This window comes from Pogona vitticeps, chromosome 4 (assembly GCF_051106095.1).
Source record: "Pogona vitticeps strain Pit_001003342236 chromosome 4, PviZW2.1, whole genome shotgun sequence".
NCBI lineage: Eukaryota > Metazoa > Chordata > Lepidosauria > Squamata > Agamidae > Pogona > Pogona vitticeps.
Genome location: NC_135786.1, coordinates 165041329 through 165329686, shown reverse-complemented (window position 1 = coordinate 165329686; position 288358 = coordinate 165041329). Strand labels below are relative to the sequence as shown.

General features: G+C 40.9%; 5 protein-coding genes and 1 long non-coding RNA gene across 11 annotated transcripts; 4 read left to right on the top strand and 2 right to left on the bottom strand.

Annotated features, from left to right (window-relative positions):
• Positions 1-80547: 80547 nt before the first annotated feature.
• RNF144B (ring finger protein 144B) lies at positions 80548-197432 on the bottom strand. The gene is given in 11 exon segments (XM_078393498.1): positions 80548-84323; positions 84325-84444; positions 84549-84638; positions 88774-88918; positions 92112-92316; positions 95154-95214; positions 106534-106638; positions 125781-125968; positions 184889-185058; positions 190495-190556; positions 196394-197432. Coding segments are annotated over 9 exon segments (960 nt in total). The 5' UTR covers positions 184914-185058; positions 190495-190556; positions 196394-197432; the 3' UTR covers positions 80548-84302.
• Positions 195975-220825, top strand: DEK (DEK proto-oncogene). Its single transcript, XM_020798580.3, has 11 exons — positions 195975-196218; positions 197453-197584; positions 202092-202193; positions 203079-203188; positions 204917-205011; positions 205966-206086; positions 209324-209506; positions 211890-212025; positions 214964-215112; positions 218811-218879; positions 219223-220825. Exons 2-11 carry the CDS (start codon positions 197464-197466, stop codon positions 219232-219234), a joined length of 1098 nt encoding a protein of 365 aa, XP_020654239.2. The 5' UTR covers positions 195975-196218; positions 197453-197463; the 3' UTR covers positions 219235-220825.
• A 4431-nt stretch (positions 220826-225256) lies between these two features.
• On the bottom strand, positions 225257-261543 carry KDM1B (lysine demethylase 1B). 3 transcript variants are annotated; one of them, XM_072998669.2, is made up of 22 exons: positions 261407-261542; positions 259802-259846; positions 257941-258031; positions 254814-254938; positions 253814-253903; positions 252030-252141; positions 249216-249332; positions 248634-248672; positions 246636-246840; positions 244337-244515; positions 241876-242052; positions 241390-241464; positions 240616-240753; positions 239776-239947; positions 238805-238932; positions 236803-236934; positions 235063-235137; positions 233234-233350; positions 231530-231655; positions 230925-231047; positions 230076-230239; positions 225257-228681 (listed from the first exon to the last, which is right to left on the bottom strand). In XM_072998669.2, exons 3-22 carry the CDS (start codon positions 258025-258027, stop codon positions 228636-228638), a joined length of 2427 nt encoding a protein of 808 aa, XP_072854770.2. In that variant the 5' UTR covers positions 258028-258031; positions 259802-259846; positions 261407-261542; the 3' UTR covers positions 225257-228635. The 3 variants fall into 3 exon arrangements, with proteins under 3 accessions (XP_072854770.2, XP_072854768.2, XP_072854769.2); XM_072998667.2 differs by having other exon boundaries at positions 230087-230239; XM_072998668.2 differs by lacking the exon at positions 259802-259846 and having other exon boundaries at positions 230087-230239; positions 261407-261543.
• Positions 251385-255617, top strand: LOC140706872 (uncharacterized). Its single transcript, XR_013545221.1, has 2 exons — positions 251385-251450; positions 255577-255617. It is a non-coding gene; the product is annotated as an uncharacterized LOC140706872 (long non-coding RNA).
• A 188-nt stretch (positions 261544-261731) lies between the features above and the next one.
• On the top strand, positions 261732-279062 carry TPMT (thiopurine S-methyltransferase). Of its 4 annotated transcripts, XM_072998671.2 has the most exons (10): positions 261732-261871; positions 265514-265665; positions 266322-266414; positions 269278-269410; positions 270265-270317; positions 273047-273121; positions 275463-275548; positions 276937-276981; positions 278347-278394; positions 278814-279062. In XM_072998671.2, exons 2-10 carry the CDS (start codon positions 265526-265528, stop codon positions 278924-278926), a joined length of 786 nt encoding a protein of 261 aa, XP_072854772.2. In that variant the 5' UTR covers positions 261732-261871; positions 265514-265525; the 3' UTR covers positions 278927-279062. The 4 variants fall into 4 exon arrangements, with proteins under 4 accessions (XP_072854772.2, XP_078249625.1, XP_072854773.2 ...); XM_078393499.1 differs by lacking the exon at positions 266322-266414; XM_072998672.2 differs by lacking the exon at positions 278347-278394.
• A 1433-nt stretch (positions 279063-280495) lies between these two features.
• On the top strand, positions 280496-285730 carry NHLRC1 (NHL repeat containing E3 ubiquitin protein ligase 1). The gene has a single exon (XM_020798579.3). It carries the CDS (start codon positions 283588-283590, stop codon positions 284794-284796), a length of 1209 nt encoding a protein of 402 aa, XP_020654238.3. The 5' UTR covers positions 280496-283587; the 3' UTR covers positions 284797-285730.
• The last annotated feature ends 2628 nt before the right edge of the window (positions 285731-288358 follow it).

Below are 288358 nucleotides of genomic sequence, written 5' to 3'. Positions count from 1 at the left end.
GCCCTAAAAATCAAAACAATTATTTTGTTGTTGTTTAGTCATTAAGTCATGTTCAACCCTTTGTGACCCCATGGACCAGAGTGTGCCAGGCCCTCCTGGCTTCCACAAGCAATCATTAGAAGACTATTAAAATGGAGCAGTAAATATAAGCTCAACAGATCAGATTCCGAGTTCTCAGTCTCATTCAACTGCCTGAATGTTGTTGGCCTACAACTGGAAGGCCCGGTCCTAAGAATAAACACACCACACACATTGACTGGAAGAAAAGGGCCACAACTTTATTGACAGCAGCAGGTATTTTTCTGGCCTAGCATTGGAACTGGATCCAGTCCATCAGGAGACTCAAATGCCACCAGATGTAAGCCATCATCTTCCCACATCCCTCTAGGAGACAACTCAGAATGGCAGACCTTTGGAGACCACATACTACTCCGTGGCTACCCACCATCCAGGGGAAAGGGCACATTCCTGCCCCCTGAGCTAGGGGGCAGAAGTGATAGCCCTGCCCTTGACTCCCTTAAAGGGATTCCCAACCAACCAGGACATGCAGGTCCTCACCTGCTGTCCTCCAACTGCCTGGATCTATCTCAATGTTCCAAACCACCCCTAGCTGACAAATGGGAACTGAGGCCTCACCAGCATTCCCCCCTCTTTTTATTCTGCACTGGTGGACCAAAGTAAAATCTCTGCCCCTCAGGGTTGTCAGCCAGAAGATCTCTGCACCCACAATCATAATAGCCCATTGGATTGTGCCAGCACAGTCTGGCTGGATTTCATGGTCCCAGGGCTCCACAAAGCACTTCCACATGGCGCCACCATACAGAGATGCCAGAGCCAAACTGAGGGAAGGCCAGGACTGCTCCGGTCACAAAGTCGAACCCATCTGAGTCTGGGTCCTGTCTTTATCCGAAGTGTAGTAGAAGTGGCTTTCTGACACACCTTTACTGTATTCTGCTGCATTTGTTTTCAAGGCAGGAAAATAATGCATGTTGAAATCTCCTTTATAGTGCTAAAGCTATAATTCTATAACCAGGTACCTGGCAGTAATCCCCACTGAACTGAATGGGACTTACTTCTGGGCAGAATGTGGTTCAAGAATGGAGACTCCGCCCCCAAATTAGTGGTTAGCCCTCCCATCCCCTCCCTGACTCACACACACACACACACACAGAGAGAGAGAGAGAGAGAGAGAGAGAGAGAGATGGATCAAATTGCACTGTGAGGATATATGCTTGTCTTCACCCTTCACCCTTACTTGTTCTGGAAAGTTCAAGGATAATTGCAGAAGATGCAAATAATGCACCTCATACAAATGACACCAGGAGCTGGTTAGTGAGCTGCCCTTTTGTTGATATCTGGGAAGAAAACCTGTCATTTTCATAGTGCTTTCCTGCTTGGAGGGTGTTCTTAATTAAAATGTAAAATGTCAAACATTGGTAAGAAGGAGGAGGACCCAGCAGGGAGTGCGGATGAATCAGATTTATTAGTTACTTAGCAGCAGGCTGGTAGCCCTTCCCTCAGAGAAATTTTAGAAGGCTGCTAATAATGTGAGAGTCAAAGAATTCTGATCCCCACATACTGTGGTCCACAGTTCATTGAATGGAAAATTACCAAAGGTTTCTTGAGTATAGAAGTATTCAAAAACTTTAAGATTTGAAAAATAGTCACTTAATTCGTTGCAGCAACAACAAAAACAAAACAAAAACAAAAGTCTTGGGGCACCTTTAATACTAACACATTTATTTTAGTGTGAGCTTTTGTGAGTTACCTGTACAAGTCATTTTGTGTCTATCTTGATGTTTCCTGTTTGCCATCGCTTGGTTTTTCTTTGATTCATTAGTCAATCATTTTATTTGTTTATGTGCAAGAAGTTTATTTCTTAGTATATTTCATGTTTATTTTATTTTGGATGTAAACCGCCCAGAGTAGTGCCTAGCACAAATTGGGCAGTATATAAGCAGGCAGGCAGGCAGGCAGGCAGGCAGGAAGGAAGGAAGGAAGGAAGGAAGGAAGGAAGGAAGGAAGGAAGGAAGGAAGGAAGGAAGGAAGGAAGGACAAATGAACAAACGAATGAGGCCAGGGTCTAGGCACTGCGCTATCTACCCTCCACACTGTGCCTATTAGTCCATTGCCTATTAGTCCTAGCCCCACTTAGCACCAGTTATGAATGCCTTGAAAAGCAAGAGGAAATTCATATACAGTCCAATGGTCTCCCTTAGAGACCATCCCCAGCTCCATAGTGATAACAGTGCGTGCAAGAGAGGTCCTTAGGCTTCACGGGAAGGAGAGGCTGGCCAGCTTTTTCTCCATTGCCACTTCTGTGTCTCCCTTAAAAGGTATTTTTGTCATTCCTTTTCTTGAGTTTTCATCATGTCAAATGTAATTACTTCATTAATTCTCAGATTTTACAGTGTCATTTGTGAGACTGACACTCTGTGTTGTGATTCCAACCTGTGGCAGAGCTCAATCAGCACAAACAACCCCAATTTTGTTAGTGTTTTGGAATCTGATGTGCAGCTCTAAAAAAAAGTTTATCCTAAAAGATGCTTTACTACTTTTGTTTCTGTTTTAATTTGGATTTTGTTTGCTGAAAGGAAATGGCAGCCATTATCCTCTCAAGACCTATAGGACCTCAGCTGAAACTTACTAGAGATCTATATTTCAGCAGTGGGCGGATCCAGAACAAAAATGGGTGGCACCTCAGATGTGCCTCTTGTCATTCTTCAGTATGTGATGCAGGAAAGGATACTAGCAGCCAGGCACTGCCTAGTCTTTGAAAGGGTCTCCTTTCTTGGCTTTGTTGTTGGGAGATAGAGCAGAACAAAGTAGATAATATCAATGGTCAAGAAGGATGCTGGCCAGTGGTACAGCCTAGAAAGGAGCATGGCCTCTGGAAAAGGGCATGGCCTGTTGTCCACAGCTGAGGGAAGTGAATTTCTACATTCCTCTATTTTGAGTTGCTTGTGTGTTGCTGTGTGTACAGAGCAGAAGTGAATTAATTGCGATGAGATTCTTCCCTTTTTTTTTCTGCTACAGCATTGGAAATGGGATGCCTTTGATCTTATGCAACATAAGATGCATGGGCTTCTTGGACTCAATCTAAAGGAGCACACAGCTCACAAAGCTGCTCTACTACAACTCAATAGAAATCAACAAGAAAGAAAGGCAGCAACTATAGAAGCAAAGGAGCATGCCAAATGTGATGAAAACACACACCTATCCTGTTAATCTTGTGGATCGTGCACCGTCTTCACTTCTCTGTTCATCGTGACTGCTATAAATGGCATATCGAAAGGATGGTGTGAAAGACTTTTGCATGAGATTCTGTAAACCTATGACTAGATGGAGTGGACAAGAGATCAAGGGTGCTCAAAGTTCATGGGTTTGGGAGCCATTGCTCCCTGAATTTGCAGGCATCTGTATAATGCCATTACTGCAAATTTTGTTTTCTGAATTTGGCAGTACACCCGTTAATAAAGCATCACTTTCACCTTTCAAGTCCAATTTTATCCTTAAACAAGGCATAATACTCCCCACAAGTTGTGTTTACAAATAGATTAATGTTTTCTGGCTGCTATTGAAAAACACTTCAGCTTTTGATGACCTAGGTAGAAACGGTTTAATGCAGAACAAATAGATCTGTTTTGGGATTTTAATGTCCCCTGTTAAAGGACAGGCTATCACTCCAAACCCATGGGTGGTTACCACCAAGAAGTGCCCTAGAAAGTGTTTGCAGACTATGGCTGCAGCACAGCTCTCTCTCCCAGCCCTTGACCCATATTCCCACTTCCAATCTCATGAGGTCTTGTGTCCCTTAGTTTTCAGACTTAGGACTGAGTCACATTAATGCTGACAAAGTCCATTTCTGGTGGTGCTGACATTAAAATAAATGCTTGTGGTTTTTTTAAGGCCTTATTCATATCAAGGAGTTGGGGTGGCCCTGCCAACTCAGCAGCATAGTGCTACATTTCATAGTTCAAGGCTCAATAAAATCATGCCATGCACACAGATTTTCCCAAGCTATATTTGTTGTTCAGACTTGAAGCTATTTTCTGCCATTTCTCCTGCTTGAAATCTTGGCGTTCCTCTCCATGCCCATCTATAAAACACACTGGACAGCATCACAGTCTGAAAACACCCTTAAGGTCCTTCAGGACAAAGGGCTCCATTTAGAGAGAAATGGTAGTCTGTAAATATAAGCCACAATCAAAGCTCTCAGTCCTGAAATTGCATAGCTATTATGCTGATTACTAATTGAATCAGGCACCACAAGCACTTAAGTGAAGAACCCCAAAGAGATAAAGAGATATTCTCACAGCCTTTGGGGAATGTGTCATATATCATAATAGATGCAACAAATGAGCTCCCAACCTATAAGTGACCCTGCTTTTCTGCTGCTAACAATTTATCTAAAAAGTTAAGTAGTACTAGGGAACCTTATGACAATAACCAGATACATAATAATAGTGAAGAATATTGTTTGGAAAGAGGAGGATGTTCTGTACCAGTATCCCCCTTCCTTCCTAGAATTTCCACTCATAGGCTATCATCAGTGAACATTAAGTTTATCCAACAATGTGAGCAATTTTAAAAAAATATTTTTCTCTCTTCAACTCGGTTTAAGGGGAAGGGGAAACGGCTGTGAATTTTCTTGCCCAAAAGCCCAAACACAGAAGAATCTTGCAAATGCCTTAAGAGTAGACATGGACACAAACCATCTCTACTTAAGAGCACAGACAATTGCTTTGTCATCATAAAGTCCTTCATGTGATTTTAGTGAGACAAAAAAAAGAAAGAAAAAGCTATGTACTGCTTGCAACAAAAAACTGTTAAAGACCTTTATTAGATTGATACCATATTAAAAACAGCTTCTGAGTCCAGCAGGGCCCTTTGTGAACATGAAGAAACCTATCTCCTTGAGAGATAGAAAAACAAGCTTTTTCTATCTGACTCCTGCAGGGGAGATTGTCTAGAATACAATGAGAGTTCTACATGGAAGAGATACACAGGCATAATAGTACATACATGATTAAGCTGAAGATCCAAGATTCAGACGGGAAGAATTTGTTAGTGATCTCCGATAGATCATGTTTACCTACAATATTAGATCTAGACATCTTGCCTAGTAATGCATGTGCTTTCTATTTGAACAAATTGTGTGTGCCCAATGCAGGTCCCCACTCACCTCTGCACTACTTCACAATTAGAAACTACCAAAGATGAAATAATTGTTGCAATTATATTCCAAGTACTAGGATATCTTACTAAGAATTGTATCTCTCTGTGTAAAATCCAAACTGATATTACTTTTTAAAACAACCAGAACTGCCAGGTGTTTTCGTTTTCAACACAATACCATATTCTGTCCCCGAACAAGCTGCAGATTAAGTAAGTTCATAATAGCACAATAATGATGAAATTACCGGTACCGGGGTAATAGCTCCAAATCCTGATAGTATGTTTTGTTTTGGGGTTTTTTTTTCTGGATGCTACTGAATTAATTATTTGAGTCCCAACTGGTTTCCCAAAAGAAAAGGAAATTTTCATTGACATAATAATTTGGAGGAAGGGTTGGCATTTTGTTATGGCTTCTTGCACGCAGATGTGAAACCAAATGCTAAACATCAAGGCTCTGATTCACTGAAAGCTGCTGTGGAGCAGGAATCCTCCTCACCTCTTTATACAAAGTATGAGGAGCAGATGGCTTCATAGGCGCCAGGAGGCCTGAAATGGAGTAATTGCTCAGTCCTCAGCTAGAAAACACACCACATTCTCAGTTAAATAAGGGGCTCATTTATTTTGATGGATTTTGCATAGATGGCATACATCTCTGAGGCTGGGTCGTTTTCACTTCCTCAGCTTTCAGAAGCCAGAAACATGCATTAGATATCTCCCATGACTGGAGCAGGGAAATTCTCAACCAATGTGAGCATCTGAATGTCATAGTGTAAGCTTCTGTCAGGGATTAGGCTTGCTTTAGTTGGTGGTGCATCTTCAAGATATGGCTTTCCTTTTAAGTCTGATTTTTACAGTCTGATTGACTGCCTCAAAGCACGGTTACATTAGTAAAATACATTGAATTCTGGATTGGGGGATCTACGTATATTATGATCAAGGCTTCATAATATAATAAAAAGTCTTCTTCTGTCTGAAAGGCTAGACTAATAAATTGATTATATCATAAACTTTAAAGGACCACATGCCACCCACCCACCCACACATGTATGGTAGGGAGAAAGAAGATGTTAGGAATGATCAGAGAGGAGTGAAATGCAAGAAATACAGACAATTATAATCATTGCAAACTTCAGACATATGTAAAATAATTGCAAAAAAACATAGATACAACCATGGGACCCAGGCTTGTCAACACAGGGCTTACCACAATTTCTAATTCATCACATTAATAATTTACAACATTTGCAAACTAGAGTTTTCACTTCATTATTACATGCCAGCATGATGTATTTCCTATGTTCAGAACATCCTGTGTAGAAAAACTAATTCAATGTAGGAGTTTGAGAGGAGCTTGGTAGATGGATAACTAAATACGAAGGTAGGATTGTCCATCCAACAAACTCTGATTAATTTTGCTCTCCATTTCAAAAGTACGTATTTAATGAAAAGAAACGCTTTCACTGTCTGGGATCAACAGTGTGCTTTTAAGAGGAAATGACTAATAATGTAGAAATATAAATGCACTATATTGTTGCCAGTCAGAAAACCGAAAATAGGCAAGTGAGCAGTTGGCATTTGGAGGCTGTTTTACTGTTCTGTGTTCTATAATAAAAATAAGCAATCTGAGGTGACCAGATCCCCATTTCTCCTGTGGATGTCACTCCATTACATTCTTCTCTTTTGAGGAAGCTGACGACTGGATTTGCCAGGTATGAAGGTGGCAATTATAATTCAAACTTAACGACACAACTGTCACTCCAAAATGTGTCTGCATTATCCATCTTCTCACTTACTTCTCACATTAACGTCAGTGTTAATATTGGTTATATCTATATGCTGCCTTTTCTTGAGAGGGCTTTATTCAGGCAATCTTCTGCCTCTGGTGCCAAAATAATTTGACTGGCCTTGGATATTTTGTATCTTGATGTGCTGAAGAGGGCCATTTCCTGTCCTGTCTTCAGGCAGCAAAATATCATGAACTGCCTCTACACATAACTGCTAAAACAAAAAATAAGCCACCTGCTATTTCAGTTCTTGTTTTCCTCCAACTGTAACTCCGCTATCTCTGCATCTTCTGCAAGGTACAATCTTCTCTGTCCAGCTGATACAGATAGGCTACTCTGCTGGGTCCCTGATTATTATTTCCGCCACCTTATATCTTCCCCAGCAATAAAGCAGGCGATAATTGTAGTTTCAATGCAGGAACAGCACACCGAGGGTATTGATTTGTTCTAAGAAAACAGGAAAGTAGGAAGTGGGAATTGTTAGACTTCTGCTTCCTTTCAACACCACTTTCCATTCTATCACTTTGCATCCCCCCTCCATGGCATGAACTCAATTACGCACAGTTGCCGTAGCCTAAGTCTGTTGTATTCTCCAGCTGTCTTCCTTGGAACAAACCCTTTCTCAAGTTATCTCCTCCTGACATTTTTTTTCCTGCAAGTTCAGAAAGGAAAGGTTTGCTACCAGTGATTTTGGAAGGCTAATTTTTAAAAGACCATTAAGAGGAAAGAGCAATAAATAGCTACTGAACCTACCCATCCTGCAGAAGAAGCCATGGCTTTCATCCAAATTCGAATATTGATCATCCAAGCTTATTCTGAAACACCTTGATTTTAATTTGATGAATTTTCTTGACTCAGTGCAAAGAGAAACTAATTTTGCATATAGACATCATCAAGGCAGTTCTCGTTCAGAAAAAAAAAGCAACCCAGGAAACCAACAGGAGAAAAAGTACCAGCAATTAATAAACTGATGTTTACTGCACTAATTAAGCATTTCCTAAAGGGCCTGATTATGTGTTTATACACCAGTTAGATACAGCTCAGTATGAGAAAATACCCACATTTCTTACATCAAAAAAAGTCACCGCTTTCATATTCCCTGTGCCATACTCACTGTAGCAGAATGTGAGACACGAACATAAAAGAAAGTAGAATTATTCATTACCTTGCCTCCTACTGGTCTGTATGTTCAAGGTTGTTTGCAGCTTTTTTTGTTTTTGTTTTTTGTGATTTTTTAACAAACACCAAGTCATAAATTAGCTTGTAGCAAAATAGAACAAATTGAATTTCTTCCTAGCAGGTTCATCTTGCTTTAGTTTGAAGCCAATCTTCTGGCCAAGGTTTCACTAATGTCGCCTTCACTCATTAAGGTGAGAGCAGATATTTTGGATTCTACAAATGTATGGGTAAACAACACGGTGTCTTTCATCTCCAAAGCTTCAAAAAGAAAAAGGGAAAGGGAAAAAAACCAATTTGGACTATGTTCCTACACCTTATGTTTTAGACAGACCATTGGGGAAGTTACAATTTCTTTTACATTTCTAGCATGGTAGCCATGTTAGTCTGAAAAAGTCTGGAGTAATCCTTTAAAGATGAAGAAGTTCTGTGTGGCATAAATATTCCTGAAGTACAGCTACTTCATCAAATTCTTGGATCAAGCAGATACTTGTATATATGTTTGCAACTATTGATTATTATCTTAACTGTGGTTTTTGATCTATAGTAATTGAGTGGGAACATGGAAATCCTGAGACAACAGTTTTATTAAGCAGCAATCCTATGCACACTTACCTGAGAGTAACCTTTATTTAATTAAATGATTTCTATGCAGATATATATGAGATTATGCTGTCTGGAACATATAATATAATAACATATAATATATAATAACATATAATATCCTACTCTGATTGATCGCAAGAATTTGTCAAAGACAGGGAAGCCCCTTCCTGTGTAGTCACGCAAAGCATGTGCCAAATAATTACGTATTAGTTTTTGGAAAGGAAAGCCTCATTTACATGACAATAATTTCATAGTATTTTATTTTATTAAGGGTTGTTTGCAAATTTTATCTGTTAGTTTATGAATAAATTCTCAGTGATTTGGAAAGAGACAAAAAATTAAATGCAGATATAACTTATATACATTAATACATACAGGCAATCATCAATATAGACATAAGTTTTTAAAATATCCGAAGAGTCCAAACATGGGGGGAAGCCTTCCAAAATAGAATACATTTTAAGAATTTTATAAAAGTCACTAGTGAAGTGGTCAAAAGTGCTTCTTTATAACAGGAAGATGTGACAGCCTAGAGAGGACCTGATACATATCTTAATATCCAACTATACACTACAGATAGTAAACCATATTGCTGTGTACGTATGTGCTATCAAATCACTTTCAACTTATGGCAATGCGGTGCTTTCAAAGAATGTTTGACCACCACTACTCCCCACAAGTGAGTTCCTGTAGCTGAGTGGAGATTTGAACGTAGTCTAATACTCTATCCATTGCACCACACTGACACTCAAACTATGTCCTTAAAAAGGTGAGTCATTAAATGCTAAAAGGAGCTGATTGTCACAGTGTAAGTTTTCTATACCTCCCCCAGTTTGCAAAAGAGCTTACTTTGTTCAATTGATTGATTTGGGGGATGTATAGTCATGTGAAAAGGGAAGTATATCCTCTTTGAATTCCATAGTTTTACGTATCAGGATATAATAAAAATCATCTCGTCCTTAGCAGGTCTGAAAATACAACCTCAGATGAACAACAACATATGACATATTAAACTGTGTCGTGATTTATTTTACAAAAATTAACCCAAAACAGAGAAGCTATGTGTGAAAAACTAAGTACACCATATGACTCAATACCCTGTAGAACTACCTTTGGCAGCAATAACTTGAAGTTATAGTTTTCTGTATGACTTTATCAGTCTCTCATATAGTTGTGGCAGAATTTTGGCCCACTCTTCTTTACAATGTTGTTTCTGCTCAATGAGGTTTTGGGCATTTGTTTATGCACAGCTCTCTTCAGGTCCCACCACAGCATTCCAATCAGGTTGAGGTCTGGACTTTAACTGCCCATTGCAACACCTTGATTATTTTCACACATTCTGTTATAGATTTGCTGGTGTGCTTGGGGTCATTGTCCTCTTGCATGACTCAATTCTGGCCAAGCTTTAGCTGTTGGACAGATGGCCTCACATTTTGTATACAAGGGAGTTCGTGGTTGATTCAATGACTGCAAGGTGCCCAGGTCCTGTGGCTGAAAAACAATCTCAAATTATTACCCCACCATGCTTTCCAGTTGATATGAGGTGTCGAGCTGATATGCTGTGTTTGGTTTTCACCAAATGTGGCACTGTGCATTATGGCCAGACATCTCCATTATGGTCTTGTCTGTCCAAATGTCATTGTTCCAGAAGTCTTGTGGTTTATCCAGGTGCAATGTGGCAAACCTAAACTGTTCTGCCATGTTATTTTGAGAGAGAAAAGCCTTTCTCCTGACCACCCTTTCAAACAAACCATACCTGCTCAGTCATTTTCTAATTGTACTATCATGAACTTTTAAGATCTAACATGCTAACTGAGGCCTGTAGAGAAATGTAACTCTTGGAGTTTTGGCAATTTCTCTGAGCACAGTTCGGTCTGACATTGGGGTGAATTTGCTTCATTCTTACTTCCACTCCTGGGAAGATTGGCAACTATCTTGAATGTTTTCCACTTGTGGACAATCTTCCTCACTGTAGAATAATGTACTTCAGATTATTTGTTACTGGCCTTATAAGCCTTCCCAGATTGATGGGCAGCAACAATTGCTTCTTTACGATCATTGCTGATGTGTGTTTCCTCCTTGGCATTGTGTTAACACACACCTGAATGCTCCAGACAAGCAAACTAAAACTTCAGCTTGTATAGAAGTGGTCACACTTGTTGATGATCAGTTACTCAAGGGCATTTGGTTAGCAGCACCTGGCTCCTACTTAGCTTCTTAATTCCTAGGGAAGCAGTAAGGGTGTACTTAGCTTTTCACACATGGCTTCTTAATTTTGGCTTCATTTTTGTAATCATGACACAGTGTAAAATGTCATGTATTGTCATGTTCATCTGAGGTTGTATTTACCTAATTTTCAGACCTGCTAAAGACCAGATGATTTTATTATGTTCTGATACATAAAACATAGAATTCAAGGAGTGTGTACTTTCTTTTTCACAGAACTGTACATATGAGTTTCATTTGCAGTCTGACTTGTTAGGCACAAAGGTGTACCAGAATAGCATACAGTATCTGGTACACTAATATGATTACAATGTCTAATGACATATAATTGGTAATGTATACTTTGCTGTTGGTGGTATTTGTAGTACTATTCTACATCTCACAAACTTCCTTTGCTGAGATTATTAAAAAGCCATGCTGCTCTCCATTCTTTCAGTTTAAAAACAAAGCAAAAGAGGACCCCCAATCTGCTCACATGTATCCTGTGCTCGGGTGAAGTACAAGGATGCCCTAAATCTGTTTGTAAGTCACAACCAGAGAGGCCCATTGAATCAATGGTAATTTGGTGAGTCACCTCCTCTGTAAGTTCCACTGATTCAATGGGCACTCTCTAGTTGTTGAGCTGAAATAACACAGAGCAGATGAAGAATGTTACCCTAGTGTCCTTTTTTAGGACTTCTCAGAGCTATCTGGATGGTCATTGTGGGAAATGAGATACTGGACTACAGAAATCCTTTGGTGTGATCCAGCAGAGTCTCTTTCTGTGGTCTTAGGTAAGTGCTACTGGCAAGTATCCCATTGAGCTTCTGCTGAATGGAAAGTCTCTCCAACATAGCAGTTCAAGATAGCATGAGATTACAGTTTGCACTAGCTCTAGCATACTGAAAGCCATGATCTCTACAAAGAAAACTTGTCCTCCACTTGCACAACTGCATTGCTTTCACAAGGAAGTCAATCTCATGTTACCACATGCCCACTCATTGTCACTTCTATGGGATTCTGGTCAATGAGGTGAGTGGAGTTTAACCTCCAGTGAGGTAATTCCATTAAGGACTTCAGTCTTTAAAAAGTAATGAAACATGTTGTTAGAAACATAATACAATTATTAAGCAGAATCAAGGTATGAATATTAAATAAAGCAATTGCATTTTAGTATTTTATCTTTGTTCTAAGTATATGTATTTGGTGTTTTGTATATTTGCATGCCTGAAAATATACATTTTAAAATTAGAATTGGGAAGCCTGTCTGGGGCAGACCAAACAGTTACCTATTGAAGTATTGTACATTATTTATTGAAAATTGCCAGCCCATACACTTCTTGGGAAGCAGCAAAAGAGCTGTTGCTATGTGATGTCAAGTTTGTTGTTGTTTTAGTCGTTAAGTAATGTCGGACTCTTCATGACCACATGGACCAGAGCACGCCAGGCCCTCCTGTCTTCCACTGCCTCCCGGAGTTGGGTCAAATTCATGTTGGTAGCTTCAGTGACACTGTCTATCCATCTTGTCCTCTGTCATCCCCTTCTCCTCTTGCCTTCACACTTTCCCAACATCAGGGTCTTTTACAAGGAGTCTTCTCTTCTCATGAGATGGCCAAAGTATTGGAGACTCAGCTTCTGCCTTCCAGTGATGTCAATTTACCTCCGACTTATACCCTATGAATGAGCAATCTCCAAAATATCGTCTCCTCAACAGTCCTGCTCAGCTCTTGTAAACTTAAGCCCGTGGCTTCATTTCAGGAATCAGTCCATCTCATATTTGATTGTTCTCTTTTCCTGCTGCCTTCCACCTCTCTTCTCACAATATGCCCAAAGTAGATTAAACATTTTTGCCTCCAGAGATAGCTCAGGCTTGATTTGATCTAGGACCAACTTGTTTCTGGCAGCCCAGGGTATCCCCAAAGCTCTCCTCCATCAGCAACTACTAGAGAACTACTAAAAAGAATTGATAGCTTCATCCTCCACAAAATCTCCTTTTAAAGCCATTCCAGTTTATAATGACATTTATTTATTTATTTATTTATTTATTTATTTATTTATTTATTTATTTATTTATTTATTTATTTATTCATTCATTCATTCATTCATTCATTCATTCATTCATTCATTCATTTATTTATTTATTTATTTATTAACTTACCTGAAGGTCTCTGGGTGGCTTACAACATTTAAAATAAAATAAAAAGGCAAAATAATTAAAATGCAATTAAAAATATATATTCTAAAAATTGTCATCGGACCCACAGCTGATATTATTTCAATTAAAAGCCTTCTGGAACAGGAATGTCATCAGCATCGGCGCCAGTCGAATCAGTTTCGAGGGTATTCCATAGTCTGGGGACAGCTGCTGAAAAGGCCCTTTGTCTACAAGCCCTCCCTCTTACCTCCTTAAGGCACAGCTCTTTCAAAAGGGCCCCCTGGTTAGATCTTAATTGCCGGGTAGGTTCATATGGCGGTCCTTCAGGTATCCAGGGCCCAAGCCGTTTAGGGGTTTATATGTCAAAACAAGCACTTTGAATTGGGCCCGGGTAGCAACTGGTACCCAATGTAACTTAAACAGAATCAGCTTGATGTGTTCCCTAGTGGCCCCACCACTCACCAGCCACGCAGCTCGATTCTGGACCAGCTGCAGTCACCAGACCATCTTCAAAGGCAGCCCCACGTAGAGCACATTGCAGTAATCAATACAAGATGTTACCAGTGCATGTGTAACTGTCATGAGACTACGCTCGTCCAGGTAGGGCCGTAGCTGGTATAATTTCCGCAGCTGAAGGAAGGTGCCCCTGGCCACCGAGTCCACCTGGGCTTCCAGAGTTAGACTGGGGTCCAGGAGCACCGCCAAGCTGCAGACCCTGTCCCTTAGGGGGAGTGTAACCCCATTCAGGGCAGGGAAATGGCCCTCCAACCTGTCAAGCGAAGCACCCACTAACAGCACTTCCATCTTGTCTGGATTGAGTTTCAATTTATTAACCCTCATCCCATCCATTATCAGGTCCAGACACGAGTTCAGCACAGAAACTGCCTCACCTAGATTGGCGGAAGATGAGAGGTAGAGCTGAGTATCATCAGCATATTGCTGAATCCTCAGCCCAAAACTCCTGATGACCTCTCCCAGCAGGTTCATGTAGATGTTGAACAGCATGAGGGACAGTATCGAGCCCTGAGGAACCCCATGACATAAATGCCATGGGGCAGAGCAAATGTCCCCCAGCACCACCCTCTGGACACAGTCAGCCAGGAAGGAGCAGAACCACCGTAAAGCGGTGCCCCCAACTTCCAACCCAGCCAGCCTATCCAGAAGAACACCATGGTCGATGGTGTCAAAAGCCGCTGAGAGGTCCAGGAGTACCAACAGGGTCATACTCCCCCGTCTCTCTCCCTGCAAAGGTTATCATACAGGGTGACCAAGGCAGTCTCGGCCTGAAACCCAGCCTGAAACCCAATTGAAATGGATCCAGAAAATCCATTTCATCCAGCAGCGCCTGGAGTTGCCCAGCCACAACCCGCTCCAACACTTTGCCCAAATAAGGGAGGTTTGCAATTAGCAATACATCTCGCAGAAGCAAATATCAAAATGTAGCTATGATAAAAACTTCCTAACTAATTGCTTCACAATATAATGACCTGTGTCGGCCGACCATATTTCAGAAAAATAATACGACTGCTATCAGGAGGAAGAATCTCTCTTTCACACACACATCATTCTTGGTTCAAATCAGTGACAATTACAATCTCCTACTGGTCATGATTTCTGTTTCCAGCAGAGAAGCAGAGATATGCCACTGGAAAAGACCCAAGAATGGCATGGGGAAAATTTCCCTTACCCCTGGAGCTAGACATCAGAGATATACTGTTCCATAACAAAGAGGTTCCATCTGCTACTACGGTCATATCCTTTTCACAACGAGTCCATTGCTTAGGAAATAAATGCATGCACACACTTAGATGGTGTGCACACGTCTTCTCATCACCCTTCAAGGCTGTATTCCTGTTGCAAGAGTTAGTACATTGCAGTATTTGCAATGCACTGTTCTGTGTCTTGAAAAATGCAGTAGTTCCTACCCAATAACTCTTTCATCATAACTTCCAAAGGTGTTAAAGCATATTTCACTATCTGTGGACTGTTTGCCCTGTTATAGGCATTACTGAATAATACTTTTCTATTATAAGCAATTCCGATCTTTCACAAAAGGTCAACATGGGAATTGTTTTGAAAAAAGAAAGCCATATAATTCAGTTGCTGAGCTATAGCAAGAAGCTGGGCCACTGTTTGCTCTATGAACACAACTGGGTTTGTTTCACTTCTGCACAGAGCAGTAATAATGGCAAATGAGGCTTGGAAACCAGAGTCACATTGGGCTTCTGTTCAAATAGCTCTTAGGGTTGCAATAATATGAGTCATGAAAAGTCTCCAAACAACAATGCACAATTTAGAATTTCATCTGGAAACAGTGACAGTAATGAGATCCCAACTGGGTGTCTTTCCAATGTTCTCTCATTTTGATGAGTCAGCAGAAGAAATATATTTTATTTTAAATCCTGCTCGTTATCTTCTAAATACTTATTCACTCTGGGCCTCCTACAACCTGCAGAAATGCTTTATTACTCACTAACTTTATGAAGGCTGAGTTATATGATCACATTATAAATCTGAAAAGACATGTCTCATAAAGCACAATTCAGAAATATCAGCAGCATAAATAGAAAAGCCTCAGAAAGAAATTCAGTTTACAGATCACCTGGACAATGCTTTGAGCTTAACTATCAAATAAGAAGTTTCATATAAATGGCAGAAACAAAAATTTGGCTGTTTTTCCTATACCCTGATGACATTCTTTTGTTGACCCCAACACAATTCCTGAGTCAATATGGTGTTTATCATTTACAGCTCATCCACACTGAGCACTTCTTCAATACTAGTACTGCGTCCTAGTGTCCACACTACACAGGACTGAAACCAGTGTCAACAGAATCAAAGTGGATTTTTTTACCCTATTGCCAGTTAGAGATATATTTTTGTTCTGCTTCACTCCAGTTCAGGATCTGCATGTATGTACTCCAGTACTATACTGCTCCGTTTGTTTGTTTGTATTTGCTGCCTTTCTCCTAAAGGATACAAGGTGGCTTCCAGTATAAACAGAAACAAAGATAAAAACTAAAAGAATAAACTATATAATATTTTAAAAGAATTAAATATAGATCATATTAAAACATGAATAAGAGCAATATTAAATGCACAGATAAAACAACAGAATACAACAACCCCTTTAAAAAAATCCTCTTAGTCAACCACCCATTTAAAGAAAAGTCTGCCTGAAGAGAAAAATATTCATCTGCTTGTAGGACAGCAAAAATGGGATCAGCCTGGCCTCCTGTGAGAGGGAGTTCCAGAGCCTGGGTGCAGCAACAGAGAATGGACACTTTGTGGGAGAAAGTCACCTAACAACATTTCCTTATGGGAGTTTTTCATCTGGACATTTTCCACTACTCTGCCCCTCCTGAATCAGTAAAACAATGAGGGAAAGGAAGAGAGAGTAAAGTAGGCAGAAGAGAGTGGCAATGATAGGCACAAAGGAAGGACCACCTGTGTTGAGACATTATGAAGCAATTCAGATGTTGGTGGAACTGGTTGTAAAAAGATGACTCAATACCTCTCAGCACTTTCATGGAATCATAACATAGAATTGTTGTAGGGTTCGAAGGGACCTTAGAGGTCTTCTAGCCCAATCCCATGCCCAAGGCAAGAGTCCTCATACCATCCTGGACTTCATACTATCCCAGACAGATGGCTGTCCAATATTTTCTTGAAAACCTCCAGCGATGGGGCACCCACAACATCGGGAGGCAAGATGTTCCACTGCTTAATGGTTCTCACCATCAGGAAATTCCTCCTTATTTCCAGGTTAGATCTCCCTCTGATGAGTTTCCACCCATTGGTCTTGTCCTACCCTCAGGTACAATGGAGAATAAATTGATGCCCTCTTCCCTGTGGCAACCCTTCAGATACTGGAAGACTGCTATCATGTCTCCCCTCAGTCTTCTCTTCATTAAGCTAAACATCCCTAGTTCTTTTTAGTCATTCTTCATAGGATTTAGCCTCCAGTCCCCTTAGCTTGGTTGCTCTTCTCTGCACCCCTTCCAGGGCCTTGGTGTCTTTTTTGTATTGTGGTGACCAGAACTGGACATAGCACTCCAAGTGTGCCTCACCAACACAGTATAGAATGGTACTATCACTTCCCATGATTTTGATGCTAGCCCCCTGCTGATGCAGCCTAAGACTGTGTTGGCTCTTTTGGCAACTGCTGACTCATCTATAGGCGGTGGTCCACCAGGACCCCTGAATCCTTCTCACAGGTACTACTGTCAAGCCAGGTACCACCTATCCTGTACCTGTGCATCTGGTTTCTCCCGCCTAAGGGTGGGACCTTACTTTTCCCTGAACTGCATCTTATTGGATAGGGCCCAATGTTCAAGTCTGTCTAGATCCTTTTGAATGTTGAATCTATCTTCCAAAGTATTAGCAATTCCCCCCAGCTTTGTGTCATCAAATTTGATGAGTGCTCCTTCAGTCCCCTCATCCAGGTCATTTATGAAGATGCTGAAGAGCACTAGGCCCAAAACAGAACCTTGAGAGACCCCACTGCACACTTCCCTCCATATAGATGTGGTTCCATTGAGGACCACATATTGAGTGCAGTGGTGATGGTGGTGGTGGTGGTGGTGGTTGTTTAGTCGTTAAGTCGTGTCCGACTCTTTGTGACCCTCCTGTCTTCCACTGCCTCCCAGTATTGGGTCAAAGTCATGTTGGTGGCTTCAGTGATACTGTCCAACTATCTCGTCCTCTGTCGTCCCCTTCTCCTCTTGCCTTCACATTTTCCCAACATCAGGGTCTTTTCCAGGGAGTCTTCTCTTCTCATCAGATGGCCAAAGTACTGGAGCCTCAGTTTCAGGATCTGTCCTTCCAGTGAGCACTCAGGGTTGATTTCCTTCAAAATGGATAGGTTTGTTGTCTTTGTATTTCAGGGGACTCTCAAGAGTCTCCTCCAGCACCACAATTCAAAAGCATCAATTATTCAGTGGTAAGCCTTCTTTATGGTCCAGCTCTCACTTCTGTACATCGCTACTGGAAAAACCATAGCTTTGACTATGCGGACCTTTGTTGGCAAGATGATGTCTCTGCTTTCTAAGATGCTATCTAGGTTTGTCATTGCTTTCCTCCCAAGAAGCAGGTGCCTTTTAATTTCATGCCTGCTGTCACCATCTGCAGTGATCATGGAGCCCAAGAAAGTAAACTCTGTCACTGCCTCCATATCTTCCCCTTCTATTTGCCAGGAGATGATGGGGCCAGTAGCCATGATCTTAGTTTTTTGTTGTTTGTTTGTTTGTTTGTTTTATGTTGAGCTTCAGACCATTTTTGCGCTATCCTCTTTCACCCTCATTAAGAGGTTCCTTAATTCATCCTCACTTTCTGCCATCAGAGTGGTATCATCTGCATATCTGAGGTTGTTGATATTTCTTCCGGCAATCTTAATTCCAGTTTGGGATTCATCCAGTCCTGCCTTTCACATGATGTATTCTGCATATAAGTTAAATAAGCAGGGAGACAATATACAGCCTTGTTGTACTCCTTTCCCAATTTTGAACCAATCAGTTGTTCCATATCCAGTTCTAACTGTTGCTTCCTGTCCTACATATAGATTTCTCAGGAGATAGATAAGGTGGTCAGGCACTCCCATTTCTTTAAGAACTTGCCATAGTTTAGGCTGCTTTAAAGCAATACAGTTAAGTTCAAAGTAGAGACTAGATACAACACTTTTAAAGAATAGGTTCTCCCTATGGCAGATGGCACACATCTTTCTCACCTCTGTACCTTGCATTCAGTGTGCTTCATTTTGTGATTGGTACTTGGAAGGTAAACTTGGGCAAGTCTGATTACAAGACACAGAGGCCTGGATCCTACTGAATACTTATGTGCAGCACAGAAGTTGCTGTAGCTAATTGCAGCTAACTGACAAAATGTCATGTGCAATTCCAGGTATACAATTGGGCATACAATCAGGCACATGACTAACATATGAACCTCCATGATTCCTCTTGGGAATATGTAAGTATCCAACAGTGTTTTGCCTTCTCTTGGAGGGGGAGGACTGGCTTCTGAAGAGAAAGACAGGTTAATATTGGAAATGCTGCCATAAAACGCACAACAGCACTAATTCAAAGCATGTAAGAATGCTGCATTCACTCCCAAACACATGCAACAGCTTTTTGACATGAGGTAACAACCTACTTTGCTCAGGAAAAGTATGAAAGTTTTGGTGCCTCATAATTATGGAAGAAAGCAAAGTCTTAGCAAACATACACTAAATGCTTCAAGTACACTTACGGATGTGGAATTGTAACAATCATCCCAGTTTAGGAATTTGATAATTAAAGACATTTTGCTAACAAGGTGAAATTCTTTCTTATATAGGGTGACCTGCAGTAACAATGTACAGTTTGAAAGAAGCAAAAGAATTCATTGCTGAGATATCTCAGTTTGGAGATTTCTTTTTGTTCATCAGAATAGAGCACATGGCTGGGAAATGGCAAAGTGCCAGGATGAAACTGCTCCTAATTTTCGGAGGAGGCCACTGGCTAATTATACAAACTGCAGGTGTGAAGAGAGAAGCTCAAAGTAATCAATAGCAGTAATTAATCTGCTAGACTGCAGCTAAAGAGCTAACAGCTGGACATCAGCAATGGACACATGCAACAAGATCAGCAATAATTACCTCTTTAAATATTGAATTTCCATAGCAACAATTAGGCATATAAATAAAGGCAAGAAATCAAGGTACTGAAGTAGGATGAAGAACTAGAAACACAACCTTCCCCAAATGAAACCTCTTCAAAATAAAGCAACATTATTCTGAGGATGACCGGTCCCCGATGAACCAAGACATTTTGTTTCACCAGCTTCTGATGCTCCAGTTACGTTTCTGAGTCACCTCTGGGCCTTAACTTACTTTCTTTTTGGCCATCCACGATTGCATAAAAAGAGCAGGCCATATCTTAGGAGAATAATATGAACAATCATTCCAGGACACAAAATGAGATTTTGCATAATATGATAAAGTGGCCTGGGGGGGCATAGAAATCTTATAACTGAAAATTAGGAATGTGTTTTCTTTATGGATTTCTGCATGCCTTAGATCACTTATTCTCAATAGATATTTCCTTAGTCCATCTTGCTTTTTTAAAAACAATCTATAACCCTAATGCACCACAACAGAACATTTGAGTTTCCAAGAGATGTATAATTGCAAAATCCACCAGGATTTGGCATTCAAGGACTTTGTCACTTACCAAAAGTCCTGAGTTTCAGTCACTGGCCATGCCCAGGTTCTTTGTTCTATATAAAGGAGAAGGAGACGGCAAAGAAAGAAAGAAAGAAAGAAAGAAAGAAAGAAAGAAAGAAAGAAAGAAAGAAAGAAAGAAAGAAAGAAAGAAAGAAAGAAAGAAAGAAAGAAAGAAAGAAAGAAAGAATTAACAAATCTACTGCTGTTTCTCGTTGGAGTAGATTGTTGTCCCAGAAAATGTAATGTATTAGAACAAAAAAAAGTCTAATGTCAGTTTTCAGCAAATCATGATCTCAAGAAGTAGAAGTAATACACTCTGGTTGTTGTCAGTAAAATTTGAGGGGAAATAGGGAGACACTGTAATTCCAAGTTCAGCACAGGCAACCTACCACCAAATGTGGGAAGGCACACATATACTCTGAACTGTTTGTGTGAGGTATCCACATTTCCTCACTTCACAAGCTCCCACCCTGTGGTAGCACTCCCAAGAATGTAATCAACATCTTGCTAGTGAGCAGCAACAAGACTGAACACAGTATTCCTTACACAGGCATAAATCTGGAATAGGATTCTCGTCAGTGTGTCTGCAGTAGTTTTCATGGAAGCAAAGCACACATGCACATGTACACACATGTGAGAGCACATATGAGCACACACACACACACACAAAACACAGAAGGACTAGACTAGCTGATTGTTTTAAAAAGACTCAAAAACCCATTGGATGCTTTTGATTCTTAAACATCCATATAACTAGTCAACAGCAATTGTTATTTTATATAATTCGCACAAATTAAGCATGTTACAGATTTTGTGCAAGACATGGAATCTGTGTAGGCGCTATTAAGTAGACTGTTCCACTAGCAGAGTGAAGAAGAAATTTTAGCATTTCCTTGTGAGGGCATTGAATCCTTACATGAGATCCCCATTCCCTCATTCATCCAGATGAGATATGTTATGATTAATGGCTCCTCACTGTTGGTATCCATATTTTGGGATGTGCACCAACAAATAAGAGGGGGGGGGAATGAAACCCTTGTCTACTCACTGCTGCCTTCAGTTGCAGCTTTCTTCCATTATGATATTTTACACTTGCACTAAATTTAGATTTGTGTACTAGGCTGGATGCTCTGAAAACAGAATATACGGCTAGCATGTTGCATTTTAAGAAAGGAATAAAGTGCACATTATTGCTGAGTCTTTTGCAGAAATTTAGTTTCTAACCCTAAAAGCTATGAAAACACAGAGTTAAAAAAAATTCTGAGCAGAATTTCATCTTCCTCTCCTGCTACCTGCACACACTTCAGTATCGCTTTAACCTCTCCACCCACCATGAGAACGCGCAAAGCATAATTTAAAAATAGACAGTTTATGTATCTCATTTTTACAGTCTGTAGGATCTAAATTTTCTGCTTTTCTTTTGCCTTTTTTCCTGTCCCTCAACACCCCACTCCTTCATGCCGAATATGATCCACTCGAAGAATTTATACATCTGTAAAGGTTTTGTCAAAAATGGTTATACTGGTCCTCTCCACATGCTCAGCAACAATATCAACACTATCCATGTGCTTTCATCTCAGGAATGGTTATTTATAATAAATCCACAATAATGGCCACCTCACCTCCTGAAAACCGATCTCCTACAAATGCATCTATGGGGAGCGCAGGAGGCAGCATGCTTCAGAACTCTGTGGAACCTTTCCAGTAAGTCTCCTTAACAGCTTTCAACCTTCACAGGCTTTTGTCCAGAAAGTAAAAAAAAGTATTTCACAAACCACTTGCACAAATTGATTTCTACAAGCAGCACCATAGAATTTTTGCAGCCCGCAGTATTTCTCCAAACAGTCTTCTGTATTGATTTCTAAGGCACATCTCAATTGCTGACCGCTTTGTACAGAAGGTTTTCTTTCTTTCTCATCCACTATTATCTGTATTGGCTTTCCACTCTCACACCTGTGTCTTACCAGCCTACATGTTCACATACATCTGGCCCAATTCCACATATGTCTACGGTATTTCACTGTATTAGAAAGCAGTGCAATGTTCAGAGAGGATATTGGAAGTATGGTGTATTAATAAAAATGAGTGGTCCTTTCAAGATCCTACAGCCTTCGCGAATACTTTGAAAGGTTACTATTTTTGAACTACACCTGCCAGAATCTCACAGGTAGCTTAGCCATCAGGGATTTTCCCAGTCTCTGCTGTTTTTCCCATTCTCTCTCTTGTTCAGGAAGTGCTCTTCTTGAATTTGGGGTATCATCTTGTCATTAAGACACCATTTAATCCCTAGAGGTATCAGTGCAACATGCAGAATGCAAAATATTTCAGCTTCCATTCTATTATAAGCAGATGTTAGAGACAACTTGCATATACAGCTTTAAGCATGATAGTGCTGCAGAGGTTGAGGCAGTCTTTCTTGGTTTGTGAAATCGGACTTCAGACTAATCTCTGGCTTTAGTCCTGATGACCAAGCAGCAAACTGAGCAAGGTCTAGCAGTGGAATTTAGCCCCATATAAGGCTGCAACTATACTGGCAAGCACTTGATTCACTACCTATTTTTATGCTTCAGTTCAGATTAGGGGATCACATGGGGAGTGAGGATTGTTTCAGTGCCGGTGTCCCTCAATCTGATGCAGTTTGATTTGTGCCACAGCCTCCTTTTCTTTGATCCTGCCCTCTGCCAATCCCTAGCAATCCTTTTATCATTCATTATAAAGTCAGTGGAGTGCTTAAAATGTTGCACAGCACCAAAGTTCTCCATAATACATAAATACATACATACATACACACACTCCACAGAAACTGAATAGTCTGCTGTAATTTGCTGGAGCTGTTTTTATTTCATATCAATATTTATCTCTTTTTTTTTGTCCATGCAGAGGTGATCTAGCACTAAACTAGTGTATCAGTGTAGTGATGAGGTGATCTAGTGCAGTTTGTTTAAAAGAATACTTTCAGGTGACTATGAAGAAAAGTCATGTGATAAGTGTTCCCAGTGTCCGAAAGATCACACCCAGCTTAGTTCCTCACCATAATACCATCCACAGTCACACCTCTTGCCCTTTTAGAGAATGAAACAAATGATCACATGGGGGAAAGTCCATTTGAATCATTACAGCTTGAAAAAAAATAGAAGCCCCCGGCAGCAGAGGGAAAAAGTCTACATTAAGAGCAAAAAGAGACTGAGCCAAACCGGCCCTTGTGTTGTGTGACCGATCGGGTTTTTTTTTCAAATGCAAATTAATCTACTTTATACATAAAATAAATCCCACAGTATTTGACCATGTAGTCACAGCCACAGTCTGTTACTGCAGACAGTTACTAAAGAGGAAAAGTTAAAGTTAACTGTAGAAATCCATTCGTCATCTGAAGAGAAAACTACAAGTCACATTAAATGCATGGTTTTCTCCATGCTTAATTTTTAAAATCATAAGTGCAGAACGTAAATGTGTCATTTTTACCACTGTCCAAATAAAGAATGCTCACCCACCCAAAGCTGTTACTTACACTAGGAATCCATTAATATTGCTGGTGACAGAAAGAGCAAACAACATTTCATAAAAAGAGGAACGGAGGGGAAATTTATACTCTACACAAAAATCCCTAAAATCTCTCTCTCTCTCTCTCTCTCTCTCTCTCTCTCTCTCTATCTATCTATCTATCTATCTATCTATCTATCTATCTATCTATCTATCTATCTATCTATCTATCTATCTATCTATCTATCTATTATCTATCTATCCATCCATCCATCCATCCATCCATCCCCATGACTCTCCACTGGCTTTCCCCTTGCTGTATATACAGGTATCCAGTTATTATTCATTATTATCCAACATGTCAGCTACATTCTTAGAGCCATAAATATAAGCAAAGGGAAATTATATAGAAACAATACACAACTATAATCTGTAGAATGATTAAGCTGATACTACTCAAGACTTTTCTGAGGTGACAACTCTCCGGAGACATTTTTCCTGCCACCTTCATTGCCCTAATAAAGGTATCCACTCAGTCCAGATTTTGTCGCTTATTTTGTCCCAATATAGCTATTTCTGATTTTATTTTTAAAAGTATGGAGCAGCCAGCTTCTTCGGAAAATGTATTGTGTGTGTTGACTTCATGATTACATTTTCATTAGATAATACTTTTATGTAGCATATACTGAAACATACTAATCATAGGGTTGTTGTTTTTTTTTACTGCCATCTTTATTTGCTTACTTTAAAATATTGTAAGTTTTCATACTTACATTTCAAGTATAGTTGCTATGTAGCCTGGATTCCATACTCTCAAGGCTGCTTAAGCAAGCTTTCTAAGTAGTATTGTGGGAATTATGCTTGGTGTTTTAATTTTGGCATGGAGACTGGAAAAAAGATCAAATTAGGAGGGCTGAAATGTCAAGATGGCAGAAAAACGTGAGCCTCAGTACTGAATTGTGATATTGAATCTTTGTGTATTGCAGTGTGTGTGAATATGGCCTTATACCTCCATGAAACCTACTTTTTCACACAGAAATTTACTATAATTTAAGACCTGTTTCACTACAGCTTTTGCCAATTTTAACAATCGAGCACCACTAGAACAGAAGAGATGAAGTCATTATAAAGCCAATCAAACTTTGCAAGGAAAGGATATCTCTGAAGGCAAATAAAGCTAATTTAGAGGAATGGTCTGTAGACTTCATTTGCCCTCATATGTCACATAGCCATAGTTGTTTCACTGTTTGATTATCTTGTTGTTTCTAAGAAAAAAGGTGATCTTTTAAAAAAGGCATTGGAGCATTTGCTGTTCATGGACCTAAACAAACCAAAGAATGGTCCAAGGAGGGAAATAAGGGGAAGAAGCATATAGATACCTTTCTAATGCATTACCAGAGGGTTTGTGAAGCTTTTCATGCCCTTTTGTTATACTCCTCCATTCTGGCCAAGTGCTAATTCTTATATGTCCATCATTCCTTACATTTCCTTTATTCATCGTCCAAATTTCCATAAACAGCATTACATTTTCTTCATGACTACACTGGACAAGCTCATGAATAAATTCCATAAGTTAATTAGAAAAAAATAGTCAAGCCAACAACTTTCTCTTCATCATGCAAACAGTCTGATTCTATGCATATTTACCAAGAATAAAGTTATATTTACTTCAATGGGGTGTATTCTCAACAAAGTCAGCAGGCATCTGATAGCAGCACACAATCCTTTTACACAGAACTTTTTACCTTTTGAACGTATACACTTTAAAGGTTTCCCTGCCCTCCAGTTGTTCTTGCCAAATAATCTTGAAAAAACCAAAAAATTCTGGAAATGAATCATTACTGAAGGAGATACAAGCCACTCAGACCCAAAACAGAAGTCAGAGATTGCTCCTGAGTAGAGACAAACGCATATTAAAGTTTCAGAGAGGTGGCTGAGACAATCTTCCCTTTTGTGAAATTAGGCTTCAAAGGAAACCCATGCTTAAAACCTGAAGACCAATTAACAAACAAAACAAGATAATCTGCATGATTCTGGAGGTAAGAAAACATCATACTGTGACGACGCAGATGCTCTTCTTAGTTAAGAATTTCCCTATCTAGTCACCAACTATTCTCAATAGCATTAGTACTTGACAACTGTGCATAGCACATTTCTAGAAAAGATGTTCCCTCAAGTGGTAAAAGCTATTTGTCTGTCACAGTACATGATTTTCTTCACCTATGCATCTTGTTTTTAGGATGCTTTGTTTTGTAATTTGTTGTTAGAAGGTAAACACTGCTTCAGTTTACAAATCTGATAGATAAGACACATATCTCTCAGGAAATCCCCTTGTGGGAACATTGATCAGATGAAATACATACAGTATTCCCACTTAACATCTGACCCTGTGCCTTCTTCATGGCAAACCATCAATCTATTTCCATGAATACTAATACTTGCAACCAGCTCTCTGATCCAGCAGTATCAGAGACTAGGATTCTTCCATGTTTTCTGCCAGTTTCATCAAATCACATGTATGCATGCATAAGTAAGAGTGGGGGTTTATGTGTACCATTTATTCTGAAGGGAGAATAAACTATGAATGGGGCTGTAGAATATAAACCCAAGGAAAAAAAATGAAATCTCTCTGTCTTCAAATTGGCTGCCTCAGAGATTAAGCAGTTGGAGCAGATCTTTGCTCATCCAAACACTGCCCCTATGTCAGGAAACAGAGGTGCCTACAACAGATCCGGGTTTGTAATCCTTCCACAAACTATATTTCTCAGTTGAGGAAAATATGAAAACTAAATTATGAAAGCATGTTTTGTAACACCTTCCAGTGTGCGTCATTATGCCATAACAGCGTCAGATGGCGATGCAGAAGAGCCCATTGTTCTGGCATAGAACATAGGTGTGTTTTGCTTTACGTATCTGTCCCTGCTTTCTCAGACAAAGAAAGAAAAGCTTCAACAATGTGAAAATGTCTATCTAAAGGAAAATGTTAGTCATGCCATGGTACTTAGAAATCAATATTATTGGCCTGGCTACTAGACAGGCTAAACCACAGGGGAATATCTTGATTAACAGAGAAGTCAGTAGCACATCTCCTGTCCTGTCAAAAATTAGGAGTGGTATTTCTCATGCTTTCATTTGAGAATGGCTCTTTGTTGGAGGAAATGTTCCACAAAACATTTTCATTCAGGGGAACCATGACTGTGTCTCTATGAGATTAAATTCACAAACACACACTTGTCACTTGAGCACTGCAACAGCAAAGGCAGGTTTGCGATTCTAAATGAATCGTCACAGATCTAATACTGCACATAGAGCCTTCATATGCTCTCAAACTCAAATGCTTTTCAATGGAATCTGTGAGTACACTCAGCCACCAGTCCCCAACTATGCAGAAATAAAATGTAAAGAAAGTGGCACAGATGCATAAGTGTAGCATTATGCCCTTGACTTCAGTGCACCATACTATTCTTTATTTCTGCATATACTTAAAACACATTAAAACAGAACTAAACATTAGTGTTATGACTTGTGGACACACATAAAAAGCCAGTGTTACTTTTAGGATTGTGATTTTTACCACTTTTACATTTCATATGTTACATCATTGTAGACTGGGTTCTATTCTATGACATCAGTTTCTAAACTACTAGCAGTGTTTCTGGATGTCAAATTTCTGCAAATTGTGTGATGATTTTTTTATCCATTAACTTGCTACACAGCATTGTCACAAAGCAAATTCAGAATGAGGGTAGGAAGAACTGCCCTCGCTCCAAATTAACTTTGTGCTATCACCACATTGATTACATCATGATATTACTAAATTCACAATGTGGATTAGCTGGGATCATAGTCCTAGAAACACAAACATTCGACTAATAGGGCATGACTTTGACATTATAGCACAGGGGAATTGCTAGTGCCAATAAACCATCATGGAAAAGGTAACACCAATTGTCTTTTAGACTTATTCAGACCATCACATATATTTTACAAAGAGAAGATTAGAAAAAAAAACTACCAGACAAACTAGTTATCAAATTCACCTCCAAATCATTTTAGTGAGTGTAACAGCTATTTTGAAGATTGGGATATCCATGTAATAAATGGCAGCCAGAAAAATAGTTACCCTGTGTGCCTGGAACTGCATTCCGAAGCATTATCTTTTAAGAAATAAATCAATAGTGAAAACATCTTCTGTATGCAGCAAGATTCCTGCCTTGATTCTGTTTAAGAAATGGATATGTCCTTGCAACTGCTTTTTGAAACTTGGAGGATAGCAATATAACAAACTTTTATAGCAAAGACAGAAGCACTGAGACTAATAGAAGCAAAGTTATTAAATCTTTTTCTATCTCTGCACTGAACTAGCCTTCACATATCCTTCAATTGGAAAACCAGTAAGTTTGTCCTTCTTATGTGCTATTATGAGCCAAGCATTTGCTGCAAAAAGAGAAAGGCAATTTCCCTGCCCCAAAGACATGATCTCTCACATTCACTTTGTTATAGGATTCCGGCCCCACCCCACCCTACCCCAAGAGTTTGCGTTTGAAGAGTCTGGGGGTTGTGATGCTCTGCTTATTGCAGCTCTAGTTGTACACAGATAATGATATGTATCAATGGGGCTGCAACACCATTTTCCGCAAAGCAAGCAGAATAGCCCACCCTAGTAAATGGTCTGCCTGAGGTGAACACCACCATGTAACAGTTTACTGCATCAAACCCAGCCTGGACAGGCATTGCTAAGTGTGGCCCTCCAGATGGCTGTTCTGGTGAGGTTGTTCCATAGCCTTTTCAGTGCAGCAGCATCTTGAAAGGCTAGGCAAACAGTTATTCTTACATTGATATAAACTACAGCTTCCAAGAGTGGTCATCTATTGCCTGAGGTAATTTACCTACCATTGTGGCTGCTCACAAAATTTTCTATGAGGAAACAGGGGTCTTACATTTTTATTCTATGACACGGGTTCTTACACCCTTTGCAGCATAAACTTCAATAAAATAAATCTGAATATCAAACAAGCTATTGCCCTACTGTTAAATACCACACTAACTTTCTTACCAACCTACCATGATCTCTGTATTTTGATGCAGAGATCTCCTATATCCGAGGAAGTGGATTTTATCTATGAAAGCTCACATTAAAATATAACAGTTATTTTTTTATGTTTTTTTTTTTGTTTTTTGTTAGTTCTTTTCTTCTCTTTTCTCATTTGTTTTTGCCTGTAACGCTCGCACAGACTAACATGTCTATCTCTTCTACAGCTTCCAATAGGTCACTGCTTTAACCTGTTGCAAGAAATATAGTGAAAAATCTTTAGGACACCTGAGCCACTAGGAAAGTCACTTTTGTGGGCTAAAGCCACCCTGCTCAGAGGCAGGGGGTTTTGTTGCCCGAGGGTTGGCAGCCATGTAGATGTGTTGGCAGCAAAAACAGCAGAAAGTCTTGTGGCACCTTAAAGGCTGAGAAATATTACTTAGCCTAAGCCCTCACAGTCTACAGCTCACTTTTAAAAGTACAGTATACCATAGTATGTGAGAGTGTAAGCCGCATGAAATGCGTTCGTTTTTAACACACTACTGAGCCCTTATTTTATTACAGACCACTTCACAGCTGAGATTATGCGGCATCTTTGTACCACATCTGATAATGGGAGCCCTTACCAGAGCCATACAATCCATGCACAACAATGTTCCAGGTGATTTTGAAATACCAGCTATGCATGCTGACATTGTACCTATCTCTCTTGTGGACTTTGCTTCTTTTTCAATGCGGCACCAATGCAGAGGCAAATTCTGCCATGTAAGCTCCCTGAATGACAATGACTTCTGCCCTTCTCATCTTATGAAGGCCTTTTTTTGTCCTGAGACGTCTGTCAGCTTCCCTGCAACTTGAAAGCCAAGGCAGAGCGCAAGGGGTCCAATATTCTCTGAAGCAGCATCCAGGTCCCTGCCATGCCTTCTGCTCTGCACTGCTTCTGTCGCAGTGATTATGAAGGCAGCAGTTGTACTGCAATTAGGATCCTCATGGGCTGGCCAATCTGCATCAGCCATTGATGCCAGCTGCTCCATCGCCAGAAACATCTTCTTGGCACATCTTCCTTGTACGCACTCGTCCTTTCCTGGAATCTATCTCCTTTTCCAGACCACTGCCTTTATGCAGTTTGGCCTCCAGCCAACGAAACCGCCTCGTTGTACTACCAACTTGATTCACTTAAGGAGTTCTTTTAATACACCACCTGTCCTTGTGGCCAGGGCCTGTGCTTAAAGCTGAAACTACTCTGGAAACAGAGATTCATTTCAGAGCATCTCTGTTGCTCGTTTCTCTCTCTCTCTCTCTCACACACACACACACACACTCACTCACACACACACACACACACACACACACACACACACACACTTCCTTTTTACTGAATAGTACAGATGTTTCAGGCCTTCCAAAGGAAATGCAAAGTCCCCAAGGCACCATCTAGGGCGCTCGTCTTGTACTAACCTTCATCTTTCCAGATGATGCATATTCTTCTTCCACAGATTCTCTATCTATTGTTTCATTTTCCAGACATTGTCTTATTCTTGCAATCACGCCTCTAAACAAACTTCTTCACCATTTTCTTCTTCAAATAATAATTTAAGAAGGAGGAACTTGCTCACATATTTTGTGATGCTTCTTATCATTGCCTTATGTAAACAATTTTATGTAAAATAATAAGGAAGTTATTCACGGCTTTATATTCTTCATCTATTATGTGCAAAGATAAATATTAAAGCCTGTTTGATAATGATGGAAGCGCAGACTAAACCCGCTGAGAGAATATAACTGTGTTACGTCTAATGAAGTGAATCCATGAAATGTATTGTATTGTAATCATTTTATTAACCTTTAAGGTGCTGTCGGTTTTCCAACAAAACACAACCACTCCTTTGAAAAATATATTAAGAGAGCCAGGAATTCTGAACATTAGAATCCAAATTCAAATTTCTACACAAGTGCATTTACAAGCAATATATTGTCACTGCATGAGAGTGCAGTGCAGAGATGTTATTGTGTAGCAGAGCAAAACAGCATTCTACATAGCAATTCTAAAATTGGGGCAAACCAAACAAAAGAATTATAACTTTGAAACTGGACTTTAGAGCAACACCAAATATGTCACAGGTGTAGCAGGGACACTCTGCTCTTGCTCTGTGCCAAATTTGGCTTCAAGTTATGTTGGAGTTTTTAAGTAAAACTGTTGTACCCCCTGCAGAAACAAGTGACCTTAAACATTTCTAGATTTAAAGCAGATTGCATGAACTGAAAATACCAATCTTGCTTATTTTGAATGAGAATGGTTGGCCCTATCCACTTTTTTATATTTGGAAGGAATCCAAGCTGCAGGGGCTGAAACACTGATCCTCAAAAATGGTATTTCAAAAAGTTAAAACAGTGTCTTTCTTATACACTGAGCATGTATGGAACAGGTTTACCAGCAACATGAGTCCAAAGTAGATACATTGGTGCAGTTTCATGGCTTGGGAGGGAGATGTTTGGAGATCAATAGAAGGTCACAGAAACAGCCAAAAGATGAGTCCAAAAAGACCAGCCTTGCTTTAAAGAAATCAATGGAGTGACACTCCTCCAGAAAAGGACATTTTGCCCGTATTTCCAGAGAATTAGCTTACAATTTTGTAAGCCGTATTCAAAGTATTCATGCTTGTCATGGGCACAGAGATGTTTGTCCCAGGCCTGAGTGTTTTCACTAAGCATTCTCTCAGTATTTCTGAGAATAGACTCCTGACACTCTGTAAATTTTCACAGAGAAAATCAGCTCTAGATCTGACAAAATCTCAATTTTTGATCCTGTCAGTCATAACCTAATTAGCTGACTCTCAGGAGGAGAACTTTTAACTCCTTTCTGGCCAAACAGACATTTGTGCTGTGAAAGGGATTTTGTATCTGGGTGTAAACATATTTTAAAAGAATAGAGAACACATACAGTGGTGCCTCAACTTACGAATGTCCCAACATACGACCATTTCAAGTTACGACCAGCTCCGGCTGCAAAATTTTGCTTTGATTTGCGGTCAGAGGTTCCAGTTATGAACACAAAAAGGTAAGGAAAAAAGCCACGAAATTCAAATTGCTAACTGTTGGTGGCGAAGAGGCTGCTTCTTTGTAGCTCTTTCACCCCAGCAGTTAGAGAGTGTGTGACTGGAGGAGGCTGCCTGGTAAGGTAAGATGCTGCTTTCCGCTTTTTAAAAACTGTTCTGGGTGGTTTGGGGCTGCGGGGTTCTATTTCTGTGCTTTGATGGGTCTTGGGTTTTTGTTTTTGTTTTTTGGTTTCCCCCCCCCCCTCAATTTCCGATGGGTCTTGGGGGATTTGGTTGCTTTTTGGAGTTTTTTCCCCCCATTTCTGATGTGTAACTGTTGTTTGTTTGTTTTTTGTTTGTTTTTTGTTTGGTTGTTTTTTGGGGGATTCCCCCCATTTCCAATGGATCTTGGGGGATTTGCTTGCTTTTTGGAATGTTCTTCCCATTTCCGATGGGTCTTGGGGGGTTGTTTTTTGGGTTTTTTTCCCCATTTCTGATGGGCCTTTGGGGGTTTGGTTGCTTTTGTGGTTTTTTTCCCCCATTTCCAATGGGTCCTGCATACTTCCCTTGCAGGGACTTCCAGGCGGGGAATTCAAATTTGCTAACTGTTGGTAGTCAAAGAGGCTGCTTCTTCGTAGTTCTTTTGCCCCAACAGTTAGAGGTTAGAGTGAGTGCATTGGAGGAGGCTTGGGACTGCCTGGCTTCTGCTTCTGAGTGAGAGTGTGTTTGTTTGCAGGGAGGCTTGGGACTGCTAGGTAAGGTAAGGTGCTGCTTTCTGCTTTTTAAAAACTGTTCTGGGTGGGTTTCGCAGGGTGGGTTTGGGCTGGGGGTTATGTTTCTGTGCTGTGTTGTTGTTTTGTTTTGTTTTTAAGCCTCAGCGCCTTCAAAGCTTGCTCTGTTTTTTGTTGTTTTGTTTTGTTTTTGCAGCCCCAGCATCTTCCAATGGGGCTTGCTCCGTTGCTAATACCTTTGTATTAGCAACCTTTGTTTTGTTTTTAAGCCCCAGCACCTTCGGGGCTTGCTCCATTATTTATTTGGGGGTTTGGTTTGGTTTTTCTTTTTTTTTCTTTTTTGCAGCCCCAGTACATTCCTATGGGGCTTGCAGTGTTTGATTCTTATTTTATGGGGGGGGGGGGGTTATTCTGGAACTGATTAACCACATCCCAATGGATTTCAATGGGAAATTGTGCTTCGACTCACGACCATTTCAAGTTATGTCTATCTTCTGGAATGGATTATGGTCGTAAGTCAAGGCACCACTGTATTCAGAAGCTCACTAAGTGTGAAATTACAATTTTTTTTCTTTGTGGTGGGAAAAGGACTTACTCAATGTTAGCAAAGCTTTGGTCCCTATATCCTGTCATAGTTCCAACCATTCCACTCATCTTGTGACTATAAATTGTTTTGTAATTAAGGAAAAACTCCAAAGATGTTGTGAGCCATCAAGTCATTTTTAATGTATGGTGACTATATATGTTACTGACTTCCAAAATGTCATACCATTAACAGCTCTATTCTTACTGCCCCCTCCTCGCAATATGGACTTTTCCAGTAAGTTCTGCTTAAATCTTGCAAAGTAACAGCTGCTGTTTCCTTTACTTAGACAATCTGTCTCATGAAAGGTCTTCCTTTCTTCCAACCCATCTCTCTCTCTAGTAATGTTGCCTTTTCTGGTCAGTTCTGTATTCTCATTATATGTGCATGATAGGATAGACTCAGTTTATTCATTTCTGCTCTACTGAGAGTCCAGCCATGACTTGATTATGCACCTACTTTTCTGCTTTCTGGCTGTCTATGGCATCTGTATGCCTCTCCTCCATTACAAATGAGCTAATGTTTGTCCCTGTCTTTCTTTCACATATTATGTCCTTTTAACCTTGGTTTCCAGTTACAATCTTTGTTAACACCCAATCCTCCACTTTTAAAAAATTTCAAAAGGTGAGGGGACATCTTTTGGAAAATATGTTCACAACATGTCCATAAAGCTTTTGATCTGGTATATTTCCTCCTCAGGTTGCCTAGTCCAAGGAAAGGGTTTGGAAATTGGAAGATAGTTTTCTAGTCTGCATTATGTGGAGCAGGCATTAGTTTACCTGAAAGGTTAAAGAATCTGAATGTTTCTCCATTCTACCTCCTGCATTCACTTCCACTTTTGCCTCACTATTTCATTATGTCCAAAACAGCCTTTCAAAATATTTTGGCACAGAGGGATTATGGCCACATCCCAGCTGTTCTTGCTTCTGCCCTCTCCTATCAATCATAGTATGGATTGCATGTTCATTTTCTGGGATCCTCTACCACGGGGTAATTCTACGTGTGAGAAGTTTCTGTTTGAATTTGTGTGTAGTTTACATATACTTAAAGTTCCATTTTAAAAGGCCAGAAAAGTCCAATTCTAAAAAAAAAAAAAAAACAGTTTATAAATGTGGGATATTGTGCTTCTGTATCTATGATTCAGAATGCCAGGAAATGGTCCAATGCTGCTGCACAAGAGCAGCCTGAACATTGACACTACCAATAGCAGCAGTCAAGATGTGCCATTCACACTTGTTGCTTCGCTTCATGAAATGAGGTAATGAGGATAAGAGGTATCCTATAGACTATAATGGCAGCTGCCATTGGTGGTGTCAACATTAATCTACATGTTTGATTCAAAAATAAAATTATTTCTGCTAGTGGCTTTAACTAAGGCTCAAACCCAACTATGCACTTATCTCATATTAACAAATGATGTTCCCTTGAGTGGTGAAGGATGTCTATCACAATAAGTATTTGTCTCCTCGGTGCCTTTCAACTTAGATTGTTTTGCTCCATGATTCATCATTAGAAGTTAAAGATGAGCTTAATTAGCAAGTCAGATTCATGAAGCACAAGGGTTCTGTGGTAACCCTATTAGGGGAGGACCAATATGCTAGAAGCAGGAAATACATAATCCCTTTAAATTTTAGTGTGATGCTGAGAGAGAAGCTGAATATCTACAGATTCCATTCCATCTTTTTCTGGACATGGTTACATTGATTTTACCAAATGGCCAAGTGAAGACTAGCACCTAATATGATTACAGCCATCCCATGCTTCTTAATATGCCATTTAATGAATGTTTCAACAGAAGTAAGTTTCATTTTGACCAGTGTGATTTACTCCTGAGCACACACACATAGGCTTGCATACGCTGGAGTGTTCATATTGTCACAACAGCTTTTATTCATTGTCTCCAAACTTGTATTAGCCCACTTCTCATCCCACTTACTGCTTGAATCTGATACCCTACTATTGCTACACATTGCTGATCACTCCACTCCACCTACTGCCTGCTGAACCCATTTGTTCTGTGGCTCCATGACTTCCACAATCTCTAACAAACTGTATGATCAAAGAATAAATTCAGAATATTGTTATGATTAAAGATATAATTATTCTAAAATAGTTTGAGGTTTCTATTTTTTTCAAGAGGCTTTGGGAAAGGACCTGAATCCTGATCAGTTATATCTCTAGCAATTTACAGTAAGAATTCAAAAAAAATTTAAGGGGACAAAATAGGAACACAGTGATGAGAAATGCTTATGTTACAGACATCCTTCACCGCCGAAGGAAGCATCATTTCTAAATACAAACTAAGTGTATGATATAGTTTGACCCTTAGTTAACTGTTTCATATAGCTAGGACAAGTAACAGATACTCTGGAAAATGGACACCATAGGATCAAATTTTATATGCTGGAGATTCTCCTTTTTGTTTATTTGTTGTGTTTTCTCCTGATTAATAGATGGAGCTGGTTGGATAGCTCAGTAAGAGAGAAACCTGGCAACAGAGCCTGGGACTTGGAGTTTGATTTCCCATTGTGCCTTCTAGGAGAAGAGCCAAACTATGTGGCCTTGGACAAGTTATATGGTCACAAAGCACCTCCAGATCAAAGGAATGATAAGCTGTCTCTGAGTATTTTATACCTAGAAAATGGTGAAAATTGCCTTGATTGCCTGTGATTAATTCATTAACTGACCATGGAAAATCAACCATCGTGCACACTCTTCTCTTTTACCTTTCAGAATACCATCAGACACAATGGCTGGGAGATCTCAGCCATACACCACCATGCTTAAAACAGATCATATCCTCAATCAAGGATCAGCTGTGCTTATCATGCTCTGCTGAGAACAGATAAAAGAAAGTGAGGCTGTCATTCCAGAATGGGATGTTCCAACAGCCTCCTGCAGCTTTCCCCAACAAGGCACCTTCCAGGTATGCTGGAATACCACAAGATCCTTGACCAGGATGGGCATGTTGGCTGAGAAGAACAGGATTTGCAGTTCAACACCTCAGTAGAGTGGCAGATTGGGAAAGTCTGATTTACTACACCTTTTTCAACCTTTAGGCTTCAAATTACATTTGCAGCAGGAAGATTTGAATCAAAGTCCATTCACCTAATGCGGTGCTCCCCTGACACTTTTTGCAGGCTGAAGGGGGACATAAGGTGTCAATTCCCCATTCCATACAGGCCATGGGCAGTAAGAATTCCAGCTTCCAAACATTACAGCCATCTATTTCCCAAACTAGAATTTCATATAACATACAGGCAAGCAGGGAATAAAAAGAGTAAGCTTGCTCAAGATGCCAATAGGTACATGATTCTATGTAGTTGCCCTCCCTCTAGTGACTGACATAAAAATTACAATGATATGCTAAAGCAGTTATCAATGGTGTTTTACATTTTAAACCAAGAATAAGATTGTCACCCTAATCTAGCTATGCAGCACAACAGACATATCCCTCCACGCATGTATCAACTGTTGGAGGGACCACTGGTCATAAATATATGGCTCTTCTAAGAAATTCCTGGCTTTTGCGTCTGATAACTTTCTCCTGCAAAAAATGGAGGAAGAAACTAGAGGAGTAGCTAGCCTAGACTTCTTTCTAACCAATAGAGATGACTTTGTGGAGGAAGTGGCAGTAAGGGGAACTCTGGAAGAAAGTGATCATGTTCTGCTTGAGTTCTTGATTTAAAAAAAAAAGCAGAGCATAACCATGTACACTGGATTTTAGGAAAGCAAATTTTAATGAACTCATAAGAACGATAAATAAGGTCCCATGACAGGAGATCCTAACAAGAAAAGGAGTACAGGATGGCAGGGAAAGGAAATTCTAACAACACAACTACAACCAATTACTACTACTACTACTACTACTACTACTACTACTACTACTACTACTACTACTACTACTACTACTACTACTACTACGGGTGGAAGCCAACCCCCCCCCCAAAAAAAACCAATGTAGGTTCGCAGAAAGCTCAGACAGCACTTGAAAATAAAAAAGGAGACATATAAGAGGTGGAAGGAAGAGCAGAGGCAATCAGGACCAAACAGAAGCCAAGACATAGTAAAAGGCACCAACTGAGCACAAGCAGAAAGAGAAACAGTCAGTTCAGTGACAAACACAGGAGAGAAGTCAGCATTTTCATTAGGTAGGTCAACTTGTGGAAAGTTTGCTTCAAAGGAAACGAGTTCTTGTGATAGCTAACAATTCTACTTAAGGCTATTCAAATATTGGCTACTGCTATAGCTGCAATTTTTAAAGTCATGTCTCTCAGAAGTAACTAAAATTGTTACTTTTAGTTCCTTTTTTAAAAAATCTGAATACTATAAAGCACTGGCCTGTGACAAAAAGTACAGTCTACAGTGGACCCTTGACTTACAGACGGCTTGACTTACAGACTTTTTGAGTTACAGACTTCTCTGGCCGCAAAATTTAGGTTTGACTTGCAGACTGAGATTTGACTTACAGACCAGAAAAAAAACCAAAATGGAACAAAAACGGTCTGTTACGGGATTAATCGGTTTTCAATGCACTGTAGGTCAATGGAGACTTGACTTACAGACTTTTTGACTTGAGAACCGCCTTCCAATACGGATTAAGTTCTCAAGTCAAGACCCCACTGTATTGCCATTCACCTTATTGGCATCTGAATACTCACAACTGGGCATGAAGCACCCATATCATCCCTCTTACAATTTAAGGAGGCTACACTTCCATGAGTAACATAGAGTAGACCATTCAGCAATGACAGAAATAATGCAAGCCCTTGACCAAATCAGTCACAAGACCCAAGCTACCTTGACTGAGTGAAAAATCAGAAAAACAGAACAAAATAAATACAGTATAGGGCTATCACTTTGCTAGAAAAGTTGCCTATGATGGAACTTGTTGTTTTATTTCTATAGTTTAAACAGAAATGTTGCACACCTCACTACCATGGGAAAGATTGTGACCAACTGATCTGTATGCCCAGCCTATAGTCCATGGGCTAACTATGGATAGACAACTTGAAAGTTCCTACTCTCCTTTCATAGAGTTCTTATGCTTTTGACTGGACAACCCTTTAAACAGAAAACTGACCTCTATAAAGTAGAACACACAGCAACCTAGAGAGGCTGTAGGACTAGAGTTGCCAATTACGTAAGTTCAAAGCAATAGCAGGGTAGGGACCCAAATATTAATTCCTTTCCAAAAAAGGCACTGTATTTACATTTGGGCCAGGACCGTACTCTAAAATGGAATTTTCACACTCCCATTTTGCCAGTTTCCTTGGGGGGGGGGGAACTACAGATCCCATCATTCCAACAAGGAATAACATCTTTTAAAGCTCAAGAGAGAGTTGAAAAGTTTGTCAAGAGTTCGCTCTCCCAGAAGTTACTCCTTCCCCTTTGCAAAGGTAACGGGAAGAGGTATAATGAGAGGAAACAGGTGAAAAGGTTTGAGATTAGGTGAATGTTTGCCTGTTGACTACATGAAAAATCTTTCCTTGCTTTCAAGAAAATGTTTGAAAGCAAGGAAACACTTGCAAAATCCAGATTGACGTGTGGGGTCTTTGCATCTAGGAAATTTGGACTGAAGTCAGAAAGAATCCTGTCTCACTCCACTTTCCAATAGGTAGATAGCAGACAGACATATGGGATACAGATTTATTGAAAAATCTGAAAATGAATATGCATCTTATCACAATGAAAAAGATCTTTCAAATGCCCCATGGTAATTTTCATATCCTAGACTGATTGTAGAAATTGTCTTATAGGAATGTAGGTCAGCCTGGAAATTGGCATAATAAATTATTTTGTGTGATGTTATGTTAGGTGATAATCAACAATAATTAACAACATTGTCCATTCTGATTAAATAAAAATGAAGTGAAAACCACACTTGGTCCCACTGGGAAAAGTCCTTAACCTAATTAATAATTAACAGCCATGCCCTTAATGACTAAATAAAAATGAAGTGAAGACCACACTTGGTCCCACTGGAAGAAACCCTTAGCCATGAACTAAGAAATGTGCTTGAGCCATCATTTAAAATGTGCAGTGCACACAGGAAACATAAAGCACAGCAAGCCTCTTGAAAGCAACATGAGATTTTCTGCCTCTGATAGACTAAAGTTAGTCCCATATAACCTTTCTCTACAGGTGACTGGGCAGGTGGGATAGTGAGCAAGGGCAAGAGGAAGGTTGCCTCCAATGTGCCAGCATGCTCCTTGGTAAGAAGAGGAGGATACTGGCACCAGAAGTGTTCGCCTCAGTGCTCAGCAGCAGCAAGTCAATTTTAGTGGGGTGCGCTTGTGACTCCAGAAATCTTGGACAGCAGCCAGGGGAGAATCTTGTCTTGCTCCATTTTTCAAGGGCAGCTTACCAGTCATTTCAAGGATGCTCATTAATAAAGTTTTCAGGAAAGTATGCCACACAAAACAACAAGGAAACCATCTCTCGCAGGACAACAATTTCTTCGTCACATATGATTTATATTACAGTTTTGCACTGTCCTAGGACAAGTATTCACACTCCTTGAATATTCTCTCCTTGGAAGACAACAAGAACAGTTAGATAAGCATTTCCACCATGTTGATGGAAGGAGTGCTTGGCCAGAGAATAAGGGCAGGGCATTCCCAGACAGAAGTAGAACATCTGGCAAACGCTAGGAGAGGAGAGATTGTTCTTCTCAGGTGCTCTCTGAAGCGGAAATAATATCCAAAAAATTAAGGGTAAGGTAGCAATGGAGTCCTGCTGGAGTCCTCTATACATTTACCTAAGAGGGTCACACTAAATGGGAAGGGAAACATGAATTCAATTAGTGCTTTCTTCCTCTGACAACACAATTTCTACCATGATTAGTGCCAAGGCAGTCAGACTTGCAAATAAAACCCATGTGTCCTTCACAAAACCACACTTACTGAAATACTAAGGTTAAAAAAAATTAAGCTGAATCTTCTATTTTTCAACACTCAAGGATGTACTGGTTCTAATAATATGTGGTGTTGTCTAGTTTGGCCCTGAATATACATTTGTAGGGTTGCATTGAACAAAGTCTTCACTCTAGAACTTAAAGAAAGGGTTTATCAATAGGATGGATGCCCGAGCTGCATTTTACTTTTTGCCAAATGCTCCTAAAGCAAGGCTACAAATACACCCAATCTATGTCAAATGTGGTGGCATCTTGCCTATATTTAACAGAGGTGGTAAAGGATACTAATACGTACCCTATTAAAGAAGAAAACACTCCAGTGCTGGAGAAGTGGGCCACATAGTCTTCAAAGACTTCATTAAATTCACATTTAGTTTTTAGCAAAAGGGCTACAAAAATTAGGGGGCAGTTTGGAAGGGAAGCAAGGCAAGGAGTACCTTGATGAGGATTCACAAACCAATATTTGTTGCTTTAATATGCACCAGATACACTATTAGACGAATAGTGAGCCAAAAAATTCAGCAAAATATATTGTTTCATTCAGTTTGTAACCATTTGAAGCCTAGATTTTTCTTCTTCCCTCATTTGTTAGCAACTCTCTCTGCCAAATTAAGCCACTTAATTCATTAGCGAACTGCTAAATTGGAAAGCACGCAGGAACTATAATGGGCACAAAACATTTATTTGTAATATCATACTCTAAGGATACGATAGGTCATTTCTGTATTCTACTAGTCAATATGTGTGCCTTTTATGGTTTATAGTGCATTAATCAAACATACACTAAGTTTCCAGCATATGAGCCTTTTTACATATGTTGAAGCTTCCCGGAATGAACATCATAGGCCAAGAGTGATCAAAACTCAGGGCATTTATTTCCAGAACTCCTAACACCGCCCCCCATCTAAAGGCCTCACATTATGTGCTGGCAAAAAAACGCAGGCAACAAGCTACAGAAATAGATGAGCCCGAAGGGGGAAGGGAAAGCCCTAAACACATTCTGCAAAGTGACTCATCATCTGCTCATGGACATTAACATTTCAGCTTCAGCCAGCTGGACAGCTGAACTGGCCATATGAATAGAATATGAATGTTTAGTTCTTCACTGAGGCCAGAGGAATAAAATGCCTCCATGCATATGTGTGGTTATTCAGAGCTTGGAAAAGTTACTTTTTTAAATAAAAAAAGCAACTCCCAGAATCTCCCAACCAATATGGCCACTGCTGGTTGGGGGATTCTAAGTGCTATCCAAGAAAAGCTACATTTTCCATGCTCTCATCCTGATTTCATTGCTTTTCAAGTCCAGTCACTATGACCCTAGCAAAAGTTATGAAGGATCACTTCATGCCCACATTTGTCAGCCTGGATGCTCAATGCAATTGCCCTGAGTTATGATGATTCATACAATGGAGCCAAACCTGTGAATGAATCACTGCAATTATATTTCAAGGTAATCCGAGAGGGTTCATCAGCAGGCCAGTCTGTTCATTTGTTTTATGTCTGAAATGTTATCCAGAGTACCAGTTCATACCAGAATGGAACCAGACTGCTTACATTGCATGAAAAAAAAATGTAATTGCCAAGATATCCTATAGAACTTCCATGAATTCATATCATATGTCGAGGAAGGCTTTCTCAACCTGTGTTGTTGATTTTTCAATAGACAAGACTGCAATCCACAGATACCATCCAGCTTTTGCCTTGTCTCCTGCCCTGCCTATCTGCCATACACATACTTCACAGGGCTGGCCCAAGATATTTTGGTCCCTGAGACAAAAGACAAAATGCCCCCATTACATGTAGAAAAGCCAAATGGACTGGCCACTGACTCTTTCTTCAGCATCGGGATTGGGGCAGTATCCTCCCTTGTACCTGAATGTGACAAGATAACTCAAACAGGTACACGGCAGGGTCCCAACACAGAGCCGTTTTTCCTCCAATATGTGGTTGCCTCCACCAAGCATCTGCCACCTGAGGCGACCAGCTGCCTCATTCTTCCAAAGCTGACTTAGCTGTTTTATCAGAGAATGACAGCTGTTGCCTATATTTATGACACATTTGTAGGGTGTCCGATGAGAAGCCCATAGGTCTTGGCCAGCACACAGCTCCCTGAGCTGGCTTGTAAAACAAGGCAAGCTCTACCAAAGGCCTCTCTAGTCCAATGTTTTGTTCCCATGGTGGGCAATAAGTTGCATATGGGCACCCTGCCAGCAGGACATGAGTGCCAGTATCCCCTCCATTTCATATTCCCTGCCAGATGATATATACAGGCATACCATTTCTGATGTGGAAAGTGATATGTATAGCCATTTCATATACAGCCAACCTCTTCCTCATATCCCTCATACGTTATGATACCACAAATTCATGATTAGGATGAGTAATGTTTTGGCCAGGAGGACAAGGGGTTACCCGGACATCAGCATTCCTGGTATCCCCAGTTTCCTCGGGAATAATTTGTTAAATAGATAAACATCTGGTTCTAGAAATGTGAGGGAAATAGCCTTTCTCATTATTAATCCTAATATATATAGGATTAATATATATATATATCAAATGTAAAGGAGAACATCGGGTGGATGTTATGTCCGGAGCTAGTAAAAGTGATGTGTAATGCTAGCTGGAGAATTCTGGGATTGTAATCCAAAAAGTAGCTGGTTGGATAGCTCAGTGGTTTAAATAACTGGGTGCAGAGCCGTAAATCTGCAGTTTGATTCCCCACTATTCCTCCTGGGAGAATAGCCAGCCTGTGAGGCCTTTGGCAAGCTGCACAGTCCATAGGTGCCCCCAGAAAAAGAAAATGGTAAAATATTTCTGAGAATTCTCCACCCTGAAAAGGGTTGCCACAAGACAGAATTGATCTGACAGCATGTTAATCCTAATAGTAACTATTCTAAGCTCAGGGTATACTTCACAAATCAGGGCCACTATAACAGGATATATCCAAGAATCCCACCTATTCCAAAGATATACCCTGTACTTTGTTTTTGAAACACAGAACTGTGATCAGAACCTCTGTCAGAAGAACAAATGCTTCATCACAGGGGAATATAGCTGCGAAAAAAATAAATTTCACAGACTAAAGAATAGAGTCCCAGATGGCCAGGTGGTATTTACGTATTTTCCTTTTCTTCTCTTTCTTTTTTCAATTAAGGAAGGCCACAGTGAAACGCTTGGAAACAAGAAGGGCAAATGAGTAAATGTGGAGCTTTCCTAATAAAGAAATGGATGAAGGCCTCTTTTTTTGTGCATTTTTTGAAATCATTTTAGGCATTTTAGCCATAAAAAGATTTCCCAAATGTTGAAAACGTATGAAGGGCACAGATAAACACTTCAGTTTTCATTTCAAAAAATATAAAGTGCAAATTCAAGAATAAAAAGGTTTTAAACTGTTGATTGGAATATTTGCATGCAGAGTATTGTTTTCTTCTCCTTGTTCCCTGAATAGCAAAACAGAAAAATTATATGTAATTAAAATGGAAAAAGTATCAATTAGCAGTGATTCTCAAGAGCTGGAAAGATGTTGGCTAATGAGAAAAAACAGAACCCATCCTTTAGCAATCTCTTCATAGCAAGATTATACTGGAGAAAACAGACCCTCTTTACTGAAGGAAGACTTCATGCATTATTTATAAATGTTTAGCACCATTTAAAGAAACAAGGGGCTTCTATGAACTGAGGCTCATCTCGTACCCCTCCTGCGGCCCATAATATATGTTAATCTGACCTTTTACATAATGGTCAAGGGTTTTTAGTGAGTTCATTATTTTTTTAAAAAAAGTGTTCTAAATATTTAAATATTGTTGTTGTTTAGTCAGGTCGGGTCTGACTCTTCGTAACCCATGGACCAGAGCACGCCAGGCCCTCCTGTCTTCCACTGCCTCCCGGAGTTGGGTCAAAGTATATTTAAATATACTAAATCACAAAAGGAATATGTCCCAAATAAAGCAAGGCCACAGAAAACAAAGACCAGGTTAAAAGAAAGAAAGAAAGAACAATCTAATAATATGCCTGTAAAGGGACAAAGAGCTACCTAACTATATTCCATCCACAGGTCCAATAAAGTGCCTGTATTAAAACAGCTGGCACCATACAGTACATGTCTTTGTTGCATCATTAGCATTGCTACTTAAGGTTGCTGAATTCCATTGTACCTTTTGTATTTGAGTTCTCTTCAGTCATTTGTAATATATTATAAAAGCTATGTTAATCATATCAGAGACTCAAGTTTCTCTGTCTTTAGGCACTTGTCCCTTTAACATTGTTAACAAACAAACTGCAATGGAACAAGTCACTTTTATGGACTACAACTTCCAGAATATTCCAGACAACACAGCCCCAGTTGAAGGCTCCACAAGTATTTTTTCCTTCCTTGTTAAGATTCTAGGTTATTATTTCATTCAACAAGAATAGTGTTTTAGCTGAATATATACATCGGAAGAGATAGAAATTATGTATATTTATTGGAAGAGGGGCAGACCTCTTGCTCCATGAGCATAACCCAGTAAAAACTTGAAGCTGCCCATGAACTTTTACCACTTGAGAACATAGTTTACCGCACTAACAAAGGCTTTAACATATATGTACAGGCTTGCCCCTTTTGAAAGAAAAACAAATGTGCAGTTGTTGTAAGAACTCAAGGACCTTTTATAAAAGTTCTGAGGGCTATTTTGCATTTATACTGGCAGAGCGCAATGGCTTAGCACCTAATTTGTGACAATGAACAAAGACAATTTGTCTCAAAATTGACAATTAGGGAAACAAACAAAAGTACTTCATCGTCTCAGGAAATCAGTTCAAGAATAGTGAGGAGAGATCCTTACTTAGTTATGAAACCCCCTGAAACTGGCTTCCATGCAGGTGGACCTCCAGGAAGCCATTTAGAGAACTTGTGCTTTGCTTTTTCTCTCCCTAATAAAATAAGAGCAGCAACAACAATAACTAACTTTTGGAGAAAGAGGAGAAAGGAAGTTAGCCGTAGAGTAGCGACCTCTGTGTAGATCAGTGAGTGCTTAGAGAAGTCGAAAACAGGCTGTTGCCTGTGTCCATTAACCATCTATTTATCTCCCTGCTGGTTCAAATTATTTATTACATGAACTGGTGTTGAATTGCCAACAACTGCTGCATTTCCCCAGTGCTGAAGCCGCAATATTTTCATAATGAACTTACAGCAATTGCTGACCCCACAATAAATCTTAAGGTGTGTTTCGTTATAGCCTGCTGTTGGGGCTGTAGTGGGTGCAGCAGAATTTTTCTTTATATTTAACCACAATACCCAGGCAAGATACAGTGGGGTCTTGACTTAAGAACGGCTCAAGTCAAGAACATTTTGACTTAAGAACCACTCTCATAGGAAAATATTGACTTGACTAACATACTTAGATTTGAGTTAAGAACTAAAAAACAACACGTGGGAGGCAGGGAAAGTGCAAAATTTGAACTTTCAGTTAACTGTTGGCCAGTGAAAAGGGTGCCTGTCTGCTTCCTCACTCCTCCCAGCGTTTAGAGTGTGGATTGGGAGACAGTCTTCGGACTGCCTGGTACTGTACTGCCTGGACTGGATTTTCCCTGCCTTCCCTGAACCTTTCTTGACCTAAGAAAAAAAGAAACAAAATATCCCCCTCTAGTGGTCGAAGGCAGAATAGCAGCTTCCCATTAGTTTCTATGGACGGAAAAGAGCAGATACGGATCAAATGGTTTTCAATGCATTCCTATGGGAAATGCAGATTTGACCTGAGAACTTTTTGACTTGAGAACCGCCTTCCAATACGGATTAAGTTCTCAAGTCAAGACCCCACTGTATCTGCAATACTGTGGGCAAAACCAAAATCACAGGCAAGCCACTCACATATAAACTAGGGACAGTTCAAGCACCAATGAAAAGCCCAGGTTCCCCTGAAAACCCCAATCACAGAGTCCTTGAGAAGGCTCTAATCAACCAGATAAATATCCTTCTCCCTGTCATTGGTGGTCCTTTTCTGTCCTGGCAAGTCAAGAGAAGAGTGTTAGACTGCTAATCATTTTTAGTAGAGTTGTTGTTGACACTGCAGACTAAAACAACTGGAAAAATCGGCAGTAGCTGAACATGCCCTGAGACAAGCTGGACATGGAATTCTATTTCAAAATACTGAAGTAATGGACAACACCAGCAATCATTATGTTAGACTGCACAGGGAAGCCATTGAAATGCACAAACACCAGCAGAGCTTCAACAAAAAAGAAGAAAGTCTAAAACTCAACAAAGCCTGGCTCCCAGCACTGAAAAATACAGCCTGCAAAAGGTCAATGAACTGTACCCAGCCACAAGGACCAGTGATCATTGCAAACAAAAGGCCAGCTAACAATACCCATCAATCACAGTGACAGATCATCTCTCCCCCTTATCATAATACACCCACAACAAAAACACGTGAATCACCATAATCACCCAATTTCCTGAAAAGGACAAAAGCTGATCTATAAATACTCAACTATTCAAACAAACTGCAACAGAGCACAGGCAGAGTTCTGATTCATGTCCTCTGAAGATGCCAGCCACAAAGACTGGCGAAACATTAGGAAGAAAAATGTTAAGAACACGGCCAAACAGCCCGGAAGACCCACAACAACCAGAGTTGTTCTTTTCTTTTAGGCAGCTGCAGATGTTATTTTGCACAACACTTTAGCCCAATCAATTGAGTGCCTGTGAGTGTGAATGTGATAGTGATCTCTTCAGTCTCTCATGGGATTTGAGAGAGGTAGGTCAGAACAGCATTAGGAGCAGGATCTATCCTATCTTCCTTTCTCCCCCTTTTGTGGTGAATATGAATCCTGTATGAGTGGTCACTATCCACTTGATTCTGAGTCATGGTTTTCCAGGGTTCTGGAATCTGGATCATGTGAGAGCCTCTATGCTTGGAGGAAGCTGTTGATGAAGGCTCTCCTCCTCAGACTCATTGCTTTTTGCATCAGTAGAGAGGCAAGGCAAGGACCAGGGCTAGTACACTTTCTTCATGGTGTTTTGATTTAAACCTAAAAGAGGAGGCCTGAATAGGGCTAAAAGGGTTGGGGATTTAAAGGAGAGGTCAGGACATGATAAACATGCTTCTTACTAGGGATGTGAATCTAAGAGTCTCTTAGACTTGGTAAGAAACCAAGAACAAAAATCCTTCTGTTCTCCTTGCAAAGAGACTTCTCTGTGCAAGGTCTCCCACCCCAGGAAAGCTTTCATAGTCAGATCTACAATTCCTATGCAAGATGGTATCTTTCCTGCTCAGTATTCTCTGGAAAGGGCACTGAGCTGCAGAGACTTTAGCAATTGCTTTCACAAACAGAAAAAAAATAAAAAATATATAAATGGACAAAAGGAGACCAAGGTCATTCTTTTGTAAGAACTCAGGAGACCTTGTGACTTTATGGGTGCAGGGAGGAGTCTCAGCAAGAAGTCTTGTTATAGTGAGACTATGGAAATCATGAAAATCAAGAAGTGATGATGATGATGATGATTGTTGTTGTTTTTGCTTTTAGTAGTAGTAGTAGTAGTAGTAGTAGTAGTAGTCGTCGTCGTCGTCGTCGTCGTCGTTGGCGTAATCTTCATAGCTCTACATCTTACGCATCTTCCTGAATGTCTGGTACCTTATTCAGGCATAATACCCAAATAGGCTACTAGTTAAACTAGATGCCAGAAGAGATGGGACGCAGGCATAGCAAAATCATAGAAATGTCTGTACACAAACAGAACAGAAGCAAGCTATTTATTATGTGGATAGATCCACAGAAATCTTCGCTAGAAATTGTAACACATCTCTAAACTTTTGACAGGTCCCTCTTTTCAAGGTCAGAAGAGGACAGCCACCTATTTTAAGCACTAAATACATCAGACCACTTTCTTCTTAATTCCATCCCCCCCCCCCGCCACTATTATCTGGACAGAGCCCATTTGTGGAGGTGGAAATGCAAGGACATGTATAAGGGAAGAAAGAAAGACTCTCTGCACCCAACCCTTCTACGTCTGAAGGTATTTCCCTTATCTTGAGTACCAGAAGGCTGTGAATTTGACTCATGCTTCCCCTCAAGTCAAAGGGAGGAAACTACAAGAAGCTGTTACTCCTAGTTTCAGATATGCAAATTATCACATGACTAGAAGCAGAATTCTGAGCATATCTATCCCAGGCCTCACATTCTGCTAACTGTTTGGCAGCAACCACTGGACATATCTGAGGAAATAACTGAAAATCTTTCTCTTTGCATCCATGTAAACATGGGTCCTTTTAAAGGAGAAAGATGGGGTAAAAATAGTTTCAATAAATAAATTTAAATAAATGTAATGAACTTAATGCAGCTCTTACAGCTTGAGAGGAATGTTAGGAGGGTAGAGAATAAAGTTGAATGGTTTACTACAAAGGAATGTGTCAACACTTAATTTCTCTATGCTTGCTTTTCCAAATAACAAAGCAGGCTCTCACTTAAAACTGTTGTTTAACAGCTAAGGTGTAGGCAATTCGGTGCCCTCCGGGTGTTTTAGATCAAAGTTATCATAATCTGTGACCACTGGCAATGCTGGTCTTGACTAATAGGGTTTGTGCTCCAAAACATCTGGAAGACAGCCAAATAGCAACTCCTATGGCACCACCAAGGATGGAGGAGCACCTCCTGCACTCAAGTTACTTATGCTTATAAAGGAAATATAGAGAAAATCTTCTTGAATTCTGTAGGACTTATTTCCAATTAAATTACAGGATTTCATCCTGAGCCACTCTGTTTATCTGTAACTGTTTCAATATATAACAGCAGAATGGAAATTGTAGAAAGAATAAACTAAATATAATAATTTTCACTATGGGGCTAGGATCACTAACTATGCAGCATGTTAGCACCTACTTCCCATAGAGTGCTGATGATAAAAGTGGAGTCACATTGTGTGCCACTGCCCATCTGGCTATGAGTCTGGTCCTTGTCACTCTGTGCCTACTGAGCTTTTCCCATGTTTGGTTTGGCTAGCCTTCTCTGTCACATGGAATCAGTTGCTATTTTCCACAGACTTTTAATGATTAGTTAAGCAGGGAGTCATCAACTTTTCTTTTCGAGTCTGTATAGTGCCTTCTAGCTTATCAACTGCCTTTGACAAGGATGCTTTTATGGTTTTGAGACATCCCAGTATTGCAGCATTTCCCCTTAGATGCACAATTTCTTCAAAGATTCCTTCTTCAAAGACTTGCAAATAAAGCCCATGTTTACTGTGCAGTAAGCAAAACAGTGGCTGAAAGCCTGTTGTTTGGTGTAGTACGTCACACTAGACAAGGCCCACTGAATCAGTGGAGTTTTAGTGAATCAAATCCTCTGTAGTCAGCTCTATTGGGTCTATTCTAGTTACAGTTAACTATGGTAAAGTAAGTCACTGTTGCAGTGTTTTGAATTGTGAATTAGAAGGAGATATCTGACTCAGCAATACTACAAGTCAGGAAAGATCTTGTGATAGACATAGATCACAAGCTGAATATGAGCCAACAGTGTGATATGGCTACAAAAAAGATAAGTGCTATTTTAGGCTGCATTAACAGAAGTATAGTCTCCTAATTCCAAGATACTGATTCCCCTCTACAGTGGTGCCTCACTTAACAATTACCTCATTAAACGATGAAACCACTTTACAATGAAGTTTTTACAATTGCTATTGCGATCGCAAAATGATGTTCCTATGGGGAAAATTTGCTTGATGATGATCAGTTCCCTGCTTCGGGAACAGATTTTTCGCTAGATGACGATTCTAAAACAGATGATCGGCAGCTCAATGGCTGCCTGCTGTGCAAAATGGCTCCCCGCTGTTTTAGCACGGATTATTTGCTTTACAGGCACTGGAAAATGGCCACCCTATGGAGGGTGTTCGCAAAACAAGCAGGTATTTCGCCCATTGGAACGCATTGAACGGTTTTCAATGGATTTCAATGGGGCTTTTTAATTCGTTTGACGACGATTTCGCTTAACAGCGATTTGAACGGAACGGATTATCGTCGTCAAGCAAGGCACCACTGTAATTGACACTGGTTAGGCCTCATCTTGCTTACTGTGTCCAATTCTGGACACTACACTTCAAGATGGATGCTGACAAAGTGGAACAAGTTGAGAGGAGGGCAACAAGGATAATTAGGGGGCTGGAAACCAAGCTCTATGAGGAAAGGCTGAAACGACTTGGCATGTTTCAACTTTTGGTTGTAGCAACAATGGCAAAGAAAACTGAGGGAAGATATGATCGCACTTTTCAAATACTTCAAAGGCTCTCATACAGAGGAGGGGCAGGATCTCTTCTCAATCATCCCAGAGAGAAGGACACACAACAGTGGGCTCAAGTAACAGGAAGCCCATTGAGTAGCTGATGAGAATGCTGAGTGATTAGAAGCACAGACAGCTGAATCGCTACCAGATTCTCCTCCCCCAATAGCCAGGGTAAGGGCCAGGCTTCGGCAAAGACCTATGATGCAAAGGTCAGAGGATCGCCTGAGTTTTGACAGAATGAAAGGCTTCCAGCAGTTCAATGACTGCTTTGTTATATAATCAGCTTCCAGTTGGCTGGGAAGCTCGTGGAAGCAACAATTCCTCTGGCTTGCATCCATGCTCATACTCATCTTGGACCTTGTCTTCTGGACCCTCAGCTTTGGACTCTGACTTCTACTATGGTTTCTGTTTTGGCTCTGGCATTTTGGTATCTGTTTTGCATCTAGTGGATTTCTGATATTGGACTGGTTTATTGGACATTTGCCTGTTAAAACCCCCAGAAATGTGACACTGTTAGAGCAGGGGTCTCAAACTCAATTTACCTAAGGGCTGCTGGAGGCAGGGTCTGGGTGACGGTGGGCCGCATCACATTTTCCACCAAGCAGAGCAAGAGCCTGAGGAAGCCGCCCAGGAGTTTCCTTAGCCCGACTGGGGCTCCGAGGAGGAGGAGGAGGGGGCGCGTGAGCCCTCGTTGCCAGCCATGACCCCCTCTGGCTCCTTCTTCACTACCACTATCACCAACAGCAGCAGGACGAAGAAGTGGAGAAGGAAGGGAGCGCTGCGACCACCTAGCGGAGGGGGAGGAGGACACAACATAAAAAATTATCAAAAACCCTCACAGAATCACCTTGCCAAAGGAGAAAAGCCCTCATCAGTTCCTATGAAATTAAACAGAATGGGGTGGGCCTCCCACAGGTGTGCGCGCGCCCACACACACACACACACAGAGAGAGAGAGAGAGAGAGAGAGGTCCAGCAACCTTCCTCTGAGGGCCCCCCTCAAAAAAAGGCGCACTCAGCAGCAGCAGCTACCCCCACCACGACAGAGGAGCAAACTTTGCAAGGTGAGCCCAGGCGGCCTCCAGAGCCAAGGTGGCTGAAGCAGGAGGAGGAGGAGGAGGAAGCACCGCCAGGTACTGAGGCGGCTGCTGGCCAGGCTGGTGCTGGGGGTGCTGAGAGAGAAAGAGAGCCGCTTTTCTGGAAGAGGCGGCGGCAGCTACTATTGGTGGCTTGGAGGCACTTTTCAAGGCTGGGCCGGGAGCGAGCTCTGCTCTCAGGCATCACTCGGCAGCGGCTTGGGCGCTTGGGGAAAAGGGCGAGCAGTGCACCTCGCTCGCTGGCTCTCCCCCAAGATAGCACCTCTTGCACCCTCCATCTGGAACTGCAGCCTGCCAGCTGGCAGACAGGCAAGCTGGCTGATAGGCTGCAGTTCCGGATGGAGGGTGCAAGAGGCGCTGTCTTGGGAGAGAGCCAGCGAGCGAGGCACGGCTTTTTTCAACTCTTGACAGCAGAGGATGTGTGGGCACTTCGGGGGGGGACAGGCAAGGCGGGGGCCACAAACTATCATCCAGCGGGCCGCAAATGGCCCCCAGGCCGCATGTTTGAGACCTCTGTGTTAGAGTAATATAGCAATGAAATCAATTATCTCAAGAGGTGTTAGAGTAATGTAGCAATGAAATCAATTATCTCAAGAGGTGGTGAGTGCTTCAGTACTGGAGGCATTCAAGAGAAACCTAGACAACCACCTGGCAAGTATCCTTTGCTTTGTATTTCTGCATTGAACAGGATTTTGGACTCGATGGCCTTATAAGCCCCTTACAACTTCATTTTTCTATGATTCTTTATTTCCAGTAAAATTCTATTTTGTTTTGTTTTGTTTGATACACAGTAGAAGTAGCGATACACAAAGGATAATAGTTTCAAGTACATCAGAGTGTACCCCTTTCTCACTAACTGTAACTTAAAGTTTCAATAACTTACTCTGAGACATTTGTAGGGAAAAAATTCTAAAACAAATTATTTACCTACAGTTCCTTGAAATTATAACTTTTGTGTACTACTTTCTTTACTGCACACATACTAACCAGCCAAACAGATCAAGAGCAAAAAAACAACTGCCACCAACCAACAAAAGAGAGGGTTAGAACACACTATAGAGATGTGGTACTCTCTTTGAATTTCAAAAGCTGGAAGGAATGATAGTACTGAATATATAGACAACCATCCCAGCCCATAGAAGTTCCTCCCAGTCACTCAAACTATAGCAGCATATGAGGCTGTAAATGAAACTCCCGACAATCGCAACTAAAGTAGGTCCATTTGAATCAATGGCATTTATGGAGGAGTTGATTCACCAAAGCCCCATTGATTGAATAGGTCTATTCTAATGCAACTTGCTACACCAAGCAACAAGCTTTCAGACTATAATGTATAAAATCCTTATATCATTGATTGGCATCAAAATAATAACTTCTTGTACTTCCAAAAATAATTGTACCCAAACTGTGACTAAAAGTCACAGGCATCACATACCAGATGCAATATGCTATGCATTATAGAGGAATTCATTTGCATCACTGTAGCAGACAGTCTGCTCTTGCTCTCTGCCAAATTTGGAGACATTTGAACAAAGGGTTTTCAAGTTACAATTTTTTAAAAAAAATTAAACTGTTTTACCATCCCCCATTCAAGCATAGGTGACCCTAAACAGCCCTAGATTTAAAATAGCTCATATAAATTGCAAAGATCAATCTTGCTTATCTTGAAAAAGAAGGGTTGAACCCAACCACCACTTATCATTATTTGGCAAGAATCCAGCCTGCAGGGGCTGAAATATTGATCCTCAGAAAAGGCCTTTCAAAAAGGAAAATCAATGACTTTGTTATCAACTGAGTGTGAGTAAAACAGGCTTACCAGCTGAGCTTTGCAAAGTAGATACATTGTTGCAGCTCCATAGGTGGAGAAGGCTGTAGGACAATGAAAGGAAATAGAGTTTTTTTTTTTAAAAAAAAAAACAGGTTTTATTTAACTAGTAAAAATAAACAGACTTGCTATAAAGAAGTTAATGGAGTGACAGTCCTCCAGAAAGGGAAACATTTTGCCATGTGTCTTCAGGGAATTAGTGCACAATTTTGTAATGCGTATGCAACATATTTCTACAGTACAGAAGTACTGAGCAATTGTTTTTCTCTTACTTGAGATCTTTCAGAAAACATTCTCTGAGCATTTATGAGACCAGACTCCTAATACAAGACACACCTTCACACTTGTTGAAAAACAGCCATGACAATTGCTTTGTTTTTGGGTGAGAAGTGGTTAACTGATTTAAAAAATTAGTCAGCTTCTGGGATTTTCCCTTGCTTGGTACCTTGCTTGGTGATATTGTGCAGCAATATTGGGCCATTTCCTGGCATTTTGAATCATGGATACAAAAGCACAATATCCCACATTCATAAACAGGAGGGTTTTTTAAAAGACTTGAATACCCAAAGTAGGCCATGCTTCAGGAAAGATTTTCAAATGGGCTAGCAGCTGAGAATTGAGACGTATGATCAAGATCACAATATATTATTTATTTTTACCCTTTACCTTCTTGCATCTGCTATTTACCTGCACCCTGATTCTGCCTTTATGAAAAACACTGCTGCTAATGAACAGGCTTTTAGACACTAAATAAAAGCAACATATGGAACAAGGCAAGCTTGTGGTATGATAAACTGACATCTCCTCACCTCTTAAGGGAGCTCTGCTCTTAATTATACGCTAAATATATAAGAACGTGAGAAGAAACTATCTTTCATTTGACCCATTTTGCCTTTTATTATTGTTATTGTTATTCAAAAGTACCAGCCACAGTCAATTAAAATGATAAAAACATTGACTGGTATTATATAACAGATACCGTATAAGTTTCAACCTAAAACCTAAGTATTTGCTCAATATTGGCACCGTATGTATGCTGCTATTATTGTTGTTGTTGTTGTTGTTGTTTCTCAGAATTGTTGGTGAAGGGGGGGCAGACCAACAGTTCAAACCTAGAAATTAGTTCATAATTATAAGAATAAGAAGAATAGATTTTACACAAGAATTACGAATGTGAGACTGTACATTGAGCCACTGTGCCCATATCAATTGTCTGATGACTTAAATAGCAAAATAATTGGTGCACACCTTTAAAATACTGAACATCAGAATAATTTTATATAGGAAGAAGAAAAATGCAAAAGCCTATTCATTAAAAATGTATTTCTTAGAATATCATCATCATTATTATTGCACCATTATTATGTTTGCTTAGTCACTTATCACAGATGAGAATATATTTTTCTTTTTCATGTGTTACAAAAATACAGAGAGCTTTAATCATAAGAAATTACTAATACTAATAATATTATCCAAATGATTTATATGGCCTCAAAACACTGTTTTTATTATTAAGAACTGAAAATATAAACAGGTGCCCTGGTGTGGAGAGAAAAAGCTTGTTCAGCTTATCTAAACATTCAGACTAAGGTTGCCATAGACACATATTTGAAATTTGGTGATAATTTCCGTGTTGTTTTCATGAAGTGTCAAAAACTGCTTCTGGGCTCTATTTAAGGCAAATGTATATTTCATTCTAAACAAGGGACAACAGAAATCACCAGGGCTTGAAATGTGACACTACACATCACAATTTAATGAGGTCCCTTGAGCTACCAGAAAAAGGAGCTTCTCTCTAATGCTAGGCATGGCTTCAACAGAGTGTGATTTCCAGATTTCCCCACAGCCTTGAACATCGTAAAAACATCATTGGTCTGTCCAGTGAGTTACAGCCCTTTCCTAGCAACCAGTGCACTTCATTAGTGGCACATACTTGGCATCACATCCTTATACTGTGGATTAATTAACATGAAAGCACTGGATTTTGATTCATTTTTACAACCAGATTACAGAATTCTCACTTCTTTTAAAAGTATCGATAAAAAAGAGGAAAGGCAGTGTGGAGATCATATTTTGCTTGTCACCTGTGTTAGCATGACTGGAGGAGGCCAACACCAGAGTGTTCTTGGCTAACACACTGCTATTCAAGGAACTAGCTTTACCTTTAAACAGGTGGCTTTTAATGGACTGGGCCTATATTTTCTTACTCAGCTGTGTTCTAACAACCTTTAAATTCAAGAGGTGTGATACCATTTGTAATTTGTTTAATAGGGTTTTACAATTATAACATTTGTATTTCATTTGTATCTATGTTTTTATCAAGTTTTGAGTCACCTGGGATGCCATTTTGTGGAGAAAGGAAAGGTGAAGGACAAACAAACAAACAAACAAACAAACATACAAGCAAGAAGCCAAAAGCATTGCATCTTAAAGACTAACTGCTATATTTTAATGTGAGCTTCTGTGGACAAGTCCACTTCCTCAGACAAATGTGTTTCCCCTTGTTGTGGGAAATTCTGGTTCGTAAAAGAATGGCTTCTGGAGTATCCCCTTTAAAAGTGTTAAGAAAATTCTCCAGCACTTTGGCGAAGTTAACCGAATACTGGCAGTGGAGGCAAGGTGTTCAGGAACATGTCTTTCCCCAAACTCCCATATCACACCTTCCAAGAAACTTCTCTTTCAGCTAGGAATTCGCCACAGAACTTGACTGATGGGGTTTCCAGGGTGTCCTGTTGCAAAGACCAGATTCCCCTGCCCCACCCCCTACCCTTAAGTGTGCCCTTAAAAAAAGAAAAAGTTCATCTGGCAGTCCCACAATAGAGACCAAATGAAAATCCTTTTTTAAAAGAAGAAGAAGAAGAAAGAGGGGAGGAGAGGAAAGAGGGTGGGAGGGGGCTCTCTTGCAAGACAAGCAAAGCAATTGTTTCCCCGCCTCTCATGTTCAGATGTGCCCTGCGGTAACCCTTGTGCTCTGAAATGCTGGTATTAGTTATTTCAAAGTTGGGTGCAGCGCTGTGCTTTCCCATGTCTGCCACTAATGACTTGCAGCTGTTGCTAATCTGTGCCTCTGATTTCCTTTGATTACTATGTGTATTGATGCCTGTGGTAAACAGGCATCTGCCAGGTGCCAGCACAATTGGGGGAGGGGGAGATATATAAAAAGTTCCCTGTTTCAAATTCAATGTGACATTGTGTGAGGAGGGGCAGGCAGAGAGGCAAGCAGCCATTCCTTTAACTATTTACGGGGAAAACCATTAGACAGGATCCCTGCTAGCTGCCTGGTTAGGGAAATTCCTCTGCCCTGGGTGAATACCATCTCCCTCACCCACCCAGCCACTTGCTCTCTTTCTCTTCCCACATTTCTTGTCAGAAAATGGTGACAAGAAAGATTGTACAAGCCAGGCTCGGGGGGGGGGGCATGTGTTCTGAAGCAGGCCAGTCCTTGGCAAGGCAGCGTCTTTGGGCAAACGCTGGAGCAAATTTCCACATATCCTTTCATTGAAAAACAAATACAAAGCTAGCTCATACATCGAGGGAAACATAATTTACTTAAGAACTTGACAGTATAACAGATATCCCATGATTTATCGTCACAAAGTGCTTGAAATGTTATTTCTTGAAAGTAATTAGTGTTTACAGTCTCAACTCATCAAGGGAGTTAGTTAGTTATTAATATAAGTGGTTGTTGTTATGTGCTGTCAAGTCCACCTCCAACATACAGTGACCCTATGAATGAGAGCTCTCCAAAATGCCTCAACAGCCCTTCTCAGCTCTTGCAAATGCTAGCCTGTGGTTTCCTTTAGGGAATCAATCCATCTTGTATTTGATCTTCTTCCTTTCCTGCTGCCTTCAGCCTTTCCCAGCTTTATTGTCTTTTCCAGGGAATCCTTTCTCATGATGTGCCCAAAGTATGACAGCCTCAGCTTCCCCCATTTTTGCCTCCAGAGATAGCTTGAGTTCCTCTAGTAAACACTTGTACATCTTTCTGACAGTCATGGGTGTCCGCAAAACTCTTCTCCAGCACCACATATGAAACCATTTTTTCCTGTCAGCTTTCTTTTCTATCCAACTTTCACACCTGTACAATGGTGATCAGAAGTACAAGAATGTGGATGTTATTGGTCTTTGTCTCCAGTAGTAGTAGTAGAATCTTTATACTTGATGTTTTCTAATTCCTTCATTTCTGCCCTTCTCTCCTGATTTCTTACTGCCGTCTCCATTTGAACTGATGGTTGAACCAAGATATACAAAATCTCTGACTATTTCGATTTCTTCATTGTCAATGTTAAAATTGTGTCATTCTTCTGTAGTCATTATTTTTCTCTTCTTAATGATTAGCTGCAGTTCTCCTTTGTTACTTTCTTCTTTCACTTTCATCATAAGTCATTTTAAGTGATTGCAGCTTTCTGCCAGTGTCATCGGCGTATCTTAAATTATTGACATTTCTTCCATCAATTTTCACTCCTCCTTCATCTGAATCTAGTGGGGCCTTCCATATTATATGTTCTGCACACAGATTGAACAGGTAAAGGGGTTAAAAAAAACACCCTTGTCTGACACTTTTGCCTATAGGAAACCATTCTGCCTCTCTTCATAGTATATCTTCATGGTAGCTTCTTGTCCAGAATGCAAGTTACACATCAGGATAATCAAGTGCTGAGGCACAACCATTTGTTTTAAAACAACCCATAGTTTTTCATGATGCACACAGTAAAAGACTTTATTGCAGTCTATAAAACAGACTGATGCTTTTCCAAAATTCTTTGCTGTGCTCCAGTATATTTGCAATCTGCTCTCATGTGCCTCTTCCTTTTTTGAATATTTCTCACTTCTTATAAAGTAAAAACCTTTGTCAAGCATCATTTTGCATGGGATATTTAAGCAATGATGCTATAGTTACTGCCCTTCTTGGCATCTCCACTCTTGAGGATCTGAACATATATTTAATGTTTCCAATCTGTGGGCCATTGATTTTTTCCCCCGTCTTTGTTGACATAGTTTTGCTAGAATTTTGACAGATTCAGTCTATGTGACTTGAAATAGTTCTATTGATATTCCACATATTCCTGGTGATTTATTTCTTCCTAGTGTTTTCAGAGCAGGTTTCACTTTCTTCAATTGCCCATTCTTCATCATATGATTCCTGTTCAATGGAATCTGCCATCCTTTTATCTCTTCTGTATAGATATTTCATATACTGTTTCCACTTTTATTTTCTCCTGATCAGATAATGGGCTTCTCAATTGGCCATTCAGCATTCCTAGTCTAGCCGTAGATTTCCCTTTGATTTTTTGGATCATCTGGAAGGTATCTCTTTTTTTTTTCCCTCTTGCTGTTCTCCTCTTTCTCTGCACTGGTCGTTGTAGTAGCTTTCTTTGTCTCTGCATGACACTGACTGAAATACTCATGGGACTAACTGCTAACTCTCCCCTTCCTGTATTTCACACAGCATCTAGTTTAGCCCTCAAACCCTATACAGAAATCCATTCCATCATGCTTTTGTTCTTCTACTTCTCTAGTTAGTGCATTGTTTGAGTTAGACTACAGAAAGTTCTTGGTTTGGGCTTGATCTTCTGATAGAAATCATTTGTGTGCCTTGGGATGTAATCACACAAAGAAATAGGTCGCATTTTGGACCTCTTGCAGAGCAGTCCAGTGAGATCTATTTCCAGCTCTGATCCATGCCCAAGCTGGACCTTTTTGATCCTGCTGTAAGGCTAACACTTTTTGATGCCAGGCTGCAGCAATGAATTCTATGAGCAACATTATTGATTTTTCAGAATGCCCTGCTGTAATACCGGAAATCCCTCAAGATTTGGCCAATACATACACACACAGAGGAAATAACTTCATGCACAAGCTATAATTTATTTGACCTTATCCCCCTGCTCCATTGCACTGAGGCTACAGCCGGGGAACACTCCTAGGAATTCAACAAGCACTTGAGTTAATTAGTGGCAAAATACTACCAGTACTTATGCTGTTTCACTTGCACAAGTGCAAATCAGCAGCTGGATTCTGGCCATTGCTTTTTAAAATTTTCTTTTAAAAAGAAATAGAAACAACCCAGGTAACAATAGACAAGGGAATGTTTGGAACTGTCACAGTTACAAATGTTATTCCAAAAGGCTACTCCCTAGATCAGTCTTATCCAAAACCCTTTTTTTTTATCCTGTGCACTATCAAAATGTATTCCACAAGCAGAGCAGAGAAAAGGCAGAACAGCTATTTACTCATCCTGTTTTTCATTCTGTTTACACTCCCTTCAAGTTAGCCAAAGGCCCTGCAGGCCCCAAGCAGCTGTTCCTTGCTTACAGCCATCATTCCTATTACTAGTACTAGGTAATGACTTCCAGCTGCTAATTATCCAAGATTACAACACCTGACCACTTTCTCTGCCTTCAAGTTTCCAGCCAGAATGTTTAGGAATAAAGCTTCAGAGACAAATAAATAGAAGCCAGCTATGTTCCTCAGACCAAAGAGAGCTATCTAACTCAGCTGGATCTTGAAAGGATGATCTTGAGAAAAGTCATTGCAGTTCAGATCACTAATTTGTTTCGCTACCAGATTGTTTTCTAACTTTAGCAATAAAATAAACTCTAGCAGAACCTAACCGAAACAAATGTTTCATCTGCAGTTCCAGCCCAAAACAGAAGCAAGATGATAAAAAGGATAAGGTAGTTCAGTTTTAATGAAAAATTGCAATGTTTGGAACTCTTTATGGTAGAAAATAAGAAAGTAAAGGAGGTTGTGATTAGAGTGACTACATGAAAAGAGTGCATAGTTTCTGTACCTCTAATCGCTATGCAAAGGCAGAAATTTCACCAGTTGTAGTTTGCATTAAGAGCTGTACCAGCTGATTGATTGATTATTTATTAATTGCTTCTAAGTAACAAAGATACAGGAACCCTGACTCTTTTTTAAAAGTCTGGTCACCCTCAACATGATTAAGGTGTACGAAGATGGATGGGGAAGTAATTTTCTCCCTTTTTTTTCATAATGCTAAATCCTGGGATTACCTACTGAAGCTGAATGGTGACAGATTCAAGATGGACAGATGGTCTGTCAAGAACTTGCCAGTGTTGTGCATAGTATGGCACACATGCATGTATAGATAGGCTATGAAGCTCTTACCAACCATAAGATGCAGTGATGACCAACCTGGACAGTTCTGAAAGGGAAATCAAATAAATTCATGGAGAATAAAATTATGCATGGCTACTAGTCATGGTCAGAGCTTAGAAAAATTAATTTCCTGGAGTATAACTTCAAAGGTCTCTCAGTCAGCTTCATGGATAGTCAAAAGATCAACAAAGAAATGTAGATACCTTTTCAGTTACTGCCCAAAACAAGATAGTAGAGCAAAAAAACCACAACATGGAATCTTTAACATACATACCCATTTTTCCTAATACAGTGGTGCCTCGCTTAGCGATGTTAATTGGTTCCAAAAAAAGCATCGCTATGGGAAAACATTGCTAAGCAAAACACCATTTCCCATAGGAATGCATTGAAAACCGGACAATCCATTCCAATGGGAACGGATTACCGTCCTTAAGCGAAAATCGCCATAGGAAACATTGCTAAGCGAAACGTGGTTCCCCCATTGGAATGCATTGAATAGGTTGTCAAACCTACAGTTCAATGCATTCCAATGGTGGGGGGGGAATTCACCAAAAATTAACGAAGACTCAGAACAAAGCCAAATTAAGTTTGCAAAGCTTTTACAAGGTGCACTAATGATCCCAAGCATTTAAAACAGTTTTTGAACATTTTAAGACACACTTAAAATAGCGAAAACGGACATCGCTAAGCGAAACAGGGGGACCTAAACTGTCATCGCTAAGCGAAGCAAGGTCCCGAACATCACTATGTGAAATTTCCCCATAGGAAACATCACTAAACGGAGCAGAAAATCGCTCCAAAAACCTCATCGCTAAGCGAATACATCGTTAAACAAGGCAATCGCTAAGCGAGGCACCACTGTACATATGCTGCCCTGGAAGCAGCTAAGGAGGAAAACATGGGAGATGTGAACTTGGGTCAGGGGGAGAATTGGAAGACCATCATTTTGTCATGTGTGGGAAAGGGTACAACAAATGAACCAATCATGTATGGAATGCAAGCTTCTCCTCCAGAGCTCTGGTGTTCTGCTTTGTGCAGTCTGATCCTAGAGGAATTTATCTGGAATGGAATCACTTTTCTTCTGCTCCCTATTCCTTAACTACTACATCTTAATTCAATGTGTGGCTCTTCCTCTCAATTTCTGTTTTATCAGTAGCTCAGATTACCTAGCTTGTAATTGGTTTCCTGGGTGTAATGCGAGAATTGTACAAAATATACTTATATGAATGACCATCCAGGTCATTCTTACAAAAGCAGAGCTGTTCAGCGCCTAAGGCTGAGCTGGTCATTATAAAAATGAAGGAGGATTTCACCTCAGGCAGTGAAATGTTGGAGGCAGTGGTGAAGCGTCCTACCATCATTCATATTCTGTTGTCCAAGCTGGCTGTTACTTTGGCTACTGCCAGTCTTTTTTGTCCCCACCACCGCTAGCCACCTGCATAGCCCAGCTGCTCCTTGGCTGGCTATATGAATAATACATTTAGCTTGAGGGACCTTGTGGCCAAGGCATTATGGGAAAGGGGTGTCTCCAGAAAATACCTGCCCACTGAAGGCATTATTCACATAGTTGGCCATCCCATGCAGCTGGGTGGCAACAGCACAGAGAAAAGCATGGATGCCCTTCTTCTTTTCTCTACCCCTGTGAGTGTTGGAGGGCTGGGGGGGCATGGTGGCAGCAATGGTCCTTCTCCTCCCACCTCACATTATGAGAGAGCCTGTGCCAGCACTGAGGAGGACTTTGGGCCAAATACTTGGGACCTTACTCAGTAGAAGGAATAGGAAGTCTCCAGAACACAAGGACTGGCTGATCACATTTTGCAGTCAGTGAAATAAAACACCATCTAAAAAGGGGATATCATTAACCCCACAACCTAAAGTTGCCTGACTGCATGAGCCATCCTTTGCACTTCTAGTTACCGATGCCCAATAAGGAGGCTGAAAATGGTGTATTCACCATGACACCAAAAGCCTGTTTCTGAGGCACCCACTTCTGTTGCATCTTTTCCATTGGCCTCTGCTCTTTGCCGGGACTCTAGTGCCAGTGGTGGTACTATAGTCCCAATGAAGAGCAGTGGTGTAGTAGAACCTTGGCTCACAAGATCAAAGCCCTGAGTAGCAAGGATGTTGACTTTATCCACCACTGCCCTCAGGCTTTTCTGTTGTCTCTGACTTATTTTTTGCAGTTCCCAGGTATATTGTTGCAAGCTATTCTGGTTTTAATGTAAAGTATTTGAGGGTAGCTTGGTCTTGACTGGGCACTTAGAGCCATTAACATTTCCAAAGAGCTGCTCCTCATTTGTTGATACAGACCAATCAAGCCACCTGCATTTTTTTTGACTCTCCTTATGTGGCTGCTGGCTATTCTATTTCCAAATATAGCTTGTCACAATGAGCAATGAGTGTCAGCATTTCCAAATGTACCACTGCATCACTACAGTATACCGCATGGAGAGAGGAGAGTTTTAACCCTGTCAATCCCTTGCTAGCCAGCAAAAAAAAATCAGCCCCGCCAGAACTTGTTGAAGAACAAAATGAACAGAAATGGTAGAACTTCCAAGTTCTTATAAAGGGATTTGTTTCCTACCCAAACGTAAGTGCAATAGAAATTATTTTATTGTATTCGTTTCGTTTAGTTGTTGACCCCATGGACCAGAGCACACCAGGCCCTCCTGTCTTCCACTGCCTCCTAGAGTTTGGTCAAATTCATGTTGATAGCTTCGATGACACTGTCCAACCATCTCGTCCTCTGTTGTCCCCTTCGCCTCTTGCTGTCACACTTTCCTAACATCAAGGTCTTTTCCAAGGAGTTTTCTCTTCTCATGAGAAGTTCCTCAATTCTGGTGATGGGGGAGGAATTTTTACAACAGTGGCCAGATTCACTACACTTTCGGATTAATATGATTGCACTGACATCAAAAAGTTAACAGGCTAAGAAAATAACTCCCCCAGGTGTGGTAGCAGTGTATTTAAAAAAGTATAGGAAGATGTTGCTTTTCACTTTAGAAGTCATGAGGGTTCCCCTGAAGGTTCCCTGAACAAGGTATAAGTTATTTAATAGCACCAACAAGGAAAGAGAGAAAACAAAGATTCAGAATCCCTCCTTGGTCTTTTCTCTTGTTTGTGGCATGGTTTGTGTTTGTGAGCCAAAGGAAATCTGTAAGGGAAAAGTGTTTCTCTTCCTCACGACTGGAGGGAGATTGAAAATTTACGTTATCATCCCTGTTGGTGCATTTTAACTTATACATCCTATAAGTTACTAAAGGCTGGACTACCTTTCACATCGGAGAGATTGGAGGGGAAATCTGGAGTTAACCAAAATATTTACTTTTCCTCATCTTCCCTTGCAGATGACTTCTAAAGAAAAGATACTGAGTATGTGCTACAGCTGGTATGAAGAACTAAAAGGCATATTAAAGTTTGCTCTTATGACCTACATTTCACTCCCAGTCTTACCTATTTTTGATAGCATGTTTGCTGCTGTGGAAGAGTAAGTGCTATTCAAGTAAGTCCTATTACGTTTCATTGTCTGTAAGTATACAAGTGTGGGATTGGACTATAAGACCTATAAGTGAATTTGATGTTGGGGGGGGGACAAATAACCCTAACAGAGGATGAATGTAGACTGAGATGGTTGGACATGTGCCAACAAACTAGGAGGTGTGTAATAACTTTAGGAGGATGTTCCACTGATTCCCAGTGCCACTAATGAAAACTACATCTAGAAAAGGTAGAACACTTAGGACACATTAACATATAAAATTAAGTTAAGATTATTGATTTATCTTTGTTTACTGTGAACAAGTGACTTGCTGTGGCATGCATACCTCCTGTTTGTTCCTGCTTAATGAGTAGAGATTAAATAAACCAGGCAAGGTAAGCTTATTTTGATCTACATTCAAGATGCTGGCTTGTTGCTCCCATAAAAGGTATAAATCAACCTTAACATTGCTGACTTATAATCTTGGCTTATTTGAGAGCAACAAGCTAGGAGACTGAGTTTAGACATAATAATATGTCCCTACGTCTCTTTGTTGACAAACCTCAATAGCATCTTAGAAAGCAGACATGTCACCTTGCCAACAAAAGTCTGAATAGTCAAAGCTATGGTTTTTCCAGTAGTGATGTACGGAAGTGAGAGCTGGACCATAAAGAAAGCAGACCGCCAAAGAATTGATGCTTTTGTATTGTGGTGCGGGAGGAGACTCTTGAGAGTCCCCTGGACTGCAAGGAGAACAAACCTATCCATTCTAAAGGAAATTAACCCTAAGTTCTCACTGGAAGGACAGATCCTGAAGCTGAGGCTCTAATACTTTGGCCATCTCATGAGAAGAAAAGACTCCCTGGAAAAGACCCTGATGTTGGGAAAGTGTGAAGGCAGGAGGAGAAGGGGACAACAGAGGATGAAATATTTGGACAGTGTTATCGAAGCTACCAACATGCATTTGACCCAGCTCCAGGAGGCAGTGGAAGACAGGAGGGCCTGGCGTGCTGTGGTCCATGGGGTCACGAAGAGTCAGACACGACTAAACAACAACAATGTCTCTTTACCTGCCCACACAAAGGACAGAATGAATAGCATCTATTCACCAGTGACAATATGAGTCAAATATAAACAAGAAATGCTGTGTGTTACTGCAGCCATCATCTCTCTTCAAACCTCTACCTCCTGGCCACATCAATGGCTCCAGGGTAGTCCTGTGACTACTATAACTGGAAAATGATGAACACCTAGCTTTTTCTCTATCTGCCTGTATCAAGATAAACAAGAAACAAAAAAGATAAGCAAGATTAGATAACAGCAAACATTTCTACTTTGGTTTGTGCCACCTTTTGAAACCTGGATCGCCATTCCAAACTTTTGTGCTGCAAAGTATCCCACGTGTAATATTATAAAGTGTCAGGATATCTTTCCATTTTCTTGGGCAAATGTCTTGCAAGGCATCCTTCATAGATTCTAAGGCTAGTGCCAGTTTCTTTCATCACTGACATCTTGGGGCAATTGTTATTAACATATTTTTATGTCATTTCTAGAGAGCCAGCCTGTGTAGCCTTGGGCAAACTGTACAGTTCCAGGATGCCCCAGAGAAGAAGGGAATGGGAAAACATTGCTGCATGCTCTAAACATAGGAAACCCTGAGAAAGGTCACCATAAACTGGAATTGATTTACTGGTATTCAATTATTATTAATCATAACCAGTACAGCTGCACACCACATATTACACATCCCTTAGACTGGATGTGTCTTTCTTTTCAAGGAAGGCTAGACATTAATTTCACTGTGACAAGGTGTCCATTTTGAAGGGCTCTTATCAGCTGCTGTACAGTGACTATTTAAAATCCATTATGTATGCTACATGTTTAAATCATAGCTGCTATGGCCAAAGATTGGTCTAAGTGGAGGGGTCCCCAGATAGATGGGGTAATCATTAGATAAAGACCTATATTGTTCCATACAACCTTCTGTGTGACACAAATATTTATGTTCTGCATAACATTACAACCATATTATCTAGCACTTACTTCTAGCCACATGAATTGTTCAATACAATTATTGAAGAGTTGATCATGCAGATTGACAGGATCATATTTGTTTGATCTGGCTCATATGCACTACATGGATAAATAAAAACAAAAGCTCATGTCCAAACTTGATACTTCACTAGTCATTTCAAAGATGTCTTTGAAAGTACATTAAGCAAATTAAGATCAGCCATATTACACATCCCTGGCTTGCTTTCCCTCTGTGGCCCTTCATCCATAAGTGATAATCCACAAAGTGAAGGGAACATACTTCACTCTAATTAGGGAGGAGCTAATTATCTCCCATCAATTAGATCCTACAACGGCTTATCTGTAAACAGTTGTTGGAGGCACACATAAACAGATTAGGGACTGAAAGCCTAATTAATAAGGAGTAATGAGCTCCTTCCAGTGCAAGGTGGAAGCAACATGTTTGTTCTCTGTTGAGGCCATTACAGAAGTTCCATCAGAATATGCAGCCTGTATGGTGGGTGACATTTTGGCTACCAACACTATCTAATGGGGGCTTTTAAAATATCTATTTTATTATTCCTTTTGGAATTGCTGTCAGTGACAACCTCATGTTGGAGAACAGCAGTGGATGAGAAGTCTGATGGCAAAAAAGAAGTAGATAAAATGTTGTAATTTCATGGTGAAATGGGAACTCTCTCTGTATACACAATTATTTGTTTAAGTGCAGGCTTTAACAGCATGTTTTGGTAATATGTAATAACAATATCATACATACTCCATTGCCTATAATCCCACCATAGAGGACAGGAATAAGTTAGTCACACACACACACACACACACACACACACGCACGCACGCACGCACGCACGCACACGCACATTATCTTATTTTCAAGAAATAACAGCAAAGATTCATGTATCCTGTGTAACACTGTGGCCTGCACTCATTCACAGAATCAGGTTGGCAAGACACTAGGGTGTCAACTCAGACCACTTAGATCTCCAAAAAGGGCATAGAGATATATTTTTTTAAAATAATCCTGCAGCCTTACATCCCTCTCCCTCCCCTGCAAATAAAAAAAAATTCCACAAGGGCAGCCAAAGTTGTCTGAGGTCCAAACTATGTTATATAGTTGGCACATCATTAGAAGAGGAGATCCTTTAAGAAGTAAAATAAGAACTCTTATTTCAGTGTCGCAGGAAACAGGACTGCTACTTCACCACCAGCCTAGTGCCTTTCCCAGTTCTAGGACTTCTCTTTCTCTGCCTAACATTTCTGCAGGGCCGACTCAAGATATTTTGCTGCCTGAGGGAAAGAAAAAGAAGTAGATTGGATTGACAGATAAACTGTACAGGTACTTCACCCTCAGCAATGGGATGGTGTCCTTTACCTCAGAGGCAGCTAGTTTAGGAGGCCCAGGAGAGGTTCTATGGCATACACAACTCTATGAAAAGGGGTTTCAAGAGGATTAGCCAGGGACCTTCCATTGCTGACCCTCAGCCTCTGTTGCCTAAGACAGCCATCACACTCTTGCCTAATGGCTCAGACAGCCCTTCATCTCTATGTTGCAGAACTAAAGTTCTGGTTCCATAGCCTTACATGTTTTTCTAGCTTTTCTTTGGCAGGGTGAACAAAGGTTTAAAAACATGAGCCGGTCACATTCGTGTGCGTGTGCATGTGCGTGCACACCCATGGGAGCGGGAGGCACGTGTGCACCTGCTAACTTGTCTGATAAGTAACTCAAAGAACTTCTGAATGTATGGACCCTTCCCAAAGTCAGCTTCACAAACTTCAGCACCATTAAGTTACTGATCATTAGTGCAGAGACTCATCAGGCAGAGATGTTCTAGGCTGAGCTCTCTCTGTTCCAAATAAGTCACCTTCATTACTATGATGTGTATTAATGTTGCTACAGCTGTTAAGTCCTTGGACTCAAAGTCACCAGGCTGCATGCTAGTTACAATCCCTGTTCTTTTGCCATCAATATCTGAAACTTTCTTAGATTTTCAATGCTGCTGCTCAGCTGTGTGAATGAGCATCCGAAAGAGAATTATTTGTTACAGATGGACATTTCACTGAATTTTCTGAAGGTTCTCTCTTTTTTCCACATATTAAGTCTGTGTTTATAATATATTTCAGCATATGAAGTTTTTGCTGCTGGTGAAGGTGGGGAAAGTTGACTAGTAAAATATATTTGTGGAAATCTCCCTCTCCTCCCCTCTCTTTCTTACACACAGAGAGAACAGAGTTCTGATATACATATTTGTTTAACGTGCTGCATGTTAAATGGGATAGACATGCACTGCCATCCAATGCAAGCTGTGTCAGAGGTAATAAATTCTGAATAAAACTAGACAATACACTCAGAATTTATTTAGAAGCAGAAATCTCACAAACGGTAGCACATATCTGTGATAGCATGTTAAATTCCAGTATGCTTAGCTTTGCAGTTAGTCACTGGGAGGTAAATATGGGTTTCATTTGCAAGTCTGATTGCTGAATCATGTATCTCTAAGGAATCTATATTGAGGGAGGAAAAATGAACTGAGCACAGGGATTAAACATTCCCCTTAATTTCAAGTTTGACCCCACTCTTCTATTCTGTCATTCACATCATAGCTTAAAATTAACCATAATTCATACCACATCTTAGAAGCACAAGCACTAACTGTGGCATACATTGTGATTGTAACTTAACAAGTGATTACTTGATTTGTGGTGTAAGTGTGACCTTTAACTTACTGTCTTAGTTTCAGGAATGTGCTTTCACAAAAAGACAGAAAAAGATTGTTGCATTGTTGAAGTGCTGATCTGTACTGTGCCTCGTGCTCTTTTCTTGTGTTGTGTTGCAGTTGTTAAAGTAACAAGATGAATGAGAGGAGAGTGTCAATGGTTTCTTGCAGTCAGAGAATTATTTTTAAGTAGAAAAAGTAACTGTCATAATTATTTTTGTGAAGTAGAAATGTTACTTTAAAAATTGTGACTGTAATGTATTTACTGTCATTGGGTGCTTGGAACTATAACTATTTCCTTTTTAAAAAAATAACTTTCCATGCTGTGGAATGTCAGATCTGATACTGTCAGCATTGTTTGAAAGAAAATGCCCTGAGTGTGAGAGAAGGTTATTGGAAGACTTTTAAGAGATTTAATTTAATTCCCATCTCCCAAATGAGTCCTAAGTCTGACATGATGAGCTTTATATATTTAGGCCTTATTGACTCAACCTTACAGGATGGCCTGTTTGTCATACTGTGGTATTTCTATAGCTGTTAGACAGGCAATGGGGCCAGGGCAAAAAAGGAATTCATCAAGCAAGTATGGCCTTGTCTGTTTGTGTATAACTTGAATTGGCTCCCACTGGAAAAAACAAAGGCAGTCTGACCGTTAATGGCAAAAAACTAACCAGACATTATCACTGCAAGGGATTCTTAACAAAGAATTATATGAAAGGTGTATTAACTGAAAGTGAAAGATATTAGCCTTTAGAGACTGTACTCTATAGCTAACTCTATATTTAAACTACTGGGAATGGTTCGGTAAATGTAGAGGAAGTTTTTGACTTTGAGAACCTAGTCAAGTTTTGCATACTCCTAACATCCAGAAGTTACCAGAAGCCTTTCAGAGAGAAGATGGATACATCTTTGGAGACACTCGGTATTGCTTTACTGCCTTATTATGAGGTTGTCTGCTCAAAGAACATCCCTGATACATGACTCCCAGTTCCACTGAAGTGCCTTGTAAATTCCCCAATGAAACATGCACGTCTCTAGCATATGTGAAAGAATAGCCTCCAGTGCCCAGTCCTCTAAAGGGACTAATGTTGATTTTGTAATAACCTTTCCATAAAAGGAAAAAAAAATGTCCTACGATTACAGATTTGTTATTTAACCTTCTTTTCAAGCTCTCCTTGCAATGTGATAGCAGAATGAAGTGTTGTGCCACAGTGTGCCTTGCTGCATCCGGTTGAGCTGAATGAAGGATTGAAGTTAACAATGAAGGATGAGGGAGGGAACCAAAACAAATGAACTGGCCAACACAAAGCAATCTTTCTAACCCACCCACCCCAACAAAAGGTAAAGCAGAACGCATTCACTGAAATCCTCATCTCAAGAAAATCAGGGTAAAAACATTCGGGGAAACATTAATTTCTTCCTCTTACAAGAAATTATCTCCTTTTTGTTATGAGAGCACCAGCAATTAGATCGGCAAAGGAAATTGGTGTTTATGTTATAGTGATCAATCATGCTTCAACTTGACTGATGTACTTTTGCAATTGAATATCTTTTGCTGCTTGAGACAGGACTACATATTGATAGGGGATCAGCATCTTGACTTATTTGGCCCTCAGTGTCACCGAAGAGCAGTTGTCCTAACCAGATGAAAAGTTACATGACTAACTGGGTCCATTGTTGCTGCTGAATAAACTCTTCAAGCTGGGTGACTATCTGTATGCAGGTACATATGTCCCTTTTAGGGAAGCAAAAGAAGTGTCACTGTCCAGGATGAACTGCAAATTGCTAACACTGTGGTTGAACAGCTTCAGCTGAGAGAACCATAGGTTACAACAAGTAGTGTTCTCCTCTGGGTCTGTCTTAAAGATTGTTCCAAAGTAGCAGTCTAGCCCTGTTGTACTGTTCTGTCACTTTGACAGGTGGTATTGTAGTCTGAGAAATGTCTCATTTCAATCTTTGAGTAAAGAGTCTCTGTTTGATGGGTTCAAGCAAATATGCTTGTATCACAGGACTTGGCAGTAGACACTGGATTTTCTAATATGTTCTGACATGCAGGCATGTAATATGAGTAGCTTGTCTAGCCATTAGACAATTGCATGGTGGTACCTAAAAAGCTGATCTGTTGCATGGAGTGGTCTAGGCTGAGGTTGATATTGGAGTAAAAGTTACTGAATTTCTGATGGAATCTCATTAGTGCCTCTTTTCCATGAGTCCGACTATTAAAGATATCATTGATACATATCAGGTAGACAAGAGGCTCAGTGAAGAAAGCATTCTAAATCACTTGTGAAGATATTGGTTGGCCATGTGTGTGCCCATGTCATGAGTTCAGCCGAAGAAGGCCTGGAATCAGAGGGGTTAATTACAGCTGAGGAAAATGCTGGGCAGTTAGTATCACAGACAGCTGAATCACCACCAGATTCTCCTCCCCCACTAGCCAGAGTGAGCAATAAGCTTCGGCAAACACTCACAACACGGAGGTCTGAGGCTTGCATGAACGCTTCTCACAGGAACATCAGGGCGACCAGCCCAGAGTTTTTTTTAAAAAAAATTATTTCTATAACACACGCATAAATACAAAACAAATGAAGCAATCAAAAGACATATAAAACAAAAAAACATATAGGCGGGGAGGTATTTCACATTCAAAGCTTGTCCATTATATGATTCTGAATACGACCTCATGTCCTACTCCCATACTAAACCATACTATATCCATATGTATCTATGCATATTACATTTCATATCCCTATTTCAGATATTTAATTCGATATCTAACATCCTAAATTTATAGCAGTTTTCATAGATTCTTTCTCCTGCACTTTCATCTATCCAATTGTATTTCAGAGTATCATACTTTACAATCTTCAAAATCAACATTTCCCAAAAAGGATATATATGTCTAACCTTATCTACATGCACCTGTTATTAATTCATAAATGTTTAATATCTCTATATGGGTGCCTCAAAATCAATTTCCACTAAATATTATGTTCATCATAAACATTTCTGATTTCATAGTTATACTTATCTACCAATAAGATCCAAACATAGCCAATACAATAATCAGAAATCAACATTTCTAAAGAAAATATTATATGTCTAATCTTGTCAGCATAGTCAATTTTATAATTCACATATGTTTAATATCTCTATATGAGTGCCTTAAAACAATAGCATCTAATATTATATTCATCATTAACATTTCTAAGTTCATAATTAAATGTGCTTGTCTACCATTAAAATCCAATCATGGCCAGAATTACTGATAAGTATATTAACTATATTGATTTATATGTATATATGTGTCTCTCAAACCAATGATCTCTATTATTATGTTCAGCAAGTAACTTTTCCCCTTTTTAATTGTGCTTATCAGCTCCAGTGTCATAAATCTAAAATTAGCCTCTTGCCTCCTTTTTACCAGTTTTAAAATGCCATCTATAAAATCTCTTTAAACCATTTTCTCTCCAGTTTACTAATTTCATCCCAATATGATTAATGTCTTGTCTTAGCCATGCATATATGTCTAATCTATGGTCAGAAATTTCTGCCCCATCCAGCTTTGCCCTGACATATTCCTCCTCCTTTACATTCTTCCCCATCAAGATAATCTTAATGTACTTTCCACACTCATCCACCTGCCAATCCCTTTCATACAAATTTATTTTTTTACTCTCCTTTTTCAGTGTTTCGTCCTGCTTTCCAAGAAAAACAGTCACTCTCTCTGATGATACGAGTTCTTCAGTGGTTTCTCCAATCGGTTTGTCTTCGGTCTCCCTGTTCTTTTCCTTGGCATACGATCCAAAAAGTATATCCTTAATTTCTGCATTAACTTATGAGATCTGGGCCTTAATTTGATTAATAATGTTCAATTGGAGTTCCTGAAGTAATCTTCAATTGTAGGTTTAATGATGAATCTCACTATCTCCTAAATGTGGCTTTCTTTCCCAGTCCAGAACCAAAAAGTCAAACAAGCTAATTACTCAGTTCCCCTCGTAATTTATTTGGCCAGCCCGATGTCAAGACTCCTACAAAGACCACTCCAGTCATAAATCCAGCCATAATGATGTTTGATTTATAATTGTCACATTCCCGGGGGTTACAACAGCAGAGTCCGATAAGCCAGTCCTATGTCAGGAATTCAGGGAATGCAGAGCTGATAACCAAATACCAAAGCCAACTCACACAACGTAGTCCAGGGTCAGAGTCCAAAGCCAAAACACACAACGTAGTCCAGGGTAAGCGTCCAAAGCCAAGGGTCCAGAGAACAAGGTTCAAGGTTGTCAGGAGCGTGGATGTAAGCCATAGGTTTGACTCGTTGCTTCCATGGACTTTCAGCCATCTGAGAGCTGCTTATGTAGTAAAAACAGCCCTTGAACTGCTGGAAGCCTTTTCATCCTGTCAGAACACAGCGCTAGTTGATCGGATGTTTCTGCGGGCAGCCTTCAAGCGATCCTCTGATCTTTTTGTCATAAGTCTTCCCCTCAGCCTGGCCCTCAGCCTGTCTACTGGGGGAGGAGAATCTGGAGGCGATTCAGGTGTTTGTATTTCTAATTGCTCGGCATTCTCCTCAGCTACAGTTAACCCTTCAGGTTCCAGATCTTCAGCTGCACTCATGGGACTTTAAAAAAACAAAAGTCAAAAATAAACAAGCCCCGAAGACTGCCACCCCCCCCAAAAAAAAAAAAAACATCAAGCAATCCCAATGCTGGGACTGCAAAAAACAACACAGCGCAGAAACATAACCCCCCTCAACCGAAACCCACCCAGAAGTTTCTAAAAAGGAAAACACCACCTTACCAGGCAGACCTAAGCCTCCTCCAATGGCACTCACTCCCCGGTGGGGAGCCTCCTCCTGTGCCGCTGCCACACACCCCATCCACGGAGGAGCCCCTCCAACCCGCGTGCCTCAGCCCAGCCCAGCGCCTTCAGATGCTGTTACTCATGAGTAGACCAGCACCTTTGGTGGGCATTACTCATGAGTAGACCCACGCTAGGGATGGGCATGGAGCCCACTGGCTTCCTGAGCCCCGTGGCAATCCAGAGCTGCCCCTGCATGTCCTTCCTCCTCCTGAGCTGCAGGAATAAAAAAGTTCCCTGACCCCCTTCTCTAACCGTTGGGGCGAAAGAGGTACAAAGAAGCATCCTCCTCACCACCAATGGCTTGAATTTCCCACCTTTTCCCCCTGCCTTTTTCTATTCTTAGGTTGAAGCTCCGCTCAGAAGTCGAAGCAAAATTTTGCGGGCGGAACTGCTTGTAAGTCGAAATGTTCATAGGTACAGGCATTCGTAAGTCAAGGCACCACTGTATAAGTTAAATAAGCTGGGGGGAAATATACAGCCTGGTCATACTCCTTTCCCAATTTTGAACCAATCAGTTATTCCATATCCAGTTCTAACTGTTGCTTCCTGTCCCACATATTGATTTCTCAGGAGATAGATAAGGTGATCAGGCACTCCCTTTTCTTTAAAGATTTGACATAGTTGGCTGTGGTCCACATAAAGGCTTTTGCATAGTCAATGAAGCAGAAGTAGATGCTTTTCTGGAACTCTCTGGCTTTCTCCATAATCCAGCACATGTTAGCAATTTGGTCTCGAGTTCTTCTACACCTTCAAAATCCAGCTTGTACTTCTGGGAGTTCTCGGTCCACATACTGCTGAAGCCTGCCTTGGAGGATTTTGAGCATAACCTTGCTAGCATATGAAATGAGTGCAATTGTACGGTAGTTGGAGCATTCTTTGGCACTTCCCTTCTTTGGGATTGGGACGTAGACTGTTCTTTTCCAATCCTCTGGCTACTGCTGAGTTTTTGAAACTTGCTGGCATATTGAGTGTAGCACCTTAACAGTGTCATATTTTAAGATTTTAAATTGTTCAACTGGAATGCCATCACCTCCACTGGCCTTGTTGTTAGCCATGCTTTCGAAGGCCCACTTGACTTCACTCTCCAGGATGTCTGGCTCAAGGTCAGCAACCACACTATCCAGGTTGTCCAGGATATCCAAATCTTTCTGGTATAATTCCTCTGTGTATTCTTGCCACCTCTTCTTTATGTCTTCTGCTTCTGTTAGGTCCCTCCCATTTTTGTCTTTTATCATGTCCATCTTTGCACAAAAGGTTCCTTTAATATCTCCAATTTTCTTGAACAGATCTCTGGTTTTCCCCTTTCTATTATTTTCCTCTATTTCTTTGCACTGTTCATTTAAGAAGGCCCTCTTGTCTCTCTTTGCTATTCTTTGGAAGTCTGTGTTCAATTTTATGTAACTTTCCCTACCTCCCTTGCATTTTGTTTCCCTTCCCTTCTCTGCTATTTGTAAGGCCTCGTTGGATAGCCACTTTGCTTTCTTGCATTTCCTTTTCTTTGGGATGGTTTTTATTGCTGCCTCCTGTATAATGTTACAAGCCTCCATCCGTAGTTCTTCTGTGATGGTGCCTGAAGATTGTTTGGTTTATGAACTTCAACAGGAGATGGAAGAACTTTGGCTGAGATGTATCCAATTGATTAGATCCTGCATATGTGTAAGGAATTCTTCCAACAGGTGGTGCAAATCCTTACATATTCCACAATGCGATCAGAAGATACAGATCTGCAGAATGTGGTATACGTAGTTCTGTCTTTCAGCTGAGTGTCATCCAACTTGTTCATGATCACAATAGTCCCTCCTCTGCCATCCTCTTCCATAATGATCTGAGGATGATTTCTAAAGTTGTGGGTGCCACAATGCTTGCAACTGGAGCATTGTGATCAGTAATATTATGTTTGCTAATTTCCTCAACTGGGGCTCAGTGACAGAAAGACCTCATATTTAAAAAATAACAATGAAGTGATTGGGTCATCTAGAGAAGTCCATATATAATTATAGTTGTAGGATGCCTGTTGCATTGGGAATTTGATAATTATATGCTGTGTTCCAGGCCATGAATACTTTTTGAAGTGCAGACTATAGAAGTCCTCCAAGTCACTACAGAATTGTACCTTGTGTGTGAATTTGTTGGAAGCAGAAACATTCAGCTATAAAACAAGACATCTCACTTCTGCCTTCAGCTGAAACAAACACTCTCTGGTAAACAGACACCATTGTTTTGACCTTAAAGGGGCACTGTCTCATGTAACTGAATTCACCCTTACTGGAATGTGAATAAACTGAAATTTAGTACAGACAAGACAGAGGTGATCCTGGTCAGTCAAAAGGTGAATCAAGTAATTGGAATGCAGCCTGTGCTGAATGGAGTTGCACTCCCTCTGAAAACATAGGTGTGTAGCCTGGGGGCACTCCTGGATTCGCCTCTGAGCCTGGATGCCCAGGCTCAGAGGCCCTTTTGTACAATAAAAACTAGTGTGCCAGCTGTGCCTCTTCCTGGAAAGGTCTGATTTGGCCATGGTGCCACAAGCCTTAGTTACATTCTGGCTGGATTACTGTAACAAATTCTACGCGGGGCTGCCTATGTAAGGTGTCAGGAAACTTAAGTGTGTCGAAAATGCAGCAGCCAGATTGCTAACTGGGGCTGGACACAAGGATCTCTCTCTCTCTCTCTCTCTCTCTCTCTCTCTCTCTCTCTCTCTCTCACACACACACACACACACACACACACACACACACACACACACACACACACACACACACACACACGCACGCACACACACACACACAGAGTTACAGCAGCTCCACTGGCTACATGTCTGTTTCTGGACAGAATTCAAAGTGATGGTTCTAACCTACAAAGCCCTATATGGCTTGGGCTCAAGCTATTTTAAGGACCACTTCTCCCTTTATGAGCCTGCTCAACTGTTAAGATCATCAGGAGAGGCCTTTCTCTCAGTCCCCCACCTTCACAGGTGTACTTGGTAGGGACATAGGACAGGGCCTTCTCTGTTGCTGCTCCCACACTTTGGAACTCTGTCCTACAGGAGACCAGGTTGGGTCCATCTTTGCCGTCCTTCCACAAGCAGGCAAAGACCTTTCTCTTCAGGCAGTCTTTCTCTGAATCAATGGGTTCCAAGTGTGGTTTCTAATATGGGCTGTTCTACCTTATGGAATTGAATGTGTTTTGGTGTTGCCTATGTGTTGTTGTTGTTGTTGTATTTATTGATCCCTTTAGTATTGCATACTCATGGTTACTAACAAATACTGTCTTTTAATTGGTTTACATCACCTTGGATCCTTTTAAAGAAGAAAGATGAGTTACAAATAGTTTAAATAAGATAAATAAAATGTTTTATGCTACCCAGCCCTTTGAAAGTTTATGGCCAGTGTAAATAATACTGTTGTCATTTTCTGTGTCACATTTCATTCTGCCCCACATTCGTAACCGGAACAAATGTACATATTAATCTGTAGCTTAAATATTGTGTCCTATGCATCATAAGAAGTAGGCTAAGCCCATAAACACTTACGCAAGATAAAACTTGTTAGTCCAGCAGGTGCCCCAAGACTCCTTGTTGTTTTTGTCTATACATACATGAATGCGTTTACTAACAGAATCATACTGAACAAGATAATATGAAGCAACACTTTGTTTCAATGACCTACTTTTCATGGTGAATTGGCATCCTTTGGAGAACCTACTACATGTAGATTTTGACTACTTTGTGCACACTAGAATAAGAATAGAAAATAAAATGACGGAATTCACATTGTTCTACCACTTGGTGGCGTAAAGACTCTATGATTTAGAATCTGGGAATTCCCATGGAAAGTTACCTAAACTGCACATCTTCATGTGCAATTAACAAAATTTGCATTAAGAATCTAGAATTGGCATGTTGTTGTAAACTTGATGGTTCACAAACCTTTATTTTGTTCCTGCTCTATTCCAAAAACCACCAAGGCATATAATGATCTACTAGGATATATGTGTACCTGTTTTATATATATACTTTCCCAACATCAGGATCTTTTCCAGGGAGTCTTCTCTTCTCATGAGATGGCCAAAGTATTAGAGCCTCAGCTTCAGGATCTGTCTTTCCAGTGAGCACCCAGGGTTGATTTGAAACCCAGGGTGCTCACTGGGTATCACAATGGGAAACACACATTGTGTTTTCATATCAACCCAGGGTTTTTATGTGTGTTTTTATATGCAATAATAATGTGTTTGTACTTTGGGAAGCAAGTCACTATATATATCCTGATGTTGGGAAAGTGTGAAGGCAAGAGGAGAAGGGGATGACGGAGGATGAGATGGTTGGACAGTGTCTGCGAAGCTACCAACATAAATTTGACTCAACTCCAGGAGGCAATGGAAGACAGGAGGGCCTGGCGTGCTCTAGTCCATGGGGTCACGAAGAGTTGGACATGACTTAACTAAACAACAACAAATCACTTCCTTAATCTTGACACTAAACTCCTATTGATGCAACCAAGAATTGCATTCACTTTCTTGGCAGCCACATCACACTGCTGACTCCTGTTCAGTTTGTGGTCTACCAAGACTCCTAGATCCCTTTCACAGATACTGTTGTCTAGCCAGGTGTCTTCCATCCTATATCTGCAGTTCATTTTTTCTGCCTAGGTCTACGACCTTACATTTCTTCCTGTTGAAATTCATTTTGTTAGTTTTGGCCCAGGACTCTAACCTGTCAAGATCATTTTGAATTTTAATCCTGTCCTCTGGGGAATTAGCAACCCCTCCCAATTTAGTATCATCTGCAAATTTAATCAGCATACTCTCTATTCCTTCATCCAAGTCATTGAAAAAGATGTGGAATAACACAGGGCCCAGAAATGAACCCTGAGGCATCCACTAGTTACCTCTCTCGAGGATGAAGAGAAGCCATTGGTGAGCACCTTTTGGGTTCAGTCAGTCAACTAATTACAAATCCACCAAACAGTAGCACTGTCTAGCCTACATTTTACTAGGTACCTTGCAAGAATATCAAGGGGAACTTTGTCAAAGGCCTTACTAAAATCAAGACATGCTACATCCACAGCGTTTCCTTCGTCCATCAAGCTTGTAACTCTATCAAAAAAAGAGATCAGATTAGTCTGGCATGACTTGTTTTTGAGAAACCCATGTTGACTTTTAGTGATGACAGCATTGCTTTCTAAGTAATAACAAACTAGAGATTTGGACTCCTGTCCTCTGAGGATGCTGGCCACAGAGACTGGCAAAATGTTAGAAAGAAAATCTTTAAGAACATGGCCAAAAAGCCCAGAAAACCCACAACAACCACAATAGCAAACTGTCTGTTTAATGATCTGCACTAGAATTTTTTCCAGAATTGAAGTAAGGCTGACTGGGCAATAATTATTTTGGTCTTCTTTTTTTTCTCTTTTTGAAGATAGGGACATTTGCCGTCCTCCAGTCTGTGGGGACTTTTCCTGTTCTCCAAGAAGTCTCAAATATTGCCAATGGTTCTGAAATTACTTCTGCCAGTTCTTTTAATATCCTTGGATGTCATTCGTCTGGGCCTGGAGACTTGAATTCGTTCAGAGTAGCCAGGTATTCCTGTACTACTTCTCTACCTATTCTGTGCGGCATTTCCCCCACTACATCACCTGCTCTTCGCCCCTCAGGTTGAGCACTATTTTCCTTTTTGGAGAAAACTGAGGCAAAGAAGGTTTTGAGAAGTTCAGCCTTTTCCTTGTTCTCTGTTAGTAGTTGGCCATCTTCTCCACACAGAGACCCTGTCATTTCCTTGTTTTTCCTTTTGCTGTAGGCATAACTTTAAAAAGCCCTTTTTATTGTTTTTAATCTGTCTGACAAGCCTGAGTTCATTCTGCACTTTTTCTTTTTTTACCTTCCCCCTAAATATACTGGCTATTGGCTTGTATTCCTCCTTGGTGTTTTCCCCATTTTTCCATTTCTTGTACATTTTTTTAAACACTTAGTTCAGTTGAAAGTTCTTTAGTCAACCATTCTGGTTTCTTTAGACATCTCCCATTTTTCCTTATTATTGGAACAGTTTAAGAATTCAAAATCTGTCCATGTAAATTACAATCATTACTTCCAGTCTTGCATCCATTCACAAACCAAAACATGCATCTTTTGGATTCTTTGGATGCATTTTCTCTTTCTCGGTGATTATGTGTAAACTGCCAATGTATCAGCAGGCAGCAGATCACTAGAGATGCAAAACATCCAGCTGAGACTAGAAGAAAATCAAGACTGGACATGCCTTGAAAAATGTGGATGGCAAAAAGCAAAAAACATGTGCTGGTTTGACACTAAGAGAGAGGAATGAAGTATATCACTGAGCATCAAGTCCACAGACTCTGTGTTGATATTTTTCCTGGACCAACATGCTGATATAGCTAGCATATTCAGTGTTGAACTAAGATCAGAGATGTTAGAGTGTGATGTTCAACCAGAAGCGTCATTAATAATCCAAGAAAAGTGCAGGGTATAGAAAAGTAACTTTATTTTAGTCCAGAAAGGTAACTTTTCCAAGCATGGGGCAAGTCAATTTATAATATACTGACCAAAATCTTCTTAGAATTGTGCTGTGTAAATATGTAATAGCACAAGGTAGCTTACCTATACCGCTGTCCATCTGTGCACTCCTGATCCTCTTCAGCTGAGGAAACAGATGCATGCTTAGTCATGTGCCAGACAGCAAGTTAAAATGGAAAAATGGCTGCACAATTACATTTACAGTATGTGTAAGGTTTTCTCAAAAGGATTCTGGTCTTTATCTTTATACTAGCTATAAAAAGTTGTTGCTCATATGAAGGTAACAATGGGATAGGCCCATCTCTGCAAAACTGAGCTCCTACAAAGGTGAAATACAGAATGTGACACATAGGGTTAAATTCACAAAGATTTAAGAAGAACATTTTCTAAGGCAGATTTTCTTCTTACTGCCTTCCCTGTGCTCTTCTCCCTAGGATCCTTAAAATATGACAGATGGCTTCGACTTGTCCTCTGTAAGTAACAAAATTTTCCTAAACATTAGCAATCTGTTTTAAAAGTAGCTTCCTGGAGACAAAACAAAGACAAACTGGTTTTACTAAATTTTTAATTTTGCACATGTTGCATATTATGATGTTAGAAGGAGGAGACAGGCAAAGAGAAAGAAACCACAGAAGCTGCAGTACATTTCCAGTTTTAAAATCTCCGGATCTTGAATAATTAAATAAAACCTATAAAGAGCATTTATAGTTTCTTTATACATGTGTGCATCCTCTTAAACATACATAAAATAGTTTTAATTACATTTACAAAGATCCACTTCCGCGCCATGTTAGGAATGGTAAGGAATGTATATACAAATTAAACCCAGAGGCTGATCAAATATGAATACAAATATCTGCTTTACTATAAAAACCCTTCAAGTCCTACATCAGCCAAATACTGAAGACTTATGTGGGCGATTACTCAATGCCTCAATTTTCTTCTAATTTTCTTCTAATTTCTTTATTTCCTTTTATTTTTATTTTTATTTATTTATTATTTACTTCCAATTTCTTTAAAGAATCCTGTGATACACCTTATTGACCATTCATGTTTCTCCATTTTGATTGTTTAAACAAAACTACTAAAGATTTGGTTTCTAGGCAGAACACAGACACATTCTTAGCAATATGGAGAATGGCATCCTTAAAGAAAGCAGCTTTGGCAGGAAACTAAAAATGGCTTTAATAAAATTAACACAATAATAATAAACTCTTATTGGCAAGAAAGTGTAGGACAACAAAGGCATTGTGTGTCGCCCATCAAGAGATCAACCACCATGCCTTCACTTATTCTGAAATGAGATTTGCTATTCGGAGATCATAGACTTAAATGTAGAGGTGAAAGCTAGGAAGAGTGGTAGGTGATTCAGAGGTACAATGGTTTGGTGATTAATCAGTTTGATGAAGAAGATGCCCCTGAGCATTTTGGGTGGGAGATTTTAAGAACACAGTATTTACCTTGCTTGATGGGCTGTCATACACCAAGATAGCATTCAGGGGAGCAGCATAGAATGAAAGTGCATCACTGGACCAGCTAGAAAGGCCAGCAGCAAAAGTCACAAGAGATGGTCTCCTTGATGCACATACAAACACACGTTCTCTCACACATTTCGGCCTTGAAGAGGTGAAAACTCACAATCTTGCATTATGTAAATGTGAACAGAATTGCTGCAGAATGGCAGATGGTTACAACTATTGATCTATTACTCTTCCCAATACAAAGTCTGAACGTTTTTCCTCAAAGCTATTTCTTTGTATATTTGCAAGTTAGGTCAATTGAAAAATGAATTAGATCCATTTATAAAGACTTATTGAATGGGATCATCGCTTGAGTGTTAGGGAATAATCACACTAGAAACTGAAAATGGTTGACAAAAAGCTTCCAAACCCACCCAAATCCTTCTAGTTCCTGGAACATCCCAACAGTAAAACCGGCCAGGTTGATGGGAATTATAGTCCTAGAGGGTTTGGGAAAGGCAGTGTTGGTCATGCTAGTGAATATGGCATTTGTAGTCTAACACAACCCTGGAGGGCACTACCAGGCTGGAACTACAATTCACATGTTTTTTCAGGGATTCCACAACAATTTAAACCACTTTGTAGGACAGTTGTAATCTTAATAAATCTCACCAGCACATTTTTAAAAAGGAAATATGCAGTAACCTAAGGTATTATAAATCATTTTTTCCCATTTCATGGCTGATTAGAAACATTGGAGGTACAAAGCTTTGTTGCAATCTCTCTTGAAAATTTTAAGCAGGAAAAAAAACCAAGTGCAGAGAGACTAAACTACTCTTCTAATTACTGTTCCTCTGGTCAAACTGACAGCCAGCTGAGGCTTGTTTCTGGTTTTAAAGAACAAAAGGGGGAAATATGCATCAGTCAACCATGGTTTGGACCAAATTTAGGTGCTTAATGAATTGAGGGTATGCGTGTGAGACAGAAGAATGACAAAACATCAACCATTTCATTATGTTCCTTGGCAAGATGATAAACATCCTTCTAAACTAGCTGACCCCAAAATGTCATATTCTTCTTGAATGACCTTATTTAATTGTAATATAGGCAATGAAGATACTGTGTACGATAGTACACAGACAAAAACATATTTGACTTGTGTGTGCACCCCCAGAATATTTATTATATGGCACACGTGGCTTCCCTTGAAGAGTGTTTTTTTATTTATATTAGTGTCTTACATCTAAATTGCTCAGTACAGACCAAAACAAGGGCACAGCAAGAAATTGCTGCAGCCACTAAGTGCACAGAAACCTTAACAGTTCAAGAAAGAGGGTTGCCTTATTTATACACAGTGCCCCATTTTACCATAGAAATTCAGGGAGGAGGAATGGCAGTTTGCATTCCTGGAATACAAAATAATTCTCTTATGCAATCCTGTAGCTAGCAGCTAGACAGATAATGGGTCTCTTTTTCACCCATCATACTATTCTCTTTGCCCAAACCAATAGTTTAGGTTCCTACACCATTCCCTTCACCCAGAATCTAAGTATTAGCCTGCCTTGTGGAGCAATGAACTTATAGCCAGTGCGCCACAAGTTACCCCAAACTGGGCAGCAAAATGCTACTATACTACCTGTGTAGCTACCTGGACTTTACAATAGGTTTGATTCAACTGCTGCGCTTGGGATCTGGAATACAGTAATACCAATACAATGCTGGGTGGGGGGAGGAGGAGGAGGAGGAGGAGGAGGAGAGAGAGAGACATAGAATGTAGTACAAGCCTGATGGTGGAGTAGTCAGCTGTGGAAGTGATGATTCTGTTGTCAGTGGGGGCAATGAATCTGCTCCAGGTTTTAGGCTGACCTTTACAGCAGCTTTCTAAAGCTTTGACCCTTACCCCCAAATAGGGTCAGATATTCTGCAAAGTTTGGACTGAAACATGGGGTGAATTCACCATGTCACTGCCGTAAGAGCCACAAGCTGTAATTGGTCACCAGTGAAAAATAATTCCTTTATCTACTAGACTTGCCACTTCTAGCATCAACATTCATGTTTACAAAACACATGATAATAATTTACTCCCATACCTAATCAATGATGCAAATAGGGTGATCTTATTGGCATATGATGCTGTGTGTCATTGTTTCTGATGTTCCACTAAGGCAGATGCCTTCCAGACCATGTATTAGTCTAGACCGGTTTTGTAGAAAAAGTATAACATTAGCAAAATCCTGTCTTTATTATGTTACATACTTTAATTCTATTATATCTTGCCTTTCAGATACAGGCTTTTTAATGGCAACTTTCCAAAACATCAAGACTTGGTCCATCAAAATGCCCCTGGAGAGCTAACATTTACAGGATCTAAACATTCCTCAAAATAGAACTGGGTTGTTTGTTTGTATCCTTCCATTTAAGTGCAGAACTGTTCCAGGAGAAGCAACGTGAGAGTGCTTTAAAATCAATAGTCATTGAGAATCCAGTTGGAGGAAAAGATGTAGCTTCATCTGCAAGACTGAAACAGAGGTGGGTCATTTGAAGAAACCTTAAAAGTACTTTTCAAGCTCTACTTCCTTCAAAAATGTCCACAACTGAAGCCAGAACAGAAGAGATCTCCATCTTGTTAAGGTAAAGGTAAAGGTTTCCCTAGAACCAGCGTTATGTCTGTAGCCAGGAACTTGCAAACTATTTTGTGTCCTATGAAAAGGTAGGCACTTTTTGTAGATGTTGGCAAAGAAGAGGAGGATTGGTTGGTAAAGCACTGGCACCAGAGGGTCAGCCTTAACATCCGCTCCCTTACAGAGATGACACGGCCATTCACATCCAACAGACTCAAAGTCTTAGGTTGTTGATGGGTCATGGGTTTTTTTTCTTGCCTCGGCAGGATTTACAAACACAACAGATGATGCATGGTGAGGCTAGGAGCAGTAAGGGAGATGTTACCAGAGCAATGATACCCAGGCCCACAAGAATTCCAACAACCTAAAAAGTTTAAAAAGAGAAATGCAATAAGCAACTGGAAAATTGTGTTCCTGCATGTGCAGATTCTGATATGAACACAAGGTTGGCTAATTAATTTGGTGTACCTGTGTTCTGTTCCACATCACTGAGGCACGGGAATGGCCCAGCTTGTTTCGGCAAGGGCCTTTGTCATAATGTCGTAGAAAGATATCATTCTGAAAGGAAGAAGAAAAAGAGCGTTGAGCAGTTTGCATATTGCTACAGGGCTACACCTAAGTTTTTTTTTTCAGCCTTCCCAACCTCATGTCCTCCAGGTGTGTTACTGCACTTTTCCCACTATCCCCAGCTAGTGCAGCTGGAGAATCTGTAATCTAGTAGCAATGTCCACATGATTATAAACTGGAACTTCACAGTGTAGATCCCATTAAAAACTGACTCCACTTTGACTTCTTATACCTTATTGTGTACCATATAAAAATAGGCATAAAATATATCTTATTCTGTACTATATAAAAATAGGCTACCAAAGACATGTGGAGGGAGTAGATATAGCACATTCTGCCAATGTGAAAGGTTAGCTAAAGAAACAAACAAAAGAAAAATGCATAACTTGCAGAACTCTTAAAATAATTAAAACCTACAGTTCAGGAGATGCGCATCCATAACTTGGGCAGTGCACCAAAGAGAAGAAATTTTTTTAAAAACACAAAAAAATGACCGATCCTTGTGAAAGAAACAAATTATGTAAATCAGGCAAGAAAAATTACTTGTCAAAATGCAACAAATAAGTTAACAGCACATGGAGTCAAATAAGATATTTGCTGTAGTGCAGGGGTCTCAAACATGCAGCCCGGGGGCCATTTGCGGCCCGCCGGATGATAGTTTGCGCCCCCCACCTTGCCTGCCCCCGCAAAGTGCCCCCGCATCCTCTGCTGTCAAGAGTCAAAAAAAGCCTCACCTCGCTTGCTGGCTGTCTCCCAAGACAGCGCCTCTTGCACCCTCCATCCGGAACTGCAGCCTGCCAGCCAGCCCACCTGTCTTCCAGCTGGCAGTCTGCAGTTCCAGATGGAGGGTGCAAGAGGCACTGTCTTGGGGGAGAGCCGGCGAGCGAGGCGCGCTGCTGGCCCTTTTCCCCAAGTGCCCGAGCTGCCGACGAGTGATGCCTGAGAACGCAGCTCGTTCCCAGCCTGTCCTTGAAGAGCACCTCCAACAGCACCTCTTCCAGGGAAGTGGCCCTCTGGCTCTCTTTCTCTCTCAGCACTCCCAGCACCAGCCCAGCCAGCGGCCACCTCAGCACCCAGTGGTGCTTCCTCCTTCTCCTCTTCATCCTGCTTCAGCCGCCTCAGCTCTGGAGGCTGCCTGGGCTCGCCTCGCAAAGTTTGCTCCTCTGTCATGGTGGGGGTAGCTGCTGCTGCTGAGTGCGCCTGTGTGTGTGTGTTTGTACATGCGCGCACGCCCGTGGGGGGCACCCTGTTCTGTTTAATTTCGTGGGTACGGATGGGAGCTTTTCTCCTTTGGCAAGGTGATTCTGTGTGGGTTTAAAAAAAATTTTTATGTCGTGCCCTCCTCTCCCCCCGGCTAGGCGGTTGCCGGCGCTCCCGGAGGGGGTCGTGGCCGGCCATGAGGGCTCGCACCCCTCCTCCTCCTCAGAGCCCCAGCTGGGCTAAGGAAACTCCTGGGCGGCTTCCTCAGGCTCTTGCTCCGCTTGGCGGAAAATCTGATGCGGCCCAGCCTCACCCAGACTCTACCTCCAGCGGCCCCCAGGTAAATTGAGCTTGACACCACTGCAATAGTGGGTATTTACAAAGAGCAAAATTGCAAAATTTGGCCAAAATCTCTGTATCTGACCTTCTGATAACCAACAATCTATGACAGATCATGGGATGAATATGGATTCCCACAAGATTAGCGCCTTTTAAAACAACAACAACATGTTATTCATAATAGTTTGTGTATGAGATATGGTTTCAATTCAACATACTGTACATTTTTTCCATACAATAAAATCTTGTTGCTTTCATGTAATAAAAGAAGGCAAAGAACCCATCAACCATAAAACTTCCAAAATGGAACATAACTGAACTTGGAGTCCTTGGTCTCCTTTTGTTCGGACAGCTGCAATTACTAATTGAAATTACTATTGGTATAATGACTAAGCACCTGCCTTTATCATGAAATACACAGTCTTAACCATATATCTATAATCTGTTACATCGTATATATGTGTATAAAACAAATTTATCCCATCATACTATTCTAATCAAACAATGTACCTTTATCAAGTTACTCTGTTGTGTCTGAACACATATAAGAAAAGGAAACTAGATAACATCAAAGCCATTGTAATTTATATTGTTTCTTGCTCATCTAACTTCTTGGAACAATTGCTACAAAAAAGTTAAGACCCAGATTCATCCATACCAAGTAAAGGCTGCATCTGAGCTGATTTAGGATTGAACCTGCATGTTTTGGAAAAGGAACCCAACAGATATTGGATGTATTTTTGGTAATGTGAGCTTCCTTCTTTCTTTCTTTATTTGTATTAGAGTGCTCCACAATTTAAAATTATGGGAGTATAGGAATTATAGGTAAAATTAAAAACAAATTAAAATGTAAAGATAATTAAACTGCTTTGACCAGAAGTGGGCTACTTCAATAGCATTATCTCAGTGATTTGCTAGATCTTCTTTTGCACACATGGTCAGGCATAAGACATACACATACTGTATTTTTCCGTGTATAAGATGCCCCCATGTATAAGACCCCCCACTTTTCTAACCCAAAATTTCTTTCTTTGCAAGAAAGTGGAGGGGGAACGTGATTCCTGCTTTCTCCCTACATTTTTGTTGCAAAAAGCAGCTTTCCCCCTCCACGTTTTGCAAAGATTTCTGCTTTCCCCTTCATTTTTGTTGCAAAAAGCAGCTTTCTCCCTCCATGTTTTGCAAAGAAAATGAAGCGGGAAAGTAGGAATTGCTTTCCCCCTCCATTTCCTTTCCAAAACATGGAGGGGGGAAAGCAGGGATCAAAGCACTTTGATCCCTCCTCCCTTACTTCCAAGTATAAAATAACCCTTAATTATTCCTTTACTTATTTTAGGAAAAAGTGTCATTTTATACATGGAAAATATATGGCAAGTGCTGCATTGATTGAATTTCCCCACAATCACAGAAAATTTGTCCTGAATCCATTTTACTTGATTATTCTTTGATCTTCCCACTTTACTTCAAATTCTATTGACTTTCAGTGTCCAACTAGAGTCTCGCCCTGATGGGAGACACTCTTCAGCATTCATTCATTTAGCAAGGTTTTTTTTCTGTTCTCCATAGGTTTAGACTAGCCTCTTCAAAGTTTTAATATTAAGAGCTTGAGATGTGTTCAGAAAACTTTTCTTCATTTTTAGCTGTCATTTAGGGGGTTAGTGTCCATTGAATTTGGTGCTGTCTCACCTTATTTCGTTCATTACTTGCTAGAACCTCTCAACATGCTTCTGGAGAGCCAATATGAGATAATTTCATTTGTGTTAAATATCATCTATAAATAACAGTAATTGTACTCACACAGACACTTGTGGAAAAGAATCAAAACAATTTTTGCTTCATTATTTATCTCCACTGACAATTGTGCATAAAATTATCAATGGAAGTTTGTGATTAGCAGTGATTATTACATGGGCAGAATATGGTAGTTTCCCAAATTGATACAAGATAGTATGTCAAAGAAAAAATAAATAGTACTTGGAAAGCCAATTTTCAAAATATGTTATTGTTTTCTCCATTTATTGCCAGTAGCGACAGATTAATAGATTAGCACAATATCCCTGTGTTACTATTAAAAATTGTTCAGAATGAACGGTCACACACAGCCAGTTCATTAGTATCCAATTAAGATGGTTTAGTATTATGAAATTGAGCCTAGACCAGCATTGGGCTTGTGCAGACTCCTCTCTGGCATGGCCTCAAGAAAGAATGAAAATATCTACAGCTCAGTGTTTTCCCCAAACAGTAAACTGTGGTTAATCTTAACTGTCTTTAACAGAAAAAAGCTAGCTTGCTAAATCAAAGTCTGAGGATGTGATCTGTTAACCATAAAAAAGATTAGCTACAATGTGGTGATTCAAATGACACAACATACTGCATTTAATAAAAAGGAAAAAAAAAAAACCCTTCCCTGAGATCATGCCAGAGATGGGGAGAGTGTGAATTAAAAGTTTGCCTAGCATCATTCTCCAAACTCTAAACTTGAAATTCCCTTAGTTGTCCACATATTTTTCTGGTAATCACACTTGTCAAGGAATTATAGGGCAATAGCCCACAAAACTCTACAGCAAAGCTTTTATCTCAGGTAACTTACATCCAGGTTTTGTAGACAGTACCAGCAAAATGTATGCTTGCAATTCTTACACATCATTTGAGCACAGCCTTCATTCCGTTCAATATGGATCCGACAAACTGGGCACTGTTTAATTGGAGCATCTGTGTTGGTCCTGATAAGTGCTCTAGAAAAATGAGATGGAAACACTGGTGAAAGATAGCTGTTTTAATACAAAAACATATTTGTTCTGGCTGACTGCCTAGTCATGAAGTATGTTGCTTGGATGAATTTCAGCCAATTTTAGTGTCTAGGGGTCAAACTCATTGACAGATTTTACTTTCTTGGGCTCCATGATCACTGCAGATGGGGACAGCAGTCACGAAATTAAAAGACCCCTGTTTCTTGGGAGGAAAGTGATGACAAACCTAGACAGCATCTTAAAAAGCAGAAACATCAACTTGCCAACGAAGGTCTCCATAGTCTAAGCTATGGTTTTTCCAGTAGTGATGTATGAAAGTGAGAGCTGGACCATAAAGAGGGCTGACCGCCAAATAATTGATGCCTTTAAATTGTGGTGCTGGAGAAGACTCTTGAGAGTCCCCTGGACTGCAAAGAGAACAAACCTATCCATTCTTAAGGAAATCAACCCTGAGTGCTCACTGGAAGGACAGATCCTGAAACTGAGGCTCCAATACTTTGGCCATCTCATGAGAAGAGAAGACTCCCTGAAAAGACCTTGATGTTGGGAAAGTGTGAAGGCAAGAGGAGAAGAGGACGACAGAGGATGAGATGTTTGGACAGTGTCACTGAAGCTACCAACATGAATTTGACCCAACTCCGGGAGGCAGTGGAAGACAGGAGTGTGCTGTGTTCCATGGGGTCACAAAAAGTTGGACATGACTTAATGACTAAACAACAACAACAGCAAAAAGGGTCAAACTCAATGTCAGGAAGGCACACAATACATTCTCTCTCTCTCCAGCACTATAATTTCCTCAAAGATATCTGCTCAGCAATTGCACTCGCAAAGTATGCTTGGGCATATCTTTCAATGACCAATTACAAAAGAAAGCAAGGTTAAATGTAAGACACAGAAGGGTGGAAAAACATGTGCTATATGTAAAATTGCTTTTAATTATATTGTTGTCGTTTTTGCTACTGTAAGCTGCCTAGAGTAGTCTTAACTGATTAGATAGGCGGGATATTAAATAAATAAATAAATAATAAATAAACAAACAAACAAACAAACAAATAAATAAATAAATAAATAAATAAATAAATAAATAAATCACCACTTGAGAGAACACCACTTCTAAACATGTGCTAGACATATAGCCTAGTTTGAATCTTAGGATCAAGATACAAGTAACATATGAAGCTGAAATCCATTTGTGTTCCAGAGATGTGACTCTGATAAACTATCATGACTGAGCATGTATACGTTGAACCGAAATATGTGCATACTTTGTGATGGCCAATCATCAAATAAAGGTGATTTGCAGACTGTTGTTGTTAAGTGCCATCAAATTGGAACCAACTTATAGCAATCCTAATAAGGCTTTAAGGTAAGTGAGATATTTAAGGAGTGGTTTTACCAGTTCCATATCCCCAATGAGTTCCCATGGCTGACTGGAGATTCAAACCCAGGCCTCCTAGATTTTAGTCACTTTATCCTCTACAATATGATATCCCAGTTTGCAGACTACAGAAGTACAAAACATTCTGTTGTGATAATGATATATTCTCTACACTTAAAGAATTCCATTTTCTAAGAGTAAATTGTAGAGTACAGTTTGACCCTCATATTCCATCCAAGGATGTACAAGATGTACTTTCCTATAGCAACAATGTAGCAAGCATAATGTTTAAAACATATTTCCTCTGTGCCTCTATCCAAGCCTATACATCAAGAGAGGTTACAAAAGACATCTGTGCATTTTGTTGCTATGCATCAAAATAGTAAGCAAGAACAAAAGTCATACAACTCTTTCGCTGGAAAAATGGACCATTTTTCCATGCATCATACTTGGAAAATGCTTCCTAATGGCTCCTTCTCAAACTGAGAGGTGGTTACAAGTGGAGTACCACAGGGCTCAGCACTCTTCAACACTTTTGTTAATGACTTGGATGAGGGGGTGCAGGAAATGTTTGTTAAATGTGTGGACGACACAAAAATTAGTCATCCATACCCTGAAATACAGAAACAACATTCAAAAAGATCTTGATAGGCTTAAGCATTGGGCTGAAAACAACAGAATGATATTTAACAAAGATAAGTGCGTTAGGATCTACACCTGAATTGGGCAGATCAAATGAGTTACAAGATGGGGGAAATTTTGATCACAAGCTGAATATGAATCAATAGTGTGCCATGGTTGCAAAAAAAAAAGGTAAATGCTATTTTAGGCTGCATTAACAGAAGTATACTCTCCAAATCCTATACTTGTCCCCTTCTATTCAGCACTGGTTAGGCTCAGGAATTTAAGATCTGTGTCCATTTCTGAACAATCACAATTTAAGATGAATGCTGACAAACTGGAACAAGTTCAGAAGACGGCAACAAGGATGATCAAAGAATTTTCCTATGAGGAAAGACTGAAAGAACTGGGCATGCCTAGCCTTCAGAAAAGAAGAGCAAGGGGAAATATGATGGCACTTTTAAAATACTTGAAAAGGTAGTCACACAGAGGAGGGACAGGAACTATTCTCAGTCATCCCAATGTGCAGGACACATAATAATGAGCTCAAGTTACAGGACGCCAAATTTTGATTGAATAGCAGGGAAAGTTTCCTAAGTGTTAGAGAAGTATGACAATGGAATCAATTCTTTCAGGAAGTGGTGGGTGCTCTAATGTTGGAGGGCATTCCAGAGAAAACGAGAGAACCATCTGTCAGATTTGTTTTGATTTGGATTCCTGCATTGCGCAAGGGTTTGGACTTGATGGTCTTATAGGCCCCTTCCAACTCCATTATTCTAAGATTGTATGATCTCCCCACTCCTCTCCCTACCACAAGTAACAGAAGCATGAAGAAAATATGAGTAAATTAATCACAAATTTTCTACCACTACTTTTTCATACAGTGCAGATCAGCTTTTCGTATCTTATTACATTTCATGGACTATATCTACACAGCTTCCTATTTACTGTCCACCATACAGACCAAGAAGAAGCCAGTATGAAGCAGAATCAAAGTGTTCAACAGGCCATGAAATTCTCGAGTTAAATCCACCTTGAATGGTTCTGCAATTCTGTTTAAAGTGTTATTTTTAAGATTTAGCAGACCACAGAAACTGAATTCATGGCTGAGAAAAATAGGATTTATTGCAATTGTGACATATTGAAAACTGGTCCCACCTAGACAGATCCATCTCTTACCCTTGCTCATTTGGTACCACATTTAGAGGACTATCCAGGCACAATCTCTCCAGGTGCCAAGGTTCTTTGCATGATGAGCAGAACATCAAGAAGCATGCTTGGCATTTTACAGGCACCGGCAATCCAGATTCACTCGGCTCAATTTGGCACACAGTCTGACAATCAGCAGAGGGGCACCAGGTCCTCAGTGGATCCAAATGGACTTCTAAAAAGATTTATCAGAAACAAACACATGCTTGATCTTTGTATTTAAGTACCATTTATTTGTTTGTATTCAGTCTCATGCTTTAGGACTCAGCCAAATGGGTGGCTCCGAACTCACAAGAGTATATGTATGTGACACCTTTTTCTTTAAGCATAATCGTAAAACACTGAAAATCAAATCACTTGGAAAATAAATCTGTATCTATACTTCATGGAGAGGACCAAGACCCACAAATCAAAATAACTGTATGGCAAGCACACCTTTAAAGAAGGTGCTCTGTAAAGCAGCTTGACTTTAAACCCCAGTGAAAAGCCAGCTTGGCAAATGAAGTAGATCATGACTGTTTAGTTCCTAGGCCAGATGCAGTTACAAAATCCAAGAGAGTTTGTTGAACCTTAGGTTCCACCCCCTGGCTGATGGAAAGGGAGGGAGGGTGTGCTGAGCCAATCCTAGAGCTGACTAATCAAATCAATTAAAATAAACAGCCAGATTAAGGGAACATTGAAGTAACAAAACCATAAATTAGAAGCCAAACAAACTTAAATTAAATGGGATTGTGAACATTAATGCTAATTAGCAAAACTGAAATATAGATGAAGCCCTGAATTTAAAAGTACCCCCTGCCACCGATGAAGCAAGTGAAACAACTGCACACCCCAAAAATTCTTACTCAACCCCAGATGCTAGTGAATAGACCAGCCCATGCTGGCATAAAAAAACAGAGGGTGAGTTGCCCCCCCCCCCCAAAAAAAGACCACATGATCATCACAGTAACTGAAAAGCATCCTTTGGACTCTTGATGTGTAATGATTGGTCTGTTCTTCTTGCTGACAGGAAGACAGGTCAATTGTCTTCGTTTTACCTCCACCTGAGGTAAGGGAGACAAAAGCATCTCTCCCACTCAGATGTAGGGTACCATATGCAAAACACTATTCAGATCTCCTTTTCAAAAAATAGAGTTTGCTGACATGATTTTTACCACAGCATGAAAGGTTAAAGAAGACTGGTTTGGATGCAACACAAACATCACTGTTTAGAACTGCTGCATGCCAACTCTGAGCAAACATGACGACATCCAGCCTTCAGTAAGAGATGAAAGAAGAACACAGACAAGAAAGCTATCATGCCCAAGGTGGAATTTCCTGCTTAACCAGTTCAGACACATTAGAATTGATGGCATAACAATCTTTGTCATGATGAATACAATGTGATGGAAGATGAAGAGCAGAGAGATCATCCTAGAACTGCCCAACCAAACATTTTATTACAAGGGAACTACATATAAAATCAGATCCCTACTAGCCCCCAACCAGACACACGGTACCAAAGAACATTGTGCATTCAGAGTCCCACCATGGTGTAAAGGGGGAAATGCAGGAATATGAACAAAACAAAGCTTGAACTTTCTCACCACATTTTTAAACTCTCATAAACCAAGATGAGACATTTTGGTCTCCCAGAGTAAAGTTCTGTTGCAGAATCCACACAACTGCAATGTACATGTTCAACAACATTGCCATTGGAGAGTTGTAAACAGGTTATCCAACAAGTTGTGGGTGCTGGGTGTGCATATTCATTGCAACAAACAAGGAACAGCTTTTCTTATCCCAATAAATCCATTACAATTACCATTAGAGCAGTCATTTTAAATTAAATTAAAAATAAAGAAGGCACAGAAGAGGCTGTACTTCCTGAGAATGCTCGGGAAGTTAAATTTATCACAGCATTTACTTCTGTCCTACTATCGTAGCACCATTGAGAGTGTCCTAACTTATGGCATTCTGGCATGGTTTGGGAGTAGCTCTGTAGCGGACAAAAAAGCTCTACAGAGAACCATTAAAATTGCCCAGAATATCATCGGGCTCCAGCTACCAACCCTGGATGACATCTTCACATCCCGCTGTCTGAGGAAGTCACACAGCATCCTGAGAGACTCTTCCCATCCTGCTTATAACTTTTTTGAACTGTTACCATCTGGCAGAAGATATAGAACAATTAAGACTCGGACCACACGTTTTCTAAATAGTTTTTATCCTAGAGCTATAATTGCAATTAATAATGAGCTTAAAGACCACCAGTAGTGAATAATTAGTTGGACTGTGTTACTTGGCCTGAGGTGTACATGTTTGTATTTTTAGTGGGGGACTTCTAGTGGGTGGGGAGTGTTTGGGGAATGTTATGTATGTGCATGTGTCTGGTCTCTGGGTGTCTGTGAATTTCGTTGTATGGTATACTGTGTATATACTTACAATGACAATAAATTATATTATTATTATTATTATTATTATTATTATTATTATTATTATTATTATTATTATTATTATTATTATTATTATTATTATTATTATTATTATTATTATTATTATTATTATTATTATTATTATTATTATTATTTGTCACAGCCAATGTAATGTACTTGGAGAAAAAATAATAATATCCCAAGCTATTTTTTTTTTAGCAAACTGCAATGCTGAGGAACAGAAGTAACATACTCTGGTTGTCACCAGATTAGCCCCATTCAAGAAGAGGAATTAGAATGTTCATTGGGTTCAGAAAGTTCAAGATGTGTGCATTGTAACCTTAACCCATCAATATTTCAGAATTTTAACTGGCTCAGAAAACACCCACAGCTCATAAAGTGGAAGGTTTTTTAAAAAAAACTGTACTTACTTATCTGAGAGCAAGTCCCACTGAACTTTAATAAGACTTATTTCCCAGAAGGAATGTACAGAATGGTTCTATCAGTCTAGCAAATGCACACATTATTTACTATTACATAAGTTTAATTATATGAGGCTATTAGCATTATTCCCCATAAGTTAATATAAAAGCCACACCTCTTTCAAATTTCAGTCGCTGATATAACTGGAATAGATCGGCAGGTACCAAGCTGGAGATCTGAAACAAAGAACACAAGAAAGCAAAATGTTAAGAATGGAAGATGGGGAATTAATTGATCCTAAAAATGGATCTAATAAGAATGGATGAGGAACTCTATGTCATGTTTCTGCTGTGCCATACACTCACAGAAATCACAACATGGAAATTCACTACCATTTGTCATTTGAGGATGACACAAACATTGCAAAGAACACTGACAAGAAAGTCAAATTGGTCAGCATCTGCTGCTCACATACGGAACAAGAATATTTTATTAAAGGCAAATATAGGTAGGGTCAGAAACGTGAATTACAAGCCACCAAACTAGTTTCTAGATTATATCCATTCGCTCCAATTTATTCATTTCAGTGAGATTTGCAACACATATTCCTTCCAGCTGATTGCATCTTTTGTTATCATCACTTTTCAATGCAGACTGAGCAAACCTGCAGGAGAAGCTACTCTTTTCAAATATCCACAATGAGCTGGGAGTAAGCTAGAATCAAGTATTCTGTGGAAATTAGACACTGTTTTCTAATTTTACTGCAGAGTTTACGGGCATTTGCCACCCACTCAGGTTTGTAGTGCACCTCAGTAAATGGTAATGTTTGAATTCAGAAGTACCTTTGACAGACCAAGCTGGTACCAATAAAAACATCAAGTATTAGAAAAGAGACAAAAGGGATGAGGCAATATTTTTTAAAAAGCATTTCCCAGATGTGTTTAAGCAGCTGGGATAATAAACTGAACAAAAAAGCCACAAAATGATAGTGCAGTGGGGGGGGGGGAATAGAGATTGAAAGATTACATGTTTGGACAGTACTCCTAGAAAGACCCAACTAGCATGGTCAATAGCTTTAATGCAGCCCAGGCACTGATTTGGAAAATAATTTCATTGTTGTATTTTCCTCATCATAAATGTTGTATACCATTCCAGTGCAAGAAAACTGGACAACGAGCTGTTCAGAAAATATCACACATCATTTAGAATCAATGTGCTCTCCCATCACAATAGACTGCAGAACTAAATTCTCTCTGGGATCACTCCCAGATTTAAAGTTCTATTTTTATGGATGAGCAGCCATTGAAGAAGTGAGCATAGAAATGGCATCATTTTTCATCTCCTGTCCTAAGGAGAACTTGGAACAGCTCTTTTAAGAAAACCCATGCTCGTAACAGCTTGAACACATCATATCACATCATATATCACTACAGCAATCTGCAATTCACTATTACAAAACAACCAGTGCCATCCTAACTCAAAGATGTAATGGCTGTTATGGATCTGCAATGGACAGAAGGTCCTTTTGCTGGCATAGCAGCCTTTGTCTGGACATAAACCTGATGTGCTAGTTAAGATCATCTGGCAGGGGACCCCAAAGAAGCGGCTCAGCTATGCCAGATCCAAACCTGCTCCCATACAGGGATACAACCACACCACCAGTATAAAGTTAGGCCAAGGTGACAGTACTCCTAAATAATCTCCAGTATCCTTAGGATGGGCTGGGGTTTGGATTCAGCAAACATCCAGCTAGCCTAGTATCAGCAATACAGCCATCTTGTCCAGTTAGGACTACACCCCATAAGAGAACAGGTATTTCATGCAGCCATAGTTTGATGCCTATGACTCTATGAGCCAGAAATGACCACAAAGTTGCCTATCTCTAGCTCCTGGTGATGAGACTTAGAAGACTATAATATGTGAAGGAATATAATGATTTAAAAGGAGGGGACGAGGAGCCTCAAGCAATCTTCTATGGTAGTTGGAAGTAATAACAAACAGGACTCACTTCATCTAGTTCAGGATGATTCAGAACTCAATGACTCATTTTCATAGCAATCTAGCATATGTTTTTTCAGCTGACTGTGAAAGCTATACGGTGAAAACTGAGTGTGAGTATATAATAGGTTTGCAACTTATTATGCAGTAATGATCATAGTTATAAAAGGAACTCCTCCTGAATACACCCATACAAACACTAAAACTATTTCTCTCCTCAGAGCAAACTTATTGCCTGATATAAATGAATTATCTTCAGGCCAAGTGAGTGCCCATGGATATTAAGCATTTGGAATCTGATCCTGCTTTCCCAAAAACAAGCACAAATTAGGTTATCCTAGGTTGCAACAAACAGGTTTGCCAAATAGATCTCCCAGAGAAGTATGGGCAGTACCATCTGAGAGCATGAAGGGCACATGGAGATTCGTTCTTAGAAAATAATCTGTCCATCTATTCAGAAAAAAAAAATCAAAACATTGATGGTCGGACTGTTTATTTGGAGCAAAGAATAGTTTGATTCAATTCTGTAAATAAAATTTAAAAAATTTTCTGGTTAATGAGTGTGGGATATTGTGCCTCTCTATCCATAATTCAAAGTGTCAGGAAATGGCCTAATGCTGCTGTTCAAGATTGTGCCCGCACTGCCAGCAGGAAGAAGGACGCCAAACTTTACATAGGAAAGGGCCACCTGAATGTTCATGGCATCCATGTCAGCAGCCAAGATAGTCTACAGCAGTGTTTCCCAACCTTTTTTGAGCCATGACTCCCTTTTATACTGGCCAAGTAATCTGTGACTCCCCTTTGCCAAATTTGGATTAAAAGGCATTTTAATAAGGTAAAGAAAACACATTTAAAACATTTTCTGAATATAATTCTAACCTAATATATTTATATCAATGTCATAATACATAGTTGGGAGGCTATAAACATGCTCTACCAGATAACATTTGCAAAGGAAAAGAACATGCCCATACACTTTGATTTTAATGTACTTTTTTGGAGGTGGAAACAACCCTCCCTTCATGTCTCTTCTCCCTAAAAAAAGCGCCCTCAGCAAAGAGCCCCTCCTCCTTGAGCCAAATAAACACTTCCCCCCATGGGCCCCACCTTATGCCCATGTGCCCCTCCAGTTTTAATCCCTCACATTTTTGCCCCTCTTGCCTTCCTCCTCTATAACTCAGGTGGGACCCAGAAGAATTACCCCACTCAGGTCACCTCTCCCCTCAGTGTGCTGCCATCGCTGCACCCAGAAGAGTGGGAGACTCAGGCAATGCAAAAGGTGACAGTGCTGCTACCACCACAGCCACTGCAGCTATAATTTCCCAGTCCTGCCACCATCTTGAGTATTAGTATTCCTGGCATGCACCCCATTCAGGCCTCTTTTGTAGCCTTTCTGCTGGGCTAACACTTGGGTCAGAAAGGCTGAAATCAGCCCTCCAAAAGTGGATGTGGAAGAGCAGAGAGAAACAAGCGAGAGTGTCTCTTTCAGAGGGGGTTGGAGTGATGCTCATGCATAAAAGGAAAATCCACCCAAAGGGGTACAGAAATAACGAAGAACTCTAGGTTGCCTCTGTGGGTCAAGAAGATTAAAATAAAACAGCATTGCATATATCCTATTTAATATTAAAAATTATTACAACTAAAAATAACTGTAGTCACACACACACACAGAGAGAGACAGACAGACACAGAGAGAGAGAGAGAGAGAGAGAGAACGTTCTGTGATCCCCTTGGGCATCGCAACACCCAGGCTGGGAAACTGTGGTCTACAGCAGTGGTTCTTAACCTTTGTTACTCAGGTGTTTTTGAACTGCAACTCCCAGAAACCCCAGCCAGCAGAGCTGATGGTGAAGGCTTCTGGGAGTTGCAGTACAAAAACATCTGAGTAACAAAGGTTAAGAACCAGTGGTCTACAGAATACCCTCTTTCGCTCCCTGCTATTCACAAAGACGTACCAAACAGGTCAAAATCCCAGAAGCTAACTCATTTTTTCATCAGTTAACCACTTCTCATGCAAACACAGAAACAATGGTCAGGGCTGTTTTTCAACAAGTTCAACAAGCTCTGTTTAAAACATCAAATATAAGCTTAAAACAATATTTACAAATCTTGAGACAGACACAACACACATACCTAGTGTACAATCAAAGGCTTGCAGCTTGCTGGGGACACTAGCAGAATGCAAGCAAATATGGAGCTAATCTAGCCCCTTGAGTAGGGACTTCCACATATAGAACTTTTCCAGAGAAAACCTTCTTGCAACCTATTACCAAATAAACATCATGCATTTTAAGGGGCATCACTCTTCTTCCTAATAAGGTAAAGGTTCCCCTTGACAAATGTCCAGTCGTGTCCGACTCTAGGGGGCGGTGCTCATCCCCATTTCCAAGCCGTAGAGCCAGCGTTTGTCTGTAGACAGTTTCCGTGGTCATGTGGGCCAACGCAATTAGACATGGAACGCCATTACCTTCCCACCGTGGTGGTACCTATTTATCTACTTGCATTTTTACATGCTTTCAAACAGCTAGGTTGGCAGGAGCTGGGACAAGCGATGGGAGCTCACTCCATCACGTGGATTTGATCTCATGACAGCTGGTCTTCTGAACTTGCAGCACAGAGGCTTCTGCGGGTTTAACCCGCAGCAGCACCACGTCCCTCTCTTCTTCCTAATACAGACTGTTAATCTCTTCAGCAGTCCACATGGATACTAGTTTACCATTATCCATGTAATGGATGCAATGTATGTATTAGGTCTATAGATAATTTATTGAGTTCACATTGGTAATATTTAAGTGCCAGTAATACTGTCTGCCAAGTAAGGTAACATCACTACTGACATAGTGTACACATCAGAGTACACATTTCTCTAAATTAAGAGCAAAGATTTAGTTTGCTTCCCTTCCTATACCAAACCACTACTTCTGCTTTCCAGAAGCTGCCCACTTATTACTACTCCCACCATAACGAAAGATTTTGCATCATTTATTTAATAAATTATTCATCCACTCCATTAAAAAGCTCCCTCTCCATTTAGAACAAGTCTTTATGAGCTTATTAGAAGCTGCAGTACTGTGTATGTGGACAGAAATGAGATAATTGGATATTTGTAAGCAAACAACTTCAGGAGATGTCTCTCATCTTTGCTAGGGATTACAGGGGAAAAACAGGACATGTAATGGATGGTAATGGGGGGAAGCACCCCACATGATTATGTGCTCATGAAAAATAGTTTGAGGAAGTATGTATCAAGATAGAGATCTGCTTTTTTGTAGGCACTAATGTTGCACAAATCACATACCATCTTGGAATAGGGATGTTGGAAAAGGGTTACGTTTGTCTTATCAGACCTTACTTGTGACTTGAAGTAGCTGACTGACTTTCAGATACCTCCTCCTCATACACATCCCAATACATATTCTTTAAAACAGGTTGAAAAATGTGTGGTCCACAGACCCCCTGCTCACTTTTTTAAGCAGCTGCCAAATTCAGCTGCATAGTAGCAGTGACACACTTAGCAGTAGCGGTAAAATATATGTGTATTATTTTTATATTCAAACAAGGCATATTTTAAAGAATCATGATCTCAGAGGCCACCTGGAAATGTGATCTTCCTTTAACCCAAGACATGTTCCCTACACACCTAGTTTTAAACTGGAAGGGATAAGTTCATACTGCAATCGTTAAAGTTCAGCACAACGAGCTGCAGTGATGCGCCTCCTGGTAGGTGTCGTGGGAGTGAAACTGAACTCTGGATCTCTTCAAGTTGCCTGTCCTTGTTTAAAGTTATGCCCTCAAAAGGCCTCAAATACTCTGCCACCTATAGATTAGCATGGACAAGAAGAGTACAACGATTCCTCAACACACCTGCACCCATTCCATTGAGACAGTTGATGTAGAGGCCAGCTCTGAATACCTTTCCAAAACATTGTAAAGCTTTTTTTTTCCCCTGGGTCAGCCTTTACCGATGAAAGTTTAGGATGATGGGAAAGGACAACAGAGCTACTTTCATTTTTATATTGTTGGGAAAATTTTATTTTCATTAGCTCGTATCACTGTTCCAAGCTTTTTGACAGAACTGAGTGCTAATTCCAATGCTGACCTATGGAGACTATGCTTGTCCCCTGTTGGCCTGTGAATTATTGATCTAAGAGTATTTTCCCACAAATGCCAGAATTCATCAAATCCGCAGGACACAACCACAGTTAATGTATCAAAAGGCTAGTTTTCTTAAAACATCAAATAAACAAAGCAGGTGTTTTGAGGATTTCTTTCATTAGGTATACCCACAGTCAAAAGGTTATTATTTATAACCTGCCATTTAAAAGGGTCCTTGTCCACTGCGAAGGTCAAGGTTACTAGGTTTGCTATGAATGAAATTAATTTTCTTTCAGTTCCAGATTCCTCTGAAGCATCCAAGCAGTGTGTCTCATAATGATGTATCTCCAAACAGAGCAAATATCTAGAAATAATCTTGGTAGCAGGACTGGCCCTACCATAAAGCAGGCTGGCTCAAGCAAGTGATTTGGAGCATCATGAATAGGCAGTCCCTCAAATGACACTGTTTGTTTGTTTGTTTGTTCCCAAGGAGAGTGCTTACAGGATTTTCTCCCTCACCAACTAGAGTAAAGGAAGGGGGGTGTCTCCAATATGTGCTATCATGATGCCTCTAAATCAGCATAGTTCCACAGTTGGTGTGCTACTGCCCTCATGGTAGGTATCACAGATGCATGTAGAAGAGGCATCTGATGAGGGCAGAGTGGTTTATGAACAATTGCTTTTTATACTAGCCAGTGTATCTGTGAAGATTCTCAGACATCCAGTTGAGGTTATCTGGAAGTTGAGCTGTGGTAACTGGACTTCTTTCTTATTAAGTTGAAAAGTTTTGCTACTAATCCAAGTAGCTTCTTTAGTCTATATCAGCCAGTGCTATAATGAAGAAATTAACTGATTATGAGGGCTGCCCCACACATTGCAGGTGGAACCTCATTCCAAAGAAGTTATGGCAGGAATGAGGAAGAGCCCAAAGTCCTCACTCTTATGTTGGGACAAAAAAATGGACCAAACATTGCCAAATAGCACAAACGGGTGGCACACAGCAGTTAAGATGAAAAGTGAGAGCTTAACCAATTTCACTATAAGGTAAAGGTAAGGGTTCCCCTTGACAATTTTTTTTTTGTCCAGTCGTGTCCGACTCTAGGGGGCGGCGCTCATCCCGCTCTTCAAGCCATAGAGCCAGCGTTTGTCCGAAGACAATCTTTCCGTGGTCACATGGCCAGTGTGATTTAGACACGGAACGCTGTTTACCTTCCCAACGAGATGGTACCTATTTATCTACTCGCATTTGCATGCTTTCGAACCGCTAGGTTGGCAGGAGCTGGGACAAGCAACGGGCGCTCACTCCGTCGCGTGGATTCAATCTTACAACTGCTTGGTCTTCTGACCCTGCAGCACAGGCTTCTGAGGTTTAGCCCACAGTGCCACCACGTCCCCAATACCAAATCCAAAAAGAGACTTGTGGCACATGAAAAACAAGAAATTTCATGGACAGCATGAAGGAAGCCTAAGTTTTCAGACACTTACACAGACATGGAGGAGAAAAGAAATGTAACATAATCTTGGACTTTTTGCATTTCTTATTGAGGCACCTGAAGAAATGAGGTACAGTTCGTGAAAGCTTATTGACCTTTAAAATGCCACATGTCTCTTTGGTATTTTTGTTGCAGGGCTACTCCTTCAGTAATTTCTTTGCAATATTCCGAGAAACAAAATAATAAATGATACAACACTGTTAGAGTGCAAAGGAGTTATTTCCTATAGAATGTAGCATGCCACTTCCAAAAAAAGAAAGGAGAGAAAAGAAAGAGAAAAAGCCTATGGACTGGGATGCTTAAAGACATGCTGCAGGTTCTAAGGAAGCAACACCAGTGAAATGCCCATTACCTTGAAGATTAATTTCTAGCAATTCCTAAGTGACCAGGACTTCTTTCTCCTGGAATGCAGATGTGCATGGTGAGCCTTCTCTCAGATCTTACAGAACCCCGCCCCCCAGATCCAAATGACTTTTCCTTTTTCACTTGGAACTGTTGCTCCCCCCCTTCCGTTTCCCCAACCTTTTGATACTTCTCCAATGCCCTGTTTGTATCGTGCTCCTGTTTGTTCTGGGAGCAGAACAAACTTCTGAGGGCAAGATCTTTTTTATAGGATATTGGCACTGCCATAAATGAGTAACAAGGGAAAAACCAGTTCTGAGCCCAGAAACCCAGTGATATTTCAATGCACAGAACATAGTTTTGTATGAAATATTAAGCAGTAGATTTATCGTGGAGAAATGATCAGAAGTTGATACGAGCAATAGGTGGCAGTAGAGTGAGCAAGGAAGCTACACTATGTGTTAATCAGGAAAAGTACCTGCTTGTTAAAACTTTAATTCTATAACATTCACTTCTTTCTCATGCTCCTAATTCTGCTCTGGAATTATTATTCCCAACTGTAACACATGCTCAGTGAACATTATGAAAACATGAGGAATAATAACCCTGGATAGAATTCAAAGCATTCCATCATTCATGGGCCATTAAAGACATTCTTCTTTTGTTTATTCATGCAGTCCTTAGCCCTACAAAGTACCCAGGAAAACGGTAAGGACTCATTAATGCATGCCCTCAAGTGCCTTCTTGCTTAGCTAACTAAAATTTAGCTTAGATTTCAAGAGGTTTATAAACACAGTCATGGTACAATACAGTTTTATATTTTTTTAAGGCAAGTCTTGAAGTCACGCACTCTTCACTTTCAAACTCGTAAAGGCTTAGTATTAACTTTAGATCAATTCCAGCATGGGATGGGGAGCAGAAGATACATCTGTATCGACTGGTAGGTCTGAGAATAATTTATAGTAGATCATCAAAAGTTTCTGATCCTGAGTTTTTGAACAATAAAAAGACATATATTACACGGCTCAAAAGAAGAAAGCTTAGAGGTAACTAAGAGTGCATTTTTGTGGAAGAATTGTGAGCTTCAAGTTCTGGTACTCAAAGCACATTCCTGGGCTCTTTCACTCTTTCACAATAGAATTCATGCATTACAAATGTTTACATTTTGCATCAGCTCCAGATGGTGGGTTTCTAGGTTCTGATAAAAAGCAAATCAAAACAAAGTAGATCCCACAAGCTGAAGTCTGCCCACCACCATTTGAGTAGAGTGGCAACACTGATGGGGGCAGATCAGACAACTTTGTTTCTCACCAGATTTGCCAATTATGTGGCCCAAGTTGAATATGTGACCCGGATCACTTGGAAACTGATGTTCTGGCCAGGCAGTTCTGAGAGCTATAATTTTTTTTAAACCATCCTTCAAAACTTCAGCTACATTTCCAAGCTTTGGCTACACTAACCAAGTTAGGTCAAAGATAAGAAATGCAGGGTAAGCTTGTCTGCAAAGAGCTGTGCTTTGTGAAGAGCAGACCTATTGGACTGCTAATCGCCCAGAGTAATGCCAACCACTCAGAGTAGTGCCTTGGCACTAGCGGGAGCAGCATATAAATTGAAGAAATAATAATAACATTGACATGTAATTGTTTCATCATGAGCTGTTGTAACCTGTCCTTCTTCAATCCACACTGACAGCTTGGCAGTTATGACAAATTGTTGTGCCAAAAATTTTTTTTCTTACACAAGTAGTAAATGCTGGAGTATCAGATATGGCATATAGATGAGGTCGTTTCTCAACAAAGAGAAAGGGAAGAAGGGGAGGTAGACTGGCTCCATTAGGTTGTGGAACTCCTTCCCAAGGAAAGTAAGGCAGACCAGCTGACAAGGTCAAAAAGACAATGCCTTCTTATTCAGGCAGGATTTTGGCAACTGACCATTTGTAATTGTATGTTAAAGCCTAGCCAGACTGGCTGTTTTGGGTCTGGGGTGGACCAGGAGAGAGAAGCAATGCGCCATTTGGTGTGCTCCTCCTGTCCGAACTGCAAATGACCCTTTGCAGCACAATCAGGTGTCAAAGGAGAGACAGCAAATGAGGAGGGGAAGAGGAAAGAGGTGGAAAGTGGAGGGAGAGGAAAAGGGGCCTAGGACAGAAAGAAGCAAGGTAGGGAGAGCAAAGAAGATGCTGTTTGGATGGGGAAGGAAATGGAATTTGGCAGGAGCTAAGAGGATGGAAGAGCTACCAGGAGAAGGCAAAGAGTATACTAGAAACAGCACGTGAAACTGTTGGAAGAAAAGGAGGATGTTAATTGCATTTTAATCATTTTATCTTTTATTGTATTTTAATTGTATTTTAATTGTTGTAAGCCGCCCACAGGCCCTTGGGCAGAATGGGCGGAATATAAGTTAAATAAATAAATAAATAAATAAATAAATAAATAAATAAATAAATCAATCAATCAATCAATCAATCAATCAATATGGGAGGGAAATTTTAAAAAAAGATAGGAGGAATTATGAAAGAAAGGAGGCAGGGGAGCAGGAAGGCAGAGCGTGGGGAGTGAAGAGATGAGACATGCAGGATAAGGGCAGAAGGGGTGGTCCTTTACCACTGCTGAAGTCACTGGCATTGGCTCAGTCTCTCAGCCACCTACAGCACATTATTCATGGTGCCATTTTCTTTCTCTCTCTTGGAATCTGCAGCCATGATAGCAGAGGCTGCTATAGTGTGCCAAAAATAATGCATGCCCTAGTGCTAAGCCAGAAAGGTGCACAGCAGGATAGTTTAATCTAAGTAGAAACACAAGTGGACAGTCTTTTTTCTGATCCAAACTGCCCTCCATGATCCACATATCATATCTACAGTAAATGCCATTGTGGACAGGCCCTTAGTATTATAATTTTCATGAGTGCTTTCATCTGTATAATTTGTCTGCATTTGTATGATTACCTGTGCCATGATCTGTACTTTTTATCTTGATATGAGCTGCCTTGATCCTTGCCTTGAGAGAATAGTGGGCTATGTACCAAGTAAATACCAGCCTGGGAAAGTCTGAAAAGGTACCATAATACTCTTTGTTGTTTTCCATTCCTGTTTAATCTGTGGTGTTCCCAAATTTTTTTCAGAATCACCATAGCAATTGTTTCTCTCTCTCTCTCTCTCTCTCTCTCTCTCACACACACACACACACACACACACACACACACACACACACACACACTTTTACCCTCCCTCCCTTATATGTACACTTAAATACACATTCTATTTACATATGGCTGTAATTTACAATTTAAACAGCAAGTGACATGTAAAACTTCCCCTGATTTGTGTTTTACCACCCAGAATGTTATCTGTATACCAGCAATCACTGCTAAAGAACTGGTGACATTCATATAGGGCATGTTCTGGCTTTTAAGCAGGCAATTCTGAGACTGCCTGAATGCCAAGTAAACATTTCCCCAGGAAAGGGGAAACAAGAGAAAAACCATCTGCTTGTTTCTTGTTTCTTATGTCAAGTGGGCCTTCTGCCAAGTAGTTATTAAAGTAATTAAGGGGAAGAAACAGTCTAATATATTCATTATGCAAATGAACAAGGTTAAAAAAGAAAGGAGAGAAGTGGCTGGTGCAAATACCTCCGTTTCTTGCAGAGTCCCTTGGCTCAAGCATACCATATCTGGACAAGTGATGGGGGAACCACAACCCTCACGGATAGCCAACTGCATATACTGCTCTAGGCACTAGAAAGGAAGGAGAAGAAAATACAGATAAGTTAGGAACTATATCAAACTAGCAGGTATGGCTACTATGTTGGTGGCATAATATGGCTTTAACTAGCTGTTCAAGAGCTCCAGTGCTTCAAAACCATTAATTACAACTAGAGAGAAAATACTCTTTTAAGAATTGAATACAGACATGTTCAAAATGGATGAAAACATTATCTAAACATTTAGCTTATCCATTAAAAGAAAGTCAAGTTTGGAAAGCAACAGGCAACATTTTTCTCTACTTTAAATTTCTGTTCTAATCATCATTTGTACATTCAGTCCCTTTCACTTGATCAGAGCCAGGAAAGATGATGACAACAACACTGCAATTCTAAAAGTCACTGACGTCACCTGTTCTTGTTTCTATTTAAGCCTTTAAGATATTATAAGGAAAATATGTTCCCTCCCCCTTTAAATGGCATTTGATTGATAGAATCCCACAGAGGACATGTAGCTTTTACAAATTACCTGAAGCAGAAAAAAAATACAACCAATAAGTCTAAACAAGTAAGTCATGACATTTTTCGTATTAAAATGAAAATTAGGTTGAGGGAGATTATGATTCTGAGTGAAATAGTTGCAGGGATGAAAAAAAGAACATATAACTCAGTGTGCTGGCACAATCAAAGTGAAGAAAAGAAGAGAGAGAGAGAGAAAGCAAAATACTGTGACACTTTAAAGATTATCTGATTTATTTCAGTGCCAGTTTAAGAGGATCAAAACCCACTTCTTCAGACACTTCCTGTGACTTTTGTTTCACAAGAGCTCACACTGAAATAAACCCATTCAAATACTAAACGATTTTGCTTTTTAACTCTTCCTGCCCCCCACCTTTAATTTTGCCACCATGCTGTGACAAAATAACACAGTTAGTTCTTTGGAAATCATTCAGTATTTAAGCAATATCTTGGTAGCCATGGATAACCAGGAACGATATGTGGGTGAGAGCACAGTAGAGAAAGGATGACACCTCCTTTGCAATCAGCATAGAGGCACACTCTCTGCCCCTCACTCACCAGACTCCAGCTGTCTATCACACATTTCTGCTAGCTAGTAACTGGAGGAGCAGATTCCTCCCCCCTCAAAACTTCACCATCTTTTCTTCTGTAGGCTTCCAGCTAAATTTACAAGGACAGTAATGCATCTGGAATGCTACAATGGAGAGAGTGAAGCAATTTGGGTCCTTTGAAGGAGAAAGGTGGGGTAAAAATACTTTAAATAAATAAATAAATAAATAAATAAATAAATAAATAAATAAATAAATAAATAAATAAATAAATAAATATTTTAAGTGCAGCAAAAAAAAAGGCTGACATCCCCCACCCCAAGAAAGTTGTGAACACACACCTTGCTGCCATTGCTCTGTTCATGAAAGATGGGTGAGGGTTCCTTTTGCATAATGTTTAGCTAGCCATAGTCAAGCAGGGCATTCTGATCTCAGGTTGCTAGGTAATGAATCAGTGAGTCACTTGTCCTTCAGTCACTATAAGTCCATGTTATTATTCTAGACCACTTTATAGATAATCTTCCTCCACAACCACAAACATAAAGGACTGGTATCAGTACACTGCATGGCTTTTTTTCAAGTACATTCAGTCCTTCATTCAGTATGTTCCATTAACTTTCTCTCCTTTGACACTTTAAAAGGTTTCCAACTGACTAATTGCAGCCCTTGGTACTTTGCAAAAGCAAATGGCAAAAGGAAAAAAAATGCAAGTGCAATGTGACATATTTGAACATCTAGGTTGCACCCAGGAAAGTTGGTGGGAATGTAGAGGGGCTTTGAGAGCAAGTTTTAGGATACGCCCGCCTTGCTCATGGAATATTTGGCTCTCTGCCATCTGTAAACCCCTTGTGTCTTCTCAAAATTCATTCCCTCTTATTTCTTGCCACAGAAAATGCACACAGGAGGAAAGACAGAATAGTTGCGTTGTGCCTTTTAACTGGTAGTACTAGAAGCTCTCTGGCCAGAAGCACTCCAGGTAAAACATAACACAAGAAGAGAAAGTCAATACCGCCCGTAAACAGAGCTCTACTGTAAACAGAAACTCTAGAACTATGTGCTCAGAGAAGCACTTTGATTAAAAAAAAACTGCAGTAGAGTTACTGGGAAAATCAGAAAAAAAGACAATACATATACACATTTGGAAATTCGAAGCACAAGTATCAATAATGGAAGAATGTATGAGTTACATAGCCCTTTGGCAGTTAAGAAGTGGATCGTTCCACTGTTTGATCTAGGCATGGGCTGGCTCACTCCTTTTCCTGGCAACCACACAACATGTGTATCACTGCAAACCAGCCCATGCCTGATGCATGCTTACCGGCACCCCTTTGGTCCCTGCTAGTGGCAACTAGTTTGTTGGTTGGTTTGTTTTTTTGGTGTAGGTGGGATCTCTCCATTTGGATTTGGTTCCAATGTGTGACTGCTGGAATAAAATCAAGGCAGGAGGCTTAAGCTGTCTGCCCACTCCTCCATGGAGCAGGAGAAAGAGGAAGCAAATATCTGTTTGTTTTGCTATTTTTAAAAAACCTTGTAAGGCAGTGCTGATGCACTATGCCTTTTAGTTTTTTTTTTTTTAATTGCAATAGCTTTTTGTTTTGTTATTTTCTTTCTTTCTTTTTTCTTTTTCTATAAAGGAAGAAAAGGGCCAGATAAGGTCACTTGAGGTGCAGTGTGGTTTCTCACTCAAAACCTTCACATGTAAAGATTACACCAAATGGCATACCACAGCTCTATGTAACCTTAAGCGACCCTATTTAGCCTGATCTAGGTTGGCCATCTAGTCATCAGACTGGATTGGGCTAAATAGGGTTGTTTAAGGTCAAGGCAGTATACCATTTGAGTTGTTGTAAAAGGGGATTTTAACCAACTGCCTTTTTGGAGGGTAAATTATTTGTTATTTTGAGCGCTTGTTTTCTTAAATTTCAGAGCAAAGAAACAAATAAAAAGTATGTTTTCTTTCCATAAACTGTGTAGGAAAATGATTAATATAATGTTTTCATTATATTAATCATTAATGTTTTCATCCTTTTATTTTTCATTTTGTTTTGTTAAATAGAAATACTCCAAAGAACAAATAATTTTTTTAAAAAAAAATAAATTTCAAAGAAAAGAAACAAAAATGTGTACCAAAATGATACCACTGGCTGGATAGCTCAGTAGTTTAGGTCTCTGGAGAGTTTGTTTCCCCACTGTGCCTCCTGCAAGTACAGCCAGCCTGTGTGGCCTTGGGCAAGCTGCACAGTCTTGAGATGCCACCAGAAAATGGAATGCTAAACCACTTCTGAGTACTATCTACCTGGAAAACCCTGAAAAAGGTTGCTATAAGTCAGAAATTTATTTTATTTATTTGATTTATTTGATTTTTACCCCGCCCCTCTAGACCATGTCTACTCAGGGCGGATTACAAAATAAAACAAAACAGTATAAAAATATATAAAATCATAAAATTACAAATTTCAATTTAAAACAATTAATTTAAAGAGAGGATTACCAAGATGGAATAGCAAAGAAAAAAGAGAGAGAAATGACTTGATGGCACATTATTATTATTATTATTAAGAAAAGAATGGATATATATATATATATATATATAGTATGGTTATATTGAAATGTGTTGTATAAACATATAACCTGTTATATCCTGTTAATTCAGGCAATAGATTTCCAATCATAAATCAAAACAAGTTCAAAATAGCTAAGAGAACATTAGTAAATGGCTGGAATCCTGTTGAGCAACTTTACACTACACAACCCAAATGGTGTCATCAACTGCACCCACTTGGGAGGAATTAAAAGTTTCACATTTCCCCCTAATTCAGATAAAACCAGGTTCCTCCTCATCCTGAGGAAGCATCTGGGAGCTGTGCAATGGCGGGCGTCTCTTTAATGCCTGAAAATTGCCAGCTTGGGTCCTTTTCCAACTGCTAGGATCAGTAGCAGCAATTTCCAGTTCCCAAAGGTTACCCAAAGGGAGCCCTAGAAGCTGGGGGGAAAGGAAACTTTTAAACCCCCCCCCTTGCCACAGTTGAAGATATTATCCAAGTTGCACAGTGTTAAGTTACATAACAGGATTTGAGCCAATATCTCTTTATCCATTCGTGTTTAATAAGAAGAATCTTGCTTCCTTAGAAAGCTTGGATAGCACTGAGTTACTGCTTCATAGTTTTAAAGATGTAATTTTATGCACAATCATACCTTCTCATAATCTTCTTTCCTGGGGATTAACTATAAGGACTTTTGTTGATCACCACACTTAGCTAACAATAAAAGGACCTTTAATTACAGTTATTATCCCATGGATGAAATCCTGTTGCTGAATATAGTAAGTCACAACTAGAGTAGGCCCACTGAATCAATAGGGCTTTGATGAGTTAACTTTTCCGAAAATTCCACTGATTCAGTGAGTGTACTCTAGTTGTGACTTACTGACTAAACAACAGGATTTCAGCTGTTTTACCAGGTGACAGATCTACCAAATATGGGCAAATGTAACATTTCCTGGCGTGCTCTGGTCCATGGGGTCACGAAGAGTCAGACACAGCTTAATGACTAAACAACAACAACAACAACAACATTTCTATAGCCTTAGAACTTAAAGGCAGTTGGGAACATTTTCAGTATTTCCATATTAATATAAGACCATCTGGCTGTAATGTTACAGAAGTGTTCCTGTGAATTTATGTCTAATACACACTCAACTGTATGAATATAAACATGTTTCTAACAAATACTCTTTCATATATCTCCATCTCAAATCCTCTTTCCCAGTTTTGTTTATCTTCTAGAAAGTGAAAAGTATTTATGTCGAAAGTAAAGTGGTAAATTTTTGAAAGGGGTCCCTTTTGTATATTGCAAATTAACAGTTTACCACCTATATAATCTCTGCAGACATCCCTCCTTCTGATAACTTCTTGAATTTAACTATTGATCTGAAGTTGCTAGAAAAATAGAAGAGACAAAGTTGCATTGCTTTAGACTAGTCAAGCATGTGGTACAATTGCTTAATGAGTAATAACATTCTTGTCTGATTGCCACTTTGACCAAACAGTTCCATTCCTCTTGAGCTCTTCAAAACACTATACTATTGATAAGGTTATTTGTAGTTGTTTAGTCATTAAGTCGTGTCCGACTCTTCGTGACCCCATGGACCACAGCACACCAGGCCCTCCTGTCTTCCACTGAGCTGGGTTAAATTCATGTTGGTAGTGTTTGTTGTGGGTTTTTCGGGCTCTTTGGCTGTGTTCTGAAGGTTGTTCTTCTTAACATTTCGCCAGTCTCTGTGGCCAGCATCTTCAGAGGACAGGGCTCTGTGCTCTGGTGTAGTTGGCTTGGGAGTGGACTATTTATGACTGTGAGATGGGCTTTTGTCTTTTTCTGTAGATGGGTGATTAGTGTATCTTGTTGTGGGTGTATTGTTGTGATAAGAAGGAGAGATTATCTGTCACCATGGTTGATGGGTGTCATTAGCTGGTGTTTTGTGTGCAGTGATCCCCGGTCCTTTTGGCTGGGTAGAGTTCATTGACCTTTTGCACGCTGTATTTTTGAGAGCTGGGAGCCAAGTTTTGTTGAGTTTCAAACTTTCCTCTTTTTTGTTGAGGTTTTGCTGGTGCTTGTGGATTTCAATGGCTTCCATGTGCGGTCTGACGTAATGATTGCTGGTATTGTCCAGTATTTCGGTATTTTGAAATAGAATTTCATGTCCAGTTTGTTTTAGGGCATGTTCAGCTACTGCAGATTTTTCTGGTTGTTTTAGTCTGCAGTGTCTCTCATTCTGGTGTGGATGCTTCGTTTTGTGGTTCCAAAATATACCTGGCTACAACTGCAAGGTATCCCTTCTGTCCTTTGCTGACCATAACATTTGTTGTATTTTTGTGGTGGGCTTGAATACTGTTTGTAGGTTGTGTTTTTTCAAAAGTTTCCCCATGCGATCCGTGACCCCTTTGATGTATGGCAGAAATACTTTATTTGTGGGTGGCTGTTTTTCTTCTTCAGTTTGGTGTTGTTTTCTTGGTTTGATGGCTCTTGTGATTTCATTTTTGGAGTAGCTATTTGCCTGTAGGGCCCAATTCAGATGGTTGAGTTCAGTGATGAGAAACTGAGCTTCACAGTTCTGATTTGCACGGTCTACCAGTGTTTTGATTACGCCTCTTTTTTGCTATGGGTGGTGGTTGAAGTTTTTGTGTAGGTACCGTCTGTGTGGGTGGGTTTTCTGTAGACCTTGTGTCCCAGTTGGAGGTCAGTTTTGCATAGGACCATGACATCTAAGAACAGGACTTGGCCCTCTATTTCTTTTTTCCATGGTGAATGGTATATTTGGGTGGATGCTGTTGAGATGGTTGAGAAATTCTTCCAATTTTTCTTCACCATGGCTCCAAATTGCAAAGGTGTCATCCACATATCTGAACCAGACTGTGGGTGCGAGGAGTGCCGAAGCCAGGGCAAGTTTTTCGAAATGCCCCATGTAAAAGTTTGCTATAACCGGGCTGAGGGGGTTCCTCGTGGCCACTCCATCTGTCTGTTCATAGAATTCATTATCCCACTGAAAATAGCTGGTCGTTAGTCAGTGTCAGAAGAGGGCCTTGATGTCTTCTGGAAAGATCTGCTGGATGAGTGTCAGGGTGTCCTTTATCGGTACGTTAGTGAACAGGGATACATGTTGGTAGCTTCGATGACACTGTCCAACCATCTCATCCTCTGTCGCCCCCTTCTCCTCTTGCCTTCACACTTTCCCAAGATCAGGATCTTTTCCAGGGAGTCTTCTCTTCTCATGAGATAGCCAAAATATTGGAGCTTCAGTTTCAGGATCTGTCCTTCCAGTGAGCACTCAGGGTTGATTTCTTTCAAAATGGATAGGTATGTTCTCTTTACAATCCAGGGGACTCTCAAGAGTCTCCTCCAGCACCACAATTCAAAAGCATCAATTCTTCGGCGGTCAGCCTTCTTTATGGTCCAGCTCTCACTTCCACACATCGCTACTGGAAAAAACATAGATTTGACTATGCGGACCTTTGTCGGCAAGGTTATACACACAAGATAAGGTTATACACACTCCTAAATATCTTGTGCCTCTAGTTTTGCATTTTGATCATGTTCAATTTTCCATCCTTATTTTCAGATCTTTCTTTCTAGCTATGGTGAGCATTTCAGATGTTCTGGGCTTACTCTTATACCCTGCAACTTTTTTGGAACAACCTTAACATGTTTTTAAGACTAACCAGTCATTCAGGTTTCTTTATACAAATACCTTATCATCTGCATACAGCATAATCTTGATTTCACACTGGTCCATGTTTACTTGTTGAATATGTTAGTGTTGCCTAATACATCGTGACATGGCTTCCATGAACAGATTAAATAACAATGATGACAAAAGAGAGCCTTGTCTTGTTCCCTGTTGCAATATTTAGCAATTGGGGCTGTATAAATAGGCATGGGTCAGAGCAGAGAAAAGGTCTTCCTGATATGGATATTTTGTCAAATTAGTTTCACTCCTCCCTTTTCTTTATGCCCCTATCTTGAATGTGATGCCTTTGAACAAACAAGAAGCAAAAAATTCAGCTCTGCACATTGTCCCTCTTCTGCCTTAGGCTTGCGCCACACTATGTAAACCTAGAGCCTACATAGTAACAGAGAGATGGGTTCACAAGAAATGTAAAAACATACTTCTTCACCAATGAAAAATATTATCTTCAAAATCAGAGTCTCCATTTCCATCAGTTATGTTGCAGGAGTGAAGGAAAACTGGACTGGGATATGCTGGTCTGGCTGAAGGATTCTGGAAGTATAGTGCTAAGTATCTGTTTTGCAGATACAGGGTTTTTGTAGATTGTTTTTTGTTTCACTCTCAATTGTTTTAAATATAAGAACATGATAAAATTTCCCTTAACTACAAGAAGAAAATGGATCCTCCACTCTGGACTAGCCTGAGAAATCAAGAATTATTGGGGGAAGGGTTTGTTGTTATTCATCTAAAATATGTCTTCTTCCATTTTTCCCTCCACTGCTTTCTGATTTCACTGCTGGTACTGCTCTCTGAAAGCCTATATTTTAAATACTCTGACATTACACCAAGCAGACAGAGATGTTCTGAACCCCTGACTCCTCTGACTGTGATATGCTTAGCTGCTCTGCTGGCAAAGGGTCTGCAAGCAACTCCTGCTCAAGTTTACTTCAACTTCAGATCAAACAATCTCATCAAAATATGTGAATATTAAAGCCGATGTCACTACGTATGGTGAAAATGAACCATAATTAAATTAAAGGGAAGTTATTATTTCCCCTTTTTTGAGAGAGAGAGGGAGGTAGAAAGTGCTGGGAACTAACTCAAGTGCCCAAGGAGTACACTGTGAGGATATTAATGCTATACGTCCACATATATGGAAATTCAAAGTTACTGTTGTAATCTGAAAAATGGGGATTAATTTTTCCTGACAAATGAACTCAAAATCCTGACAGCTGCTGCAGCTGACCTGAGAAAACAGATAAAGGGTGAGGGATAAAGATAACGGGTGGAGAAAAGGGTGGTGTTAACAGGATGGGGCAGTTTCCAATTGGGAAGTGTGGACTGTTGAAGCGGGATAATTAACCACATCTATGTGGATGACTACAGTGATTTCAGCAGTGGAAACCCCCCCCCCCAGTAATCCCCGATAAGTTTTTAAAAATAGAAACGAACCACATGGTGTTTTGAATGTAGTCAGATCCTGTGATACATTTAGACTCCTTTACAGTTGGGTGGGCTATAGGTATAGTTAATTAGCAGGCTCTTCCTTCCCTTGCACTCTCCCAAAAATATATGTTACAGTCAACTTAAATTTTGGCAGGGACGTGGTGGCACTGTGGGCTAAACCGCAGAAGCCTGTGCTGCAGGGTCAGAAGACCAAGCAGTCGTAAGATCGAATCCACGCGACGGAGTGAGCGCCCGTTGCTTGTCCCAGCTCCCGCCAACCTAGCGGCTCGAAAGCATGCAAATGCGAGTAGATAAATAGGTACCATCTCGGTGGGAAGGTAAACAGCGTTCCGTGTCTAAATCACATTGGCCATGTGACAACGGAAAGATTGTCTTCAGACAAACGCTGGCTCTATGGCTTGAAGAGCGGGATGAGCGCCGCCCCCTAGAGTCGGACACGACTGGACAAAAATTGTCAAGGGGAACCTTTACCTTTACCAACTTAAATTTGAGCAAAGGGGCAAAAATTATCCCTTTAACTTGTTCTTTTCAAGATTGGACACTTTAAATAACCACTTAAACCTCAAATTAGCATCTACAGTGTTTCACATACACTTAGGTTAAATATTTGATCATTTCATAATACATGACTTCATAATATGCCCTCTCTATGGGAATTAAAAACAATCTGGCGAGCTATGCAGCAGAGTGAGGGCAAGGGTTAATGATAAGCCCAGGAACAGAAGCAGGTCCTCCCTTCCTTTGGGTCAAACTCCCCTATTGTCAGTCCAGCTCCCCATCTTCCAGCTTTGTGGCATAACCAAATTGCATGGCTTTGCAGAATTGCAAAATGCAGCTCTATAACCAGCTCTGTTACTCACAGATGTTTCAGAAGGAGATGCTTCCCCAGCAATATCTATGAAAGGAGCCATGAGGCAGCTACAGTGGTAGCTCAACTTACGAACATCTCCACTTGTGAATGTTTTGAGTTACAAACGGCTCCATTCACAAAATGTTGCTTCGACGTGCGAACAGAGCCTCGACTTATGAACAAAAAAAACCTTTCCTGCCCTTTTTTTGACCTAAGTTCATCTTAGGTCAAAAGAAGAAGAAAAAATTCTCCCCCTAGTGGTAGAGTACTGGCTTTGAATTAGCTCCTATGGGAACTAATGGCTCTACTTGCGAACAGTGCCTTGACATATGAACAAAAAACAGCCTGAACAGATTAAATGGTTTTCAATGCATTCCTAATGGAATCCTTGCCTCAATTTATGAACTTTTCGACGTACGAACACTGTTCCAATACGGATTAAGTTCATAAATTGAGGTACCACTGTACCTCTTAACTTGCTGCTCCCCTTTCACTGCACTCCTGCTCCAGCTTTAATTATGAAATTGTTCAAATCTTTATTTCTATACCATTGTTCTAAAATCTGCAGAAGCCAAAGCTCAAAAAGTGAGAAGCTGAGCAAACCAATGTACCCCCCAAAAAAGCCTATAAAGGATTCTACTTTTAATATTGTTGGTTTGTAGCTTTTTCTACTAATTTTTGGCTTTCAAGCAGTTAAATCCACTGTAGACCATGTTAAAGCGGTCACTTGCATCTCTTGATCTTGTGATGCTATGAAACTAACTTGCTTGACCTACTAACAATGAAACAGAAATTTCCCTGGCTGTTGTTTACATTAAGAAATGAATAAAACACTGTTCCTGGCGTGCTGTTGCCTTCAGTTCAGAATATACCATATTTTTCGCTCTATAAGACACATCTGACAATAAGACACACCTAATTAAAAATAAAATAAAATAAAACTCCACCCCAGCCAGCTCATCATCTGGAAGCACTCCCTGCCCCGGAAGGGGAGGAGAAGGGCAGTGTGGTGGCGATGGCGGCAGTGGGAAGCCAAAGAAGATTTGTCTCGATCACCAGGTAGGTTGGGAGGGTAAAAAAAGACTGGCGGTGGGGCATATGGAGTGAAAAATACAGTACCAGTTCTTGTTTTCTTTAAAATAAATTAGAATTTTTTAAAAAATAAAACTCTGCCCCAGCCAGCTCTTCATACAGAAGCGCTCCCTGCCTGGGAAGGGGAGGAGAAGGGCAGCGTGGCGGCAGTGGGAAGACAGTATTCGCACCATAAGATGAACACACTTTCCCCCACACACACACTTTTTTGGGGGGCGAAGTGCATCTTATGGAGCGAAAAATACGGTAACTGCAACCTTGCCCCTGGATCTGACTTCATGATGACTCCTAACTAGAGATGGGGACAACTCACCATTCTTGCGAGTCATCCCACTTCATGAGTCATCAAACGTTGATGGCTCACGAGGCACAAAGTTGCCCCATGAAGCGTTGATTCATGAGGGGTTATTTTAAAAAACCCTTCTTATAGGTTTCCTATGCTAAACTACTTAAGGGGGGTTTGGGGTTGTGCCACAGGCATCTTTAAAAAAAGAAAAGCTTAGCAATGTCATTGGCAAGACTTTTAAAAAAAAAATTTTTTGCAAGATAAAAAGATGAGGGAATAGAGGAGGAAACCCTTATGCCTTTAGGAATGTTTATTGCTGTAGTTGTATGGGGAAGAGGGAGGGTTGCCTTGAGAAGGGGCCTAGGCAACATAAGGCTGTAATACACACCCCTTATGAAGGATGACCTGCACTGTCCTGAAAAAAGGTCTACTACAGCATGAAGGTTGGAGTAGATCCTACACCTGGATAAGAACCACGAGAGGCACATAAGCAATTAGCATGCAAATATAAATCCTGCTGGGCCTTTGTTTCATGCTGATCTTATTGCGGTATAGATCCCAAGGTTGTGTGAAGGGTGAGAATGGCAGAAACCACAAACCACATGCTGCTGCAGCAGTTCTGCTTCTGCAAAAACATCCCAGTTTTTTAAAAACAACAGGAAAGGAAGTGGTAAATAGGATTCCCCGAAGGAGTCCTCAAAATAAACTCACAAAACAGAAACATAAAGCATTGGACTGAACACAAGATACAATAGGGTAACTTGCTTTGGACACGGCTCACTTTTCTTTTTTTACTTGGAAAAAAATATCCTTGATGGGCACAGACCAAGTGAAAGCTGAGAAATGCTAGCTGCTTCAGGTTTAAAGATGGTGTTGTGGCGTCCACCCAGGTCATGAATATTCAGATGCTATATGCATAGACCAGTGGGAGTGCTGGAGGGGCGGAGTCATGAGATTTAAGAGACTCGGCAGGAGGGGGAGAAGTTAGAGTGATAGTGAGAGAGTTGAAGAGATTGAGAGAGAGTTTTGGAGTTTCTGCAGGAGAGTGGTGGTTGAGAGGGATAAAGGAGAATGTTGAAGAGTTAACAACATTGCTTATTCTATCAACATTTGTAACAATGAACAATTTCTATTTGTTAAAATGACATATGGCCTGGACATCTATCATTAATAATAGATAATGGTGTAATCAACTGGTGGCAGCTGAGGGGCACGTAGCGTGAGCTTTTTTTTTTGCTGAAACAATCAGGGGCCACATGGGGATTGTGACAGGTGTTTTCGCAGGAAAGAGTATACCACCTCCTGTCATAATGCAGAGGAGAAGCTCACATGTAGCAAACACTCGATTTCTTAAATCAAAATTCTAAATGAAAGTTTAAAAGCCAGGGGCCAAAATACTACTGGCACTTTATACACATGCATAAGGAAAACTGTGTAAATTTTCATGGTGCTAAATTGCACCTGGTTAACCATACTCGCTTGTGCAATGCCCAGGAATGTAACCAGAAGATAATGGATGACAGTTTACAACTAAAATTTGTTATCTCCCTTACACACAAGTTTAAATCACCAGTAGGATTCTGGTCAATGGATGACATTTGACCTCTTCATAATTTGAAAAAGGTCATCACTCTAACAAAGGCTGGATAGACTGTACCTGATGCTTTTGAATGCAGTTCCTAGATGCCCCAGTCAGTACAGCCAATAACAAGAGGTTATGGAAGTTATAGTCCAAAACATCTACAGAACCAAAGTTTCCTCCAAAACTTTTCCTAAGAACACACTACTGAATACTAACATATCTCAGCTGCATCACTCCAACAGAGAGCTGCAGGGTCTCTCATATCATTTTTGGTAGTGTAAGTCTGCAATTTGTCCCAGGACACCATCCCTAAAAGATGGAGCACAAATAACTATAATTATTATATTGCCCCATTTCTCAATTCTGGACATAGCTCAAGATTACAAGTCTGCATTTTAGGCTAATATTCAAATTGCCCTATCAGACCACACACCAGATATTACATAGTTCCTTCCCACCTCAAAAGAAACCATGAAATAAGGAAATGTATAACATGTTGCTGAAACTGGTCCATGACTGTACACATGGCACACAAGCATGCCCAGTTCTAATAGCATAATAGTGATAATAAAATCCCTACAGAATGCAAAGAGACAAGGTCAAACTCCTGTAGAAGCTTGAGTCAGTCTTGTGTTTCAACATAATGTACATTTAAGGAGCTTCTGTTCCCACAGAGTAATCAACATTTGAACTTTCATCTTATCTTTATTCTTTCTCCCTTCTATCACCAATACTGCTCCCTCCTTTCCTAATTTTGAGACGTCATCTTTCCCTCAAAATTTTTTTCTCCATTATAAAGAAGTTTCTACTTACAGGTGGAACCATTTCGCCCAATAGCGACATTTGCTAGAACATACTATCAAGAGTCAATTGATTTATTCATTGACTGACTGACTGACTGATTTTTTATACCGCCCATCTGGCTATCAAGGCCACTCTAGGTGATTTACAAATACCATCATTATAAAACAACAGAAGCTTTAAACTTGTTTTGTAGAATAAGACCTTGAAAGAACTTTCAGGGTTGTTGAGGCTAATCACCAGTCATTGGCAGAATGCCCAAGGCCTTATTTGGAGAGAAGGTCCAAAAGACAGTTAACACAATGTGCTTCTTGACTGGACCACTCCTATCACCATTGACAAAATGGAAAACAAAAGTCATACTTGGATTTTAAATTAAAAATGCACAAAAACAAACTCACCCACCACATGAAAGTCATGAGAAATCATGCATAGCCTAAAATATTTTCTGAAATACAGTACCTCTTTGTATCTAAATCATACATCCCGGATCCAAGCTCTCTCCCTCTATATCATTATAGGATCTAAGAAGAAAGCAGTAGAGCCCAGAAATGCGAGGTGCCATATTCTATGTATTGCAATTAAATTGGCTGCATTTTATTACTTTCTTTTTTAAAACCTTCCTTAAATAGGCCACATTTAGCCTTACTCAACATGCTGGATTTTATTCTATACAAAACTATGCAAAACTAAAAAGCACCATTTATGTGAAAGAGTAAAGCCCTCATAGAGGATGCCATAGGCATCTGTACCTTTCATGTTATAATAATCCAGCACAAGCATGCAGACTACTTCCCATCAACCTCCAGCAAGTAAGTTACTGAATGTGATGGTGAGGAGGGAACATGTATTCTCTGCCTTCTCCTGGACAGAGATACAGCCATGAACAGCCCAAGAGATGGACACAAACCTTGGTTCGGAAGTTCGTGCCAGTAAATACGCATGACATCACAGGTGCCACACATTCCCTTCCCCCGCCTCCCCAGCTAGATCCCCTACTCACCAGCCAGCATGCCCTCTGCTCAACCTCCTCCTCTTTGGCTGTTCTGATAGGAGCACGGGCTTCCTTGCCTCACCTCCTTGGCTTATCACCCACTCACACATGGAGGCAGGCTAGGCAAACCTATGCTCCTAGTCAAGCAGCTGAAAAGGAGGACGAGAGGACGGTGCTCCAAATGGTGAGTGGATAATTGGCCGGGAGGTGAGGGAAGGGAACAGGCAATGCCTGTGCTGCCGAGGGTATGAACCAGCACAAACCTATGAATCAAGGTTCGTGCCCCTCTCTAAAGAGTCCAGATTTTGACTTTTGGTTGCATTAAGATTCCGACATAGGGAGATCTGTTGAAGATAGACCAAGTGCATAAAGATCTAGTGGAGATAAATCAGATGCACAAAATGGTTTCAGAGGGCATGAAAGATGGCAGAATGCTTAGAGAGACAGAAACAAAAAGTGAAAAAAGAGAAATAAGAGAGGGAATTACTTAGAAAGATGAAAAAGGGAAAAATAGGAAGGGGGCCCTTAATGTTCAAAAGCATGTATATATCTAACTTTGAGAATTGTAAAGGAGCATATCTTTTATATTATATTTATTTTATTTTATTTTTAATTAGGTGTGTCTTATTGTCAGATGTGTCTTATAGAGTGAAAAATATGGTATATTCTGAACCAGGGTAAAGACGTAATACGATGAGTTTTCTTTTTAGGTAAATTAAACTAGGTATAAGGATGGGGCATGGATCTGGAATGACTTTTATTAAGTATGTTACTAGAAGATCTTGAGAACATTGTACACTATGAAAGTAATATTATGATAGTAGCCAATATTCTATACTAAAATACATACATTAATGGTTTGAATGTTTGGAAGATGTCTGGAATTTGGGGGGACAATTGGGAAGACACTGAGATGTAAAAAACAAATAACTGTAAGTAAATCATGTAACATGATGTTTGACAAGCACAAATTAAATGTAGATAGAGTGCAAAACTAATAAAATGTATTTTTAAAAAAAGATTCTGACATAGGGCAATTACAAACTGCCATGTGACCTGCCTGTCCTTCTCTGGGTTGCTAAACACAGGTGTCTACCCATTTCAACATGACAGTAACAAGGAAGGATACCTTTTCCCACTACAGTTTATCCTGCTGCAAGATTTTTTTTCTTAGATATGCCATAAAGAATTATGTGGAACAGTGTCATTCTGCTCAGAGCCTTCAGACACACTCTCTTTTCACATACATTGGCTGAAATCCACTTGCACAGTTATGCAAATGGTGTAACGCTTAGACATGAATTGCCATAAATTAAGAATCTCTGTAGGTATTATCTGTTGCACGCTGGATTCCGTGCTTCAGGCTGCATCAGATAATGTCTATGGAGATTTCTTAACTTAAAGCCATTTGCTTCCAAAAGCTACATCATTTGTGTAACTATGCAACAAGATTTCGGCAACTGTATCCCAAAATACATGTACTTCCAAATATTTCATTATTATATTAGGCAAACCTAGTAAATGAGAGGTACACAAAAGGCATTGTTGGGGGTGGGGAAAGAATGTCAGCAGTTAAAGTCAAATGAAATTCTCCATCTCAAATAATGACCTGGTTTCACTAAATAAAGGTAAAAAGATTAAAACCAGGAAAGATACATTAGTTGTAGCTACAATCATATGGTATGAGATGCAATATTTAAAAACTGCCAAATAAAACATTGTTTAATTTTTTTAAAGACACTATACACATAAAATGTTACATGTTGGCCATAGTACCACCGCACCACCTGCTTGCACAACAACTGCATGTAATAGTTGGAGGTGGTGCTTACAGTGAGCATCTTGTATGAGTTCTCTCTGATCGTCACTCCAAGCGGTCATACATGCCACATTAAACTTTTAGAGGGAGGGATGGAGGGAGGGAGGGAGAGAGAGAGAGAGAGAGAAAGAAAGAAAAGAAAGAAAGAAAAGAAAGAAAGAAAAGAAAGAAAAGAAAGAAAGAAAAGAAAGAAAGAAAAGAAAGAAAAGAAAAGAAAGAAAGAAAGAAAGAAAGAAAGAAAGAAAGAAAGAAAGAAAGAAAGAAAGAAAGAAAGAAAGAAAGAAAGAAAGAAGTGTGTGTTGCCTTGGCACATCCATAGGGCTGCCATGTACAAACTGAACACCTGCACCACTTCAAGCTAAATTCTCAATGTCACTAGCAAGATAAAACCACTGATCTTGATATTGTAGATACGGAGGAGCAACATTCAAACCATTTCTTATTCCCAAAGTTACAAGTAAGCACTGTCATGTTTGCTCAGTAAAACAAACAGTGCCTTGTGTACCTGTATTCATCTAGGAAACTACAGCAATCTGAACGTGGCCTTCTTTTAAAACTGACAGGAGACTCTGCATTATGATTTACACAATTATTTATACATGGAGAACAAAATGTTTTTCTCTTCTCAACTTGGTGACAGATTTACTCTGTCCTGGGGCCTTTTCAAACTAAGAGCAAAACTAAAGATATTTAGTTTTGGGTTTAGAAAGTGTTACACCTTTCCAAACCCAAGTCACCATCACTGTCACAATATTCCATCCACAATACTGTATTCCATGTAATGTGAGGCCAGGAGATGAAGAGAATCTGTTCCCAGCACTTTTTTTGGGGGGGGGGAAGGGGCAAGTGGAGAAAAAAATTCACTGTAGCACCGCAAAGGGATAAAATAACAGAAAAGGTAGTAATGTGGTAGACCATATTGCCAGTGTTTGCCATTTTAAAAGAGTTTTACAGTCTTTTTTTTTTTAATTTTTTTTTAATTTTTATTGTATACAAAAAAAATACACAAAAGAACACATACATAACAAAAATACAAAAAAATACAAATAATAGTGCTTATTATAAACTAAATTCTAATGTGCACCCCATACCCACGGGTCTCTGTTTACTATAATAATTTTTTTCTTACAGATTACCTCTCCAAAATTGTATTGAGTATTCTTTAGAGGCTTTCCCCCTTCCTTTCACTAACACAAATTCCACAAATTTACCCCAAATATCATAGAAATTGTTACATCTTATTTCCCCTCTTTTTATTTTAAGTTCCATAGTCAATTTATCATTTAATGCAATGTCCCATACTTCACAATACCAGTCTTCAATTTTAATATAATTCTTGTCTTTCCAAAATCTAGCTATTAATATTCTAGCACCTGTCATAAAATTAGTGATTAATTCTTTCGAGTGATGGTCCAGATCTGTATTATCAAAAATTGACAATAAAGCAATTTTGGCATTAAAATCAATATCTTTACCAAATATATCACACATTTCCTTAAAAATCAATTCCCAAAATTTCTTAACCACTTTACATTCCCACCACATATGAAAATACGTACCAATTTCCTCATCACATTTCCAACATGCTTTGGAGTATGTTGGATTTATTATATTCAATTTTACAGGAGTCAAATACCACCTTAGACAGATTTTAAAAAAATTTTCCTTTATTCTTGTTGACATTAATCTTAACACTCTCATCCTCCACATTTTTGTCCAATCCTCTATTTTAATATCTGTTTTTAAATCGTTTTCCCAAATTAATTTTAAACCTTCATTTCCCCATTCTTTTTCCTCTTGTTCCAAAATTATATTATATATTTTACTTACTATTCCTTTCAAAATTGTATCTTGCATATCTTCATGTGATGACAGAAATTGTTCGTACTTAGTAAGTTCTCTACATTTACCATTAGTTTTCAACCAATCCTTTGTCCAGGTGTCTAACTGAATAAGATTATACCATGATAGTTTATTAGATTGCAGTTTAGACATGATCAACTCCTTCGATCTCATGTTACCCATCCAGTCCTTCAATCTTGCAACCCTTTTATTCTTAAATAATTCTACTAAATCCTTTAAATTTGTAGGAAAGTTTTCTGTCTCAGTCACTAGTTTTAATGGTGAAGTTAAGGGACAAAACTTCTCTTTATATTTATTCCAAATATTTAACAGGTTTCTTAAAAAGGGGTTTTTAATCTGATTTATTGAACTTCTCTTTAGTATATTAAACAAGTATCCTTCAGCATTTCCATTTATTTCTGAAGATTCCATCTCCCACCAAATTAATTTTTCTTTATTGAATATAATATCTCCAATAACTCTTAATTGATTTGCTATATAATAATTTTTAACATTGGGCATACCTAAACCTCCTTTTTTTTGCGCCTTATACCAATATCTTTTATTTATTCTAGATTTTTTGCCTTGATTACAAAATCCATTAATTAATCCCTGCCAGTATTTAAAATCCTCTTCTTCTAATCGTATTGGGAGCATCCTAAATAAAAAAGTGATCTTCGGTAATATTTTCATCTTAATTAAAGCGATTCTCCCAAACCATGATAGTTTCAATTTGGCGTACTCTTGCAATTTATCTTTAATTTCATTTTTTAATTTATTAAAATTTTTCTCTTTTAATTTTTGAGTTGTTCTAATTATGTTTATACCTAAATATTTGATATGATTACACATTTTAACTCTATATTTATTCACAAACATGTCTTGCAGTGTCATTCATTACCAAGGAGTTTACACAACATCTAATGAAGAATAGCATTGTTTCTGACCATTACTAAGTTTATGCAAATCTACATATCATAGGTGATCCGAGAAGAATGGGGATTTATGTGTATTTGTCACTACTAATAAGTTAGGAGCCATAGCTAATGACGCTTGTGCCAAGGCACCCTAAGCAAAATAATTCCTATCCTTGTTTGATAATTGTAGAAGACTCTTTTCCTCCAACATTAGTTCCGTTGCTATCAGCACTTACCGATGTACAAAAGATGCAGCTGCAGTCTTGGAGAACAGTCATCTTATCCAGTGAATATTCAGATAGGCATAGTTTACAGGTTACCAGAGGCTCCAAGGACAATTCTCCAACTTCGGATATTCCAGTCATCATGGTGCAATGACAGATGTTACCAGCAGAGGCCATCAACTGTACCAGGCTTATTACTTCTATGAAAGATGTAAAGAGATGGAAGATATAAAGTATGAGTGAGCTACTAAGGATCATCCTGCTGGCTGAAATTCAATCTGATTTAGTCTAACACAATTTTAAGCAATTCAAAAACAATATATTGCAGAATCATTCTTCACCCTGATACTATCATTATGGGAAGTAAGCCAACTGCTTCTTAGAGGAAGGCGTTGGAGTCAGCTTCACTGCTGTTCTCATGAATTTTCTAGGCATGTTCCTCTGTTGGCAGGCAGTGTGGAACGTGCCCTATCATCAGTTCTGCGCACTCTAATCTAGTCTGCCACCTCAATTTAGTGTTAGATACTATTCTATTGGTAACATCAACTTCCAATCTAGTCATTTTCTTCACATGGATCTGGAACCAGGTGCCATCTTGTGCTTTCTCTGAGGCAGTCATATACCTTGGGCCAGACTTGTTCTAACCTATAGCTATATTCATTCATTTCACAGTTACTATAAGAACTTATAATGATGCAACACACAAGGTAACCAGAAATGGGTTTTCCACATGGATGTCCACAATTGTGTGGCCCTTTCCAGAACCCCAGGACAGAGAGTTCATGGTCTCTACAACCCACTCTGCCCTCATGCTTCCAGCTGTCCCCAACAAAGCGATGACAGAACACAACCCTTTTATTTCTATCCAACAAAACCAAATAACAAAGAGAGGGTGAGTGGGAGAAGGTCTGAAAACCAGAATGGTTGTGACTGAGTTGGCTTCTTCTTTTATGGTCCCAGGGGTGGTCTGGATTTGAATCAACTGATTCAGAGTGCCTGTGGGAGGAAATCCCTATTCTCAGCCCCGATTGGTTGGTTTGACATCCTCAGGATGCAGCAGGTCATTAGCACTGCATCCTGGACAGAAGACAGTTGGCCCCCAAATGGCACTGCTATGCAACCCTTGCCCCATTACTGGACAACGAATGCAGCTACCCGGTGAGTTGGGGGCTGTTGCTTATGATACGCCTCTCACCATATACACCATAGTTATCAAGATTTTGGATGAAAGGAGGGATCATAATAGGCTGCAGCAAGTTGCTCAGATAAGTCATGATGGCCTATATTTATAGCAGAGTGGTATCAGAAGTGATATTCCTGCAAAGAAGGAGTGGCTTGCCTCTAGCCTTCCAAATGTTGTTGCAAAACTCCCAACATCCGTAACTGCTTCCCATAGTGGATGGTTTAGGTCTGATGGTACTAAGAGTCCAACAACATCAGGAGGACCACCATCCACCATTCTAAAAGAACATTTAACCAGTGAAACACCGCTTCAGTCCATTTGAGAAGGGTTTGTACAATGGTGAGCTAGCAAATCAGTGGATTAACAAAAGAAAAAATGAAATAAACAAAAAAGAAGCAACTAAAAAGAGACTTTAATCCAGTGCTTTCTGAACCTAAAAACTCAAGAAAGCATTCATTCAAACATTTGACACTAAAGTGCGTTTTTTCTAGAAAAATGATGTAGCAATTTATTTATTTTTTGTTTTTGTTTTTTGTTTTTTTTGGCAAGAATAGGTAACTTTATAATACCCAAGCCTTGCAGATCTTTTTGACTCTAAATCTGTTTTGGACCTTTTAATTTTACAGATCCACCAGCCTTTAATGCCTTAAGAAAAGAAAAGAAGTTAAGAGCTTTTTTCTTAGCAGTGACATAATAGGAGTCCAGCGAAAATATTATGATAGAAAAATGCTATCACCTAGCAGAAACATATCAACCTTCCCCAACTTGATACCTTACAAAAGTGTTCTATTACCACTCCCCTCGTCCCCAGCAAGCATAGGCAGTGGGGAGAAAGGTAGTTTGAAACCAGGATGGTCATAGATACTGCCTTTTATGCAGGACACATTACTGTAATATACTACTGTATTTTGACAAACTTCAATGGCTTGCTTTCTCCCATCATTATATTCTTCCTATATGAAAATGGTGGGAAGCCAATACACATATCACCTCTGAACCTGTGAACATTAGCAAAAGAAGAACTCATACTGCAAATCACAGCTGCCCATGTACGTGCATGTTTTCTGCAAAGAAACCCTGTTCACAGACTTGAAATGCAATTGGGCCAAGTGACTCTTGCATTCCTGCTCCAGTAACAAATTACTATTGCCTGCCAATGATAAAATAGGCTTAAAACCATATCTTCAAAGTTTGGCATAAACACATCTCCTGGAAGAGGATTACACATCAGCTGGCAATTGTACATGCTTTGAAATAAACTAGAGTCAAAGGTTATTGAGTTGCTGAATCTCTTCCTATGAAACTATTCACCTGCTTCTTAATGCTTACAAAACAACTTCTGTACCCTTTAATGAGCCATTAACAACAAATAATTCCTTACTGGTAGAACTGGAATTTCAGCTATTGTCAAGGGTTTTGGAAACAATGCCTTTGAGGCAAGTCAGAATCCATAAGCCTCTGCTATATAATTGTCACAACAATCATTATCAGTGAACCATCAGCAATGCAATGATGGTGTGTCAAGGGTTATCTTTACTTTCATCTACATTCTGTTCTGAATCCAATAGCTCATGTTCTTTTAGCTGCAGTGCTTCAAAAGCCTACTACTGCCATATACTATGAGGTGTCCCATTATTGGTTCTTCCATGCAGTTCCTCATTTTATCCCAACAGCAAAACAGATTTAAAGTTTTACCATTTGGGCTAACTGTAACAAGTTTTCAAAACGGCTGTGTCTACTTTAGAGCGGGACTATAATCTTGTGAACCATTCTGTGAAGTAGTGTTGCACCAAGTCAGCAGGTTTCCATTCCCCTAGATTTCAGGACAGGTGACTGACTTCTAATGTCAGGAAAGGTGGCAGTTGCCTGATACTTTGGCAGGTGCTCTGATACCTAGCAACCATTTGTGGGGAAGGGGGGTTCCTGCCAAATTACAGTATTGGTAATTCATTAGGTCCTAAAATCCCATCCCTGCTAAGGAATGACTCATAAGGAATGCCTCCACGGCACCAGAATTGACAGTGCAGAGAATCAGGACACTGTCCCCTTCCCCTTCCTCAACCCCAAAATGAAAACCACTGGAAGCAACTCCAGCTGCCATTTTACTACCTCCACTTAATCAGAAACCAACAATTTTAAAGCATCACATAATTTAAGGCTAAATCTGGAAAGCCTAAAACCAGCTTCTCCCACACACAATGCCATTCCACTGAGATTCTATCCCATGTATACTATTACTGTTTGTAATGCTCCGGGGGTGGGGGTGATGGCAAAATGGGAGAGAGCCTCCCCTGTTGGGCACCACAGTGGGAAACACTTGGCCTCAAAAGGCCCACTTAACTTCTTTATTCTGGTCTTTCACGAGCACTAATGCTTTACCCAATCTAATCGTTCATTGTTTCTAGAACTGATTTTTCTAATTTTCATATTTTTACCAATATGCTGTTTGTTGGTTTTTTAACTTCAGTAGCACAGCAAAGATTGTAAAAATATATATGTAAACCTAAAACCTAAAAACCTAAATGCAAAAGACCAGCCTGCATATGAGACAATATGCTGAAAGTTGCAATATCTGGACTTGAGTTGAAATGACCTTATTACAAGGTAAATAAAGGCAACTATTCCAAGCATCACAAGCTCTCTTTCTATGTATGTATGTATGTTTTTTTAAAAAAATGAAAACATACAAAAAGCAGAAAAACAAAATATTGTGTCATGTAAAAAAAAGATTTCTAGTAGTGCGAGTTTTCATGAATTATAATCCTTTTTTATCAGACCCACAGAGTGCAGTCTTCAAGCCACAGATTACATATCATGAATGCACATTGTTGTGAAGGTGAAATTGGGATGAAATGGGATACAGAAAGTGGCATAATCCTGGAGGGTTTTCAGGGGCCTTCTTTTATTTTTATTAGGGCCTATAGCTAACAAAGATATAATTCCTTTTTCTAAGAAAGGAAAAAGAAAAGGTAAAGCTGTGGAGTTGAAGCATTTCCCATTTTCCTGGCATGTGCTTATAACACATTAGAAAACCTTGTCTCTCACTTTTGAGCACTTAGACCAGCAGGCCTTTGTTTACTGGAAAAAAGGAAGAGGAAGAAGAACAAATGTCAAATCAGATTACTAGTATGATATTTCGCCTTTTGTTTACCTCGTACCCTATGCCCACCAATCATACTTCAGTTCCTTCGGAAATGCAAAATGTAGAGGTGACCTCTTTTGCTTCCAAAAAATGTTTCTTCTAACTTGCAGTAAGTGATAAGCTAGTTTCTGAATAACGAAAACACTCCAGTTCCCCACTGTTACCCACTGCACTGAGATCACATGACATAGTAGCATGGTTTGAAGATTTTAATCGATGTAAGCAGATGTTCAAGAGAAGATAAAGTCAGCCTTCAGTGAACTAAACAGCCACGTTGCCACTAGTTTGATTTGCAGACTCTCACAGCACTGCCCATAATACCATCAGCATTTCTGTCCATTCCATGGACTGTCCATTTCTGTCCATTCCATTTCTGTCCATGGGCTGCTTTGAATGATTTCTTCTTCTGAGTGACCTCCAGCACTGTTGAAGTGTCATGACACATCACATAAGCAGTAAAGCATTAAGGCAGCCTTAGAACAGCACAGAATCAGCAGATGACGAATTCACCACTATCAAATAGTATGAGAAACCAAATAAATTAAATTCCCTTTGAGATGTCCAGAACGATCTTTAGTGCTACAACAGGCAGGGCTCAAATCTCAAAAGTTATCCTGGGCATAGCCAAAAGCTTCTGAAAACCTGGAGGGGTTCATTTTACCTTTTGCTAGGCTATGATGCATATTAAGTTGCTTTTAAAGTATCCTTGATTTCAAAAACTGGCTTTCAATGTGCCGGCGGGGATAGCTGTTCCAGAAATCCAATCCAAAGCCTCTTAGGCTCCCATAACTAGTTATTCCTTTAGATTCTTTTACACTTAATTAAAACACACTTTTAAGCATAGCTGAGTTCCAGAGTATAATCCTACTAAAAGTTCAGTTATGAATAGTTTCTACATGGCATTGGCTGAAATCCTGTTGGTGAAATTCCATTTGCAGGAGGCTACTCTTTCATCACTAATTAGAAATTTCGAATTCCACCCCAGGTCTGAAGCTTCTTAGAGATACTTTTAAACTTTTGGAAGGCCATGGGATGAACCTTTAATGTCTGAAAATCACTGCCAATAGTCCCAAGTCCTGGTGATGGCAATTTTTGGATATCAAAGACTTCCCACCATCATCCAGAGGCCCCCAGATGCTTCCCCAGGATGGAAAGGATCTCTAAGGAACCTCAGAACTGGGAACTTTTAATTAGCAATAAAAGGTTGCAGTTGATTGCATCACGCCTTGCACACATGGAGCCATGCCAACTGAACTTCAGCCATGGCATTTATTCTTCCTAAAACTAACTTCCTAAAAATAACTTGATTTAAGGAATAGCACTTATCAATGAGAATGAAATAATTTATACTAAAATGCATAATGTGTCAATGTCAAGGTGTCAGTTCTCATTCATTGTATCTTTGAAGCATAATGTGGGAGATGGCCCCGAGATTTCAAAATACAACCTTGATTTGGTGACAGAAGAAGAGATAAAACAAGCAGGGAAAACACAGGCTTTCTTATCTTCCTCACCCACGTCCACACCTCCTAAATTCATAGTAGAGTTCTGGGAGTAGCCTCTTCAAACAAACAAACAAACGTTATTTATGATTTCTGCCAACAAGAATTCATAATGCCAGTCAAACCCATTTCTTTGCTTCTTGAGCATACAACTTTACAGTTGTACCTCAAAAGCATTTGACCTTGACAGCTGTATTGTGTAAAGAATTTACTACAGTATACATTTATATCAGGATACATAAATTAGATACTGATATTAAGGTTCCAAGTACTAAAATTAAAAGTTGATTTACAGGACACTTAAAATTTGTTGGCCTATCATTGGGTGGCAACACCAGGGCTCTATAAAATGGAAAGGAATATACTACACACAATTCCTTGGAAGAAAAGCCTCTATTTCATTGATTACAGCAGCAGTCCCTGGCCAGCTTTGGGGGGCTGGATCCAGCACATCCAGGGGTCCAAGTGCCACCCAATGTCCGCCACCATTTGCTTCAGCAGCTCCTGAAGATTCCACCAAAAGTTGCCATCTTCTGGAAACTACATGGGCATGCACCACTCCATAGCTATCATATATCTGGGGCGGGTGTTGGACTTGCAGGCCCCCAAACTGGGCCAGATCATGACTCTGCCCCAATTTCACCATTGGGGGAGGTTTGTTCACCATTCTGGTTAAGTAGCCCCCTTAAACTGTCCAGATCCAACCCCAATGCACCAAACTACCAACAAAGTCGTGACAAAATTAACTGACTTCATATGTGCCTTGTAGCAATAGCACCCAACTCCCCTTACAACTTATAAAATAACCTAAGACAACACACCTTTCCACCACCACAGAGGAGGGAGGGAAAGAGAGAGATGATAACTTTAGGTATCTGGTTGCAGTTCTGCAATTCTAAGATTATTGTTAAAAAAGAGAAGTTGCCGGTGAGAAGCAGACCGGGTGGGGGCAGCTTCATTCTCCAGCTTTTAAGCTGGGCAGCGGACCAGAATGAAAATGTTCTATGTTTGTTGTTAGCTGTAGCCTAGTTTATTCTGACTTGACAGCACATAACACACAGTCAAGGGAGTAGTGATTGACAGTGATATTCCTCCTTTCAGAAAGCACTAAGAATTACAATGGTTCTTTCCAATTAATTTTTGGTCTGAAATATCCATCTGTACCTCCACACAGTTTTTTTCAAGCACACTGAGGTTATGTGATGGCTTCCCATCCACAGCTGGCACTACCCAAACTAACCTAGCTTTCAAAGCTGACGGGCTTTATTTTCTTCCAGTTAGGGCAGCCAACTATTTGGCCAGGTTTTAGCCAGAAAATGTTTAGAAAGCATGCTAGCAGATGTCACTACATATAAGGTATTTTATCTGTGTTAAATTTTCTCTAGCTTATCTCTAATACAGTACTATAACACAAGTAGCTGTACAACCTTTCATAAAAATCTTGTATTCAATTAAGAATGCTAATCTTAATTGAACATGTTCGACATAACATGTTGGGGGCGGGATAACCAAATGCCTCATTTGGTTAAAGCACCAAATGTACAGAATATGTTTGCATAGTGTGCCAGCAATAATGTACAAATGAGCAGAAAAAGAACAGGATGGAGTGGATTAAAAGCTATGATCCAAGGCACAGAATGTATTTTCTAACATTACTTTATGAAGGAAATTATTTTCCTAAAGTCAGCTATCCATTAGGTCTCAGAAGGTCAAAATGTTCAAGTTATACTCTTTTAAGTTTCCATACCATATGCTGTTTCAAGCAGTGGAAGAGACTATCCAATCTAACAACCTAGATTGACTTGAAACAACTTTTAGTGAAAATGGAAGAAGAAATTGCCAAAGCAGAACTGCAGTTGAACATTAAGATGACAACATTATAACTACAGAAAAATTATGCAACTTTAACGCTGACAATGAAGTAATTAAAATAGTTAGATATATTGTACACTTTGGTTCAACCATCAATCCAAACGTAGATTCAGCCAAGAAATCAGAAGACTGAGACTCTGAAGGATAGCAGTGAAGGAATTTAAAATGATCATCAAGTGTAAGGATGTGCCTCTGGAGACCAAGATCATCAACACTCTTGTATTCCAAATCACCATGTATGAGGGTCAAAGCTGAACAGTAAAGAAAACTGACAGGAGTCATTTGAAATGTGGTGATGGAGGACAGCTTTCTGGATATCCTGGACTGCCAGAAAAACAAACATGTGGGTCCTGGATCAAATCAAGACTGACCTATCTTTCAAGACAAAATTTTAGAAACTACGGTTGTCTTTGGGCATACCATGAGAAGACAGGAGTCTTGGGAAAAGGCAATGATGCTAGGAAAGGCTGAAGGCATCAGGAAAAGAGGAAGACCAAATATGAGATGGATTGACTCCCTAAAAGAAGCCACAGACTTTCATTTACAAGAGCTGGCCAGGATTGTTGAGGACAGGACATGTTGGAGATCGCTCATTCATAGGGTCCTCATAGGTCAGAGGCAACTTGATGGCATGTAACAGCAACAACAAGGATCTAGTAAGTGAGTCTAGCCAAACACTACCCCCTTCATTGGCAGAACCATTTATCCACTAGTACTTGAAATTTGTTTATATTTAAAATATATATCCAACCTTTCTTCCAAAAATGGCACCCCAGGCTGTTAAAAAATAAATGCTATTAAAACAAATGCAAGGGGGGGGGGAATCAAGTCAAATCCTATCAATTAAAAGAAACAGCAGTCCTCTTCAGTTATAAACCAGCTTGCTTCCCACTGCCAAAGAGCTGTCTAACTAGAACATTGTTTTTGCCAAGCTAATAGAAGGACAATGGAAAATAACCAACCCTTGCCATTCTTAGTAGGGGATTCTGGAGTCTGGCAGTTACAATGAGAAAGTCCTCCTTCACATCTCCCACTGATTGTATATCTGAGAGCATTTTTTAAGCTTAACCAGAGAACAGACTCTCTTGGAGCAGGGGAGAATGCAGTCCTTTAAATATTCAAGTCCTTTAAATATAATGACCAACCCACCCCAAGAAACAATCTCGTGGCTACTGAGAGTTTCATAAACATGAGAGAGAGGGTCATTTGCTCATTGCATCCAACCCAAGTCACCAAGCTGGCTATGGCAATTAAAGCGAAAGAGGGGAGCCTTTAAAGGATTTTCACTTCACCTACCAGCCAAAGTCATTTAGAAACAGATGTTATGACATCACAGCAAACATGCATTAGTCTGGAGATACCAGTTGACAGTCAAAGAATATAAAATGAACAGATTATAAAGCAAAATGGCAAGATATACCTACAAGTCTACAGTATCAGCCACAAAGAATAAACCTTTATTAGAGGGATCTGCCCTACTGCCCATTGAAATCAATTAATTCTGATGGCAGAAAGTGAGGAGGAATGAAAGAACTTCTTAATGAGGGTGAAAGAAGAGAGTGCAAAAAATGGTCTGAAGCTCAACATAAAAAAAAAAAACCAAGATCATGGCCACTGGTCCCATCACCTCCTGGCAAATAGAAGGGGAAGATATGGAGTGACAGATTTTACTTTCTTGGGCTCCACGATCATTGCAGATGGTGACAGCGGCCACGAAATTAAAAGATGCCTGCTTCTTGGGAGGAAAGCAATGACAAACCTCAACAGCATCTTAGAAAGCAGAGACATCACCTTGCTGACAAAGGTCTGCATAGTCAAAGCTATAGTTTTTCCAGTAGAAATGTATGGAAGTGCGAACTGGACCATAAAGAGGGCTGACCACGGAAGAATTGATGCTTTTGAATCGTGGTGCTGGAGGAGACTCTTAGGAGTCCCCTGAACTGCAAGGAGAACAAACCTATCAATTTTGAAGGAAATCAGCCCCGAGTGCTCACTGGAAGGACAGATCCTGAAGCTGAGGCTCCAATACTTTGGCCATCTCATGAGAAGAGAAGACTCCCTGGAAAAGACCCTGATGTTAGGAAAGTGTGAAGTCAAGAGGAGAAGGGGACAACAAATAATGAGATGGTTGGACAGTGTCATCAAAGCTACCAACATGAATTTGACCCAACTCTGGGAGGCAGTGGAAGACAGGAGCACCTGGCGTGCTCTGGTCCATGGGGTCATGAAGAGTCAGACATGACTAAATGACTAAAAAACTACAACAACAGTGTTTTGGGGACTATGTTCTGGGAAGTCCCAAGATTTCTCTAAAAATTGTTTGAGGTTGCTTAATAAGATCACCAATGGCAAAGAGATCACCTTTAAAAGATGGCTTGTTCAGCTTGCACTGAATTTCACAAAGGGCCCCTTGGGTTCCAGTAATCAAATCTGGAAATTGGAGAAGGTGCTGTGAACGCTCTCACAAAATGACTGTCCCAGTGAGCAGGGCCAGTCACAAAATAACCCTTTCACAGTTGGCACCATTCGTGAGACAAAAAAGAAAAGAAATTTGCTGAAGAACCTTAGTACAAACAGAAATGAGGTCTGAGCTCTAACAGAACTAAACTATTCATCTGAACCTACAGTTTTCTTCTCCAAAACCCATTTCATACAGGGAAAGTTGATGAGGCTCAGAGATAAGTAACTTGGTCAAGAAATTAGCCCAAGGAGGAAGCAGGGACTGAGCCCCAATTGCCAAATCACAGCCCCAAATGCAGCAAAGCATCAGTTACATAAAAAGGCAAACTTCCCTCCTGTGAGCAGAGCCAACCTGTGTGGCCTTGTGTGTACAGTTCCAAAACTGCCCCTAGAAAAAGGGAATGGGAAACCACTTATGAGCATTATTCTCTACCTAAAAAGCCTTGAAAAGGGTTGCCCATAAGCCAGAGTTAACTTGACGGCACGTGATTATTAGTAGTAAAGGTCAAGGAAATAAACCAAGGCCCACAGAGACAAAATATCCAGGTGAACCAGCAGCCAACAGGCAAAATGTGTACCAAAACAAGTGAACCAGCTGTCTCTCTCACATACATTATATAATGAGAAAAAAACCATTTGCCATTAGTGCTCATGCATAATTCCTCAATTATTTTTGTATAGGTTGATCTTTTGGCATTAAAGTTACTATCAATGTCTTAGCATTTGGAGACTTCACTCATAAAACTCAGAACTTCCTACAATCTTACTGGCCAACTATTTCCTGCTGGTGTCCCTGATTTTTAATCTAGACCTTTATATCCAAGAGCCTCTGGTTTCTGTGCCCCCCCCCGAGAACTTTACCCTTTCCTTAGATGTGTTTAAGCTTCTTGGTCATTGTGATCCTTTTCTTTTGTTTGGACCACTGTTGACACCCATCTAACATTAGAGCCTCCATTGCTCTCTGCTGTTCTTGGAAACATATACTTTCCTAGCCTTTCACATTTTCCCCCTTCAAAAACTTCTATTTAAGGACCAGAGCTGCTGTATCTGAGATCAAATAAAATTTCATAATTGACTAGTCATGGGTAAGTATGATATACTAGATGGACCCATTGTTCTTAAACATTGTGAACATTGTACATATTATTCTGTTCCAAATGTCACTAGGGAGGAACACAGCAAGCTGCCTTGAGGGCCTTTTTACATCTTGCCATAATGGGTGTTTGAAAGATACAATGTGAGGGTTTTTGTTCTTTCCGTACTAGAGCCCACTGCAATGGCCTGCATCACAACCAGAGATTTTCATAGAAAGCCTGATTTCCCTTGCCTTTGGCCTCCCAATGGTATTTTTATGGCTGCTACAAGTCAGATGGAATTCAGAAGTGATTTAGCTGCTGAAATATCCACTATTTTCCTAGTCAAGTTCCTCCACCCAAAGTTGCTGGATTTTCCAGGGACTGGGTTAATTAGCCACAATGTGACACTCTGAAGTATATGATAGTGTCCCTCTGTTCAGGAAGGTATTTTGGAGAAGGATCTCCATAACTGGCCAGAACAATGGGACAATTTAATATTGGAGTAGATAATCTTCTATCCTGTCCATCAGGAACAAGGAACATTCCAGAGGTGGCAGCTGAGAGGGAACCGAGGAGCACCATGTGTATTCTGGAAGTGAAGCCAAAGCTCTGGAATATTCCTGAAGCATATTTGCATAGGTGCAGAGGAACCCATGTATGCAAATCACAGACACCGCAAAGAAAGTGGATACGGCCAGTATCAACACTTTTAACTGGAAACAGAAAGTAACAGAGAGCTAATATAACTGACACCATAGTTGAATTATATGCCATATATACAGCTTGTTAAACCTGTCACCCCAGCAACCTAGATCAGTTGCTTTCAGCAGCTTTTCAAAAGTATGCAGAGCATTGCCATTGTCTAACCTTGAAGTCACAGGGCACGAGTGACAATGGCTAGATCCCTTCTGCTCAGAAAAGGGTGCAGCTGGCAAACCACTCTAAATGAGTAAAAAGCACCTCTAGTCACGGCTGGCACCTGGGGATGTGCAGGACTGGTTTCAAGAGCATTCCCAAGCCACTAACCTGATTAGAGGGAAATACAACACCATCCAGCATGTGCTGAATATTCACCCCAGGGACATGTTTCAATGTTTTACCCAGAGAGCTTCTTCTGAATGACTCATACAACCCTCTAAATGCTTCCTCATTACTCCCAGGACCACAGCAGAGAAGCACAGACAAGGCATCAAACTAGCCCAGAGGTTCCTAATATTGAAAAGTCAATACTGTTAAGTGGGGGAAGGTACAAAAGCTCAGCAGAATTTCTTTAGCTAGTTCGCAATGTGCCCCCTTTGTAATCATCACCACCTCCTCCTTCCTGAAATGGTTCAAAAGATCTCACTTAACAATGCCATCTCCAGAGCAATGTAGAGCCTTGCAGAAACCTTATGTCAAATAACTTTTGTTACCTTTCTGTAAAACACGGGTTTAAATCACAAAGTGATTTCTTTTTTTCCTCTGCCACTGCACATGCTAGTTCTCTCTCAAATACACATACAATCAGGGTGTATGCAGCTTCAATCCGTTTCTGACATGTTCAGTGAAATCATTTCTACTAACCCCAGTAATGTGATAATAATGCATGCCACCAAATCAATTCTGAGTTATGATGACCCTTCCCAGTGTTTTCTAGGCAGAGAAAGTAGTTTACCATTCCCTTCTTCAGGGGGCAACCTGGGACTGTGCAGCTTGCCCTAGGTTGCACAGCCTGGCTCTTCTTCCTGGTGACACAGTGGGGAATTGAACTCCTAACCTCTGGATCTGCAGCCCGATACCTAAACCACTAACTAGAGCAAAACAAAGGGATCCTCCCAAACTGCATTGGGTATGTACCAACCCTTATAAAGTCTTTGCATGAGAGTTAGAATACAAAGTGGTGCTTGGAAAGGAATGTGGTCCTGTATGTCAATACTAAGACTTGCAGATACTGTATAAAAAAATATCAGACTATCGAGAGCAAGGTCTGACTCTTGAGCAACAACAGTACTATGGTTAAATACAGTACTCCCTTCCCCATCTTGATGTTTTAGACTACAGTTTCCACCACCTGCAGCCAGCAAAAATAATGGTCAGGGATAACAAGAGCTATAGATCAACACATATGGAGTAAGCCAAACTGAGAAAGGCTGGTTTGAAAAAAACAGGACCGAAAGAAAACAGAAGAATTGCATTTATCTAAAACTGTAGTGCTTTGATGTTTCAGCTATACACATGTGTCTGCTTTAGATGGGGTTATGGAACTTTCACTTTAAGGTCCTGGAGAGGTAAAAAAGTGGAAATAATGAGGCCCACATCAAGCAAATTCTATAAACCCAAAGAAATTGGGTACACTGGCATTTGAACAAGGGAATGTGTCCAGATTTGGCACTATGCCCAGTGGATTTATATCATATATGTTTTGAGATTTTGGTTGCATTATTTTGAAGTTAAAATTTCATATAATATATAGCCCAGTGCCCACCTGAACCAATAACTTATATGTGAAAGACAAAGACTATGAATGTTCAGCACAAAGTTATTTGGCACAGGCAGCTAAGTAAACATTTGTGAATTCTGCAGTCTAACTCAATAATTCGACAGCACTCAAATTGCATTTTTAATGTGACCGAATACTCTAGGGGCAGAAATTCTAGTGTATGCTCAACTAAGTCAGTACAGAAAAGAATAATATGTTGTTGCTTCTGGATTTATTGCTTGTTTACAAGCACCTGTCTTCTTGTTTATGAGCAGGATAACTGGATTTATTTTAATTTGGCTTCTGCAGCTTTATTTTGAAAAAGCAGAGATAATATTCTTGTCACATAGAAATCAGTCACCAGTGACTGATACATAGGTCCAATTGAACAATCCAGCTAGAAACAATGTGACAAGAAATGCAGTGAATGGTGGAATAAGATAGAGTTCAGAAAAATCATTAAACTATCAATTGGGAAAAAAAAAGAGAGCAAGAGCAAGTTTTTAATCCTTATGATTTCAAATATCAATTTACAAAGTATGGGTTGAGGGCAGACGAACATTGGCCATATTGAGATGTAGCTGACAAACCTGATCCTATCCTGAGTGCTGGGGCAGACCTGACTTGGAAGCAAGATAACCCCCACCACTTTTACTGGTCCCATCTGTTGTGTTCCATATTCAGCAAACAAGGAAAGTGAGCAAGCTTACGGTCCATTTATATCTCGACACACTACTGTAAACGTTGTGGTTTTTACTCTGGTCACCATGTAGGGTAGAAATAACTCCTCCAGCATATTTTCTCTGGAAATAGTGGAGGGATAATCAGGAAACTGGAGCCCGGTGTGGTGTAGTGGGTAGTGATGGACTAGGATTCCGGAGATCACGGTCTGAATCCCCACTTAGCTACAGAAACTCACTGGAGGAATAGAACTGGTTAAACTATTCCTTAAATTCCTTTGTTACCTTGACAGCTCCATTAGACCCGCTATAATTCAGTTCCAACCGATGGCACATAACTAATCAGAAAAGCAGAAGTTAATTCAGGACTCGGGCAGAGTCAAGACACACAACACCCAAACAGAAAGTTAGTAGCAATATCTACTGAAATCTGAAGAACAAATCAATTTGGTTTGCCTTAGAATACTCAAACATGAGGCCAAGAGCTCTATTAAAGAGAGAAATCTCAGCTTTCCTCCCATACTGAAAGATGAAAAATGCACATTCACTCAGAAGTCCACTCACAAAAGATAAACTGTGTCTGATCATGGGGGTGTTCATTTGTCTCAGGAGTTTGTCAGGCGAGCTGGCCACAGAATAAAGTGGAGTGGTAGCTGGACAATCAACTGTCAGATTTGCTTTGATTTGGATTCCTGCTCTGAGTAGGGAGTTAGACTCAATGGTCTTACAGGCCCCTTCCAACTCAATTATTCTATGATTCTGCGCTCATACTACAGAATAAAGAGGATGCTATTAGAAAATGACTTGTATATAATGCAAGCCATAACTATCACCCTCAGGCCACTCTTCAGAATTTCCACGCTATAATTGTAGCTCCAACCCCACATCTTTTAGAGTGCCAAGAAACAAGCAACCTGACTGCATTCCATTCACCACCAGTTATTAAAGAATTCCGTGCAAGTGGTCAAGCTGGGTAGCAACATAAGAATGGAAAGGAGAATTGGGAACATACCTGAGGGCTCCACTTGAGGCCCCTGACAACAATAGTAATTTCTGTGCAGGAATCACCTACACAAGCATGCCTTCAGCATAGATAGGTTCAGATCACGTGGTCTGTACCTTGCCAAAAGAAAAAGCAGGAATCCCCTCAAGACATTGTGAGGGACCTGTACAGAAGTTAGAATCAATATACAAGGATCACAAGTGGGACCAGCAGGTTTGATACCAATTCCTTTCTTCCTATCTGTACATTTCCACTTGGTTTGGCCATCTGCCCAAGGCTAAGGTGCATGTGGCATAAAACAGATGGAAAATGGCACAAACACAAGATCCTGAATGCATGCAGGAACCGAAGCCATGGCTTCAAAAATTCTTCTTACAAAGAAATGGAGAATGGTGGTGAAATCTTTCTTTAAATCTTTTGGACTACTTAACTGGAGCACAAGAGACTAGCACAAACTGTGAATACAAATATGATTCACAGGCAAAGCCCAAAAGTCACTTTATACTGGTATCCCTCTATAAATACACTCTACTGTATCTGAGGTGTCTATAGATGCAGATGCACAAGCATATGGATTTCATTTTCTACTTAGAATAATCAAATGCATAGGAGGAACCAAAAATTATATACATTACAGTTTTAGTATTTGCCAACAAGACATTGTGATTCCTAAAATCATAAAGCAATTAGGGGGAAAATAAGTATGTCCCTATTATCTGATGTACTGTATTTCTTCCACTCAAGGTACACATGCACTTGTGCTACCAGTTAGATGAGATAAACAAACAAAAATCATGTATATATTTTCAAAACACATCATTTTTTAGCCCCTCTGGTTCTTTTCATAAACAGAATTCAAGTTTTTCTTTGATTTGAATAAGCTTACAATCATCTCCAGCCATTTCAGTTTCAGTTTCCACACACATACAATAAACATTTTCAACCATACCCTAGAAAGGTTTGGTCGGTGGCAAATATGTACAGTACTAATAAAACAGCATAGTTCTCTTTCTTTCTCAGAGATTCCAGTATATAGTTACTGCACTAGCATTTGAATTAAATGTCTAACAAACACATTTTTCTCTCAGACCATTTTCTAAGAACTACCATGCTGACAGATCATATTAAAATCATGTACCAAAATTATTCCTCTTTTAGCTCCCATTTCTCTTTTACCACTGAAAACTGAAATCACACAGCCCAGATCTTTCTGTTGTAAAGAAATACAAACCATTCCAGCATACCTTGTGGAAGGAGACCAGAAATCACTCACAGACATTTGACTTTTCAATCGCTTCACTCACACTCCAATGCTTCCACAACATGTCACAGCCAGCAAAAGCTCAGAGTCTGGAGGAACATGTTTCATTTCTCTCCCTCATGCTTTCTTCCTTCCTGCCTTTCTCCTGGAGCTTGAAAGCCTTGCACATTATAGGTTTGAAACATCCTCCAACCCTTTTGTCACTCTGAAAAATAATCTCCTCCCTGTTATTAGGAGCATGTTGCCATTACCTCTTAAAAGGCATGTCACCACACATATGCAGAAGCTGTGGGAAAGCTACTACACTTATTTATTCAGGAAGCTGAAGCTGCAGCACTTCCTACTTCCCAAGTCTCATTTCAACTGCAGGTGATTATTTTTAACCCTCTCAGAGCCTAGCTCATACGTACAACTCGCTTTGTTGTTAAGAATGATAAATTACTTCTGAAACCAAACCAGATAATGCAGCAGGAGAAATGCAACACTCTAGTTCCAGATGTGGCAAAAGACTCAAATTCTAAGAGGTGTGTGTGCACATACACAAAGTTCTTCACATAACCAAAAGCAATGCAGGTCCTAGCTAAGTCTGTTCCTTTTTATTTCTTGCAGGCCCCTATGTCTACAACAGATCTGGGATAGGAGGAAACACAACTAGGAGCAGGATGGAAGACTGTGTCTGCTGAATGTCTGTATGTCCCACATCTGCTAAAGACTGTAGTCCAGCCAAAAAAAAAAGCAACTGTGGAGTGCAGACTGCAAGAAAGTGTTTATTGAACATGTTCTCTGTGTGTGTGCACGTGTGTGCATATGTATGTATGGTTTGCTGTTGCTGTTCTTACATATTGTCAAGTCGCCTCTGAATTACTCTATGACGACCCTATGAATGAGCTATCTCCAAAATGTCCTGTCCTCAAAAGCTCTGCTCAGCACTTGTCAACTTGAGCCTGTGGCTTCCTTTAGTTAGTTGATCCATCTCTTATTTGGTTTTTCTCTTTTCCTGCTGCCTTCTACTCTTCCCAGCATTATTGTCTTTTTGAGCAAATCTTGCCTTCTCATGATCTGGGTTAAGTGCCCTGCTGCTTGTGTGACCTTAAGCAAACTGGACAGTTCCAGAGCACCATTAGAACCAACGACTAGTAAACCCTTCTGAGTTCCATTGGGAGAGGTCGGCAGGAGATTTGGAGTAAAGTATCATCAGTACGCTGATGGTACACAACTCTATCTCTCCTTTACCACCTCTGCAGTGAATGCTGTCCAAATCTTTGAGTGATGCCAGAATTCAGTCTTGGAATGGACCAGGTCTAACAGGCTCAAACTGAACCTGGATAAGACAGAGATATTGCTCCCAGGGGGGTGGGACCTCTGAAAGACATGAGGGGATTATTCCAAAACTGAATGATGTTGTCTTTCCAGTAAATGACCTGGTCCATAACTTGGGTGTGCTCTTTGACCCGGCTTCTCTTGGAATTCCCAGTTTACAGCTGTGTCCAGAGCAGCATTTAATCAGCTCAGGCGTACTGTGTGTTGCCTAACTCTGCCCCTACCTGGACAAGAAATCCCTCGGGGCATTGGTGCATGCACTGGCCATCTCCCAGATTGATTACTGCAATGCTCTCCATGTGGGGTTTCCCTTGAGGCTGACCCAGAGACTGCAGAAGGCCCAGAACAAAGCTGTCAGACTGGTGGCTGATGCAAGTAAATTTGATTATATATCCCCAGTCTTGGCCCACCTGCACTGGCTACCGGTTGCCTCCCGGGTCAGATTCAAGGTTTTGATGATCACCTGGAAAAAGCAGTGATGTTGTAAGCATGTAATTTTATGTTTAGGCTTGACCCTTTGGCCCACCCATGTGCACCAGCAATAAGAAGTAAGAAGTGTAGTGTAACAATAACAATACAAATGGTAATAACAAATGTGCCATCTAGTTGATTGTGACTTATGATGACTCTCCCAGGGTTTTCTGGGTAAAAATAATTATTTATTACTTATTTATTTCTTGCATTTATGTACTGCCCTACAGGGATGCTGCCAAGTCTTTGGATCCAAGTCCCAAGTTTGAGCCCGAGTGTCTGGTCCCAAGTCCCAGGGTCAAGTCCCTATTAAAAATAGGCTGTTTCACCAGGAAAAAAAGGGGTGGGATGGGATGGATGCTGAGTCCACGTCATTGGGAAAAAAAACCCCAAGTCGAGTCCGCATTGAGTCACCGGTGCGACTTAAGTCCAACTTGACAGTGAGTCTCGAGACTTGAGTTCCCATCCCTGCCGCCCCATTACTGCAATGTACTATTCTGGGTGGTTTATAGCAATAAAGCATGCTGCTTATATACTGCCCCATAGCACTTCAAGCACTCTCTGGGCAGTTTACAAGTTAATTATGCAGGCTACACATTGCCCCCCCCCCCAGCAAGCTGGGTACTCATTTTACCGACCTCGGAAGGATAGAAGGCTGAGTCAACCTTGAGCCGCTACCTGGGATTGAACGCCAGGTCGTGAGCACAGTTTTGGCTGCAGTACAGCAATTTAACCACTGCGCCACAAGGCAACACACAGATAATAACATAAACTCAAAGAGATAGAAAATTATAGCTTGCAACCAGAACGTGAGGCATGTTGAAAAAATCAAACTGGTAACTGAGGAAGGCCTCTCTGAAAAGAAATGTTTTCATACTCTCTATAAACACTGGGAGGGAGGAAGTCAGGCACAGCTCCACTGGGAGCTGATTCCAAGGTGCCACTGCAAAGAAGGTCCTAGTTCTAGTAGATGATTTCCTGGCCTCCCTTGGAGCGGCCAACCAGAGGAGCAGTTCCTAGAAGGACCTAATGGTGTGGGGAAATTATATCGGGAAAAGACACTTCAACCGGTAGCATGGCCCCAAACCCTGAAATTTTAAAAATTTCAGGCAGGAAAGAAGCAGCTATCAGCACTTGTTTCAAAGATTTGATAACTATTCCAATTGCTGAAAGAACTGTCAGGAACAGATGAATCCGATAGAGATAGCAGACTACTTATCCTTGCTAATCAAAAGGTCACAGTGCTTTGCTCACGTGAGACCTGACTCTCCTACACCATCTACACCCATGAAAGGTGACAGCACTTGTGGCAAGGTGTAGCATAAAGGCAGGGGAATCAAACAACTATAAGACATGGCATTCATATAATGCTTTAGAGCAGTCATTCTCCATGGGGGCCATATGGCCCCATGCGTGGCCCTGGCTCATTTGAAGGGGCTCACAGACTGGAAACAATTATTCACACACCACTTTATAAGGTTTGTTATGCAACTTATACAATTATACCAGATTTATTCATGGCTGTGACCAAAAAAGGTCGGGATTACTACTTTAGAGCATTCAGGGTGTTTCTGATAATACATTGTCGTAACGCAGATGGGCCGCTCAAGCAAGGAAGGATGGCTTGCTTGCTAAAGACAAGCTTAGTGAGTTGTTTTTTTAAAAAGTAAAATTCAGAGCAGAAACTTCCTGATTCAGCTAATATGCTAAACCATGTCTCTGTCATATTTGTTTCCTGGTAGCCCGGAGAACTCAAACAGAAAAGGAAATTTCAAACTCAACAAGGATTTAAAAAAAAAACAAAACCCAAAATACATGTATCATACATCTATTTTTAGCTACTAGCCTCTAAAAAACACAAGTTGAGCCCACATCATCTACCATTTAACTATATACTGTACCAGGATGGAAACACTGACCAAGATTGATCACAGAATGAGCTCAGAAAATAAGTCATATTTTGGCTTAATAAATCTGCATTTGCTATATTCAGTATTTCAATACTGGCTAAAACGAGAATGGACCAAAGACAGACCTACTTCTAGGTCTCTGGATGATTTACGGTAGATTGGTATGGAGTGTTCAACCATTGCACAAAAACAAAACGACACAAGCACCATAAATTATGCAGTTCAAATAAATAAAATCTGGGATAACCAGGAGTAGATTTTTATATGGGAAAACTGTGACCTCCTCTTGGTTTGGAAACTCAAACTGGGCCCTGGATTTAACTCAATAGGTTCTAGCTAGTGGAGCTTAGCCAAGGTTCTAATTTTTTAAAAAAGTTGAGCTTGGAAAAGCTACAAATCATAGAATCCTAGCCAACAAATGTCAATTTACTTTTAAAAATAATTTTTCTAATGTTGGGGGGAAAAACATGAAGTAGATCTTGCAATCCTGAAGGCTGCCAACTTTTAGGCAAAAGTAGCACTGCACTGTGCTAATGTTTCAAGAAGGAAATTCAATAATGAAGTGGTACTCATTAAGTGGGATTCCCAGGGTGGCATGGAGCAGTGGTTCCCAACCTTGGGCCTCTAGATGTTCTTGGACTTCAGCTCCCATAAATCCTGGCCAGCAGAGGTGGTGGTGAAGACTTCTGGGAGGTGTAGTCCAAAAACATCTGGAGGCCCAAGGTTGGGGACCACTGGCATAGAGGATAAGGATCAGGGCTCTGGAGAACATGGTTCAAATTCCTGCTCAGCCATGGAAACTCACTGAGGGAATGGAACTGATAAAACAACTTCTTAAATATCTCACTTACCTTGAAAGCCCTATTAAGGCCACTATAAGTCAGTTCTGAGGTGACAGCACAGAACACACACACTCAGTAAGCAAGAATAAATATATACCAAATAAAGTCGAGAAAATTTCAGATTCTGGTCCATTTGTTCTGTTTAATTTCTCTTATTTGTTCAAGCCATGAGGGCAGATACACAGAGATTGACATATTTATGTCTGTAATGACAATAAAAATACCAGGTGGATCTTATGTTGTGCGGTAGTACAAGAGCCTCCTGGCAATGCAGGGTTCAGGATGGTCCTAAAGAAGAAACATGCACTGAGTGAGGCAAGCCAAAGCTACATCAGCACAAAACAGGGGAAAAAACAGTTTTTCAACCAAGCCCAGTTTACATGACTGGGCTGTAAGTAAAGGAATTAGTTCTAGAATTAGTGGTAGAACAAAACAAAGAGAAAAATACAAAGGAAGAACTCTTAAGGGGAAAAAATGTAATAGGCCAGGAAACTCTGTGGCAGTATACTCCTTTCCAAGTAGGATGCAAAGGTCATCCTGATAGTTTACAAGAGAGACAGCTGGATTGTTCAAGAGGGTTGTCTTCCCCTTGAGGAAGTATGCCTGACAATATATCTGTGAAGATTCTCAGTCATCCAGGTGAGGTTATCTGGACGTTGAGTCATGGCAATTGGACTTCTTTCTTGTTAGGGTGAAACATTTAGCTACTCATCTAAGACTATGGGACGTGGTGGCGCTGTGGGCTAAACCGCAGAAGCCTGTGCTGCAGGGTCAGAAGACCAAGCAGTCATAAGATCGAATCCACGCAACGGAGTGAGCGCCCGTCGCTTGTCCCAGCTCCCGCCAACCTAGCGGTTCGAAAGCATGCAAATGCAAGTAGATAAATAGGGACCACCTTGGTGGGAAGGTAACAGTGTTCCGTGGCTAAGTCGCACTGGCCATGTGATCACGGAAGATTGTCTTCAGACAAAATGCTGGCTCTATGGCTTGGAAATGGGAATGAGCACCGCCCCCTAGAGTCGAACACGACTGGACAAAAATTGTCAAGGGGAACCTTTACCTTTACCTTTTACATCTAAGACTGAAGAAGCCACTTGGATGAGTAGCAAAACATTTCAACCTAACAAGAAAGAAGTCCAGTTGCCATGACTCAACCTCCAGATATGCCTGAGGATGATCCCTGTCTTAACAAGACTTTGGATCAGAAATCCCTGCAGGGAGCAGGGAATGGAAGGAATCCCTGTGGAGGCAGCAAGAGCAGTCCTCTCTGTACAGTGGCCACTAGACCTGAGGAGAGGAACGTGAGGCCCTCTAGATGTTCTGGGACTGCAGCACCTATCTGCCTTAACCAGTATAAACAATGGTGAAGGGAGTTAGTCCAACAAAATTCAGAAGGCCACATGTTCCCCATTCTTGCCCCACACACATTTTTGACTGTTTTTATTATTTTAATTGTATTCTTATTTATTATTCTGGCTAAACAAAGACTGTGTAACACACAAGCCACAGGGAGCCACCTGTCAATGAAATCACCACAGATTCTTTTCTCATCAACAGTAACACTTCCAGTTCACCACAAAATCCTTCCCTGTTTTCTCTCTTACCATTAATGACCTCACCTTTGGTCCATACACAAGCTGATAACTCTATCCTGTGAGTGTTGCATCTCTGAGGTCAGTGTAGGACGTGATGTCAGTTGACTTGCCCTCTCAGTGCTGAAGGCCATGGCGTCTCCTAGGAGACACAGTATGAAGAATTTATGGTCCTGAGGGTTCTTGACTGTCCTGCTGCTGCTGTAACTAACGGGAAGGGGGGCATCTCTTTACTCTTACAGATTGCTGAAAGCTCTTCACCACTGGCTCCATTTATGCATTTGGCAACAGCTGTGTCCTCCACTGATTTAAAGGTCAAGAGGATGATAGCTCTTTCAGTCAATGCATATGAAAAAAACATACCTGTCCTAAATATAATATCAAGAGTCCCAACAATACTGCAATAGCAATGCATGAAATGACTAGCTATGTGCCGCAAAGTGCCTCAATATTCATGACTCTGTGTGTCCTCAAAAATCAACAGGCCTTGGCCCAGCGCAAGATTTAACTCCCAGAACTGATGAGAGGGAAGCTGAGCCCCTGATTAAAGGTAGCAATTGCAACTTGCAGTTGTGTGATTTTGTATATCCTCAACAGACAAAAACAAACAATATCCAAATAAGGATAAAATCTGCAGCCTGATTTACCAGAGATAGGCAATGCTACCATTAAGTAATTTTAGATCCTTGGTTCAATGGCCCTGCAAAGTCCTTCTCTGCTCTTTACGGTTTTGTTTTGTTTGACTTATAGCTTGGCTTTCTCCCAAAACTGGAACCTGAGAAAGCTCTGTAGGCCTCCATCTCTGGATACAAGGCCTCTATCCTCTGTGTCCAGCATGCAGCTGAAGGACATTGCAAAAGGAGGGACTCCCCCGCCTCAACTCTACATAGGCATATCCAGCATAGAAAGAAAGAGAGATGCTGCTGGAAAGAGCTCTCTTTTTCCTCCTCTGCCAACAACCCCAAGTCTCATTTTTTTAAAAAAATCTGAACTTATCTAAAATGTGGATCTAGATAATAAGCAAAATGTTAACTTCATATAGGCACTAGAGAAACAGACGGTTTTAAATACATGGTATTTATTGCTCTCCAATATGAATGTTGAAAACAATATTGTCTCTTCCTCATAGCCTGATTAACAATACAAGGGGGGGAGAGTATGAGATGCTTTCTAGATAAAGGTAAATGTTCCCCTTGACAATTTTTGTCCAGTCGTGTTCGACTCTAGGGGGCGGTGCTCATCCCCGTTTCCAAGCCATAGAGCCAGCGTTTTGTCCGAAGATAATCTTCCGTGGTCACATGGCCAATGTGACTTAGACATGGAACGCTGTTACCTTCCCACCGAGGTGGTCCCTATTAATCTACTCGCATTTGCATGCTTTCGAACCGCTAGGTTGGCGGGAGCTGGGACAAGCGACGGGCGCTCACTCCGTCGCGTGGATTCGATCTTATGACTGCTTGGTCTTCTGACCCTGCAGTACAGGCTTCTGCGGTTTAGCCCACAGCGCCACCACGTCCCTGCTTTCTAATGGCCTATATAATGACTGCAGCCTCTGAATCTTGTTCTTTTTCACCCCACAAGCCACATTTTTTTTTATCAAAGGAGTCCAAGAAAAGCAGTTCTAGAATGCAGTTCCAGCAGCACCATCTGTGTGATTACAAGATATGTACAGTGGACCCGAATTCCTGAAGAACATAAACTGGGTTGGGAGAGAGGGAAGAAATGAGGAGAGTGAGGGGGAAAGAGAGGGAAATAAATGTGCTGAAGGGAAAGTATAAGCTGTGCTGGAGAATCAGAGTGCTCTTATGTAAGGAACGGAGATGATTAAGAGTGCATAATGTGTGTGGGGGTTTGATCATACACACTTGTGGTTAGTTCTGAATCAGCAGTAACCAGGATCTGTACATAGCTCTTTGGTATAATCTTTGATACCTCCAAACAAATCAGTTTTATTCCCATGGATTATCAAAGAAAATCAAAATCATTGCCTCCCCTTATTAAGGTATTACTTACTGTTGCTCTGCAGATTCTAATTACCCCCTTGAGCTAAACCACAACCTTCCTTACGTAAGGTGTTCACTTTTAAAGATAGCCTATCACACTGTCTGTCAACAGGCTTCAGCAATAACATGTGCCATCCCAATATGGGAGACTACACTCCCTTACCCCCAAAAAGAAAGGTTACTTACCTGTAACGATGGTTCTTCAAGTGGTCATTCTGTGAATTCACACAAAGGGTTAATACCAGCGCCAGCGTTGGGCCTCTCGGAACGTTTTCTAGCTGCAAGAGAAAAGTAACAATGTTTAGGACTACGCCTACTGCGCACGCCCAGCCTAACCGTCCCTCAGTTCCATTTGTCCGCCATAGGCCCTCGAGTCAGAGAGACGCCAGTGACAGACAGACAGAGGGGAGGCCGGGCGGGATTGTGTGAATTCACAGAATGACCACTTGAAGAACCATCGTTACAGGTAAGTAACCTTTCTTTCTTCATCGTGGTCTTCTGTGAATGCACACAAAGGGTGATTAGCACGCTTACTAACCGGATGGTGGGCTGTCACTGAAGAGCCGATGCTAGCACTGCCCTCCCGAATTTGGTCTCCTCTTTTGCCCTCACGTCCAATCTGTAGTGGGTTATGAAGGTAGAGGCATTAGACCACGTAGCGGACCGGCAGATGTCGGGCAGGTCGACGCCACGAAGTAAGGCAGTGGATGAGGCAACAGCCCGGGTGGAATGGGCTTTAAGTCCCTGTGGAGGATCTCTGTGGTTGAGCTCGTAGGCAAGGGCGATGGTAGACACGAGCCACCGAGAGAGCGTGGACGGCGAGGCCGGGCAACCCCTGTTTGGGCCAAAGTGGCAAAGGAAGAGTCTGTTGGCCAGGCGAAAGTCCTTGGTCCTGGACACGTAAAAAGCTAAGGACCGTCGAACATCGAGCATGTGGAGCATGCGTTCAACATCAGTCGTCGGGGACGGAAACAAAGTTGGCAGAATAAGTGGCTGATTGACGTGGAAGTCGGAGACTACCTTAGGAAGAAAAGAGACGTCCAGGTAAAGCATAACCTTGTCCTTAAAGAACTGAAGAAAAGGTTGGTCATGGCGGAGAGCTGCCAACTCGCTAGCTCGACGAGCAGAGGTGATAGCCACTAGGAATAGCGTTTTTAAAGAGAGCATTTTGAGGTCACAGGTAGCCATAGGTTCAAATGGGGGTCTGGATAGGGCATGCAGAACCAAATGGAGGGACCACTGAGGGAGTGGAGGACGAACGGGAGGTCGGAGGTTAGAGAGACCCCTCAAAAACATCCTGACGGTAGGATGGGAGAAAAAGCGGGATGAGGGAGAAGCTCTGGGCTGAAAGAAGACAACCGCAGCCAGGTACACCTTGATAGTAGAGATAGACAGGTGGAAATCAAACAGGTAACGGAGATACTGCAGAAGTGTGGAAAGAGACACAGGTGAGGAGGCGAGATCCCTCTGCTGGGTAAATTTCAGAAAGCTGTTCCATTTGTAGGCATACAAGCGAGACGTGGAGGGTTTGATGGCATTGGTCAAGACCTCCTGAATTTCTGGACGATCCTCCACGCCGTCAGATGGAGCGTGTCGAGGTCGGGGTGAAGGACTTCGCCTGCTTCCTGGGTCAGTAGGTCCGGCCACATCGGAAGGGTTACTGAGTCCACAGCCATGCTGACTAGGGTGGGAAACCACACTTGGCGAGGCCAAAAGGGTGCGATGAAGATGGCCGGAGTCATCGAGCGTCGGAGTTTGATCAAGGATCTCTGTATCAACGGGATCGGTGGAAATATGTACAAGAGACCCTGGTTCCATGGAATCATGAATGCGTCGCCGAGCGAGTGGTGACCGAGACCTGCCCGGGAGGCATAGCGGGAGCATTTTGCGTTGTGAGGGGATGCGAACACGTCCAGCACTGGGGTCCCCCACTGGTTGCAAAGGTCCTGGAAGACCAGAGGGTTCAACTCCCATTCGTGAGTCTGATAGTGAAGCCTGCTCAGAGTGTCCGCAAGTGTGTTGTCCTCCGTGGCTACATAGATGGCCACCGGGTAGATATGATGACGGTAACACCATTCCCAAAGGAGGATGGAGAGATACAGGAGTGAATGAGAGCGGGTTCCTCCCTGCTTGTTGACATAGTGCATTGTGGTAGTGTTGTCCGTCACTAGCTGAACTCCGCGGCCGCGGAGGAGAGGAAGGAAGGACTTGAAGGCCTTGATAACCGCCAGCAGTTCCAGGTAATTGATGTGGAACATGGCTTCTTGAGGCGTCCAGAGGGCGTGAATGGTGCGACGCCCGCAGTGCGCCCCCCAGCCGGACGGACTGGCGTCCGTTGTAACTTGAACGGTGAGACGGAGTGGACGAAAGGGCCGGCCAACCGTGAGATGGGGTGTGTACATCCACCACTGGAGTTGTCTGGTGAGCTCCGGGGTGACACGAAGGCGTTTCCTTTGACTGTCGATCATGGGGTCGAAAAGGGTGAGAAACCAAGATTGGAGCGACCGGAGTTTGAGGCGAGCGTGCGCTAGCGCCGGCGTCGTAGAAGACATCAGGCCGAGGAGGTGCTGGGCATGGTGGGCTGTCACCCGAGCACCGGGGAGAAATTTCCTGATGGCTCGTCGAATCTTGTGTATTCTTTCCGGGGGAAGAAAGACTCGACCCCTTACAGCGTCCAAGCAGACCCCTATGTATTGAACTGTCTTGGAGGGAATGAGCCGGGACTTCTGTTTGTTGACAGTGAGACCGAGATTGGAAAGAAGATACAGAATGAATCTTGTGTCTTTCAGGGATTGCCTTCTCGAGGTGGAGACTACGAGCCAATCGTCCAGGTAAGGGTAAACGTGAATGCCCCTGAGACGAAGGTAAGCCGCCACCGGAGCCATGACCTTGGTGAAGGTCCGGGGAGCTGTGGACAGACCGAATGGCAGGGCCTGGAATTCGTAGACCGTGTCCTGAAAGATGAACCGAAGGAACCTGCGGTGGTCGGGGTGAATAGTGACGTGAAAGTATGCGTCCTTTAGATCTATAAGGACGAACCAGTTGCTCTTTTTCAGCAAGTGCATGATGGACTCTAAGGTAAGCATCCGAAACCGTCTGGGTCGCAGGTAAGTATTGAGGAGTCTTAGATCGAGGATGGGTCTTATGCCTCCTCCGCTTTTTGAGACGGCGAAGTAGCGGGAGTAAAACCCGCATTGTACGTCGTGAGGTGGTACTGTAGAGATGGCCTCTTTTTCTAAGAGAGATGATATTTCTTCCTCTAGCGAGGAGTCGAAGGGAGAATGAGTAATGAAACCCAGCGGAGGAGATCTTATAAACTCCAGCTGGTAACCGTGCTGAATAATTTTTAGAGCCCAAGTGTCGCTTGTGATGACAGACCAGTTGTGAAGAAACGGTTGAAGGCGGGTGGTAGGTGGTGAATGGGTGAAAACGGGGGGCCGAAAGTCAAAGATACTGTTTTTGTTTTCTGCCAGGTGGCTTAAAAGGTTGGCGGCGATGGGGCGGACGAGGGCGGTATCCCTGATAGCCCTGGACAGAAGAAGAGGACTGGCCAGAGCGCTGCTGAGGAAGGTGTTTGTAAGGACGGTATTGTTGGGAAGATTGATACTGTCCATAAGATTTACGCCATTGAGGGCGTCGCTGTCTAGATTGAGTCTGAACAGAATAGGACTTAGCAGTTCTCTTAGCCTTGTGAAGGTCCTCCAAATGGGAGTCGGTCTTTTCGTTGAACAGCCCGGTAGCGTCGAAGGCGAGGCTTTCAACTTTTGACTTGACGTCCTCCATTATGTCCGCAGAACGGAGCCAAGCATGGCGCCGGATAGAGATGGCAGACATGAGGACTCTGGCAGAGATTTCTGCTGCATGTCTGATGGAAAGACGTTCATACTTGGATACCGTCTGAGCTTCCTCATATGAGTTAAGAAAAGCTTGCCTGGTGTCTTCAGGTATCATTTTCAACCCAGGCAAAAGTTTGAGCCACAATTGTTTGTGATAAGCTCCCAAAACAGTTTGATAATTTATGACTCGAAGTAGCAAGGTGACAAGGGAGTAGATTTTCCTGCCGATGAGTTCCAGCTTTTTACCCTCCTTGTCGACTGGGGTAACATGAGCTTTGGCCGAAGGCCTTGAACAGCTTGTTTCAACAATGAGCGAGTTTGGAATGGGATGCTTGAGCAGAAAATGAGTATCGGCCCCATGAATCTTGTAGAAGTGTTCTGTGCGACGAGGGACATTAGGTGTAGTCGCAGGCTGAGCCCAGAACTCCTTGATGGCCTCCATAACTACAGGCACAAAGGCTATACTGGGGGGAGCGGTACTGTCCCTTTTTATGTCTCCAAAGAACAAGTCCTCTCCCGGAGGGGAAGGGAGATTCAAGTCCAATTTAAGCGTCTTGGCAAGCCTGGACATCATCTGAGAGTAAGAAGAAAAATCCTCAGATGGAGAAGGAGCGTGAGTATCGCCAGTATCGGAAAGCACCAGATCACCCGGAGGTAAATCATGCGGTGGTAAGGGTGGGGGTTGCTCCTGATCGGAGTCAGAAGACCGCTCCGTGGACACCTCATCTGGATCAGAGGAGAAGACGTCCCTCTTCTTCTTTGGAGGGGGCTTCTCGACGTCGACCTGCGTTGTCGGGGGTCGAACGGGGACCACGGTCGGTGCCGAGGTGGGAGGGGCCGGTTGCGGTGGAGGGGCAACCGGTACCGGAAGAGGGTGGTCTTTGGCTCGAATGGCCCGGCGTCGGCGTCGAGGTCGGGTCGACTCCGAAGAAGAAGAGACATATATGTACCGGATCTTTTTGCGGTACCGGTCTCGAGAGGCGGATGTCGACGACGAAGGAGGAGACCGCGAACGGCCGCGTCGACGTCGATGGTGCTTACGACGCTTAGGGCGGTCGGAATCCGCCGAACGGGAAGAAGAGGACCGACGTCGGTGCTTGCTACGACGTCGATGAGAATGGTGCTTCTTCTTAGAGCGTTTACGCTTAGAGGATTTCGAGTCCGAGCGATCGCTAGAGTCGGACTGAGTGGAAGCTCGATGCCTCTTCTTCGATCGTTTCCGTCGAGGAGACTTCGACCTCGAGCGGCCGGAGGATGGGGACCGACTCGGGGAGCCATGCTTCTCCATGCGAGAACGTTTGCCTCGAGGAGATTTAGACCTCGAGCGCACAGGTGATCGAGGTATCTTCTCTCGAGGAGATCTCGAGTCCGAGTGTACGGACGAGATCGACACGGGAGGCGACCCCTGGCCCGCAGGAAAAGGGCTATGTGGGGCAGAAGCGAGGCCAGTAGTGACAGCGACTAACTGGCTCGGCGTCGGGGAAGACCTTCCCGAAGGCGGTATCACTTCAGTACGTCGAGCAGGAGGAGGCGCGGGTGCCTCGGCCGAGGCCCCGAAGCGCCTCGACAACTCCTCAAGAATCGGCGATGGGATGGAACCCGAGCTCGGAGAAAGTGGAATAGATGTCATTTTAAGCTGGGCGGCCGCCTTAGCTTTGGACGATTTCGACGGCTTAGCTTTCGGAGCCGGAGGCTCGGGTGAAGCAGGAGCGGCCGATTTCGACGACGCGGATTTCTTCGACATTTTGGAAACTTTGGAGACGACTGAGTGAACAGGAGCTGCTCGAGAAGTGGAAGCCATTTCCCCCTCCGAGGGCGCCGTGGAAGACAACGTTGACTCCCACAGATGAAGTTTAAGGCGCTGTTGGCGAGCCTTGAGAGCGGCCTTAGTGAAGGCTTTGCAGTGTGGGCAAGCTTTGGGATTGTGCGACTCGCCCAAACAATACAGGCAAGTATCGTGGCCGTCTTGATGGGGGATTTTGCGGTCGCACACCACACACCTGCTGAACGGCCCTGAAGGGGACATAGGGTAGTAAGGAAACCGAAACGACAAGTCCAAGGATAAGGCAGAGCAGTCCAAACACAGTCCGAGTAAGCCAGAAAATACACCGGGTCGTCAAGTTGAAGGGAAAAAGCGCTAGGGTAGTCCGTGAGCGAAGCAAAGGTCAAAGCCAAAAATCAGATAGATCGCAATAACGCAGCAATAAACGCAGCTAAGACGAGAGGCTCCAAACCGCTAGGCGGAAAAATGGAACTGAGGGACGGTTAGGCTGGGCGTGCGCAGTAGGGGTAGTCCTAAACATTGTTACTTTTCTCTTGCAGCTAGAAAACGTTCCGAGAGGCCCAACGCTGGCGCTGGTATTAACCCTTTGTGTGCATTCACAGAAGACCACGATGAAGAACAGAGTTTTACATAAACTGCTGGTATGTTTCCTTCTGAAGGTTTCACCTGTCAGATACAGCTAATGGGGACAAAATGAGCACTCCAATATTGTTAATGCGGACACAGGAAATAGCAAGAAATAACTTTTCAGATAAACAGCCCAATTAGACTTGAACAGATTCAGTATGGCCTTCACACCAGTGTCTATTCACATGCCTAATATGCCATCATATGAGTGTGTCAGAGAATCCAACAGCAATGCCTTAGGAGACTGGACTCCATTACAAGTCTGGTCTCATATCTGAATGGTTGAAGTTGAGACAGATGACTAAGATGCATCCACACTCTTAAGGAGTAACAGTTGTATTAGCAGAAGAGAATGGATAGCTTCAGTGGTGATGGGGGGTGGAAAAATGTATGGAAGGCAGTTACCAGGCAGCAATGGTATTTGAAGGTGACACTGATGAGGATATTTCAAAGTGACACTCAAGTTAACTTCTGTTAGTACTGTACAGAAAAAGCCATGATAAACCAATGCGGAATATTTCTTACCTTGAAAAGACCATAACAAGGCAATCAAAAATGAAACAAGAGATAGTGCTGGAAGATGAGACTCATAGGTCAGAAAGCACTCTGCTACTGAGGAAGAACAAAGGTGTAATACAATTAGCACTGTTGCTAATAATGCAACTAGATTAAAGCCAAAAAGACGTTTAGTGTCTGATGTGAACAGAAGTGAAAGGAAAGTCCAATGGTACATGACACATACAATTGAAACACAGAATATGAGATGTATGAATCAAGATGATGATGATGATGATGATGATGATGATGATGATGATGGTTGTTGTTGTTGTTGTTTGTTTGTTTGTTTGTTTGTTTGTTTGTTTGTTTATTAATACCCCGCCTATCTGGACTAGCAGACCACTAGCAGATAAACTTCTCAGAAAAACTATCAAAATAAATATCATTCAAATCTATGCTCCAACTACAGATGCTGAAGAATAAATTGAAAGCTTTTATGCAAGTGTCCAGAGGGAATCTGATCACACACCGAAACAAGATATTATGATATAACAATAAGTGACTGGAACACAAAAGTAGGAAACAGAACAAGCAATAACCAGAGATGACTGAACGCACGGACATCACCAGATGGCCAATAAAAAAAATCAAATAGACTACACAAATGGAATTAGGAGATGGAGAAGCTGTATTTTCCCTGCCAAAACAAAACCAGGAGCAGACTATGGCAGTGGCCATGAATTGTTATTACCAAAAATTAGAACAAATCTTGAAAATAACATTAAAAGAATCATAGTGCCAAAATATAAGGTAAATAACATTTCTGATTTATTTAAAGTCCACATAAAAACAGATTCACACTAAATTCAATTGAACATGAACCAGAAGAACTGTGGATTGAAACCAGAGATGATATTATGGACGAATACAAAAGCAAATTGGGTCTAAGCTATCTCAAGTACCACATCCCCCTTGATGAGCCTGCCTGGGTATTAAGATAATCAGGGGTGACCTTTCTCTCAGTCCTATCATCTTCACATGTACATTTGGTGGGAACACAGGAGAGGGCCTTCTCTGTTGCTGCTCCCAAACTTTGGAAGTTCCTCCCATGGGAGGTTCGCCCCAGCTTTGCTGTCCTTCTGCAAGCAAATACATTTATTGCCTTGTCGCTTTGAATGGGTTTTGGTGTTTAGCACTTTTAGTGTGGTATTTGTTTGATCTTTCTAAAAAATATCTGTACATTTTAGCTCTTTTTATCTTTTAAATACTGTTTTTTAATGATGGTAAGTCATCTTGGGTCCTCTTTAAAGAAAGGTGGGGTAAAATATTTTCATTCAATCAATCAATCAATGTGGAGGCTCCAATGAAATCCCTTTCATCATAGAGAAACTGTGGGGGTTGTGGGATGAGGAGGAAGTCTTTAATTCCCCCAAATCAAGGCCGCTGAGATGACTTTACCAGTGGGAGTGCTTTTTGGAAATTATAGCCTTGCAGCTCCCATCCCACAGCCCCTATGGTTTCCCAATGATAAAAGGAATTCCACAGGATCCTAGTCATCCTGCTAACCGGGTAACTATGTAAGAGCTACTCAACTAGCACACAATTAGACCACAATCCTGTGTGTATTTACTTGAGAATAAAGTCCAGTTAACTTTGTGAATCTGTGATGTGGATACAAAAAAAAAGGCAAATGCTATTTTAAGCTGCATTAATAGAAGTATTCAGTGGGACATGGTGGCTCTGCGGGCTAAACCGCAGAAGCCTGTGCTGCAGGAGCAGAAGACCAAGCAGTCGTAAGATCGAATCCACGCAACGGAGTGAGTGCCCGTTGTTTGTCCCAGTTCCTGCCAACCTAGCGGTTCGAAAGCACGCAAATGCAAGCAGATAAATAGGGACCACCTCGGTGGGAAGGTAACAGCGTTCCGTGTCTAAGTTGCACTGGCCACGTGACCATGGAAGATTGTCTTCGGACAAAACGCTGGCTCTATGGCTTGGAAACGGGGATGAGCGCCGCCCCCTAGAGTCGAATACGACTGGACAAAAATTGTCAAGGGAAACTTTACCTTTAATAGAAGTATAGTTTCCAAATCCCACAAGGTGCTAATCCCCCTCTATTCAGCACTGGTTAGGCTTCACCCTGAATATTTTATCCAGTTCTGGACACCACACTTCAAGAAGGATGCCAACAAATTGAAACAAGTTCAGAGGAGGGCGACAAGGATGATCAGGGGGCTGGAAACCAAGGAAAGGCTGAAAGAGTTCTGCATGTTTAGTCTTGAGAAAAGAAAGCTGAAGGGTGATATGATAGCACTTTTCAAATATTTGAAAGCCTGTCATACAGAGGGGCAAGATCTGTTCTTGATCATCCCAGAGTGTGAGACATGCAAAAATGGGCTCAAGTTAAAGGAAGCTAGATTTCAGTTGAATATGAGGAAAAACTTCCTGTTAGAGCAATACGACAGTGGAACCAGTTACCTCGGGAGTTGGTGAGCGCTCCAACACTGGAGGCATTCAAGAAAAATTTAGATAAACACCTGGCAGATATGCTTGATTGCGTTCCTGCACTGAGCAGGGGGTTGGTCTTGATGGCCTTATAGGCTCTTCCAACTTCACTTTTCTATGATTCTATGATAACACAATGAGACTTACTTCTGAATAAACAGAAGGGAAAAAAAACAAGCTATATAGAAAACTAGAAACAGCTAACAGGTAATTAGCTATGTTCCCAGATTTGCATGGTTCTCATTAAATTTAAAAATATTTTTCTGGGTTTGAATGTAGGCCAAAAGTGGTACTATCTATTTACAATTAATTACATGCCTTGGTGACCTACCTAGTGTTGCAAAATTCTAGATAAGCAAGTTACACTGCACTGAAAACTGGATGATCAAAAATACAGACACAGTTGGCAAGCAGACAGTAATAAAGATCAAACAGAAAGCTGTATAATCAGAAAAAGAATATACATAGATCACAGACATGGGGTTTTTGGGACCAATTCTTCTTCTTCTTTGGTTTGTTCTTTGCTATCTTTGTGTTGCAGAAATCACACTAGTGACTTTTTATGTTCCTTCGTCACCACATCAGGACACAAAAACAGTTTCAGAAAGCACAGTAGATTTCTCACGTTTTTCATCTCGTACTTCAGGTTCAAAGAGTGCATACCTACATCTCTCCGTGTCTATGCAGTGTAATATTATATATATACTGCTCACCATATTTTAATACTTAAAATAATAATCTTGTGTTGTCAAGTCAATTCTGACTTGTGGTGACTCTTTTCAGAGTGTTCCAGGTAATGAATACTCAGAAGTGGTTTACCATTCCCTTCTTCTGGGGGCACCCTGGGACTGTGCAGTTTACCCAAGGCCACAAAGGCTGGCTCTTCTCCTGGGAGGCATAGTGGGGAATTGAACTCCCAACCTCTGGTTCTGCAACCAGATACCTATCCAGCCAGCTCTTTCAGTATTAATAGATACAACTATGAAAAAAATTATCAGGATTTAAATAGAGTGGGCAGTTAATTCAAGGAGTGGTTACTGGATATCATGCAATGCAGAGGTGGAAAATGTGCACCTTCCAGATGTTCTCAGACTGACATTCCCATCCATCCCAGCCAGTGTAGCCAATGGTGACGAGCTAACGGGAGTTGAAACCCAACATTTGGAGCAGAGATTAGAAACATTCACAAATCTGCCAACTACTGCATTAAATCATTAAAGAAAACTAATTTGCCGGTGTCAAAACAATAAAGAAAGGTATAAAATTAAATTGTTACATTAAACATTGATAAAACTACTGACCATTGAGTCATCAATTTTTAAAAAATAACTGGAAATCACTAGAAATAGCCAACATGCTGCAGACCCTGATAATATTAATCCCCAAATGTAACAAATTAAAATGCCACGAAGCATTAGTTATTTCTTTAAAAAAAATTTTCACATTTTGCAACTGACACAACAAATGTTGTTGGTGAAAATATTAACCAATAAGATTTTGGAGTATAGCTTTGTGGATATGCTGGACTGCCAGAAATATAAACGATTATTAATTGTTAAGTAATTATGAATTACTATGTACAGGTATAAAAGTTGGACAAAGAAGAAAAGCCTATAGGAAAAGATTGATTCATTTGTAAATTAGAGATGGGTGCTTTGTATTCATCTCCCGGGGGAGACGAATACATAGCTTGCCAACACAGGTAGCCAGTCCAATTGGACCCTCCCCACTGAACTGGGCATCCACTTACCACTAGCGCTGTGGCGCATGAGGCCTTAATCCTTTGTGCCGCACAGGTCAAAGAAATAACCCAGCTGTGGCTTCCCTGACTCCCTGAGATGCTGACCAATCAGCAGCTGAGAGGGGAGACTTGTCATCCCACTGCCTCACCAGATTGGTCAGCGGCACAGGGAGGTGGGGAAGCCCCAGCCAGGTGACGTCTGCTATTGGCAGGGCACTAAGGATGATAACTGTGTGTGCCGCAAGCAGTAAGTACACATCCAGCTTGGGATGGGTACAATCAGACTGGCCATCTCCCCCAAGAGACGAATAAGAAGCTCCCATCTCTAAGTATAATGTTGGAGGACAGCTTTGTAGACACACCAGACTACCAAAAAACCCCAAACAAGTGGGTCCAAGGTCAAATCAATCCAGAAGTAAAAATGATGAAACTGAAGCTGCTGTACTTTGGGCATATCATTAGAAGAAAAGACTTCCTGGAAAAGCCAATAACACCACAGATGGCTTTTATCTGAGGGGAACCACAGATCACCTTTTTCTGCCTTAAAAATTAAAAGTTAAGCACTTCTGGACATATATTCAAACCACCCTTTATAGTCTGGGGTTTCTGAACATATAACTCATGCAACCCTTAGTCACTTTGACAAATAAATATGGAGTGCTGTCCTCTGAAGATGCCGGCCACAGAGACTGGCGAAACGTTGGGAAGAACAACCTTCAGAACACGGCCAAAGAACCCGAAAAACCAACTATTTGAGCAGTCCATCAAGTTGTTAAATGATGACACAATTGCATCACTGTTCCTCTTAAGGCGCCAATTTATAATAACTGTGCAGCATCTGAATGTACTTTCAATGGCTTAGCTTCTTCGGCACACAACACAAATGTATGTACTATGCTGATGCAATCACAGACTGCTTCAGCAGGTGCCAAATTTTGTATAGATCTGTGACTCAGGCATATCTTGATTTGTTTTTGTAAACTAACTTCCTTAAGTTCAGCAAACTAAGGAATGCTGGGCCTGTGACATCAATTCAGTTAGTGTACACACCAAGATTATAATTTGGCATGTATTAAAACACACAGGTCTCACAATAATTCATTGTCTTCCTTCAACAGTGCATGATAAAATATGATACATAATAACAAGACACACAACAACAAACTGTGTATTCAGTGTCCCCCTGTATCTGCTGAATCAGTAGTTTCAGTTATGCATGGTTTACCACAGTCCTACATACAATATATATGGGGGCAGAACTTATGACCTTTGTCCCACCCCTTCATACGTTGTATATAGAGTTAACTGCTATCTGTGGTTTCAGGTATCCATGGTAGATAATAGAATGTATCCTCCATGGATACAGGTGGACACCTGTAGTCTGTTTCTTCAGTACCCTTATGAGTTTAATGAATCTGTCATAATCAGTGAGTGATTTCCTGTTGCTGTCATAAAAGGTGAGCCTACTTGCTGATGCTTATTAAAACAGTGCTTAGTTTAGAACTGTTCTTTTGCTGATTGGATCTTTTCCCCCTGACAGACGGGTTTACATATCATTCCGTAAGTTTATACTTTCTTCATCTGCTCTCTTCTTCCTAGTCAAAGACAATTGAGAGCCTAGGACGCAACTGGAGATCATTCTAGGTCATATCCAGGTATTTTGGATCCAAACTCCCATGAGCCTCAATGAGCAGAGTAATGATCAGGAATGATGGGAGCTGTACGTGAAACATCAGAACAGAATTAGATTAGGGAAGGCTAGTTTAGCCCAACTCTTGCTTCAATGCAGGATCCTCAGTATCTCATTTATAGACCCTGTGCTTGGGAACTACATACTATCCAGCCTAGACCTTAATTCATTAGACCCAGAAACTTTCTAGGTGAGATAAGATCAAGGCGAAGGCAATTTAACATAAAAGCAGATTCTTTTTGTTGCTTAGACCAATAAATACTTTGATCTGTGAATTTTTATTTTTCCTGCATTGGAGTGCAGCAAAGGATCTTGTAATGGCAGAATAAATCAACATTCTACAAGGCAATTTTAAAAATGGGGGCACTCCAAACAAAAATTTATAACTTTGAAACTAGACTTCAGATCAGCACCAAGTCTGTTACAAATATAGCTGACAGCCTGTTCTTACTCTGTGCCAAAATTGGGGAACTTTGGGCAACTAGTGTTTGAGGTATCATTTTTTGAAGTAAAACTGATTCCCTTTACTCCATGCAGAAACAAGTGACATTTTTTGTCTGTAGATTTAAAACAGATCAAAAGAATTGAAAAAAAAACAGGCATTGAAAAAGGGATTCTGTTTCTGGTTGTAAAAATATTTTAAAAGATATTTTTAAAAGGATAGAGAATAAATATTCAGAAGATCACTCATTTACGCTGTGAAATTACTTTTTTTGTTTTTATGTATGTGTGTATGTGTGTGTGTGTGTATGTATGTATGTATGTATGTATGTATGTATGTATGTATGTATTTATTTATTTATTTATTTATTTATTTATTTATTTATTTATTTATTTATTTATTTATTTATTTATTTATTTATTTTGTTAATTTTAAAAAACCTCCAAAGACGTGATGTGCCATCAAGTCACTTCCCATGTGTGAGGACTATACTGTATGAGTTACTGACTTCCAAACTATCCAATCATTAAGAGCTCTGCTGAGATCTTGCAAACCAATAGCATTTCATAGTAGATTCTTCTCTCTTCCTACTCCCCCTCCCCTAGCAATTATTTTCTAGCAAGTGCTGCTTAGGTTTTGCAAATCAACAGTTGTGACTTCCTCTACTGAGTCAATCCATCTCCTGTTAGGTCTTCCACTGGTTAGGGCCTCTGGGATTTAAATCCAAAGCATCTGAAGGTCCAAATGTTGAAAGCTGTTGTCTTACCAAGAAAGTCAGACATCACAACTCAGGAGCCACTACAGACTCAAGTCTCAACATTGCTCCAAGTTCAGTATTTTGCCTCAGTAACCTTCGTTTTGTCTTCCATAGTACTCTTGTTATCCATAGTACTCTTGTCAATGATTCCCAACCTTGGGTCCCTGGATGTTCTTGGACTAAACTTCCCAGAAGCTTTTGCGAGGATTTCTGGTCAAGAACATCTTGGGGCCCAAGGTTGGAAAGCATTGCTTTAGGTGGAAAGTGGCAAGAATAGGTTATATACTTACAGTTTTGAAAAAAAAATACATTCCCTTTCTGTAGAAAACATGGTATACAACAAAACACATGGTATACATTTCTCAGTATTGTATTCCACTAATGGTTAGTATTAAACACACTTCTCTCCAGTTCAGAGCTAGGGATGAAGGGTAATGAGGATAATCCCTTTGGAACGTTGCCCTCCATACCCACTTCCTCAAGTTGTATTCCTGAGTTTAGCACAATAGATTCAAAATGAGCAGGCTGGTCAGAATACCAGTATTTTCACTTGCACTGAAATAATATGGGTCATTTTTATTCAGGTGCCACTATCACCACATGCACACAGGTACAAAGAGACCTGAGTTAGGCATACTCTATCCATAAGCTTTCTCCTTATTCCCTTTATTCTTGGCACCTGTTTGCTATGTGATCTTAAACACACACTAGTAATCACTAGGCATGTGTAGAAACAGGTAAACCTGTTTGGATAGAGAGGAAGGGGGAGGTCTATTGCTTTCATTGCAGTAAAAAAATAGGACACATCTACAAACTGGGGAAGGGTAATTCATAGAGCAACACACACACACCCTTCAGCAGTTCCAGGGAACTATGTCTCTTCCTGCAGCTCCTGCAAAGGTCCTCCAAAGACAATACCCAGGTGAGCAGCACCAATGGAAGGTACTCCCAGTACCTTCCAGAAGCAGTGTCTAATAGCCCCATCCCTACTGGCCTTTCCCAAGAGAAGGCCCAGTAAGGACAGTAGTTGGTTAGGCACTGAACTCAAAAGCACACGATGCTCCTTTCAACAGCAGCTTCCAACTTTCTCTTGATTTCCTTTCCAGCTCCGGAAATATTCTCTCATGAAATAAAGCAGCTTCCTTTAGTCTCGCCTTGGCTCCTACATGAGTGATAATGATAGTATTGTTGCTTTCCATCAGTGGATTCCAATCTGAGTAGCCACAGAAGCTAGTAGCATGCTCACATTATCCTCCTGTGGTAGGAGGAGGCAGCTTACTGGGCAGACATTACAGCCACCCTTTAGGAGTGGACACTCAAGCAAAGGACAGGGAAGTGACAGCATGCCACTCCGCCACCAAATTTTGATGACACAGAGGCAGCAAAGAAGCTGAATGTTTGTTTACAGTGGATGACAATGACAGCAAAAAAAGTAATGTTTTTCCTAAATAGCAACATATACAGAACAAAAATGCCTTGTTTTTAAAAAGAAGCATGCTGGGCCACAATTCTGTTTTAAAATGAGGCATGGAGTCCTCAAGAGCTCTGTTTTTAAGGGGAATTGGTGGTTTCTTTTTGTGGTCAGCAGCCAAAATCTGACAGCACAAGCAGCTACTGCAGTAGTGGCTTGGGGTACATAAAAAGAAGTAAATGCGTGTGTTGCCTTTTTCTGACTTAAACGTTATACAGTGGGGTCTCTACTTAAGAACTTAATCCGTATTAGAAGGTGGTTCTCAAGTTGAAAAGTTCTTATGTTGAATCTGCATTTCCCATAGGAATGCATTGAAAACCATTTAATCCGTATCTGCTCTTTTCCGTCCATAGAAACTACAGTGGAACCTCTACTTAAGAACTTAATCCGTTTTGGAATGGTGTTCTTAAGTTGAAACGTTCTTAAGTTGAAGCAAAATTTCCCATAGGAATGGACTGAAAACCAATTAATCCGTTCTGGCTGTATTTTTTGTTATGTAGAGGTGTGTTCGTACATTGAAGCATTAGTTCCCATAGGAACTAATGCAAAGCTGGTTAATACGTACTCTACCACTAGGGGGAGAATTTTTTTTTAACCTAAGATGACCTTAAAAAAAGAGCAGGAAAGGGTTTTTTCCTGTTCTTATCTTGGATTTCTGTTCTCAAGTAGAAGCAAAATTTAGCAAACGGAGCTGTTCTTAAGTTGGATTGTTCTTAAGTAGAGACGTTCTTAAGTAGAGACCCCACTGTAGCACTTTAATGTGTTTTTATTACAATGAAGCAATTAATTTAATAAGTACAACTAATTCATAACAGCATGCAGAGCCAACTGTTTTAGTTCCCCTTGTTGTTCAGTGGTGCTTGATAGGAAAAAAAGTATTCCATTCCTGGCTTAAAACATCTATCTCTTTGCCTTGATATTTGTTTGTTTGTTTGTTTTTACCGTTGCCCTTCTCCTCAGAAAGGGTCCAGGGCCCCTTACATAATAGTGAACAGTAAATAGTAAAGCTAAAAACAGTGAATTATTCAAATATTAAACAAATTAATAACAGTATATTAAGAATATTAGTTATAGCATTGCTAAAACAGCTTTAGAAGCAACAAAATGCAACCCATTTTATTTTAAAACCTCTTGATAGCCCAAGAGAACTTTGGTACCACTGTGAGATAATACATGTGATTCCTCCCCTCTAGTGGCACAATCCTGCACCTGAACAGCACAGACAGAAACAGGGGCAAGATCCCTGGAATCCAGGACAAGAAGCAACCCATGTTGTGATCAAGCCATGCCCTGTTGCAAAACCTATACTTGCCTGACCCAGACGCACGTTTCACAGTAGGCCTCCATTCTGCACCTAAAATTGTACTACCTGGCCAGAGTCTGGATGGAAGGAAAGCACTCCGCATATTTTTAACTTCTTAGACAAACAAAGCTGTCCTGTTATGTGTTTGCATTTAATCAGAGTGCGGTGGGGGAGGAGAATCTGTATTCTCTGAGGAGTTGTGTTTGTTCAACAATTCTTTTAAATCCCATTTACACAACCACCAACCTTTGCATTTCAAAGTCCAGGAAGGAATCTCAACCCACAATCCCAAATCTTACTTGTGAGTAATATCTTGGCAGTCAGTCCTAGTTGCAAGTGAGCCGTTTCTATTTCAAAATCACCACTGTACAAATGGCACAAGGATAGTTCTAAATATTAAACTCTTCCTACACAGAAAAGACTTGCATGTAAGAAGAAGCAGAGCTTAGGAAAAGTTGTGGGGTGTGTTCGTTTGGACTTCAGTCCAAAGAATCCCCTTACAGGTGTGGCCAGTACGCAAAACATGTGCCATGTGAAGCAGAGAGTACACATGGATGCATTTTGTGGATAGGAATGCACACCTCGGTGCTGCCACCTGCAGGTCACATAAGAACCATATGGCCAGCGTCATAATTCCTGCTATAACATGGCTAGAAAGCAACAGCAGGATCAGTAGCAAGGGGGGAAACATCTCCAGAAAGGCAACCTCGACATTAGTCCTGTAGGACTTTCAGCCATTACATGCAGACCTCCCAGCCTGTTTCTGTCTCTCTCTCTCTCTCTCTCTCTCTCTCTCTCTCTCTCTCTCTCTCTCTCTCACACACACACACACACACACACACACACACACACACACTGTGCTCACAAAAGTCTCCATACCTTTTTCATTTATTACATACACACACACACACACACACACATACAGAAAGAGAGAGAGAGAGAGAGAGAGAGAGAGAGAGAGAGAAGCCTTGGTTTGCTAACAAAAATTGGCAGCAAACTGCTGAGTGAAGCTGTTTACTTTCAACAAGGACACTGTTCACTAAAGGCATTTCCAGTGTGTGAGGTTCTTAGAGTTCTAAATATATTCTGCAACGAATTCCATATACTCTTTAATTAATTTTAATTCTTATTTAGTCTCAGTGGCTGGGAGAATATGATGAAATAATTTTGAAAGAACAAAAAATTATTTTATTATAATAACGTTTCAGGGCCCAATGGAACAGCAAGTAAGCTGATTATTAAGTTAGGGAGATTCGACAACCACCCATTCAGAAAGTTGTTGCTTTGACACCAAGAAGCATTTCTTTGGTCAGACAAAGAACATTTGCAATTTCCACAAAAATGACAATATAATTCAAATAAATACTAATTACCTTTGCACATATAGTGCATGCAGGAAACCAAAATGTACTGCCCTCAGCACAGCTGCTGAAGGCAGTACATTTTGGAGATCACTCATTTCATAGGGCTGTCATAAATTGGAGGTGACCTGATGATACATAACAACAACAACAACAACAAACAAACAAACAACAATAACAACAGAGGAGGCTCCAGTAAGGATGATGGGTCTGGGAAGAAAACTGGCAATACAATGTCCTTGGTTAAAGTGGAAATGAGGGAAGACCTTAAGTAAGAATGCAACGCCAAGACATCTAACACCACTCTTGCATGTGTGTTAGGGTGGGGGGATGTCCACCCTAACCATGTACTATTCATTAGCCCTTCTAGCTGAATTAATTAGGACAAGAATGGCTGCTTTTCATTTCAAGAGAAAATGGTCTATGAAGTCATCAGCTCAAAATGTCTAGCAGGTACCAGCTCTACTACTGAAATTGACCATGCTGTTCACAGATGAGTAAAAGTTTTTAATGCAATTCAAAAATGTTTTAAATTCAAAATGTGTGAACAGAGAAGTAATCCTACCACTATGAGGCATATGGGCAAAAATAGCTCCTAAGTATATCTAGGGATGACAGAACCAATCCATTTTGCTTCAAGTGCCACACACACACAAAAAAACCCACACAACTCACCAATGGTACAAGGAATAGAAACCTCTTGAATAAAAGTTACAAAGGCCTGGAAGATCTGTTATGTTGGAATACAAGATTTCAGCACAGAGAATTTCTGAAAAGTAACCAGAACTCATTACTCATCCAAAAACAGAGAGGCCACAGAGAAATCCTTCAAGCTACCCACTGAAGGGTGTGTGGTACCTTACCTGTCCACTGTCCTGGGCCACAGATCTGGGGGCATGGATGACTGGAGTCAATATGGCAATTTGTGGTGCCAAAATGTTCGATGCCAACAACTTTGGTACTGAGAAAGATGAAGTAGACTTGGGAGATGAAACAGTCTGAAGCTTTACTCTATCTCAGCTTCCAGAAAAGGCTGTTGTTTTGCAATCGTCCTGCCTTATTCACAGATTTTTTTTTCCACGAAAGTGCAATTATATCTGCCATTGTGACCATTTTGTATTTTTCCTCTGCTTCTTCCATCTTTCTTCTTATCATGGAAAATCTGTTAAGAAGAGAAAGACAGAAATAGCTGCACCATGGCTTTGATTGGTAATGTTAGGAACCTTCTGAGTAGAAGCATTCCTATATTCAACATACAACAGGTCTTTAACTATATTCCTTAACTGAAAGTTGAACAATGGGTCTCTACAAGTTCAGCAGTATTTTAAACCAATATTCCCTAATCTGGTGCCCTGTTAATGAGGCTATGCTGTCTGGGGATGAGGCAAATTGCAGTCCATCATATTTAAAGCACTCCACTTTGGGAAAATCTAGACTGGATCCTTCTCTTCCAAAGTTTTTCCAACTGTTTTCTTACACACAAACAAATCTACAACCACCTTTACTTCTAATCAGCAAATGAAAGACCTTCTATTCCAATTTACCTCACAAGTCCTCACCATCCCCCACAGAAAGGGTTCCAGACTGTGGTTGTCTTTCTCTCTTTTAGACATTGCACTAAGCAGTAGCTAACAGTAATTACCTATTATCTCTCCTTAAGTCTCTCTAACCTGGGCTTAGTCATGGTATTCAGACTGGCCAATGAAAGGCCCAGACTGAGTTATTAGACCACAAAGCTTCCAGGCCCTCAAACCACTTTGTTCCTTTACCACTCTTATTTTATTCTTATTTTATTAAGCAGTCTGATAAGAGAAGCAAATTGTGCAGATGTTTCTTCCAGTCTTATTCTGGAAGAATGCAATGTTCATTCACCCTAGTAAGTATCTGTATCTATCAGATTTTTGTGTGTTGTTTGTTTTCTTTCTTTCTTTTTACACAGCCAGTAGATCAGCATATGCATGCATTTCAGTAAGTATCAGAATAAATTTTAGTAGATGCACAACTTTTAGAGAAGTCATTGCAGAGGCCTGTGGAGAAATGTAATTCCCAGTCCAATACCACATCTGCTGTATATAATACAGTCAAAAAAGGTTTGCAAATAGCATTTGCTATGTTTTGTTGCTGCCATGAATTTAAGCCAGAATGTTCAGAGTTGACCCCAAGCCTCTCTCCAACTGAGGTCTGAGCCCTGTACAGCTTTTCTGCCAGTGTGGATGCATGAAACCGTGGCTATCAGAGCCTAGACAGAAAGGAGAATACAAAAAGATACTCTAGGACAGCTTCCTGCAGACAGATGTTATCTGCTGTCAAGTCATTTGCAAATTTATGCCAGCCCAACAAACTGATGACCTCCAAATGTTCTTATTAACAACCCTGCTCAGGTCCTGCAACCTAAAAGCCTGGCTTCTTTTATTGAGTCAATCCATCTCATGTTATATCATCTTCTCCTACTGCCTTCAACTATGATTGCCTTTTCCAGTGAATCTTCCTGTGATACATCCGAAATACAAGACCCTTAACTTAGTCATTTCAGCTTTTGATGAGAGTTCATCCTTGATTTGATCTAGAACCCATTTATTTTTTATCTCTGGAAGTCTGCTGGTATCTGGGAGCCTACCAGATTCGGAGGTTACTACTCTCATCACACCCAGCAACTCTGGCCCATCAGTCTAATGTTGGTATGATCCATGCCACGCTCCCCCTTCCTTTGATCCCGCCCTCTGGTGATCCCTGGCTCTCCTTTTACAGTTCATTGCAAAGACAGTAGGGGAAATGGACAATTTTCCAAAGTTCCCCATAATGTAAACATGTACACATATACCACAGAAACAGAGTACTCTGCTGCAATTCATTGGAGTTGTTCCTACTTTGTATCAATTTCTCTCTCTCTCTCTCTCTTTTGGTCTGTGTAGGGGTGATCTAGGTATATCAATGTATTAATAAGATGATCTAACTCTAGCACAAAACTTGAACGTTTTTTTAAAATTAAAAATACTATGGGTTGACTAGGGAGAAAGATAGTGAAGGGGGGTATTCCCATTGTACAAAACATCACACCCAACTTAGTACATCATCACAATACCACACACAGCCCGTCCTTTGGAGAATGAAATAACTGATCATATGGGGGGAAGTTTATTCAAATCATTCCAGCTTGAAAAAAGTAGAAGCCTCCAGCACCAGAGGAAAAAAACCCTCTGCGGATTGATTCAAGTTGATCTTTGCATCACAAAAAGCAAATTCATCCATTTTATACCTGCAGCAAATCCCACAGTATTTGACCATGTAGTCACAGCCTTACTCGCACAATGTTGTAAGGACTCCTCTCTTATTCAGTCTGTGTCAGGAAACAAGCAGTTTCAAAACATAACAAAAAGAAAACCAACTTTGATTTGGAATTAATCATTCAATTTAAATATAATTGGTAGAGTCGTATTCACTGTCTCCACTGGAGTCATAAGTTCAAGATGGCTTTACAGATTTTTTACATTTCTGGTGTGGAATTCTCAACAGGTATGTAGAATATAAAAAGGAATTCTCATTATTATTTGTGAAGCTGGATTTCATTTAACAATTTTAGCCGAGGGCAAAAAAGGCCACTCGAACAGGTTTTACAAAGAAATATGCTGGAAAACAACAAGATCAAACACATTCAGACCTGCTACAAGGATTCCTAAACAAAAATTTGAAAAAGTGAACAGATGAATGCTGCTTTTGAAGTAGCCCCTTCCTGCCGCTATTGACAGGAAAAAGCATAGCAATTCTTTATATCTCAAAGGGGGAAAAGAGGGGTTTAAAGAAGAATAGCATTGCATGTTGCCCATTAATCCACACACCTGCCCTTGTGTGTTTTTACACAATCAGTTGGCCATTAAAAATAGAAAGGACTGTGCTTCAGCAGTCATGGGTGCAATCTTACACACCAACAGAGACAAAATGAGAGCAGGGGGAGGAACCTCCTCTGTCCATCTAGCTCACCTGGAGCAACTCCATGTTCCTGTTGCTATGTCAGTTCCATTTGACAAGATGATGGTAGCAAAAAAACATTGCTTGAACACAGGTATTTTGAGTTCAAATCAAAGCATGCAGGGAAGTTTTCAAGAATGTTGATTGGTTTCAAATAAGGTACACATTCTCTGTGCACCCTGAGTTTTGTTTTCTTTTAAATGTACAGTACTAGACTTAAAGGAGATGCCACTGGATCATTCAAATTTGGTGGAACATTATGAGATTTAAAGGAAAATATGTGCTCTTTTTGCCACCACCTTCATGACTGCAGTGGTGTATTCAGCAGCAGCAAGAACTTGGGAGGGTTACAGATCACCCCTGGGCCAAGCACTATCCACACCGATCAGATTTATGTATCTGAGAATTAATACCACTGAATTTAGTAGAAGCTACTTTTGGGTAGACATCCACAGGATTTTACTGTATGAGTGTCTGTGTCGGGGCAGGGCAGGAATAATTCTCCATACTAGACCAGCAGGAGTTCTACCTTTCTTATTATTAGCTCAGAAAAAAAGGGTATCTAAGGTAGGGGATGATACAAGCATGTAAAAAAAAATTTAAATGGCACCAAAAAAGCACAGCTTCTTTACTGATCCTGGAACTTGAAGTCATTCCATGAGATCAGCTAGAAGTCAAAGTCACATCAAGATAGACAAGAGAAAAGTACTTCACACAAATGCATACAGTGGACCCTCGACTTACAGATGGCTCGACTTACAAACTTTTCGAGTTACAGACTTCTCTGGCTGCAAAATTTAGATTCGACTTGCAGCCGGAGAATCGACCTACAGACCAGAAAAAAACCAAAATGGAACAAAAATAGAATAAAAACCACCAGTTATGGAATTAATCGGTTTTCAATGCATTGTAGGTCAATGGAGATTCGACCTACAGACTTTTCGACTTGCAGCCACCGTTCCAATACGGATTAATTCCTTAAGTAGAGGGTCCACTGTAATTAACCCATGGAATTTGTTGTAGATCAGGGGTGTCCAACCTTTCACCTTCCCTGGGCCACATTATAAGATGAAAAATTGGTTTGGGCCACACATAAATTTGGTTTGGGCCGCATGGGGGGCCAGCCCTAGCAGTCCTACGCAGCCCTGCTCCAAGCACGCTTGCCGGCAGCTGCGATCTCAGACAGCAGAGGCTGCCAGCTTCGACTCCGGTGGCTTTATGGGGCCGGGAGGGGGTCCACCTATTGACAGGGACGGAGCAATGCAGTCACGCAGGCCCCCTCTCCCCTCCCCTCCTGCTCCTTCCTTCCTTCCTTCTCTCCCCCCCCCCCCACCGTTGTGACATGCCCCGGCCGCAAGCGCCGCCAGTGTAACTTGAAACTTTGGAATTTCTTTAAAAATAAAAAATTGCACTGGGCCACATTACGAACTGACCTGGGCCGCATTCGGTCCTCGGGCCGCAGGTTGGACAAGCCTGTTGTAGATCAAACTAAAGGCCTATCCAGTTTAGCCTCTGAAAGTGGTCACTCCACTGCCTCTGGAAATTTCACAAGCAGGACATGAGCACATGGCTGTCACTGCTGCCCAGCAACTGGTGTTCAGAAGACTGTGACTTCTGATCTTGGATGAAGCATATAGCTATCATGATTTCTCATCATTAAGAGAAGTGGTGATAACTTCAAACTTTTCTTAAGACATCGCAGACCCATTAACAAAATATTTGTCTATCTACAGTTACGGTGCATAGCACGATAGACTTTCTGGAACACAACTGCATTTTAAACCAAGAGGCAAGAAAAGATAACACAGCATCACTCTTTAGGAAACAAAATAGTTTTCAAATATCACATGAAAGATATTCTGCATCTTAATGTTATACGTATCTCTGTGGTGTATACCATGCTTTGGTCATCAAAACTATACAGTTAATGTAATCGTCTGATAATGCATGCAGAGGGAGGGCTGGAATACAGTCAACCCATCTTTCTTATCTTCTTGTGGGATTCCAGGAACAGTAAGGAGGGTAACAAGATTTCTATTTTCTCTACAAAGGGAGGTAACTCGTTAACTAAGGCATGATAAATAATTTGTGCACAGCAGACTCATTATTTCTCATGGAGTCATCAGCAGAAGGTAATTACAGGGTCCCAAGGTTTTGGGTGTGCGCTAAACAACTGTAGCAGCCTCCCTATTAGCCAATTTAGGCCTCACTCTACAGCAGAACTCCTATGCTCTGCAATAGTAGCTGTTTGTCTGGAGTTATACCATCACTTTTTAAATACCATCACTGAAAAAGAATGCAGATAAATTAACAGAGGATGCTAAAGGGTCTTAGTCAACTGCAGTCATGGGTACACACTTCCCTGGGAACATATAACATCTACAATGAGGCTGCTCAAAGATATCATGTAATTTATGTGAAGAAAAGCTGAAGGAACTAAATGTCTTTGCAGCATAATCCTGAGCATCTTGAGCCCGTTTACTTAGGCGTGCAGCCATGCAACCCCCATCCATCCTAGCCTAGTTTTTAATTTCTCAAAGTCCACGCATTGCTAATGTAACATGTAGATAGCTCATCAGGTGACAGAGCTAGGAAAGACTTCCTTCTGAAACCTTAAAGAACTCTTGCTACTGAGAGTAAGAGACGCCGGGATAGATTATTCGGTGGTCAAACAAGACCCAATGATAAAGCAGCTTCACATATCCACATTCCCTGGGCAGCCTACATGCTAGTGCCCAGAAAATTGTGGCTTGTGGCTTCCAGCAGAGATGGAAACTAGACATAGGGGCTTCGTGTTCGTATATGAATATGAAGGCCATCAGCATAGGTGGCCAGCCCAATTATCATCCACCCCCAGAACCTGCCAGACCACTTATGTGCGGTGTGTGTAGCCAACACCACGTCCTGTGCCCCAAACGTGGCAGTAGCCCAGCTGCCACAGCCCTGCCTCCTTGCTCACCTAGCCACTCCGGCAAGGGGTCAGGAGGCCAAGTTTCCCTGTTCAGTTGCGGAGTTGCTGGGCAAGCAGGGCTGTGGCAGCTAGGATACTGCCATGATTGGACCCAGGAGATGATGATGAACGGGTGTGTCGTGCACTGTGTGGTAAGTGGCCCAGCGGGTTCTGGCGGTGGGTGGTAATCAGGCTGACCACCTGTGTTGTCTAACAGAAACATCAGGGAAAAGACTTCCCAAGGAAAAACAATTAGGAGCTTTTCAACTTCCAAATTTCTTCTTGCATAAATTTGTGTTGACTATAGCACACACTTGATCAGACTAATAGAATGCAAAATTCCAGACATATATAAAGTACACACAGTGGGAGGTGGAATTCTAGACAGTGAAGTCAGGGAGAACTAAAAAGGGAAAGCACTACCATATCGATATTATTAAGTTTGGCCAGTCACAAAACAGTTGCTGATAAAACAAACCCAGTTAACACATGGAATGCGATAGAATCTGTTGCCCTGATTGAAATTTCTGGTAACAGACTGGAACCTCCTAGTGATCTGCAACTAAACAATTTCGCTCCCTATTACTGAATATGTAACATAAATAATCTGAACTGACTAGGTAAAGCAGAGGCAGGCTCTGACATTGCAAGCAATACAAAATCTTAGGAACATTTCTAGAAGTCCGCATACCACATATGGTTTAGGGAAAAGGGAACTGAGATGCCTAGCTGTAGGGGCAGCTTGTGCGCCAAAAGAGATGTGAATGGACTTCTCTCTTCTTTGTGATACAACTGCCTATACATAATAGAACAGTAGTAGACGGAAGGAGAAAACAGTGCTTATGGCAGTATTTAAAGCCCTTAATGGTTTGGGACCTTGTTAACTTCTCTGAGCGCCTCTCCCTCGAAACATCTACACGTCCCACCACCCACCTCTCATATTGGAAGGCTCCCTGTATCAACCCCGAGGGAGGCCTGGAAATCTGTTAATTGAAACTGGGCCTTCTGTGTGGTGGTCGTGTTGCTCTGGAATTCCCTTCCACTAGCGCAACTGGTCCCTTCCCTCCTTGGTTTCAGGAGGCAACTTAAGACCTGGTTGTTTTCGCAAGCCTTTCCATAGCCCTGTCCCAAATTAAGTGATTTAATCATCTCTCTTTGCTGGCCACCTGTTAATTCTTTATATTTTATTTTTTGGAATACAGTATTTGTCTGTACTCCTCTTCCTTTTAATCGTTGTTATTATTATCACCTTTTTTATGTTCTCCCGTTAGCTGCCTAGATTAGTGGCTCTGCTACTAGTTGGGTGGGATAAAAATGTAAACAAACAAAGAGGAATGAAGAAAAAGTGGATATTTGTTTCAAGCTAAGCTGTTTGGAAGAAAGCAAGATCTTAGGAGGGGTGGACCCGAAGCAGCAGTAACCAGGAAATGACATGAAACTTTAGGTTTAACAGAAGTTGGGGGGGGGGGAAGCAAATTAAAACCCATATTTAGGCAATGCCAATATTAGGACTAACCAACCAAAATGCCACCTGAACCGGAAAGACCATATTCTCCCATACAAACCTGCAGCTGGAGGCCCTTCTCTTAGCCTTGCCACCTTCAGAGGCAGCTTGGTGAGGACATGAGAGATAGCCTTCTTCAGCGGTCTCAGACTGTAGAACTCCTTACTGAGGAAAGTGAAGTTGAGCACCTCCCCGATTCTTTTCTACTGACTCACCAAAATCCTTCAGCAACTGTCTTCTAAAGACTAACTGATATGAAAAGAGGGCTTGCCAGATTGTGCTGTATTTTGCTACTGCTAAGTGTAATTATTTTTAAATGAGTTTTAAAAAAATCATTATGAACTGCATTTTGCACCAGAGCTTCACCCCCTCCCCCCACGAACACCTTTGGAAAATTCCAGTCAGATGAAGCTATTTAGTCAATCACAACTCTCCATAACAAAATCTGTGCTATCCTGCTCTTTACTTTTAAAAAGTCTGAATCATGTCAACAAACCAGAACTGCATGTTACATTTCAAAATAAGCAAAACTGTCCTACATAGACTGCTTTTTGAAATCAATGTATTTTGCGAAAGGATTAATTCCAATCCTACCAATGCCTGCTGTTGAGATAAGTATCCTTGGCTTCCACAGGCCTTCTCTTCATCACACCTAAATGGGCAGCCTTGGAAATTGTTCTAAGCCTCACCATTAGTGTCACTGTGCAAATTCCGTATAACACAGTGTATAGCACAGAGCCCCCTAGTGTTTTTATGTAAATTGTGCCCGTTATGAATGTAGTTTCATCATGGCAGAGGAAAATACATTCCAGACCATGTGTACCCAGCACAATCTTAACCAGTGCCCTCTTAATAAGAGGATTAAAATAAACATTTCCTCTCACTGCAACTGAACCTAGTAATATGCTATATTCATTATATTATGGTGCAGAGCTACTTGGAGAGTCTTGTCTAATCAGGAGGCAATAAATAAATTGTCTCAATTTTGGAAGATAGAGACATGTTTTTAAAAATCGTCATTTAGGGATGAATAAAGGAGTCAATGTGCATATTTTCTCTGGGTGGTTACTGTATATTTCTCCATGAAGCTCAAGAGAGCAGATATGGGGGAACAGAAGTTCTCTCAAGTCTGCCCACCCTGCTTATTCCTTTCTACTGGAAGACAGAGATAAGTATGCCAAATGGCCTCCCTTCATCACTGTAGCAGACTTTGGAAGGCAGGTGGACTCTAAGTTTGCAGATGATCATTTGAAGAACTACAGCTACAGGTAAGCAACCTGTCCTTTTTTTTCTTTGTGGTCTCTGTGAATCACACAAATGGATGACTACCTAGTTCATGTGCTGGAGGAAGGCATACCAGGAGGGAACAAAAAACACCACTTAAGCTGGCACATCTAGTCTGTAATGGCCCAGAAATGTAAGTGATCATAGCCCCATTGCTGCTCAAAAGGTATCTGGCAAGGGGACAACTCTGGGAAATGCAGCAGAGCAGTGATTCCCTAGATGTTCTTGGACTGCAACTCCCAGAAGCCTTCACCTTCACCACTAGCTGTGCTAGTAAGGGCTTTTGGGAGTGCAGAGCAAGAACATCTGGAGATCCAGGATTGGGAGCCACTGCAGTAGAGGATGCCCACTCTGTTGCAGAACATCTGCAAACTGACCTGCAGCACACAAATGGGCCAACTCATAGGCCAGAGAACAGTGTTCAGAATCTTATTCACTACAGTGGTGCCTCGCTTAGCGAGCGCACCATACAACGACGAATCCGTATAGCGATCCCCTTTTTCGGGATCGCTATACGGAGCACCCAATCGCCGCACCTCGCTTTGCGACGATTGGGCGTCCCGCGGCCATTTTGGAGCCGCCGATCAGCTGATCGGCGGCTCCAAAATGGGCGCGGGAGGACCCGAAATGGCCCCGCGCTGTGTTTTCGCGCCCTCGGCAAGCGAGGGGAGGGCGCGAAAACGCGGCGCGGGGCCATTTTGGGTCCGTTTTGAAGCCGCAAAACAGCTGTTTTGCGGCTTCAAAACGGCCGCGGACGACCCGAAATGGCCCCGCGCGGCGTTTTCGCGCCCTCCCCTCGCTTGCCAAGGGCGGGAAAACGCTGCGCGGGGCCATTTCGGGTCACCCGCGGCAGTTTTGAAGCCGCAAAACAGCTGTTTTGCGGCTTCAAAACGGCCGCGGGCAACCCGAAATGGCCCCGCGCGGCGTTTTCGCGCCCTCCCCTCGCTTGCCTAGGGCGCGAAAACGCCGCGCGGGGCCATTTCGGGTCCGTTTTGAAGCCGCAAAACAGCTGTTTTGCGGCTTCAAAACGACCCGAAATGGCCCCCCGCAGCGTTTTCGCGCCCTCGGCAAGCGAGGGGAGGGCGCGAAAATGGCTGCCCGGGGCCAGGAAACTTCTCTAAGTGGGAAGTTTAGGGCCGATTTGGAACGCATTAAATTAAGTTTAATGCGTTCCAATGGCTTTTTACTTCCCGCTTAGCGAAGATTTCGTATAGCGAAGGTTAATCCGGAACGGATTAACCTCGCTATACGGGGCACCACTGTATTTTACACACACTGAAAAAGCTGTCGTGTCTAGAGATGGGGTATTCATATTACAGTATATCCAATATCCCTGTGCAGCTGAAGTTAACGAGGGTCCAGCCCCTGGGGCAGGACCATCCACTCACACATCTGCCAGCGGCAGTGGTTTCTCTCTTCCTTCCAATTGCTTCCGAGTGCCATTCTCCTTCCGGTTGGCTCACCACTCCTGGCAGAGGGATGGAAGATGAGTCTCCCTGCAAGGCTGCTGAGCGGTGCTCTGGAAGGACTGGAAGGAAGAGTGGGACTGCTGCCACTGCCAGATGTATGAGTGGGTGGTCTGGCCCCAGGGGCCAGACCGTCGTTAACTCCACCTGCGTGGGGATATTCCTATATGAATAGGAATACCCCCATCTCTAGTCATGTCTACTGAATGAGGAGCTGGTCAGCTATGACCAGGCATGTGACTGACACCTTGTTATTTTTATGGACCTGCTTTTTTAGCAGGTGGTCCACACATGTAAATAGTGACAGGCCAGAGCACAGTAGTTGTGATCCATTTTGCAAAACACTGAGTTGGAACTGGTCACCTTCCTTGCAACTTTAGTAACAAAGGATAGCAAATACATTCCATCTTCCTTAATTAAAGAGTTTCCCTTCCCTTTTTTGTGTCTTAATACCGCAGGGATCCAAACAAGGCAAAACCTCTTTCCTAGAAAGAAATGCAGGGATATCAAACAGTCTTCATTAAGAGGGAAATAGAGCCAGAAATTATGCAGTTAATGTATTGCCTTTCCCATTGCACACCACGGTTCCCTGTGCTCTTAGAACTATTAACAAGACCAACATCTCTCATCAAAATACCACCAATGATATCTCCTTGCCACAAACATCTTGAAGCGTCCATGCTGTGACTAAGAAATGAGAGAGAGAGAATCTAAGCCAACAACAAATATGTCTTTTAGAAAAATATACTGTTAAAAATATTTTAGGCAGCCTTGTGCCAGCCAAGACAATTTCAGATTTGTTAAAGAATTTCATTTATTGGGATATTCTAGATACAGATTAACTTTCTATGTTCAATGTTTACTTTTCCATGTCTTGGAAGGAGAACTGCACTAAATGGTCTGGAAGTTTGTTCGGTTCACAGTCGTGTCTTTGTACAGCTCTGCACCCTTTGCAAAGATGGCAGCCCATTTCTGTAGAAGAGAACTTGCTGTCAAAACATACATTTTCCTTAGCTTTCTAAAACCACTAGATGAAATATAACAAACAGTTTTGTCACAACTTAAAGATCTACAAATTAAATAGTGTACCTTAAGAATAACAAACTAATTGTTTAAGAATGCTGTTATATAAAGCATGCTTATACATTTCTAAGTCAACACTAAAATGTTTATGTTTTGAAAACCAAGTCATAATGTAAGGTACTTTTACCTCACTCTTCTGCCAAAAAGTCTTCCAGAGTGACTTAAATACTAATCAAATACTGTTTTTATATTTTCTTACCTAAACTGTTCTGGAAAAGTTCTTTGTTTTCCCTTTGTTGATGTGCAGTATATAGATATCTTGTATAAATAGATGTAACAAATATTGGATTGCTTAGTCTAGAAAAAGAGCTTGCTTATAAATGACATTGGTTTAATTAATGATACACTATGTGTGATTTATATAATACAGAAGTGCAACACTTCTGAAAGTGAAGGATTGGTCGGCTGTATGCCATTCTACTGTAAACCTGCTGATGAGCAAAATGGCCCAACCATAAACAAAATGACCCAACAGAGCTTTTAGGACCATAGATTACAATAATTTCTAACATTTTAACTTGTTCTTAATTTTTTACCTATATTTCATATACAGTACGACCATAATTTTAAATTGTGCAATGCTCTGATACAAAGGAAGGAAGTTGGAAGCGAAGGCTTTCTAAACAGTGTGCATCAGTCAGTGTGCAATCAGTTAAGAAGAGGGTGTACTTCCTGTTATTAATACAATTAACTATTTTGACTTGCCAGAATGGAATTTCCTCAGAAAACAGAGCATGTCAAATGCAAGATACATAGCTGAGGAAAATCATGTTATCACAGTTTTTTAAAAAAACATAGTTCAACTAGAACTACAAGGGAGATAGGAAAGATTTTACATTTGAGTCAGGGGTGCTTATGGACTGAGGAAGGGGGCACCTCACCTTCTATATTTGGGTTACAGCATCCTCCTGCTCTGATAATGAGCTGCCTGTGATTTCACTTACTATCCTATGAGAGCCAGTATGAAGCTATTGGAAACATGATCTTTTTGGACTCCCAGAATCTCAGGGTCATCATGGCTAACAGCCTCCCAACTAAAGACTTGTAGGAATTGAGGTTAAAAAAAGTGGCATTTCCAGTTTCTGATGGTATTTAATGGTCGGAATGAGACCTGCAAGATCCCAATTCCACTATGTCATGAAATTCACTAGGTAACCTTGGGACAAGCCATACTCCTTTACATTAACCTACAACATAAGGTTATTTCAATAGTAGAGTGGGAAACAGATTCTTTACTCCAGTGGTCCCCAACCTTGGGCCTCCAGATGTTCTTGGACTACAACTCCCAGAAGTCTTCACCATCATCTCTGCTGGCCAGGATTTCTGGGAGCTGAAGTCCAAGAACATCTGGAGGCCCAAGGTTGGGGGCCACTGCTTTACTCCATGCTGACTTGATCACACTGGAATGAAAGAGACAAATAATGCAGCTGGGGTTTCTATGGACTCACATGGAAATAAAGGTTAAAAGTTACCATCACCCACCCCACAAACAGAAATACTATCTGGCACCATCTACTGAAAGGGAAGTCCAGCCCCTTTTGGCACATGAACCACACAGAAAGACCCAAGTCAGCACAGAGCACATGCCTTTGACACTGAAAGGACAATGATGAGATTGAGGTGAGCTTTTTTACAAAGTCAAAAGTGAGAGCCATGCCAAAATAAATCTAATCTGTTTGCTTAATTCCAGTAGTAGAATATTAGGCCCAAGGAGTGTCAGGAATTCCAGCAGGAAAATATGTTGTGGTTTCCTTAAGACAGTTCACCTCAAGCCAGGGAAATGCGGTGATGCAGATTTTTCCAGTGCTCCTTAATTTTATGGCAAGCCTGGTGAATTAGCACGTACAAATACCAGGCTGTACTTGCCAAGTCAGCCATAACTTGAATCCTTCCAGAATTCCTCTGTCGCATCATTTAACAACTTTATATAGCAGAAGGAGATGTGATAGGAAGCAAAGCCATTCCACCAAGCCTGCTGATAAAGGACTTGCCTTCTACCTTTTGTCCTCCTCAACTCTTTTTCCTTTTGTGTGATGTGTTTTTCAACTCTAGGCCAGCAGCAGCAACTCTGTTTTCTTAAGTAACTATATATAAGTCTCTCCAAAGATACATTTGACTGAGTGAGATAAAAATACTAATCAATACAATAACAACCTAATATCTAAGCCATAATGCTTGCCTGTTACTTCAATTTATTCAACTTATATGCCGCCCACACTACCCAGAGGTCTCCAAGAAGAAGAAAGTAAACTCTTGAATGGCGCTATTTGCATATCAACAAATAGTGTCTTAAGACATGAGAGAATAGGATGCCTGGATTTATCCATTTTTCTTCACACATACCTCAAAAGCACAAAAGCAGAAAAATAGTTACTAGCTATATGCCTTGGTAATTTAACATCCTTGTGCTGAACTTTCCACTGTGTTGCCAAGACACAGAAAACAGAACAGGAATGAGAAAGGGATGAACAAAGGCAACAAAAGGAAAAAAAGAAAATAATGTTACAAAGATGCTAGTGTGAGCATAACTTAAAAGCCATCCAATGAATCCACAGGAAAGAGGAAGGGAACACACATTGTGGGGCTTAAAGTGGCCATTTAGAGACTTGTCAAAGGTGGTGTGCTTCATCAAAAATGAGGACAAAAAGGGATGCAAACAGTATGAAACTTGTACATACCAATTTATGTTATACATGCAAATTTATAAATAATTTCTTTCATTTAAAAAGAAATATTAAGTACCTGTCATCACTGTGGGGAAGACCGACCAGCTTATCTGTGTGACTGCTCTGCAGCTGATACTTCAAAATCTTTGCTTTTATTTTTTGTCGATACATACCTTCAAATTGGACTTGGACTGGACAGCTCTTCAAACAGAGGATACCTCTAAATAGAGGCTACTCCTCCATAAAATAAAACATATGGCAGCTATAATGCAACTGCTGCTATGGATAAGGAGTTTAGTGTTTGTAAGTGTCTAGAGGGCTTTACACACATTATCTAGTTGTGACACTTACACCTCCTTACAATAATTTTCCATCTGGGAAAAGTTACTTTTTTGTACAACAACTCAGGATTGACATTGTAATCCAAAAAGAAGTTTATTTATTTTATTTACAATATTTTTTAGCCGCACCATTGCCAGTGGAGTTCTCTCTTCAAAGTTATTAATATGTCACAGATTATAGGTGACAGGATGAAACTGAAAGTGTGTGGCTTGCCTAAGGCCACCTAGAAGTTTCATAGCAGAGGCAAGATTTGAATGGAGAACTTCGAGTCTATAGCTCTGTCTCTTAGACACTACAAAACAAGGTCTTGTATTTCAGTTATTATTTTACAAATTATTTGGTTGTGATGTTGTCTCATCCTGCAGAAGTAGTTTATTTTTTCCATATTGTGATCCTGACTTAGGTTTAACACAGATGTCCCTATTTCACTCTGTTCAGTGTAATGGCAACATTGAGCATTGAGATACCTGCCTATACAAAATGTCCCAAAATAAAATATTCAGTTTAAAGACATTCAGTTTGTCCTAGTGAGGTTTGCATGAGCAACCTTCTAGGGCCCTTGAACTTAATAGCAGGTTTCCACTGACTGACTTCAACTGGACCGCAAGTTTCCTCTGTGTTTGAAGACTGGGAATGCTGTAGCAGAGGGCTGTAGCCCTTTAAGAAAACTGGTAAGAAAGTAACTGAGCCCCTAGAAGGCATAATGTTCCCCCTCTCACACACACACTTTGCCAGAAGGATGATTGCAATACTTTGTCATAACTGTGCTGAACAGGCAGTTTTTAAAAGGAGACTTGCATCCAGAAAAGATCAGAGTAATCTCTCTCTCTCTCTCTCTCTCTGTGTGTGTGTGTGTGTACACACACGTGCACAGCAGATAAGGGAACTATGACAGCTTTAAGTCCAGGTAATAAAAACGAACAAACCCCATTCTTAGCTAGTCCCTTGTTGATCTCCTTATTTTCCTCCCCTTTCTCCTAACGTATCCTTTCATCCTTCCAAATTTTCCAAAGAGACTGCAGGAGTTCAGAAATTCTACATTTCAGCAGACAGGGTTATGCAATCTGTTATACCTGAATGTCTTTGTCCCACATGCATCTTCAGCTCAGGCTGAGCCTGAGCCGGGAACTGTTGCTCCTCCAGGATCTGGTTTAGAATGAAGAGGAGATTTACAAGAGCAGCGATCTGTTCCCAGCAACTGATACAGGCAGTTTGTGCCAGAAGGCTCCTCCTCCTCCTTTTCCTACAAAGGGCAAATTCATTCTACATTACAGGTCAGGAATATAGTGCTAGAAAGACTCTGTCTTTAGAGATTCCCTACAGTTAACTACCTCGCCTGTTCTGGTGGGGAATGAGGAAGCTCATCCAGAAATGAAAGGGCTTCTATGTAGTAAATTCATATTACAAAAAAAAAAAGCAGAATATCATAGTAATGTACTGTATTACCATTTACATTTAATATAGTTATTGCTATTATAGGTTTAATATCTGCTTGCCAATAAAAATAATCTGGTATTTTTTTTATCCGTAGTACATAGTTATAAATAAACCAAATGGAAAGGGTGACAAGTAGGGTCCTCTGTAGCAGTAAGCAGAGGAGTGGGTGAAGGGTAACAGAAACAGCCATTACAGCAGGCATCTTTTCTACAACTTATTGTACAATACATGCAAGATATTTGCTGACTCCTGATAGAGCACAGCTGAGGAATAAAGCCAAGGCACACTCACACGACCAGAGCGAGCAAAGAAGAGCTAACAGGAGTTTCATGGGGGAAACGTAGGAAGGGAAGGTCTACCAGAGGAAGGAACAAAAGAAAGGGGGAGACAAAGCCAGAGAGGTGAGGGTTTGTTTTTGTTTTTTTAAGATTAACACCAGGAAGGGACCTGGAGTAACCCTTAGGAATCCCCCATTCAGAAGCACCATGTGCTCCGTTTAAGAGGCATGGTCATGTACTTAGCTAAAAAAGTAGGGGTGTCCTTAACAGGAAAGGTTGCGTACTCAGCTTAACAGAAAAGAGTGTGTCCTGAAAGCTTTAAGTAGCAGTTGTGAGTTCTGGGAGAGCCCTTTGATTGTTGACTCCTATCAGAGCACAGCTGAGGCAGACCTAAAGGGAGTTTGCAGCCAGGGAGAGCAAATACTGTACCATGTTTTCCCCAAAACAAGACAGGCTCTTATATTAATTTTTGCTCCAAAACACATTAGGGATTATTTCCAGGGAATGGTTTATTTTTAATGTACAACAATCTATATTTATTCGAATGCAGTAATGTCATCATCTTCTGGTTACTGCACAATGGTGGAGGGCAGAGTTTCACTTAATTAGGGCTTATTTTGGGGGTAGGGCTTTGTGGCGGAACCCCCACCTCACACCTATCCATCATGGGAAACTCAAGGGCAGGAGGGTGGACTTGTGTTTAAGGGAAAATAAACAAAGGACATGGGGTGTACGTCACAGCATCTTATATTACGAGCATCTTGAAAAATCATACTTAATTGGGGCTTATTTTCAGGTTAAGTCTTATTTTCGGGGAAATAGGGTAGGAGGCCCCTTAAAAAGTTGGGGTTTGGGCTTTTTGGAAATAGTTATATATTACGAGTAGTATTAGTATTATGATCAGACACAGTTATCAAGGTGCCGGTTGCAATACTAATCACTCCCTGATGTGTGGTAGAGTAAAACTGCAAACAAAGAGATTGTATCACACGAAAAAGGAAGGAAGACTACATATTGACATCAGCAAGACTCGTGATCAAAGAAAAGTGGAGGAATTTCCCAAGCGCTTGAGGAAACCCCTCCAGGCCCAGCTGATGCAAATGCATCTGAATGATGGGAACATTTCAAGAATGCTGTTTATAACACTGCCTTGGCCACATCTGGCAAGAAGACGAAAAAGACAGCAGACTGCTTTGAAGCCTGTTCGGAGGAGTTGATGCCAGCCATTGAGGAAAAGAGGAGAGCTCTAGCAGCATACAAAGTCTGTTCTAGTGAATACAACTTGCAGGCTCTTTGAGTTGCTCATAGCAAAGTTCAAAAGACTGCCAGGAGATGTTCTAATGATTATTAGCTTCAACTCTGGTCTCAGATACAGGTAGCAGCAGACACAGGTAACATCAAGGAAATGTATGACTGTATCCAGCAGGCTTTAGGTCCAATACAGAAGAAATCTGCTCCCTTGAAGTCTGCCACAGATGTGATCATCCAGGACCAAGCACAGCAGATGTAACGCTGGGTGCAGCACTACTCTGAGCTATATTCCAGAGAGAATGTAGTAACCAAAGAGCATTAAATAACATTGAGTGCCTGCCTGTCTTGGAAGTAGTTGAACAAAGAACCAACTTTAGCAGAAATAAAAGCAGCCTTGGATTTCCTCACCTCTGGCAAGGCACCTGGGAAGGATAACATCCTTGCTGAAGTGCTGTAAAGATATCATCATCACCGAACTGTATGAAATCTTTTGTCTTTGCTGGAGCGAAGGTGGAGTACCACAGGACATGAAGGATGCAAACATCAGCACATTGTATAAGAACAAAGGAGATGGGGCAACTGCACTACTATGGCATCTCTCATCTCAGTGTTGTAGGGAAGTTGCTTGCCCGTGTTGTGCTGAAGAGACTCCAGGTGCTTGCAGACAGAGTATATCCAGAATCACAGTATGGATTTCGAACTACTAGATCCACCACTGACATGGTATTCTCCCTCAGACAATTGCAGGAGAAATGTAGGGAACAACGACAGCCACTGTTTGTGGCCTTCATAGATCTTACAAAGGCCTTTGACTTGGTTAGCAGGGACGGCCTTTTTAAAATACTTCCCAAGATTGGATGTCCACCTCGACTCCTTAACATCATCAGATTCTTTCATGAGGGAATGAAGGGCACCGTAGTTTTTGATGGCTCAACATCAGATCCTTTGCCATCCAAAACAGAGTGAAACAGGGTTGTGTCCTCACGCCGACCCTGTTTCGGATATTTTTTGCTGTCATGCTGAAGCACCGCCTTTGGAACTGCAACAGAAGGTGTCTATATCCAGACTAGATCAGATGGAAAGTTCTTTAATCTCTCTAGATTGACAGCGAAGACCAAAGTCCAGCTGAAATGCATACGGGACTTACTCTTCGCCGATGATGCAGCTGTTGTTGCCCATTCTGCTGAAGACCTCCAACAACTCATGAATCGTTTTAGCAAGGCCTGCCAAGACTTTGGATTAACAATCAGCCTGAAGAAAACACAAGTTATGGGCCAGGGCGTGGACTCACCTCACTCTATTACCATCTCCACACAAGAATTGGAGGTTGTTCATGACTTTCTGTACCTTGGCTCAACGATATCGGACACTCTCTCCCTAGATGTTGGATAAATGCATTGGCAAAGCAGCTACTACATTCTCTAGACTCACAAAGAGAGTATGGCTTAATAAGAAGCTGACGGCATATACCAAGATCCAGGTTTATAGAGCCTATGTCCTCAGGACACACCTGTACTGCAGTGAGTCCTGGACCCTTTGTGCACGGCAGGAGAGGAAGCTTAACACGTTTCATATGAGTTGTCTCTGACACATTTTTGGCATCACCTGGCAGGACAAAGTTCCAAATAGAGTAATCCTAGAACAAGCTGGAATATTTAGCATGTATACATTACTGAAACACTGACGTCTACGTTGGCTCGAGCATGTCGTGATAATGGCTGATGGTCAGATTCCAAAAGATCTCCTGTATGGAGAATTAATGCAGGGAAATTGCCCCAGAGAGAGACCACAGATTTGACATCTGAGCGTTCAGCCTGGAGGCAGGTGGTGCAACATGGCCTCTCCCGATTTGAAGAGGCACGTATTGAGCAGGCCAAGGCAAAGAGGTAGTCCCCGAACCAGCAAAATCAGAGAGCTGGACAGGGGACGGATTGTATTTGTCTTCAGTGTGGAAGGGATTGCCGCTCTTGAATTGGTCTTCTCAGCCATACTAGATGCTGTTTCAAATCCTCTATTCAGAAACGTTAACATAGTCTCTTGAGACTGAAGGAAGCCTAATCTAATCTATAATTAGTGGACTTTCCCAGCTACATTCAAGGTAAAAAAAAAAAGGGAAGGGGCATTCATAGATAAAAAGATCAAAGCAAAAAGCTAACAGGGATTATGGCAAGAAGAGACACTTCAGGTGTGGTGACCTGCAAAGTTTGAGCAATGTTTATCTTTGTGCCTGAGCGTACCATGGCATACACATGCAGCAAGTGCAAACCGGTGGCACTGTTAAAAGAAAAAATGAGAGAACGGGAGCAGTGAGCAGCCACAGTTAAGGCTATAAGGGAAGATGAAGCAGACATCTCTTAGGACCCTTGAGCAGCAGCATCAGTCTCAACAAAGGGATTGAAGGTGGAAGAGCAACAAGGGAAGGCAGAGGAGGAGAATGCCTAGGGGATAGTAAACACAGTGGAGAAAGCACCATGGAAAAGAGTCAAAGTTAGGAGCAAAAGAAGGAGAAGACTATCTTCACCAGTAGAACTGTGAAATAGCTTTCAGGTTCTTGGTGAGGAATTTAGCAGGCAAAGTCAAAGAGGAGACCTCGCATGAGTACATGAGAGGGACTGAATCTCAGTCAAGCAGACACCCTACAAAAAGAAGATGAAAACAGTAGCTGTAATAGGAGACTCCATACTGCATGGAATGAAAACTGAAGTATGTTGGGAAGATCCATGGACCCACCAATAAGGTTCCCTCTAAACTGGGTGTGCATGCGTGCGTGACTCAGTCTCCTTCTGCGCAGCTCTTTCTCCTTCACGCAGCAATCACATTTGGTTCTTGTCACAACAAAACACTGCACACAGGGGGGTGGAGGCATGCTAGAGAGAGATGGAGTCTCACCCAGTGGAAATGAAAATTAGAGGGTACATTTCCCACCAGGTATGCTGTCTCCCTGGAGCACAGATTAGGGGTGTGACAGGAGGACTGCCATCTCTTATAAAACTAAATGGATACATATCCCTTCTCATCCATGTGCAAACAAGCAACACAGTCAAGAGCAACTTTGAAGTGATCACATCAGACTTCAAAGAGAACGAAACCTAAGGACTATGGGGCCCAGATAGTTTTCTCATCCATTTTACCAGTACAGTACTCAGAAAAGGAATACAAAGGAAAAGGAAAATAATCTGGGTGAGTGACTGGCTACAAAGGTGGTGTTGACATGAGGGATTTGGTTTTTGGGAACATGACCTAACCTTTCTAGAAGGTGGACTCCTAAAAAGAGATGGCTTGCACATCACAAGGGCAGGGAAGAATGTGTCTGGCCACAATATGAAGAACTTCATCAGGAGGGCTTTAAACTGAACTGAAAGGGAGAGGGAGACACAAGCACGGTGGAAAAGATAGATTAAGTCTTGCACACAATAAGAGGAATGGACTAAACAATTCTAATGGGGGTCAATAATAACATTAACATTAATAATCATATTCATAAAAATGTACAAAGAAAAGCAGGCCACATATCTCACAATCTCCAGTGTCTATATGCAAATGCCAGGAGTATCGGAAACAAACAAGAAGAACTGGAATTGTTAGTTCAGAAGGGTAAATATGACTTGATAGGAATATCTGAAACTTGGTAAGAATACAGCAATTGAAGGATATAAATTGTTCAAGAACAGAAAGAATAAAAAAGTATACAGTACTGTCAAAAATATACATACCTGCACAGAAATACAAGAGGAGGAGATTGGCTATCCTATCGAGAGCATCTGGATCAATGTAGCTGGAGTGAAAAACAAAAGCAACATTGTAGTTGGAGTCTACTACTGATTGCCCAATCAAGGAGAGGATGCAGATGAAACCTTTGACTGGTGAAATTTTTGACTGACTGTTGAGACATTCTAAAATTTTTAACCAGGCAAAAGTTGTGCTTCTTAAACAGCATTAACATTCTAACACTACACAAACATTTGTTGACAATGTACTATTCCATTGAGAATTTTATGAGAGAGCTCAAGAGAAAAAGCAAGGAAATTACTGTCAGACCTAAAATAACATTTTATGCAGTTATAACACAACAGAAAACACAGCACTACATTCATACATCCTATAAATAAACATTCTTGCACAGAGTGATAGTGATTTTTATTATTACTAGCAATTTCCTGGTCCTGATCAGCTCAATCTCTTATTATAGATCTCTGCTATATTCCATACATGTACAGTATCTGTACAATTTGTCACAGAATCTGACTTTCAGATACATGAATCATAGAAACTTCATCCTTCTGATACCAGTAAGCAAATGCATGTGCAACAAATACACTCAACAAAATGGGCAGAATAACAGATATTTCCACAAAAGTACTTTGCATTTGCTCTGTCACTGTGGTTCTCAGCCTCTGGTTTATCAGATTTTGAAGTGCAACCACCAGAAGCCTCAGTCAGCATAGCCAGTATCCAAGCATGTTGGGAGCTGAAATCCAAACATCTAGAGAATCACTGCCTAAGAACTACTGCCCTATCAGATAATGCATTTATTAGCTCTCATACATTCCATTATTGCCTCTAAGCACTAATTCAGAACATCAACAATTTTTTTGCATTAGTTGAAAAGACAAAATAGAATTGCAAGTCACCTGCACATTGGTGAAATAGTGCCCCAAATACCTAGATGTTATTTCCTAGTACAGTAGTGCCTCAGTTTGCGAACGCCTCAGTTTACGTAATTTTTGCTTTACAAACCAAAATCCATAAGAAATAAAGCCCCGGTTTATGTTGAGGTTCCCCCCCCCACTACAAAAGTGTTTTCCCAGGGCACACTGCACCACCCCTTTTGTAGCGCAATTGGCATTTCGGTTTGCGAAATTTCTGTACTACGTAATGTGTAGAACAGATCCGTTTCGCATACTTAGGTACTACTGTAGTTTCACCTAGATCAGGAGTAAGCAGATTCCATTGGCCTTTGGGCCAGTTCTGTAACCTCAGAACCCAGAACAGGCTGCATTGCTCCTTACTGTCTACTTTTGGCACTGAAAATGCTGAAAGCCATATTTCCTGTTGTTAATTAAGCAAAGAATATGTCTTTTGTGCTAGGAAACATTTGTGGTTCCACAAATACAGTTATTGTTTTACCACAAAAATGTGCTGTTTTTCAAAGTGTTATTCAATTTTTGCATTTAAGGGACCAGGAAAAATGGACAGGGGGGGGCTGCATGTGATCCCCTCCCCCGATGGCATGGGTCACTGTATTAACAGCATTTTTAGCAAAGACCTTTTGGATTATTTAAAAATGGCAACAAAGAGTCAGGCCTAAATAGCCACTTACAAAATAAGTTCCAGTGAAAACCTGAGTCAATGTAAGACGTAATAATGCCCTTTTGAGGAAAAACATTATATGAATTGCAACATTGTTTGTGTCTTTATATTATAATACAGTATGGTAATTATTACCAGAAGTCTGTATAAGACTGAATGACAGGTGTGGAATGCCTGGTGTTATAAAGAAGATAGATGTTATGAAAATGAAACTCATAGAGATGCTCTTGTGTCAGAGGAAGTGTAGGATGATCCATAAAAGCCATGTTGAAATAAATCAAGATGTCACAATGTGACAATACTTTTAGTTTTTGTTATACAAGTTGTAGAGATGGGGTCAAGATTTGAGAGACAGTAGATTATTATTTGTGGGTGGAAAGAAACAGAGACTTTGTGAGGAAAGGTTGTGTTTATAATCTAGAGGCATAGATTGCAATACAGTATACTGTACAGTATTAATGGTAAAGAGTCATTGTAACAATATGAAGAGCCTTGCAAATAGCACACTTATTCTGCCTTAACCCATGGGTTGTACACTGATCAGAAATCTTCCCAGCATCTGGATTATGTTCCTCTTGTTCTGTACTGTTTTCCCTCAACAAGTTTCAAGACATTTTGTTACTCCCAGACCCTATTGCATATATTAGTATTGCTTGGTATCAGATTTCAGATTAGGCATCCTTCAGTCTTGAGAGACTATGGTAATGTGCTCTGAATAGAGGTCTTGAAACATTGGACCATTGCTCTAATGCCCCATGCAAGGAAAGCAATGCTCAAAGTGTTGCAAGAAAGGCTTTTATCTTATATGGATGAGAAATGCTGGATATTCAAGCTGGATTCTGAAAAGGAAGAGATATCATATTGCAAATATTTGCTGGTTATTGAAATGCACCAAAGAATTTCAGAAGATCAGTCTATGCTTTACAGTCTACAGTAAAGCCTCTGACTTGTGTGGAACATGAGAAACTGTGGATTGTTCTAAAAGAAACTGGTATGCCTCAGCACTTAATTGTCCTGATGCATAACCTGTATTGTGGACAAGAAGATACTGTTAGGACAGAATATGGACAAAATGGTTTACTAAATGCAAACATGTCAGCCAAGGATGTATTTTATCATCTTACCTGTTCAATCTGTATGCAAGAAGAAAGATGGACTATACTAAAATGAAGGAAGTGAAAATTGTGGAAGAAATATCAACACTTTAAGATGTGCAGATGATACAATCTTACTGGCAGAAACTACCAATGACTTGAAACTACTTATGATGAAAGTACCAAAGCAGGGCTGCAGTGAAAGGATATGTAACTGGAGACCAAGATGATCCACACTACGAGTATTGTATGTGAAAGCTGGGCTGTAAAGAAAGATGACAGGGAAAATAAAGAGTAGAAATATGGTGCTTGAGAAGAATTTCACAGATACCCTGGACCGTCAGAAAGACCAACCGCAACCCAAGCCTGAACTACAGTGCCTCGACTTGTGAATGTCCCAACATACAACCATTTTGAGTTATGGCCACCTCCGGCCGCAAAATTTTGCTTCTAATTGCGACCGGAGCTTCAAGTTACTACCAAAAACAGGCATGGAATAAAGGCGGGGAATTCAAATTGCTAACCATTGGTGGCAAAGAGGCTGCTTCTTTGTAGCTCTTTTGCCCCAGCAGTTAGAGAGTGTGCAATCGGGGGAGGCTTCATACTGTCCATTAAGGTAAGGTGCTGCTTTCTGCTTTTTTAAAAAAATGTTCTTGGTGGGTTTTGCAGCATGGTCTTGGGCTGGGGGGTTATGTTTCTGTGCTGTGATGGGTCTTGCAGTCTTTGTTTTTTGAGGATTTTTTCATGTTTCCGATGGGTCTTGCAGGGTTTTTTTTTTGCTTTTGGGGTTCCCCCCCCATTTCCGATGGGTCTTGCAGGGTTTGTTTGCTTTTTGCTTTGCTTTTTTTTGCATTTCCAAAAGGTCTTGCAGTGTCTATCTGCTTTTTGATTTGCTTTTTTTGCATTTCCAAAGGGCTTTGCAATGTCTGTTTGCTATTTGCTTTGCTTTTTTGCATTTTTGAAGGGTCTTGCATGGCTTGCTTGGTTTTCTTTCTTTTTTTCCCCTTCGGCCAGAACAGATTAATCGCATTTCCATTGGGTCTTGCAGTGTTTTGTGGGTTTTTTTGTGATTTTTTTCCTTCAGCCAGAACAGATTAATTGCATTTCGATGCATTCCTATGGGAAATTGTGCTTCGACTTATGACCATTTTGAGTTATGACCGGAGTTCCGGAACCAATTAAGTTTGTAAGTCAAGGCACCACTGTATATCTGGAAGCAAAAAGGATGAAACTGAAGCTATCCTACTTTGGGCATATAATGAGAAGGCAGCCTTCTCTGGAAAAGTCAATAATGCTTGAAAGGGTTGACAGCAGCAGAAAAAGACGAAAATGAAAAAGAGGAAGACCAGATATGAGATGGATTGACTCCCTAAAAGAAAACCACACTTCAAGTTGACAAGAGCTGAGCGGGGCTGTTAAAGAACAGGACATTCTGGAGTTTACTCATTCACAGGATCATCTTAAGGAGGAGGCAACATGATGGCATATAATAGTAACAAAGATGCTAAACTCAATAACTAAGCGATTTGATCCTTTCTGGACCAATTTTTATTTCAACAAGCCTGAGATATAACGCTTTTGAGAAAAGCATTTTGGGATGTTTCTGAGATCTTAGAGACATTTACACAGTAAGAGGCAGGGAAATAATGATTCCATTGAAGTGTTTAGCCTGAAAGAGGGTAGAGTTCAATGGATGGTGGCAGTGTGAGGACAGGGATAAGCCCTAACCCCTCACCTCCCAAACTGGAAGTCCTACATATCTCCATGGGTTCAGCACAAAGGTCTGGCAGAAGGACAGCAGGGTAGCCTTGGTGGAAGGGAATTCTACAATTTGATTGCAGTCATGGAAGCAGCACTCTCTGCATCTGTGTCTGCACTAACAGTATGTGTGATGGACGGACTGAAAAATGGCAATGTGGCAAGCACTTACTGTATTGAGATGTATGACTACAGAGACACTTGTTACCAGAAACTGTTGAGAGACATTTTCCCCACGGATACAACTGCTTGGACAAGACTTATATGGGTTCAAAAACCATGCTCAAGATTGGAAGGTAGCATGGCTCTCTTCATAACTTGTTATTACAGATGTGGCTAAAGAAGTGGATTATAATCCATGAAAACTCGCACTCGAATTTGTCAACGTTACTTTTCATTTTTTTTTTTTTTTTTTACTTTACATGAGGAAGTCAATGAGGTTTGATCCCCAAGTTGGAGAGGTTGGCTCAGCCTATTCTATAGTGTTGGTATGTGTTGAGGTCCAGCAACATGAGAGTCACTGCGGTGTAGGAGATAGAGTGACAAACAAAGACACAAGAGACCTGAGTTCAAATTTCTACTTGGCCATGGAAACTCTCCAGGGTGGTGGTGGTAGTGAAGATAAAACGACTCAGCTATCTTGCGAACCGTGACAACACTATTAGGGTCATCGTCAGTTGGATGCAGCGCATAACACACCAGCAATATGCGGACGGCCACAAGTTCGCCACACAGTTTAAGCTTGTTCAGCATGAGCTCGTAGGAAATCCAAAGTTATGAGAGCAAATCTACTGCTCTGTCCCCTCGTTTGCTTTGTAAATACGCTTTCGTACTGCTGCTACTCCGCCAATTTAAAAAAAAATCAAGCGGGCGTCGACGCTAACCACAGCAAACGCCGGCTCGAGAGCACCAGCCCGCAAGCGGACGTCAACAGTTAAAATCGTGCGCATGCTCCATACTCCGTCCGAACTTTCCTTCAAGCGCAACACTCTCCTTCTCCTTCCTGCCCATCACTTTAGAAACCCCGCCTTCCACGGGCACGTCCTGGGCCTCGATTGGCTGACAATTTCCCGCTTCCTTCTTCCCTTTTGATAACCCGCCATTTTGAAACGTTGTTGATTTTTTTGAAGGGAGTGTGAGCAACGCGAAATTCACGCTCAGTCCCGCCCCTCCTCTTCTACTCGCCGCTGTTCTTATTTCCGTTTCGTTTTAATTGCCGCCGTCGCCGCCGTTACCACTTTAGCAACGCCTCGAGGTATCCCGTCTTTCGACGAGGTGGGTGTTCCGTTACTCCCGTGATAACGGCCGAACGGGAAGCTTTAACGGGCTCGGCCTGGAGTTGCTCCGGTCCAGATGTCCGAGAGCAGTCCTTGGGCCGCGCGCAGAGCCTTTTCGCCGCTTAGGGTTTTAAAAGCCGGCTGCTTGACGGCTCAGCCTGCCTATACTGTACCTCCTTTTGCCTCCCTTCCCGGAGTAGAAGTCGGGGGGCGCGAGGCCCGATGTTTTCCTCTGCGCGAGCTCCTTTTCCCGCCGAAATTCTGTTGTTTGTCACTTCCCTTTCCTGGCTGTACCTCCTTGCTTACTTAGCTACCTCAAGGGGGAAACACTGAACAGCTATAGCGGAGCTGTGTGCTTTTCTCTTTGCCTGCCTCTTCTGTCAGGGTCCCGAATGCTCCGGAGCGCTGTAGCCCTTAGGAATGAAATGGTCCGCAACAGAAGTTACTTGAAGGCAGGGGTGTTTTGCATTTGTTGGAGACAAGCTTATATATACTCTAGATTTGTTGTAGTTACGTGCCGTCAAGTCGAAACCGACTTATAGCGACCCTAATTGGGCTTTCAAGGCGAGTGAGATATTTAAGGAGTGGTTTTACCAGTTCCATTTCCCCAGTGAGTCTCCATGGCCGAATGGGAATTCGAACCCTCTTCTCCAGAGTCCTAGGCTGTCACTCTGTCCAGTACACCACACTGGGAACCTTTTTATATAGATTTAGAGAGCGCTAAAAATAATGCATTCTAAGGAGTTCTGTGTTCAGAGTGATAACCCCCTTGGTTGTCCAACAGCCCTCTAATGATAAGGAACTTGCTGTGCCCTAAACTTGAGTGAGCTGCCTGAAATTATCCCCCTGAAGGGATGGTTTTATATAATAATGTGCTGTCAAGTCAATTCTGAGTTGGCCATCCTCTTCAGGGTTTTCTGGGTAAACAATACTCAGAAGTGCCTTACCATTCCCTTCTTCTGAGGGCATCCTGGAACTGTGCAGCTTGCCCAAGGCTACACAGGCTGGCTTTGCTGGCAGGAGACACCGTGGAGAATTGAACTCCTAACCATACCTAATTCACTGAGCTATGTACAGATAAATGTTTTTACGTAACAGGTCATATAGACCAAGATAGTGGGTGCTTAAGCTTGCTGTTAAGAACTTCCTATACTACAAGAAAGATTGAAGAGCAGATTTTCAAAATTTACTTTTATGTCAAAGGCATATTGACATCTTGTGTTTCCATGTAGAAAAACCAGCCATGACTTCTATTTCTGAAAAAAATGATTCATTGTCTGCTGAGCAATCAGAAGAGAAAGAACCAGAGCCTGGAAATAAAGTTGAAGATAGTGAGGAAGAAGAAGAGGAGGAAGAGGAAAAAGGTGAGTATATAGCCATGTAAGTGTTACCGGCCCAAGATGAAACCTTATTTTAACAAGCAATATTATGCTTCATTTTATGCTTCATTCTTATTTATAGTTAATACTTGATGTATATTTTCTATGATAGATTTTTCTGTAATGAGTCTTAAGCATTCTATGGGTTATGTAGTCTGTGATCAAAATACCTTGTAACCTTTGTAACAGAACTCTAACAAACTTGTGTAACTTTAAGACCAGGCCCTTATTGAATTATAATGTAACACAAGCAGAGTACTTTGAATAACACTATTTCCTGCATTTAATGTAGCTGTAACAATATTGTATCTATGCTCTGTATCTATACCACAACAACTGTATCTTATCCCAAATGTACTTTATATTTGTACTTCTCTATACAGTGGTGCCTCGCATAACGTTTTTAATTGGTTCCAAAAAAAACCTTATGCGAAAAAAACTTTATGCGAAACACCATTTCCCATAGGAATGCATTGGAAACCGGTTAATCCGTTCCAATAGGCACGGATTGGCGTCCTTAAGCAAAAAAACCCATAGGAAACATTGTTAAACGATACAATGTTTCCTCCATTGGAATGTATTGAAGCCGACTCAATATATTTCAATGGCTTTGCAAAGTCAATTTTTGCAAATTTAAGTGTGTCATAAAAGGGTCAAAAGGTTTTAAATGCTTGGATTAGCTTCTGCACCCTCTAAAATGGATGCAAAAGTTAATTTGGCTTTGATCTGACTTTTCGTTAATTTATGGTGAATTTTTCCCCCCAACTTTTGACAGCTGTCAAAATCTGACAGCTCCATTGTTTCCTATGGGGGAGGAAAAAATTCACAAAAAATTAACGAAAAGTCAGATCAACGCCAAATTAAGTATGCACACATTTTAGAAGGTGCACTAACGATTCCAAGCATTTAAAACCGTTTTTCAACATGTTAAGACACTTTTGTAATTGAAAAAATGAACATCGTTAAGTGAAGCAGGGGACCTAAAACCAAAAACGTTAAGCGAAGCATGGTCCCAAAATCGCTATGTGAAAATCGCCCATAGGGAAAAACGTTATACGAAGCACAATCTGACTCTGAAAAAATAAACGTTAAGCGAAAAAAACGTTAAACGAAGCAAACGTTATGCGAGGCACCACTGTATTTTGTATTTCTGCAACGCCTAGAATGTATGCCCTCCCAAATGGTCACATTTGTTTTACAAACTCCATTCTGTTTTAACTCTGCCTCAACCCAGAGCTGGGAACAACAAAGATCATTCACACTTAGCTGATAGCACTGCTGATAAGCATTTATGGCCCATCCAAATAAACAAAGAAACCTCCATCCTACACCAGGAACTGATATTGTGGTAAAGTATGGCCAGATGGCTACACTTGGAATAACAAAAGGGCCTTCTATATCCTGCCCAAAGTGGCATTGGAATGTCAGGGGAGGAAGGCAGTGATGATGGATACCCCTGTTCCCAGAGACTTTCAGGCAGCATCTTGGGCACAGGTCAAAGAAACATCAGGACATAAAACTGGTATTTTCTTCTGACTTCTGATTGGCTAAGTTAGCATCTCAAATCCAATGAGGAGCAGGATCCAAGGTTGGGGTACAGATGACCAATAGGTCAACTGCAGAAACGCCTGAAGTCCAATCACAGCCGAGATCCAAAAGTTGGGCTACAGATGACCAATAGCAATGTAGTTCTTTTATGGCTCTTTGTCTGTAACTTATAAAACATAGGTTCACTCTTTATTCTGGGTCTCCCTCTGCTTTTAAGATGGGAGGCCCAGCTGAACTTTTGTACTTTAATAAAATTGGCTTGTTCAGCTGTCTTGTGTCTTAGCCTGTGATCCTTGCCAGAGAACTCGAACCCAGTACTGGTCTAATCTCAATTCAGATTTGGCCGGTAACACATGGTGCGTTGGCCGGGAATCGAACCCGGGCCTCCCGCGTGGCAGGCGAGAATTCTACCAATATGGGCAAACAAAACTGTGTGTAGCGGAGCATTTTCAAGCATTTTTCCACTGCAACATTCATCCAAGCAGAAATCCTGGAACTAAATTCATTGAAGAACAAACAGCTGTGTTTTGCGATGTGGGGGGGATTTTCCATTGTTGCATGGTACTGTTTGGATATTTGCCACTCAAAGCTTTTATTTAATTTATTCAGTTCAGATAATTTACATACTGAGATGCTGGGGTTCAGACAATATCTGAAATATTGAGGGAATTGAAAAACAGTCTGTAAGGTTGGTATATACAGTTATGTAGAAGGACAGCACTTGTACTTGAGCATGTATTGAAATATAAATTTTTGAGTGAAAAGGTTTTGGGAGAGGAAGTGTTGTTATCCAGGTTCTCACTGGACCATGCAACTATCATTTTCTATCAGCCTGACCTACCATAGAGTTGTTATGAGGATAAAATGAACAGAAGGGGATCAGTATATACTGCTTTGACCTTGTTAGAAAAATAGAATACCTGGCAGATAATTATTAAAGCATTTTTCCCCATGGTGCTTGCAGTGACTAAAAATGCTGCTAAGTGTATAGCAAGTTCCTCATAGTTTTATCATCAAACACTTCTGACACTAGTGCTAACTTTACATTTTAGTGGTCAAATGCTGTTGCTTTGTGTAATAAATTGCACTAGATTAGGCCAGTTATATCAACAAGGATTTAGTGAGTCGGCTACTTCGTATGTTCCATTGATTTAAATAGGCCTACTCTAATTGCAATTTACTGTGTAAATTAAGTCAGTTGGTGTAGGCCTATTTGAATCAATGGAATTTACAGAAGAAGTTACTCAAACTCCATTGATTGTGTTGACTCTAGTGCAACTTACTATGTTAAGGAACAGGAGTTTGACCAATATATTTCAGATCAGATTTACATCTGTGTGAGCAGTGTGGTTCCCCAGTGGCCAAGCACTGCACTCTAAACATAATCCAAGTTGTCTTTAATTAAGCATAGAAGAAATAAACTTTAAATGGAGATAAATGAGCTAAGTCTTCCTTCTGAGATTGGACATTAAAAAGGTACAGGCTGCTATGAAGTGAATATACATTGTAGCTTATATTAAAGCAGTCTGCATTTATCTTGTGTTTTGACTCAATAGTGTGATTCCCAGTTTGTCATGAAAAAGCTGTGCTGTGAGTTTCATTTTTAGAAAACAAAAATTTGAAATATTCCTTTTAATCAATATTATATTCAATATTTAAAGGTAGGCTACTCATATTTCCTTTTCATGTAACTTCTTTTTGGGAGAGCTTTAGCAATGAATTCAATATATTTAATGTGAACTCCTTTTTTTGTGGGAATCCACAGACACCTTCTGTTAGTTGGATTGAGAATGAAGTTACATCGGTCACATATACAGTATATGTAAACTTTTCTCTTCCAGAGCTGAGCATGAATGCTTGCTCATTGTTGCAACACTCTTTACAAGTTTGGCAAAAATTGCATTGTTTTTTAGATTACAAGAGAAAGGGTTATTATATATTTCTTCTAGCAAGTAGACCAGATATTACCTTTGCTAAGGGGAATTTCAAAAGCATTGCACCTTCAGTCATACTTTCACTTTGACAAATAGCAATTGTTCCTGAGTGAACATTCCAATAGCAAACATATGCAAATGTGCAAGGGATTGTTGATGCATGCTGAATGTGTTGTTACCTCTTATCCAAAGGCACTGCTGCCCATTATTATCTCCCTGTACTCATTGTCCTACTGTGCTCCATGAGAAAGTTGTGCACAGAAATGGACTGCTTTCTTTATTTCATGTGTCTACAGAATGAAGGGAAGAATCAGGGGAATTAAGCACTGTACAGACTATTCGACCAATACAGAAAGTTATGAGGGGTGGTGGTGGTTTGTGTTTTTTTAAGTTGTTGTTGTTGTTGTTGTTGTTGTTGTTGTTGTGTTTTGTATTTGTCATTGGATTGGCATACTGATCAAATATTAATTTACAGAGATTTCATGAAACTATGATGTTGGTTTAATTAATTAACCTGCTGTGCTCCTGGCACAAATCTAATTATTATGGTATTGTGTTTTAAATAGTCCTTGTTGCTTCTGTTTTGTTTTTGTTTTTTAATTTTGCAGTGTCTATAGCTTTTTCAATGTAGGCTGACAGACCCTAGTGTTTCAGGAAAGAGAGAGAAGAAACGGTTTAGTGTCAGTGACAATAACAATTACCTTATTTATTTCAGGTTGTTAATCATTAAAATGTTCCTTATCTTCTAAGAAATACAATGCTTTAAAAATACTCTGCCATTATTTGGCAGTACCTCAGCAACTGATGAGTTGCCCCAATTTCGTTTTTACACCAGTCAAATATGCACTTACATTTTGTTTAGTTTATCTATTTTTCAGGAACTGCTAAAATGCTTTTTTGAAGGTGTTGCCTTTACTTTAGACCTTACAATGTTTTTGTTCAGTTTGTATAGCAGTTAAACAGTCGTCTAAATTTTTATGAAAGAAATATGCATAATTAACTTGTTTCAGAAAAGAGCCTCATTGTTGAAGGAAAGAGAGAGAAGAAGAAAGTAGAAAGACTGACTATGCAGGTGTCTTCATTACAGAAGGAGCCTTTCACAATTACACCAGGCAAGTCATTTTAAATATATTGCAAATTATCATTATTTGATTGATATATTTATCATATGCTTGATTAGAACTTCTTTGTGCCTAACAATGTAATAGATAAACAACTATGTAGATCTAAAATTTTATTGTCATTCTGTGAATATGTTTCTGCTGTAGTGATATAAGAAACGCTTAGCATTCTATCCACTAAAACTCAACTTCAGTGGAAGAGTGGTTCACATAATTATTTCTGTCCTGCTTTACATAAAATCTCTCTCCTCCCTTAATGCTAGGTATATGCCTAACATGTCTTTCTTACCTGATGTTTCTCCCTCTTTACACACAGGCTATGATGTCTGTTCATGAATCCTTCTTCCTGTTGTACCTGATGTAGCACTAGTTTGGTTCATGGGATTCATGCTTGGCCACCTGTATGACAGGAAAAGTTGTTTCCAGGACAAGTAAAAAGGATCTTTATGTTGTCTCTTGGAAGCAGTGTTCCCTCTAATTTTCCTGAGTGCTTTGTGGCAACTCTGCCCCATGTGTGCAGACTTATGGCCACAACCAGAAGTGAATGGGTGGAAACAGAGTTGGCTGTGCACCCCTGATGCAGTGGTCCCCAACTTTTTCCCAACAGCGGACCAGGGGGGTGGGGTGCATGTGCGGGGTACCCCCTGTGGGGGTGGGGGTGGAGAACTCAGCATGGATGCGCAGGGACGCTCATGCGGATGGGCAGGAGAATGGAAAGGTTAAAGGTATTTGTTTGCTGTTCCAACAGGTAAATTTCTCTGATTTAATAGGTATAATAAGCAGACATTCTTCCATTGACTCATGTATAGAATATAGTAACTGTTTGAATATTATTGTTGTGAATAGACATTTAATGTAATGCATTTTCTCTTTTAGGAAAGGGACAAAAACTTTGTGAAATTGAAAGGATACAGTATTTCTTAAGCAAGAAGAAAACAGATGAACTTCGAAATCTGCACAAGCTTCTTTATAACAGACCAGGCACAGTAAGAAATCTAAAAACACTGTTTTAATGCAAATTGGTAAAGAAGCACAATGTATAAAATGGCTTGCTTTCAGAAAGCCCTAGGTTGAAAACCTTCCACCCAATCCCTTCCATTTCTGGACCAATTTATTAGGTACTCACTGATGTGCAAGATTCCTATCTGAGAAAAGCAAACATTTCTCAATCTTATGAAACTGACTGTATGGTTCTTTGGATCCTTGCCAGTTGTCTTTAGACTGGTGTTGCTAGGGGCATCACTATATTCATCTTCTGTTTAAAATACGATGCTATCAAATTCATTTTGTTAGTGAGGCTTGTAGTGTTTAAATTCCTAGTACTGGCAGTTCCAACCGTACTCCTGCCTTTGCTTGTGTGGTTAAACCCACTTTTTAAAAAAAGTATAAAATTTCATTATCTTGCTTGAGATTTTTTGCCAAAACAAGTGGGCATTCAATTAAATGTTGCAACATGAAGTGCTCCTTGTTAGGCATCCTACCAGCCTTATCCTTTTCCATGGCCCGTCCTCCCCTCCTAGGGTGTGTGGTGAAGATGCTCGCTTTTCTCTCCCTGGTATATGTTGCTGCCAAGCAACAACCACCCTCAAAATCCTGCATTACATATGAGGTTGCCATTTAATATGTTAATAGGGTTTCCTACTCTTGAATTATCCCATTACCAAACGGCTAGTGTTCCCTTTCCACTGCCGCTTAAATACTGCTACAGCATATATCTGAATTTACAGTGCCCTTTAAAAAAAGAATACAAACACTTTTGGTGAAACACACATGGCCTGTGTTTATTTGGGTTAAAAATCATATACTGTGTTTGAAAACCAAAAATGTTTAAGACACGTATGCATACATACACAAAGAATAAGAAGGTTCGATATTAACAAATTGTCAGGTTCTTATACATCTGAAATATGTACCCTACTTCTTTCAGTCTTTATAATTTATATAGGCTGAAATCCTGTTGCATAGTGTAGTAAGTTGCACTAGAGTAGGCCTATTGAACCGGGGGATTTGGTGAGTCAACTCCTCTGTAAGTTCCATCAATTAAATGAGCCAACTTGCTTGAGCGAGGAATATGTGGCAGAGTTGGCTAGTCAAATCCTCACTGTTTCAGTGTGCCTGTTTTAGTGCAAATTATTATGCTCTCTAGGCATGGGATTCTCAAATTTCTTGAACTTCAACCCTCAGAATTCATCAGGAATTCCCCGAGCTAGAATTCTGGGGGCTTGAATCAAGAAATCAAAGACTGGAGAGGTGTTCTCAAATACTTACAGCTAGTTAATTAAGATTCCAGAAGCCATTTTTTCCTGCAGAGAAGGCAGAAGAAATATGTGGGTGGGGCTAAGCTTTGCAAGAAATTAAGCATATGGTAATCTGCTCATTAGGTCCTACATAGGGTGTCTCTCAAAAAATTAGTGTTTCCTTGGTTATTTGGTAGCACTTCCATAAAAATGTTAGTGGTTATTGTAGCAGAAAACAGCTACAATAATAAACAGCTTTGTGGAGAGTTGGTATCTATTATCTCCCATTTTCTCCCCTGAATGCCTACCTGGGTGCTACACTAGCTAAGCCTAGTTTAGTGGTACTTGAACTCCTAGACTTCAGCAGCAGGGATTTTTCACAAAACCTCATTTGTGTTTTTAAAAAAATAAATGTAAAATTAGAGATTCTGCACATGCCATATCTAAAATGCACATTATATTCATGTTCTGTTTTAGGTTTCTTCACTAAAGAAGAATGTGGGTCAGTTCAGTGGTTTCCCATTTGAAAAAGGAAGTGACCAATATAAGAAAAAGGAAGAAATGTTGAAAAAGTAATCACTTAAAACTTCTTAGCATGGCCAGGCAACATACTTAATATTAATGTATACAACTAAAACTTAAGCATAGCAGCTAATATGCAAATAATCTTTTCCAAACCATATCTATAGCATTATTTAAGGATATATTAATATTATCTACAAACTTTTTTGTGATCAAAATGAATGAATTTATTGAAACCATGTTTTAGACATTCAGACTTGTGACACAATCCAATGCTGTCTTTTTCACCTTGCTATACAGCTGAAAATGTTGAGTTAGTTTGGATTATGAAATATAAATATTAAATATTAATATTTATTGTTCTGTCATATGTATTCTGCAGTTTCATTTAACTTATTGAGGCATATAAACATTAGGAAAGCACTATTGAATGGCACTGTTGAATATAAATAATTCCTTTTTTTAAAAAAAGTTAAGTATAATTATTATTGCTTGTAGTTAGATATAGGTAGGTGTCTGTGCTCTCTAGAAGAGCGCACTTGTGTAACCTTGGACAAGCTGCACAGAACCAGAGCACTCTCAGAAGAATTGAATGGTAAACCATATCCGAGTACTCTGTACCTAGAAGATCCTGGAAATGTTTCCATAGGTTTGAAGTCATATTGGTGGTATAAATTATTATAGGTAGATGTTATCTCACATAATTCTTGCGAATGTGTTCAGAGTTATTTTGGGGAAGGGGGAAAGAAACAGGTATATAAATTTTATAGAGGGAAAAAATCAGTTACATATTTTTAAGATAATAGACAGACTTTAGATGTTTAAAGGTATCATTTAGGTCTGTACATTTTACAGGACTGCATATTAATTTATGTAGGAGCTTAATTCCAGGTACTTAGAAAATTCTACATGTAGATAATCTTATGTGCCAAGGTTGCATGAAACATTTCTAAATTAGGGAAGGCATTTAAAAATTATGTTTAATAAAGTGTGTTTTTCTACAGATATAGAAATGCAATGCTGAAAAGTATATGTGAGGTTCTTGATTTGGAAAGATCAGGTGTAAATAGTGAACTGGTGGCCAGAATTTTAAACTTCTTAATGCATCCAAAACCTTCAGGCAAGGTGAGATATATTACAATTAAAAAATCACAGAGTTTGCCATGATAAAAAATCCAATGAACACATTGTTTAATTTATGTTCTTCACATGGAAGACACAGTTATGCATACATGAAATATTGAGACTCTCACTTTCCTATAATAATTCTGAACAGCGCATCACATTTTGGTCACCATTGGGGATTGTTAAATCACCCTTATTTTTAAAGCATTATCTGTACCTAAAAATTATTTTGTCTTTAGATCATAAAGTTCTGTTTACCTCTTAACTTCGGAATGTTTGATCTGATATTATTACATGCCACTGGCTAGTATCTTCTATAATCCTCCAATAGTCAGAAATCCTGCCAGTGTTCTTATGCAGGATAATAGATTATCAGGAGATGGAGTTGCCCATCCATGATGGCAACAGCACTGAGCTGTTCTGGCATGTGTAAAATTCGCTTGGATCTTCCAGTTCTGTTCCCCAGCCAGTCAATGGCTATGTCAGTTCGTGGGGGTTGGGGACGCTTTGATTAAGAGAACAGAAAAACATTTGCTAAGGAGGTAACAGAAACGTCCTTGCAAGAGGTTCAAAAAAGTGAAGCCAGTTCCCCAACCAGCACTTGGAAGGGACATAATCCCCATATTGGATCCTAGCCATTGTGTGTTCTCATCTTCACTCCCCCTAATTGTCCCTAAATACATATAGATAATAAATGTTTACTAAGAATTATTGTAGTGAAGAACAAGGATGTATCTATGATAAATCATATACCCTATTTTTCCATGTATAAAACTACCCTTTTTTCCTAAAAACAGGAAAAATTGAGGGTCGTTTTTCACATGGAGGAAAAATTGAGGGTCGTTTTATACATGGAAGGAGGCGGAGGCAAAGGAGCAGCTGCACTCAGCCGCCTCTCACGGCTGCCCAATGACTGCTGCTGCTGCCACCAGATCATCTCTAGTGCCACTTGTGGGCTCCCTTCGGGCAGGGAACAAGGTGGCAACATGAGCTGGACGTGAGCCCCGGCAGTTGCACTGGAGGTGATGGGGCAGCGGAAGCAGCAGGAGGCGGAGGAGCAGCCGCAATCGGCCACCTCTCGTGGCTGCCCATTGACTGCTGCCTCTGCCGTCTGGTTGCCTCCTCCAGCACCACTGCCACGGCTCACCTCCAGCTCACGTCACTGCCTTGTCCCCTGCCCAGAGGGAGCCCGCGAGTGGTGCTGGAGGAGGCAATCAGGCAGCAGAGGCAGCAGCAGCAGGAGACAGCGGAGGAGGAGCAGTCAAGGGGTGCCTCGCAGCTGCCCATTGACTGCTGCTCCGGCAAGGGTCAAAATTAGGGGGTCATCTTATACATTGGGGGTCATATACATGGAAAAAATACGGTAACCACGACACATTGCTGCTAATTAACAAGGTGCCAGTTGGATTACTAGGTGTGCCCATTGAGCACTTGCCTCATAATTACGAACCAAAACCCTACTGATTTAATTATCACAAACACGACAATATTGACATTGTCAACCTACATAAAGTCTACTTCTGATAGCTGAACTCATCTTCAGTTCTGTTGCATCAGTGCCTTCAAATGTACAAGTTTTTAAAGTGTCTGTATATTTTTAAAAGGTTACTTAATACCTTGCTATCATTTTTCAAACTTGTTATACAAGATAACACTTTGAAGGTGGTGAAGTCTAGATAGCTACGAATTCCAGTTTATAGTGTCTGTGACTCACACAGTGCACAGATTCATCTCTGAGTCTTCCAGAGATTAGTAGCTTTTGTTGGGAACTCTGCCTCTCTTCCCCCCCCCCCCCGGACACACACACACACTTCAACTACATATGTCTCCAAAGAAAGCAGCTGACTTGTATCCTGCAGGCTGACTCACCTTTCACTGCATTCCACAGAGACAAAGTTATACTTCGGGCCAAATTACCATCCTTGCATAAAATAGTTTCAGAGTTCCCATAAATGAAGAGATTGTTCTTTGTATTTGTTAAATCCAAGCACTTCTTTGGCACTTTTGCTCAATTTCATGAATGTTTGTTGTGCCTTAGCTTTGCACCTCTGCAAAATGAAACAGTTCTGTAAGTATTCTAACTATTTTTGTGGCTCATAGGATATGGAATGGTTCACCAGTACAGTGGTGCCTCGCATAGCGAGGTTAATCCATTCCGGATTAACCTTCGCTATAGCGAAACATCGCTGAACAGGACAGGGAAAGCCATTGGAACGCATTAAACATCGTTTAATGCGTTCCAAAAGGCTCCTTTACTCACCGTTCAGCGAAGTTTCCTATGGCCAGCAGCCGTTTTCGCACCCTCGGTAAGCGAGGGGAGGGTGCGAAAACACTGCGCGTGGCCATTTTGGGGCTTCCGGTGGCCATTGTGTCCGCCGAACAGCTGATCGTTGGGGCTTCGTTTTGCGAAGATCGGTAAGCGAAACGCTTACCGATCTTCGCAAAGCGAGTTTCGCCCTATCTAAAAGTCGTTGAGCGATCGCATTAGCGATCCCAAAAAAGGGATCGCTATGCGATTTCGTCGTTGTACGGTGCGCTCGTTAAGCGAGGCACCACTGTATTCATATAGCCCTTTGCTAAGGGAGTAACATTTATAATTAATTACTGTATCATACCAAATAGCTTGATTCCTTATCACATGAGACATTTGTAGCTACTTCATTAGGACATTCGCCTCCTTTCCTTCCTTCACCAGATTATTCCTATTCCAAATATCTGCTGCACTGCCATGTTGTTCTGTCTGCTTAATTTACTGAGCCACTACAGACTAGAAGTCCAGCCTAGAGCAGAACCTTTGGTCATGCTGTATTCCCTTCAATATTAGTCAGAACTCCCCTGGTAAGAGAGCAAACTAGTTGTCTGTGTGTGAGTGGGGGCGGGGGGCAGGTTGCTTACCTATAACTGGCTTTACAGGTGATCATGTGTGAACTGAGAAAATTCACCCTTCTCCCTCTTTATCTGCTGATGGTAGACTGGAACTGAGAGAAAGCAATCAGATCATGCCTAGATGTCCACTTTAAAGAGGTGTAGACATGGTTTTTGCCAAAACCTACTTAGCTCTAGAAGATCGGAATGAGGCTGTGCACAGACCTATGTGTTTCACTTCACAGATGACTGCTCGGAGAACTATGGTTAAAATTAAGTAACATGCCCTTCCACTCAGTGTTTGTAAATTGAGATATATAGATCATAACACTACTATTATATGTCAACTGCATTTTTCTCTCTACTTAACAGCCATTGCCAAAATCCAAGAAAACACCCAGTAAAGGTGGTAAAAAAGAACGCAGTAGTTCTGGAACAGCAAGGAAAGCCAAACGCACCAAATGTCCAGAGATCCTGTCAGACGAATCTAGTAGTGAAGATGAAAAGAAAGAAAAAGATGAATCATCTGAAGAAGAGAAAGAGAGTGAAGAAGAGGTAAATGCTTTTACAAACTACTAGGGATAAGATTTTTGTATTTCAGGGACTCCCACTTCCAGAATTCACCTGAAATCCCCCAGGCAAAATTCTGATAGTGAGAAAACATAAATAACAGAAAAGGTTTCCCCACTGGCACTCTGCTCCATTCCTTTGTTTTTTAGATTTGGAGGAGGAGGAGGGAGCCCTGCTGTTTTCTAGCAGTATGGCAAGGTTGCCCGGGAAGCACTGCAATGCTTCATGAGAAGCATAGTCTTTGCTATTTTTAGGTTCTGTACGGCAAGGGTCCCCAACCCCCAGTCCGCAGCCCAGTACCAGGCTGTGGCTTTGGCAGGACCGAGCCATGGAGACAGATTGCCCCCCCACAGGGATGCACACATGCATGCCCACGCACAGACGCGCACACACCCCACCCATGGACACATACATGGCCCCCATGCATGCATGAATGCACACAGACACATGCATGCACAGATGCTGCTCCCCCCCACGCATGCTAAACTGGTCTGCAACGCCAAAAAGGTTGAGGACCACTGCAGGGAGCCTTACACAGAACTACCTTACCTATGCAGGATTGCAGCAATTCCCAGGAGCTGACTGAAACTTCTGTGCAGCACTGCGGCTGCTGCTGATAATGATGATTCAGTTAATGGCTGATTAAGTGCAAATTTACATTTACAGTGGTGCCTCGACTTACAACCATAATCCGTTCCAGAAGATAGACGTAATTCAAAATGGTTGTAAGTCGAAGCACCGTTTCCCATAGGAATGCATTGAAATGCAATTAATCTGTTCCAGCCAAAGGGGAAAAAAATCACCAAAAAAAATTCACTGCAAGACTCATTGAAAACTCGATTAATCCCTTCTGGCCATATTGGGGGGGGAAGACAATCAAGAAATGCACATAAAACAAACGGAGCAGGTCAGAAATGCACAGAGAACAAAAGGATCGGGTCGGAAATGCACAGAGAACAAAGGAAAAAGCAAGGGAAGCATGCAAGACCATTGGAAATGGGGAGGGGGAAACCCAAAAAGCAACCAAATCCCCCAAGATCCATTGGAAATGGGGGAAAGCCAAAAAACAAACCCCCAAGTCCCATTGGAAATGGGAAAAAAACTCCAAAAAGCAAACAAACCCCCCCAAACCCATCAGAGATTGGGGGAACTAAAAAACAAACAAACCCCCCAAGACACAGCACTGCACAGAAACAACCCCCCCAGCCCAAAACTACGCTGCAAAAAACACCCAGAACAGTTTTTGAAAAGCAGAAAACGACCTTACCTTACCAGGCATCCTTCTCCAATCACACACACTAACTGCTGGGGTGAAAGAGCTACAAAGAAGCAGCCTCGTCGCCACCTACAGCTAGAAATTTGAATTTCCCGCCTTTTTCCCCTACCTTTTTCTGGTTGCAAGTGGAAGCTCTGGTCGCAAGTAGAAGCAAAATTTTGCGGCTGGAACTGGTCATAACTCGAAATGGTTGTAAGTAGGGACCTTTGTAAGTCGAGGCACCACTACTGTATTGTGAGTTTTATTTCTCCCAAACATTTGATACTATTCTCAAACTTTTAGGCATAGCTCTTTTTGTTATAATACACGCCATTTTTTGTGTGTTGCCATAAAAGTAGAGAGGCTTGTTCTCTAACAAAATGGTATTGTTAGTAGTAGAGACAGGTACAGTGGTGCCTCGACTTGCGTCCTGACATACAACCATTTTGAGTTGTGACCAGCTCCGGCCGTAGCTTTGAGTTGTGATCAAAAGAGGCAGGAAGAAAAGGCAGGGAAGTCAAATTAGAGGGCTAACCGTTGGTCGGAAAGAGCTTCTTTGTATATCTTTCGCCCCAAGGGTTAGAGAGTGTGCATCGGAGGAGGCTTTAGACTGCCTGGAGCTGCTTTCTGCTCATGAGTAAGTACATTTACTTTGTTTTGCAGCATGGGTTTTGGGGGGTTATGCTTCTGTGCCGTGTGGAGGGGATGTTTTTGTGTTTTCCGATGGGGCTGACTGTGGGGTGCGAGGGGGTGTTTTGCTTTGTTTTTCAGACCCTCACGTTGCAATGGGGCTGGCTGTGTTTTTGTGTGTGTTTGTGTGTGTGTGTGGAGGGGGGTTCTGCTGGAACGGATTAATCCCATTCCAATGCATTCCTATGGGAAATGGTGCTTCGATTTATGACCATTTCAAGTTATTCCCATCTTCTGGAACGGATTATGGTCGTAAATCAAGGCACCATTGTAATGCCTTTATGGCTTTTGAATGCAGCCCATGTGTATTTTTGCTGCAATAAAATAACTTTCTGATTTTAACAAATGCATTATATGTTTGATTAGTAGCAACAGAAATGGTAAACATAATCGGCTTCAGAGGTTTTTTAATCCCTTTTACAGCGACCTAAAAAGTCATCAAAAAAAGAAAAACCCAAACAAAAGACAGCTTCAAAAAGTAAAAAGGGCACGAAGAATGCTTATGTCAAGAAAGCAGATAGCAGCACAACAAAGAAAAGCCAGAACAATTCCAAAAAAGGTAAAATTCATTAATTAATCCAGTTTTTTTCAGTTTATATACTGCCCCATAGTACAATGCACTTTTTCGGCAGCATACAGCAAAACATTCAGCAAGAATGAGAACAATATACAGTGGTGCCTTGCTTAACGGGTGCCCCGTTTAATGACAAATCCGCATAGTGATGAAGATTTTGCGATCGCATTGCGATGTTTTAAATAGGAAAAATCGCTTTGCGATTATCGGTACCCTGTTTCGCTTACTGATCATCGCATAGCGATGATTTTCCAACAGCTGATCGGTGGTTCCAAAATGGCCACCGGGTAAAAAAAATGGCCGCCCGCTGTGTTTTCGCCCGGATTCCTCACTTACCGGGCAGTGAAAATGGCCGCCGTATGGAGGATTTTCACTTAAAGGTGAGTTTTAAGCCCATAGGAACGCATTGAAGGGGTTTCATTGCATTCCTATGGGCTTTTTAAAACCGCATAGCAACGAAATCGCTTTGCAGCGATTTTTGCTGCACGGATTATCGTCGCTATGTGGGGCACCACTGTACAAATATAAATGGACAAACAATAGAATCACTGACCAGATAACCCATTCTTTAAATAAACAATTTAAGACAACATTGGACATCAAAAGTACGATAACTGATAAAAGGCAGTTTTAAACAGTTCTGGTTTTACTACCTTAAAACTCTGAGGGAAAGGACCTGGCAAACCTCTGCTAGGTGTTTATTCCAGAGGTGTGGGGCCACAAGTGAGAAAGCCTGATTTCTGGTGTTTGTTCTTTTGGCCTCACTTGGTGTTATTGTCTTTAACATCCTGGAGTGCAGAGATGTGTGGGACAGGTAGCTGTTTTATAGGGGAGGCATTCTGACAGGTGTTGAAGTCCTAAACTGCTTAGGGCTTTATAGATGATGACCAACACCTTGAATTGAATGTGGAAACTGTCAGGGAGCTGATGGAGATGTGCCAAGACTGGTGACACATGGTTATATCTGTTGATATCTGAGATCAGTCTGGCAGCTGCGTATTGGACCTGTTGAATTTTTCATACTAACTTCAAGGACAGCCCCATGTAGAGATTATTACAGTAGTCTCTACTATCTCTTAGAAAACTGGAAGTCCTGCTGCAGACTTAAGATTTCCTTTAATACTTCTATTGGAGTAGGGTTGCTAGGTTTTCTAAATTTTAAGACTGTTATATAGCCTTTCTGCATTCTGTGGTTTACCACTACGTTGGAGCCTCACCTGAGCTTTTCTGGAAATGGCCTAATTGAGTTACCTAAAAGGAAATGTACAGTGGGGTCTCGACTTACGAACTTAATCCATATTGGAAGGTGGTTCTTAGGTCGAAAAGTTCGTAGGTCGAATCTGCATTTCCCATAGGAATACATTGAAAACCATTTAATCTGTATCTGCTCTTTTCCGTCCATAGAAACTAATGGGAAGCTGCTATTCCGCCTTCTGCCACTAGAGGGGGATTTTTTCCTTTTTTTTTCACTTAGGTTCAGGAAACAAGGAGGAAGGCAGGGAACAGTTTGCAAAGCATTTTAGAAATCTTTTTTTTCAACGAAGCCAATTTTAAATCATGTTTTAAAGCATGTTGTGCTGATTTTTTCAGCACAAAGACACACAGGCAGGTTTTTAGGTGCTGAGCAAGCCTCTTCAGAGCCAGCCCATTAGCTGATAGGCGGGGAGAGGAGGGTGCAGGAGGGGGGGAAAGCACAAAATGGCTGGCAGGCTCCCTTCTGGGTGTTGGCTTTTAGCTGTTTCCTGCTCTTTTTCCTGCTGTTTGGGGGCTACCAAGGCCTGGTAAGTGACTTTCTTTTATTTATTTTTAAGTTTCTGACACTTTTTGCCCCTCCAGAAGCCTCTAAGGGGAGGGGGGCAGTTTTTTTCCTGTACGTAACTCGAGGGAAGTTCGTATGTCAAGTCCTTATTTCCCCCTATAGGGCGGGTTCGTAAGTTGAATTGTTCGCAAGTAGGGTTGTTCGTAAGTCGAGACCCCACTGTATTAAATTTAAAAAAATTCACAGCCCCATTATTGTTAAAGCTTTTAGGCTTGGACTGTGCTGATTTCATTCTTTTCACTTTCAAGAATTTAATATAGTTCATCATTAAGGCAGGAGGCCCTGTTCTCCAGAAAAGCTAGCTGTAGGCCAGATGAGCGACCCTGCGAATCAAATATCAGATTGGTCATGAAAATTCAGTAGCAATGGATGGAAAACGTAAAGCAAGTCTGCTTGTGTTTTTTGATGGTAAACTGCTGCAGGCCTTCCCCCCCCCCGCAAGTTTTTTTTTTTTAGACTCGGTACCAAAAGTTAGGTGTGCTTTAAGGGGCCATATGATTCTCACCCATGTGATAGTGCTACCAGTGTGTAGACAGCACTTTACAGGGGAACATATACAAAACAGATCCATGGCCCAAGGAATTTAGTCTGGATTCTGACAGATGTAGGCAGGGGGCAACACTGGGACAACAGGAGAATTACATATAAATATAGCTACATGTACTTTTTAAATTTTCAGGAGTATGTTAAGATGGAGAATATGTAATAAAAATGGATTTTGAGGATATGTTTGAAGGGGAGACAAGAGGTCCTCATGTAGATGTATTGGAGTATGTCTCAGAAATACAGGACAGAAGGGAAAATGAACAGTCATTTCTAGGGAGAAGGAAATCTTAGGCTAAGGATTGAGTTGGAAGATCAGAAATTGTGGGCTGGAATGGGAGCAAAGGGAGGGGAAACCACAAACTTCATAAGTTTCTCTTGAAATTTGGAAACAGATATACTATGTGATACAAGAAGCTGCTGTTAAAAAAATTCAGGGTCAAAAGCGCTCTTGAGAGCAACTAGTTTTGTACATTTTTGGATCTAGGCCAAAACACTGACTTGTGGGGAAGATTAATTGTCATTGCTTCTGTTTTAATGACAAAATATTCTTACATTTAGAAAGTGAATCTGAAGATAGTTCAGATGATGAGCCGTTAATTAAAAAGTTGAAAAAGCCACCTACAGATGAAGACTTGAAAGAAACAGTGAAGAAGCTACTGGCTAATGCAAATTTAGAGGAAGTTACTATGAAGCAGATTTGTAAAAAGGTGGGTTTTGGACATTCGTTTGGTAACATGGTTATATTGTGTTTTGTATTTGGAGACCTCAGAGTACAGATGTATAATTTCGCGATGAGTAAATGGTGACCCAGGCCTCCTTGTTGAGGCATCTCTCCTTCTCTGCTTCATATATATTTGGAATGTTCTACATAGAGCAGTTCAAGTGCTGCACGATCTTAATCTTTTCAGTGGCAGGTAAAGATCTCTTTTATGTGCCTGAGCATGTTAGACCTTGTAAGATGTTTTCAGTACTGTTGGATGTTTTCGCCTCTTAATGTGTTTGTGTGTGTGTGTTTAAATATCATTTTAAAATTGTCAATTAGACCCAGCTTTTAAGCAGAAGAGCAAAAAAGTAATCTGGAAAGATTATGGGAAACTGTGTACTGTGGTAAAACATGAAGCTGAATCCAACAGTGGTGGTCCTGGATAGTTTTTGTCCATAGCATGGTGGACAATTGTCAGCGGACTGAGGACTGTGTTTACCCACAACTGGACTTTGAAGAGCTGTGCATGTTCCCATGCCCTGTCCATACCACAAATAATTTTCTTTTAAAAGCCTTTTTTATGGTTGTTGTGGGTTTTTCGGGCTCTTTGGCCATGTTCTGAAGGTTGTTCTTCCTAACGTTTCGCCAGTCTCTGTGGCCGGCATCTTCAGAGAACAGCACTCTGTGCTCTGGTGTAGTTGGCTTGGGAGTGCAGTATTTATGGCTGTGAGATAGGCTTTTGTCCTATTCAGGAGATGGGTGATTAGTGTGTCTGTTGTGGGTGTATTGTTGTGATAAGGAGAAGATATTATCTGTCACTGCGATTGATGGGTGTCATTAGCTGGTCTTTTGTGTGTAGTGATCCCCGGTCCTTGTGGCTGGCTAGAGGTCGTTGACCTTTTGCACGCTGTATTTTTCAGAGCTGTAAGCCAAGTTTTGTTGAGTTTCAAACTTTCCTCTTTTTTGTTGAAGTTCTGCTGGTGCTTGTGGATTTCAATGGCTTCCCTGTGCAGTCTGATGTAATGATTGCTGGCGTTGTCCAGTATTTCAGTATTTTGAAATAGAATTTCATGTCCAGCTTGTTTTAGGGCATGTTCAGCTACTGCAAATTTTTTTGGTTGTTTTAGTCTGCAGTGTCTCTCATGTTCTTTGATTCTGGTGTGGATGCTTCGTTTTGCGGTTCCAATGTATACCTGGCCACAACTCCGGTATACTCCTGCAGCGGTGAGCGGGTCCCTTCTGTCCTTTGCTGACCGTAACATTTGTTGTATTTTTATGGTGGGCTTGAATACTGTTTGTAGGTTGTGTTTTTTCCAAAAGTTTCCCCATGCGGTCCGTGACCCCTTTGATGTATGGCAGGAATACTTTAGTTGTGAGTGGCTGTTTTTCTTTTTCAGTTTGGTGTTGTTTTCTTGGTTTGATGGCTCTTGTGGTTTCATTTTTGGAGTAGCCATTTGCTTGTAGGGCCCAATTCAAATGGTTGAGTTCAGTGCTGAGAAACTGAGCTTACCAGTTCCGATTTGCATCCACACCAGAATGATGTGTCCTCTGAAGATGCCAGCCACAGAGACTGGTGAAACGTTAGGAAGAACAAACTTCAGAACACGGCCAAAGAGCCCGAAAAACCCACAACAACCATTAGATCGCGGCTTTGAAAGCCTTCGCAAATACCTTTTTTTTCCTTGATAAAAGCTCCCACATGCCCTCTAGTGTCCAAAAACCTTGTTTAAAAATTAGGAGGACAATCTAGATTGCCTTAAGAGATATTTGACTGTTATCGTTCAGATCTCTGATTTGCAGCTAAGTTACTGCTGGCTCACGTCCTTGGTATTGCACATTTTTAATACCCCTATACAGAGCATGTGCTCTGCCTGCATGCCACATCGGGCATCATCATCTTTGCTTCTGCAGGGCTTCCCAGAGTTTTCTGCCTATGCTTCTCTTTTTATTTTGTTTTATGGGTTTTACGTATAATCTGTGAACTGCCTAGGGTAATGTTTGCACTAATTGGGCAGTATATCAATCAAATTCATACATACATGCATACATGTTTCATTTGTGTAGGAAAAGATGTCCCCTGTAATACATTATTGAGGTTATCATTTCTTTGTCCAAGAAAGAAAGATGCATTTTCATCTTTTCAGTTAATGAGGTTTTTCTCCATTCTGGTATTCTCATCTTCATGCATGGATGTGGTAAATAGGGCAGGGAAGGAGAAGTAGCTGAACCTTAAGCTCATTGCTAAGGTTACCGTATTTTTCCATTTATAAGATGACCCAATGTATAAGACAACCCTCCTTTTCTAACTCCAAATTAGAAAATTTGATCCCTGCTTTTCCCTTCCTTTTGCTAAGCCACGGGGCTTAGCAAGAGGAAGGGAAAAGCAGGGATCAAAGGGCTCCCTTTGACCACTGCTTTTCCTTGCCTTTTGTTGAAGCCATGGGGCTTAGCAAAAAGAAAGGGAGCCTTCCTTTCCTTTTTTGCTAAGCCCCGTGGCTTCGCAAAAGGCAAGGAAAAGCGGCTGTCAAAGTAACCGCTGCTTTTCCTTGCCTTTTGTGAAGCCACTCGGCTTAGCAAAAAGGAAGGGAAGGCTCCCTTCGGGTAAAGCATTGATGGAAGGGCTGCGATTGTGCAGCCCTTTCATGGCTGCTTTACCTGAAGGGAGCCTTCCCTTCCTTTTTTGGTAAGCCCTGTGGCTTTGCAAAAGGCAGGGAAAAGCGGCTGCCTTATGTGTATAAAACGACCCTCTAGTTTTTGTCTAATTATTTAAGAGAAAAGTGTGGTTTTATACACGGAAAAATATGGTACCTTGTGTTAAGAAAAAGGAATTGATACATAAAACAGTAGGACCACAATATCTTGGGGGGGGGGGCGATTAGAAGTCACTTCCTGCAACATATACCAAAAAACAAGGAAGTACAGTGGTGTCTCACTTAGCGATGTTAATCCCTTCCGGAAAAAACATCGCTAAGTGATTTCATCGCTAAGCGATTTTTAAAAGCCCATAGGAACATATTAAAACGCGTTTAATACGTTCCTATGGGCTAAAAACTTACATTAAAGCGAATGTCCTCCATAGCGGCGGCCATTTTGGGTGCCTCTACAGCGAGGCAAAACAGCGGCGGCCATTTTTGTGGCAGCCATTTTGGAAACAGCAATCAGCTGTTTAAAAAACTTCGCCTTACTATTATCGCTTCCCCACAATCATCGCAAAGCGAATTTTAACCATAGGGGCCATCACAGAGCGATTGCTCTTGCGATGGACTTTTGGCGATTTCATTGCTCAACGGAGCGATCGCTAAGCGAGCCACCACTGTATCAAAGGCCACAAATTGTCTGGTCTCTGACTCGCTCTATTGGTCAATTCTGGTAAATACACCCTGGTTTAAAAAAATTAAATAAAAATTAGTATTTTCAGGCAGCGGAGAAGTGAATCAGTGGATACTTATTCTGTGGATAACAGGGTCCTACTGTATCACCAGTATAATTAGCTCTGCGCTGACTATAACGTTTGTGGCACAAATAGTAGGTTTTAATCTTTCAGTCAGATGCTACAAGCAAAATCCCCTAGTAGTCACACGCAAATTTCGATCCTCCTGGTCTTTTATGCTCCTTCTGAAATGTAGGAGACCCTGGTGTATCTAATTTTACCTTCAGTGTTTATGAACAACCTGACTAATCCTTGTGTTAATTTGATTACAGGTATATGAAAGCTATCCCAATTATGATTTGTCTGACAGGAAAGACTTCATCAAAGAGACAGTGAAAGAGGTAAATATTTCTTCATGTGATGATCCAGATACTAGAGCTACTCTTTGAATTTGGAAATCTTGGGTCGTTGGAAGATTTCAAATACTAAATAGAGCTTCTGAATTTTCGCATTAGTGTGCCTAATTTTAATTTTGTAGTTGTTTGTTTAGTTGTACTTTAATCTTAGTTAATTTTGGTCTATGTGTTAACAATATTTTATTGGAAGTAAATTCCATTATTTCCCTAGAACTTCTTTCCAGGAAAACTATCAGAATTACAACCCCTGGAAAGTGTTTGTGGGAAGGAGGGATGACAAAGGAGGTAAAATATTTAAAACTACAGAAACTCTTTTCTTTTTTTTTAGCTCATTTCCTGATCTAATGGGGCAAAAATGAAGGCTGCAGACATGATCCCGTCGATTTAAATATTTTACAAACACCAGCAAAAACATTTTTGTTTTTATTTTTGGTTTTCCCATTTGATATCACCTAGAATTTAGTCAGGGATGATTGCACTGGCTTAATGTTCTGAGTGTTAATGGAGATTATTTTTTGAAATAGAGTTTAATGCAGTTCTTAGGTTTTGCATGGCAGTAAATGTTCCCTGCTTTTACTTTGTACATCATGCAATTTCTTTGTGCAAACAGCTCTACTATAGTTGTTGTAGATTTTAGTGCATTGTAGTGCAGATAATTTTTAAAAATCAATTGAAATAAAAGTTATGTCTGTACAAACATATGCTGACACCGACAAATACTGCAGTATTGGGCATTACATTTATTTTGAATGCCTACCCATTTCCCCCAGCTAGCAACATGTATTGACTACAAATGCTCTAAATTATGCTAAACTAGCTTGCATAAATATACATCAGAGCATTGTCAAAGCATGGTAACTCGCAGAACTTATTTTTCTACATTTTAAAACTTTCTGTTTGTATATAAGCTTTCCTTAAAATTAACTTGTTTAAAAAAGAAAAATCTGTGTTTTTAGAGAATTTATGACCAGTGTTCATGAAATGTGACTAATTAGGAATCAAGTACCATACAAAGGAGATGGCATTGCTTGTCTAGTAAGAACATTCTTAACTGCACATATTGTTTAGTGTTCCTCCAAGTACAGGCCTTTGATCTAAGAAGTTTTATTTGATATCCCCATTAAAGCTAATACATAGGAAAAATAAATATATCTAAAACCAGTCATCCTGATGAGGAACAAATATTTCTGAATGACCGTGTTCAGTATGTGTTCCTGTTGGTCTTGAGTGATACACGCTCAGGATCCCTGGAAAATAAAGCTCCCTTGTGTAGGAGTATATATTCAGAAAAGAGCCTTATCACCTTCGTGGTATGAGCTGGACAGTTTGTTATTCCTGTGGCTCTGTCTCAAATAAATGTACTCAAAAATGGGAAGATGGATGCCTAAACGTATTGGCCTAAATGCAGTATATTGTCATTCACTGGGTCTTAGAAATGATCCACTAAAACCAATTGGGCTTAGTTCGATTGTCTCACTAATTTCAGTGGGTCTGCTTTAAGTACAATTAATATTTAATTTTGCCCAGTTATGCATGAAGTTTTAATGAACTCCAGAATTAAGTACCTGCCTACAAAACTGTTTTGTGAGTAAAGGTATAATCATGAATTAATGCTCTCAATAAATGCCAAATAATTATGTGTCATAATGTAAAGTGTTACCAATTTCTTCATGACTGTATTGATTAAAACTACAGGTTTTAAATATACGTAATAGTAATGTGGTTGAAAAATCAAAGATTATAGATCTATATTCTGAAAATACTCAGCCACTTAGGCTGATGGGTCTTTCCCATTTTTACATTTTCTTTGCATGCAATCCTTTATATTAAGGCTGAGTGTAACTGAGTTTTGTATTCAATAAATGTCTTTAAGAAAAATGTATATTTTGATATTTCGATACATGTACAGTAAAACTTGCTAAAGAACCAAAGGTGCCTTTTGTGTGTCATCTAGAAAAAGCTTTCCTTGCTTAATAAAGTACAAAAGTAAACAGATCTGTATAGTAAATAATACTCCCTAAATTAGGCTTTCAATGTTAGAAGTGTACGCCACACACTTGCTTATTTGACTATTGTTTTTAAGTATGCATTCCTTAAAAGGCCTTTTTTTTAAAGCAAAAAATTCTGCTCTCAATGAATTCCAACAAAAGAATACCTTGCCCAGAGGCTGAGGCAGAAAAGAGCTGTGATGGAGGAGCCAGGATAGTATAGTGATATTTCAGAATTTATGTGCAAGCCATCAATTTTTTGCATGTGTAAAGTGTGCTTTCAGGGGAACCTCAGGCAGAGGGCCCAAACAAAGAGAAGGTTAAGAAAACGAGGACTCCCAGGAAGACCTCCCAGTCTAAGACCCAGCTAATGCCAGGGGTGCAGCAACACAGCAGGTGAACCACACTGTGCAACTCAGCCTGTGTCAGACAGGTGAAAAGCTGGCTTAGAGGCTTGAGCAGCTCAGGCCTCAGCGGCGGGCAGAGGCTAGCACAAATCAGACAGAGAAGGAGCTTAATGAGAAAGCAAGGGCCATGCCAGATGGAGGCAGAGGAAAGGAGGACTCCTGGCACTGTCATCTCGTGAGGATTCCTCCAGCAGTGAGTGTTCGCCAGAAAGAGGGGAGGCGTGACCAAGAAAAGAAGAAGATAGAGGTGGCACAGCAGAAGAAGTAAGGAGTCAAACAGATTGGAGCATCTGGTGAGTCCTCATTGGACAGTGAAGAGGATGAGGATTATTGGCAGGCAGCAGCTCATGTCCCAGGTCTCTCTGATTGGGTCATGCACGGGAAAGAGGGGCAATAAAAAGCTGTGACAGGACCAGAAGCAGTATGGGCCACAGGCAGTACGAATGCAGTACAACCCCACCCTCAGGAAGCAAGTGACAATGAGGATCCTCTAGGGATCCAAAAAGCTGTGGAAGGAAATGTTAAATGGAGGTTATGTGAATCTGTTTAAATTACTGAAGCCAGAAGCAAAGGAAAGGAGGACATAGCATTATAGAAAGAGCCGGTGGGGGTGGGGGAATGAAACTATCATGGGATATTGTCTTCATAGAGGTGGTGCAGTTTGTGTATATCCAGAAAAGGGGTGGCATTTGAGCAACCATGTGGCCAATATGCTCCAAGCACAGTCCCCTCCGACACACCTCACATAGCAGCAGTTTAATCAACAATAAATTATGGCTGGTCGTAGTTGGCCCTAATATAAAAGGAAAAAGTGAGACAGGTTATCAGGTGGTTGGCTGGCCAAGAGAGGTGTGCTGGGAGTACAACCAAGGGAAATGTGAATTTGAGCACAAATGTGACAGCTCTTTTGAACCACACCCTCGTGTAACTTGTGCAAAGAATTCAGAGGAATGGCACCCCTGTCAGGCAGTATACAGTATTACTGCATTAAGCAAGAGGGTAGACCCAGATGTGGTGGTGCTGTGGGTTAAACTTCTGGGCTGCAAGGTCATAAGACCAGCAGTTCGAATCCACGCGATGGATTGAGCTCCTGTTGCTAGTCCCAGCTCCTGCCAACCTAGCAGTTCGAAAGTATATAAATGTGATTAGATAAATAGGTACCACTATGGTGGGAAGGTAACGGCGTTCCGTGTCTAGTCGCGCTGGCCATGTGACCACGGAAACTGTCTACAGACAAAAACTTGGAAACGGGGATGAACACCACCACCTAGAGTCAGGCACAACTGGACAAATTGTCAAGGGGAACCTTTACCTAGACAAGGGGCTGTCACAGATAACCAAGAAAAGCAGTTGTCCCGGTGGGGCGGGGCTGCATCTCCAGCTAGCAGCCAGTATTTTTGTCAGCACTGCAGCATCTCTTAGCCAGATGCCACAACAAAACCGAAGGGAGAGCCTTTGTGTGAGTGACTAGCTAGAAGCACTGTGGGGAATCATTGCAAAAGTTAACTCAAATTTAATGGTATGGAACATTTTCTTAGTGCATGGAACATCAATTTAACCACCTCTGCTTGTTTTAGGAGAGACATTGCAAGGCCATTCTCAGGCATTGTTTTTGGCATGTTCCTCAAGTGTCATTGTACACAGCAGTATGGGCTGTCCTTTTGGCAAGATTAACAGTGAAAGGGCTTCCCTTCATTGGACCCCCTCAATACTGGTCTCTTCCTTCCCCCCCCCCCAACAGTTGCAGGGTGGTGCCTCTGCAGATATTGGCAGAGGGCAGTGGAAGACAGATGTCTGGGGTTGGAGCCCCTGCAGATCATGGCAAGGCAGACACCTCAACACACCATGCATGGGTCATCATTGACCATGGGAAAATTGTCCCATAGGGATCCTCTGCCATGTTTTGAACAATGGCCTCTGACTGCCCCCGTCTACTGCTGGTCTGGGAGGATTGTGTGCTGCTAGGAGAGGAATCTGGGGACGGTGGTTGTGGTGGAGAAACATACCCTGTCACTTCTGGTTCAGACGAGTGGGAGGATTCTGAATCCTGTGAAACCAGTAACACTTCCAATTTCTCAATGAAAAGCAGCTGCTCTTCAGGCACCTGAGGAAGCTGTGCTTCCACCTCCACCTCCACCTGCAAGCCCACCTGAGGATTTTACAGGAGGACCTGCATCCCCTGATGAATGGGAAGGAACAGTGGTGGCTGATTGAATGATAGCCTTCTTCCCCTTTGAGACTCAACAGCCCTTCATTTTCAGGTGCTCTAATTTCCTACCCCTAAAACAGAGGAACTCACAAATACCAACAACCACTCAGAAGAAAACAGCAGCAAAATGACTGCAAAAAAACTACTTCTAATGCCTCTTAATGAGCCATTGCCCTAGAGCCCTTTGAGCCGTGTGTTTGGCTGCCTGACCTGCACATTCAGGAGTCCCTAGGTCCCTCCCAAGGTTGCCTAAAGCTTCGGAGCAGGCTGCAGATGGCCAGGGAGGGAGGCAAAAACAGCATTAACTGGGTAGATGAATCGACAAATGGAAAATTGCTAAAAAAATTGATTTGTATTCATTGGGGTCAGACTACAAATCAACAAATTAGCAATTTTCAATTTTGCAATTAGTTTTTTGCATTTTGCCCATCTCTAATTCTATTTATATACAGCCCCATTAGTGTAAAGCACTGTTCTAGACAGTTGCAACAAAAATTTGCTTCAGAATCAAAAGGTCAGGTTTATGTGTGACAATATTGCAGTGATCAGAGTAATCAACAGACATCACATTCTGAGCAGGTAATGCGACTGGTACGCAAATTTGTTCTGACATGTTTTGAGGAAAACATTGTGTTTTCCACATAAGACCTATGAGGTGTGAATAACACCACTGTAGATGCCTTTCTCAATTTTAGGATAGCAGATTTTGATTGTTGGCCCTGGAAGTACAGCAGAACCCAAACCCATTTCCACCCAAACTATGGGATCTTAGGAAGAAGGAGCATTGAACTCAGTTGTCCCTCCACACTTAGGTCATACAGGCAGGGTTAGGATTTGTGGAATTTGAGAAGACTTAATTCGGGTTCGGATGAATTGGCAGTATCAGAAAACGGTTTTGTGCTAGAAGGGCTGAACACAGGGCAATCACGGCCTGCTTGGCAGCAATCACATTTTTCAGCAAGCTGCAGGAGTGGCAAAGATTGTCTCCAACAGCCCCTGATACCAGAAAACCCATCACACCGCACATACTGGGTTGTTTATGGCCTTACTGCATATATGTTGGTCAAAGTTTCAGACGCTGCTGTTTAAGATGGCCTTTACCAGCACATTGTTTGAAGGACTTGGGATTAGCAAGGCAGTAGTTAGTTCAGCAAACAATAACTCCAGGCACACCCTATTGAAAAGGAACATAGTTCATTTGATGAACTCAAAAGCAGACCAGAGAGGGAAAGGAAAACAGCACAATTAGAGCCCTGAAAGAATCCCTACAGGCCCACCCATGGCAGCCTGGCCTCTTGTTTGTACACACCAACAGGCAGCCCCTCATCAAATTCTAGTCTGTCAGGGTCATGCAGGCAGTGTTTGCAGCTTGCATGCTGCAGCCAGGAACTCATTCCTTCCAGACTGGAGCTACCACTGCCGCTGCAGAGCTTCGATTTACTACAGAATGCATAAGGGCAACAGGGCGGTGGGAAATCTGGAGCATACAATGCCTACATCAGGGTGGGGGCATCTGCTCGCAAGTAGTCTTCCTTTATTTTATCTTCCCCAAAGAAAATCAGTGTGGATACATCATCCAGTGGGTTGGGGTGTATGCTGACTCAACAGGATGGGGAACCCACCTGGGATTGGATGACAGACTGCAAGTTTACTGGTTAGGCTAGAGAGCAATGAAATCAAGTGGCGTTTTGGAAGCATGGTGGCAGATCCATGAGGAGGTGGTTGAGGCATCATACAGGACAATTTATCAAACACAACTTAGAGCCTTTCGCCATTTTTTATTACATTGCTATTAAGTCAGTTTACCCACAGCAAAAAGACTGTCTTTTAAAAATATTGTCCTAGATTTACATAGCATTAATTGTATATACACAATAAAAAACTGAGCATGCTTTACATTCCACCTGTTTTGTGACTTAATGATGTAACAGCTGTTAAAAAAAGATAGTCTCTTAAGAGAAGATCACTTCTCAAGCTTTCATCCTGTGATCATATAAATCAAGATATTATTCACGGCTTAATGTATTTCAGAATTATATTGTATTTTTATTGCAAACCACAAAAGAGGATCAACACTTTCAAATCACACATTTTCTGAAGCAGTCTTTAGAAAGCAGAAGCATAAAACTTATTACGTTCTCAGGAGAAAGACGAAAAGTAAAACTTAAGTGGCATACTGTTTGTATACATGAATACCTTCAGTCATTTAATGGTTTAATTACTTTGCATGCTGCTTCACTAGAATATAAATAAAAGTTTTCCCAACCGGGTTTCTGACCACTTACAACATTTTCATACCTAAGAATACAATTCAGTCATTCTGAAGTACTTTCAAATTGCACTGATTTTAGCAAAGCTATATCTACTCCATGCCAGTAAAACCAATGCTTAATTGTGGTCTGAATGATGCTACATGATTTTAACCTTTCAAAGAAATCAATCATTGACCTCACTTTTCAGAAAAAGTGCTGTATGACTCAAAGAACTGCTGGATCTTTAGTATGTTTATAATACATATAAAAATGATTATACTCACCCAGATCCTATGATTTCAAAATTTCTCTGCACATAAATGAAAATTTGACATTTTTGCTACTCCATTTACATGATCAGCATGTAGCATTGGCATCAGCTCAATTTGATCCTCACGAGAAGTTCTAGCCTTCCTAGTATTACGATCACTCACAGTTACCATAGTGCTGTTTGCGATACTGATCACTCCCTGATGAGTAGTAGAGTAAAACTGTGAGCAAAGAGATTGTATGACATGAAAAAGGAAGGAAGACCATGTACTGTATTGACATCAGCAAGACTCGCGATCAAAGAAAAGTGGAGGAATTTGCCCAAGTGCTTGAAGAAAGCCTTCCAGGCCCAGCTGATGCAAATGCATCTGAATGATGGGAACATTTTAAGAATGCTGTTGATAACACCGCCTTGTCCACATTTGGCAAGAAGACCAAAAAGACAGCAGACTGTTTTGAAGCCTGTATTCTCCCTCCGACAGTTTCAGGAGAAATGTAGGAAACAACGACAGCCACACCTTGTGGCCTTCATAGATCTCACAAAGGCATTTGATTTGGTTAGCAGGGATGGCCTTTTTCAAATAATTCCCAAGATTGGATGTCCACCTCCTTAACATCATCAGGTCCTTTCATGAGGGAATGAAGGACACTGTAGTTTTTGATGGCTCCACACCAGATCCCTTTGACAGCTGAAGCGAGTGAAAAAGGGCTGTGTTCTCGTGCAGACCCTGTTTGAGATATTTTTTACTGTCATGCTGAAGCACCGCCTTTGGAACTGCAACAGAAGGGTATCACCAGACTAGATCAGATGGAAAGCTCTTTAATCTCTCTAGATTGAGAGCGAAGACCAAAGTCCAGCTGAAATGCATGTGGGACTTCTTTTTCACCAATCATGCAGCTGTTGTTGCCCACTCTGCTGAAGACCTCCAACAACTCATGAATCGCTTTAGCAAGGCCTGCCAAGACTTGGTTTAACAATCAGCCTGAAGAAAATGCAAATCATGTGCCAGGGTGTGGACTCACCTCCCTCTATTACCATCTTCACACAAGAATTGGAGGTTGTTCATGACTTTGTGTACCTTGGCTCAATGATCTCTGACACACTCCTTAGATGTTGAGCTGGATAAACGCATTGGCAAAGCAGCTACCACATTCTCTAGACCAGCAGTCACCAACTATTTTCGGTCCGTGGACTGGCTGGGGAAGGCGGGGCACCCCTGTGCTCATGCACATGCGCAACCAAGCATGTGTGCATGCACAAATGGTGGTGCGGCGCTTGTCTGGGCACACATGCATTCGTGCACGTGCGCAAATGGCAGTGCAGCGCTTGTACGGGCATGCTGGAGCGTACACGCAGGAGCAAATGGGCTGTGCAGGGGTGAGTGGTGGGGCGGGAGGTCTGTCTTGGTGATCCAGTCTGGCTCAGGCCACAGACTGGCACCGGGCCTCAGACCTCTGCTCTAGACTCACAAAGAGAATATGGCTTAATAAGATGCTGATGGCATATACCAAGATCCAGGTCTATAGAGCCTTTGTCCTATGTACTGAAACAGCAACGTCTACGTTGGCTGGGGCATGTCGTGAGAATGGCTGATGGTCAGATTCCAAAAGATCTCCTGTATGGAGAATTAGTGCAGGGAAAGTGCCCCAGAGGGAGACTACAGCTGCGATACAAGGATATCTGCAAGCGGGATCTGAAGGCCTTAGGAATGGACCTCAACAGATGGGAAACCTTGACATACGAGCGTTCAGCCTGGAGGCAGGTGGTGCAACATGGCCTCTCTGAATTTGAAGAGACATTTGTCCAGCAGGCTGAGGCAAAGAGGCAGTCCCGAAACCAGCAAAATCAGGGAGCTGGACAGGGGACAGATTGTATTTGTCTTAAATGTGGAAGGGATTGTCACTCTTGAATTGGCCTTCTCAGCCACACTAGACGCTGTTCCAAGACCTCTATTCAGTGCACGTTACCATAGTCTCTCGAGACTGAAGGATGCCTAACCAGATGTAGTAATTTTCTAGTATTCCAGCAAGATAACGTTTCATGTGGGTGAAAATAAAGGCAGATTCTTTATAGATTATTTTATGGTGGGGTGTTGTTTTTCATTCGAAAAAAGATGGAGACCACCAACAGTAACATAGGTTTGTGAACCTCTCTTGCAGATCAATCTAAAAGGAATATGTCTCTGCTTTTTCCCGTCTTTCCAAATATCACCAGACACTGACCATTTTTCTTTCATTCTATCCTTTACCTGTACAGGGACTATTTTCCACCTACCACAATTATTAATCTATATTCCAGTCTTCCATTCTACAGAATTAGCTACCTCAAATGGACCACAAAGAGGTCAGTTATAAGTAACTGTAACCTCAGTATGTTGTACAGATAAAACGTAAGCAATGTTGCATCTACAGAAGTTAGAAGATGAAGAAACTAGGGAAGAACAATGGCAAAACAATGGAGCTATTGTCTCTTTAGGTACCACGGACCTCAGCACCACTTCAGGCAAGGAAAACAACCTGAAAGTTGAGTTCAAACTAGAGAAAATTGTAGAAAGTCTTTAAACTGTACTTCAGAATTCAAAATGCTGCTATTTTGCTTGCTTCTCGAACTCCACTCAAATAAGCTCCAGTAACTGTCTGTGGAAAGTGTCTGTTTGTTGCCTATTTTTAAAAAAGAAAAAGAATTGGAGAGACGTTAGTTTAAATAAAAATAAAACTGCATTAGTTAGACACATGGTACCCATAAGCTACAGATGGCATAACCTATATATCTTCAGCTTATTGAAAATAAGCCATGAATATATTCTGGTTTTCCAAGGTTATGATTCTTTTCATATTAGACATTGTGGCATTCATACTGAATAAGTTGGTGATAAAATAAGCCTAAGGCCAAAACTCCTGCTGAAGTCATATGTATATAATATGTCATTTTATAACAATAAATTTTACCTTCGAGTTTAGGGGAGCAAAGAAAAAATAACAATTTCAACATATTGATGACTTCAAATAACAATGTTATTACAATATAGTTTCTCCCTGCAGCTGCATGAAGATATTAAATAGACATGGTCTATTTAATCTCACCAGCTCAGGTGGCTGGTCCAATCAACACCCATTCCTAGAACCCACCAGTCCACTTACCACTTGCTGCACAGTCCACACAGCTAGTGTCATCAACAGCGCGCTGGTGCTGCTCAACCTCCCTGCTCCGCTAGCCACTCCAGCAAGGGGGTGGGATGATGAGTCTCCTCACTCAGGGAGGTGGGGCAATGCCAGCTGGACTACTGCCACAATTGGAGCACTGTTGTTGATGCCAGCCACACATGCTGCACTGCAAGCAGCAAGTGGACTGGTGGGTTCTGGCGGTGGGTGTTAATTAGGCCAACCACCTGTGCTGGAGAGATTCATTTTCATCTACTTCGGGAGACAAAGATGAATCTCCTATGTCTAATATTAAATAATAAGCAAAATCCTGTTGCAGTTTGGAGAGGGGACAAGATTGAACTTTTATAGGGTGGAACAGCAACCCCCAACACATCTAGAACTACCTGTCAGGTGAGAGCAGAACAGTGACAAAATTGTGTTTCCCAGTTTCCTCATGAGGTTCACAATGACACCATAGTGAGTAATATCCTGTGTTCCTGAACATTTCGGAAGAAACTTCTTTCCATTTTATTCCCTGGCATGCTTTACCACATTTGGCTGCATCATTCAGTGCAACGGAGCATTTGGCCCCCAAACCAGGCCTGACGTGAGGCTGAAAGAAGTCTATGCACATATATGAGCTAAAGTGCAGTCCCTGATAACCTGTAGCTGAACAATTCCAGCAGAAAAGAGCTAGAAACATGGCTTCCAAAATATGCTGAAGAGCCACTGTGGACTAAAATAATCACTTCTTCCACTTCTATAGGATTTTAAGGTCTAGGCTTTACCGAGGGTCCAAATCAGAATCCAACTTAGATAGAAGTCACTGGCTTTCAACAATGCCCCCCAGAGCTCATATGCCTTCTGCCCTATCCTAGCTTATATCTTATTTATTAAACAATATGCTTAACTGAAATTTCACCTCGCCAGCAAAGAAGATTTTTCCCTGTATGTCTTCTGCAAGGATGTCATAAGTTTCGCCACTGCCCCCTGTCTTTATGAAACTGTATGCCATCTGGATCCAAGGGTCTTTATTCCATCGAGTAACAAAGTACTTCACTGGGTCTGGTACTTCCTGCATTGCAGAGACAAAGAAAAATAATGAGTTCTCGGAGGCTTTCACAACTGGGATCTGATGGTTGTTGTGGGTTTTTCGGGCTCTTTGGCCGTGTGCTGAGGGTTGTTCTTCGTAACGTTTCACCAGTCTCTGTGGCCGGCATCTTCAGAGGACAGAAGTCAGAACTCTGTCTGTACTCTGGTGCAGTTTGTTCAATCAAAGAACATGAGAAAGTGGGCACAGGAAAGAGGATGTTAGTAAATATAACTAATAAGAATGCATTATATTTATTATATTATTATTTAAAATATATACCACTTGACTTCTAAAGGATACAAGACAGCTCACCATATTAAAAGAAAAAGTTAAAAACTGGATAATAAATTATTACAATATTTTAAAAGCATTAAACAGATATTGTATTAAAACTGATAAATAAAAGCAATATTAAAAGCTGTAGTAAAACAACAGAATAAAATAATGCCTTTATATGAAAGGGAATTGTTTGCAAAACATGTAAAAGGGCATGGACATTGCATGTAAAAGTGTGTGGAAATGGAAAAAATGTAAGCCTAAAAAATGTGAATCTGACAGCAAAAATAACAGATTCATTCACCCCTGCATGCAAAAGACCAAGTGTACTCTAGGGAGAAGTCCTTTAAATCTATACTACATTCATGTCAGTTCAACAAAAAGAGCCTACCTGTTCTTTAAATAGCTCACGGAGAACAGCCATGCACCGCTGCAGCACTTGTTCATCATCTAAGTTCTTAATAGTTGCCACAGCATCACCAGTAACAACAGACATTAAGACGCTGCACTTGCGCTGTGATTAAAACAGAAACAAAGACAAGTTTATATGCTGTATTTAACTCTGTAACAACCTATTTTATACTAATGTTTGTAAATCTATAAAACTGCTGATATCCTTTCTGAACACAATTTACTGAAAAGAATTGCACAGGGGAGGGCAGAACAATTTTGCCATCATTTTTAAAAGTATGTCATGTAAGATAGCTTTTTAAAACGTAAATCAAAAGTTGTCAAAAACTAATCTCATTTTTTAAAAAAAATCCTAATTCTTAACATTAATCCCACTATTTCAGAAAGTCTCTTTTCTACATGGAGACATTCTACAGAATATTCTTTCATGTGTCATGTACATTTAAGAAGTGTCAAATTATTACTTTACAACAACTATATTAAAAGGCAGGAGGGAAGGGAAAGGCTTTAAAGTTAATCTCTCTCTTTTTTTATCCAAAGAGCAAGAATGGCCAATAATTACTCTCCATGCAGAGTATAAAATACCTGCGGATCCATGTCATAGAAAACACTGAAGAGCCCACGTTTGTTAGAAGTAGGTGGAACATGGCCAAAGTAATCAGCTCCTTGAATTTTGCTATCCCAGAATCTGTAAGGAAATTGTAGTGCAATCTAGAGAAGAAAAGGGTAAGAATTACCTCCTTGCCAGTTTGGGCTGTGGTTCTGTGCAGTGTTAAAGGGTGAGACTTTGAGTACTCCCAGGTATACATACATGTCAGAGTTTTTTTCTACTCTCCCAGTCTATGATAGCCAGCAAACCAATACAGCCTGAACAGCAAACACTCCAAAATCATTCTAACTTTTTCAGTGGCAGCACCACTAATTTTAGTATAGCTCTGTTAATAGTGTAACAAGCTTAGTTAATCATGTAGGCAAGATTGCTTTTGAAATAAGAAATATGGTTGAGGGAAGATTGCTCCTGAAACATCAAAGGATGTTTTCACAGGAACAAGTCTGTGCAGCCTTTCTCACATCAGCTGAATTATACAATTTCAAAGCAGATTGTGGGTACCATGTGGGACTGCGACATGGTGGAGTATGAGATTCAAGTGGCATAGAAGAAGTAAATTTCAGTGTAGTTTTAGTCTAATATGATTGCAATATGATTTACTGAGGTTGAATAGTGAGCAGACTTTTCTTACCAATCAGGATTACCGTATTTTTCCGTGTATAAAATGACACTTTCCCCTAAAATAATTAAAGTAAAAATTGAGTGTTGTTTTTATACACGGAAGGAAGCAGTCACCTCTTGCTGCTGCCCAATTGCCTCTTCCAGAGGTCCTCCGGTGGCTGAGGTAGCAGCAGCAGGAGGCGGAGACAGAGGAGCATTCACACGTGCTCAGGCGCCTCTTGCTGCTGCCTCCCCCGCTTGCCCAATCACCACCTCCAGTGGGGCTGAGGGGCTCAACTCACATTGGCGCCTTGTCCCCTCTGGTGGCGGAGGCAGCAGGAAGCAGAGGCAGAGGCAAACAAACACACGTGCTTGGGCACCTCTTCCTGCTGCCATCACCGGCTCACCTCCGCCAACAATCTCCTTAGGGCAGGGGACAAGGTGGCAACATGAGCTGGAGGTGAGCCCAGGCAGTCGCTCTGGAGAAGGTGATCCGGTGGGCAGTGGAGACAGCAGCGGCGGAGGCAGAGGAGCAGTTGCCCATTAACTCCTCCTCCACCTCCATCAAGGGTCAAAATTAGGGGGTTGTTTTATACATTGGGGGGGGTCGTATACATGGAAAAATACAGTATTACCTTCAGGATTATTTACCTCAGAGGAGTAAGTGCTGAGCCTGCCATTCCTCTCAGTTCCTACCACTGGTTATGCTGGCTGGAAATGCAGTACAACATCTGGACAGTCACCAAGTTGTCCAGCTCCAATTCAGCTCGATACATGATATACTTTGCATTTCAAAGCCACATTGTATCTATCTAGCTTTGATGTGCAAATATATGTAACTAAAACAAGAAAAACTTAATCACCTGGTAGAGATGCTTTGATTGTATTCTGGCACTGAGCAGGGGGGCTGGACTTGATGGCCTTGTAGGCCCCTTACAACTTCACTTTTCTATGATTCTATGAAAGGCCTAGCTTCACAATGTTGACTGCAAGATCTTGGTTACAAGCTCAGTGGGACAGAAGTAAGCTACTGCTCCCTATTCCATTTCACTGAATACGTCTAAAAGATGAACTCGTACCTTCTCAATGACCCCGGCTCCTAAGCTATTGATGGCTTTCATTTTTTTCTCTGACAAAGCTGGATAAAATTGGATGGCACCTTTTTGAAGAATTGCCAGAGGCACAGTTACTAAAACCTGATGGGAGAAAAATAGTTTTAATTATAGTACAGCAGGGATGCATAACAAATGCGATCTTCTGTGAACTCCAGAGCAAGCTGACCTGATCCACACTTCTCAAGAGGGACGGAACATATATTTCTTTTGCATGGCAGTTCTCTGGGCTCATCAAGAATTTCCCACAGGCAGAGTTCTGGAAGACGTGGCACCAAAAACAGTTGTTAAAGAGGAGCTTTTCTCATCTCCAGGTGGGCCTGCATCACCATTCTTTTGGCTTTTTTTTTTACCTAAAAGCTTCTTTTTAAACTACTGTTTTCAGGCTGCATCTCCCAGGATTTTGCCTAGGGAAATTCCTGGTCAATTTGCAGGAAAGTCCCATCACTAACTGACTCAATACATGTCTCCCACACCACAGCAGAAGGATATATTCCAACCAAGCAGACATAAAGAAAAAAATCACATTTTTAAAAACGTTGGAACCCTCCCCCCACACACAGAATATTCCATCATCCCCCGTGGGTCACTTAAAAGTCCCTGTCACCAGTAGAAAAAAGACACAATGACAAGCTGTCCCCTTCCGCCACAAGGCTTTTAAAGACAGGGCAGGAAATCAAGATGGCATTTTCTGGCTCTAAGCTGTGGGTGACCAATGAGGAGTCAGGTGCTCTGAGGACCGTGAAGCATCTTGGAAGTGTTTCTTGACCACAAGGCTCCACACAGTTTTAAATACAATACCCTATTAGAGCCACTCTTTACACATTTTCATATGCTTAGTGTACAGGATACAGTGGTGCCTCGCTTAGCGATTGCCTCGTTTAACGAAGTATTCGCTTAGCGATGAGGTTTTTGGAGCTATCTTGCACTCCGTTTAGCGATGTTTCCAATGGGGGAATTTCGCATAGCAATGTTCAGGACCTTGCTTCGCTTAACGATGACAGTTTAGGTCCGCCTGTTTCGCTTAGCGATGTTTTTGACAGCTGTTTTCGCTATTTTTAAAAGGTGTTAAATTGTTTTAAAAGGGTTTAGAATGCTTGAACTTGTTAGTGCACTTAATAAACCCTTTGTTAGCCAAATTTGGCTTCGTTCTGACTCTTTTTGAATTTTTGGTGATTTTTTTTCTCCCCCATTGAAATGGTTTCAATGCATTGCAATGGGGGAACCGCGTTTCGCTTAGCTATGTTTCCTATGGCGATTTTCGCTTAAGGACGGCAATCTGTTCCCATTGGAACGGATTATCCAGTTGTCAATGCATCTCTATGGGAAAACGTGTTTCGCTTAGCGATGTTTTCCCATAGCGATGAATTTTTTTGGCACCAATTAAAATCGTTAAGCGAGGTAGTTCATTTATTTTTCCATATATGATCTGGAGAGGCTGGGGAAAACCCCAGGTTATTGTCCTGGTCTTCCCCTCCTATCACCACCTGACACTCTGCTCCAGACTTCAGCCTTACACTTTGTAAGTACATGCAAGTGTAAGAATGTATGAAGAATTAAGACTAGCAAGTATAGTAGGATAGAGGTGAGATGTAGTAGCCTGTAGATTACCACTTGAAAGAAAGCAAATAGTACCATCCTGCTCGAATACTTTAATTTCACATTCTGTTTACTGAAACCAAAGCAACTCCTCAATGTCAGGTTGCAGGTTTTACGAGTCACCATAAGCAAGATCTGGTCTTTTCTTGGACATGAGAAAATATTTAACAGAACTGAAGAAGGAAGAGGGTGATCACCTTCTGGGCTCTCCACACAGTTCCATCTGTTGCAGTCACTTGGACCTCTGCCCCTGAGTAGTCAATCCTACGAACCTGTTTTTTTAAAAATATATATATATTTGCATAACAAGATGACAGCAGAAATCTTTGTTATCTATACATTTCAATTTGCTTTTTAAAAACAAAAGATGTTGTAGTGAAAAATACAAGGAGAAAACAGCCAACAGTTAGATCAGTGGTTCTTAACCTTGGGTTACTCAGGTGTTTTTAAACTGCAACTCCCAGAAACCTCAGCCAGCACAGCTGGTGGTGAAGGCTTCTGGGAGTTGCAGTCCAAAAACACCTGAGTAACCCAAGGTTAAGAACCAATGAGTTAGATGATTCTTAAAGTTCAGAGTTAAATTAACTATTCATGGATAAGCAACTTGCGAATGGTCAAAGAAGAGGTGGCAGCAGACAAAATTCTGGGAATTATTTTTCTTTGGCTGGGAGTGATTTGAGCAATAGAGTGGTTACAGTGTTGGACTGTGAGATCTAGGTTTTACTTCCCACTGAGCCATGAAAATCACTGGGTGATCTTAAGCCAGTCACTTTCTCCCAGCCTGCCTTACTGGGTTGTTTTAAGTATAAAATGGGATGCAGGTGATCCACTGAGTCCATTAATGTCACAGGAAGAAACATGAGATAAAATTAAACAAGAATTGTTTCTGCACTTTAAAATATACATAGCCCAAGACAAACCCTTCTTGCATCCTACGTGTGAAAATAAACTCCAGCAACATACAGGTGGCCTTAGTACATAACACTAAGCCAAAATTTAGTGTTAAGCATATAAACAGAATCTCAGGCATAAACTACTCTTGCCTCCCTCCCTCCTGCACAACTTGGAGGAATAAACTATTATTCACTTTCATTTTTTTTTCTTAATTCACATGCAGCAATAAGCCAAGATTCAGAAAAATAGTAATAATAATTATTTTTCCAATTCTTGGCTTATTGCTACATGTGAGTTAAGAAAAATGAAGTTGTTTCTTTCTTTGCTTGGTTGCACAACAGAAATAGCAGGTAGGTCAGAGTAGACCAACTTAAGGATTCAATCAGGCTAACAAGCTTCTGAATGCAATGCTGAATCCCAGCTTCCATACAAACTCAGTCAATGGAACACAAGGCCAAATTGAACATTAGTACTACCTACAATAGGTCCATTGGTCAAAATCTTGCTGCTTAGCACAGTAAATTGCAGTTTATTGGCACCACTGAATCAATGGGGATTTGGTGAATTAACTCCTCTGCAGGTTCCATTGATTCAACTGGCCCTACTTGGTACTAGAGTAAGTCACAGACTAGGGCCAGTTGAATCAATGGAATATACACAGGAGTTAACTCACCAAATCCAAATTAATTCAATGTGCCTACATGAGTGCAATTTACTATGCTACACAACAGGATTTTGCCCATTGAAACAAATGGAATTTAACTTAGTTATGATTACGAACGTACCATTCTTATCAAAGAGTCTCCTATAAGCAGAACTATCTCTGGATTCAGCCCAGAGAAAGGATTTAGAGTAAGATTAGAAGTCCTAGATTCAATTATAGCAAGCCACAGGAAAAACACTAATCTGTTTCAAAGCAAGATAAGTAAATCTGAATCTATTAAATTTTATCTATGTTTTACATTCTTTTGCAAAGAGGAACAAACCAAGTTAAGTTGAATTACTCCAAGGCAAACCAAATTGACCACTCTCCAAATACTTACTGGAACCTTTAACCGAATGTCCAGGTGTTCAGCCAGTTTTTCAATTATAGCAGAATATCCTGAGCTTAAGAGTGTGTGGTCACCAGCAAACTGAGCAAAAAATTCATTGTGGTCCCAAGAACGTGCAGAAACCTGTAGGGACAGCATCACTTACTGAATCCACCATTTACAATACTTGACAAACAAATACGGTGGTGCCTCGCAAGACAAATGCCTCGCGGCACGAAAAACCCGCTAGACGAATAGGTCTGGCTAGGGTCGCTTTCAGAGGCTTCCCCGGTGGGAACACCATTTTTTTTTATTTCCAGCTATTTTTCCCTGCCTTTTTCAGTGCTGGACAAGCCCAGGGAAGCCTCTAAGACCCAGTGCCAATCAGCTGTGAGGTGGGGAGGGCGGCAGGAGCGGAGAAGAGCATAAAATGGCTGCCACCTCCCTGCTGGGTCCGGGCTACCAAGGCACTGTGAGGAGCCGGGCTCAGTCTACAGTACTTGATAAGTGACTTAATTTTTTTGTTTCTTACTCCCCCCCCCATAGGAATGCATTAATTAAATTTCAATGCATTCCTGTGGAAAAGCGTGCTTCGCTGGACGGCATTAACCATGGAATGGATTAATTTCGTCTTGTGAGGCATCACTGTATTGGGACTTATTTTTTCTTTCAAGTGAACTAGACTGAAGAGCCTGTTCTCCTGTGGCATACTCTCAAGCTCTTATCTGGGCAGGCCAGGATCATCTGATGCTTTAGGATTCCCTTGCAGTGAAGGTCAGTAGTTTTCAACCTCTGGTTCTCAAGATGTTTTAACTTCAGATCTCAGGAGCCCTGCCCACCATTACCAACAGTCCAAGTCTTAAAGAGTCCCACAGTCCAGAGCATCTGTCAGACCAAAAGCTAGCCTACAGAAGGAGACCATTTCAGGGTGGTAACTCACATCCAGCTTAATCTGAGTAGCTTCTGAGACAAATCATTCACATCATACAACAAAGCTGGTATATGGTTAAGCATTTGTCAGTATTAACTACTAGAGATGGGGGTATTCGTATTTGTATACAAATATCCCCACAGAGGTGGTGTTAACGAGGGTCCAGCCCCATGGAACCGGACGGTTCACTCGCCAAAGCTACCAATCACTCCGTAGTGCGCGATCTGCTTGCCACTCTTCAACCTTGCAGTGAGGCTTGTCCTCCCGCCACCTGCCAGGAGTGGCGAGCGGATCGCGCACTGTGGAGCCATTGGTAGAATCGCAATGTCTGCATCTGTGATGGATTGGTGAGTGGACTGTCCGGCCCCATGGGGCTGGACCCTCGTTAACACCACCTGTGCAGGGATATTCGTATACGAATACCCCCATCTCTATTAAATATGTGATGGCAGTGATAGTACTGTGATGATGGATTCCACTGCTTACTTGCTGTGTAAATCCAACTTACTAACAGACCCTGTAGAGACATTCCACCTTTTTACCAGAATCCACAGCTAGAACTAACTGGATCTGTTTCCAGATGTATCAAAGCTCATATTTACATTTTTTTTAAAAGGCTGAGTTTTATTGTTCTTGCATCCACAATTACATATACACACATGTGTATTAATCAGATATATCTACCGCAGACCTAGGCAAAATGCGGCCCAAGGGCCACATACAGTCCACGAGCCGCTCCTGTCTGGCCCGCCGGTCGTCACTCCAGTCCAGTGTTCAAGCACTTGTTCAAGCCCAAGACAGGCCGGATTTCTCTCACTGAACAAGTTGAACATCAAAACCATTTATAGCTTTTTGTCTAAAGTTGATCAGTTGCTTATCTTTAACATACCGCAAAAAACCTCTTTAGTATTTGTGAAGATTAACAAGTTTAAAATAAAAACAATCGTAACATCACTGTTTCATTTTATTTTTAAGTAAAGTTGGTTCGGCCCCCGAACACAGTTCAGATTTTTCATGTGACCCCCTATGGAAATTAATTGCTCACCCCTGGTCCACCATTACAAGCAAACATTTTTCGTTTACCTCATGGAGGTTACTCCCGCAGGCATATTCAAGATTACTGATATGGAACTGAAGGACCTTTTCCTCTAGTTCATTGAACTGAATACCAGATTCCTGAATAAAAACTTTATAGATTTCCTGGATTTTATCTGCAAATAATAATACATTTAATCAGTGGTTAGCCAGTCACCATTTTTTCTTAGATAATCATTCTTTTCTGCAGCCCAATTAGTAAAAGTATATATTTTTATTACGTTTTAAAATTAATTTCCACCCCTCCAAAAAAATTTATTATATACAAATGTTAGTGGCACAATCCAAGACTTTTGAATCTGATCAATTTTAGCAGCTTTAAGCACATGCCAAACATCTTTTCCACTAAAACTGATAGTATTTAAGAGTGCCTAGCTTTGCCTAATAGTTCATAGCAACATTTCTATCACAAATGGGCAGGTGACTAGCAGAACCAACCCACATTAAATACACACCCTCTATTTTATCCCTGCCATTGCAACCCTAACACAAAATTGTCTTTTTTTCCAGTATCCCACAAGCTCTTGGAAACATTTGGAAAACATTTGGAAAAATTACACCACAAAGAGGTGTAATGTAAAAGATGAACTTTTCCAGTTTCAAATCTTTTTTTAGAATTTGAGAGAACTGTAAGAAAAAATCTGTTCTGTACTGTACTCCACATGTACTAAAATACAGCAATTTGGTGTAATTATGTTAAGGCTGTCATGATTAAAGAACTCTCTTGATTAACTGTAGGAGCTTTAACTGATCAGTCCATCTCACCTGCATAGGAATAAAGCAGGTCTGCAAAAAACACATTCCCATTTTTCCTTTGGACAAGACATTCAAGCATCATGGCAGGAAAATTCAATAGAAGACATATTTCCATATATGGAAAAGCGAAGGGGAAACACACTGTCTAAAATGGTGTCTGTCCTTGTGACGTTTTCTGTAGCCCCTACAGGGTTTTCCCTTACCTCCAAGGGGAACATCCTGATGCTGATTTTTGTCTTTTCTCCAGTCAGCTACAACATCAAGGATAGAATTGAAATGGAAGTCCATCCTCTTATCTATGGTAGGGTCAGTTATCCTCCCACCTTCCTGGATCAGGTCACACTTCTCTCCAATCTTATGCATCTTCATTCCCATCTTTAAAAAAATGGGGAAGGGAGCAATTCAAATTACTTTCCTGAGCTCCAAATTTTCAGTATTTTTAGAGACTAACAAGTAACTTTGACCCAAGTAACCATGTGATATTGAAATGAAAATCTATCTAATTTTAAAACAGTTTCTCTGAGTTGAGACAACAACAAATAGAGAATTTTTAAAAAAGTTACAAACTCTCCACTCACACTTTATAGACTGGCAATCAGAATTATTTTATTTATTGTAATAAACAGCACAGTTTTGACATTTTACTTTTCCAACTACAACTCCCTGGTTTCTGCCACTAGCAATGTCATGGCAGATTCTCAAAACTACACTCTGAAAAAGTGAACATTTCTAAGCCCTGAAAACTATTTATAAGCCTCATATAATGAGCTACAAACAATCATCTTCCAGCCACTTCTATTTCAAGAGGCCTCTCTTGGGTCTAAAGCAACTAAGGAAGAGCCAAAAAAGTATCCCCCCATGTTAAAATGATTTTAAAACTGGGGAGTGTTGGGGAGAAAAGGGTGGCCCTCTGAGATCCAGAGTACACATGTGTGACCTCTAGAAATTTTCCACTCCTGGAAAATATATACATTTGGATCAATTTATATTAATCCATCAGCTTCATTACTGCAAGGTTTTCATCAGTAAAAATGTAAACCCACTTGCTCACACATTAGGGCTATTGGATTGTTGACACAGCCATTAACGATCTGCGCCCCTTTCCCCACAATAACACCCTTGAAACTCTTGTCGTCCCACACTCGCCCGCCAATTCTGTCCTTGGCTTCCAGTACAAGGACCTGCAATGCACAAACGGAGTGGTAAGAAACACGAAACAAAGTGTAGCACTTTCAGCAGTTCACATGATAACCTGGATGATTCCATGAAGAGCAAAGGTTGCTATCACTTTCTTAGACTGAGAGTTTACCATGCTTCAGGGCATATAATAATCACTAAAACCTGCAGTAAACCTGAAATTTTGAAGTGCTGGGCAGAGATGTTATCTGCCAAGTTCAGACAGCAGTTCTTGCTAAAAGACAGAAAATATGAGCAGACATAAAAGCTTTCTTATATTGGTCATGTGACAAACCATATTCCCCCACCATCCTTAATGCCCTCTGCATCCATCTCGTTTCTCCGATCTCAGCAATGGAAGGGCTGTTCCTTGCCAGAAACAAGCCTTCCCCAATTTGGTGCTGTCCAGATATGCTGAACCACAGGGGTCATGCTAATTAAACATGGTAGGAGTTATAGGGCACTGGGGGGAATTGTCATAAAATCAGAAAAGACCATTACAGACTGAGGAAATTTGCTAGGGTACCTCCTAGACTCCAAAGCAGACACTTCTATGACAGCAGAGAAGCAAGGTGGAGATGCATAAGAAAGAGAAGATGGGGAATTCTTGAAATACCATTCTTTGGCCGATGCTATCTTACCTTAATTCCAAAGTTCTGAAGTTGCCTTGCAGCAGCTAATCCAGCTGGACCAGCCCCAACCACAATTACGGATTTCTTCAAGAAAGAAGAGAAGATATTTGTAAGAACATCATTCTCCTAAATCTACTAGGGATGTTCTTAGAGGTCTTTTACATGACTTTACACAGAAAGTACTGGTCTCAATGAGTGACTATATGAAAAAAAAATACTATAAAAACAAATAAATACTGGTCCTACTGAGGCATTCTGTTAGCAACAACTTAGGTCATCCTGAGCAAATGCTAGAATCATTCACACTGGAAACTTTTCACAGAGAAAAGTAGCCAGAAATGCAAAAACACAGCATACAAATATGGCTTTCCAAAAGGTTACTGAATAAATCACTAAGATAGCTATGAGTACAAGAACATCAGAACACATTAACAGCCCTTTCAGTTGTTCAAGAACATAAAATACTATTCATTTGTTGAATTTAAAAATACCTACATTGTGATAATCCTTGGGAAGAAGAGGCTGGTCAGGATTAACTGACAAAACCCCTGTATTAATCAGTCCTTTCCTGGTCATAAAATGAAGAATCCGCTCTGTTTCCCGCACACAGCGAATGCGCACAAGACCTCGAACAATGATGTGATGTGTGCATTTCTGAGGAGTTAGAGGTTCCTGTTTATTGAGGGCATTTAAAAAACAAAGACACACCTTGGTTAACAATCAACACTAGCTCTGCTCAAGGCATAAAGCAAACTGCTTCAGTCCAGAATGCATAATTCCTTATCTCTGAAAAAGATGAAGCATAAAGCTAGCCAGCCCAAAATGATATTTTATTACAGTGGTGCCTCACACAACGATGTTAATTGGTTCCAAAAAAATCAACTTTGTGTGAAACATCGTTCTGTGAAACACCATTTCCCATAGGAATGCATTGAAAACCGGTTAATCCATTCCAATTGGAACGGATTGCCATCGTTCAGTGAAAATCCCCATAGGAAACATCGTTGAGTGAAACAATGTTTCCTATATTGGAATGTATTGAAGCCGACTCAATACATTTCAATGCCTTTGCGAAGTCCTTTTTCGCTCCTGTAAAAGTGTCTTACAATGGTTGGAAGCTGTTTTAAATGATTGCAATGGTTAGTCCACCTCCTGAAACCTATGCAAACTGATTTTGGTGTTGTTCTGACACTTCGTTAATTTATGATTTTTTGAATTTTCTCCATTGGAAACCATTGGATGGTCTGTCTAATGGTTTCCAATGGAAAAAACAAAAAATCATCATAAATTAACGAAGTGTCAGAACAACACCAAAATCAGTCTGCATAGGTTTCAGGAGGTGGACTAACCATTGCAATCATTTAAAACAGCTTCCAAACATTGTAAGACACTTTTACAGGAGCGAAAAGGGAGATCGGGAAAGGGCTCTTTGATCTCCGTTTGCCTTTTAAAGTTCTTCCCGATCTCCCTTTTCGCTCCTGTAAAAGTGTCTTACAATGTTTAGAAGCTGTTTTAAATGATTGCAATGGTTAGTCCACCTCCTGAAACCTATGCAAACTGATTTTGGTGTTGTTCTGACACTTCGTTAATTTATGATGATTTTTTGTTTTTTCCATTGGAAACCATTAGACAGACCATCCAATGGTTTCCAATGGAGAAAATTCAAAAAATCATCATAAATTAACGAAGTGTCAGAACAACACCAAAATCAGTTTGCATAGGTTTCAGGAGGTGGACTAACCATTGCAATCATTTAAAACAGCTTCCAAACATTGTAAGACACTTTTACAGGAGCGAAAAGGGAGATCGTTGTGTGAAAATCCCCCATAGGAAACATCGCTGTGTGAGGCAGCAAATTTAACAGAAAAAGGCATCGTTGTGTGAATTCATCGTTGTGTGAGGCACTCATTGTGCGAGGCACCACTGTATATTTCAAGCCATGAAATTACTCTTACAAAAGAGAAGTATCTAAAATGAAGATATCAAAGGAGGTTTTCATTGCTGAATAAGTGTCAAGATTTCGTGCTTGTAAGAAGCACATTTCCCTCCTCCTGTGTTTAAGAGTCATTTGCCAGAGGCACTAGAGCAAGAATACTACCTCAAGACCCCTCCTTCATAACTCACTTTGGAGACTTCCCCAAGCATATAGGAAGAGGGCAGAAAAGGAGAATTGGTTGTTGTGCGTTTTTCGGGCTCCTTGACCGTGTTCAGAAGGTTGTTCTTCCTAACGTTTCGCCAGTCTCTGTGGCCGGCATCTTCAGAGGACAGGAGTCAGAAAGAGCCAAAGAGCGCGAAAAATCCACAACAACCATCAGATCCTGGCTGTGAAAGCCTTTGAGAATACAAAAAGAGAATTGTTGATCCAGTCTAATCAGCCATGAGATGACCAAGGCTGCTGCCCACTTCACTAGCTCCAGGTTTCCTAGCTGCTTCCTTCCCATCTTAAAATACAGTTGGGATAATATGGACAGGGGATGTTGACACCAGCTCCGTCAGAAAGAGAAAGGGAACTGTATCTCCACCAGACCATCTCCACCCTGACCTGCAAACTTGTCAGTTCATTTCAGCTAAGCATGTTCTGGAAGAACTGTATTGTTGGATCTTATTATGAAGACATATGCTTGTCAATGGGGCACAGAGTGTCACTGGGAGCCCCACACAGATTTATTTTTCTCAGTAGTTGGAGAGTGCCTCATAATGGCACAAATCTCCCACTTGGTCACAACTGCAGCCAAAAGCATGCCTGAATAAAAATGTCCTTGCCTGCTGGGAGAAGGACAACAGAGTAGAGCCAGCCTTGCCTCTCTTGGCAAGGAGATCCAGAGCCTGGAGCAACCTCCAAGAGGGATCTCTGATAGTTTCACAATATGAAGAAGGGCTTTTCCCTCAACGTTCCTCCCCTGGAAATATTAAAAATGTGGATTAGTTTTGATACTTCTTTGGACAATGTGCTCACTTTGCAGTTTGTGTACCACAGAGCCAGAATGAGGTTTCTCAGGGCAAGGTACATGGTGGGGTCTCGCGAATATTCTGGAAACTCATAGAGTTCATCTAGCTCCATTACATCTGGTCTCACACACAGGGCTTTACCACACTCATTGGGTTGATAGAAAGGCTGGAAGTACTTGTTCATTCCTGGAAAATAATAAAGCATACAACACAAAATTGCACATCGTATCCCCATGCTCTTTAACATTAACTCCATAAATGCGCTTTCCTTGGGAGTGTACGCATATGTAAACCCTTTATTTCAAGTGGCTCTTCATACTGTGGAAGGAAAAACAATCATTTGCTTATAAGAACAATAATAATAATTACGGCTTATGGCAGAAAATGTTATGATCTCGACTGATTGAATTGAAGTACCCAAGAAACATATAGCATACAAATCAATGTGTTGCTTGTAAGAGGAGTTTACTTAAATGCAATATTAGTCCAATTGGAGTAGATCCACTGAATCAATAAAACTTAGGTAAGTATTGACTTACCAAGTTCCCAGTAATTCAATAAGTCTACTCAAGTAGACTAATAATTAGACTAAGTTGAAAGATAACATGCTGTCTCATATAAGCCATGATGATACAACATGATAGGAGCCTCCTATTTTATTCCATGTTGTACATATTACATGTTAAGATTGGGAAACTCTCTCACATATACATCATGTTAACACCAACATGAATGTGGAATGTGGAACAGAACCCTCCCTTCACGCCAGTCCAATTCACACAGCTCTGGGATAGCATGGGGTGCCTCATTTTCTGATAGCTAGCTGCTTCTGCTCCAGTAATATATCATGGAAGGAATTAGCAAGCAACTACATTAGCAGTACCAAGGCCAGAGTGGATGACACGGCTGTTTCCAACACAATGATCAGCTCTGCCTCTACTTAGAACAGTGTGGGATTCAGTCATAGAAATGAAACAACCACCTCCACTCAGTTGATATGAATATCTGGTAATATATGAACAGCAACAGTGAAGCGTGTACTGCAAGGGTGGAAAACAGCATCCATTCCCAACATTTCAAACAAATTCTTTGAAGACAGTGGTTGGCTGAAAATAGTAAGAGGCAGCCAACCTGACTTAGTTTTATATTGAGGATATTTGAATCCTGGATTGTCAGCCAGATATTCTGCTCAAAAGGGCATCCCACTGAGTTTAATGGGACTTACTGTCAGAGCAAATAAGAATCGGACTGGCACCTTAAAGTGTACGAGATACTACACTTATATTTGGGAGGGCGCTTGGAGGAATACAAATGCACAACCAGCTAAGCTAACAGATTTAGAAACACCCATTTTATACGGTGATCAAGCAATGAGTGGAGAAGAGAGGTCTATATATATTTGAAGAAAGTTTTCACACCTGCCCTTCCCTTAGCCACATTTATTGCTTCATTCTTAATAAAGCCCTGTTCTCCATCCTATATATTTTTGGTGACATGGAACAGTACATACTGAGACTAATGAGCTTTCAGAGAATAGACTAGAAGAGCTAACTTACAAGGCTTTCTGGCTCCTTATTTTTGAATTTGGCTCCGGCAATAGGAGATGCTTCATCTATGTGCCCTCGTGCTACTGCTAGAGCCTGGAACTGGGCAGGCACATGCTAAACAAGATGGAGTCAATATATTGTAGAACCTTGCAAAACTTCTCCTTAATGACAGCATCAAGCCCAAGACAGTTTCTCACCCCCCCTTTTTTTTCCAAATAAATAACTAAATAAATTATTATATATTTATTTGATTTATAAATTTACCATCTGGCTACCAAGGCCGCTCTGGGAGGTTTATAACAAAATAAGAACAATTAATCAACAACATTAAATTATAATAAAATACAGATCAAAATTTACTAAACATTATAACTCAGGAACATTGCAACTTAGAAATACAACACAAAAACATTTGATAAAAAGAATAATCACTTTCAAAAGAGGGATTCTATCACAAGCTCTGATTTCCTAGCATAAAAATCAAGAGCCTCCAAGATATTCACTGCAAAACTATAGTAAGAATCAGCATGAGAAGTCTGCACTACAAGGGCAGGTCTGTGCACAGCTGGCCTCTCATTTAGAGCGGCACTTCATCTTTTTTGTTAGTGTGGCAGCACTGCACATACATTGCCCACTGCAAGCAGTAAGTGCCTTTTATGTGAAACATCAGCTGCAGGGAACCCTTACAAAACACTGCCCGTTTAACACTGCCATCTCTGAGTGCAAAATATTTAGAACAGAAAGACATCCCTGACTTACCAGCTATAGTAGGTGGAGTTTTTAAATGCTCCATTTTTATCACACTGGATTCACCAGTTAAACGGTGTGTACTGGTACAAGAGGGACTCATGCCCACACAGTCTGGGTAGTAGGCAGATAACAGAGGAGCAGCTACACTATCCTTCAGCAAAGGAGGGAGGATGAGCATGGAATACCACCAATGATCCGAAACTTCAGCAACTCTCTAGAAATGAAAATATGAAAGAAAGAAAGGAAAGTAATGACATGAATAACTAGATGATCTCTTGATTCCCATTAACTTCAAACTACAGTGGTGCCCCGCATAGCGATGATAATCCGTTCCGAAAAAATCGTTGCTATGTGGATTCATCGCTATGCGGGGCAAAAAAGCCCATAGGAACACATTAAAACACGTTTAATGCGTTCCTATGGGCAAAAAACTCACAGTTCTGCGGAAATCCTCCATGTGGCCGCCATTTTCGCTGCCCAGTAAGCGAGGAAAGGGCATGAAAACACAGCGGGCGGCCATTTTCTTCACCCAGTGGCCATTTTGGAACGTCAATCAGCTGTTCTTAAAACATCGTTATGCAATAATTGGTAAGCGAAACGCTTACCGATCATCACAAAGCGATGTTTTACCATCCAAAACATCGCAATGCGATCGCTTTTGCGATCGCAAAAAACACATTGCTATGCGGATTCGTTGTTAAACGAATCGCTCGTTATGCGGGGCACCACTGTATAGGCTTAGAAGACACATGGATCCATTAGAAAAATATATTTACCGTATTCTTCCCGTTTATAAGACAACCCAATGTATAATACACACACACACACACATTTTCTAACTCCCAAATTATAAAATTTGATCTCAGTGGGGCTTAGGAAGTGGGTAACGCAGCCGTGAAAGGGCTTCAGGATCAAAGGGGTGTGATTGTGCAGCCCTTTCATGGCTGCTATACCCGAAGGGAGCCTTCCCTTCCTTTTTGCTAAGCCCTGTGGCTTCACAAAAGGCAGGGAAAGTGGCTGCCTTCCATGTAAAAAATGATCCTCAACCTTTTGTCTAATTATATGAGGAAAAAAATGTCGTTTTATACACGGAAAAATGCGGTACTTCCTCAACACTGGAATTATGAGCAAAGCTCTTTTTCTACATCGTTCTTTCAGTGCACAGCTAACAAGGGCTCTTGCTAGACTTGTACATGCAAAGGGTGCTCCTCCAACAACATTTTATGGGTGCTCTGCCGAAGTGTGAGGAAGCATCTGTGAGATAATGTTTAGCATACATAAATAGTCTACTGAATGGAGAAATTTAAATAAACGGGGAAAAGTTATATGATTCTTAACTGTTCTTGCTTGGAGGTCTTTCCAGGTCCTAGACATTCCCCAAACATGGACAAGTTTGACAACTGAGATACTGCATGTATTGCATTTTGTTGCTAAATATGTCATCTCTGTCTTTCCCATACAGTGGGGTCTTGACTTAAGAACGGCTTGAGTTAAGAACATTTTGACTTAAGAACCACTCTCATAGGAAAATATTGACTTGACTTACATACTTAGATTTGAGTTAAGAACTGAAAAAACCCACGTGGGAGGCAGGGAAAGTGCAAAATTTGAACTTTCAGTTAACTGTTGGCCAGTGAAAAGGGTGCCTGTCTGCTTCCTCACTCCTCCCAGCGTTTAGAGAGTGGATTGGGAGACAGTCTTCAGACTGCCTGGTACTGCCTGGACTGTATTTTCCCTGCCTTCCCTGAACCTTTCTTGACCTAAGAAAAAAAGAAACAAAATATCCCCCTCTAGTGGTTGAAGGCAGAATAGCAGCTTCCCATTAGTTTCTATGGACGGAAAAGAGCAGATACGGATCAAATGGTTTTCAATGCATTCCTGTGGGAAATGCAGATTTGACCTGAGAACTTTTTGACTTGAGAACCGCCTTCCAATACGGATTAAGTTTTCAAGTCAAGCCCCCACTGTAATTACATTATTTTTTTCAATCCCACATGCACTGCTTACCAGATCCTCAGGCATGGAACAGGGGTCTGAGCCTTCCACCTGGAATACACACAGAGAACTGTCAGAGAACAGAATTGCCTCCCTGATTCACACCATCACAAAACATTGCTTCAATTACCAAATTCAACTCTCTTATTTAAAGATATATAACTGATACAACAACGTGGCTTCTGTGGAACACCATGAACCAGAGAAGCTAGCAATTATACGCAAGCTCATGTGTTAGAACCCCAACAAATGCATCTGCTAAAACTCCCTTCTTTAACAGGGAAAGTCAGCTTTGAGACAGTGTGGTACAGAATGGAAAAACTGCCAGGGAAGACAATGTTTAGCTCCTGTATCTATCTACTTCCATGCTATTCCTCCTTATAAATTAATTGCCTTTTGCCCACAGACCTTCAGATGCATGTGTATCTTCACAAAAACATACAGAAACACACTGGGGGCAATAAAGAACCTAAGCCTTTCCATCCGATATCCTGTAACTTCTTGTTTGAGGAGTTTGTGCATTACTTGGCAACAGGCCAAGATGTGATACACTCCACAACAACTCTACCTAACATTACAAACAACTGAAGGTACCTTGGTTGAATTGTTCAGTTTCATGCCACAGCGGTATGTTTTGGCGATTTGTGAGGTAAGCTGGATTTCCTTTGTCAGCTGACGCCATTTTCCACACTCGGGCTTTGTGCACTGGACCTGGAAGTAAAACAAAAAAGTGGTAATCAAATCAGAGCTAGAGTTCCCAAAAAGTTCAGACTGCCTATTATTCTCAAAAGTGATAAAGGGGACCATTTGGAAGAATACACATTTCCCCACTTCCACCTTCCCCATCAAACTTGCATAGGTATTCCATTCCAGCAGGAGAAAATGACAGATTTTTAAAAAGTCATTCCTCTACTGGGCACAGTTGTGTGAGGTTTTGAGTATTTGTGAAACATCAAGGCACCCCACAGCAAAAGTTGTCAGCCACTGGAAAATGTTTTGATCCTGCATGACAGCAAAAAAGACCAGTTTCAACAACAACAGCAACAGCAGCAGCAGCAGCAACAACACCACAACCGAATGGGCCACGGCAATAATTGATGGGTCTCTCCAGGAGGACAAGGTTCCCCTTGCCCTCAAGGAGACTCTCATTAAGCCCATAAGGAAGAAACCAAGTTTGGCGACAGACAACATTGGCAATTATAGGCCCGTCGCCAATGTTTCTGTCCTCAGCAAAGTGGCAGAGCCAGCTCCAGGTTCTTTTGGTGGAGGCTCCAGGTGGCTGACCAGTTCCAGGTTCTTTTGGATGAAACCAATGCCCTGGATCCATTCCAGTTGGGCTTCAGGCCACGCCACGGTACAGAAATGGCATTGGTCGCCCTGTCTGATGACCTGCTGTGGGTAGCCGACAGGGGCAAAATGTCTTTGTTGGTCCTCCTTGATATCTCGGCCAGCTTCAATACCGTTGACCACGGTATCTTCCTGGGGAGGTTCTACGAGTTGGGAATCGGTGGTCTGGCACTTGCCTGGCTCTGGTCCTTCTTGGAGGACTGTCCTCAGAGAGTAAAGCTTGGGGAGAGTGTATCAGCTCCATGGAATCTCAATTGTGGGGTTCCGTAGGGCTCGATTATCTCCTCCATGCTGTTTAATATCTACATGAGGCCGCTGGGTCAGGTTATCAGGGGGTGTGGGGCTTCATGTCATCAGTATGCTGATAACACCCAGCTCTACATCTCCTTTTTTCCAACAACAGTGGATGCTGTTCCATCCCTTTAGCGCTGCCTGGAGGCTGTACTGCAATGGATGCAGGAGAATGTGCTGAGACTGAACCCGGACAAGACAGAGGTCCTGAGGGGTGGCCTCTCCATCGGTGGTTTGGGAAACTCCCTCTCTTTTGGGGAGTGACTCTCACCATGAAGACTGAGTTTTGCAGCTTGGGGGTCCATCTGGATCCGGCGCTCACCATGGAAACCCAGGTAGCGTCAGTGGTCTGCTCCGCCTATTTCCATCTGTGGTGGATTGCCCAGCTGCGTCCCTATCTTGATGGTGGGGCCCTCACTACTGTGGTCCATGTGCTCGTAATCTCAATATTAGACTACTGCAATACACTCTACATGGGGCTACCTTTGAGACTGATGCGAAAGCTTCAAATGGTACAGAGTGTGGCAGCCAGACTTCTCACTGGGTTGAGAAAATATCAGCATATAGTATTTCCCCCACTCTGGCCGCCTTGCATTGGCTGCCCGTTCATTTCCACATTGATTTCAAAGTGTTAATGACATATAAAGCCCTAAATGGTTTAGGACCTCAATATCTAGAGGAATGCCTCCTCCCACCTAGATCTACCCGAACCACTCATTCTAGCCAGGAAGGACAGCTGAGGGGCCTAACGCTGAGGGAGGCCTGGAAAGAAAGAACAAGAAACCGGGCCTTCTGGCAGTGGCCCCTCACCTTTGGAACAGTCTGCCCCCAGAGATCTGTCTGGCTCCCTTGCTGGGTGTTTTTAAGAGCAAACAAGACCTGTCTCTTTAGATAGGCTTTCCCTCCTGTCATCACCTGGTTATTTTTCCCATCTTGAACTATATTATTACTATTGTTTTTATTTTATTGCATTGTTTTTATTTTATCTATTATTGTTAGCTGCCCAGAGTAGACTTCGGTCTAGATGGGCGGGGTACAAATTTAATAAATAAATAAATAAATACAACACAGACAAGAAAATTACAGTCTTGGGTAAAAGTTTGTGCATGTATGTGTGCTTTCCCTTCAGGTACTCCTCTATAAGACCATGAGAATCTGCTGTCTCCTGTTTCTGTGACAGAATTGGACACGGTAAGTCAAACCGTATGTCTAGTTTTGGAAGGTTCGGATTAATTTTATTAGATCATGCGATTTAACATGAATTAAATTTAATAATCTGAGTTCAGAGATTATTACAGGGACTCTTTTGAGATTTAAAGAATTATATGAGGGTGGCTAAATCTTTCTGCAGAAGAGGATGTGCACTATTGCCCAGAAACCTCTGGATTCAATCCTTGCAACTTCAGTTAGGTCTGAGTAAAAACTCTACCTGAAGACCTGGAGGAAAATGCCAGTCTCTCTAGGTAATATTGAACAAGATGGGACCATGGTCTGACTTGGCATTAACAGTTTCTTGTATTCCCATATACAACTAAGATAAATTATTGCAAGGTATTTTAATGACATAGTCTCTCCACTGGCTATGCCCCCCCCAAAATTTAGTAATCATTCACAAAGGTAACAAAGTTACACAAGGAGTGCCCATCAAGCCAATTTTCCCTAGATCTGCCACTTTGTACATTTTTTACTGGCAATGGGGAAAAGGGATGTCCCACCTGTAATAATTCTATTCCTTTTGCAGTGATACATAATGAAGAATAACGTTCTTACCCAGTAAGGGAGCTGTTGATCAGCCATGAAAGCTTTAGGACTGGGTTCACTTTTTCCATTGCTAGTCCAAATCCTTTTCCAGGCAGTGTACTTTTCGTAGCCATCTTTATGACTAAGAAGAATGTCAGAGTATGCAGTGAACAGAAGAAATGTACAAGCTGGACATTGTTTGCTGATATTTAATACCTAATGCTCATATCAAACATGAAATCCTAACAAAAAGTGACAGAAACAAAAATGTAGTTAAAATATTGTATTCTAAATAAGCATATATTCTAAAAATCAACTTTGAGGCCATATTGTGCTTGGTTCTTTGTTTAATCTGAAAAACAGCTTTATATATTCATTTTATGATTAATTAAGGGATGCATCTGAACAGCTTGCTCCTCACAATTATGGACACCCATGTGGGTTTCATTTTTCGGATATCTTCCGACAATCTGCCTTAGCCTTTCCAAAGCACTTAATCTGTATTCCAAGATGATGTTCACATAGTCCAATGGTTTTCCACGTTTTCTAACAGAAAGCCTTTTATGAAATTGTTCAATAGTTCACAATTTGGGAACAAGAGTACCTTAGGAATATATCTATACCTGAGCTCAGAAAAAGTTACTTTTTGGAAATTCTCAAAATTCCCAAGCCGGCATGACTGACAGTCTTCCAGTTGAATAAAGGAGCTTTTCTAAACTTTGCTATGAAGCTACTACAGCTTCCTTCAATTATTCAAGATATAAGCCCTTGTTCATGCACTAGACTTGAAACTGAGGACAAGGCTAAAATGGTGGTGAGGATAGGAGGACACATGCAAACCATCCCTCTCCCAACATCCCCTACCTACTTATATCTGATTTAATACATTCTCTACAACAGGGGACCCCAACCATCAGTCCGCGGCCCTGGCAGGACTGGGCCGTGGAGACAGATCTCCCACCCTCCCCACACGCATGCACAGCATATGCACCCACATGCACGGGAGCGATCTCCCGCCTACCCGTGCATGCACACCCCGCACACCCGTGCATGTGCACAAGCATGCCCTGTGCCCTGGCACACGCACCCCAACCATGGTTCAGAAAAGGTTGGGGACCACTGCTCTATAAGGAACTGTGTAAATAAGTGATGCTTACAAAGCTGCCATGACTGGGAATCCTGATAAGGCAGGGCTCTCAGTCATAATACCACTATAAAACCTCATATGGAAGTCTGAGTAACTTCCAGGTGGGAAGATATGGATAACGTCCACTCTTATCCCAGCCACACTTTTCATCACCTTCATGGTTTTGGATATAATCCTTGAGAACTGCTAAATGTATTCAAGAATAAACGTGTATTTGTCTATTGTCATCTAGCAAAATCCCTTTAAAGAGGAACTTGGATTACGAGGCAAGAGTTTACCTAGCCATATTTTATTATGTCAACTTTTAGATTGAAGTCCAAGGCTGCATTTTCAGACTCTGTTGCTACAATGTAATTGATTCAACCTCTTACAATGTTTAGCCACTAAAATGCAGCACTATTATTTTAGGCTTTGTTTCAAAATTCAGTCAGAAGAGACAACAAGGTACAAAATTAAGTATATGAACAAGTTTAACAGTGCAATTCAAAACTAGGAGTAACTTCTTCAGAACTCAATAAGACTCATTTCCAAACAGGTATGCCTTAGGGCTGTGCTTCAGCTTTCATATATGTTCATGTTATTTAACATTTAAGTCGTTTGCTATTCTATGAAAATACTTGGCGGATCTTGCCAAAAACAGCCACAATCACAAAAGAGTAAAGAATACCTTCTGTAGTAATGATCAAAACACTCATTACAGAAATGTTCCCCGCAGGAAAGATGATACCATCTTGACGTATAGCCATTTTTGGCACACCTAAAATGTAAGAAAATTGAAAAGAAGCTATGTTTACCAGAATGATATGTTTTGTTCTGCAATTTTAAAATTCAGAACATCATAAATATTAGTAGTCTACAAAGCAGTTTTATTTGTTAAAAAACATCCCGAATTAAAGCACAGAATGGGCATCCATCTATAAAGTATGGAAGCAGTGCAGTGTTTCCCAGTAATGCAGTTATTCTTATAACTGTGCATTCTATTATTCTTTTCCTTTTCTGGCTGAACATTTTAAAAAGGCATAGTAAACTGCTTTCCATATACTCAGTGGATGGTTAATTTAATTAGTTTGATAACAAGAAAGTTACATATCTCACTTTCTTTAATTTGGAAACATCTAAACAGAGAACTTCAAGAGTACATTGCAATGACAGCAACTGTCTTCCCTGATGCTGTGTCAAACAAGTGCTTACTAAGCTTAAAATACTGCTCCATTTTTAGGCTGGCTTGTATTGGAACACTTCTGTTTTGATTTCCTATTCACGCTAGGATACATTAGTATTGTGATTTGAGACTAGCTCACTTGGTCACTGAGGCACTCCATTGAGAAATCACATCATCCAATTATAAGCTCGTCAATAAGGGAAAGATTCCATAATTGTTTCAACAAAGACATTATTCATTCAAAAAAAGCAGATTGCTCCTGTTGCAGTAGCACTTTTAGGGACTCATTAACTTAACTAGCACAGCAGCCCCTTAGGAAGCAATTACACTTCAGACAAAATAAGTTAGGGGAAATTGTATTGTGCACTTTACATTCTGATTTTTAATGGGGAGGGAGAATTTAAGTTTCTTGAAAGAATTGGACTAAATCTGCAGACACAGTTGCCTCTTCTGAAGGGGATCAGGCCTGCCAAGTTTCAGAGGAAAGGGGAAAAGGAACTCAAACCTTTCAGCAGCACTAGCAAAGCAAACTGGACATGTTGCAGTACATCCTGCCTTTTCACACTTCCGATATTTCTTCTCTGATGCATCTTCATCTTCCTCGGGTGCCTCTGCTGCCTTCCTCCTTACCTAATGTGAAGAAAACTGTGAAATTAGGGGAACACGGAACCTGAAATCCATCAGACTTTGAGGCTTCTCTGAGTGATTGGGAAAGCTGGCTGAGGAGGCAGGGGTCAGTATTGGCCAAGAGCAAAGGGGAAAGTGACACCTTCCATAGATTTTTCTGCCTGAGGAGATTCAAAGGAACACCAAAGGGATCTAAAACATCCACTTTAACTCTTGACTTCAAAAGCCAGTCGGCTTCCTTCATGCAAACTGAGAGAGGATTACAAGTGTGCAAAGGGAGAAGGGCAGAGGGTGGTTTTGTCCTGGTAAACATTAAAGGGGATTAAGATGTTGATTAAGGCAGGTTTGGAGTAGGGCATTTAATGTATAAAATGGATTCAGGAAACTGGCTCAGTCTCAGAAGGAGAAACTTCATCCAAATGCTGCCCACAATGCCAAGAAAGATGCATTCTGTGCATGGCTCAGAACAACTCTGGCCCAGCACTAAGGTGTGAGTATAAAGTAGATGGTTTCATTGTTCATTATTTACTGGCATGAACTCTTGAACTACTTTAGACTATCTCTGTATTTTGCTCCAAGCAATTTTGAAACTTTCTTGTAACATTGGGGAACCTTTTGCCTTTTTACCCTTTTTTTTAAAGGTGATACATCCACTCATAAAAACTAGCACACCTGAATAGAACTTAGCCAATGAGCATTTAATTTACATCAATGATGCGTAAAATCCTTCACATACCACTGGACTACAACTTCCATCATCCCTTTCAATCTCTGTATCAGCTGCGACTGATGGGAAGCTGCAGGCCAACCATACCTAGAGGGCCATGTCTTGACCATCCAATATACAGTACATAAGTTATACTTCATATTATGAGTTATGCATGATTTATTCTGATGTGAATTACAGAAAAAGTTATATGGCTATAATCAATTTCACCCTCTTACTGTCAACATTGTGAAATTGCACTATTGAGCAACAGAGAAAACCTACAAAAAAAATAATAACCTTCCCCAAGTTCACCTGATTGTAATTGGGTGGAATGTCATAGTTTATAGTTTGTATAAATAAAGTATTAAATGAGTAAGGGGTACAAGAAATGTAACCCTTGAAATATGAAATGTAATTATACCATGGAGGGTTGAACGGCAATGAATTGCTTGATAGAGGTTACTTTAGAACAGACATATGTAACCTTGGGGAAAAAAAACAGTAGCAGTTTAAGTAGCAATATACTGAATGTCCATTAGACTTAGAGGCTACTGCAGAGCAATTAAAATGCTCCTATTCATTTCCATGTAAATCTGTATAAATAGCACATATAGGAAAATCCACGGGGTCCACAATGATAGCAACTCCCATAGAGATGCTAGTTTAGGACAAAATGTAGATAAGAAAGACGGGTTTTGTTTCCTTAATCAGTCTGAGATTTTGCACTAGCCATCTACTAGTGGAATCTTCAAGGTTGGCAAGAATATATAAACAATAGAATATATAAGCATCCATGCCTACAAAAGGGCGGGTGTGAGGTAAGCAAGCTGCCAGCCAGGACAAAATCAGTTAAGCCAGCTGTGCCACAACAGAACAAGGCTAAGCCAAGCTGAGAAGCCAGACGGAGAAAAAAAAGATAATGGCGGTTGCAGAGAGACAACAGCACAGAGGCAACACACAGAAATCATGGCTTTTCCTCCACAGATCCAGCAAATGGTTGGAAGAACATTCTTACAGCTGTAAACACTTAGTATTTTTCCATGTGTGTGTTCAAATATGCTAAAAGGCTAAGAAATGTATTACAGTACTTTCATAAAATTTTACTTGTTTTTACAAGATATGCTTTTTAAGGCTATAAGCTCTTGTATTTTTGGATTGAACCAATATTTAAGTTCTTGTTTGTGACTTTTTCAGTGAAGAAAAAGATATTTGTCTGTCAATGTAAGTATTTGACTCCAACTTCATCTCAGTCTTCATATTATTGTATTTTAACTGTTGTAAGCCGCCCAGAGACTTTTGGGTAGAATGGGCGGCTTGTAAGTAAGTAAGTAAGTAAGTAAGTAAGTAAGTAAGTAAGTAAGTAAGTTAGTTAGTTAGTTAGTTAGTTAGTTAGTTAGTTAGTTAGTTAGTTAGAAATATATTTTAAGCATTTGTCCCTACAGCTTTGTGCATAGCTGTAAGAATGATTTTTGAATTAGTTTATGTACTATATATTTTCAGCAACTCTGAAATATCTTTAAACCTATATGCATGGAAACAATGTGGATAAATAGAGCTTGTAGAATTAGACAAGCTAATGTTATCTGGACATATTTTTCTCTGTTTACTTTACCATGAGATAAAAGAGTGGTTTTTTCTCATCCTCTAAACAGAGATGGATCAAGACTGGAAGCTAAATCTTTGATGAGCTAGCTAGGAGACCAGATTAGTTAATTACTGCACCCTGTCAATTTTGTTGAACCAGGTAAGAGCAAGAAAACATACCTGGGTCCTCTGATGAATTTTGATATGATTGTCTTGATTATCTGATTCACGGTAGTATTTAACCCTTTCAGGGATAAATGTTAGTTGTAACGAAGCACCACAGATTCAGACTACCAAGGAGAGTTACAAAGTTCTATAGAGCTCTTAGGGTATCGTTCAAGTGTCATACTTTGGATCCTGACATTTCCAATAGGACCCACTGACGGGCTACGCCAACATCTATGTATGTATTCCTTAACCGTTTTTTAAAAAACTCCAAGTAACCTAAAGTTCACTTCTGATTTTAAAACACAGAGACACACATATACTGTAAATGCAAAACAAAAGGCTAAACACAGGCTCTATGATTTTCTTTTGGAAAAAAGCACTATGACTGTGTGATTATTCCCACTGTGAAGGAAAATCTCTCCCTTTTTTTTTTTTGCATCAGTTGCAGGGGAGCCCAAACTCCTTAAAATGGGTGGGCACACCAATGACTGACAAGCTGCATGTAGCTCACCTTGGCTTATACACTTAAAATAAGTTAATGTACCTGTCTTCCCGAACTTCTCAAGGGAAGATTATCAGGAGACTGGTCCACTGATGCTTTCTTCTTTGCTCGGGCTCTCCCAGTCGACATGGCGCTGCACAAAATAAGCAAGCGGGATGTTAGGGAGTGCCCTTAAACAAATCCAAAAACTGCCCCAACGACAGCCTAACCTGCCTAAGAGGTAAAATAAATTTCCTATCCAGAAGGAAAAATAAATTTCATTGGTTAACATTTGAGCATCATAAAGATTGGTGGTTTAGATGTTAGCGCCATTTCCTAAACCAGAGTCCACTTGGAGTCTGGTGGAGCTCAGTTTCAGGGGGAATTTCCCTTTTGCTTACCCTCTTTCCTTTTTCGGGGGGGGGGTTCTCTAATGGTCTCATTTCTATGTTTATTTGCAAAGGAGTAAACCCCACATAGGACACTAAAACTTATTTCTGCATAAATATGAACAGAATAATAAGACTTTTATAGTATCGTAGAAACTGTTATCCCAGTGCAGGAAATGTGAATAGGTATAATCCAGTTGCCACACAAGATCAATTTATGTTCCCATAGCAAAATAATATACTGTATTAAAAAAAGAGAGAGAGAATTTTCATTTCTATTCTGCTTATCTAGTGCCTAAGCACTACTCTGGGTAGCTAACAATAGTTAAAACACAGCTATCCAATCCCACCCACAAGGAACACTTTAATCTGAACACCACAACACAATTTTCAAAGAAAACAGACTCTCATTTCACTTTCCCATTGCTGCTAATCTGCTGAAATAAGGAGTCAGAGCCTTTGCATTCAGTTTCCAAGGCTATTGCTCAAATATGGAGGAAAAAGGAAATACCTCTTTCTTAAATCACTTTGAGCTTCCAAAAAGTGGCATTAAAATATTCTAAATTATACCAATGAAATAAATAAATAAATAAGTGCCACACTGAGGAATCCAGAAAAAAGGGCAGGAGAGAGAACAGCAGAAAAAGGATTGCAGAGAAGTGTACAAAATAATATGGAGTATCCTCCCAAGAGAAAGATATAGGGCTCAGCTGGCCTGGGAATATATTTTATGCTATAGCAAAGTACATAGGGAAGAAGAATGCAGTTCAATCGAACTCTTAAGGACAACCTGCAAATAATTTTGAATAAATGAACACAGGAGATTCAGCAAAAGTTTGCTCTCTTCAGCAAAATGTTACTACCATGTAGGATGAAGTCAGCAGTGATATTCTGATAACAGGCGGAGATAAGATCTGTTAATTCCAAATAGCAGTAGTACATTTAATGGTTTGTCTCATATGATAACAAACCATTAAAACTATTACACCATCCTCAAGTACAAGGAAAGGCTCATTTGGAAAGAGTAGCCAACGAGGCAGTAACTTTTCAGTTGAAAATGCAGCTTGTATTTTGGGCCACTGATATTAATGCAGAACAAAAGTGAAAGGGCACTTTAAAGGAAATCTTTGAAATATATAAAAAGAAAGTATAGAAATTTGATCAAAAGATGGATGAAGAAATGTCATACAAAGTACAGAATTCTGTTATGGCTCCATTATCCTCCCCATCCAGCTTCTGATTATTATTAAATATTTCAATGTTTATGTTCTCTGTCTCTTATTTCTTCAGTGTTCTTTTCATTTAAACAAGTACAACAACAGTTGCTGAATAAGGACAGCCTAAGCTGATCAAGGAAGCCACCTACACTTCAGGTTCCTAATGCCATAAACAGGATCTGGTATTCAGCACACACATTCACATGCGAGACACATCTGTTGCCTGAGTTGGCCAATGATAGGGCTGGCAGACACTTCTGCTCTTTATTTGTAATTTCCACAGCAATTCCATGGCACAAAGGTTAAGTTTCTGCTCACCTCGGAATCCAATCAGCTGCTTTTCAGATGCCTAATTAGACAAGGCTGTAGTAACATGAAAAGAGAAACAATAATAAAGGCATTATAGTATTTCTCGCTAGTGAATCCTTACCTCCTACACACGTACCCTGAACAATTCTTTTTGAATTCTTTCTTCAAAAAGGAGAACTAATTCCTCACCCAAATAATAGAAAACTAGTGGAAGAAGGGAAACAACTTACAGGAAACAGACCTCTGAAATAACTTGACAGAGGAGCACAAATACAGGTGATGAGGGAGCTTTTGGAAGAGGCATCCTCCAGAGATGGGTTACGCTATAAATATCATCTCCAGTAAGCAATGGGTATGCAGCAGTGAATTATGGGAGTTGTAGCTCAACAATCCAGAGTGGTCAGGGAAAGCTGTTGAATTGATATGTGCTGTTTCACAAAACAGGCCTGAGGATTCAGTACAAGGTTACCATACAGAAAGAATGTTGGGGGGGGGGGGAAACGACCCTCCAAAAAAAGTATGTCCAAGGACACTGATCAGGCTCTTTCCACACTGGCATATAGTTGTGGTACATGGTTCCCTGACAGCACTATTTAACACAGAAAACAACTGCTTCTGTTTCTCCTTAAAACAATCCATCCTTCCCCTTTTAAAAACTGACCCCTGTCTTTCTGGCACAGGGCTAAAGAATTCATTCTTTTTGGGGATGTTTGATTTAGCTCTTTGTTCTACCCTTCATGGACGGGTACCAAGAATTAAAATAGACTGCACTGTAAATTAAGGACCTTTTAAGCACTGACCAGCTCACAGCAAATTCCACAGTGTGGACAGGCTCTGAATTCCACATTTGGGATACACACCTTAAAGCAGTGGTTCCCAACCTTGGGTAACCCAGGTGTTCTTGGACTGCAATTCCCAGAAACCTTCACCACCAGCTGGGCTGGCTAAGACTTCTGGAAGTTGCAGTCCAATAACATCTGGGTTATCCAAGATTGGGAACCATTGCCTTAAAGCACCAAGCTGGCCGTGCAGAAGGTTCCCAAGTAAACACAGCCTTCAAAGGCAAGGTTGAGCGAGCAGGTGGGGTACCTTGGCTGTGGAATCCTGCAAACCCACATTTTGAAATGTCGGGATCCTGGCGGTAGTGGGGAGTGAGTGTGCACGGCTGTACTTCTGCATTTCCTTTATTCCTCCGCGTTGGGAAAGCATGCGGCCTGTGCTCGGAGGCCTTCGGGTACAGAGATGGGTCCCTTCTGCTCCGATACTGAGCACAGCCCTGGGGGGGGGGCTAAGTCCGGATCCTAAAGTCCAGGATCCGTGAAAGCGGCCCCCCCCCCGCTGCTCCTTTCCCAAGAGGCAAACCTCCTCCCCACCCGCTTCCCCAAGGCAGGGACGCGCAAGAGCCAAATCCTGCGCCCAGCAGCCTTAATGGAAGAGACCAGACTTCCCTTGAGACTGACCCGGCGTGTGGAGGCAGGACACGGGAGCGGTCGCGCTGGCTTGCCATCGCGCTTGTCTGTCACCCACTCGCTGCTGCTGCCGCCGCAGGTTGGAAGAACACGGCCCAAAGCAGCAGCAGCAGCAACAACAAAGCAATGAGCGCAAGGCCCTTACCTCGACCAGCCAGAGGGAGCTTCGCTGCCCCGGGTGGCTCAGACGACGGGGACCCGCAGCAGAAAGACCTCGCCTCACACATACATACATACACACACGCGCACACCCCTTCCCGTTTGTTCCCGTCGCAGCCGCCTCTTCCTCCTGCTTCCGCTCTCCTCAGCGCGTAGCGCGCAGGCCGCCGGGGTGGGGTGAAATGGAGAGGGCGGAGACAATGTAGCCAAGCCGGCGTTTCTTTTCCTCGGCGCCCTGAGCGAGGCAGGCAGGCAGGCTTTGCAGCGCTGCCCCGCCGCTAGAGCCCCCCCCCCCCCCGCGCAGCGGTTCTGGGAGGGTTAAGGCCGAGAGACCCTCCAGGATTGAAGGCGGGCTGGTTGGCCGCTTGGAGCTCGCTTGGCGGAGCTCCTCCTTAAGGGCACCCTTGCAACTCTTGGTCCTGTTTCTCTTCATCCGACCCCCACCCACCAGGTAAATTAAATTTAATACCGAGAATTCAAAAAGGCGGGACATGGGGAGGACTCCAGGCGCCTTCCCAGAGGCTGAACGGGTGTAAAAGAAAGGGGCACTTGAGGGGCTGGCGGCCAAGTGGCTGGGTCTCCTTTGAGGCTTCATTACATTTTTTTTTTCATCCCGTGCTGGGAGCAATTCACCCCCGTGGTTTCCTTACTTCTGGTTACCGTTTAATGCCAGGCTTGCCTCATCCGTTACCTTCCATTTAGGTTGGACAAGAGTTCCCTTATATAAGGTTAATGGTGCTTGTACTCTGGTATATTTTGAAGGCGGAAGACTTGTTTGTTTGTTTTTCATGCATTTCTTCCAAGAATCTCGGCAGCTTGCCTGGCTTCTTTGTCGTTTTCACCCTCCCAACAACTCTGTGAGGTAGGCTACACTGAAGACAATTGGCCTGAAACCATAATAACAACTGACTACTACTTTGAGCCTGGATTTTTAGGCCACTTGGTAATAGTATAAACTATTGCACATAGTAGTTTATCAGTGACTCTATTCATACTACAGTTATCAAGGTATGAATAGATATCTAGGTGCCACCCCTTGACAGTTGGTAGCTGAATGTGTGGACTAATTTTATTGAAAAGTATTGATGTGGAGGTTGCACCTTGGGGTGTTTTGTATATATTGGCCCATTCATGACATACAAGTTATCAGGGAGTGTAGCAGTCCTTAAAAGGTGAACAAACATGAGCTGGATTTCCAGATGGATAGAGCACAGGTGGCTCTACCAGTGACCAGCATCCGACTAGGATTTTGCAGCACAAATTGGAGATCACGTACCCAGTGTGCACAATTGTGCTGTCTACCTGTCACATGCTCCAACATGGTACAGTCATGTGGTCTGTTGCACACTTGGTTGTGTACCCAGGCATGCAACAAGTGGCCAGAAAATTGCAAGTTTCACAGCCTCCCTTACTCATGCATTATTTTATAATAGGATTTTGGCTATTTAGTTCTGACTGATTATGTACAATGTTATACAGTACACAAATGTCAGTAATATTTTATCTGGGTTGGTTTATTTATATACAGTACAGGCAAACCATCTTTTATTCATTTGTTTGTTTATAGCTGGACTTTCCTCTGATGAGCTCAATATAGTATGCATGGCTCTCCTCCTGCTCACTATATCACCACAACAAGTTAGATCAATAGATGGTAACCAGTCCAAAGTTAATTCACACAGTGAATTCATGGTTCAGTGGGAGCTTGACTTTGAATTTTCTAGTCCACTACACTAACGAGTACCATCACAATCACTTGATGTGGCTGTCAATAACAGATTTAGAAGAATTAGAATCCAAACCTTCTCAGGCTCACAGAGCTAGCTGGTTAAGATTTCTCAGTATCCCATGAAATTGTCATGGGGTACTGTCTTCATAGAGGTGGTGCAGTTTGTATATATCCAGAAAGGAGGTGGCATTTGAGCAACCATGTGGCTAGTGTGCTCCAAGCACAGTCCCCTCCGACACACCTCACATAGCAGCAGAGCCAGATAGGGTTTAATCAACAATAAATTATGGCTGGTCCTAGTTGGCCCTAATATAAAAGGAAAAAGTGAGACAGGCAAATCAGGTGGTTGGCTGGCCAAGAGAGGTGTGCTGGGAGTACAATCAAGGGAAACTCCCGTGTTCAAAATGTAAATTTGAGCACAAATGTAACAGCTCTTTTGAGCCACACCCTTGTGTAACTTGTGCACCCTCATGATACTATCAGGCAGTATACAGTATTACTGCATTAAGCAAGAGGGTAGACCCAGATGTGGTGGTGCTGTGGGTTAAACTGTAGATCCTCTGTGCTGCAAGGTCAGAAAACCAATAGTCATAAGAGCGAATCCACGCGTCAGAGTGAACTCCTGTCGCTTGTCCCAGCTAATGCCAAGGTAGCAGTTCGAAAGCATGCATTTGTGAGTAGATAAATAGGTACCACCTCGGTGGGAAGGTAACGGTGTTCCGTGTCTAGTTGCGCTGGCCACGTGACCATGAAAGCTGTCTTCGGACAAACGCTGGCTCTACAGCTTGGAGACGGGGATGAGCTCCGCCCCCTAGAGTCAGACACGGCTGGACTAAATGTCAAGGGGAACCTTTACCTTATTGACTTGCACAAGGTTCTGGTGGATTGGCTCACTGCTAGGAAACCACCAAATGGCACCTTTCTGTCATCAAGATAAATATCTGCCTTTCAGTTACTTCATGTATATAAATGTCCCTCCAGGGATGCTGTAAGACTATATAATCACCCAGTTTTAAAAAATATACAACCATATGCATCTATCCTTAGCTGAAGAAAGCACTTATTATAATCTGGTGATGCTGACATCACATATTGTACATGCTATATTTTGTGAGTGGACTGTTTGTTTTTTAATATTTTATTATTTTCTGTCAGTCCATTGAAAACAGCATAACAGAACAATACTTATTATAATAGAATAATAATGTATTTGTTATTCATAAACTCTTGTATGTTTACATTGTATCTTTATCTTTTTAAGTAGTTTCTTCTGTGGCTCGTCATTGCATTTTTATGTCTGGCTGATGCCACTTAAACTAACCAGCAGTCCAGCCCATTGCCCACTTTGTTGGCTCCATTTTTGACTCAGTATCAGATTTCCTGATTTTCCCTGGATTCATTTGATTGTCCATTACAACAACAAAGAATCTTGTGACTCCTTAATTTTAATTTTTAACATATCACAAGACTTTTTATTCTTTTGCTACAAAAGGCTAACACAGCACGATTGCCAGAAATTTCTGATTGTCTATAAACTCTAAAAGACAGGATTTATTGTGCTTAATTATTATAGAAAAGCTTTTGTTTTGGATTACAGCTCCTGGAATCCCTGGGCCAGCATCACTTGTGGCTTTCGGGAAGTTTGGTTGAAAAAAATTTTTTCCCAAGCTCTGTGTATAAGCCAGCCTGTCTAACACCAGGTTTGAAAAAGTCTTGTGCCTGTCATTTCAGAAGTGAATCAGGAGCTCTGAAAAACAAATTAGTGATTTCTCAGTTCTCTGCTACCTCCCAAGGAATACAGAAGACTGCGCTGTACCACTGTGTGCAAAGCTCCCACGGGGGAGTTAAAATCTTCTCCTGTTTGGTTATTCTTTAACATATGTGCCTCAGCTATACCTCTGTAGCCCCACTCCCAATTTCATGCGCAACACATTTCTCCACCCCTGACCTTTGCATGTATAATATAGACATTTGCAAGCAGAGGACTGATGTACCCACAGCTTCTCATATGCAGAGTATGCATGCATACGTCATGAATATAACCAGTAAATCATACAGTCAGTTTTGACACATACATACGTGTTCTGGAACTCAGTGTGTTTCTCATTCTTTTCCTAGGGAGTCTGTGCTTTGATAAAGACTAGTGTTTTGTTTTCTAGAACAGAAGGCAGGGCCATGCTGTCCTTTGGCCCTAGTTAATGCCTTGAAAAGTTGCAGGTACAAGTGCTGCCATAAACGTAACTGAATTTAAACTCAGGGTGGTTGTTCTATAAACATATAAAACAAAGGTTCTGGTCTAATGACAAGGTAGAAGTATTAACTAATGAGTCACAAGTTGTTTTGGCCATTTTTCTCTGTACAAAGGTTGCCTGGGCCATGGAAAATTCCCCAGATGTCACTGGGAATGAAAAATACTTTGAAGCCAAGTTACAAGAAAGCCGAGTGGTGACTGAAGAAGAATGGCTAGCGAAATGGCAAACAAAAAATATTGGATTTCATATGGAACAAGGACATCCGTATGTAGTTTTATATTCTATCAATATAGCCTTCTATAGCCAGGTGCTCCCCAGAACTGTTATGTGTTATCAACTTGGAACTGACTTATAACTACTTTTATAGACATTCAAGGTAAGTAACATATTTAAAGAGTGGTTTTACCACTTCCACTCCTTCAGTGAGTTTCCATGGCCAAGGGGATATTTGAACCCTGGTCTCCAGAGTCCTAGTCCATCACTCTATCCGCTACACCACACTGGGTTTCTCCCATTACAAAACTACATACATGTAATCTGATAAACAATTGCATGGGAGTAAATCCCATTGAAGTCAACATAGTTTACTTCTAAGTAAACATACAAAGGATCAATACTGGCTGAAATCCTCTTGCAGTGGTTATACAGGTTATAGCTCTAATCTCATTAAGGCAGAAATGCTATCCCCAAAGTACTTCTCAGACATATTGCATAACTGGTTGCAATGGAAACCCCACAACTGATTGCACCATTGAATTGTGCAATCCTTATTGCCTGGGTATAACATTCAGCCAATTTACACAGGTGTAACAAGTAATTTTTTAAAAATATATATATCAAGCCCTTATCTAGCTTGCAGAATCAGAAAATAAAGCCCAATTATTCTGTTGATATTTAGGAACTTTTTTGTTCTTTGGCAGTTTTCTGAGGAAGTATCTGGATCTTCTACTGAATGGCAGGAAGGGACTGAAGATATTTTTTCCGCTTTGTGGCAAAACCATTGAAATGAAATGGTAAATGAACCATCCCTCTTCTTCAGTTTTATTGTGATGTAGGTTTATAGCTCTGTGGGTGGAAGCACAGTTAACAGACAGAAGAAGGGAACCTGCTGTATTACTGATGAATCACTAAGGTACACTTTGCATTGTGAATATACGCACCCAGATTGACAAGTCTCTTTTCGCCTTCAGAAACATGACTTAGAGTGCTCATTTAATGAGTACTAGGTCCAAAGAATTATTTTTGCCTACTGCCAACTGTTGCCTCTGGGCATTTTGAAACATCACCATCTTGGTCAATGACTGTGTTTGCTGAGGGTGATGGGAGTTGTGGTCAAAAATACAGTGGTGCCTCGCTAGACGATATTAATTCGCTCCGTGAAAATTGCTGTTGTATGAAAACATTGTCTAGCGAAGCATGGTTCTCCATTGGAATGCATTGAAATCTGTTTAATGTGTTCCAATGGGCAAAAATTGTCATCGTTTTGCAAAGATTACCCATAGGGAAAGCATTTTGCGAAGCGCTGATCAGCTGTCAAAATCGGCATCTAGCGAAAAACGGTCCCGAAAACACCCGTTTTGCGAAACGCGGACCCAGCTGTCAAAATCGTCGTCTAGCAAAAACCGGTCCTGGAAAAAAAAACATTTTATGAACCACGGACCAAAACATCGTCCAGCGAAAATCACCCATAGGGAAAGCCATTTTGCGAAGCACTATAGCGCTTGCAAAAACCCATCGTCTAGTGATTTCCTCATCCTGCAAGGCAATCGTCTAGCGAGGCACCACTGTATCTGGAGTAGATTTGATCAGATGGTTGGATTAGACACCATATTTCAATTTCAAAGGCCTTCTTGCTGAACCTAAAGGACCCAGGAGATCCACAGAAAGATTATCTTGCACAGTCCCCACTCAGTAGACTGGGAACTGTACAAGAGCACTAATGTTCAACTAAAACTGAAGTCTGATGATGAGGACACAACAGTAGAAAGGGTTGATCTCCAGGTTTGACAGCTAAACTGAAGTATTGCTTAACCCTAATCTAGTCATGTAAACAGAAAAACTTGCACTAAAAGTCCTCCAGGTTGTTTTCTGTTTCTGTGGGAATTCCATGGCACTGGTGATATCAAAGAAGGATTAGTAGATCTTGTAACTATTGATGCTGTATTACATACCATCAAATTGTACCCAACTTAGGGCAATCCTAAGAAGGTTTTCAAGGTGTGACAGTGGTTCCCCATTTTAACTTTTTTGTCTTGTTGCTCCCTTGACTTACTGGCAACTGGCTGCAGCTCCCCAGTACAGAAAGACTACTGTATCCACAAACTTAGTACCTGCAGTTTCACTTATCTGCTGCTTGAAACAAATACAGTTGTGCCCCGCTTTACGATTGCCCTGCATTACGATAAAACTGCATTACGACGACATTTTTGCAATCGCTTTTGCGATCGCAAAACAATGGTCTGAATAGGCTTTTTTCGCTTTGCGATGATTGGTTCCCTGTTTCGGGAACCGATTCTTCGCAAAACAGCGATTTTCCTACAGCTGATTGGCGGTTTCAAAATGGCCACGGGGTAAATAAAATGGCTCCCCGCTGTTTTCTGGGACGGATTCCTCGCAAGACAGCCACTGAAAATGGCCGTCCTATGGAGGATCTTCGCTGGACGGTGAGTTTTTAGCCCATTGGAACGCATTAAACGGGTTTTAATGCGTTTCAATGGGTTTTTTATTTTTGCATTACGACGTTTTCATTCTACAGCGATTTCGCTGGAACTAATTAATGTCATAATGCGAGGCACCACTGTAATAAAATAAAATAGAGGAATACACTTTCCCAAAGTGTGTTGCTAGTACTGACCACTAGGTGGAACCAGAGACTATGCTAAACGTATACAGTTGGTGTAAGTAAAACACACTCAGCTTGACTTCTCTGAGGGAAGCAGCTTCTGGGCAAAATGGGAACAGTTCAAGGAGGTGGGAGGGGTGGCAGGGAAGGCTTCCTTGAGAGCAGGAGGGCAGAAAGCTCAGTCCTTTGGCAAGACTGGGCCAGGGTTCCCGCTCTGCACCATGCACAGGACACCAGAGAAACTGCAAGTAAGTTCTGTACAATACTTGGGGGGGGGGGAGAGAAGGGAGGGGGAGATTTAGAGGATTCCATTGCACCCCTGGGTGGGTCTCCTGGTGTCCCATGAACCCACAGTGCACACTTTGGGAAACGCTGGTGTATGAGATACTTAATGAGTGATGTTACTATTGCCATCTTCCACGGAATTCCCATGACTGAATAGGGATTTAAACTGATACTCTATCCACTATACTACACTGTCATTGTTACAAAATCTGCTTACAATTCCATCGTTCGTTCGTTTAGTCGTGTCCGACTCTTCGTGACCCCATGGACCAGAGCACGCCAGGCCCTCCCGCCCCCCCAAAAATAATGGGGTTGTGCTACTGAAAATCAGAAGGTGTCACTTGCATTTATTGGCATTATGGCTTCCCAAAAACTAGCTTGAGCCATTTCTTCACCACCACCACCCCAGTATAGTATGCTGGCTGGAACAGATAAGGGACTCCCACAGCCTCACACAATATGTCTGTACAGAGAATGTTTGTCTGAGTGGTTTAATTCCTGTATGTGGCTACTGGCTAAAACTTCAGTGCACAATCCATTCTGTATCCCTGTGTATCTTATTTACATATTTATTTAACTTATATGCCGCCCGCTCTACCCAAAGGTCTCTGGGTGGCTTACAACAATTACAATCTACTCATACACCTCCGGCATTCACCACCCAAGTGGACTTTGACTTTATTGTTTGCTGTTGTTTTAAAAATATATAGTAATATAAGTAAGCAAGCCACATTTATTGTTATACATAGGTTAGCTGACCTGGGACACCATGTCGTTGGTGTGGAAATTAGTGAGAGTGCCCTGAAGGAGTTTTTCGCTGAACAGAACCTTTCCTTTTCAGAAGAAACTGTTCCACAAATCCCTGGAGCTAAATTATTCAAGGTTTGTATTGAGCCCACATTCCCACACTTGCAGCTAAGCACAGAGGCTGGTCAGCTGTACTTACTGTGTCTGTTTACAAATTAGTATTAATAAACATCCTAGTACAGATCAGTGAATTAAAACATGTAGTAGTAGGATGCAAACACTTAATCCCAATTCAAGCCACAGCTGTGAGAACCGATATCCTTGATAAGTGTTAATTCAGCAGTTTTCTTGTTGGCGTCAGTATTAACAAGCTCATGGCCAGAATCCTGTTTGGTTTTTACGCACGTGGACAGAAAGTTTTGCTAGCAGTTTGTGTGCCTACTCCTAGAACCAGATAAGTGACTGACTCCTTTTTAATTAGCCTCAATTAACTGCTACACCTTTGCTTCAATGCACAAAAAATAAACCACACACACACACAAAACAGTAGGATTCTGACCCTTGTGCTTAAGGCTAGATATGTTGTTCTTATTTCAACTTACATTATGCTACAAAGTGCTAAAGCACTCTTTATGTGGTCTACAACATAATTATGCAAACAACTCTTTAACATACACCCCTCTGGAATTGGGTACTCATTTTACTGACTTTGGGAGGATGGAAGGGTGAGTCAACCTTGAGCTGGCTACCTGAGCCTGTCAGGATTGAACTCAGGTTGTGAGCAGAAGCTTGACTGCAGGACTGCAGTTTTACTACTGCACCATGGTGAAGTAACTTTTCACATTAGATTTTTAAAATATTCATCCTTCATTGAAAAATAGATTTTAATGCTGTACGGATGTTCACCTGGTTAAAATTGTTACTTTGTTAGTTTTTAAACATTCTTTTAAAATGTTAATTGAGAGCTATCTTCCCATTCTTCATTGCAGAGTACTTCTGGAAATATATCTTTGTATTGTTGCAGTATTTATGATTTGACCAGGTAGGAACAGAGTGGCACTTTGGAATATTTCCATAACTTGTAATGTGTCTGATGGCAGTTTGCTCTGTTTCGTCCCACCAAAGATATTCTGAAGGAACAGGGATAAGATTCAAACATATGCTCTGTTCCTGGGTGTTCAAGTATAAGTTCCATTGCTTGTATATCCATTAGACCAGTGGTTCTTAACCTTTGTTACTCGGATGCTTTTGAACTGCAACTCCCAGAAACCCCAGTCAGCACAGCTGGTAGTGAAGGCTTCTGGGAGCTGCAGTCCAAAACTGCTGAGTAACTCAAGGTTAAGAACCAGTGCATTAGACAACCATTATATACAAGGAGGAAGTATTCACAGGTTTGAGGGAGCCCCAAAATTTGCAAAAAAAAACCACACACACACATTGTTGGGAGGGGAAGAACCCTATAAGATCAGAGCCCCCAAAATAGCCCAGTGAGACTTCAATTTATTCAGTAGGCACAGAATACTGCCAGCTTATAATGGGAGTGGGATGTAAAACATGTGGACAAGGAATCAAAATGGAGTATTATAAAGGAATGCATGACTGAAGAATATGCAAAATCATTAAACTGAAGCACCAAATGCTGCGACATTTCATTGGCGGTCCCATTTTCAAGTACTCTTCTAAAATTCTTACCAGTAAGTGTGTGTCAAAATGCCTTTAAAGTTAGACGTAGATGTACTTCAGAAATATTGCCTTGTTTCTGAAGTGCAGACATTGATCTTTCCCTTAGAGTAGGGTTGGAAAATATGTGGCCTCCAATATGTTGTTCAACACCAACTGCCTTCTCCTTCAGCCAGTGGTCTAGAATGATGGGTTGTGTAATTCAATAACATCAGAATGGCCTGACTTAGATCTACCAAAATAAAACTACGAGAGACTGGCTGAAATTTTGTTACTTACCATAGTATGTCACACCTACAGTAGGCCCATTGAATCAGTGGGGATTTGGTAAGTCATCTCTTCTGTATATTTTGCTGATTCAATGGGCCTACTCTAGTTGCAATTTACTGTGCTGAGTAGCAGGATTTCAGCCTATGAATGCATGTTGGGAACTTAATTTTAGGCCTGATTGATGCATGCATGTCTCAATAACTCACAGCTCAATGATGATCTGCCTCATCTGAAAAAAGTATGTGAGGTGCTGTGGTGTGATATGAAATCTGTGTCCTTTGTGTTGTTTTTGCAGTGACTATTTCGCACAGGCATGTCATCAGCTGATGCTGCAGTTCCCAAGTGTTGAACATGCATAAATCAATTCAGAGGAATAAGTTGAATAAGTAAGGCCATCCCTCATGTTTGGTAGGGTGAGGCTCCCACATCAGGTGGGAAGAGCAGTGAATGGGTGTTCATCATACAACATCACCTGTTGGAGGAACCAGCAATCCAGATATCCTTGCTGACCAAAGCAGCCCATTACACAGCTCTCCAGAGCTGATTAGGACCCAGATTCCTTGCTCTGAGAAGTCCTCAAGGTTGGAGAGATTATAGCTCTGGCAATCTCCCAAGGCACTTTACCAGTAATACCACTAAGGAAGAATTTCTCAACGCAAGGCATATGGGCTTGGCCATCTCTGCTAGGAAGCAGAGCAGCAATGAAGGAAGTAGAAAGGATAATCAGGAATAAGAATGTGTTACTGGTGAACAAGAACAAGATTATCCACACTGTTGTATTTCCAGTCACTGTGTATGGATGTGAAAATTGGACAGTAAAGAAAGCTGACAGAAAAAAAAATTCATTTGAAATGTGGTGGATGAGGAGAACTTTGTGGATACCTTGGACTGGCAGAAAGACAAACAAGTGGGTCCTAGATTAAATCAAGCCTGAACTATCTCTGGAGGCAAAAATGTTGAGGCAAGATTCTCTAAATAATAATAATAATAATAATTCAGGGAAAGCTGGAAGACATCAGGAAAAGAGGAAGACCAAATAGGAGATGGACAGAGTCCCTTAAGGAAGCCACAGGTGTGAGTTTATAGGAGCTGAGCAAGGCTGTTGAGGACAGGACATTTTGAAGATTGCCCATTCATAGGCTCTCCATCAGTTGGAAGCAATCTGATGGCACATAACAATATCTTTGCAGTGGCACACCAGATGTTTTTGGCTAAGGAGCCTGTTCTGATCATAGAGGACAAGCAGCAGGGCACAAGGTTGCCTCTGTGAATATGTATGTGGGGTTTTATGTTGGTGAGAATTCAGAGTTTTTTGCTAGCCCAGAAGAATTTTCTGACCTTTTTCCCCCTTCGAAAATCTAGCTCATATGCGATCATAAACTATTTTTTTAAAAATTCTTTCGGTTTGAAAAGTCAGTGGCAATGTAGCATGAGTAGTAACAGTGTGAGAAACAAACGAGAAACTATGTTTCATAGTTCTTTGAACCCTGCCTCAATGTTTGCATAACAAATACTGTGTTGTTCCTGCCATGAATATGGGTATTGTATGACTATAATGCCTGCTTGGTGCACTTACAGCACAAAGAAACACATTTCTGTCACATTGCACAGTGTAAAGTAAAACATACTATCTTCAGCTCTGCACAAATATCCTAATGGTATCACTTGCACAGCATTGCTCACGGAAAGGAAGAGTGTTCCTGAAGTAATATAAAAATCCTGTGCTACTTTTATGCAACATCTATATTTTTTGGTACCATAGAGATCATGAATCTATGATGCTCACAGTTTCTAACATGCAAATTTCTTTCTTACTTATAGCACTGTTACTGGCAAGGTTGATGGGATTTGGGACAGGGGCTCCCTAGTAGCCGTTAATCCTTCTCAAAGAGAACGGTTAGTAACTGATACTGCATTTCATATTAAATGTTGAGACCGGTGCTCTTACTCGTTAAACCTTCTGGCTCTACAGAAAGAGCTATTTCCTCCGTGACATAATTTGCATTAGTCAGTCTTCTGCTATGAGCTCTCTTAATAAGTGAATACATATGGGACTCTAAATGAAATAATTGTTGCACTATCTGGCTTGTCCAGGCACTTTTCAAAGCTGGGTGTCTGTGGTCTTCTGGATCCCTTTTTGCCTGCAGCTCTTTGCCTGCTTGCAGCTTCCAGCAGCCATAGCTAGCCTTGCTAAAGTCGTGGGATTGTGGGAAGTGCTGTCGAAAAGTATCTAGAGGGCCATAGATTGCCTACCCCTCACTTAAGTCCACTGTGTGCAGTTCACTACCTAACCCATAACACTGCGTGCAATTTGTAAGGTGGTGGGCAGGATGGAACATGGAATGAGGGCCTAAACAACAGAGCCAGCTACCACCCAGATAAGAATTAAAAAATGGAATGAACTTTGTTGGTCTGGCTGGATCAGGTGTCTTAGACATACATAAGACATCTATGGGCCTTATCTCACTGAACCTGGAAAATTACTTTTAAGAAGAATTTATAAAATCACACACTGAAGCCCTCCATAATTGAACAGTTGGAAGATGATGTCTTGGATCCCAAAGCATCATCCTGCCACAACTCTGTTGTAGAGGGCTTCAGCATGTCCTTACAGTTAGTCACACTTGTTAAAAATAACTTTCCAAGATCTGGACTCAAGGATGTTTTCTGGTCTAAGCAGCTCATCTCCTTGTCTGTCACGATTGCTCTACAGGCTCCTGGAGCCTGGCTTTCATTGCTCATTCTCCTTTTCCCCTTTGGAACCTGGCCCACCTGTATCGGGCATCCCTTCCTTCTGACCCCTGTGGAGCTTCAGGTTGCTGCCTCTGGAACATAGCTCTAGCCCGTCTTGGATTGTCTGTGGCCCATTGGACTGCTGTCTCTGGTGCTTGACACATGCCACCAGTAGACTGTATTAACTCACTTCAGGCTCCTTCGAGAGACAACATGTTCCAAAGGGATCATCTCAATTTCTACTCGGATCAAAACAGGGTCTCCAAAGCCCTGCATCTCAGACAGTGCATCACTTCATCCAGGGCTGGCTTGAGACAATTTTGTGCCTGAGCCAAAAAATTCAGCTAACACCTTCCTTTCACACACACATGCTGACTAATTATCAAGGAACACAGTGAATGGAAGCTACACAAGAGCACTATTGTTCCTCTCAAAGGGATGTGTGCTGGAAAATGTCTCATGGGTTAGATATGTCCGTCTATGGTTCTTTGGCTCTTCAGGATATTGTTATAGTGATTGCACATGTTCCTTAGGAACAGCTGATGTTTGAGTGATAGAGATCTGTCTGGATTGTCTGAAAGGAAAAAATTCACTGGTGCTTGGAAAGAGTGACATAGTCCTCCTGCAGCCAAAAGAAGAGGATGGGTGTGGGTGTGTAAAAATTGGTTTGAGACAAAAGGAGAGGCAGAGAGAGTGGAGAAGTAATGGTGAGCTGAAAGACCAGCAGAATTGTGTAGCACCTTCGAGTCCAGCAGAGAAAAAACATACCTGAAAGGGTCTGCTTTATGAAATGCATCATTCAAAGATTGTGTTATTGCAGTTATATAATCACATGCTTGCTAATCTTGGGGAAGTGTAGATAGTGAAAGGGTAAAATGTAAAAATACAAACTTCATTGTTATGTAGATGTCACTGCCGTGATTGTTCGTAGCACAAACATTCTGGTACTGGCAAGCTGAAAAATGCAATTAGTGGAAGTAAAACTGACTTCATTCAAGCCATAAACAATGGACTTGAATATCCTGATGAGTTCAAATTCAGATGTTACATCAAATGGGCCAGCAGAAGCGGAGCAGGTACCTCCCACCCTCCGTCCCTCCAGGGATCTGATGTGGGCTAACAAATCTGCATTTGCTGCTTCTGTTATTTTATGCAAGCAAAATATAACCTTTACATTTGTAGATATTGCAGAAAGTGGCCTTTCCCTGCCGCTCCCCCCCCCCAGTAAGCTAAACCCAGGTTCCATTTCTGCAGGCATGCCTCATTGATTGGAGGAAAACGGGGTACATGTCATTAATTAAATCTGCTGTTCTATGTAGTCCCTCCATCAATCTTTTCTCAGGAACTGTATGCTTTTTCTGAGGCCATACCTATGGATTTGATGTTTAAAATTACCAAAGGTTTTTTCAGTGAAAGTCTTGTTCATTTCACATGTTCTGTGCTTTGATTAAGTAAAAAAAAAGAGGGTATGTGTACAATGTTGAAGTTGTTTTATATTTTCCAGTTACAGCCAGCTGATATTATCATTAATGAACGAAAATTGTCGTTGTCTTCTAGTTACTTGTTTGTATGATCCAAGCAAACATAAAGGTAGGATATTAAAGTCACAAAACCTCAGCTAGATATATTGAAAAAATAACATTGAATCACACAACTTGTTACCTCATCAGAAGGTGATATTTCATAATGGGAAATAATGGGTCCTGAAAAGGATTACAGGGCAACAAGAGTTCAGCCAATCATATCAGTGTTGATCTGGGATTCCAGAACATACTTAGTGCTTTCAGTTGTTTTAGTGTGTTTTGTAATCATCATCATCATTATCCCTCAAGTTAATTCTGACTTATGGCAACCCTTTTCAGTGTTTTCCAGGTAAAGACTACTCAGAAGTGGTTTACCTTCCCTTCTTTTGGGGGAACCCTGGGACTGTAAAGCTAACCAAAGGCACACAGGCTGGCTCTACTTGCAGGAGGCACAGTGTGTGTGTTTGTGCAAACATACTTGCTCACACACACATTTTATATAGGAAATTTATGGGGGAAATTTAGTTTAAGTACAATCTGCTGCAAAAAGCAAGGTTAAAGGAGATTAGATCACCAGTAAATGACAGTGCAGAAGAATGCAGGATCCAAATATTCATGGATCTACACATTAAGCTCATTGCAAAAAGGGGGATTTTGCTATTCAGTGGTGGAAATTATCATATAAATCCATCTTATCTCCTAAGTGCCCCGTACAGGTCTTAACCAGGGGCTGTTGTTTACACACCAGGATCAAACCACTGTGCAAGGTTTTCCCACACATATTATTCCTTGGAAGTGTCTGGGTGCAACACAGCTTACACTGAAGAAGATACAAGTATGGAGAGGAATAGATAGAGAAATAGGGATTTGCTCAGATTTCCTAAACTATCCTTTAGCTGCTCTGACCTCTACTCACCTTCGTTTGATCTAGACTGGTATTTTTAGGAATTTTTTGTGTTGCTTCCTTTCCTTCTCACATTTCCTTCTTGACACACTCTGAGAGAGCACAGAGGAAACAGCCTGGCTTATTTCTCAGGAGGTGAGGAGGCAGATATGGTTCCCTGCATTTCTACCTCAGTTTCCTAGAACTAGGTGGTAACACTTGCTTTTGTATTGTTTTCAAATGAAATGTGTGATTGTTATTTCTTTGCAAAGAGGGAGGCACACATTGTTAGTCGTTGCAGTATCTAATGAATAAATTCAAAATTTAACTCTGCTGTTGCTTGCTCTGCCGACAATTTTAACTACATCCTCATAATTCCTATACAACTTACTCATCTGGTTTTGGAAATATAAGTGGACCATCACCAGGTGACATTAATATTAACAGGTTACATCTGTAAACTCACTTAGAAAACCCAGCAATATCATATTTTTTCAAAACAAGTGTAAAAATATGCCTGATTTGATTCCCCTCACCCTCTTGCTTATTAGATTATACCATTTATTTTCCAGGTCCACCTTTTTATGTTTCTGATTCAGAAGTGAAAAGTTTATTTGGTGAGTCAACTGTACAACTGCTTTGATTTCTATCAAAATCCACTTGACAGATCAAATGTGTACAATGATGTGGAAAAACATACAAACTCTACTGACAACACAGAGTGATACTCTTTTACAGATATTTGCTTTCTAAGCAGGGTCAAGAGGCATATGCAATCTGAAACTAGAAGCTAGAAACGTATCAAAATCTTCAAAAAAAAATTACTTCCCCTAAAAAAACATTACTTCCCTGAAAGATATACATGCTAATTGTTTTGTGCCAAGGAAAAGAAACACGACCCTGCACCTGTACCTAATAGATACTGTTTCCTTGTGGTTCAAGGTTATTGTCATTGCTGAGTTGTAGTAATTTAATCAAGATTCTTGTTCTCTACAAATGTTCCATAAATCTGACCTCCTTCAACTGTCTTCTCTCCAGTTGCTTTAGTCAATGGGCACACCCACAGGATGCCGTTCCTGTGGATAATGGCATGCTGATGCATGTAGTTTGCTCACTGTGCTTGTAAACTTCATACCATGAAGACATATGGGCCAGTTTTATTTTATCTTTGCTTGCAGCTTTCCATCTTTGATTTCTTTTGGGAGAGAAATGAAGCAGAGAGGAATGTACAAATGAGTTCACATGACACAGTGAACAAACCACAGATTTAAGCTGTGGTCAGTTTAACAAAAAAAAAAAAAAACCCAGAAAAAGGAGATATGATGAAGAAATAGGCACCAGCCTGTTGTTCATCTAGGGTAAACCAGGGTTCATGGAAAGCCCCATGCCTCTATGGACTTAAGTACATTGGTGTTTTGGTCACACCACAGTCCATATCCAGCCTGTGTGATCCGCACTACACCATATTGCCATGTCATACAGTTGCCTATGTCATCCATTTCAGTTGGTGCACCAGGAAAAAATGTTATCAGGTAGAAATTCCTCAGAGGGGGCTCTTCTGCTCTGTGCATGGATTTGCATAATACCTCATTATAAGCATGCGGAGATCTTGGGTGAGAGATTAAGCATTGTCTTGTGCAAACAGAAGCACACCGCTAGATTTCAGTTCTCTTTTTCCTCAGTTGAAGGATCTTGCATTAAGTTTAGGAAAATCCTCTGCGGTTGTGAAATAAGCTGAAAGACAAGGAGGGGGATCTTAATGTGAGGAAGATCAGGCTTAGAGGAGGTCATGCAGTGAGTTTCTTGGTTCAGTGAGGACTAGAAGGTGGAAGTCTCAAGTCCAGGACTTTGTCCACTACACCATTGTGGCAAACATAGTAATGGTCATAGACGCCATTGTTATGATGTGAGTTTTTTTTTAAAAAAAAATCTAATAGTTTATATCAAATATTTTATCTAATGGCTCAAATCTTGTTGTTTAGTATACTACATTGCAACTAAATTAGCCCCATTGAATCAATGGGGATTTGGTGAGTCAACTCTTCTGTAAGTTCCATTGCTTTTACTCTAGTTGCAACGTTCTTTCAGACAATATGTTATACTTAAATCTCACCTTTCTTTGATTATAACATTAAGGCAGCATGGAAGTAGTTCTCAGTCAATTGCTGTCCCAAGCACTACTAACTCTAAAGCTTGCTTAGCTTTAGCAAGACACCTGCTTCATGTACCTCAAGACCATAACCTGAGGTCATCCATTTCATGTCCTACGCAATCATGATAAATTAAATCAAATAGTATTTGGAGGAAAGCGAAATGCTCAATCTTTGACTTAATACATTAACCTTACTACGGAATAAATATCCAGATAAGACACTTGACTCTTCATGAAGAACACATGCCTGGGAATTGCAGAAAAAGTTTTACTCATATGCTGTTATTTTCTTTTCAGGCAAACACTGTGAAATTAAGTGTCTTGAAAAAAAAGATTCCTTATCAGAACGTCCTAAGCAATGGGGTTTAGATTCATTTTGGGAAGTAATATACGTGCTCATGTTAAAATAGCCAGAACATCAAATCTTCTAAAGTCCCTCAAGGGAAGTCAGTACTATATTTTACACATTAAATTGTGAAATATTGTCATATCAGATTTCTAGAAAACTATTTTTGAAATTTCCATATAAACATCACTTGAAATGTGTGTGGGTTTGTGTTCTGAATTATTTCTGTGTGAGTGCGGGAGAAAGAGTGAGTGTTTGAATTCATTGGCACTATGAAGGATTTGATGAGGGCAGTGTGAGCAGCCTTCACCACCTAGAAGGAGCATAGGTCATGAAGTTCAAGCCACATATAGTCTTCGCAAATCCCAACACATCCAACATCTGAAGAGGGAAGTAGTCTAAAGTGATTGCAGACCATTTGACACAATTGAATTAGATTTTGCTGTAACTGCAGTGTTCTGATTATGTAAATCAGAGTGATTAGGCAGGTAACAGGTAGAACTGGATGAATCAGAATGAAGTGGATCACTTCTTACCAAATAATTGCATTGAAGGAAAGTTGGCTGATGTACAATGGTATTTTGTGTGTGTGTATGTGTGTGTGTGTAACTGCTGCCATTATGTAAGAAATGAAACCAAACTAAGAACAAATTCAATTTAAAAAACCCCAGGTTTATGAATATGGGATATTGTGCTTCTCTACCCATGATTCAAAAAGCCAGGAAATGGTCTGACATTGCTGCACAACATCGTTCCTGCATTGCCAGCCCAAAAAAGAAAAAAAAAAGGGATGCCAAGCTTTACATAGCAAAGGGCAGCCTACATATTAACACCAAGAGCAGTAGTCAAGATGGGCTGCAGGGTACTCTTTTGTGTTTACTACCATTCACAAAGTGACACCATACCAGGGAAAAACCCAGAAGCTGACTCCTTTTTTTGATCAACCATCCACTTCTTACCCAAACACAAAGCAGTTGTCAGGACTGTTTTGCAACAAGTGTGAACAAACAACTCAAAAACTATTTACACAAACATCCCAACATTTGGCCCAGTGCAAGAGCAGACTGTCTGCTAGCTCTGTGCCGAATTTGGTGTTATCTCAAGGTTCTGTTTCAAAGTTACATTTTTTGTGTTTTTTTGTTTGTTTAGGGTACCCCTGTTTTTTTAATTGGCTTATGGAATACTGAATTGGGTTGTCATGCGGTATCTCTTGCTGCACTCTTGTGCAGCAATAATAAAGTGGTTTTAATTTGCAGTCTAGTTAAGAAATCTCTTATGCAGCAAAGCTATATTGCCTTCATCCTACTGAGTCATTACTGAAACAAATGAAGTAGTGAAATTGGAGGATTTTGTACTGACAGATGAAAGAGATTGTTCCAACTGTCTCTTATTTCGAAAGGGCTGGTATTAGTCATTCGCTGAGCTGTCCTCTTAGCTTGCTCTGTTGCATATATTAATCCTTCCTTGTGCTGAGGCAGCTGTTCCCCCTGCTTCTGCCACTCCATACAGTACTCTCCTGCTAAAAGTCTTTTCTGAGCTGGGAAGAAAATGCTGCAGCTGAAGAAACAGCTGGGGGCACAAGCCCTTCTTTTCCCTTAAGATGATTGAGAGGCAAAAATGTAGCAAAAACACTGCTTATATTTTCTGCAAGTACTTTTCTATAGGAAACTAAACATGAAGCTTTGGTTAAGGATAGGATATTATTAATGCTATTTTTAATTTTCAGTTTGGTCATAATAAGAATGAAGCAGCAACTTGATCTGTTCTTTCACCATAATGACAAATGAATCTGAGGGGAACACTTGACTGAATGGAAAAAACAGTCTGTGGTTTTCCAAGAGTGTCCGTTTAATTGTGGTATTCTGAGGCAAAGCAAGAGTTATGTTTAAAGCCATCAGAGGATAGTAGATCTATGTGCCTTATTGCAGGCCTACAGCCCACCACCAGCCTCATTGTCAAGAATCTTGGGAAGGAGCACAAAAAACAGATGTGTCCAAAGAAATAGGACAGAATTTCAGGGCTTTCCAATAGATTGCTTGTTGGCCATTCTAGGAAACGGGAGGGACAAGATTAGCCTTTGTTCTTACAGCAGAGCTTGTAAAGTAGATCAGAGGTAGGTTTGAGTGACCAATGAGAGGTCTTTCACTCAGAAAGGACAAACATTTCAAAAAATAGGTTAAAGAGGAAAACGGTTCTGTATTGTGGCTAGTTAATAAATAAATGATATGTTCCAGCACTGTTTCCCAACATCGAACATATATCAAGTTCCAGACTCCATGTGGCAAGGAGAGTGTGATCTTTGAAATAATGAGTTACAAATAAGATACAGTAGTTATCTGCAACTTTTGGGCAATGAAGTTGTGGCAATGTTAGTTATCAAAGGTAGTGAAATTATGAAGATTACAAAGTTATTTCAGTGGTGCAATGATGGCAGTTTTTAGAATATCTATTTTAATTGTATTTTAATTGTTTTATTTTTTTATTGTATTTTAATTGTTGTAAGCCACCCAGAGACCTTTGGGTAGAGTGGGTGGCATATAAGTTAAGTAAATAAATAATATTTTCTAATTGCTTTAAAAACCTACTTTTAAAGGGCATTATAAACATTTGTAGAATTTTGACGGGAATATTTCAAGATGAATGCTGTTTCCATATCAATTCTAAAGTTTCATTAAAAAGAACAGTAACAGAAGATAATGCAAAATGGGAAAAAGTAAAAGAAAATAAATAGAAGGTAATGCAAAAGTAGCGAGCAGTACAAGTAACATGAGTTATTTTTTCAGCGAGCAGTGAGAATGAACACCTGTCTGTTGAAGTAGACTTGTCCATGACAGTTCACATTAAAAATATATAAAAGTTAGTTTTAAGGTGCCACTATGTTTTTGTCTCTTTTTTTTACTTTTTGTTTTTTAACTCTTAATGCCTTATGACCAGAACTGTGTGATGGCTCCAGCCAAATGCTGAGTTCTGAATTGTATCAGGGCCATTTTTGTTGTCTTGGTGGTACCCTTGATTGAAATTGTTAGGTCCTGCCTAATTCTGTTGCAGACTAGGATCATCCTGGACCACACACCAAAGAAATCCAGCATTTGGAAAGTTAAAATATGTGGACACATGCAGAACAGTGGAGAAAGGAAAACAGAAAGTTAGAGTGCATTATAAGAAATATCTGCCTTGCATAAGGAAGAAGTGGATTTGTCCACAAAAGGTCACATTAAAATATAGCAGTTGGTCTTTAAGGTGCCACGATGTTTTTGTCTTCTTTTATTTTAATTTTGTTTTTGCCTCACATGGAAATGCTGAGGTTTGAAGTGCCAAAAAGGGTACACACACACACACACACACACACACACACACACACACACACACACACAGAGAGAGAGAGAGAGAGAGAGAGAGAGAGAGAGAGAGAGGTTTGGTGCATGGGCTCCATTTCATGACTAGAAACACACACACGGAGCGCTACACAAGTATTAAAGCAGAGGTGGCTAATTTTTTTTACCATCCATGGTTTTTGCTTCTGCCTGCAACCCATGTGTTACCTTTGGTTGACCAGGGATGATGACAACTGTAATCCATCTGAAGGGCCACAGTTGCCCACCTTGTGTCATGGTTATGGAAACTCTAGCTTGCTTTTGAGCACTCTGGACGTTAGGAGAAAGATGAAGGAAGAACAACAGAAAGCAGCATTGGGAGGAGAGGCGTGCGGGGGGGGGGGAAGGAAGCTTAGAAAAAGGGAAAAGAAAAGTGGGCAGAAAATGTGCAAAAAAAAAAGCAGAAAACAGCAACAAAGGCAGCCTTGGCAGAACATTGGTGTTACCCGATCTGTAAGTAAATAATGAATGATATAATCACAGAGTTGGAAGAGACCACAGGGGCCATCGAGTCCAACCCCTTGCCATGCAGGGACTCCATCAAAGCACTCCCGACAGATGGCCATCCAGCCTCTGCTTAAAAACCTCCGAAGGAGGAGACTCCACCACACTCCGAGGCAGCCTCTTCCACTGCCGACCAGCTCTGACTGTCAGGACGTTCTTCCTGAGATTCAGGTGGAATCTCTTTTCCTGCAGTTTGAAACCACTGCTCCTTGTCCTAGTGTCTGGAGCCGTGGAAAACAAACCTGTCCTTTCCTCAACATGACATCCCTTCAGATATTTAAACATGGCTATCATGTCCCATCTTAATAATGAGTACTTAATAAAACCTTTTTTTAAAAAAGGCTGTCAAAATTGTTGATTTTGAAGTTAGGGTCTTTAGCTAAGTTACAAACCTTGTTTGTGCTGAACCCTACGAGAAAGCCACTGCTTTTGAAACTCTCTCTGGCCCCTTTACTGGGTCAAGTGGACTTTAATCATACACATCAGTCATCGAACAATGGAACAGTGCTATGAATTAAGACCCCAGATTTGCTGGAGTGAACTGGTATCCATTCATGTGGGTACACTACAGCTCTTCAGATTCAGATGAAAATTGTTCAGGTAGGTAGGTATTCTGCCTATTCCCTCCCAGTCAAGCTAAACGTAGATGGAAATTATTCTTATGTAATGTTTCCTCAAGAGGGCAGCAAACAACAGCCAAAGATCTCATCCTGCATCACAGCTTTCTAAATTTACTGTGAATCCCTAGCAAGGCCTCTGATGTAAGAGGGTCTCGTGACCACATCAATGTGACCAGATGGCCTAGTTTCCCACCGTCACAGCAACAGTCCTCTTAAGGGTGGTACAAATGTCTGCCCAGGCCTCTACAAAAACACCAACCATGACAGAGCTGGTGGATCAGACAGAGAACAATCTGCTAGAATGCAAGGTGTGTTTTGAAAAATACAACCAGCAAAAAAAACACCGGCCAAGGAACTTACCATGTGGGCACGTTATGTGCTTTGAATGTGTCATGTCTATGACCCACCCTCGGAATTTTAAACTGGAGTGTCCATTCTGCCGCAGAGCTTGCAAATCATCTGAGACCAGCGACTGCTTGCCTTTGTTACACCTGATGGAAATCGTGAGCCCTTCTTCAGCTGCTCATGTTCCAATTTCAGGAAGGACTATTGCAAGGACGACGGAGGATGTAGCTCTCCCAGCATCTTGGGTCTTAACGTTCAGCCGTTCTTTTGGAGGATGGGGAACCCTGATCAATCCAACAGGGATGGCTGTGTGTCAGAGGTCTGGCTGTGCAGCAGTGGCACATGACGGCAAGAAGAGGATTAAACTGTTTACTTTCACTGGGGACTGCCTACAGCAATTTGGAGAACGAGGACAGGCAGAAAATGACATCAGGTACCCGAATGATGTCACAATCACACTGGATAGTCACGTCGTCGTCACAGACAGCGGGGATTGTTCCGTCAAAGTGTTTGATTTTACTGGTAGAGGCAAACTAGCTATCCGGGAATCTTTCTGTTTACCATGGGGTCTGGATACTACGCCTCAGAATGATGTTATCATGACTGATTCAGGGACAGGTAGTCTATATTGCTTGACGGCTGACTTTAAAAGGGGGGAATTGAAGGACGTGAGAAAACTGTATTCTGATTTGTGTAACCCAAGAAAAGTGGCTGTTTCTCAGACCTCTGGAGCTATTGCAGTCATAGAACATTTGACTGCAAAAGGACCCAGCTGTGGCAGCACCAGATTGAAAGTCTTCAGTGCCGACATGCAGATTATTAGTCAGGTGGACAGTTTTGGCCTAAGTCTGTTCTTTCCATCCAGAGTATATGTTAGTGGTGTGACCTTCAGCAGGGAAGGTCATATAGTAGTCACTGATGCTTTTAACCAAGCAGTATTCTGCCTTGGAAAACCAGAAGAATTCACCATATGTAAACCCATAGTTACCCAGGGCCTCTCCTACCCATTGGCACTGGCCTTTGCAGGAGATAATTCTCTGATTGTTTTAGATGGTGGTGATCATTCCTTAAAAGTGTATATAGCTAGCTGAAGTATTGAAATATGTTTTCTCACTAGTTGGGAGAAATTAATCCAGTTCACAGCATAACATAAATAATACATAGAAGGCCTTTGTGCATAACTTTACCAATTGAGTAGGAAAAGCAGATACTGTATGAGCCTTCTCCATGTCAGCTGTAGTGAAAGCCAGTCCACCTTAGTTAGGTGTGTAAAACATAGGGGCCTTCAGATATTTTGGATTCCTACAACTTCCACAGTTCCTACCAGCTAGGAGTCATGCTGACTGGGCCTGCTGTGAGTCGAAGTTTAAAATATTTGGAGACCCCAAGGTTTTTCACTTCTGATCCAAATGGTCTGAAGTAAAGGTACAACTGCAGTCCTGTGCCCATTGAAAGCAATGAGAATTATTTCTGAGCAGATGTGTATAAGATTGTGCTGTTAACCATTCCCACAAGACTTAATCACAGTGAGGTAATTTAGAAACTGTACAGTACATAAGCAGTTCTGGTACTCTATGCATTAGGCTCTGGATAGGATTCCTTTCTCCTGTGTTTTAGATGTCTTATATAAAAACGCCCTTTGAGTCAGACCGTATACTTCCTTAGGCAAATAGACAGCTTATGCCATTAGTAAAAGGTTGTAATTGTGGGAGCTGTTGTACTGGGAATTCAGATCTATCCTCAAAAAATTCTATACTGGGTCAAATATAGAAATCAGTGCTGCTCAGAACTTGGAAGTAATAAATTACAAACAGCACAGACAATGAGTTGTGTTTTGTTTGTTTGTTTGTTTTTGTAACGAGTATAATGAAGCGGCACTCCCAAAATAATGTGAAGAATTGATGTGATGTAACATTTGTGGTGCATCAAGCTTTCTCAAGTTATTTCTTTAAAAATATTTCTTAAAGGCATTTTTAGAGGCATTTGGATAGGAATTATTAAAGTTTTCCATAATTTTGCTGCCAATCCTACTTGTTTTCTTGAACTAATGGAAAGCAATAAAAATGTAATAACAAGTACTAAAACAAGTAATGAAACCAGCTACTTCTAAACTTCACAGGTAATGATAAATAATTACTTCATGTTTTAAACATGGTAATTAGTAACTGGAACAAACGGCTTTAAAGATGTAACTTGTTAGGTTCTAGAAGCATGTCAGTTCTGTTGCACAGGGAATTGTTGCCTTCACTGGCTGTGTTTCATGCCCATCGTGGGAAAGCATTTTCAGCACAACAGAACTGGGCAAAGAAATGACACGTTCAAGACGGTGAAGGCATGGAGATGACTTACTTCTCTGCCCTAAAGCAAGGTTCACACCTGCCATAAATGTGCTGGAGCTGTTATGCTAGTGCAAACATGCCTGGCTAGGACAGAGTAAAGGCTTTGTTCTACAGGGTGTGCCTTTTACAGGGCAACTTCTTTCTCACTAAATCTCTTGAGCTGTCCTGAGCTATGGCTCCTTTTTATTGCTATAACTGTCTGTATCTATGGCAACCTGCATCTGTAGCATGCTGGCTGCAGAGGTTCTGGGAGCTGTAGTAAAGAAATAATTTTACTAAGCTCTGGAACCTAGTGGCACATCTTTGGTTGTTTAAATTAAGGGCCAGAATCCTACTACCCATGTCCATCAGCATCAATTTCAGCAGCAAACTGCCACAAGAAGCTGACATAGACATTTGACATCACACACCAGTCATATGACTTGGCACATGACAATCAAAAGAATCAGGTGAAAATCCCTGTTTGAATAAATGTAAGGGCCACATTGCATTAAACCAATTTTAAACTAACCTTCTGTACCTTGGAATTTCAAGGGGTGAAAAAAAATAGTCCCATACTCAGCCAATACAAGGTCTGGGGTTTTTTGTGGGTTTTTTTTTTTGTATTTCAGGTCCTGAGGGTTAACATAGATAACTTTCTAAAACAGAAATCTACTGTTATTGAGATGAAATTAAGGAACATTTTATTATTGGGTAACTGAATGTTTGTAGTTTAGCATAACAAGTTTAGTTATAATCATTTTTAAGAACTACATAAACAATAGCAACATTATCAACACAATTCATTGTGCAGTTTAGGGCCTAAAGAGAAAGTGCAAGAAACCACTGGCCACATTTTCTGGCATTTTGCTCTTACTTTAAATAATAGCTTAGTGAGAGTACTTTGTACTTAGAATACATTTAAAAGAGTTGCCATAGGTCAGAATTGACTTCATAGCACATTATTCAAAAACACCAATCAGAATTATGAAAACATTGACTGGTATTATATAACAGATACAAGTTTTAATCAAAACCTAAGTATCTGTTAAATATTGGTGCAATATGTATGCTGTTCCTAATATTGCTGGTTTTTGCAGCTGTGATGTTATTAAATTATGAGTCACAACATCTGTTTCTTTTTCCTACAACTGAAAGTTCTGATGGCATCTATTGACATCTACACTCTGTGTCAAGTGAAATATCCTCCTGCCTGAATCTGCCTGGCTATGGTGCATGGAGCTGAGGATAGTGGGAGATGGAGCCTGAGCAGAAGATGGACACACCTACCCTTTCTGCCATCCATGTACTGTATCTCTCTTTCTCCCTCTCTCTCTCTTGACAAAGAAGGCAGGTTTGGGAGGGATAGATTGTTCTTTAAGGTGGTCTCAACTGGCAGTTTACAGAGATCTTTAGCCTGATTGCTAGTCCCCTATGCTTTGTCTTCTGACCTGCATGTAGTTTTTTTGTCCATAATCTGCCACATTGTGTTTCTCTCCATTGCTTCAACAAGGTATATTGAAGGACAAAAAGTGGGACTTAACCTGTGTTGCATCGTGCAGTACTTTTGTTCAGAGTTCTAGCCACTCCCCTAGCTTTCCATCTTCCCCAAACATCAATCAGTATTCCTGGCCACTGAGCACACTTAATCTTGTTGGACTATTTCTGGGTTTAGGTTCTTAACATTTATATTTCTAAACATTGCTGATACTTTGAGAGGACTTAGAGTTCCAGAGAGGCTACACACACCTCCCAACAAGGTGTGGAAGATATCTTTTCAGCTACCTAAGGACCAATGCTTCAGATCACTGCTAGGTAAAATATGCTGTAAGACAAAATGGACAATAGCAGATGTTTTTCACCGTGAGCATTACTGCATCTTCTTCACCGCAACACAGATTAGGTGAGATGCATGTTAATTTCAAATAATGTACATTTTGTTTGTTGCCCAGAAAATATCCACTACTGATCAGAACTACAAATTTTCCTGTGTTAATTAAAATCAGTAAGTTCTGCTAGATCTAATATACTGAATATTATTCTTACACAAGTAAGAGAATTTGCAGTTTTGGAGAAGATAGCAAGTGCACAGGGCTTGAAAAATTTTAGAATGTCTCAACAGTCAGCCAAAAATTTGACCAGTCAGCATGACATGACGGGACTATAGCTTTGCAATTTATGTTTAAATTTAAATTTAAACTAGACGCTTTCTACATAACAATGAGTACAAACCCAAAATAAATATACTCTCAGATTTGAGTTGCTTTATTAACTGTGTGCATGTAGGGTCATGAAGTGTGTATTTTGAATGTCTTTCTTCTGAATGTCCCACAAA

Bases quoted from the DNA above. Each gene is read 5' to 3' on its own strand.
- TPMT (XM_072998671.2), top strand. From the start codon at position 265,526: ATGGAAAATTCCCCAGATGTCACTGGGAATGAAAAATACTTTGAAGCC. The intron at 275,549-276,936 runs GTAGGATATTAA...TTTATTTTCCAG, and splicing joins TGATCCAAGCAAACATAAAG to GTCCACCTTTTTATGTTTCT. The intron at 278,395-278,813 runs GTGAGTCAACTC...TTTTCTTTTCAG, and splicing joins ATTGAATCAATGGGGATTTG to GCAAACACTGTGAAATTAAG.
- KDM1B (XM_072998668.2), bottom strand. From the start codon at position 258,027: ATGTCGACTGGGAGAGCCCGAGCAAAGAAGAAAGCATCAGTGGACCAG. The intron at 244,516-246,635 runs GTAAGTCAGGGA...ATTATTTTCCAG, and splicing joins AACTCCACCTACTATAGCTG to GAATGAACAAGTACTTCCAG. The intron at 233,351-235,062 runs GTGATCACCCTC...TTCTCCCATCAG, and splicing joins CTGTGTGGAGAGCCCAGAAG to GTTTTAGTAACTGTGCCTCT.
- DEK (XM_020798580.3), top strand. From the start codon at position 197,464: ATGACTTCTATTTCTGAAAAAAATGATTCATTGTCTGCTGAGCAATCA. The intron at 209,507-211,889 runs GTAAATGCTTTT...TCCCTTTTACAG, and splicing joins AGAAAGAGAGTGAAGAAGAG to CGACCTAAAAAGTCATCAAA. The intron at 212,026-214,963 runs GTAAAATTCATT...TCTTACATTTAG, and splicing joins CCAGAACAATTCCAAAAAAG to AAAGTGAATCTGAAGATAGT.
- NHLRC1 (XM_020798579.3), top strand. From the start codon at position 283,588: ATGTCTGCCCAGGCCTCTACAAAAACACCAACCATGACAGAGCTGGTG.